The 270,737-nt window shown below is 41.7% G+C and overlaps 10 protein-coding genes, 1 long non-coding RNA gene and 2 other non-coding genes across 25 annotated transcripts; 5 read left to right on the forward strand and 8 right to left on the reverse strand.

The window, feature by feature from the left end:
- Positions 1-28,612: 28,612 nt before the first annotated feature.
- Positions 28,613-28,685, reverse strand: Trnat-agu (transfer RNA threonine (anticodon AGU)). Its single transcript has one exon. It is a non-coding gene; the product is annotated as a tRNA-Thr (tRNA).
- Positions 28,686-37,550: 8,865 nt separating this feature from the next.
- On the forward strand, positions 37,551-54,836 carry LOC110984327 (monocarboxylate transporter 7-like). Its single transcript, XM_087142698.1, has 4 exons — positions 37,551-38,063; positions 48,324-48,551; positions 49,073-49,216; positions 53,997-54,836. Exons 2-4 carry the CDS (start codon positions 48,356-48,358, stop codon positions 54,122-54,124), a joined length of 468 nt encoding a protein of 155 aa, XP_086998824.1. The 5' UTR covers positions 37,551-38,063; positions 48,324-48,355; the 3' UTR covers positions 54,125-54,836.
- On the reverse strand, positions 39,230-39,303 carry Trnat-agu (transfer RNA threonine (anticodon AGU)). The gene has a single exon. It is a non-coding gene; the product is annotated as a tRNA-Thr (tRNA).
- A 2,281-nt stretch (positions 54,837-57,117) lies between the features above and the next one.
- On the reverse strand, positions 57,118-67,817 carry LOC110984298 (ficolin-3-like). Its single transcript, XM_022244323.2, has 6 exons — positions 67,477-67,817; positions 64,258-64,509; positions 61,027-61,143; positions 60,491-60,615; positions 59,754-60,009; positions 57,118-59,248 (listed from the first exon to the last, which is right to left on the reverse strand). The coding sequence occupies exons 1-6, from the start codon at positions 67,517-67,519 to the stop codon at positions 59,007-59,009; spliced, it is 1,035 nt and encodes a 344-aa protein (XP_022100015.2). The 5' UTR covers positions 67,520-67,817; the 3' UTR covers positions 57,118-59,006.
- Positions 67,818-73,796: 5,979 nt separating this feature from the next.
- Positions 73,797-88,691, forward strand: LOC110984319 (uncharacterized). The gene is made up of 11 exons (XM_022244362.2): positions 73,797-74,215; positions 81,589-81,711; positions 82,296-82,502; positions 82,764-82,858; positions 82,966-83,076; positions 83,534-83,566; positions 84,643-84,754; positions 85,630-85,672; positions 86,394-86,525; positions 87,034-87,059; positions 87,765-88,691. The coding sequence occupies exons 1-11, from the start codon at positions 74,128-74,130 to the stop codon at positions 87,824-87,826; spliced, it is 1,032 nt and encodes a 343-aa protein (XP_022100054.2). The 5' UTR covers positions 73,797-74,127; the 3' UTR covers positions 87,827-88,691.
- On the reverse strand, positions 86,961-101,730 carry zpr1 (ZPR1 zinc finger). The gene is made up of 11 exons (XM_022244359.2): positions 101,480-101,730; positions 99,538-99,699; positions 97,652-97,742; positions 97,194-97,264; positions 96,085-96,162; positions 95,063-95,185; positions 94,398-94,605; positions 92,808-92,971; positions 91,379-91,582; positions 91,020-91,085; positions 86,961-89,883 (listed from the first exon to the last, which is right to left on the reverse strand). Exons 1-11 carry the CDS (start codon positions 101,591-101,593, stop codon positions 89,755-89,757), a joined length of 1,410 nt encoding a protein of 469 aa, XP_022100051.2. The 5' UTR covers positions 101,594-101,730; the 3' UTR covers positions 86,961-89,754.
- Positions 101,731-101,876: 146 nt separating this feature from the next.
- LOC110984344 (mitochondrial import receptor subunit TOM40 homolog) lies at positions 101,877-110,748 on the forward strand. The gene is made up of 6 exons (XM_022244458.2): positions 101,877-102,261; positions 103,491-103,651; positions 105,163-105,264; positions 105,581-105,809; positions 105,960-106,136; positions 106,632-110,748. Exons 1-6 carry the CDS (start codon positions 102,060-102,062, stop codon positions 106,769-106,771), a joined length of 1,011 nt encoding a protein of 336 aa, XP_022100150.2. The 5' UTR covers positions 101,877-102,059; the 3' UTR covers positions 106,772-110,748.
- Positions 110,274-137,329, reverse strand: LOC110984335 (uncharacterized). Of its 4 annotated transcripts, XR_015426662.1 has the most exons (21): positions 136,502-137,329; positions 133,366-133,451; positions 132,295-132,429; positions 131,393-131,506; positions 130,258-130,485; positions 128,681-128,794; positions 127,579-127,836; positions 125,895-126,020; positions 124,952-125,185; positions 123,452-123,562; positions 122,464-122,694; positions 120,301-120,506; positions 119,490-119,718; positions 118,566-118,676; positions 117,223-117,413; positions 115,974-116,096; positions 115,420-115,531; positions 114,650-114,746; positions 113,221-113,320; positions 110,597-112,358; positions 110,274-110,550 (listed from the first exon to the last, which is right to left on the reverse strand). XR_015426662.1 is itself a non-coding variant. In XM_022244400.2 (20 exons), exons 1-20 carry the CDS (start codon positions 136,569-136,571, stop codon positions 112,272-112,274), a joined length of 2,952 nt encoding a protein of 983 aa, XP_022100092.2. In that variant the 5' UTR covers positions 136,572-137,329; the 3' UTR covers positions 110,274-112,271. The 4 variants fall into 4 exon arrangements, 3 of the variants coding, with proteins under 3 accessions (XP_022100092.2, XP_022100095.2, XP_022100093.2); XM_022244400.2 differs by having other exon boundaries at positions 110,274-112,358; positions 133,366-133,440; XM_022244403.2 differs by having other exon boundaries at positions 110,274-112,358.
- A 1,309-nt stretch (positions 137,330-138,638) lies between these two features.
- Positions 138,639-153,601, reverse strand: LOC147797597 (uncharacterized). 2 transcript variants are annotated; one of them, XR_015426928.1, is made up of 4 exons: positions 153,391-153,601; positions 145,475-145,501; positions 141,654-141,796; positions 138,639-139,652 (listed from the first exon to the last, which is right to left on the reverse strand). It is a non-coding gene; the product is annotated as an uncharacterized LOC147797597 (long non-coding RNA). The 2 variants fall into 2 exon arrangements; XR_015426927.1 differs by having other exon boundaries at positions 138,639-139,655; positions 153,391-153,600.
- Positions 153,602-191,074: 37,473 nt separating this feature from the next.
- Positions 191,075-207,214, reverse strand: LOC110984296 (monocarboxylate transporter 12-like). The gene is made up of 5 exons (XM_087142834.1): positions 207,079-207,214; positions 200,210-200,448; positions 199,191-199,334; positions 197,629-198,477; positions 191,075-193,371 (listed from the first exon to the last, which is right to left on the reverse strand). The coding sequence occupies exons 2-5, from the start codon at positions 200,406-200,408 to the stop codon at positions 193,244-193,246; spliced, it is 1,320 nt and encodes a 439-aa protein (XP_086998960.1). The 5' UTR covers positions 200,409-200,448; positions 207,079-207,214; the 3' UTR covers positions 191,075-193,243.
- Positions 207,215-209,287: 2,073 nt separating this feature from the next.
- LOC110984324 (monocarboxylate transporter 12-like) lies at positions 209,288-220,174 on the reverse strand. 3 transcript variants are annotated; one of them, XM_087142865.1, is made up of 5 exons: positions 219,828-220,174; positions 218,142-218,376; positions 217,642-217,785; positions 215,424-216,272; positions 209,288-212,152 (listed from the first exon to the last, which is right to left on the reverse strand). In XM_087142865.1, the coding sequence occupies exons 2-5, from the start codon at positions 218,335-218,337 to the stop codon at positions 212,025-212,027; spliced, it is 1,317 nt and encodes a 438-aa protein (XP_086998991.1). In that variant the 5' UTR covers positions 218,338-218,376; positions 219,828-220,174; the 3' UTR covers positions 209,288-212,024. The 3 variants fall into 3 exon arrangements, with proteins under 3 accessions (XP_086998991.1, XP_086998990.1, XP_022100068.2); XM_087142864.1 differs by having other exon boundaries at positions 218,142-218,370; positions 219,652-220,174; XM_022244376.2 differs by having other exon boundaries at positions 219,652-220,174.
- Positions 220,175-221,779: 1,605 nt separating this feature from the next.
- LOC110984348 (monocarboxylate transporter 12-like) lies at positions 221,780-249,412 on the forward strand. Of its 4 annotated transcripts, XM_087142525.1 has the most exons (7): positions 221,807-221,925; positions 225,287-225,495; positions 226,432-226,660; positions 226,954-227,097; positions 227,810-228,658; positions 230,127-230,297; positions 243,521-243,697. In XM_087142525.1, exons 3-6 carry the CDS (start codon positions 226,465-226,467, stop codon positions 230,252-230,254), a joined length of 1,317 nt encoding a protein of 438 aa, XP_086998651.1. In that variant the 5' UTR covers positions 221,807-221,925; positions 225,287-225,495; positions 226,432-226,464; the 3' UTR covers positions 230,255-230,297; positions 243,521-243,697. The 4 variants fall into 4 exon arrangements, with proteins under 4 accessions (XP_086998652.1, XP_086998651.1, XP_086998654.1 ...); XM_087142526.1 differs by lacking the exon at positions 225,287-225,495 and having other exon boundaries at positions 221,780-221,925; XM_087142527.1 differs by lacking the exons at positions 221,807-221,925; positions 225,287-225,495; positions 226,432-226,660; ... (1 more) ...; positions 227,810-228,658; positions 230,127-230,297 and adding exons at positions 240,234-241,109; positions 244,813-245,040; positions 245,335-245,478; positions 246,189-247,034; positions 248,531-249,412.
- A 9,157-nt stretch (positions 249,413-258,569) lies between these two features.
- Positions 258,570-266,573, forward strand: LOC147797598 (monocarboxylate transporter 12-like). Of its 4 annotated transcripts, XM_087142592.1 has the most exons (6): positions 258,570-258,708; positions 260,446-260,698; positions 261,199-261,427; positions 261,720-261,863; positions 262,578-263,426; positions 264,889-266,573. In XM_087142592.1, exons 3-6 carry the CDS (start codon positions 261,232-261,234, stop codon positions 265,014-265,016), a joined length of 1,317 nt encoding a protein of 438 aa, XP_086998718.1. In that variant the 5' UTR covers positions 258,570-258,708; positions 260,446-260,698; positions 261,199-261,231; the 3' UTR covers positions 265,017-266,573. The 4 variants fall into 4 exon arrangements, with proteins under 4 accessions (XP_086998718.1, XP_086998716.1, XP_086998719.1 ...); XM_087142590.1 differs by having other exon boundaries at positions 260,446-261,427; XM_087142593.1 differs by lacking the exon at positions 260,446-260,698 and having other exon boundaries at positions 258,639-258,708.
- Positions 266,574-270,737: the final 4,164 nt, after the last annotated feature.

A 270,737-nucleotide genomic window follows, 5' to 3' on the forward strand; every position in this document is an offset into this window, starting at 1 on the left:
GAAGAACAAGGAGAGAAGGCAGGAAGTTGTGAAGCAGACGGAACTGAACGTCGCCTTCTTTCTTGGAAATAGGGAGCTTGTAGATCTCATTCCAGGGGATGGAGAGACTGCAGTTCTTGAAAAAGCCGAGTCGATGCCAGTGGGTGATTGCGGTGGGGGGTGAGAGTTGACGGAAACGTTGAAGATGTCGTAGAGAGTCTTTGACGATAGCGAGAGTCCGTTGAGGTCGGGAGGGATGAAGAAGGGTATCGGAGTGTCCGGAAAGCAGGGGACGGTGCGGAGAGGGGTCGGAGGAGAGAGCAGACCGGTGAAGCCGAAGAGCGGCGAAAAAGACGAGCGGAGGGCGAGATGTAGACGGTAAAGCCACTTGTCAATGAGGCGGAGGGAGGGACGACGGATTTTCGAGGAGACACAAGGCAAATCTTCGGCTTCCAGCCAGCGACCGGTGGAGGGGTTGAGAAGATGGCGGACGATCCTGATCCCGCACGAGAGGAGCCGAGAACAGGTGTTCCCATCGTCAGCTGCATGTTCGAGAAGAGTACTATTGATAGGAATGTTGACAACATGGCTGATCGAATCCAAAGGTATGCCAATCCGAGCTCCGGATGCCGTCCAAGCACACAGTAGCTTGTCATAGAATGTAGGAATGCTGATGAAGAATTTTGGTTAGAGATTAATTTGAAAGAGTTGAAAGTCAAAGTCGAGTTTCTTGTAACGCCGGAGAAAATAACTGACCATGGTGTAGGCAAGATGAGGGCAAAGATCAAGAAAACGTTGAATAGTGGACATTCTGTAGGCGAGCGTGCGTGCTTGGAGGCATGCAAGACCAAGACCGCCCCTATCGGGTCTTTGAAAAAGAATTTGTTTCTTTAAGATAATGTCTTTTTCCGGACCAGACGAAGTCGACCAGCAAATCTTGGAGTTCGCTCAGGAAATTATCGGGGGGAGAGAGAAGGGCCAAGACGTGAAAGAGTTTAGACGCGGCTAGTCGATTGGCCACGAGAATTTTGCCTTTAAAGGACAGAGTAGAAGAGAGCTGTTTCCATTGACAGGGAGGTTTGTTAAGTTTTTCTTTACAGATAGTCCATTTTTGTTTGAGAAAGTCGTGAGTGTTTCCTAAGCGAACTCCAAGAAAAGTAAGACCTTGATTGTTCCACTGAAAGTTCAGGGGCCGGTCGACTCGTCCGGTCCACGAACCGACCCACAACCCCTGGGATTTTTGAGTGTTTAACCTTGCAGCAGAGGCTCTGCTGAAAAGACCATATGTGTGCTCAATTATTTTAAAACCGGCGTCGGAGGTGACAAAAATGGAAATGTCGTCGGCGTATGCCGAGACCGAGCAATATTTATCAGTACCGGGAAGGAGAAAAGGGTTCTATCGCAATAGAGTAAAGGAGGCCCGAAAGCGGGCATCCTTGACAGATGCCCTTGTCGAAGGTGAAGGGTGCAGTCAAAGAACCGCACACGAGGCTCTTGGCGCCACTGTACAAAAGTTTAATATATGATATGGAAACGTCTCCAAAACATGGCTCTCATAGTATCAAACAAGAAATCGTGGTCAACGTTGTCGAAAGCTTTCTTTTGGTCCAAGTTGACCACGGCTAAAGGAACATCATTAAAATTACAGAAATTAATGATATCTCTAATGAGAGAAATATTATCAGAAATAGTCCGACCAGGAACACAGTAACTCTTGTCCTGGTGTACCACATTACCAATAAATTGTTTAAGGCGATTGGCAAGCAAATTGTCAAAAATTTATAGTCCGTATTTAGGAGGGAAACCGGACGCCAATTGGTTACATCAGAAAGGTCTCCATTTTTGGGAATGAGCATAATGACAGCTCGACGAAAAGTATGCGGAAGAATCCCGGAGCTGCAAGCGAGGGAGATAACAAAGAGAAAATCGTCTTTGAAAAGAGGCCAGAAGGACTGAAAGAATTCCGAAGTGAGACCGTCCAGGCCGGGAGTTTTATTTCTGCCAAGTTGTTTGACCGCTGCATCCAGTTCTTCCAGACTCGGAGGAACGTCAAGATCCTTCGAATCGCCACAGTCAAGTCTCGGTAAATCATTTAAAATTTGGTTCAGGGCACCCTCGTCAGTTTGAGGTCGACTATACAGATTTCGAAAAAAATTACGGACATGTTTTTTATTTGAACGGGATCGTCCGTAAGATCACCGAAGGGAAGACGGACACTCGACAGAGATTTAGACTGAGAGTGAGATTTTTCTTGGTTGAAAAAGTAAGAAGAACAAGTGTCAACCTCGTTGATATGTTGAAAACGGGCTCTGGCGAGGGCACCCCGAGCTTCATTATTAAGAATCTTACTTAATTGATCTCTTTATTCATTAAGAACACGTCTGGTATCGTCGTTAAAATCTTTCGTTAAAATCTATCGTCGTTAAAAATTTTCCGTGTACCAAGGTTGGGAGTGGGTTGAGAGGGTTGTCAGGGTTGGAGCGGTCCTTTTTGCAGGCCCGGCTGATATGGCCAAACTCTCCGCAGCTGAAACACCAAACGGACTCGGCAGAAATAAACACTCGATAGTTCATTGCATTGTATGAAAAATTGATGCAGGGTATTTTTCTTTTAGTTCAGGTAATTTTTCTATATAAGTTTCTATACATGTACTAGCAAATATTGTTGGATTTTAAGAAGTAACTGAACAAAAAAATTACAAACTCTAAAATCTTTCCCACGTTATTTTTCCAATCCAATGGCTCTGGAAGTACGCCATCAGGGGTCGACTTTCAGGGTCAAACAGGTAACCAAGAAGACGGCGCTGACGGAGGGAGGGGGCATTGACCGGTACCTATGCAAGGTTAATTAACCATGCCCAAGTAGGCCTACACGCCATTGTCCTCACGTTGCCTGTTGGAATTGCAAAGTATATTAGGTCGTATCATGACCCCCAACACATGATAGCACAAAGCTCAACCCCTCAAAAAAAAAATAGAACTGTAAAATCTAGATTAAAGGAGCTAGGGTTTATGTTGTTTGAAATTAAGTTTGTTTTCGAATATGGGTTTATTCTACATAGGCCTTGATATCAGCGCTTGCTTCAAATTTATGGTTTGACGTTCCTGTAAAAAACTGTGCACAAAAACGTCATGATTAAAAAGGAACACTCGAAACCACTGAGTTTCACTAACAAAAAAAAAAAAACACTGCAAATCTGATTACATAAGATCACTGAATAGCAAAATAGACGCCAGACATCAAACGTCTCGTTTCCACCACAATCGCTTGTTGGCGCTCATTGTACGACCCTGAACAATAAGCAGAAGTCAGTTCAGAAAGGCAACATACAGGACTCGCGTGCATTGGTGCCCGTCAATGCCCCCTCTCTCAGTCAGCGCCGTCTTCTTTATACCTGTTTGACCCTGAAAGTCGACCCCTGATGGCGTACTTCCAGAGCCGTTGGATAGGAAAAATAACGTGGAAAGATTTTTGAATTTGTAATTTTTTTTGGTCAGTTTACAACAATATTTGCTAGTACATGTATAGAAAAAAATTACCTGACCTAAAAGAGAAATACCCTGCCAAACATTTACCTACCACTTCCAAAAATTAAAAATATGTGAGTAGGAGTTCAATGCGGCAGACTCGTACGCAGATGAACATTTTGTACGGTTTAAAATTTTATGGTAGTCTGTTGGTAAAAGCTGAAATAAAAACAGATCAAACCTTTTTAAAAAAATTTTTATAATTTATAAGGTAGGCCTAATAATCTTGAAGCAATATGCTACTTTTACGAAAGGGTCTAATATTATATCTTACCTTTGCTGAAAACAACTGCGTGATGTCAACTCAACGGAATCTGCAAGCCATCGACTGCAGGTAGGTAAATCGATTTCGCCGGACGTGAGAGTCGTTCATAATTTTTTCCCCATCACCAGGTGACTTTTCCTAAATATTACTTGAGGAAGACAAAGGCAACATTCCAACACGAGTGTTTCTGGGGGTGGTCTCAGTTAGGAATTATCCTTCCAAAAAGTATCGAACGTAATGATAGGACGACCAACTGTATTTGGAAAGATTCGTGGTGGATATGCTCACGCTAAACGGGTGTAAAGGCTCAATCACAACAAAGAGCCTCAGAATCATCTCCAATATTAATGTGTGCAATGAGGAAACAAGAGGCCTAAACTGAGAAGTCGAGATTGTTACATTGCAATTCTTCAAATATATTGTCTTATATTGTATTTGCCGATGACGCTACTATCTTCTACAGTTGTGACAATTTGCAAGTAGGTTTGAGAATCGTGAATAGAGAACTACCAAAAGTTTCTGCATGGTTAACAAATTATCCATAATTCTACAAAAAACTGCTGTATGTACTTTCTTAATTCAAGGATATTGAATCACAATACATTAATTTGACCTCATTTACAGTACGGTGTATTAGCTTGGGGCAATACTTAACAAACATACTTAAATAAAATTTATATTGATCTAAAGAAAGCCTTAAGACTGATTGATAATTCAGGTTATGGATTACACACTCGACCTCTCCTCTTAAAATTCAAATGTCTCACTATCTTTAATATTTACAAATATCACCTGGGCATTTTGATGTAAATTTGAGCGCCAGATCCTTCCACCGGCCATACAGACTATGTCTATTTTAAACAGTTCAATCCATAATTATAATACAAGATTGTTCTCCAATTTTCAAATCTTTAGTGCACGAACAATTTTCTCCAAATCAACTGTAAGACACCAAGGTCCGATTTTATGGAATAGCTTAACCCTGCGATGTTTTCCTGCCTATCGCCAACACGTACCGTTTATCAATTCAAGAAAATCTTAAGAGTTTCTTACTTACCAGTAATTTTAACTCATAAATATTCATGGTACTATTACATTATTACGAAAGACCTAATGTCTAATCCTTAACTGCCTTAATCCTAAACCAGCTTAATGTATTTGAACAGTATTGAGACAATTTGATATAACTTGTATTTGTCAAAAACGTGTAGAAATGCAATGTTCATGGTAAGACAGGGTGCTGGGTCTCATATAAGCCTCGGCTTTTTTCTCCAGCACCCTACATCTTCGTTTATTGTATATGAATTAATATCATAGCATAGTGTGTCTTGTTACTCTGAATTATTTTCATTGTTCATCTATCTTGAATGTTAACGGAGATGTGAAATAAACCAAACCAAATCAAACAAACCAATTCCAATGCTCTAGTTATGACTGACACTGCTTCCGTTTGTTCCCAACTACTGCATAATATATTTGTATCATCTGCAAATAGAATGAATGTTTGGCGATTGGTGGAATTAGGCAAATCTTTTGTATGCAAGAAGAACAAAATGGGTCCCAGTTTGAACATGATACAGGTTTTGTTTAAGGAAGATACATTATTTTGCCATGCTACAAATTGTGTCCTGTCATAATGAGTTTGTAAACAAACCAAGCACCGTTCCTTTTATTTCCCTACTTGTGTATTTTGTTAAATAAGATGTCATGGTCTATCATACACGATTTTGACACATCTCTGAGGATCCCAAAATTCTGATTTGTTCTATCTAAAGATGAAAGTCTTTTTATCAACAAATCATAATGCCATATGAGTATAGTGATGGGCAAAATTTGTTACGGCAACGCATCCAATAGTTTATGAATTTTGTTTATCTGATTGGAAAGTCTTTCGGGGACTTTAAAGAAACAGCGCAATGATGAGGTGGGTTTAAATCACTGGGCAATGTTCGAGCGAAATTACTTTTAAATTCATATCACATAAATTTATGATCTTTTATTGTTGACATAATAATAAGTAGGGAAAAAAGAGTTTATGATTCCTGAAGTCATTCAACCTTCACAGAATGGGTGACTGAAGGCCAGTTGAGTTGATATCGGTTAGTGTGGGTGTGGCTAATCGCATTGTTGAACTGAACCGTGAATATTTATGTTAAAGTTTTATTAATAATATAGGTTTTCCCAGCCAATTTCGGACAATGCGCTGTTCAATTCGTTAAATATAAAATCAATTTGGCGTGGATTTGAAAACGATTTAAAACCTACATTCATTTTCGCAATATCAAGCATTCGACGTCGTTTTTCATCCTTCAAACAAATGAATGTGCATTACGTTTCATTTAAGAGGTTACAAGTAAGTGAGCATGATTTCGATTGAACATGTTCGTTGCCAACTGTAACTAATGTGCAATCTTATTCACTGAAAATCTGTCTTTTCACCGTAAACCGTCGGTATTGAGTATTCATTTTCATTTGCTGTCATTCATATTTACAAAATTTGCGTTCAATTTGATAAGAAATATAAAAGGTTATACAGATATCATGACACTCCTCGGATATCAGATACAATGTTACTCATGAAGGATTATAGCGTGTTTATTATCAAACTATACACCAATTAAAGTCTATGTTTTTTGTATCTTTTTTTGCCCGTTCAGCATTGCAAGAAGGCCACGTGTGAACTTTCATGTGATTGTGCAAACACGTAGCATGGGATTCGCACAATGGTCGGTATATTTTTAAAGACAACATGAATGGTCTATTTCAGTCATGAATATTCAAACATTAATCCAACCAAACACTTCTAAGAATATAACTTCTGTTAGCACACAACGAATTCCAATTCTTGACTTGGCATACCTTAAATGACACTTCGCGCGAAATCACCCTCACATTTTACGAAATAGATTGAGTTTAAATTAAAATGAATGCAAGAATGCAGAGGTACATTCGATTTCCCGAAAAAACAACGAATGTCAGCATACTAAACCGGTGCAATATCGAGAAATGGACCGCTGACTTCACCCTCACTGAAATACGATTTTTTTATTTGTTAAATAGAAACAGGGATTTGAATATTCATTCCAGTGTGCTCGAAAATGAATGCTAGCTGCCATTACTAATTCATTTACACATTTTCCGAAATTGGCAGGGAAACCTATAATAATATGAGCATATATAAAACACACAAACTCACCTGATGGCGCTACAAAAGTGACAGTAATTGAGCTATTCACAGGGAAAAAATAGGTTTGCTTACAAGCTAGCGCCGTGAGCAAGGTTATAAAAGTATCTCTTGAGTGCTGTTTTGAAAGAGCTGAGACGTGCTGGACCGGATGTTAAAGGGGAGACTATTCCATAGAAGTGGGGCAGGCTTTACACAAAACATTCCGGATTCCGTAACTATAGTTGTGGCGGTTCTGAAATTTTTCCATCGGGTTTGAAAGTAAAAATATGAGTAATTGTGATGAGTTCATTAGCTGGTGCTCCGAGTAGAGGGCAGGGGTTAGCCTCTACGATTTATTTACTTCGAATTGTATTGTGGATTCAAACTACATAAAGACTGTTCCAAGCAAATGGAAAGCAAGGAATCGCCCAGTTCCTGTAAGTTAGCTATAAATACACACATTTGATATTCTATTTTGTAAACATTTTGCTCCTGGAGAAACCAACATGCCGAGACATTTTGCATAAAGTTCTAGTAATGCTTGAATAATTTGAGCCGGATATGTTATAGCAATCTATAATTGACATTATTTATGATGTTTGAAGTCTCTGATGAAAATTAATATTTTGCACAACATGCAACTTAGTGGACAAATTCTTTGACAGATACCTACATCGAAATGTTCACCTTTTCCACTGAGGTGCTCAGTGCACGCCAGCTGCACGTCCGCGGCCTTCAACTTCAAATGACTGTACTACAACAAAACCGTATGACACAATGCATACCAGGCTGTAACACAATCAGGCATGGGACAGCCAAGTTCTGGGTGCGGGTGGAATTTCCCCCAAGGGCTGTGGATGCTCTTTTGGGGTTAACGTTTGGCCCCAACAGGTATTCAAAGCGATCTACCCGTCGTCCATTTATCACCGCTTCCACAAACAGAGGTAACAATAGCACTAGCAGACTGGCTACAAAGGACAAGATGACGAACGCCAGGTCGTAGCTTCCAGTTAGGTCAAACATCAAACCTGCAATGTGTGGAAATAATTAAATATTAGAAGGCTACACTACTGAATCATATAAGTTGAAATTGGCAGAATCTGGGTATTGTCGATTTGAGCACCTTCTCTTTCTGCAAAAAGGATTCTTCTTTACCACAGACACTTTTCCAGAAAGTGTTTTCCAGAACTGAGTCCCATCTCTGCCACAATATCTCTCATCACATTCCTAGCATTAAAGCAAAACACGTCCCCGTGGAGCACATTGTCCAGAAAACTGCTAGGAATACGAAGTAGTTCCTTTTGTGCAGCATTTGAATAAATCTCAGTCTCTCTTCTGATTGGTACCTTGTTGTTTACGTCAACAATCGTATGGTGGCTAAGACAATAATGTCCCCTTGTGAAAATACTCTAACAATAACTATACGGTCGTTACCTACATTAGTTGCATGATACTAACTAAGGCAGTTTTGTATTGTTTACTATAGGTTTTCCCGCCCAACGTTTTAAAATTGCCGCTCCAATTAACATCAGGCTCATTCAATTTAGCGCGAAATTGATTGACGATCCAGATCAACATTCAATCAGCCAAAATAACCATTCAGTTTAACTCCATGACCACGCAATTGCAAATTCCTGTTAACCAGCAAAGTTTGAGTCGCTATTCAGTTTAGAAAACCCCAAGAACAGAAGTCAAATTCGCACAGTCACTCTGTGGTACTCGTAATAGGCGTGCGATTTTGTGAATAGGCAAGCATTTCTGACATTCGTGAAATGTTTATCATCGAAGTTTAATTTACAATTTTGAAATGTTTTATGCTTGACTAATTTATTCAAATTCCGTCATGAAAAAGAGGGGTTTCACTCTCAGTACACTAATATCACCTCGATGGGAGAACCTCTTGTCTATAATGTACGTATTTATTTCTGCTGAAAACGAGAAAAAGAAATGATCAAATTCTTCTTATCTGGTTAAATGATTGTTAAAACAATGACCAAACGCTCAATTTTTTCAGCAGTAATTTGTATTTTTTCCTGCTTGAAGATTTATAAAAAGAAAGAACGAAATTGGTTTCGTGTAATCCGAAATGTTTTACTATAAAACAAAACACACACGATATTATCCCCATAAGCATTTAAGCGAACAAAAGTATACCAGTATAAGTTAAATGAAAAGGTTGGGGATAATAAAGATCCAGGGCAAATATCGCCAGCGATCAAGATGTCTCTGGAACTGAACACGTATCATAATTATACAGAAACTCTTTCTTTTCTCCAATACTTAGGGTTCGTATACTTTGAAAAGCTAACATTGCAAATATAAGTGCCCATTGACGGATATGAAAGTAAGTTTCACCCAGGGCAAAATTGAGTGATGCTTGTGCATTGTGAAATTGAATAATACTGTTACTAAACTGAATCCTTGAAAGTGCATGATTGGACGTCCACAAACGAAACTGATTGCGCAAAGTTTCGAAAATCAACCTTGGGAGTAACGGGCTTCGAGAAATCGCTCGAATGTAAATGCACTTTCATGAGTTTGGATGCTGTTTTAACTAATTCGGCGGGCAAACCTATATTAAATAGAGCTTGGTACGAAATGAGTGTCAGTTTGTTTTTATGAAATACCAGAAATTAACTATACTAAATGCCTGAATTTACTGGATAATGGAACACATCTGCTAACAATCGAATTGAATTGTCTGCAAAACGTTTACAGGAAAAGCATCCAGTTAATGCAGCTCTTATAAATGCTCCTTGGTGCCCATTAATCTGTCTTTCCTTATTACTTGTTTGGCCATTTTCGGAGCACTTTCGTATCTTAACAATTTTGTTTTGCTGGAGCTTGATAAGAAAACGTGATTCCACCCAAGGTTCTCAGTATTTCACCAACGTTTGGTTTGCTTACTAAACCAATGCATATTCAGATCACAAAGTGGACAAGTACTGGCGTAACAATGGTGAATATCAAGGGGAAACTTGGGGCTGTCGAAATGTATTCAACTAGCCTACAGCTTTTATTTTAGTTATGTCAATATCAAACTTTCAAATGGGATTAGGAGTGGCAGCCAGACCACCACTTGGCCACTTCCCTCTGTAAAGCTATGCCAACTGGGTCAGAGTGTAATATTTTTAAGGTCATATTTACATACGTATATAGGAAGTATATTGCAAATAGCCTAAAAGAAAGAAGAACCCATGAACTTTCATTTTATTTTATTTTTAAAAATTGGTCAGAAATGTTGACAAACCCCTATTGTACATACTGCCTCGGAAAATTCCGTCACGGGGAGCCACAATATATGCTGTCTAAAGACACTGGAACTGAACAACTCGCTGAGCATATGCGGCAAGGTATAAGACGGAGAGACCACCCCCCTGCTTTGTGTTGGTCATTGTCTCGCAGGAATCTGGGGAATTCCTTTTCAGACATCTTGGGGGAGGGGATGTGTTAAGTAACAATAGTCTGGAATGTGTGTAGGGATTGGACATTTTGGGGGGTACCCCTCGGTCTCATTTCTTGCTGGGTATATCGCTGAGTTTCAAGGCCAGTTAGTCTGGTTCCCTGCCCAAAGACGTCCTGACGACCCTTGATGAAGAATCTTAGGTCAGGCATCACCCACGGATATACATAGATATGACGCAAGGGTCAGAGGTCACAAGTTGAAAGCCCGGATGTTTTCGATTTCATTCCCTTACTTGGTGGGTTCCAATTCAGCTGAGTGTTCCCTAATGAGACGCACTTGAAAAAAATCTCAGAAAATTCAAAATCATACTATGATTCATAGATAAGCATTTTCGAAATTCTTTTGGGGTATCAATTCTTGTACAGCAACCTTCCTTCCACCCACACACCCATCAACAAGTGAGTTGTTTGTAACTTTTTGTTATGTTATATATGTCACTGCATGATTGTTGACGGTTTACATTCAACAAGCCCACCTACCCGACCGGCAATAACCGAACGTCAACGGTACCATCCAAACATGCAGAATACAGACGGAACGACTTATTTGGGTTGGGGATATTTGGGTTATTTCAGGAAAACTGGAGGAATTCCCCTAGACCTGGTCACGTGGACACTGGCTGATACCGGACCCTTGATTCGTGGAGTAATCAGAATCACTGTTTCTGGTATCCAGACTAGTTCACGTCTAGCTACTACCATATGTAATACTGCGCGTGCGCGCGATCACGTACACAGCGCCACCGTTCGTGCTCATAAATATCATAGTTTCTAAGAGCATATCGTCGTGTGCCTGGAAGAAGGTCGTAAGCGCTTACGACTTTTTGCCGGAAAGAATAATCGCTGCAAAAAACAAATTCCCGGCAAAAAGACGCATTTATGCAACTGTTTTATTTTAATGAAATATACAGATTTCTTTGCAAAAAGCTCAAAAAAAAATTTCCCAGGTCGTTTAATCCGTTGTTCAAAGCTTGCTTTATGCACAGCCTGTGATAACTTTGCAGTAAATTTTATCCGTTTTTACTAAACAAAGAGAGTGTGTTTCTTACGACCTTCTACTGGGAACATTTTTTCTATTCAGATCATGCTTCCGGGCAAAAGGGCGTAAGCGCGCTTACGACGTTTTGCCGGGCACACGACAATATTTGGATTGACGTTTTGAGTGGAAAGCAACCAGATAAACATTTTCGCCCGGTAAAGTTCATACCTTATTTTCTGCAGTGGGTGATTTGTCATTATTCCTTTTCAAGCGGCTCGTAATAATGCATCTATTCAGCAGCAGAGTCTTACCTGGGTAAAATCCTAAAGCAAGGGCAAGAGCTGCGGTAAAAACGTCTATCCAACTGAAAGCCGGAGCTAAATCTTTTGTTCCGACAATTCACGGGTGTAAATGTCTTTCAAGATTGTTATCATTCCGCTGAGACCCTGGTAGAGAAAGGCATTAACCATCATTGTCCAGTATGTATTCGTCCAGGGAAGTGTGAATAAAGTCAAACCAATTGCAGTCAAGTCAGAATAAAGTCAAACCGAGTCGCAATTTCAACAACCCACAATCATATATCAGGCCGAAAATAATCTTTAAGACCACGTTCCAACTCCTGCGGCTAGAGTGAACGTCACAGCCTCGTATCCAGAAAAACCTTTCGTCTCGGTGTAAGCGACGAAGTACGTCAGCCACATATTATTCACGAAGACGTCGCAACCAAAAACAGGAAACGCCATCCAGGACTCAGCGCAGCCACAAACCGCATACCCTAATAGATTCCCCCCAGCTCTGAAGGCTTCCAACAGTCTGCGGAGTCGGGATCCTTTCTCAACATCACGCCCTCTGGATTCGGTAGCAGGCAGCTCCTCCTCTTCACTGGAGAAGACTAGTAGCCTAGGTATTCGTTTCCTGTCTGTGCAGACTCTGGTGATGATCTTAGCAGGAAGCCAAACGCACCAAGATGCGAGCTAAATGCCCCAAGCACTAGCAAGGCACTTCGCCAGCCGTAGGTGTCTAAAAGTACTTGAGTCAGGGGCCCTATGACTATCATGCCCATTGAGTGGCCTGACGTCCCAATACCGGTTGCAACGGCGTAACCACTGGGGAAATGACGTCCAGCCATCGGTCTTGTTAGAATAGTGACGACTGACAGACCAGGCCCTGTACAGAATACGCAAAATTCCAGGGAATTGGGGAAGTGAACGTAGTTACTTCTTGTTTTATTCATTTCTAATAAAGCTGCTTTGTCGTCAGTTTACACCACTTTTGTGAATATCGAGACTACGGGCAGCGTGCCTTTTTCCGAGACGAGTCAGCTAACGTGTATACCTATCCACCACCTTGGTCAATTCACGCGGGCTGGCACGTGTTTGCCCTTCTATTCAAATTACCGTACCAACAAAACCATTCATAAAATCAACTTGGAACTTCACATTTTTATGACGGAAAGTGATCTTTCCCGCATGTCATGTTAAGAAAATTAAGCATGGGACAGCCAAGTTCTTTTAGGGGGCGGAATCCGCCCCTCCTCTAGCTGTAATGAAATGATAAAAATTAACCCGGCCCTTTTTAATGGCTCTGTAAGCCTCAGAACAAAATAAGCAAGAAAATCAATTCAAATGCCAGAACCTGTAGGCCTGTCCACAAGGCTAGGGAGGAGCCCAAATATTTATGAGCTTATTCCTCCCCAAATTACGAAAACTGCCGGCTATGGATCTCTGGAGATTTAAGTGATACTATTTAAATGAGGGGGGGGAAGCCTTTGAAAGAGTACCAGTATCATTGGTAACAATGAAATCTCATGAATCGAATGGGTGTCTTCCGAAAGTCTGACACTTTCTTGCAACACAAGTACGCTGTCGACATGAAAATGTGAAACAATTTTCAATTTCTGAAACGTAACAAAACGGTCATTTTTGAAACCACAAACGGTATCCCTAATGATTGCAAATATGCATAGCGTGTATTTCGCATGCCTTCGGATTTGTAAAGCTCGACAGTACTGCCTTACAGCCTGCTTACAGTATTCATGAGCCCGTTGATTGCTTGCACCTAAAGAGTGGATTTTTAATCAAGATGAATTGCTCACGGATTTGACAGTTCTAAAGTTCTTTTCTGTGACCTGTAAGACAGTGAAATCTTTTAAGCTCTTCATAGTCAAAGTGGCAAACAACGTAGTGGTTTGCAGTAGCACCAAACAAGAATAGGCCTGTCTCTTTTGTGAGTATTTCAAGGATCTGAAAAGAAACATTTCAGACAATATGTTCTGTGTGTTGTTTAATAGGAAACTGCAGAGGTTCCAATAGTACAGAGGGTCACTCGGTGTCTGGAAATGGTGAGGTGTTAAGAGGATGCTAACTCAGGATCCTGCCAAGGCTACTGAAGCACAACACGGGATGATTGGATAATACATGTAATTAACCAAAGAACTTCAAGACTCAACACATGCATTCCAAAGTGTGTATTTTATACTGCTTGCGTCCCAGAGCCTGGTTCAAACATTTCCTTAATAGGTTCAGTTCAAAAACGTCTGATGAATTTTCAATACATTCTATTATTCTAACGGATAAATCTTTATAAATTCTGTTTAGATCAAGATAATCAGTCATTCCTTCATCAACAGCAGATGCTGTTATATCTCATAATAAAGTGAGACTAGACTTCGAAGGTATCCATGGAGCCTTCTACCTACCCAAAACGAGGCCAGGAGAGAAAGAATTGATTACCTGTGGAAATAAGGTATGCAAATTTCAATCACTACTTCAATGTACCTGTGAAAATCGATACTCAATTTAAATTATTTTTAATTCACTGATTTTGATCAATTTGTTTTTAAAGTACAAATTCTACCTTTTCTCATTTTCGTCTACCGAGTGCACTTCATTCGCTTACAGGTTTCGCACATTTAAAAGGCAACTTCTTCTGCTTGCCCTTAAGTGCCCATGTATCACTGAGAGCTATGGGCTTGCATAAGTCATAAACAATCTGTTTTGGAAAGATTTTAACTCTCATAAATTACACGTTTTATTCAATGCATTAATTAAATAAGTTACAATCATGATACGACTCAATGTGTAGCCCTCTGCATCGAAAAAAGGACCGTTCCGTTTTATTTAATTCGGATTGGATATGTTTATCATTAGACAGTGATAGTTTGGGTCCAGTATAAAGGGCCTGCTGCTACGCGTTTTAGGCTTTTTTCAAAATAATGCGCCCCATTTAGAGGCACACACTGAAACAGCCCTGACACGGTGCAGCGCTTTCGCTGGTACTGTCTGTAAAAGCCACGTGCTTAAAGGCTTGCACGTAATTTATGAGCGCAGCTATAAAAGCGCCAAATTTCTGTCTTTTTCCTATCATCGCAAAAGTGAACGTGAACACGGTAAACGTGAATCACCGCGAGTGGAAAGTGTTTACAATTTGCGTAACAATAATTATTGACTTCTTTATGTCACTTTGTGTAGTAAAAATAGCCTGTCCAGGTGATCTGGGGGAGAATTCTTCCCTGTGGGAGGCTAAAATGCTCTAATGGTCACCTCTTTGAGGCTGATATTATTGCACTACTCAATACAAGGCTTGGGTGCACAATAGCCCAATTGATATTCTGGCTTGTACAGGCACAGTTGCCAGGCCCAGCCAGGCTTTATTGCCTTGAAAACGTACACTAGCATTACCTTGACCTGTACAAAACGTACTCAGGGCGTTGAGGTTGATTACTGTTGCACTCTTTGCAAACTCGGCAGACAGATACTTGGTCGACTTGGTTTGCGGAAGTCCGAGCGTTGCTTAAAGTTGTACTAAAGACTACTTACCCGAAACGAGGCCAGGAGAGAAAGAAGTGATTACCTGAGGAAATAAGGTATGCAAATTTCAATTACTAATTCAATGTACCTGTAAAAATCGATACTCAATTCAAATTATTTTTAATTCACTGATTTTGATCAATTTGTTTTTAAAGTACAAATTCTACCTTTTCTCATTTTCGTCTACCGAGTGCACTTCATTCGCTTACAGGTTTCGCACATTTAAAAGGCAACTTCTTCTGCTAGCCCTTAAGTGCCCATGTATCACTGAGAACTATGGCTTTGCATAAGTCACAAACGATCTGTTTTGGAAAGACTTTTGCTCTAATAAATTACACGTTTTATTCAATGCATTACTCGGTGCAAGGTTTGTGTGCGCAATAGCCCAATTGATCTTCTGGCTTGTACATGCACAGTTGCCATTGCAATTTCTACACGGACAGATAGTTCACAGGTATAGAGGCAATCCACCGAACCATACTGCAACAGAAAGCGCGGGACTGGGACAGGCTTATTCAGTGTCAAGTATTAAAGCCTGAAAGTAAGAGGTCACGTAGCGAGTTTCCCTCGTGCCGTCTGCCTATGGGGATTTTACATTTGGCAGTCCTTTCACGTTCGATAATTTTTGGAAAAATGATTCCTTACTGAAACCACCCCACAAAATAAATACCCATGTTGGAATTTTACCTCTGTTTTCTTCAACTAATATTTCCGAAAAGTCACCTGCAAATGGGTAAAAAAACGAATTTTATCAAAGTATGTAAAGTATTTTGATCTGATTTTATTTCGGCTTTTATCCACAGACCACCATAAAATTTCAAACCGTAAATGTTCATCTGCGTACGAGACTACCGCATTGCACTGTTTATCATGTATTTTAGATTTTCGGAAGTGATGGGTCAATTTTTTGCAGAATATTTCTCTTTTAGGTCAGGTAATTTTTCAGTTTCTATAAATTGATATACTACCAAATAATTTCAAAGCCCTTTTTCCAAATTGGATTTTTTAAAAAAGAGGCTGAAGGAAAAAAAAACTACAAATTCTAAAATCTTTACACGTTATTTTTCTTATCCAAGGGTTCTGGAAGCGCGCCATCATTGGTCATCTTTCAGGCTCTATGTCGGGAAGTACTGACTTACGCTGGCCAGGGGACGGATGTGTATTGCGCAGTGGCACACAGCGTTTAAGTGTGAATGGATAAAGCGAGGGCGCCTCATCCGTGTGTGGACTAAATCTCTCATGAGCAGAATTAAAGTTGGAGTACAGGACACGAAACAATAAACTGCTGGCGCTCTGTGTGACGTTGCATCATGTTTACGCCAAGTGAGTATGTGTGTTTTCATATTAGTTTGAGAAAGAAAACATCCTAATTGCATCTCCTGACGTACCAAGAGTCTCTCGTCGGGGTCTTTCAGGGCCTTGCGTAGGGGTCTGACGAATCCCAGAGTAGGCGGGTATGCATGGCCGTACAGTTCCGTGTGTTGTGATGGCTACACGGAAGACCGCGCTTGAGCGATTATGTACAGTACGCGTGCCTTTCCTCTTAGTACAACGGCCATAATCTTTTGTTAGTTTTTTTATTTTCTGTTATTCTCTATTTTCTATGACCAGTTTTGTTATTTTTGACTGGACAATGGTATGTATTGTAGTGCTGTGTGGTGCTGTAGTTAACTCAGGAATTTAAGTTGGCGATTTTCCAGAGAACCGTTTGCCCTTATTTTATTTTCCGGCGGTGTATTCTTTTGGTTCCCATACGATGATCCCCGTAACCGCTGTGCCCCCTCATGAAGTTGGCTTCAAGGAAGCTAGTCCGAGTCCATGTTGTCGAGCCCGAGTCGAGTCCGAGTCCCAATAATATTGCCCTCCTGAGCCCAAATCCCGAACACACCAAAGATTTTGTTTGAATTGAAGGTCCTTTGTACACATCGTTGTGCCACACGCATGATTATCAGAGTCAATAGATGTCCCAAGCCACGGAAAAGACGACGAAGTTGCATTGGGAGCTGGTTTTTATCTGAATAAATCAAGTGCAATGATACCTTTAACTAAACAGAACTATAAGGATAAAATAAACACCGAACCGTAAAACTTGGACAAAACTGTTAATGGCATCTCTGCTGAATGAGTTTGCTCACATATGTGAAATAAGTACTTACCATCCTACTACACGTGTGGTAAATATTTCCATCGTCGAGGGTTTAGACAATTTAGCAGAACGAATAGTTTGGCAAACAGAATGCTGAAAATTTTGTGACTTTGTGGTTCTTCTTTTCAAGCAAGCTGTCAATTTAACTGAGAATAGAGTTTCGCAAAGCCTGGCACAACAGCACCAGCACGCAAGTACGCTGAAGTTCCCAAGAGCTTCTAACGACGCATAACCAAGTTCTTACCAGGACATTTTTCTTGGCTATGGACCAGTGCAATGACCATTCTACCTTGCCAAAGTCTAGGGTACCCTTTTAATGACTTTTTTTGCAATAAATATCATCATCATAATAATAATTGCAGTATGGATGTCAGATCATTAGCATCATTGAAAAACCTTATGGTGTCCTAGTTCCGAAGTATTGCAATAGAAAAAACATTGAAAAGACTATTAACATTAAGTAAAGAAACCTGACGGTGTCCCAAATCCGAAATATTACAACAGGAATAAAATTGAAAAGACTATTGAGTTTTCAATGTACATGACCAGCGCGTATCCCACTCAGCTACACTCAATATGCAACATTTTGACAACATGCCAACGTGTTGCAAATGGCACGAGACGGCTGCGTGGATCATCCACGTTATGAAAACGTCCATTTACTTCATATTACATGACTTCAACTGAAGTTGGAATGTCCTGATCAGTTGGGTCCAATCGCCAAAAATTTGGACCAATTAACAGGAAACAGATTCAAGGTAGTGGGGCAAAAACCGGGCTCCGTGTTGAGGACCGTGATAGCCTAAAAAAAAACAACAAAAACACGTCCGGACGAGCAGCATTGCTCGTCCAGATGGTCGTAAGGCCATAATTCATTTGGAGATTGTCTGTCACCGCACGTAACACTGTTTGTAGGGCGGATCCAGGGTTTTTTGGAGGGGGGATCAGGAAGAATTTTTTTAAATGTCTCAGATTTTGCTGACAAGTGGAAACGATGATTACATGACATACATCGTTTGAAATACTATCGGTTTACACATAAGACGAGTCTGCGGGATGCTATCTACTTTTTAAATTTACTTTTGTTATTTTTCATCTTCCCAATTTTTTTACTCCCCCCCCTGATCTGCGCCTGGTTTACTTCCCCAATATCAAGACAGACATCATACAGGAAAAACATGAGACAGTTATGACATAAATAGGGGGCGACGGCACAAAATTTAGGGTTTATCCAAATTGAGAAAAAAAGGAAGGAGCCTTCCTTAGATTAGTTCGTAAGACGACCCACGTTGGTTGTCCTGAAGGCAGATATCTATCCTCCTGAGAGCTCTATCCTCCAGAACAGTTAGACGGCTGTCAGTCCGGAAGATTTCAGGGGTAAGGGATTGGATCGGGGTTCAAGGGAAGGGATCTGCTACAGAGGACACGATTCCTTAAGGGAAGGGGGTTCCGTAAAATCAAGGGTTTTCGGGAGGAGTAGACAGGTCAGCGGTGAGAGATTCGATCTACTTTTGTTTTCATGTCTGAGTGTGAAAAAAAACCATCAAACATGACTAAGTAACTAAAGGGAAATTACCTTTATCCTCTAAAATACCTTTCAAATGTCAATACTAATTTTAACATGTCCTGGAGATGATTATAAAACATCCGTCTCGGTATTAATGACGTGTAACTATCACAGTTAGATTTCTACATTACATTATAAAGTGAAATATGTTCAACATCTGTATGAAATGCCATTCTTACCATTTGAATCCTTACCATATGTACATAAAACAATGAGGATATGTAATAAATGTTCACACAACAATTGCGTCAAACATAAACTCTCTGCGCAATTAAAATGAATTGGAAGTAAGTTAGTCATCCAATGCAATCTGTAACTTGACATTTACAACAGGGCACAAGTTCAACCTCCAGACAGCCACGCCTGATGCATTTTTGCCGTAGTAAAAACAGATGGCAGGGGACGGAACACCACCATTTAATAAACATAATCCAGACAGTGCACACCTACTGGTATATTCTGAACAAAATATAGCTCAGCTGACTCATATGACAAATGCAAAATATCCTGCTGAAAATCAAACTGAATTGAGGCATTGCCCATCATTTCTGCTGATTTCTTTTTGATAAACCTACAGAAGTACTAGACAAAACCTTGCAGGATGTCATTCGGTCATGGTATACAGAATAAGTTGACAGTTATATCGTATGGTGTACTTAATTTAAAAACAGGAAAACTCAAACGTTCCCCATAAACAATACATTTTAGTATGTTATGTGGTTACCCCAGAAACACAATGGCTGGTAAGTCTTTTCCAAAGTGATTTAATTGCAAATATTTTGTGGGTGTCGGAACAGTTAAACCTACAAGTTCGGACACCTGCATATTGAGACTTTAGACAAATGGCGCAAAATCTCCAAAATAAACCCACCTGTCATGAACACTTCCAAATGCATTCATACATACTGACATACAGAACACCTGCAGGAAGTGGTGTGAGAAAGAGAGTTTCGGCTCAACTTTCTCCCCCTACACCTACCCGACCCCCTTTCCCCCCGCTCTTCCCCACCTTGGAAAAAAGGTTTTCACCCCTCTTCCCTGGGACTTCCCCCTTTGTCACCCCGGGAAAAGAAAAGAAAAACCACCTTCCCGAAAAAGAGAATGAGGCTTTAAGAAAAAATGAAATAAAATCATAATTACCTATAAATAAATATGAAAATGAATACTAAAACCAGATCACAACGCCGTTCTGTGTTATTGGGTTTTAATCGAGTTAAAAAATCATTCTTATCTGACTTTGTCAAACAATGTAGCATGCCATTACCTCCCCCTCGCCGTCGCCAGCATACGAAACCAATTTGTCTAAACCTTAAATGTACGACTTCTATTACAACACGTTGAAAGAAACGACATTTGCCTTTCGTACACCGATACAGACAGCTTGCTTGTTTAGATTCACGTAGAGGACTTACACGGTTACCTGCGTAAAAAGCGTGAGTTAATTGACTTTTCCAATTACCCATCCGCACACGCACATTACGACCCGACAAATAAAAAACCCATTGGTAAGATGAAAGACGAATTTTGCGGCTAACTGGTGAAGGAATTCGTTTGCCTACGTCCCAAAATGTATTCGATCCTTACTCGAAGGCCAAAAGCTAAAGCTAAAGGGGTAACCAAAGTCGTGACCAAGAAGCAACTGCGACACGAAGCTTACAAAGAAGCGTTGTTTGGTTGCAAGCAGGTTTTCACGACCCAACATCACATTAGATCGCAGAAAAACTGAGTTTACACAATCGTTCAAAATAAATTGAGTCCGTCCCTCTCGGATAAAAAACGTTAACTATTACCGAATGGCAGAAACTTTAGCTTACGGCCATTATTCTATATCGGAAGCAGACGGTAACTCGGTTTCTGCATGCACTGTTTGAAGCTCTTCTGTGAAAAAACTCCGTTTGGGGCCGTCGAGCAAATAGTATAAAGTAGGACCTGTTTTAACCTTCTAACCACTGACCCATTTAAATTGACTCGTGCGTTTTTCTGCCTGGTAAACATCGACGCTCCAGATCGGATCGGTCACTCTTCTCGTAGTTCCACCTTCCAGTTCACCGGTGTAATATAGATGCAGAACACGGCGTTTGGGGATAATTCATGTCGTCTGTTCCTTACTGGAGCTGCCGGCTTTTGTTTCACTACGTGTAACTTAACAGCTGCTGCTGTTTTTTATCGGTTAGTCCAGCTTTTTCTTCATTTAACGCTTTTATGTCCTGAGACAACCGTTTGACCCATTCCATGTTACATTCACCAACGTTTAACATTTTCGGCTCTTTTGGGCCAATTCAATTTCCATCTACGGTAAAATCCGTTTTATAGCTTCTGTAACTTCCCCGGCCGTTTTACTTTACAAAGGTTCTGCTTCTTTATATCACGACCCAACGTTGACTACGGTCAAAGCGTATTTATAAGTTTTTCTTTTAACTCTACCCAACGGTAAATATAACATGTCCATCTGATGCGCGTAGTTGGGTTCTACCGATTCCTGTTGTAAAGTCGTTGGTCTGGGTACGTATCCAGGAGCTGGTAAATAAATTTGCCAAATGGCTTGCTTTTGAACCAATTTCTTACTTATCCACAGCAGTCTTTTCATGTAACCTATCTACAGCGCCTTCGCCTTTCCAATAGCCTTGGGGGCTTAAAACAATTTTGAGAATTCTTTTTCCATTTAAAATAAAGTTAACCTAACCTTAATCTTAACGAAACTGGTAGGCTAAAAAACTACCAAAGCAGTTCCTCCTAGAATCCACACCAATTAGCAATTTTTTTGATATTCTGAAGGCTCAAAAAAAATCTGATAACTTGGGCACCGGTGGTAAAGGCAACACGTTACCCGTTAATTTCGAATAAGCACGCAACGCTTCGTCTACTTCGGTAAACTACTATTGACTCGCGCGTTCTTGTCTTATGCGTTCGTATAACAAATCCAACAAATACACGCGATTTTCTTCCCAAGTCTGCTTGGCTTGCGCCAGTTATTCCAAGGCAAGGTCATGTCGCCTTCTTTCCTCATCGATTCGATTTAGAGACAAAATGCAAAATAGAAAATTGGACCCTGTGAATGCCAACGCATTGACTATGGCTCCTCTTACTATCATTAAAGCACTCGCCATTGTAAAATATATAAAATAAAATGGGCAAAGAACTTAAGGATATATTTGCAGAAATTAGAGTCGATCAAACTAACATCAAGGGTATGCTTGGTGATTCAGATTTTTTTGGGGCCTTTGGAAGATAAAAAAAAATTGCTAATTGGTGTGGATTCTAGGAGAAACTGCTTTGGTAGTGAGCTGACATTGATCATATCAGTAGAAATGAGAGTCCAAACTTTCCACAAGCGTAACCCATTGACTAAATACGAAGACTTTTTTGAGGCAGGTGTGTCTTTGATCGCGTTGTCTTTTATGTTTGTAATTTGGAAATGAACTGGTTAAATTATAAAACCGTCCATTATAAAAAGGCATGGAAATTCAATACACTAAGAAACTAAACCCAAGCCGCCGGTTAAAAATACCTATCGCTATCAAGGGCGAAAGACGAGAAGACACCATGACACATAATCCGAGCACCATATCGGCCGGCCACACGTTAAATGTTAAATTCCCGGCGTTGGGGGTAGACGATGTTGTCGTACCTGGAACCGTGAAGTTAGCTTTCAAGTTGGAGTTGGACGGAGCATCGGCGATAATAGAACAGTGTACAACAACGTCGCTCGTAATTTAATCTCGGAACTTAAACGCTAGTCTACAAGGCAACAAAGACAATTTGGCTACCTTTGACACAGAGTAAAAACAAGGGATACATAGGGTTGGAAAGGGAAAATATAGCCAAGTTGCGATTAGGCGCGGCCGACAAAAATAAAGCAGCCAATGACGGTAAACATAAGGCGATTGCCGACGCTTATAAAAACAGATACGCAATTCCGGTAGATCTACCTCTACTAACAGAACCTAGGCCTTTTAATCCTTCAGGTTTTAAAGAACCTTTGACGTACCAACTGACGTTCAACGGGCATGACAAGGTTGCCAAAAGTACAGACACAGCCGCCGAATATGCCATTTGCGATCTGAGTTTGGAGTACGAGGTAGTAACCAACCGAGACCTGGTTCAAACTTTGCGGCAAAAGCACAAAGGCGTGGTGTAATATCTATTCGACTGGATCCATTCCTGGAAAAAACAAGCCGTCAAGAAAACAGACACGTTATGGAACATTTGTATAAACCAAACGATTAAAAGTTTGAGAGCCGTTTTAATTTAGGTTCTGCACGTTACGAAAAGTAGCATCACAGTTGAGGGGAAACTTAATCAGCTATATTCGCAAGGTTTGCTCGAATATCAACATTGGAACGAAATTTGCAATTTTTTTGCCCTTCGGATACAGAATCCGGTCGTGCGGTCGTGAAAGATTTAAACTTGAAAGGCACAGACTTGGGTAGCTACCTAAAAGAAAAATACGGTTCGTGGTTAGACTTCCGCAGCTCGGACGATAATTGGAGGTGATATCTCGATTCAGATAGCAAGAGAATGCAAGACGACGGCCGGACCAGTGTACATGTACGTGTTTTGGGTAATAGACGCGCAGTTGACGGTAAAAGACGGAAATTTCAAAAATCTAGTTTATTAGATTTGGTTTAAGAAAAAAGAAACATTAGTTTGAATATGTACAAAAATCCGCATTGTGCTTCGATTGTGGGCAAAACTGGCAGAGGGAAGACTCAGTGGATATTGGATTTATTAGAAAAAGAGTATCAGTTTACATACGAGGCGATCGTGATCATATGTCCAACGTTGTTTAAAAAAAGTTACCGCGAAAGATTGTGGGTGCATACGGAAGAGAACGTTTATGTGACTTAGACCGAGAAAATCTAAATTTAAACGAAGAGTTTGAATTATACCAAAAAGCGTTTGATGACGCTTTGAAAACGGGGCTGTATGTGTCACTTTCAATTCTTAATATGATCAGACGATTGAAAGTAAGGAGTTAGGAAACCAATTCCTTAAAGTATGTTAAATTCAGACTTTTCAGGCTGCAAAATTTTGTTGAAGAGTCTTTCAGGATGACTCAACACGTGAAATAAAAAAAAACCGACAATTCACAGCGAACTAACGTACCTGCGTATTTTGTGCAGTGGGCGTGGTTTAAACTGAAGTGGTGTCACACTTACGACAGGAATACTGGATTTACTGTGTCGACTTCGCGGGCGCGCGCGATGAAGTTCAACACAGAGAGCCTTGGTTTCGATGCCAATATGCGCAGACTGCGCCAATGTGAAATCCCTCTATTCGATTCTAAGCCTCTACGTCAGACTTTTGGGAATAGCCACAACTGTTGAGTTTTTAGGATTTAACGTCGATTTGAAATCTGAAGAAGTTTAGCAAAAGATTTAAACCATGGTCCTATAATTAGCCAAAACACGGGACATCTGTTTAGCGAAATTTGCTACAAATATGGGGCTTACCTTTCGCCTGTGATAACTACCTTAATAACAACGAAACTCTTGGCTATTAATAAAAATCCTTCTATAGTAAAAGACAATATCAACGGAAAAGAGGTAATTACCAGCAGCCAGTCCGGTGAAGTAACAGGTGCAGAGGGTGACAAAAATTAAAAATTTCTAACGTGTAGAGCAAGGAAAACGATTGGAAGAACGTAATAGGAAAATGAAAGAACAGCTCGCTAGGTTGAAAGTCCACGTGTCAGAAACCAAGGCAAAATCCGAAAGGAAGTTCTACATAGAAAACAGAAACTTGATTTTTGCTGGCTTAGCGATCGGCGTGTTGGCTCTCGTTTTGTTTTTTAAAAAGAAACCTACTGCCCCACGGCATCGAAAGTTCAAACCGTGCCGTCAGTTCAAACCGTAGCACTCGCGCAAGAAATTTTAGATATGGAGTAATCTAAGAACCGTATATTTTAAAGCATGAGTAACGCAAAATCGATCGATGTAAATGGGATTGCCAATACGGCATACCACGGTGCCGTTGTTTCAGTAATTTCCATGGGATACGCTATGCTTGGGAAGAAATTATTGAAAATTAAACCGCCCAGTTTAGACCATATAACGGTAGAAAACACATATCCAAATTCAGTCTGCGTCCTTCGGGTCTCCCTTCAGCAGGACCTCCCTAGGGTCTCCCTTCAGCAAGACTCCTTCTAGCAGGCCTTCCTTTGACTCGAGTTTGCCATTCGATTTCAGTGGATTTTGTAATGTTAAAATATCCCGGGTAAAAACTTACTTTTTTTACTTAAACAGATGCGTTGCCTTTTAAATCATCGATGGTATTTCCTAATTTTAACGTCTGTTCGCTTTTGGTCACATAAAAAATGCGTTTCCTTTTTATTATAAATGGTTTTTAAATTTATTGACGGCATCGCACCAATGTTTTTCCGAGACTTGAAATAGGTCTTTTACTTTGTCTACAGTTTCTTTTGTCACGTCTTGATAGCATACAGCAATTAAAGCCCTGAGTGGTTTGCCTCTAGAGATTTTACCTACTAAAACTTGGTTTGTTTTCTATGAGACCCGCTTGCTTGGTAGTCAATATGACGTCTAATTGTTTAAAATTTTTCTTTGTCTTGGATTTGGGCTTTTGATAAAACTCTGATTGTATTTGAAGGAATTCGGAAGCATATGAACCTATTTTAATGTACATTTGATGTTTAACTGTATAGGCGGATTTCAAGACGTAATCTACCTGGTTTAAATCTTCGATATTGCGACTGGCTTTGTAAGCGTTTATTGTACTAGATGGAAACTTTTCACCATAAGCCGCCAAGTTTATATCATCAAATATACGAATCATGGGTTTTTGTAGTTACTAACAGATTTGCTGACTAACTACATTTTCGACAGTTTCATCACGCGTGCCAAATTTATGGACGGAATTTATGCCGTAACAAGTCGTGTCTGTCATCATAATCAGCATGCGCTTTTCTTTGCCGTCGTGATTATCATAAATGGGTGAATAGCATTGAGATACATTTGTAACTTCTTTTATCACAGGGTTTGAAATAATCAGTCTGCTGGGATTAAAAGGACCGTAAACAACATTGGGATCGTTATTGTTGACATTGAGACGTTTGTGGTTGTCGGTTACGATGTAAATTTGGGTTGATATGTTTCTGATTTTTAGTTTGAATTTTTTTTTTCATTTTTCTGGCGTTCAACGGGCCGCGTCTATTAAACTTTCATTAAGCTCTACTCTATTTAAATTTTATATGTTGACGTCATATTCAGTTATTAACTCAACATCACATTAATTGGCATCCAGCTTAGATTCAGAATTAGGTGGTAAATCGTCTTCTCGTTTATGCCAATTCTTTTGTAACAATTATCTACAAATATGACATGATCCAAACAACTAAAACAATAAACGAAATTTATACAATTGCCGCATTCGCTGCAATTTGAACGACGGGAACATTTCGTACAGTCGTGACATTTGTGGCAGTCGTGACATTCTTTGCAATCGATACATTCAAAGATACTATTAGAATTTAAGCAATGCAAACAATCAACGGCATATGTATCACGTTAGCAGATCGAAGCGTGTCTTTCAAAAAGTAACATCTTACGTTGTTTTTTTTTTGGTTTGACATCTCTGTTTCTATTTTAACGAAGTTTATTTTTTTTTAATTTTAATCACTGGGAATGAATATTTGCTTCGGTTTATCAACTTAATTTCTGCCTTTCGTTTTCTCACCAAGCAAATGTGATGCCTTTGACTCTGTATGTCCAGTTTCGTTGGCTCAATTAAATCAAGTTTCGTTTCACAGCCGTTTACAGTTAACCACACCGCGTGAGCTGCGACTAATTTGGCTTATTCGAATTGCGTAGCAAAAGTTAGATCCTTTTTACAAAACCGATCAAAGGCAACATTTTTCAGAATTTTCCGGAGGTGGGAGAGGGAAATTCTTGGGAAGAGGGGTGAAAAGGGGGTCTGGTTGGTAGAGGGGGGAAAGTTGAGCTGAAACTCTCTTTCTCACACTACTCAGGAAGTCCTTAACTTGTAATTTGTCCAAGAATCTCAAAGTTAACAGATGAGTTTCATGTACAAAATACGAGAAAAGTTTTTGGAGAAACTTAAACCGACTCATGGATATTGGCGTGTCTGAAATTCCACCTTTTGAAAGTCTTCTTGCGCAGAATCGAAAAATAAACGATACAGAGGCCGAGGTCTGCCGAGAAAGTCGATATTTGAACTCTATCTTTTGGTACATAATTATCTCCATATTTCCTAAAATCTGTCCAGCAAACCGTCATCAACAATTTTGCAAATAAGTCGTGCGAAACTTAATCTCTCTCGTTGCTACAGGTGCAACTCTGATAATATCATGCGCGTGCGCACTCACTAAATAGCAGCCGTGAACATACGTGCGTGTCCCTTAGTTCGTCGGTTTCAGTTCGGGTTACAATTTCGTTTCGTTCTCAGCCACCCCAATAACGTTGATGTTCTTCCATCCGTCGGTTGTTTTCAGTGAGTTAACGACACGGAGGTTCGACAAAGGTGGGAGGAACTCTGTCTACTGGTGACACCCACAGCACCTTGGGGTGAGTAGACAATAAATGTCTAGTGTTGGAAGACTTGGGTAATTGATGGCAGAATTTTCTGCACTGGGGGAAGACAAAGTCGAGTAAACATCTCCCACTGCAACTCTCACACTAGATTGGTAGATGTGTAAGCGCTGGAAACTAAGTATTGTGGTATAAAGCGATTCGACTTAGGCAGGCGAGATCAAGGTGTAGTATCTAGCACGATAGGCCTACTTAGTTTCCAGCGCCTACACATCTTCCAATCCAGTGTGAGAGTTGCAAGTAATATGATTATGATAACGGGAAAAGGAAACATTGCCAAATCTGAAAATGGTGCCCTATGCCGTTTGCAAGGTGAGTCACCCGCCTCCATCTCTGCCCGAATGAATGTATTAGCTGTCATACTTGTAGGGTCTCTGAGGTTAAGAGAGCGCTTGGTATTAGACATTACCAAATGAGCCTGCACCAGTCAGACCGTTCAATGACGTCGGCCAAGGACGACTCTGGGTTGTGGTAGGTATAAGACTGCGACATATTGCTAATAAAACGAATGATAAAAAAATTGCCTGCACCCCTCTTGTACTGATTTCATATATTGTCACCGTTTTCACGAAAAGACAAAAGTCTTGCCATAGAGTAAAAAACCACTGTAGTTTTCGAGAAATTGCATTTGAGTTAGTCTCTTTTTCAAACGCCTATTTCTCCAGTATTTAAATTAACATTCTTTTGACTTACCAAAAGCTACGTCCTGAAAGAAGCTACACAAAACTAAAAAAAAATAAGAAAATCGACGCAATTTGTTTATTTTCTAAACAAACACTCTTTCTGGTCGTTAAAACACAGAAAATCGTGGACTTTTATCTCTTCGCAAAAACACCACGCACATGTGCAGCATACGGGCATGCATAGCGCGTGCCAGGTGCAAAATTGTTACATTATAATTCATTTTGGGAGTCGATTTTGCATGTATCTTTGTGAAAGAGGAAAACGCGGTTTAGTTGTATTTTGCCCTACGGTGATCCTTGTGATTTGTCTGATTCGAGTAGATTTGGTAATTTTCAAGATGTATTTTGCGTTGGGGAGATGTTAATTATATATAACGGGTTTGCCCTTACCCAAGGGATATTAAAAAAGCACTGTATGCTCAGTGCTTGTCCGAGAGCTTGCGAAAAAACCTCACAAGCTTACTCAGGTGGGATTCGAACCCACAACCTCCTGATTACTAGTGCAGATGTCTTAACCACTCGACCACCGAGATTGCCGGGGTCGGCTGGCCGGCCCAAGTCAAATGAAGCAGCGGGTACCGCGAACTATTTTCAAGATGTATTTTTGCGTTGGGGAGATGTTAATTATATATAAAGGGTTTGCCCTTACCCAACGTATATTAATAAGTACTGTATACTCAGTGCTTGTCCGAGAGCTTGCGAAAAAACCTCACAAGCTTACTCGGGTGGGACTCGAACCCAAGACCTCCTGCTTACTAGTGCGGGGACCGAGTGGTTAAGACATCTGCACTCCCTGATAAGCGGCGTTTATACGCGAAACACGCCACCAGTCGGTACTTCTAAGACACCAGCTACATCGTGGTGGTACAGGGTGCCTGACCGATTCGCAGAGATTGCACGGGTGCGCCACGGGTTGGCAAATTACTCTGTCGAAGCGGAATGCCAGCACATGTATTTGTATGGCGAGCAACCCGCCGGAATGTTGTGTGTCCATACACCGACATTCGACGTTACAATGTCCAGTGTAAGAAGGATGTGTTACCGTTACTTGGCGTACGGGTGTTCTAGCGTGGTCCAGTCGACTTTACCCAACAGTGTTGCCAAATCTGTGTTGCAAACTTCAAAATCATCCAGATAAAGACTATTACCTCCACAATGCTTTCAGTGTCGTGCAATTGGTCGGAAATAAAAAGAAGTCGCATCCGGAAATTGCCACAAATTCAGTTTGAGTGTTCTGAAAGGAAGTGCACTTGAATAAATCTAAGAAAATTCCATATTAACGTCGACATTGCTTTGAATTCATAACGATAAGTCATTCTAATACCTACACCAGCATTACTCAAATCAAGCGGAGGGTTATTGTGCACTTTCAAAATCTGGCCAATACAGAATTTCATTGGTCATTTTAAGCCGGTAAGTTAAATGAAAAATTCTTTCAGTGCACTAGAGGCAAAAACAATATTATACGAAGGTAGGGAGATGCCATGTCTGTTATTCTCAAATTAGGGGTAAATATATATGGTGACATTTTTTCTGTGTACCTGTTACATCCGTCTAGTGGAACCTGTCATTGATGTGGTCTTCAAATAATACACGTATTTACTTGGTAGGCTATTTGTATTCTTTAAATACTCTTGGACACTCAAGAATGTTTTCTAAACTAACAAAATCATGTCAGATTAGACAGGAAAAAACTGAACTCCTTAATGAATTGATAAAACCATGTACATTCAAAAGACAATGAATGAGCTCATATTTCTTCCACACAGCATGTCTGAAGTGAAGTAAAGTTTCCCCAATGCTTGACAAGCTCTCTATCTTGTCATTGACATTCATGAAGTGCTCCTTGTTCCTCCCAAAGTGACTCACTGCATTAGAAAACATACAATTTAGACAGTTATGCAAAAAAGAAAACTCCCCAGGCCAAATTATGGAATTACTGCAGACTTCAAAACTGAATAGGTGGCCTGGTGATATATATTTTTTCTAGATCAGCACAAGTAGATATATTACTTGAGAATGGTGTCTAAATATCACTGAGTAAACTCATTAGCCTCTAACGTATTTTCTATTTCATCTTAAATGAGTTTCTTCTTCTCTTAAGGGCTTTGTGGTATTTCATTAACATGAAATTACACAAAAGAAAATGCTTTAATTAATAAAAACCAATTGAGAAAAGAAATGTGAAGAAAATCATGTTGTCATTGATACCTCATGTTTGCAACCTTCATATTCCAAATGGTAAAAATACTTTTGCACTGTAATAATGTTGCTACTGAATATTCTGCTCATGGCAAAATAACCACCATGATCAAACAATTAAATACTTTCATGTCATACATGTAAAAACATGAACAATCAAAACAGGTTAATTTTAAAAGAATCCTCTAATGTTCTTGTACCGTTTTTTACTTCCCATTCTTCAACAACCATGCAAATTATCCATCATGTAGCCTTACCCCCAAAGGCCTTACAAGGTTCAATTTTTTTTAAAATTTTGAACCCTTGTAAATGACCTCCCCAAAAACACTTGGTTCTGGATCTGTCCCCGGACATGGCACTGCTGAGCTTAGCGCGAGATAAAGGAAAACAGCTATCCTTGGAAGGGCATTGGCCAGTCAACTCTGAATACATCAGCAAGAAAGTTTAAATTAAATGCCTGATGACAAATTCTTGTTGCCGAAGATCAGTGTGTCACTGAGCTGAAAGAAAAGCATAGTTTAGAGAAGTTTACACTATTGTTACTCCAAAACAAGGAATACATTTTCCAGCTATAGAGGAGATATGGCCTGGCTGAGCCACGGATTAAAGATCAAGTCTGGAAAAGTTCAAGTCATGAACAGTTTGAAAGAGGTTTGAGACTGAGGAGATCAGAAAAAACAATTTTTTGGGCTTTAGCCAATTCTACATTGGGTGTAACATATTCATGAAAACAGAATATAATCAATTTGAGGCAAAATAAATTGCAGCTTCAAATAATTTATCACCGCGGAACATTGGAGGCTCTTGTCACTAAGTGGGTCAGTAGTGTTTACTTGCGGTTGCTGGCAAGGTGATTTAATGCCTCGAACTAGTTACTGGCGTGACCTTAAAATGGTAGTAGCACTGGAGAGAGTTACTCCCGGTCACTTTTGCTTGAGCAGCCGTGGCGCTTGGTTGGAAAAGAGAAAATCTGTCTGTTTTGCAAAAGCAATTTTGTTAGTTATGCCCCGCGCCAATTCCAAGCGGCGGGCTCCCTTTGGGCCGACGAGTGGAGCGAAGCGTGCTCGGGGGCGGCCTCGCAAGTCTTCCCGTCAAGATGCGTCGGTGGTTGCGGCCCTTGCGGGGTCTAGTGCACCGCAGCCTGCATCGCCTGGTCCGGATACCACTATTACACCGTTGGCTACGGTCGGAATGATTCCAGACAGTGCAAGTGTTGAGGCTAACCATGCAACGCCAGCGCCCGCTACCATCAGTCGGCCTGGAGGGAGCTCGGCGCAAACTTTGGAGCCGGGTAAGTCCCCCGTTGCTACTCCTTTTGAATTAGCCCCGCAACCTTCCATTTTCACGCCCGTGGTGTCGGGAACTTTAGCTCCAAGCACATTGTCAATTACCTCCTTTTCCGATTCGAATATGCCATTAACTAGCGTCTGTGACGATCTCGGGGCCACGATTCCTCAACATCTAAAAGACAAAATTTGGAGGGGGGAGTACGTAGAATTCGGAACCTTGTTGAAGTCGTCGCGCGGCACCGGCTTGGATAATTCCTTTGACGAGACACTTTTTACAATCGGGTCCAATGAGTCCCCACTTTGGCAGATTCGTCCCCATAAGCAGGCTCCGCGTATAACGTCTATCGAGCAGTGGACGTCAGCGTTTCTAGTTTTTGCATCTGTGTATTTGTTGCGCCATCCTACCCACGCGCGTTCGTTACTGAAGTACGCGGACACTATTCGCTCGGCAGCATTTCGACATGTGGGGTATGGTTGGCGCGAGTACGACATCCAGTTTCGATTGCGCCAGGCGCGTGTGCCGTCGCGCTCTTGGGCAACTATTGATGCCGAACTTTGGCTGGTGCTGCTTGGTGCGCCCGTTTCGCACCAGCATAATTTCCGTTCGTACCAGCAACGCGAGCGTGCCCCCTCCACTGCCACCAACCCCTGGTCCGATTTCGGGCCTGCTCGGCGCCCAGTCGCCGGGGTTGGTCAACCTACATGTAACGACTTCAACCGCGGTCAGTGCAATCGCCCGTTGTGTCGCTTCGCGCATCGCTGCTCCACCTGCAGGGCATTTGGCCACCCCGCAACCCGTTGTCGGGAAAACTCACAGTCTCGCGTCTCAGCACGGGTGCCGGCAGCTGGCATCAACCCCAGTAAAACTAAGTAGTATGCTTCCTTTTTTACGGGCTTACCCTAATACTCAGGACTCCCACTTTTTGCGAGAAGGTTTTTTGCGCGGTTTCCGGGTAGGCTATTCAGGTCCCAGGGTTAGTACCTCTGCTCGTAATTCTGCATTTGCTCGCAAACATCCCAACATTCTGCAGTCAAAAATTGATCGTGAAGTTGCTTTGGGTCGCGTTGCTGGCCCGTTTTTGTCCCAGCCTCTTCCTCATTTCCGTTGTTCGCCTATGGGCCTGGTGCCCACACAGACTCCAGGTGAATTTCGGTTAATCCATAATTTATCGTCCCCTATCGGCAAATCGGTGAATGATTTCATTGATCCCGCAGACACCACCGTTTCATACACGAGTTTTGATGAGGCGATAACTATGATCGCAGGTTTACCACGCAGTGCCCTGATGGCTAAGTCGGATATTAAATCGGCCTTTCGTTTACTTCCCGTCCATCCAAGCGATTTTGATTTGCTTGGTTTTTCCCATAAAGCCAATTTTATTTTGATAAATGCATGCCTATGGGCTGTGCTATATCCTGTGTTACGTTCGAGCGGTTCAGTACTTTCCTTGAGTACTGTACTCGTAAGGTGGCCAAATCTCCTAACATTGTGCATTATCTGGATGATTTCCTGTTCGTTGGGGCTAGTTATGCCGAGTGCGCATGTTCCCTCCAATCTTTCAGAGTAGTTTGTCAGCGATTTGGGGTTCCCATCGCCGAAGAAAAAACCGAAGGTCCAGCTACGAACCTCACTTTCCTGGGTTTAGCGATCGATACGGTTGCACGACAGATCCAAATCCCGACTGATAAGCAAGTTGCTTTACGAAATACGATTGTGAGTGTGCTCGATCAGAAGAAAATCACGCTGCGCAATCTTCAGTCCCTGCTAGGTCGTCTCAATTTTGTTTGTAAGGCGGTAAGACCTGGTAGGGCCTCTCTCCGTCGTTTGCATGATCTAGCTAGGGGTGTCTCCAAACCTCACCACAAAATTCGCATCACTTCAGGGGCACGAGCAGACTTGCTGGCGTGGCAACAGTTTTTGTCACATTTCAGCGGAACGATAATGTTTCCGGATTCCGTATGGTACAATAGTGACCGATTGTACATGTACACTGATGCTTCTGCTGAAATTGGTTTTGGGGCTTACTTTGCTGCGCACTGGTGTCAAGGGAAGTGGCCCGAACATGTAAAAAGTCAGTCCCTTTCTATTGCCTGCTTGGAGTTATTCCCTATTGTGCTAGCGGTCCAGCAGTGGGCTGTCCCATTGCATAATAAACGTGTGATATTTTGGTGTGACAATCAGGCTGTAGTTAGTGTCACCGTCGCGACCGCCGGCGCCCTATCACTTATGATATTTTATGTCGTATGGTCCCAGCCTTGCAGGCCGTTTGCTCGAGTAATTTCGAGGCTGGGCTTTTCCGAGTGGCTTTCTTACTTGCATTTTTTGGGTTCCTTCGCATTGGGGAATTTACTGCCCAATCCAACCAATCTTCTAGCCCGTTGTGTCGGTCTGATGTTACCGTCAAAGACTCCCCTTTAAGGGTCGAACTTATCCTACGTCACTCGAAAACAGATCAATATGGCCATGGTTATGTAGTTTCCATCCCAGCAGCGCATAGCCGGCAAAACATTATGTGTCCCGTCCGGGCGACTTTGTCCTATCTTGACTGCTCCACATCCCCCCGTGGCCCGTTTTTGTCACATTTCGATGGGCGTCCTGTAACGCGTTACCAGTTTGTCGCGGTCCTCCGTCGTGCCCTTGACTTTATAGGGCTTTATGACGCCAGATTTACCTCTCATTCTTTTCGCATAGGGGCAGCTACGTCTGCAGCTATGGCAGGTGTGTCTGAGGATGATGTTAAAATTTTAGGGCGTTGGATGTCTGGGGCTTACCGACGTTACATTCAGATTCCCCCAGCTATTTTCCATTGAACGCTACACGTTGTATTAGCTTACGTACTTTGCTCGTGTTTTGTTCCGATTTTCTTTTCATTTTTCTTGCGAGAATTGGCCCCTGCCAAGCCAACTGTGTGGGTCATTGGGGACAGCTCTGTGTGCTGGTGTGCTCGGGTGGCGGGGTCATCGCCCTGGGGAGAGCGTCTTAATCGGCTGGCCTATATCCACTGGATGGGACGGCGAAGACTCCAGATGTTCCAGTTCTCTGATTTCCTGTTGGAAGCGTGGTCGGCAGTTCCGATCTTACCTGACGTCATCATCCTGCAGTTTGGCGCCAACGACCTGGGGCTTGTACACAAACATTTACTGAGTATTCTAGCACGGCAGTGCATCAATTTGACCGGAGAAGCACTGCCGCATACTGTCATTTTTTATTCCGAGTTACTGCCCCGCCAAACTTACCCTCACGCCCTAAAGCAGAGTTCCCTCGAGCGTACGCGACGTTCGCTCAACGCGTACGTTCATTCATTATTTCGAAACTCTCATGGGGGTGTTATTTGGCACCCCCAGATCCAGTGGTCGTCCGCGGCGTTATTTCATGCGGACGAATTTCATTTGACTGATGATAGTTGTTCGCTCATTCTCCACAACTTCTACCAAGCCCTGGCGCCATATTGTTTGCCTGTTGCATCTCCCCTTAATACCCCCACCTGAGGTCTATTTGGCGGCGGTCATGTTGCCGACTTCATTCAGCAACAAGCCCGTTTGGCGTGAATTTCATTCAGGGACCGCAAATTGACCTCGGTTTAAAGGCACTGTATTCTTATTTACGACACTTATGGGAATGTGCCGAAAGGAAAGGCCTGATCCCTTCCTTTGTCGGGGGAGTCACTAGATTATTAAGGGCCAAATTAAGAAAAGCCATTTCGTACTCACTAATTTCTGCTGTTTGACATAAATAGCTGTAAGTGGTTGTTGAAAATGCTCATTAGTTGCCCATTATTCCAGCAACCCAGTGTAAGCCCAAGTCGGGCCGCACCTCGTGGAAATTGGTGTCCGATCCCAGCGTTTGATGGCTGGCCCAAAGTTATTGTATGCTGGAGTAAATCCTTGCTAATTTGTTCATGAAAGTTGGGTATTTTTGCATTCTGCCAGTTGTAATTGCTGTTTGAATTTGCATATCGAAGGCTTTGTACCGAGCAGGTACATCCCAGTATTAATTTACCGCTCCATGTGCTTTGGGCGAAAACAAATGCTGATATGATAATTGCTTTCATACATTTTTGCTGATGGCTCTATGTATTTGCTGATATGAGTTGCTGTTCCGCGTCACCAGGCTCGGGCGGGAACAATTGCTGACATTTGCTGATTGTCATAGTACCGGTACTTTTGCTGATATGTGCTGCTGTTCCGCGTCACCAGGCTCGGGCGGGAACAATCTCTGTAATTTTTGCTGAATAGCTACACTTTGCTTGAAACGCACTGTAAGATATACTTGCAGTTCCGCGTCACCAGGCTCGGGCGGGAACAATCTCTGTAATTTTTGCTGAATAGCTACACTTTGCTTGAAAAGCAATGTAAGATATGCTTGCAGTTCCGCGTCACCAGCTTCGGGCGGGAACAACCTGAACTGTGTCAAGTTCAATAAACGGCTGCTCAGGCCAATCGACACAAAAGTTGGAATGCGAGTGTCCACCTGTCCCTGAGTTCAGTTCTCTGGTCCTGTGCATGCGGGGATAATGTTCATTTGATGTTTAACTGTATAGGCGGATTTAAAGACGTATTCTACCTGGTTTAAATCTTCGATATTGCGACTGGCTTTGTAAGCGTTTATTGTACTAGATGGAAACTTTTCACCATAAGCCGCCAAGTTTATATCATCAAATATACGAATCATGGGTTTTTGTAGTTACTAACACATTTGCTGACTAACTACATTTTCGACAGTTTCATCACGCGTGCCAAATTTATGGACGGAATTTATGCCGTAACAAGTCGTGTCTGTCATCATAATCAGCATGCGCTTTTCTTTGCCGTCGTGATTATCATAAATGGGTGAATAGCATTGAGATACATTTGTAACTTCTTTTATCACAGGGTTTGAAATAATCAGTCTGCTGGGATTAAAAGGACCGTAAACAACATTGGGATCGTTATTGTTGACATTGAGACGTTTGTGGTTGTCGGTTACGATGTAAATTTGGGTTGACATGTTTCTGATTTTTAGTTTGAATTTTTTTTTCATTTTTCTGGCGGTCAACGGGCCGCGTCTATTAAACTTTCATTAAGCTCTACTCTATTTAAATTTTCTATGTTGACGTCATATTCAGTTATTAACTCGACATCACATTAATTGGCATCCAGCTTAGATTCAGAATTAGGCGGTAAATCGCCTTCTCGTTTATGCCAATTCTTTTGTAACAATTATCTACAAATATGACATGATCCAAACAACTAAAACAATAAACGAAATTTATACAGTTGCCGCATTCGCTGCAATTTGAACAACGGGGAACATTTCGTACAGTCGTGACGTTTGTGGCAGTCGTGACATTCTTTGCAATGGATACATTCAAAGATACCATTAGAATTTAAGCAAAGCAAACAATCAACGGCATATGTATCACGTTAGCAGATCGAACCGTGTCTTTCAAAAAGTAACATCTTACGTTGTTTTTTTTTTGGTTTGACATCTCTGTTTCTATTTTAACGAAGTTTATTTTTTTTAATTTTAATCACTGGGAATGAATATTTGCTTCGGTTTATCAACTTAATTTCTGCCTTTGGTTTTCTCACCAAGCAAATGTGATGCCTTTGACTCTGTATGTCCAGTTTCGTTGGCTCAATTAAATCAAGTTTCGTTTCACAGCCGTTTACAGTTAACCACACCGCGTGAGCTGCGACTAATTTGGCTTATTCGAATTGCGTAGCAAAAGTTAGATCCTTTTTACAAAACCGATCAAAGGCAACATTTGTCAGAATTTTCCGGAGGTGGGAGAGGGAAAGTCTTGGGAAGAGGGGTGAAAAGGGGGTCTGGTTGGTAGAGGGGGGAAAGTTGAGCTGAAACTCTCTTTCTCACACTACTCAGGAAGTCCTTAACTTGTAATTTGTCCAAGAATCTCAAAGTTAACAAATGAGTTTCATGTACAAAATACGAGAAAAGTTTTTGGAGAAACTTAAACCGACTCATGGATATTGGCGTGTCTGAAATTCCACCTTTTGAAAGTCTTCTTGCGCAGAATCGAAAAATAAACGATACAGAGGCCGAGGTCTGCCGAGAAAGTCGATATTTGAACTCTATCTTTTGGTACATAATTATCTCCATATTTCCTAAAATCTGTCCAGCAAACCGTCATCAACAATTTTGCAAATAAGTCGTGCGAAACTTAATCTCTCTCGTTGCTACAGGTGCAACTCTGATAATATCATGCGCGTGCGCACTCACTAAATAGCAGCCGTGAACATACGTGCGTGTCCCTTAGTTCGTCGGTTTCAGTTCGGGTTACAATTTCGTTTCGTTCTCAGCCACCCCAATAACGTTGATGTTCTTCCATCCGTCGGTTGTTTTCAGTGAGTTAACGACACGGAGGTTCGACAAAGGTGGGAGGAACTCTGTCTACTGGTGACACCCACAGCACCTTGGGGTGAGTAGACAATAAATGTCTAGTGTTGGAAGACTTGGGTAATTGATGGCAGAATTTTCTGCACTGGGGGAAGACAAAGTCGAGTAAACATCTCCCACTGCAACTCTCACACTAGATTGGTAGATGTGTAAGCGCTGGAAACTAAGTATTGTGGTATAAAGCGATTCGACTTAGGCAGGCGAGATCAAGGTGTAGTATCTAGCACGATAGGCCTACTTAGTTTCCAGCGCCTACACATCTTCCAATCCAGTGTGAGAGTTGCAAGTAATATGATTATGATAACGGGAAAAGGAAACATTGCCAAATCTGAAAATGGTGCCCTATGCCGTTTGCAAGGTGAGTCACCCGCCTCCATCTCTGCCCGAATGAATGTATTAGCTGTCATACTTGTAGGGTCTCTGAGGTTAAGAGAGCGCTTGGTATTAGACATTACCAAATGAGCCTGCACCAGTCAGACCGTTCAATGACGTCGGCCAAGGACGACTCTGGGTTGTGGTAGGTATAAGACTGCGACATATTGCTAATAAAACGAATGATAAAAAAATTGCCTGCACCCCTCTTGTACTGATTTCATATATTGTCACCGTTTTCACGAAAAGACAAAAGTCTTGCCATAGAGTAAAAAACCACTGTAGTTTTCGAGAAATTGCATTTGAGTTAGTCTCTTTTTCAAACGCCTATTTCTCCAGTATTTAAATTAACATTCTTTTGACTTACCAAAAGCTACGTCCTGAAAGAAGCTACACAAAACTAAAAAAAAATAAGAAAATCGACGCAATTTGTTTATTTTCTAAACAAACACTCTTTCTGGTCGTTAAAACACAGAAAATCGTGGACTTTTATCTCTTCGCAAAAACACCACGCACATGTGCAGCATACGGGCATGCATAGCGCGTGCCAGGTGCAAAATTGTTACATTATAATTCATTTTTGGAGTCGATTTTGCATGTCTCTTTGTGAAAGAGGAAAACGCGGTTTAGTTGTACTTTGCCCTACGGTGATCCTTGTGATTTGTCTGATTCGAGTAGATTTGGTAATTTTCAAGATGTATTTTGCGTTGGGGAGATGTTAATTATATATAACGGGTTTGCCCTTACCCAAGGGATATTAAAAAAGCACTGTATGCTCAGTGCTTGTCCGAGAGCTTGCGAAAAAACCTCACAAGCTTACTCGGGTGGGATTCGAACCCACAACCTCCTGATTACTAGTGCAGATGTCTTAACCACTCGACCACCGAGCTTGCCGGGGTCGGCTGGCCGGCCCAAGTCAAATGAAGCAGCGGGTACCGCGAACTATTTTCAAGATGTATTTTTGCGTTGGGGAGATGTTAATTATATATAAAGGGTTTGCCCTTACCCAACGTATATTAATAAGTACTGTATACTCAGTGCTTGTCCGAGAGCTTGCGAAAAAACCTCACAAGCTTACTCGGGTGGGACTCGAACCCAAGACCTCCTGCTTACTCGTGCGGGGACCGAGTGGTTAAGACATCTGCACTCCCTGATAAGCGGCGTTTATACGCGAAACACGCCACCAGTCGGTACTTCTAAGACACCAGCTACATCGTGGTGGTACAGGGTGCCTGACCGATTCGCAGAGATTGCACGGACGAATCCGTGCGCCACGGGTTGGCAAATTACTCTGTCGAAGCGGAATGCCAGCACATGTATTTGTATGGCGAGCAACCCGCCGGAATGTTGTGTGTCCATACACCGACATTCGACGTTACAATGTCCAGTGTAAGAAGGATGTGTTACCGTTACTTGGCGTACGGGTGTTCTAGCGTGGTCCAGTCGACTTTACCCAACAGTGTTGCCAAATCTGTGTTGCAAACTTCAAAATCATCCAGATAAAGACTATTACCTCCACAATGCTTTCAGTGTCGTGCAATTGGTCGGAAATAAAAAGAAGTCGCATCCGGAAATTGCCACAAACTCAGTTTGAGTGTTCTGAAAGGAAGTGCACTTGAATAAATCTAAGAAAATTCCATATTAACGTCGACATTGCTTTGAATTCATAACGATAAGTCATTCTAATACCTACACCAGCATTACTCAAATCAAGCGGAGGGTTATTGTGCACTTTCAAAATCTGGCCAATACAGAATTTCATTGGTCATTTTAAGCCGGTAAGTTAAATGAAGAATTCTTTCAGTGCACTAGAGGCAAAAACAATATTATACGAAGGTAGGGAGATGCCATGTCTGTTATTCTCAAATTAGGGGTAAATATATATGGTGACATTTTTTCTGTGTACCTGTTACATCCGTCTAGTGGAACCTGTCATTGATGTGGTCTTCAAATAATACACGTATTTACTTGGTAGGCTATTTGTATTCTTTAAATACTCTTGGACATTCAAGAATGTTTTCTAAACTAACAAAATCATGTCAGATTAGACAGGAAAAAACTGAACTCCTTAATGAATTGATAAAACCATGTACATCCAAAAGACAATGAATGAGCTCATATTTCTTCCACACAGCATGTCTGAAGTGAAGTAAAGTTTCCCCAATGCTTGACAAGCTCTCTATCTTGACATTGACATTCATGGAGTGCTCCTTGTTCTTCCCAAAGTGACTCACTGCATTAGAAAACATACAATTTAGACAGTTATGCAAAAAAGAAAACTCCCCAGGCCAAATTATGGAATTACTGCAGAGTTCAAAACTGAATAGGTGGCCTGGTGATATATATTTTTTCTAGATCAGCACAAGTAGATATATTACTTGAGAATGGTGTCTAAATATCACTGAGTAAACTCATTAGCCTCTAACGTATTTTCTATTTCATCTTAAATGAGTTTCTTCTTCTCTTAAGGGCTTTGTGGTATTTCCATTCATCAGACTACATATATAAAATTCAGAGGTAAAAGAGGTTAGATTTTTTTATTGATATCATGCTGTATTTTTTCTTTCACAGCAGATTTGCAGAAGACATTGCCATAATGTGGTGTCAAGCCTTCCGGTGCTGACATATATAAGATACATGTACATGTAAATTATAGGATACTTTTCTCATTAAGACAATTAAAAACAGAACAGCATTTATTAAAAGCATTGTCACTTTTAATTTAACATGAAATTACACAAAAGAAAATGCTTTAATTAATAAAAACCAATTGAGAAAAGAAATGTGAAGAAAATCATGTTGTCATTGATACCTCATGTTTGCAACCTTCATATTCCAAATGGTAAAAATACTTTTGCACTGTAATAATGTTGCTACTGAATATTCTGCTCATGGCAAAATAACCACCATGATCAAACAATTAAATACTTTCATGTCATACATGTAAAAACATGAACAATCAAAACAGGTTAATTTTAAAAGAATCCTCTAATGTTCTTGTACCGTTTTTTACTTCCCATTCTTCAACAACCATGCAAATTATCCATCATGTAGCCTTACCCCCAAAGGCCTTACAAGGTTCAATTTTTTTTTAAATTTTGAACCCTTGTAAATGACCTCCCCAAAAACACTTGGTTCTGGATCTGTCCCCGGACATGGCACTGCTGAGCTTAGCGCGAGATAAAGGAAAACAGCTATCCTTGGAAGGGCATTGGCCAGTCAACTCTGAATACATCAGCAAGAAAGTTTAAATTAAATGCCTGATGACAAATTCTTGTTGCCGAAGATCAGTGTGTCACTGAGCTGAAAGAAAAGCATAGTTTAGAGAAGTTTACACTATTGTTACTCCAAAACAAGGAATAAATTTTCCAGCTATAGAGGAGATATGGCCTGGCTGAGCCACGGATTAAAGATCAAGTCTGGAAAAGTTCAAGTCATGAACAGTTTGAAAGAGGTTTGAGACTGAGGAGATCAGAAAAAACAATTTTTTGGGCTTTAGCCAATTCTACATTGGGTGTAACATATTCATGAAAACAGAATATAAACAGAATATTCGTAGAAACAATTTCACTGAATTTGTCATCTCATTAAATTTACTATGGCTACAGTCAAGCAAACGTCCAATTTTCTCCGGGCAACCTCCCAACAGAAAGCGTAACTCTCCATATACATCTCGTGGAGGAGCATGCTATCCCGTGGATCTCAAGCAGGAATTAAAGTTGGCCTTGGATTCCAAGGCTAACAGGATGAGGAGTATGTTCATGCCAGATTGAGCATTATCACATCAGACATCAAACTGATAAGGGGAAATCCTCTAAAACTAAATTTATTGAAATATAGCATTACATGACAGTAATTTCAATCAATTTAAAATGACCAAAAAGAGCTTAAAAATAACAGAATCACTTAATAAACTGACGGTCTTGATCTGAAGGTTTGCATAGTGAGGTAACAATATGAAATTGCAGTTGTACGTGCATCGGAAAGAGTTCCATGCCTAGTATACGAACGCCACCTATGCACATATCATGTATATCTGTAATCTACATGTACGCCCATGGTGTACGGGACTGGTCAGAAGATTGTTTAGTGTTTTCTAAGTAAACGACTTGGGTTTTCTTTCCCTGGGAACTTTTCTTGACTTTTTTTTTGCTTTCTGACGGCTAATAGATTACTGTAGGGAACAATTACTGGCGTCCGTGTATCCCGAAATACTGTTGCGTTGGTGCTATATCACAGGCCTGGCCCTCATGCACCCACCTGACAATGACTAGTATAACCATGGAGGTTAGGAATAAACATATGGTATGACTGTCCGACCATCGACCAGGCCACTCAAGTTCCCAATTCCAGATCTATAAAGCATGACCATATCTCTTTAAATTGTGCAATTTCAAACGATCTCTTGATTGATTTACTGTGCATCTTTGTGCAATACCCGTAACCTTGGCGTGGTATGCCGCTGTGAGGATTTTGATGACTGAAAAAAGGTACATTTTTCTTTTTCAGTACGTATATCTACATAACTACATGTAAGGAGGGCGCTGTACATGTCGAAAACACGTAAAATATAAACTTACCGTTCTCGTCAACAGGACTTCTTGCCCATATGAGATTCATTCCATGCTTTATTTTTGTTTTTCCAAGCATAGTTTTTGTGGGGGCAGGCTTGGAAAACAAGAAATATGTCATTTTTCACCTCAAAAACTAGTGATTTTTTGCATTCGTATTTGTATCAATGACATTTGCGGTAGCTGTCGCCGACCAAATCCAAAGTAAGGCGAGAGATATTACTTGTTTTGAAATTATGCTTTCACAAATTAAATTGGAAAGTCTGAAATTCAAATCAGTTTCAAAGAAAAAACTAGAGATGATAATACCCGATACATTCTGAGCTCAAAACCATGATCACTAGGCTGCCATATTCAGTTTTCACGGGCAAGAAACAATTTTGCGCGCATGCGCGCCAACTAAATGTCCCACTGAAATATACATGTAATATGTATCACATTCATGCAGAATCTTATATAGGAAATATAGGAATGGATTATTTATTGTTATAAAAAAAAAACTACCTTCCCTATCCCCCATATCCAAAAGTGGCACACGAACCCCCCCCCCATCACTTTGGGGTTTAAGCCCAAAGAAGGATTTTACATTACTGCGGCAGTCTACGCATATCTGTATTGAAACCGTGGCTTTCTGTGTTGAACTTCATCATGCGCGCCCGCGGAGTCGACACAGTACATGTAGTATCAGATTCTTAAGTGTGACGCCTCTCCAGTTGAGTCCACGCCCACTGCACATGCAGATACACGACCATGGCAGGTATGTCACTTCGCGGTAAATTGCCATTATTTTTTCTTTTGTTTTTACTCGTCGAGTTATCCTGAAAGACTCTCCCACAAAAACTTGCAGCCTGAAAAATCTGAATTTAACATACCTTTATGTGTGCGTTGTGTACACACAACGTGCACGCATCCTGCGGCCAGCGTGCAATGACCTCAATCAATCACGTGTTTTTTTTTACACAAAGCATTGCGTACCACCCGCCAAGCATGCTGCCACCTAACCCCAGTCTGGTTCACGGACTAAAATTCACTGACAACTCTTTAAAAAATTCTCAGGTCAGGTATCACCCAAGGATATAAACAGATCAAAAGGCAATATGTAAGGAGTCACAACGAAAGCCCTGTATGGGTGTGACGACAGTGACATGACAGACACATTAGCCCCAGGTCATTTGCATACTTCTACTCCATGGTTTATACACTACCATGATTATGTATGAGCAGATCATTTGCAAGTTTGGTGGTTTCATATCACATTCACAATGGAGGGTAACAATCAAGGCAAAATCCCTCCTTGAGTTTCCAACTGGGCCATGAACTTTCAGACTTTAATGCTGATCACAGCACCCTATTGGTATGCAAGAGTATTATTATTATTATTTAGATTGTATTGAATAAAATGAAGAATGCCTGTAACTGCACAATCGTACGCATGTCATCACGTTTTACCACAGGCTAAATGAACCCTAAAAGGTACGCACGACAATCCAATGTACTACCACAAAGCAGGCGAAAACAAGGCTTTGGTCAGCACACAGTGCTTCCCCATCAGCATTCTGGAATTTTGACCTTGACAGTATCGTGAAACATATCCTTCAGTACAGTTTTGGAGCTATAATATTTCATTTTAACTGCATTGAGTAATAAGCCAGGTGTTTGTCACTAGCTTATTGTAGAGATGTAGGTCGAAGTCCGCACTGTTTACAGCATCCTGCAGTATCTATTAGTCATGACTGGGAGGGGTTAAAATTAATTAGTATTCAAGACACGATAGACCTAGCTCAGACGTCTTAGTGCAGACGATGTACGTCTGGTTAGCCTAACAGTAGGAGATTTTCGCAAGTGTTTGTTTTTGCACTTCTGATCTCACGTACGTTTCACTGCTTTCATCTGTAGCTTCAAACCCTAGTTACATTGTAAGTATCCATACTTTTTCAGCCACTGCCGTTGGTAAATTATTTTGTCTACCCATTAAACATAATAGATTACCGATTCATGTTTATTGTAAATGCCACTTTTTGTATCCCCGAGGGATACAAATTCTGACCACTTGCAAATACTTATTTACCGTCTATCCTGAACCTCCCAACATTAAATAGGCTTATTCAATAGGGTTCGATTCAATTTTTCAAATTCATTGATTGTCTTTTAAGTTCAAAGATGTATTCTTCCACTTTAGATACTGCTTCGACACTTCTTTTCGATACAACCATGAACTTTGTGATCCGTGCGTTTTTGTATTGTGCCTTTAGGCTTGGACGAGGGATGGGAACTGGGTAGCTCCCTGTGTAGCATGGAGATAACGCAAAATGGTAATCAAACGGTAGTGTTATACAGTAAATTTATCGGCCGAAAATCAAGACGAGAGAAATAAGAGGCATTTTCTTTTCACTTCCAACTGCGCCGATTTCGGAAACACGCAAGGTCATATTTTGTGCTTGTATTGGGTTGATATGGAGTTTAAAGACAACAAAATTGCGTCACGTTGTGTCGTCGCTCCGACGCGGCGCCACGACGGCTCCATTTTCGTCGTGGCGTCATGTTCCCGCCATCGCCTTATTACTGGTGGAAAGTGGCTCACAATTAGAGACAGAGCGAAGGTCCATGCCACTAGATACCTCTTGTGATCCCTGTGCACACACAATGTTTTTTCCATGACTTCTGACACTGGCTGTGATAATCACCAGTAATTTTTAGAAACAGTAAGCACGACGGCATGATACAACTACACGGAATGACAGCACGACACGGCGGTCCAACGACACGACGACACGACATCAGCACGCGACGGCGCGATGGCACAACGCGACGCTTCGATGACAAGACGGGACGTCACGAAACACAGCGTTAAGAAACAACATGGCACGACGGCACAATGTGACGCAATTATGTCGGCTATGGAATTTCGTAGTTTGAGGATATAACGGGGCCAATCGCACATCAAACATGCACGAAGATAGATGGCCTCATTGCACCCAAAATGCAGCTTAATGCGGAATTTCGACGACATGTAGAAAAGGCACAATAATTTGAGACATTACTTTTTAATTAATTTAGACTGTTGTCAGTTATTGTAAAGTAGGGAGCGACATACAGCTTTTCATACCGTACAGATACCTTTTACAGATCTTTGCTCCGATGGGTACACAATTTTGAACACCCTGAAGTAAGTTTCGAGGTTGGTGGGAATTGCACTCATTCTCGGAGTTTTGTCTTTGGTATGTTGATGCCATCACCGCCTTACCATCGCACACGCTTTTGCTCAAATGTAAGACAAGCAGTACTCTGTTAAGTCTCTCCCCCCGAGCTTTATCACCAAAACGGCGATTAATTGTCCAAAATGTTGTATGTATGTGTAAATACATAGATAATGTAGCCAAGGAAAAATTATTTTCCAAATGTTACCTGAAAAAGACCGATTGTATGTGTTGTTTCCTGCGTAACCTGTTAAAAACTTGGATAAGTTTTAGAAATTTAAATTGAAATTGTTTGTATATTTCAGTGTTTTTTAATGTAACTTTGTATTGTTATTTTTGCGTACATTATTTTATAACGCCGGGAAGGCAAATTTCATTCCCTTTTATACGCTGGAAGGAAATGACAATAAAAAACCTACCTACCTACCTACCTACCTACCTAATTTTGTACATATTTCTTGAATATCAATCACTGTACCCACGGCCTCAACCCCACAAACGTGCCCGAAAATGTTGGTTTTGACACGTCACAGAGACACTTGGTTGGGATTTTTACTTAATGAAATCTCAGTCATTTAGTGCAAAGACTTTTGAAAAGGACAACTTCAAGTAAGGGCAGATCCAGAATCAATTTTTTTCTGACCAAATTTTAACAAACCTGAGGTTGGGCAGGAAACAAAAAATCGTTGCAATTAGTGGCCTCTTTAAATTTTAATTTAATTGCAAAGTGTACATGATTTTCTGCACAGAGCTTGAATTTTAGTGGGCAATTTAACACCAACAGCGCCGAGTAGCCATGCAAGAAAAGGGCTTTGTCAACAACCTGGTAAAACAAGGCCCCAACTGGTTTGGGCATATTTTTATAGTTCAAAGAGATACAATTTGTAAAATATAGTGTAAAATACCAATATATCATGGATTGTTTGCGTTGATCCGTTAATGGAGGTAAGTTTTATGTGTTTTACTGCCATCAATAACAGTTTCCAGACCGCGGCTGGTGGGGCACCCAATGGGATAGCTTTGCTTTGGAAGGACGTCATGTTTGTTGATGTTTGATTCCCACTATAGGTCATGTGACCTACCTGGTACGAGGTCCATTGTGTATTCAATGCCTGCGTCATAAAGTTGCTATCTAATTGCTGAACCAATTCTTCATAGACTATACATGGACACTGTAAGCGCGGCTGTTACTAACGAAAATAACAAAATGCAGAACACTATTACGGTATTTGGCTCTTTACTCACAGAATCTGTGCAAGATCTATTCATTTTTTTCAACTCCCGACCCTATAAAATTCAAAATAAGAGTGGAGCTTGGCAAAGTTTGGGATACAAACTTGAAAAACTGTTCTAACAGAATTTGTTTGATATGGGAGGCCATATAGCTGGAAACATACATCACTATTACTATATTTGTGCGTTATTCAATTAATGGCCTCTCCTGTACAGGCCACTTGAGCTAATTAAGGTGTAAAAATTTCTTTTGTCCAAATGCAAAACTATTTATTATATCCTAGGCCCTACCCTTGATCATGCTGAAAAACCTGGTTTAGTCACTTTAAAGCCAGGGCCTCCCTAGCCAGAAAAAAATATTAAAAATTCAGCCAGCCTCCAGCCAACTCCCATGAGACTGTGTGTTAAGTGACCCCATGTGTACAATGTAATGGATTATTTACAAAAACAGTGCCCGAGCCAGGAAGTGGAAGGTTTCTTATCAGTGACAGCTGTCTGTAGCTTGTCAGAGGCCTGTTTTGGCTGCCTTTGAAGTGTTATTTTGGTTTGGGGTGTTGTGGTGGTGGTGTGGCTTGGCTGGCGTGTAGCCAGGCCTCCCCAATCGGTACAGCCTGGGAAAAGCCCCCCCCACCGTACTGTGATATACTATGGGTGGGTTTTTAAGAGCTGTAGAGGCTAGGGGACAGCCACTGAAGCATTTATATACCTCAGGACGGACTCAGGGCTCTGCAACCCTGAAAAATGATACAGTCTCTTCTGGCGAGGCCGCTCCCGCCACCATGTAAAAACAAATCATACCGGGTCCCAGGGTTTTAACCTCCTAACTTGTCGTAAGTAGGACTTTGTGAAAGTTCTAATCTGTGAGGATTTTCATCCTTGTTTAATATAAGCACTTCCATCCTCTTGCAGAAATAAAAGAAGCCCAACGGTAAAATTCCAAGATGGCAAAGAGCTACAGCACACGCCATCTCCGAAGTTTTGGCATTGTCCTCTGCATGCACATCAGCATGATGCTTTGGACGGGCCTCACTAAAGCGCTAGGGGTGATGTTACCTACTCTTCGTGAGCAATTTTCAGCAGACACGTGGATAATTGGCGGCTTGATAGCAGCCGTGAGTGCTACGGCAGGTTTTGCTGGTGCGTTTGAGGAAAACAAATCGGTTCCCTCTCGAAATCCGTGATAGTGCTTTAAGAACCAGCAGAGAAGTATTCCAGGAAACAACAAGGCGGCCGTAGTACCGTCAAGATTTTTGTATCCAAAATAATAAAACGAGTCACATGTCGCTAGAGCCCCTTTTGAGTTAAATACCTTTGAAAGAATTTTGCACGGTGTTTACGCAACGAAAAACCTCAACATTTTAACACCTACACAACGTCCATTTTCATCACACCAAACTGCGTGAAACGTCAAAATGAAAAACTCAACGTTAGGTATTAGGGGGATTTTCCCTTCTCCATCCCTATACAAAAAACCCTCCAATCTGAACGATTATTAAATGGTAAGCCAAAATGGAAAACTGCAAATTTATATTCTAAATCAAAATCACAATATAAATGTTGATTTGTGGATTTCGTTTGAAAACCAATCATACCCAGCTGCTTTTTTGAGCTATTCCATTGTTGTTGTCATTGATTCTGTCACTTATTTCACCCACCAGGTCCTCTGTCCGGGCCGCTGGATGGTACTTTCGGAACTCGTACTGCGGTCGTAACTAGTGGTCTTCTCAGTGGAGTGTCTCTGATTCTCTCGTCTTTCTCAACCCATATTTTCCACATCGCATTAATATTATGTTTCCTGGCAGGTAGTTTATTCATTTTTTCTTTGTATACACGGAAGATCCGAAAAATAATGCCTGAGCAATTCTTTGTGTTTACTTTTGTAACTTGTTGGTTCGTTTGCCTTCATTATAATTCTTTGCGACTTAGGGATTGGTATCAAATTACGGTTTGAAATGGAAGCACACTTTGAAAGGGTGCAATCAACGGGTCATGAATAGCAGACGGCCAGAAGCCCAACAATTCAGAAGGTGCGACCAAGACTCCATTTGAATTTGGGATATATGGTCAACAACATTTGAGGTGTTGAAAATGACATTTTATCACGTTGTGTGAATTAAGATTTTAGGAAACATCGCGTGCACATGTTTTTATTCAAAAAATGAAGATTTCATGCACACCACACTTGTGTGTTTGCAGAGTTATAAATTGATTCATTGCATTCGGTTCCGGTTTGGTTGAGGTTGGATCGGGTCAAGTCTGCTCGGGTTCAGTTTTATATTCACATCTAAAGAAACATAATATGCCTTTTTTAACAGCAGCTTCAGCGGAAACGACAAACAACGCTTACTTCCCTATCCCCCTTTCCCCTTTCTCTACTCTACAGGACCTGCTTTGTTTATCACCTCTATTTTGACAAGGGCAATGGCTGGACGTCATTTCACCACAGGCTACGCCATGGCTATTGGTATTGGGAGCTCAGGCCACGCACTAGCCATGATGATCATAGGGCCATTGACTCAAGTTTTTTTAGATGTCTATGGCTGGCGAAGTACCTTCCAACTGTTAGGGGCTATCAGCCTGCACCTTTGGGCGTTTGCATTCCTGCTAAGATCGCCACCAAACCCTGCACAGGCACGGAACGAATACCTACCAATCGCCTTCAGTGAAGAGAGGGAGTTGTCTACCAACGAATTGAGAAGCCTCGACGCTGAGAAGAGATCATGTCTCCGCAGTCTGAAGGGCGCCATCAAAGCGGTGACGAATCAATTTGGATGCTCAGTTTGTGGCCGAGCCGAGTTCTGGATTGCATTTCCCGTTTTTGGGTGTGACTCCTTTGCGATAGATATGTGGCTGATGTACTTCGTTGCCTATGCCAATACGAAAGGTTTTTCAGGATATGAGGCTGTAACTTTCACTTTAGCCGGAGGAATAGGAAACATCGTTTCCAAGATCATCTTTGGCCTGATTTTAGACCAAGGGCTTTTACAATTGCGGCTTAGTCTCTTTGTGACGATCATTGCGAGTTCTTTATCTTTACTGTTAGGCGTGAGGTCAAAATACAAACGCTTTTGAAAGTGTCGAACGCTTTGTAAACGGTAAGCCTCACGGACGGTCAACATTGAACAGACGAACGCTTGAGCGAGGCTGGCCAAACCGTTGCGGTCGAGTACACCTTGCACTCTGCAGCTTCCAGTAAACAATGGACAGCTCATCGCATTACGGCATCATAGACTTCCGCGGTCTGGTGGATTAGTCATAACAATAGCTCTTTACTTTGCAGCTCCACAGGAGGATTTAGATCGGCAGACTGTTTTAAACATCCTGATAAAACACGTGTATTGAGTAGTTGTATTGCGCTGTCAGTTTCCAGACCCAGTCTTTTCAGGTCTCAATACCCTGTAATCTTGATATTTTGTCTCGGTATCGTGAGTTAAATACACACCTAACTGTATACCTGCAGAATCGAATATACTAACTCGAAATAGTATTTACCTGAATCATTCACGACGTAGTGTTCTGTTCGCCAACATGTAGTTACAGATAAAACCTTTTTTGGCCCGTGTGCACAAGCTGGGACTCAGCATTGCGCAGTCACAGGTTTTCATGTGTAGGATCGAGGAAGACACGTACGCGAACTACGCGCTTTCTACTTCGAAGCTGCACCTGCACGATTTAAGGATGCAAGTACATGTTTTTTTCTTGAAGTCAATAGTACATGCGTGCACGTTGCAATATGTTTTGTACGTACCATTCTTTTGTACTCTTTGTAAATTTTGTGGCTGCACAAAATTCTTGTTGGAAAAAAAAATATGTCGGGTTTTATACTTATCTCTGGTGTTTGACTTTACCTATTAAACTTTAATGCACAGTAAATTAAAACAATAAACACAATTTAATCTAGTGCTGCAGGCGAACCGCCGAACCGAGGCAAAAAACATCAAACAAGGCACTTTTGAACCGAACTAAACTGTTTGGTTCGGATGTACGGCTTTGATAAGGCATTTTATTGATGGCTTAATAAAAAACAACGAAAAATGGATAACGAGTTATACGGCGTGCTCCACACGTGCGTGAACATACTAAAACTTACAATGGCCCGCATCATGAGATGGTTGTAAAAGGCATGTGGTGAGAATCACTCAGAAATCAACCAAGAACACGCAACGTACGGCATTGTCGCTGCATAACATTTCTAAATTCTCACTACATCCAATCGTGCTCATGTATATTCAGATGTATTATTTTATTTGCCAATCTACGATAGCCACGCCCTTACGTTCCATATTAAGTTAATGACGTTCCATATTAGGCCAATGGTCTCATAAATGGAGTGCAAAACGAATTTTGGTTGGATGCCGATCACAGTCGGACTCGCGTTCGATCCAAGGCATCCCCGGATGAAAATTTTGCCAAGCGGTTCGGTGCATGCTGTGCTTCAGCGCAGCGCGAGGAGATTTTTGTTCGCGCGGTGGCCTTGCCTTTCAGTTGACCATGAAGGGTTTGATCGTAGTGCACATGCGTTGTAATGGAATTTGCCAGATCTCAAATAACAAAATGCTGTTATTCCTTCAAAAGAGGCTGATGAAAAATCGCCCCTTTGGTCACGTGCACGCCGTCCTTGGAAAGGTTCCCCCTCAGATATGCAACGAAAGCCATTTTCGTAGTTTTCAAAAGCCATCTATTTCGCAAAAATAACCAAAACACAATTTGCTCGAAATTTGATTTTAATCTTGTATTCTGTACTGGAGGGAAGTCCTAATTGAGCATGCTGTTTTTTCTATTTGCACAAATCTTACGGTCGTTTTGTTGAGTCAAGCGTGGTCCGAACACAACCGCTTCTGGTCGGCAAAACACGGTCGGGAACTGTCAAACCCTCAAAATAACTTTATACGGAATGTACTCGAAAACAAACTCTGGGAAAAAGTTTATAAAAAAAGTATTCAAATCAAAGTTGCTCGCGGATCGAGAGAGATGGCAGATTCATAATTTTACACGTAGAAATACTTTATAGGCCTTTGCAGCACGATCATAGTGAGCCTTTCATGTCTCAATGTGCATTGTACTTGTACATGTGTGTACATGTCCGAACCCAACCGATCCGAAGTTCGGCAAAAAATGTCCAAGCCCCGTTTGAACCGAACACATACTTCCAGCACTATTTGATGCGGAGTTTGACATATTTTTATTACCTTCAAAGAATATGGTACACGGGACAGAAGTCCCAAATAAATTCACATTGCGTCTACGTGAATATTTCCTTTCATAGACGATAGATTAGGCGGTAAAATGAGGCAACCGTGTTTGGCATTCCCCGTCACTCCCATATAAACGCATTTATTTTCCAGTCTAAAAAACGCTTAAACACGAACAATTATCTTGGGGCAATGCTTTTTTGTCATGAAATACCCACTCAAAACGTATCTGAAGCTAGATAAATGTCTGTAGCCTGGAATGCAGTTGATTTTGTGTCTTCCTATCACAAGGTGTTAACCACTAATCCTCACGGCCAGCCCAGGAAGGCTGACCAGGGCCAATGAAGTTCTCCCTGAATAGGATCTTTTGTTCACAACCATGGCTGTGTAAGCCACAAACTCCATTGTTTTCAGGGTTGCTCATGAAGCTATACAGTCCGGGGCAGACGGTTCTTTTCAAACCGTTGAACTGTCCAACACCAAAACACGAACGGAATGAAGGGGGATTAACACCAACCGTTCAACTGTTTCTAAACCGTCTGTATTTTGACCTCACGCCTTACTTCCCTGGATGAATACATACTGGATGATGATGATCAATGCCTTTCTCTATCACGGCCTGAGTGGAATTGTAACAACACTGAGTGACATTTACACCCGTGATCTGCTTGGAGCTGAAGATTTAGTTCCCGCTTTTAGTTGGATTGGTGTTTTCACGGCAGCCCTTGTTCTAGCCTTTGGAATTTTTCCGGGTAATATACTCTAATACCTTAAGGGGCGCAAATGTTATTCGCCACTCTGTAGTTCTTTTCTGCACGTCATCTTATTATTGTTATCAGGACTATGTGGTCCGACATCTTGGTGGTGCAGACCGTTTGGGAAAATGTTCACTAAGGCCGTGTCCGAAACGGGCTTCCAGAGCTACGGCTAGGTCTGTTGTCTGCGCGTCTCCGCACATTTTCAATGGAGCAAAGACCAAGACCTGGCTCTAGACAGCAGATTCGGATGCAGCCTTACTGTGAGGATGTCCGTTCTTAAAAGGGATCATTTTGCGAAACCAAAACATTCCCTGGTCGTTCCCAGACATTCCCATGTCTGATACCAAGTTTCGTGTTAAACATTGTGAAAATGAAGGATTGTAATATTATTTAAACTGCAAAAACCAGGGTGTTATGTTTAACTCACCTGCGTTATCAGAGGACCACACCAACGCTTTTCACTTGTGTTCAAATTTTTATTGTTTCTAACAATGTGGGTATCACTTTTAACACCATCCAGTGCACTTGTAGGTTGGTAAAGTAACTCATTTTGATTTGGTCATTTGGCAACACCAACAAGTGCTGTCTTAACACCACAGTTTTTGCAGTGTAGCTATTTTTGCTTGTTACAGGTTTGATGTTTGACAAAACTGGAAGCTACGACCTGGCGTTTGTCATCTTGGGATGTGTGGCAAGCCTGCCCTTGGTGTCGCTGTTTGCAGAAGTGCTGTTAAATCGACGGAGGGAGAGATCGCTTTGAATGTCCATAACGTCCAAAACATTAACCCTAACTCCCAAGGGTGTATATAAAATCGTACTGAGATTGGAAGAATTGGGACTGTTAGGTTAATGTGCACATTTAGTCCGACGTTTCATAATGTCGTTATTATGCCTATCTTATTGAATAGTAAAATAGAAGGGGAAGGAGAAATCTTTTATTTTGACCACCACTGTGCCTATTTTCTGGTGACATTGGAAGTATCTTGTACGCTTTCTTCGACGATTTTCCGTGAATTAATTCATTGCTTTAGGAAATAAAAGCAGAAAACCTTGAAAACTGAGACCACATTTTCCCGAAAATCCTCCGTTTCATACCCTTTATGAACAACCTGGTGAAACTAGGACCCCCGGCTGCTTCTAAAAACATCAAAGTTATACGAGATACAATTTGTAACATATGGTATAAAATACCAATATATCATGGATTGTGGGCAGTAAACCATTATTGGATGTTAATTTTACACTGTTCTATTTTTATGTTTGTTCTTTTTAATCACGCGTAAATACTGTAGTGCGGACATTTTCCAGCTATATGGCCTCCCATATCAGAAAAAGTCTACTAGAATGATTTTCAATTTCGCATCTTGGACATTGCCGGGCCCATTCCTATTCCTGTTCTGAATTTTATGACGTCAGGAGTTGAAAAACATGAATAGATATTAAACAGCTTTTGTGGATCAAGAGCCAAATACCGTAATAGTGTTATTTGTAGTGTCATTTTTGTTATTTTCGTCAGTCATAGCCGCACTTACTGTGTCCCTGTATAATCTGTGAAGCCATTTCATGACGCGGGCACTGAACTTGCAATATACCAATTGCGCCAGCTAAGTCACATGACCTATAGTGGGTATCAAACACCAACAAGCACGACGTCCGTCCATAGCAAAGTGTGGTTTACCCCAAAGAATGCCGATTTTCGGTGTAAGTGCTCAGCACATTTGAAGTATGAGTGCCTTACTGACTGTCGGCTTCATTTTTGGGGTGAATGACACATATGCCACACTTTGAAATGGGAGGACGCTGACTTTGCTAATGTTTGATACTCACTATAGGTCACGTGACTGAGGGGGGCCTACCAGTTTGTGAGTGCCTCCAGAGGGGCAGTCAAGTGATAATATTAAGGTGTTGTCCCTGACATGACCTTGTGACATCAGCGTTTGGGGGTGGATTGATGCCCTGGACACTGTACATGCCGATAATTATTGTCGTGACTCATAGGAAGTGATAACCCTATGTTGGGGGTTACCTGTGAGGCTGTAATTACGTGATGAAATTTACGTATTAGTCGTCGTTAGTCGTTGTGACAAGTGATTTATTTCCACTGTAGACTGGCTCTCTGATCACTTTATCACTGACCGTGCTTTTTTTCATCCTTGACTATTCGGTGGTCTTCCCATCAAGTACATATCATACCGCGATCATTCTGGACCTCATTGGTGTTCCCCATTAAACCACTTCCTGCCGGGGTACTTATCAACGTTGTTGATGCTGAGCCGGGATATTATCATTTTTTTTCAAAATCCTTTAAAAAGTCCTATCTTCATTTACTGGACACTTACAAACACTTGAAGGACTGTCTGGTGTCGACTCAAGCCTGACAGACAAAATCTATTTACGCCTGAATATTTCAGCCAGGCCTGCAGCCTTGTAAAGAAAGCCCAGATTGTTCGGTGTTTAAAACTTTCTTTTGTTCACGAACCTGGCTCAGTGCAATGCTTAATCTCTTTTCAATGGGGGCCAGATTAGCGTGCAGCGGTGCTGAGTGGCTCATCGCTGCGGTTATCCGCTTGCTCGAAATGCTCGAGGCCAAGGTATACTATTTTAAAACAAGGCTGGATTATCTCCACTTTTGAGAGTGAAAAATGTCGGTAATTCCCAGCAGCCTGTTTTTAATTTGTTTTTTTGTTCCGAGCATGGTCTTGTGCTACAAGGGCCTTTTCCCTTTGTCCGAGTTTGGAGACCCCAGCCACGCATCCGGAATCACCGTCAGGAAGTAGTTTAAGGGCGTTCAGAGCTCCATCGCACCTATCAAGCCTCCAACCTTCCTACAGTTCATCTGCACAATTAGCATTGGTATCTTCGTTATTAAATAATTCAAACATAAATGGATTATACCAACGTAGAATGACCTCGGACATGAAATATCCAGGACCAGAAGCATTTATGTCTTTCGCAGCCGATTTTATATACGTGGCATTCCAAATTGCCAATGCTGGTATCCATTAGATTTACTAAGTACAAGTCTTAATTGGTCTGTGTTCCATTGCTCATCCGTTCGAGTAAGACTCCACCATATTGCCATCCAGTGTGTCTAACTTTGGGAAACCAAGAAGAAGACGATCGTGTTTGTAGTTGAGCGTGCGCATTGGAATGAAAAAGAAATGAAATTAAAATGAAAAGAATAATTTAAACGACGACGATATGCTGCCTTCCCACTGTGGAGTCCAATTGAACACGATATGGTAGATTTCCAAAATTCACCAGACTTGGTAACCTCCTACAAAAAGAACAACAGCCAAACGAAAGCAAACAAAAGAAAATGAGACCGATTTTTGGAAGCCTATCTTGATCTCGGCCTCGGCATGAAATGAGTTGTTCTTGGAATTGGTCTCAGCACAATTTGGACTGAAATTTGGAATTAATCCAGATTTCTCGACGTTTCTTTCCAAAATATTATCGCGACTTAGTAATTTCTATACATATGTAACAGTGATGCCACGCATATATACTAAAATGTACAATCCAGACTCGAATCTTATTTGCTCCTTATCAAAATGACTTAGTTAAAGCACACAAAATATCGAATATTCATGTTTAACCGCAAAACACAATTTTTATCCATTGTTGTAGGCATAATAGATTTGTACCCGGAACGCCGAGCATGGGCTATCGCTTAGAATATTATTTGATCCAATGAAAGAAGAGAATTGCAAGGAACCCTACGAAACACGAGTTTCATTGCCACCAAATTCGTTCATTCTTTGTCAGCAAAAAGCTTGTATTTTACACAGATTACTTACTTGTACAATCATAATTTGTTATTCACAAGACGCAGTCATTATTTAATTGATACACTAATTGGCAAATTAGCAGTGTAGATTCTTGTTATAACTTCTAATGTAACTGTGAAAAAATACTGAATGTTTAATTTGACTCTATGTATAGATATACACGTTCATGCCTACATATTGTGATCCACACCATTCATTTAATTAGCAGTCTCAATACGTATATTTTCTCTTTCCCATTTCACGATATTACCTCTTATTTTTATTCATTTATGTCAAAGTGAGGTCATGCATGAACATTTGCTAAGATTCTTGTTAATACGGAGCACAAAATCGGCTGCTAAAAATTTTGAATTCACATAACATCCAAATCTCACAAGTTAAAGGGATGGGCCATGTAAGGTTAAATTAACGTTATGTGGTAGTTTTCAACCGTCTTATATACAATAAGTTGGATTAATCCCTCTTTTATGTCTATGAAATCAGCAAAAATTGACGTTTTCTGTGTATGTTTCTCAGTCTCCGCTTGAGCTCGTCAAAGAAACTTATCGAAATCGGTCGCTTTCTTCGTGAAAAGAATAATACGACCATGACAACTGATCGCTGTCATGATCGGTAAAAGTGTCAACGCTGGAATTATTGACGCTTGAGTCTGCCAGGCTGCACACGCTAATGCTATTACGTACATGTCGACGCGTCGTTGCGTAACAGTAAAACAGTCGCCGGATAAAGGACTCCGTCCTATGACGTCACGATTCTTAGGAATTTCTTCAGACGACTTTCTGTACCCGATGGCTTTTGTTTAGCTGTTGCTCCCAGAAGTGAGTGGAATAGGAACGTGAAACCTATAATTTTTAACATATTTCCGCGCATTTTGAAATTGTGCAGGTGTGTTTTCTTGTTATATATATGTTTGTTTAATGTGTTCATGCATATTTTACAAGAAACTTTCGCAGCACAGCCCATCCCCTTTAATAGCTAGTAACCAGAACTTAATTGGTACTCTTTGTTTGGTGAATTAATTGTGTCCTACTCATCTACCAAGCGTGAATGATGATTATGTAACAAAATCAAAGACGGCGCACACGACTATTTGAACAAACACAATTTTCCTGACTCGTGAAGCCAGTTTTGATCAGACTAAAACCTATGTTTGGATACACCATTTACGATTGAATTTATTCTTTTTGATTTCAAATCTAACACCAAATGATGAACTTTCAGTCCAAAAACTCCATGAATCTGAGGTGTATTCTTTTTGCTCGTTTCTTATTTTAACACTGCATCGTTAGTGACAAAATACACTGTGCAACAAACTACCAAAACAACGTCAGAATCATGCAACTAACACAATTAAACGTGTAATTAAGGGCAACGACTACACTTACAGTTGATTGCGAGGAGTTTAGTAGAATTTACTACTGAACATCTCATCGACCAAACCATAGCAAATAATTATCCGTATTGTTTGTATGGAAAGGGTACACAATGTCAACATCTGATTTTATTTACTAATTGTACCCATGCTTATTCAGAAAATGAATGCCAAATCCGCATGTACATACTTTTTTAATTTCTCGTTTGATTTTGTGATTAACTCTTCATGAAAGGATCATAGAATAATTTAATGAACCCTACGTCTCTTTTGGGGCGATTTTCTTGCCGAAAGTTTTGCTTCGGTTTGAAATATTTCATTGCGCATGGTCAATTTTTCAAAAGAGATGATTTTAATTCCATTTTCCTCAAATTTTGGAAAAATTGAATTACAAATGATGTGCCTCCGATTTGAGGAATTTGACACTCTACCTTGATAGTGGTTCCCTTAATGTTGTTGGTTTCCTGTCAGTTTTTACACTACATGTAATACCGACTGAGCTTCATTTCACATTTGACTATTCGATGGTCTTCCCATACTATACCACAATAATCTGGACCTCGTTCATATTCCCCGGTAAGGCCGTCGGGACCATCAGAGTTACCACTGCATGCTCCAAACCACCAACCTCCCTTCAGTTTAGCCGCAAAATTAGCATCGGTATCCTCATTGTTGTCCATGTTGGAGGTAGGAAAACTTGGCCCGTTCAATTGAGGTCCAGCTTGGTTTGATGCAGATGTAAAAAAGGGAAAAATAAAATTGTCTGCCTATCCATATGGATATTTTGACAAAAAATGGTCATATTGAGAAAAATGAGTAAATTGGGAAAGAGCATGCAGGAATTGCAATTATTACAGGAAAAAAACCTGAAGATGACATAAGACTGAAAATGCAAAATTCATTTCATATTCCATCAGTAGCCACATTAGCACGGATATAAGTCAAGAAGAAAATACAAGCAGGCGACTGTAGAATTTGTAAGGCTAGAGACTGTGTTCTTGAAATAAGTGTGAACGTCGCAGGTTAGTGTTGGATTAGTTTCTCACAGATTATTTTGTCAATAACTTATTGTGAATACATTAACAAAGGGCTTGCGCAGTCTCGGAAGATATAAAATGACATTTGGTATTTTGGTTGACCCCTTCCGGTATATATAAAGTCTGGTACCACCGCTGCCTAAAAGAGAGGACAATCAAATAATGCCTCAGTGAAGAGTATACCCGTACCTGTTGACCTTCCAACACTCAGGGCATAATTGTCACCTTCAACACGGAATGGCCATCGGTAACTGGTAGTCTTTGTCACGCTGGTCTGATTGTCAAACGTCAGATCAATCCGTAGTAACCATTTTTTCTCAGATGTTAGCTGACGAAGTTTCTCGTTTCCAAGCCAGAATTCGCCCGTCAGATTGCCGAATCCGTCCCGGCACTCGGTCCACTTGCGAGTGAAATTCACCGACCCGTCAAACCACCTTTGAAACACCTAAACCGTAGAATTTCTTTATGTTGAAAATTTTGTCTTCCTTAATTTGTGAAGGATCGAAATTCAACTTGTTGGTCCTTTTTCCCCTCAGGTAACTACTTTACCTCACCCGTTTCTTTCTGAATTCTTGTGATAACATATTTTCTAATATTTAGTATCTTTTATCAACTTGACAGTAGTTTAGCTAACGTTGTCTTTGCTTCGACAAAATTAATTTAACAGACACATTTTCACACTACCCCTTCTCTCCTTATCATTCACCATTCATCCTGGGCAAGACCTGGCAAGGATGGAATTAAATCACTGTGTTTCTTCCACTTGTTTATTTCAACCATAAATCTCCGGTCTGTGTCATTTTCAAGAGATTTATTCAATTTATTGTACTTGCCTGAAAACCACAGACGCAGAGAATCTTCTAAATAATTTTGTTTTCAAGTAAATGCAATGGCTTTCCTCATTGAATTCAATATAACAAACTTACAATCCAGCCGTGTGGGTAAACAGCATCCATGTCACAGTACACCTCCAGGCCGCCAGGGTACATCGACGGATAAATGGTATAAACACCACTCCGGTTTATTTGATGAGAATGCAATTCAGCACAATCTGAAACCAACATAATTCAGGATTGACCCTCTTCAATGTAAACTGAAATGTATAGAAGAACCTGCAGGTATAGTTTAATGCAAAAGTTTATTTTAGGAACTCTGACATCGTCTGGTCGTAGGTCCTAATTATGTTAAGACATAGCGTTCAAACCCCATTAATGTATCAGCCTCACTCCCATTGCAGTTCTCCATTGTATCCCTGAGAGGGTGGGTGAATTGTCTTGGTTCCCACGTCCCCCTCACAATTAAAGCTGACTGCATATTTTGTAATGTGCCTTCTATTTAGCCGAGAATTCATGTGAGAAAAAGCCGTTAAATAAATCTTCAACATTTTGAAGTGCATTTTGGGCCATCGTAGATCAACAAAGGCAGGACGTGAGCTGTTTGCGACATATTGCTTGTGACTTACCGCATGGCTTTTCGTCGCATTTTTGACCCAGTAGTCCAGTTGCACATTGACAATGGAAAGAGCGGCCAGATTGCAAGCATGTTCCTCCATTTTGACAAGGGTTACGACTGCAAGGATCTTATTGAAATCAGACAGGAATTCAACATTAAAAGTATTTCTTGAAATGAAATAAAAGGACTGAGACTAAGAGCTGATAATAGCACGAATCCCAAAAGTTATACCTTGTTAACAACACACGATCTTGACACAGTTCTGTGGCAAAGTAAACGATCGGGTCACTTTTCTATTGGTGTATAGGAGTTAGTAGAGTATTGAAACCAAAGGTAGTTTGTATTTTTTTACAATGTGTTCATAGTGCGCCATCTCGTCTTGTGTGTATGCCGTGGAGATCAGTTGTGTACATTTGAAATGCGTGGGGATACTGGCACCAATATGACATTATGGATGAAGCTCGTGACACATTAATACATATGTGGTATGCATTAAACTCCTGTAGACCTTACAACAAAAGGGCGTATATGTGGATTTTCAAAAAGTTGTACAGGCACCTTTAAGCTTATTCGAGTGCTTTGAATACATTTTGAATACGGGCGTTTTGCAATAGTGCGCCTCAAAGAGTTTTCAATGCACTGGCCAATTATAATGCGCGAAATCTGTCCACCAAACGCGCGTTTAGAAAGGGATGACAGATTTCGCGCATTGCAATTGGCCAACAGGTTGCAAACTCTTGGAGGCGCACTTTTGTGGGTCGCCCGTATTGGTTGTTTGAAAGTCCGAACGATTCTTCACCACTCTGCGGTACGTTTCTCATTCAGAAAAGCAAGAGGAGGATTCAACAACCCATCCTTCCAGGTCAAAACGTGGGGGACATGTCCCCGAGATTTACACCCATGGGGGACAGGGACATAGGAGTGAACGCGGCAAGTGATACGGATACGAAACGGACCAAAAGTCGTACATGCAAAAATGACGTTTTTTCACAAAAACTCCAAATTTCCGTCATCGATGACTGAGCATGAAGTGGTTTAATGGACTAAGTCAGAAATGGCCTTGCACCGAATAACTGTCGGGATGTTGAATTCATACTGTCCACAGACAGCTTTCTTGTCAGAATTACGTAATATATGATGGAATCCCCCAAATGTATGATGCCCATCGCGATTCAAACAAGGGTAGAAATTGTGCTGAAAGAAATTGGGACATGGTGAAGGACGCAGGTTAGGCTGCGGCAAGAATAAGTCCCTAACTCTGGTTCTCTCTGAATTAAAGATTTTGGTAGTGTAACCAGCAAGATATATGGCATAGAGGGACCCCCTCAATGTGATGCGCAAGCCACAATGCCCTTAGGCTAATGCGCCTACTGCAAACCCTCTTGAAATCTGAAAGGAATTCCAAAGATATCGTCATCACAAAAAAGACACAATAGAGGGGGTCCCCTTTGCCACATATCACGTATCAAATGGTGTAACCAGCCTTCCCTTGGGTATGGTCAACCGGTTACTGGAGGTATTTCTTGGTCAAGAATTTATTCTGAACGTTCTATAGTCACATTCCCTACCTTGGGTGTGCATACCAAGTTGTTCGTTGTACATGTATTGACATTCCTAGAGATTATTGACCCGTTTAGGGCGTGGTTCTGCTATAAAGGCCCCGTCACACCCTGACCTTTAGCCAGCGTATGCCGACGCATACAAAAATCGGAAAATACGCTGGCATACGCTGAACTATCGACTTTTTCAATTTTGGACATATACATAGCGTATTCATAACGAGTTGGACATGCCCATAACGTTTTAGTAACTTATAATAGAACGTTTTGATAACTTACAGATAACTTATATACGGTAGCTTTAAGTTACAAACACGCTCAGTATTTTCTGTGGTCATACGGAACACGTCAAATACGTCTACATACGTCAACATACGTTTGGGAAGTTTGGTATAAGTTTCCCATTGGTTCAAAGCACGCTACTCATAGGTTAGACCTATTTTGGGGGTACGCTAGACATTATCTCCATTTTTTTCGACTTATGAGTAACCTACATCTAACGTGCGTGCGCGTGAGTCAACCATCCCATAGCTCACCTGCAACTTCTGACCCGTGTATGCGGGACGTATGGGCCATACGCTGGCTCAAGTCGAAAACTCTTATGCTCGAACAAAAATTTTCGATGACATTGCCGTACTACAACGTATACCAGCGTGCTTTAAACTTGCCCATAATGTAATCGACGTACGCAAGCCTATTGACAAAATTGCTCATACGTTGGCGTACGCTGGCTAAATCGTCAATGCGGGACAGGAACTTTTACATGTTAGTAGGCCTATGAGCTCATTCCTGCACCAACAGCCATGCCTTAAGAACAGACTTTTCTGAAGTCTAGATTTTTTCACCTTCGTTTGTTACGTTGAGTTCTGTCTGCAGGAATCACAGTCCACCTCGTGAAGTCCAATAGCCCGGGCTACTTAATGTTGCCGTAGCTGCTTACACAAGACATTCATAATTGACTTCAGGCGCCAGGCTTGTAAAAGCACCTTTATTAAAGCTCAACTTAGTCACTTCGTAAATTGTTTAATTCAGCTATTTAATGTAAATATGAAATGTGATTTGTTTGGAGTCATTTTGTATGTTGCGAGACTGTGGGTTTAATATGCAGATCTTTCGATATACTTCTTTTAGGTGTTTTTACCTGACCCACTGTTCTACAGTGGCCTTGCAAATCGCAATTTGTTAGATATAATATTCCTTTAGTAACATCGGATTTTCATAATTGAGTATATATTTTGTTTCATAATTGAGTATATATTGTGCTGCAATGTGAACACAAAATCGTTATTAGGGAATTTCTGACTTCTTCTCTACTTGTTACCATTCCCTGTAATGTGTGAGTAGTTTATATTAAACTATCCTGTTTTCTGCATTTCACACAATCCTCGCAGCTCCTTTGTTTTCATTTTGTCATCTTGGCTCAAGTTTCGTTTGGGTTCCTTTTTGCATTTTTGACTCCAAACTGCTTGGTTACAGTAGTGTACTGCTTTTGTTTTATCTATATCAATGCTTCACGCTGTATAACCTGTGAGCCATCTGGGTATTTAAGCCATATCTGTCACGGTCCATTAAACCGTTTTGTGCTCAGTCATGGGTGACGGAAATGTAAATTTCTTGATGTGATATCACACTGAGACAGATTAGATTACCATTTACAAACAATAGGCTTCGAGTATACAAACCATTGCAGTCAGAGTAGTCATGAATCTCCTCCTGGTTACTGGTAAAGATTGGAGTATCAGTGTAAAGCGGTCCCTGTGATCTTTGGAGCGGCACGGTGTACACAGGACCCGGCAAGATGCTGGTACAAGCACACTGATCGCTCTTACTACCAGGCAAGACCCAGCGAAGACGACCATTCTGGCTTGGGTCGGGCTCTTGGCTAAAGTAGCACACCTTCTCAGCCAGAACTGTGCCCAAATGGGTCACTTGCACTAGGAAAATAAGGCACCGTGCAAACTAAATGAAGCCCATGTACCAAAGGCCGTCGTGAGAAATTAGTGTGGGTTCTGAGCGTTCCACGCACATTTATGTGTGTAAAAGGTATTAGTGCCAGAAATTTGGTGTGAACCAACACGCTTGCGCAACACTCACTTGATAAAAATGGCGTCACACTTCAGTATTCTGTAAAACCTGGTGACTCCGACCTATTTAGGGCTGGGTCACAGCCCTAAATATGTGGGGTGTTTTGTGTATTTCGGAAGAAAACACATAGTGGGGCAGAAGATGGTTTGTCCAAGTTGATCAAGTTTAGCAAAGGTGTGCTTGTCTATGTATTTGCTTTTTAGCGTGTCGGTTAGGACTTTGTGAACTTTGAGTTTCTCGAATCCCTGTCTACTTTTTCGTAGTGGTGGCGTGGGCGTCAAGATGTTTGAAACTGACTTTTATGTAGTCCTCTCGGTTCATGATGCAAATGCTACGGCCTTTGTCCAAGGGTTTGATGACAACAGATTCGGGCTAGTTTTATCTTGTTGGCTTCCTAGTAATTCTCAATAGTTGAATTTTGTGTGGATCTGGGGTGCCACGTAGATGAAGGTTTTAAAGGCCTGTCTTTCAGAACTTTGTTATGCATAAGAAATGCAATTCTCATTCGTCTTCGATATTTTTTAATATCACGGAGAAGAGAGAGACGGTGGGGTTAAACCGGTAAAGCAAAAGAACCACGCAAACTGGATCAGTCTCTTGAAAAGGACAGGGGCAAAGAATAGCGATGAATAACGGTGTTAATATGACAAAGATACATAGGTAAAGAAGTCAGAACCTAGCAATGAAGAGGGGTTATAAGTAGACCACATTACAAAAAGCAACACAACATTTACCGGCAAACAATCAGATACACAACTAGACGAACATTAATCAGTACTGCTGGATATATTGATAAAACGGGTAGTTGGGTTATGCAACTATTCAGTTCAATCAGAATTTAGAAATGTATTAAGCAAGTGGCACGCAGATATAAATTAATATACGGATGTAACTAATAAATATAAAAGTAAACTAGACAATAAGCCATATAGCATAATAATAATATAGCAAATAAAAGCGATCGCCATCTCGAAAAAAAGCTTTAAAATCAATCAGATCTTATGTGATATTAAACAACAGACAATTTGAGAAACTAAATGGGAACATTATTATTACAACTATTATTTACAACATTAATTGTTACGATTAGCTAAGAGGTCTTGATACGCAACTTCAGGTAAGGTAACTTCTACTGTTTGTGCACGTATTCAATTTAAAGTGCCACACGTGTGGCTTCGTTTCAGAGGTGCCTAAGCATAAATTAATCCTTAATGTCACGCATGAAGTTAAGCGGAATAGTTGATGGGGCCACATATAGGTGACCCAGGTTGTTACGAGTCAATAAAATGGGACAGGACACGCCGGCTAAAATTTCTTGACGTCAGTTTATTTCTGGAAAACGGGAAATGGGAGGAAATAAACAACACGTCTCTCCTCGTCTCCGGTCAGCATTCAAATAACGCTGACGAGGTTCCCGTTCAAGTCACCTACTCTGATTTGCCGATGGATTGTAATCATAAGAGAGGATATTTAAATACAAAAAGGGTAACGGGGGAAACTGCAAAATTATGAGGGGGGTCTTTTTTGGGTTTGGCAACATATAAATTTCACTAAAGTTCCTATTGTTTGGTAATTTATTAATAAAGTAAAATAAAGATGTTATTGCCAGACGGTTGTATTGCAAAGTCTGGTGGGTAGTGATTTTCGGGATTTGCAGGCAGGCAGAAAATTAAGCAGCACCAAAAGTGTATTGCATCATCAAAAATGCTTTCTCAGTAAAGTGTACCGACGGCAGTCTTCCATTGACAACAACTGTCGAATTTCTAGTTTTCTCACTTACCTGAATAATTCAAACACAAATGGATTTTACCTACAGAGAATGACTTCGGCCATGAAATATTCAAGACCAGAAGCCTTCATGTCTTTCATGGCCGATTTTATATATACCAGTACATGATAATGGCAAGAAAAAACTAGCAATGCTGGTATCCATTACATTTTAAGTTAGTTCATGGTTTTGTGCTCCATTGCTCATCCGTTCGAGTGAGACTCCACCTAATTGCCATCCAGTGTGTCTAAGTTTGGGGAAACCACTTAGGAGATGATCATGTATTTACCTATTAACTAAAACTTATTTCCATCGAGAAAAATTTTCCGCGAAACAATGTGAAATTTACTTCAAATTTCGATCCGCAAATTTCTCAAGGGGCATTCCAAAGGCTTTCCAATACATTTATACAAGAAAATGAGTATCAATTCTATTACAACATTGTAATCAGGAATACCTGACGAAGGTGATGTTTATATCATTCATTTGGTCGCGAAGAGATAAAGTGCACTTTGGTTTTCCGAAAGGCCTGCACTCGGTGTGCGTGCGCGGAGGCCAGTCGACATTGCAGTACTCATTTATACTTAAAGCTCCTCCTGGGCGTCAAGGGTGTCTGAACCAACCCCCTTCCCTTCCTGTTTCATTAATGCAGCCCGAAATTCCAGGCCAGCACTATAACAAGGAGGGAACGAGGCTGCCCTCAAGCTTTAGCCAACGCTTTCATTCATGCCAACTTGGTTTTCAACCTGAAAGCACACATACAGCTTGTTGATTTGCATGTGGTAGTTTTTCATTTCACAATGCATGTTATTCCCGTTATTGGCAACGTGGTGTTTTATGTTTTCCACCTTTTCAGATGGAAAGAAAATAACCAAGAAAAACGAAAAGTTTTTATCTCCCGAGATAACCACCGTCGTTTGATTGATATTCTTATTTGCTGGAACTGCACGCTTAAGTCTAGGGAACTTTTCTTCCCCGTCTATTGGCGCTTCACCATCACTACAATATCGAGGGAAAATTAGGAAGGTTAAAAGAAATATGAACTTACCCAGGATGACAGCAACAACTGACCCAAAAGCTGGAGGTTGCATTCTGGTGACTGCAGGCTTCTCACCCCTTGGAAATAGTTATAGCGTTCAACTCGGGTTGAGTCTCCTCTCAGATTCCAGAAAATTCAAAACAATAAGGAACAGGTAGACTAGAACCACTCCCTGTTAATAGTCCTCTTCAAAGCTCAGAGATCACCTGTTGTGTGAAAGTAATACGTATTCCGCAGGTTTGCACGATAACGACTTAGTCGTATGCACATTTTTTTCTTTTACGCATACATTTTGGACCAATGCCTACTAACTGCAGCCAGACACGTGACCAGTCTGTGGACAGTTACCATACCTTTCCTATTAAGTGAGGCCGACAAATCGCATGGTTGACTAATTACTGTTTGCTGCCATCTGCTTGCCGGCTACAGGTAGCTAAAATACAAATCAGAAATAAGGAAGGCCTGACGTTTCGGTCCTCAGGCTAGCATCGAAACGTCGGGCCGTCCTTATTTTATGATAATTATAGTTTGCGCTGTCGTGGGTGCGCTGTATACGTGAGTTTGTTTCTGCATTCAATTGGGGACTTTGAACAATAGAGGACAATAAGGTCCCCGATTGACAGAGGGTCCCCGATTGACAACTGTGTACAAAACATATGGGTGGTCTTGTAAAAAAGTTAAAGTACAAACAAAAGAGGAACAATAGGGGGTCCCCAGTTGCAGGCAAATACACACTTGTGTGTACATGATCTGCATCTGGGGCCATGTGCAATTAGTCTCGGCAGCGGCTAGCAGTAATGCAGGAGTACAAGGTATTGGAAAACGCTGTAGTCGATAGCCTATTACTTTCATTAGTACGCATATATTTCAGCCGCAGTCTGTCTGTCTGTCTTTCTGTCAGTCTGTCTGTCTGTCTGTCTATATGACATGACTAACGTGAAATAAATTTAAAATGAAAATGAAGAAGTGTACAGAGGGCAAGAACCAATCTATTATAGGACAAATTAGGACAAAGGTCCTTTATATAGGACGAAAACCAATAAATATGGGACAAAACTCACAAACAAACGACGAAACTAATAAACAGAGAACCAAAAATAACATAAGGGACAAAACCAATATAGACACTACAAAACTATATAGCGAAACTAAAATATGCAGATCGACACTAAAACAGCGTGGAACAAAACATATATATATAGAACTAAACTAATAAATATAAAACGAAACTAATAAATAGAACGAAGCGCCGCCACCTCTACGCAAGACCGGTTGTGGTATAGACCAAAATGTAAAGCATATCGAATCCAAACGTAAAATATATAGAACGAAAAATTAAAACATATGGTCAAGTTCGGGCGGCCTGTTCTTTCACGGGTTTCTTGTTCTGGCGCTCGAACGGGGGGAACACGACTCGAGGACACTGTTCCCGGAACAGGATCACACACTACCTCCTCGTCAGGATTTTACAGGAACACACGGGAAAAACCGTTAGATTTTGATTTTTGAACAGCCGCAAAAAAATAGCGAGATGGCTTTAATACAAGGCCAGAGACAGTGGGATGTTTGCAAAATTAATAATACTTATTTTCTATAACATAGAAAGAATGTTCCTTTTTAATAGAAAAGAATTCAGCCCAGCTGCCTAAAGTTTACTCTAGAAGAACGTACATGGATGCCGCCATGTTGCATGCAACAACCAGCGATAACCGGTCGTACGTTCCTGGCATTGGAGCGGCCGACTAACGAACAACAAATCGAGCTGTTCGTGAACATACGAGAACAAGCCGCCCGAACTCAGCCTTAAACTTATAAGACAAAGCGCCATCTACCGACCGGTTCGCGGAAATCGCTCCCAACCACGATGGAGAACTATTTTAATTGTTCCAAAGTGATGCTGAGCTTTCTCAATTGTTCCAAAATGTTAGGACCATACGGAACAATTGAGAAAGCCCCTCTTTATGGCTAAGCAACGTTGCCGGTTGCTGCTGTGGTTAGGCCGATTGGGATTGACCACGTTGTTGACAGTTGGCCTCCAGCGCCAGGGGCACTGCTGCCAGTGTTAGGCATTGCGTGTGTAACACTGGCACTAGTAGCAGTCGGCCTAGGCCCATTGCCAGTGGGTAAAACATTAGAAGCAACTAATTCATAGAAAGCGGGGTTTTAAAGGAGGTTGTCAACCTTCACATTACTCTCCAACTCTCAAGCCGTGGTTCAGGATCACAGCTCCAATCGTTGCGACAAATCTATGTGACAAGTAAAGTGTAGTGTTGTGATGTGCATCGTATCATCAAGAGTGTCGATGGAAAGAGTTTCATGAGAGTTACGGACAACACTAATTTTCATAACGGGATTACATCTCCCAAGATATGAAATTTAGCAAGGAAAATTCAGAAGCATTTACTTAGAAAACAATTTTTTTCAGACAGGTCACATGTAGGTATGTGCACAGGGGCACCAAATGTTGTCTGTAAAGCTCGGTTTCCACATCGACGTAAAAAACGCAGAGAGCAACGCAATCAAGACGCAAACTGCAACGCAGACAAATGGAAACATGTCAAACGGAGGTATCGCCGATAACGCAGATCAGACCCAGACGGATCGGCAAAGTTTGCGATGAGTCGGTGACTGGGCCTACATAAACGCGCACTGGCATGACGGGCGTACAACGATGTTACTCTCGCTTAGTACCACTCATTTTGTCCATTTTCTCCTTATTGCTAGCATATGCAGTCCTAATTGTCAACAGAAAAGCTGACTATTAACAACGTCAGACTAGAGTATCAGTTTGGCTACAAGAGGAATCATTGCCACCTGAAAAAGGCAGTTTTGGCGAAAATTATCCGAGTTTTGGGCGCCATTTTCATTAATTGTTTTGGTGGACTGACGTCGCGCCGCGTCTCTTCCGCGGCTGTCTGTGTTTTGACGTCTTGCAAACCATCTGCGTTACAAAGGGCCATATGGAAACCAGGCTTTAACTCTTTCCGTGCTGGGTATGGCACAACCGGTCAGTAGAGGGCGCTTCGTCTCATTTTACGTTTTCGTTCTCTATATTGTTATATCATTTTCTAGTCTATATCGCAACCGGCCTCTCGTCAAGGTGGTGGTGCTTTGTCCTATTTAGCGGTTTCTTTCTATATTTATTACTTTGGTTCTATATTTGTTTTTAATTTTCGTCCTATATTTATTACTTTCGTTCTATATATTTTTTAGTTCCATTCTGTATATATTAGTTTCGTTCTCCGTGTATTGGTTTTGTCTTATATATTGTTTGCGTTCTCTTTTTATTAGTTTTGTCGTTTATTTATGGTTTTTGTCGTATTTGTATTGGTTTTCATCCTATATTAATCACCGTTGTCCTTGAAATGTATTTCTGTGTTATATATATAGATTGGTTTCGTAGTTTATGTATTAGTTTTGTCCTACATATACTTCTTTTGTCCTTTATATATTTGTTTTGTTTCAGATTTATTTCACTTTCGTCCTATTGTTTGATTTGTTTTTTACAAATAAAGTCATGAAGGGCGCCCCATCGCGGTTTACGTCAGAAAGTGACACGTCCCTTAAATTAACTGCGACCATTTTCATAGGATTTAGCGCAGCTATGAAGTTTATCATGGGCCATTCCTGTATTTGACTTCGCAAAACTACGCACATTAGCCACTTTTAATTGCATGGGCTATATAGCACATTTCACAAACGTTAGGCATTCTGCACAACAATCTTGGACCTCCTACGAAGGCAATTGTGACATTTTATTAATCCTGTTCACTGCAAGACACGCTATTTTTTTCAGTTTTATGATCTCTTCGGGAGACACAATATCTTTTTCGGGACTACTAAAGAACTTTTTCAGCTGAAGTGAAAACTCGAGAATAGCATTCCAATTCCGACAAAGACAAAACCTTCGTTAATAATTTGCTGATTTACCGCTGCAAAGGAACGGTCATCGTAATCGTTCTCGTCCAAAGTCTTCAATTGCAATTAAAACCTTAGGTAGCAAAGTAGCTTTTTGTGAATCAACTGTACATATATACATTGGATTTAAGTGAAGCTCTGTTTCGTGAAGCCATCTACCAGTCGGCCACTGGACAAACCCGTGTGTGAAGGTCCACCTACAGGACACCTTCAGTGCTAGGTCCCTGAAGTATTACATTTATAAGGACCATGTCAAATCGGTCGAGCAAGGAGCGAGTATTATACCGTATACCAAGCCAAGATGATACCAAGTGTATCATAGAGAATAAACGTGTAGCGTTCACGTGCGAAAGACAAGAGATTAGCCAAGGTTAATTTCCGTCTTAAGTTACTTTCAAGTTTTCATAAGAATCACGGAAAAGACTGTTAACCATTCGTAAATTCAAGTTTACTAACTGTTGGAGTTAACAATCATTTTATTTTAATAAAATATCCTGCCTAGTGTTACAAATGTTTTATGATATCCTGTCAAATTATTCACGTGTGCATTTTTCCATAATAGCAATTACCAGAGAACAGAGGCTTTACAAATTACAGAAAAGCGTAGAAAAAATTTATTAGACTTTCCTTTGCTAGAGGGAAACAAAATGGTACAATTGAACCGAATTCGGTCATCTTAGAGAAGACAATTTTTCCTTTCTCAGAGCATAGGCCCTATTTGGAAATGCTGCATTTTTTAAAGCTTTCTTCGGCTAAGACTCTTTCCTCGAGGATCGATTGCTTTCTCCGCATCGTTTGTAATAATTCTTCATGACAGGTTTAGTGGACCAATTAGTGTTCGTAATGCTTTGGCCTGATTTGTCTGTTTTTCAAATTGGACCGTGTCCGAAACGGGTTTCCAGAGCTAAGGCTGGGTCTATTGTCTGCGCTTCGGCACGCATTTCCGATGGAGCGACGACTTAGCTAGACCTAGCTCTAGACAAGAGATTCGGATGCGGCCTTAGATGGCTAATGTCAGGGTACTAAAATCATTATCTGCGAGTGGCCCTTTAAAGAATCCTTGCTACGTATTTTGTTTATTAGGTCACATCTGAGCCCTCACTCGAGAATTTCTCGAGTTAAATCGGTCATTTAATTTTTGGTGACATTAGGGCAGGGTAGAAAGTACATACCTGTGTGGGCGGTAGGGATGTGAATGGTGTTGGTAAACTGACAAATTCCAAAACCTACATGTAAGTGAGTTAACATTACAGGGAAAAGTTTACAAACAAATGACAGGGAGAAAGCTCAGTTCGCCTTTGTGCTTGTCATCCTAATGTTTTATGTATATTGTTTGACTAATTATATATTATAACTTATATTATTCCAAACTCAACGACTTTAAATATTGAATGAATTAATTACCATTTCCATTTCAATCGACAATATATAGGAGATAGGGCCCTGAAGTGATATTATGACAAAGTTTGATTAAGTTCCCAAGCACTCCAGGTGGTGTGTTTATTCGGCCATAATGATACAGGAGAGTGGTCACCTAACGCACGGTGTGGTAGTGCGCATGGTACAATAAGGTTCTTCGCTTAATATTACAACAGGCCCCTGCTAATGTCAACAACATTGTAGATTATTTACGACTCATTGGAATCATGCACAGTTTTACCTTTGACAATACAGCGAGGCTAGAGTGTACAAGACTAGTTAGGGTATAACATGTATCAAAACTTTCGAATATCTTACATCGTTTATTTTCACCGTGCACTGGAAACTGGGGGGGGGGGAGCATGATGTCCTAGGAAGGTTCCCTTATCGGAGAGAGAGGGCAAGAGGGCGGGTCAGGTCCTCAAACCTCATGTACAAGCTTTTTTTCCATGTGACCAACAGTTGCTGCCATTGGAACTCATGTTGCCGTGCTGATACTGAACAAAATAATTATTTGACACGCTTCTCTTTCCGTTGAAAAATATGATTGATGTACTTGGGGTCAACAGTTCATCTTTCTGCTCTCAGGTGGTTCATTTCTAAAGCTGAATGCTGAACTATGAATTTGTGAGTAGGGGGGGTGACTGGGTAGAAAGGCAAAGGCCAATTGATGTGGTATCTTTAGTCGTTGTAGATTACATAAAGTAGAGACCATGGGAGATTACAAAGCCGCCGTCGACACCGATGTTTGAGGGGGGAAAAACAGCCCTTTCTTCAAGAGCGCAATGGTCAGTTTAGTATATCCCACCTGTTGTTTCCCAGCAGTTTGTACCATTGCCATTCTAGGTTTGATTATTACTACATTCTCTACATAATATGTTTTCACGTGTTTTATTTATTCATATATATATATAGTCTTCTCGAGATAGGCCTAAAGCAATACGCAGAAAGCATACAGTGAAATAATGACATGCCCAGCAGAACAAAAGCGCTCTGAACCCAAACGTTTCAAACAGCACACATTGTCCACGTAGAATACAGAATAGACTCGTCTGGTTTCATTAGACAATCAAATGGATTCTGCAGCAACAGGTGATCACGCCAAATAGTATATATCTGTACAGGCCTAAGCCAGGAGCATTTATTACAGCTATACAGTGTCGAGGTCGAAGCGACAGCCATCACCAGGTCTAGCCTTGGGAAGTTAAGTATAAAAGCAGCCAAACGGTCTCTTCCCGTAGGACTACTGTCATCCACGTTCCCGTAGACCAGTGCTATACTACCCCTCAGCGACGATCCCCTGCACCAAACTACCATAGCAAGATGTTTCAGACAAGTTTCGCAGTAATTCTGCCTTTCATGACGGCAGTGATAGTTATGTTTTTTGGACAGTCTGGTGCAGCCACTTTAGGCAAGTATATTTTCACTTACATTTCTGTTTCCGTTATTTGTTATAGATATTATCTACTTCATTTTTTTAATTACCTCAACCCGACGTAAAGCTCACATTAGTGAGATTTGTTACAGCAGCACGACACTTGCAATTACAAAATAAAACATGCATAAAAGACGTACGTCTCTACAGTTTGTGTAAGTCGGTCATTAAAGTAAATCTGACGCCCTTCGTTACCATGGCCAGAGTTGCGAAATCAAATCCTCAATTATTGGAATGAAAATGGTTGTCAATGAGACAGTGCACATGGAAAATTAGCAAACAATGCCGGTGGATCACAGTTTTCATGAAAAGACCAAAAGAATAGGACCTACGTTTTAGAGAAAATCACATTTGAAGTTGGTCTCTATTCCAAACGCTTACTTCTCAATTTTTAACATTCCTGTGACTTGACCAATGCTACTTCAATGAAAGAGGGGCTCTTAAATGACATAACAAAATGATATTTATAAAAGCAATTCTTGATTTTGTAAAAAAAAAAGCACGTGACGGGTTCAAAATTATTACATTTATCTACGTTTACCTGCAAAGTCAAATTCTCAATTTACGCACACAAAAGTGTGTGTGGCCATGAACTCACGACTGTAACAACAAAACCATGCGTTTAAAACCCTCGGTAGAGGGAGTGGCCTCTCCTGGCGAGTCCATTGGAGGTAATTAACATATTACTATTTTTTAAGTCCAAATTCCACGACTTCTTATCATATCCTACCCCTGAACATGCTGAAAAGCCTGGTTTAGTCATTTTACAGCCAGGGCCTCCCCTAGCGAGAATAAATGCAAAAAACCCAGACGGCCTTGAGCCAGCCTCCAGGCAATTCCCATAGGACTGTGTACTAATGGGTCCCTTGTACATAACCTAATGGGCTGTTTACAAAACAGTGCCTGGGGCAGGCAGTGGAAAGTTCTTTATCAGTGACAGCTGTCTGGAACTTGTTAGAGGCCTCTGTCGGCTGTCTTTGAAGTGTTATTTTTGTTGGGGGGTGTGGTGGTGGTATGGCTTGGCTGGCACGTGGCGAGGGACCCCCTTCAAATCCGGTTAGCGTGGGAAAACGGCCCCCCGCGGTACTGTGATGTACTTTTGGTGGGTTTTGGTGGTTTGTAAGATCTGTAGAGGCTATGGGACAACCTCTGAAGCATTAATATACCTTCAGGACGGACTCAGGGCTCGGCAAACCTGAAAAATGCAATGGACTCAGCGGAATAGTCCGTCCCCATAATCGTGTAGGTTTGACCTCTGGATCGCGTCGTAGGGTTTTAATTAAGTTAAAAACTTAATAGTTGCACGTATTATAAAGATTAAGCATGGAACAGCCCATTTCTTAGGACTGGATGCCAGCCCCAAGATGTGAGATGGTCCGAAGATTTCGCTTTTTTCAACTGGTGATACTGTGGCGTCATTTCTTGCCCACGTTTGGAAAATAAGTATATTGACATCTTTAATTTCTTCGGATGAAGCCTGAAATAAAAAAAGGCCACGTCGATAAAGTGGTGCTAGCATTAAGCAAACACCTAAAACAAATATGCCAAACTGCAGAGGCCGAGTTGATTAAACAACACTTTTGTGATTCATTGGCAAATGCTCGGAAATAAAGTGGTCAAGTTTCCTAATTAGGATATACAGGTACTCTTATAAATGTCAATTGACTTTCGGTCAGGTTTTGTATAAACATATTTCAAATGTTGAAAATGATTCGTTGAACACGAGTCTATTTCGTCCGTCTGAACTCAGTGCTGTTTTCTTTTTTCATTATTCTTTTCATCCTTTTTGTTTTAAATATGTTGATATTATTTTCACAAAATATAAATAGAATCCCTAGCCAAAAAAAGAAACAAAACCAATTAAAACACACAGTCTAGCTGCTGTTCCTCCGAGAATAGGATCTGTCAGTTACACATCATTTCGTGTTTTGCGTTGATTTCTAGTCAGCAAGCTCATTCCAAACACGGTAACTTCTGAATCTAGGTATGTCGTTTGTCTTTGCCAAAGAAATGATAGCCAAAGCGCAGGAAAAATGTAAGCACCAATAATATTGGAACGTCTTTCGAGTGATCAGACCTATGACGTCCCTCGTGCACGTAATGCGCAAATGTGATTTGCTTCATTCTCGTACGTATGAAGTGCAAATGGAATGTGTGATCGTGACACCTGAGACGCGTTTTTCATTGATAACAGGATCTCTCAGTGATGCTTTCCTTCGGTTTAAACCGCTCAAATGACGCACCTTCGATAACAGCCTGAGCAATAGTCTATTTAAGTTACATGTGAAACTCATATATACCTGACTCAATTTACATCCACAGGGTGTCTTAAAAAAAGAAGACACCTACGTAACTCTGTTTCTGGAATTTGACTAAATGTTTTGTTAATGGAAACCATAAACTGTTTTATTATGATGTCCTCTTTCGTGTCACACCAAGAGATCTAAATTTCCGCTGCAAATGATTGAGTACGAAGTGGTTTAATGGACCAGATCAGAAATGGGTTTGCACCAAATGGCTGTGCACCCCAATCCGACTACCTACCGCTACTTACAAGAGGGGCTTGCACACCAAATGTGCCATGCTATAATCAGGTTGAAAAGATCGTAGCATGGACTATGTTCGGCACACTTTTAAGCTTGGAATGACAAGCGCCTTGCCACACAACTGAAAGCAACGGCTGCTGCGCGTAAGCTAAATTGGTCTTGCTTACAAGTGTGCCGAAACAAGTCCATGCTACGATCCTATGATACCAACTGGGCCAAATTTACAGAGCTGCTTCAGCACAAAATTTGCTTAAGCGCAAGAAAACCTTACTTGATAAATCAGGTAACCAGCCAAAACACCAAGTCATGTATACTGCTTTGGGATGATAGTTAGCTGTCTTTTGGTTAGCACGACAATCAGATAGAGTTTGAGCTGGTAACTTTTTTTAAGCAATGTTTTTGCTTGCTTAAGCAATTCTTTTAAGCTCTATGAAATCGGCCACTGCTGCTTGTAGCATGGCGTATTTGGTGTGCAAGCCCCACTTATAAGTAGCAGTGAGTAGTCGCATGGGGTGGGCTGTTTGGGTGTTGAATTCATACTGTTCAGACAATTGTTTTCGCCAGAATTACCTGATGTTTGTTTGAATCTTCAAAACGCATAATACCATTTAGAAGAGATGAGATGTGAACAAGGGCAGAATTCTGCATCGAAAGAAATGAGAGGCACGTTGAGGGACACTGGGGTTAGGCGGAAGCAGGAATCAGCCCCTAGCCGTGGTTGTCTTTGAATTCACGATTTTGGTTGTGTAATCACGGACCATTGGTGTAATTCATGCTTCACGCTGTGCAAACCCATGATGCATCTGGTGCAAAGCCATAAAGTTCTGACACGATCCTTTAAGCTATTTCGTGCTCAGTCATGTGTGACGGAAATGTATATTTCTTGGTGGCATGAGAAAGATTTACAAATATCAAAGATTAGTCACATTCAAGAACAGATGATTCAATCCACGTTTCCGTGTATTTTTTAAACATATCACCAGCCCTTCGGCCTCATGGTAGGCCTATACGAAACACAGACGCACTAGGCCTAACTTATTGTGTGTTCTTCTAGCGCAAGCATAATAACTAATTCATTTTCAAGCAAACTTGACGCGCACTAAACATTTTATCCAGTAAGTGCATACTGCATACAGACTTAGGTCAACAGGGAACAATATTTAACCGGAAGTTAGCGGGCAACCTCATTGTTAGGCCGATGGGAGCCTGCAATCAGTGGCGCGTCAAGGTGTGTGACGAAGTTACGAACTGGATAAGGGCAAATGCGCCACTTTTGAATCTACTGTAAATTTCGCAGTTGTGCGTTTTGCTTTTCGCTTAAAAAGAGCGCTTTGCATTGAGTTAGGGCGTCAGTTCGTGACAACCGCGTTTTCAACAATTTCGGTTTCATGACTGACACACAAGCTCGTAAAGACAACACAACGTGAAGAAAAAATGCTTTGAAAAGTCTGACGAGAATTTAATGCATCCATATACCCGTCACGTTGCACAAAGATTCAATGGAAAGTCGTTAAAATGAAGTTAAGAATTAATTAATTAATTATTAATTAATGAAATTGGTGAAATTAAGACCACTATCCGTTCACGAGACACGGAAATGCACGGAGTGCGCGCTGGAAGCGCTGCACTGCAGTACTGGTTGCAAGTTCATAAAACGAAAATAACTCGGTTTTCTAAATGCACAGAAATGAGATCATCTCACGCACGACTGCTATTTTGTGGTGTTGGTGACGTTATACAATTGCATGTTGCTATAGATCGACCAATCAGAATTGAGAATTCAAGTTTACCTGAAGATAAATTCTGATGTCATCATTAGACGTGGAACTTATTGGAAATGGAAAGAAAACATTTTATATGCTTAAACACCTCATTTTTTCTGGTTGTTGAAGCATACTAATTGTGGAAAGGTTAAACCTACTACAAAAATCAGTATCACTCTATAAACGCTGTGCATTTTGTTTACTTATGCGAGGTGCTTGTCGAATCGATCACTGTTGGGAAAAAAAGAGCATAAAACACAAGGAAAAATTGCAATACAAATGACCTTTTCTACAACCACTGGATAAAATGCGACAAGTACACGACGCAGTTGGGTAATCTGTTTGCCTAACAGGCGATTCACCGCAGTACAAAACTGTAGGACAAAAATGCCTAGTATGTTAACAGCATATGGAAAAGATCACTTAAAGATATGGACCCGAGTGAAATGAGCAAAATACTAAGCAGACTAAAAATATGTTTACAGTAGAAACGAACTGACGAAAGCGTGAACATACCAACTTTAGCAAACAATAATGTGGTGAATTTAAATCCACTTTATATAACATTGAGCGCAAGATAGTTGTTGACCACAAAATAGAACAGTGATTCACAAGCAAATGTATGGTAAACACATGACATGGGTGTGTGTGTGCAGAAACTAGCGACTGAAGACAAAAGAAAGGCTTTGAATTTTCGAGACGATTTGAAGTTTGCATGCAGATGTGCCTAAGAGCCTTTACTGACCTTCAGTGCAATAAAAGTAAATAATTGTTGTCAGTTATCATTTGGACAAGCAGCAGGTATATTTTGTTGTCACCAATTGCATCTAAGGCCAGCGGAAATTGAACGGGTTTTTAATTATCAAAATTAATTTTGCTTCGGTTGAAAACTTAAGCGCCCTATATAGTTACACTGTCATATAGTAAAAACGAAATCGTATTTGTCAGAAAGCAGTTACAAAAACAGCAGGTGTGTGTTTCATTACAATTAAATCTATGGAAATAGAGCGCCTTTTTATTTGTTTAGCTTGCAAGTTGTGTTTTACAGGACAATGTCCCATTCTTATCTGTTTGGGGCAAGTACTCTTACAACAAATTCTTGTTATTGCTGCCCTCGGTGTCCTTGTTGGCGACTCGCCGCTGTGCGTAATTCCCTTACTAATTGCAATCCCATCACCGGACACTTGACACAAATGACCATTCTGCCACACCGGCCAGGAAAGCCACTGAATCGTGTAATCGAGGTCAATCCGTAATTGATCTAATAAAAAAGAATGCACCAGCAGTGGTGCTGAAAATATATGTTCATTGTTTTGCAGACATGCACTTTCATCAATAAATTAAAAAAAATGATAATGCGTCAAAAGACACTCAATTCTTCCTTTTAAGTCTTTAGAAATAATCTCATTTCGTTTTGCAACATTTGTCTTACCGTGCGGCAGATTTAACCCGTCATCATCCTGATAATCTTGATTTCAGAACTTATAGATAAGTCAGACTGACAGGTTGATTGATGGAGCACTGCGAGAACCATACACTCTTTCCATCATTTTATCCGGTAATCCATTTAAAGCAATTTTTTTTGCCAAGCAAACAAAACTATCTTATGCTGCACGATATGCTGTCAAAATAGGATTGATGGCTTGACACGCAACGCTTGTAATTGCTCTGTACTCAACTAAACGGTAGGCTCTCACTGCATTTTGAATTTACCTAAATTCGTGACCGCGTTCCTCAAGGCAAAAATGAATTTTAAACAAATAAAATAAAATAAAATAAAGTAAAAGAGATTGTCTTCGGGTACACTGATTACCAGAATTGATACGGAGACGCTTTTTTTTCTCCTCGAAGGTTGGATTGTACTAACAATTGTAGACACAGGTTGTCAAGTCACGGGGCTAGATCAACTTTATTATGCTGATAAGCTGACAGCAAATAACTTCGTATCCATAGTATGCTATCATTGTTCAACATCGACCTCGTCAGGATCTGGCGCCCTAAGTAAAAGATCGAGTTGCCCGCAAAAAATGTTGAGGTAGAGCAGCAATAGAGGGCGCTGTTGCAGCTTTTGCAGAAAAAAGAAGAAAAAACAGAACAAACAGAATGTCTTTTTCGCAAAATGCGACCCCCCCAAAAAGTGGGATTAAATATGCCTTTCCATATGCGCGTCAACACTTGTGCCAAGCGTTGCGTATCCGTCAAAATTGCTCCCAAGGCGATATTGACGGCTGAACGCAACGTACATGTATGTTATCTTAATGAAGTTGGTTTTGTGTTCTCGAAAGTGAAACAGATGAACGTATCGTGTACGCAGCACATCCAAAACACGTACATATAGCATGGCGCCAACGCAAGTTTAAGCCCAACACGCGCGCTGACCAGAGACAAAAGACTGTTTTTGGGGTTTTTTTTGTTTTGGTTGTTTTTTTGCCTTATCCAACTAGGCACGCAGTAGTGAGCAGCTCGATTATCTCAGTGCAAACACTGATTACAGACGCCGAGTTGTTGACAGTCCTTGCACGCACTCCTTGAACCATGGGGCAGGAAAACATGGTTGAACGGACTTCGTCCGAAATGATGGGAACGGAAACCGGTGGTCAGAAGACAAACAAGAAAAAAATCTGCACTGGCACTTGTTGCTAAAGATTTACGCATTGGTTCTCATGATGATGCCTTTTACACCATTGATCTCCGTTCTTTGTCGAAACAGATATCCATTTTTATAATGGTGATCAATGTTTTACACGCATCATTGTGCGCATGACGTGTTCACGTCAGCATTCTATACTACATCAGTACGACGTGGAATGAGAAAACAATTCATGCAAAAAAGATTAGGTCATACGGAGCAAGTCATCGGTAGGATCCAAACAGCCCCTAGGCCCTGTACATTTTCGCATGTGGGTCCATTATTTTCTGGAATGCAACCTATTACACTACACTTGCAAACCTGATTCAATCGTCACAACACTTTAATACCTAGAGGCAGTTGGCCCTGGGAAATTCAGTTTTTCTTTCTTGCAATCTTTATCCACTGCAGGCCACTACGGCGCTGATCCGACCAAGGTCTCGGTGAGTGGCGTGTCTTCCGGGGCTGCCATGGCCGTGCAGCTTCATGTCGCTTTCTCTTCCTCCATCATGGGGGTCGGTGCAGTGGCCGGAGGTGAGCTCAACTCGACAGCAAGACCATAAAAAAAGAGAACAACTAGAGGATTACTTAAAACCGCAACTACGACTGAGGCATGGATGGGGGGGGGGGCAACCACCCGTGGTCTGATAAAAACTAGAAAAAAAGTTAAATAGCATTTTCAATACTAATAATGGAAACTTCTTGCAAGGGTTATTTTTTTGTACATCAGTAACTTTATGAAATGTATTAGCCATGTGACTGCCTGTCCGTAAAACAGGACATTAAAAAGTCTGACCGGCCTGACCCCCACCCTGATATATTGCTTGATTCACCTTTGCAACAGCAGCAACATCGCACAGAATCCCTGATCAAAGTAAAGTCATCGATGTTTCTGAACATGGACTATGGAAGAGGGCAACTGGGATCAAATGCCGGGAGTGACAGTCGGAGCGAGGCACCAAACGCTGGCAAAACTGCCGCTTGAATGTAGATTGTGTAGATTGTGTTCTCCGAAGAGGGTGGACCTCCGTTGCTATATTATATGACGGTGGGGGTCACGTGTGCCTTTTTCCTTTTTTCCCCGAAAATGTCTCTGCTTATTATGATTTTTTTTTCAGTGCCGTACTACTGCGCTCAAGGGAGCGCACTGAGAGCCACCTTGTATGAATGTTCGGCGGCTGGGGATCCATCTGATGTCGACATACAATTTCTGAAGTCCAAGACAGAGACATGGGCCAGTAGCGGCAAAGTGGACAGCACAAGCAACTTAGCATCAAGCAGGGTCTACTTGTTCAGTGGAACCAACGATTTTGTGGTAAAACAAGGTGAAGGAGTAAAATGCCACTCCGTCTAGAAATGAAGAAAAAATATTAAAGGGGGAGTCGTCTTTTGCAATGAGACAACAAGCGAAAATTGAAATACCTTTCATTTACAAAATGTGAAACAAAACGACCTCATTCTTCCAAAGAAGCCATAATAAGGGTGCGTAAAGACATATTTCGGCCCTCCCCATGAAGAACACTCACATAAATGGTTTTAAAACCGCCCCTGTGACCATGAGCTGTTTTCCTTGAACCACTTTTCAGGTCTTGTACACAAACTAGAAGATTACTATAGCGAGTTCATCTCGAACACAGACAACATCAAAACGGTGTACAACCAACCAGCTGGTCACGCATTCGTAAGTACCCGTCGCCTTCAACTTGTGTGCACTGTATTGTAGAATGATATAAAATCCCAGCATATTGTAATGAAAATTTATTTCCTTCCTCCATGTTTTTATTCCAGATCACTGACGACTACGGAGCCCTTTGTGGGTTCACCGTAGCTCCCTTCATCAACGATTGTAACTATAAAATGGCCTACCACATCTTGAAGCACATATATGGCAACCTTGAGGTATTTTATGCCCTAATAATTCCATAAACAGACGTTGGATTCAACCTACAGGTGTAACACGCCAATATAATTGCTCCAGCAGAAACTGAAAGGAATTTTATGCTCGAAGAATTACCTAATAAACCAAAATGTAAACCATGGAAATTACATGAGTTATGTGACTTAACAAAGTACTTGAATATAATTGTGTAATGTAATTTTTTATGTTAAAAATCTGTCAATAACAGTTCAACGAGTGAACATGATGTATATCAGGTAGAAAACAGCACTTTATCCATGACAACAAGCATGTAGGTTTGAGTCGGCATCAAAACCAAAGGGCGCTTAACTGTTAACGTTTCTTAGCGGCCACTTCCGTTCGACGTATCGCACCATTTTAGTCAACATTCTCGCATAATGTTCTGCGTTGTCAGTGAATAGTAATCAAAAGCATTTTTCTTGTTTGTTTGCTACCAAGGAACCAACGAGCAGCACTACAGCAAGCGGACAGGTGCAGTAAACCTTTACTTCTTTTTTGAGGCTGCAGGTTGTGAGATTATTGAAGCGCAGTCCGGTTACTGCTACAAAACACTGTCGATACATATTTACTCCCAATAATTAAGCGACGTCACTGAAAGGCCGGTAAAGCCCAAAATGGACAAATATAGGCCTATGACTACTCCAGACGATCATTTTTTCTTCAGTAACCCAATTAAGCAGCGCAAACGTAAACATTACGTATCCAGGTTTTGGTGTGTGTTTGTGTGTGTCTGTGGGGGGGATTCAAAAGCGAATGCAGCTTTATCGGGGCTCATTCAACATAATGTTGTGCAGAGAAAATATCAAAAGCCTTACTTCCGACATCCCTGTTTTCATTTGCTGGTGTCATTTTCTCAGGAACGTGGTGCTATTATTTGAAAAAAATATATCTACCAAATACTCTCTTTCCTGTCCACCCATTCTTTGTAAACAAATCCACTGAAATTTCTGCGTGTGGGGGGAGGGGGCGGATCCTGCTGGATCGGCCCCTATGTAATTCGCATTCACTAGGTACAAGTCCATTGTTGTGGTTCAGTCTGTTGATCTGCGTTGACTTGATCGTTGGACGAGATAAAATCCTGTGATTGAATTGGGGACTAACCCTAAATATGACGGAAACTAATGTGGGCATATACAGCAGCATGAAGGACCTATAAAAACAAATGATCAAAACTGCAACCCAACGTAACCAAGCAAACCCAAAGAATCAACGACAAAGACACGTATCTGTAGACTAGAAGCCCTGTTACGGGGCAAAGTAAAAGCTTAATGTCCTGTTTATTAGCCTATTATAATGGATATTAGCAAACAAAAAAAGCGTACAAGGTTTGGAAATTACGCAACATAAACAAAATTGAACATTAGTACTGGCAAAGTTGTCAATCTTTCATTGCTACTGTTAAATGGTGAGTCCTGAATTAAATAATCATCTGTTAGTCCATGGGGGTTCATGCTCGATTGATCTTCATCTGTCTCATCAAATGAAATGCAGAAAGATCAATAACTAATCAATCATTTCATGGATCTATTGATTTTTTTACGTTACAGTTACTGGATTTCTCCCAGACAGCGTTTTTTCCGTTTTACTATTCCATTTACCGTCCCATGATGTACACTGGGTACATCTACGTACCAACCGGATGCCAGTCGTCTACGTCAAGTAAGTGGGGGAAGAGTTTATCAGTTTGGACTCGTTTATGTAATTGATTTGGCCGATCTATTGACGGCAGAGGGGACTGGTAAACTCCCTAGACCATTGTCTGACATGGACGAAATAATGCTGACTGACCAAATCACAGTCCTCATTTTCCAATATAATCTGTTTCGATATGATGTCGTATTTCGTATGATACCAAGAAATCGACATTTGCGGCACACATGACTGTGAACAAAGTGGTTTATGGACCGTGTCAGAAATGGATTTGCACCAGATGCATCATGTTTGCACAGCGTGAAGCATTAAGTAGTTTTGAATAGGGGCTGTTCAGCTATGGTTTATATGTCTGTGAGTTTGCTCCATAGACAAAATAAACGCATACATCACCAGATCCTATTAAAACTACAGAAGTATTCCGTAATCTGCGCGGCGCCCGACTGAAATAAAAACTACAGGCGAATTCACCCCTCGGCATATGGTATTTGCGCACAGTTGAATTTCAGTCCCCAAATTCCATGATGCCGTTTTTTATTGTGAAGAAATCCTTTAGGTACTCAATCGGGCCCATGCAGATTCAAATCAATGCGTTTAAAACATTTTAAAATAAGAGAAAGCAGTGCCAAAGAGCGGGAAAAGTGAACGTATTTTGGGAGCACATGTAAACAAGCGCAGGTGATGTGTGTTGCGCATATTGGGCACCGAACGCGCAGTCATCCACTGTTCCGCCCATTGTTTGCCCATATTTTTTCAAAATCGACGTTACACGCGCAAGACTGGCGGTCTTTGGAGTAACGCCAAACAAGAACCACTTATTCAGTTCAATAATTATGTGCGATTACATATCAGATTCTATCAACAGTTACTTTCTTTTGTTACAGACTGCAAACTGCATGTGGCTCTCCACGGATGTTCGCAGACGACGTATGTCAATATTGCAATTTCATACCAAAACGTTTACACATGTAGTTCGTCTGATATGAAACTGTCAGCTGCTTCAGCGCTTCGCTGTTCACCCTTTTTTTCTAGAGGATGTCTGAAACTGGCACTCCACAGACTCCCCGACTCAATTGAGTCGGGGCCATAGCGTTTCTCCTGACCGTTGAAACAAATCTGTTTGACAATCATCCTCTCCATCATATTAAAGAGGATGTTATTATGCCGCGTTTCTGATGTGTTCCTTTGACATAGGCAACATGTGCCAGGGGCGTTTCCCTCTTCCCTTTTCTCCACAGTGGGTACGCCACTGCACTACGGATGAAAAAACTTACGCGCACTGCGTGTACGAGAATAATTGAGGTTTTTTCCCAGTGAACAGCTCTACTAGCACAGAAAATAGATAGCCAACTTACATTTAAATTTGTCGGCCTACTTTTTAAAAAGCGATTTCAGAAAGACTTTGAGGAAATCTGTCCTGTAACGTCATTAGGGCAGTGTGCTGTCTGCTGTGCATGTGGCCAGTTTAACATCGAGCGTAAGTTCATTGGATATACTGTATAGGCCTTATTTTGTCACTTTAACATGCACTCGCTTCGGTTAAAGGCAGCTCCAATCATGTGGTTGTTGGACTATGGTTAAGCGTTTGCTCTACCGTATTGCTTCGCTATTACCAAACTTATACCAAACTGGGTTTGGCCTAAAACAGGGATCTGATTTTGAACCAGTTCTACACGAAGACAGGTTTCAACGAGGTGGGCGAATTAAACAACATCATCATCCTGTACCCGCAAGCAAAGCGCAATTCTTTCTTGGGTAACACCGCTGGTTGCTGGGACTGGTAAGTGCCTTAAGTAATGGCCAAAAATCTACGCCGATCACCCACATGAACTTCCCACCGATCGAGACTGTAGGAGGCGCTGTAAACAAACACCAATATTGGACGTCGGGAAGTACACGCATATCACGGGCACGTGGGCCTTGGCAGTCTGAATCATCTTTCTCCAAGTCTCTAACCCACGGTTATTGTTAATGTTCGAGGGAAAAGCCACAGCAGCGAGCTATCGATCAATCCTTGGAGGCTTTTCAGCTCCAAGTTAAGTCATCATTACGAAGGGGGACTCCATTTTTCTAGCAGGGAGGGGCTTAATTTCTGTGCAGAAAGCAAATGTAAATACTGCGTCTTAACAACGCGTTCAGTTTGCATAAAAATGACTTACATCTTCGACTATAAAGGTCGGGGAAAACAAACAAGATACTAAGAAAACAGCTCAAGTTTGTTTAAAAGTCGAGCTTTTTTAATAAGTTAATTTCACCGACAACTAAAACTTCAACACTTTCTCTTGCAGGTGGGGCTACTCGGGCAATGACTACGGTAAGTACATAATGATTTCGTTTTTTTTTTGTTGAACAATTTCCATGTATGATTGTCGTGTTGTTTATGCGCCAACATTTTGTGGTGATGCATGCTAATGTGTTTGGTACAATTGTATTCCTGGACAAATGAGAATACGAATAAGAATATAAGTAACGATCCTAACTAGTTGACACGTATCCATCACTATCGATACAACACCAATTTTGCATGCCTTTTCATCACGGTTTAATACATGGAGTTGTTCTTGGTAATTCTCTGGACATTGTCTTTGGAGCAAGACATGTTGGGTATACTTGAAATCCTGTCCGCGTGACTCCTAATGATAAAAAAAAAAAAAAAAACAGCACGTGAGCGTACATGCGACACTTCAGTTTTGACCTAAGCCTGTAACCATCTACGAACGTCTAATATTGTGACAATGTCATGCGTTTGCTGCAACAACAACGCATGCGCGTCACTTCATTGGTGTGCTAGGGTATCGGGACCCTCAGATACACGTACCTGTATACTACAACATCTATGATCAGAACGATATTACGAAACTGCAGTATCGTGAAGCTGGAAATCTAAATACGGAATGTCGTAACAGTCGTTACTTTCTTGTGTACGATAACAACACTGTAGCTGCCGGACAGTAAGCGCAAATTGAACAATTGCTATAGCTTTGAAACAATGGTGTCTCGATCTCCTCTTGTTCTCCAGCAACCAAGACTGGTTGGGAGATGAAAGCCATCAAGGGAATGATCGATCGCATTCTGGAGTAGCAGATTCCAGACGAAGACGTGGTATGCGTCTCGAAGGCGTGGTTTAGGCTACCGTCATGCCCAGACTTATGCCTTGGCAAAGATGTGGAATTTGAAGGATATCAGTTTTTAGAAACCGTAGCAATAAGTAAAGGTAGTGCATGCTAATAAATTGAAGTTAACTCAAATGACATGTTTATTCATAGTCACATTAGCAGCAGAAATGATGCATTAATCGGGTATCATCAGTAATTGTATACTAGGGTATATTTTAAGACAACCTCAGAAGTTTGATACCAAAAACGATAAGGGAATAGTAGCACACAGACTCTGATAAATGGACAAAGGAGGGAAACATGGGGAATTTTCCGACAGTCATTCCAAACCGGGGATTAAAGCGCACTAAAATGAACAACTCCAAAATCGGAATGTTCATTACCATATCCAACCAATTTTTGGCAGAAGTAGTTGGTAGGGCAAAAAACAAAATGACGAAACACGTCGAAAAAGACAACTAGCGAAAGGTAGAACAAAGACCAAATAAAAAAAGCAAATGTTTCGAATTTGGATGTGTTCCTTCTCCTACCCCAGTTTTTCCTGACTACTTTTATCTGCATACCAAGCATTTTGAAGTTGAAATCGGAGTATGTGCTTGATGCTGTACATTTAATTTGACTGCAAACAGGTGCGTGAATGAAGTTTTTCTGATGTGTTGCCTATGCTGTTTCCATCAGGGGATACATTGTTAGAATTACCATCGAAGATGTTTAGTATTCAGGCAACCTGTATTTAGAAAAAGTGGTTTTCTGTTGCGTCTGAACTACAAATGTACGTGGTTTACATTTCCTCTCTGGTTTAATGCCGAAATAAAAATTGAGAAATGAAATCTCAGTGAGTCCTGAATGTATTGTCAGTCCAGCCATGTCGAAGAATATGACGCTTGGCCCTCCTAAAGCATCTCTCTGAAATAAAAAACCACAACTTCTTGTCGACTGGATGTTGCTTAAAATGAAAACGACAGTGTCCTAGCAATGTCTACGACGTAGCCTCTGGTCTATTTTGTGAAAGAGACACAGGAGCAACATCCGCCTTTGGATATTGCCCATAATTTTTTGAGGGGTACTCCAAAACAATGGAAAAGTTGTGCCCGGTTCCCAGAATGCAATGCGTTCCTCCATTTACATGTAAGAGGTTTAGGTTTTTATAATTTACTTTAATTACAAATTTTCTTGACATTACACACCTCAAGCATGGGCTCAAATACAGTTTGGTATGATCATGCACTTATTGGGGAAGAATTCCTTCTACATGCCTCAAGACAAGCCTAAGACCTATGATTGAAAAGCCATGACTGAATCAACTGGCTGTGGCTTGCAGTATCACATATGACTATGGAAATGACTGCAGCCGCAAGCTGGCGGCTGCCACAGGTGGACCTGTGTGCCTAGCCACAGCCACACCTTTCTAATGTAGCCGTGGCAGGCAAGTAACGTGATCGTCACTACAAAATGAGCTGGAAGTCGGACATTTTTGAAAATGGAGATATTGGTATTTTTTATTTCAGCACACAAAGAGCTTTACAATGGTAAACAACACTTAGCGTAAAAGTGAAGTGACAATGTAACATTCTTCCGGCGGCTTTCTGTCTTTGTTCCCGATATGGTTTCAACATTTCAGAGCAAGCACAAATAATGCTGTTATCAAAAACTGGAGAAAAAATGACATTTTTTAATATCTGATCCTGCAAAAAATATGGAACTAGATAGATGGGTTAGTCTCTCCAAATATGACGGAACCCAAAAATTGATCTTCCTTACAATTTTTGTCTTTGAAGCGTCGCAGTAAGAAATGGTGCAGTGTGACTTTATGCTCATTTTGTCATGACAGGTCACATATGCATTCATCTTTATTTACACTGTGCAACTGATGACCTCGTGACTTCTGTGATGTCACGAAGCGTCATCTTGCCTGTAGTTCTCTGTTCTCATTTCGAGGAGACCCAAGTCGTCGTCTTGCTCCCGAGTTCGCTCATACTCCTCCACTGTCAGCTCAGGATCCTCGTCTGGAGCGTAGACATTCTGGTAAGAAAATGAAAGCACAGATAAAGGCGAACGGTTCTGGAGAACTTTCAAATTTGAATCGCTCTTTGACAACAAAGTAAAGACTAAATGTTTCAGTAACTTCTCAGGCTAGTTCTGAGTAACTTCACTGATCGGGAACAAGAGAAGGCATGCAGTGGGAACTCGACAGCCCGCAGGTTGACGATTAATTGGCACAGATGTAGTGAGATGAAACATTTCTCCCACTAGCCTGTCTTTTCTTTGCCTTTGGGGAGAGGGGTTGTTTTGAGTCGCGGCAGACAGGAACACCTACTGCTGAAGGCAATGTCATTTATGAAACCTGTGTCAATGTTTGCACATGGCATTAGTGCAATCAATGTGTTTGGAGGGAAACACAGCGTGCCATGTGCAGTGAGTGCTTTTCTCCCTTGAATTTAAAATCTTTTTTGCATTTTATTTTCTCAGTAATGACATTTTCATCATCAAACACACAACAGTCACGAAAGTGTGTAAGAATATAAAATTGTCATGAATTTCCACACTCGCAATTGGCTTTACAAGATCTGCTGCGTCAACTGACAACCCTAAACCTAGCCACTACACGCTTGTGGTTATTTCTCTCTATTCTCTAACTAAACAACATACATTCTGTAGTGTGTATAACAAATGACGGCTGAGTACTTCAGTGAGCTCACTTTCATCAGTGACGCGGCCAATCCGTTTCTTTTGCACAACCCAACCAATTATCAGCGGACCCTTCAGAAGTGATTTAGCTGACAGCATTTGGACCATAGTGACTGTCAGCATGATTCACTGTGACCAACCCAACAAAATGAGTACAGTGTCACAAAAGCCACCTTTGAGGTTAAAGGCCTTTGCAAGAATCAGACAGAGTGGAAAGCAATGGGGACCTTCAACATTTCATAACGAGCAGTTTTATCAGGATGCCAAATTGAGTGATACATCAAAACGAGGAGCAACGTTTGCTCTTCCTTATGCTAACTGTAACTAAGTTATGACAAGAAATGGCCTTAGGATTCATTTTATGGGATCCGGTCACAAGTTATTCTCACTAGGGGAAGCCTTCTTGATGCTTGGAGAATTTACTGTATCATATGCCTGGCAGTCGGATGCAAACTGGTCCCTGGCCTTACCTGTATGTAGCAGTTTCCAGCCGGGTCATCAAGTATGACTGAAACAAGGAGCTTACCAGCTATGATCTAAAACAAAAATCAAAGGGAAAAAAAAAAAGCCATACAAGACTTGAATGCTGCTGTAAGTCAATTATATGCCACCTGCAGACCCATGGATGTGACCTTTCTACACTTCAAATGGAATGCAGATTCATGTGGTAATAGCGCCTACCAATACAAAATAGCGCACTCCTAGTCCAAATAGCGCACTCTCCTAGCCCAAATAGCACCCTCCTAGTGTGTTCTTTGTACATTAAATAGGATACTGGACGTTTGATGGATTTCACCCCACCCCCCAACGCAAGTATGCTTTCACATACCTCGTCAATCTTGTCAATGAACTCCTTGAGTTTGGTGCCGGCGCCTTCCGGCGCACTGTCCTGGCCTTGCACCATGGAGTAGGGCCGCAGGAGTTGGGTCTTGACGTCCGTCAGGAGGCCTTCCAGGGTGGTGAACTTGCCCCCCAGGGTGCCCATCGTCAGCTCAAAGTTCAGGTCGGGGATCAGGAATCTGGATGTGTCCGACTGATTCAACAACAACAACACAATAAAATGTCTCAGCCACAGAAATGCTAACTTTTTATTGACAATCACAGGGTACAGGTGCACAATTACTAGAGACCACTTTGTCATACTGTGAATTATTGGCGTTTTTGAAATTGATTCATTACGTCAGTGTGGAGAACAACTCGTCTTTAAGTTTGCAAAATCCTTACTTGTATCTGACAGGCATCGCCATCTCTTGCCACCTCAGCGTAGCTTATAATATTTTTCACAACATACACTCAGGAATTCATGCCAATTGGAACAGCTGAAAATAAGGACTCGCAGATACGAATCATCACCAATTCCGTCAATGATTTGCTTGTCAACGTAATTAAATTTTATGATTTTAATAGTTATTTTCTGACCTTTTATGTCAACTGATGGGTGTAAGTCCTTGGACTTCTTCTTTGGTGGTGTTTTATAATAAAGCCGAATTGAATTTGAAAGATTATCCAAATTCCTAGCATGACTTGTATGCAATGCCAACAAGCTAATGAGTCTTTGCAGAGTAATTTTTACCACAACCGTTACAAAAGCACTTTCGTGTTTCAATTAATCTCAAGTTTTGCTGTGGATTTTAAAAAGTACTTCGGTACCTTTTGGCGTATTATGCAACAAATGTCAGGTCCTTATTCATGAGCAAAACTATGATGTACATGGCAAAATGCCAATGAGCAACCCTTTCTCAGAAATGTTTATATTGAACACAGTTCAGTTCATAATTTGAACCGGAGAACCTGTACACTAAGCATCGTCTTCCCTGACTGGCATCACACCAACAGCCAGATTTGCTGACTTGAGTCGGACTCGAGACGCTATTTTTGTGACTGGTGACTTGACTTGTAAATACCAGCTTTGACTTGTGACTTAATTGACTTGGACTTGCAAAAAATGACTTGTTACCAACCCAAGTCAAACGCTACTCGACCAGCCCCATACATTTTTATAACTCTTAACTTCATAAGTTGACGCCTGGTTCTTTTAGCTTGTTACAGCTGGACAAAATAATGTGCAGCTTAACTTGTACTTGGACAAAGAGACTTGTGATTTGACTTGGACTTGCAAAATTTGACTTACTGCCACCTCAACAGCACCCTCTGTTTTCCAGGAACAAATTGGCAATTTTCAATGTTTTAAACGGAGCACTGACTAGATTTCCCATTAACATTCCCGTCCCTTCAAGTGACACAAAAATGTTGCTCACCTTTAAGACGTCCCTGTTCAGATCCATGGCAGCGTCGGTCATCCTCAAGGTTATCCTCCTCCCTTTAGCCTCGATACCCGCCCCCGATTTGACCTCCGTGTCTTTGTAGCCACAGGAGTCACAGTTGAGGGCCATCAGGATGACCTCCTTGAAGTAAGGGATGTCTGGGTTAGGCAGCAACGTTAGGGAATGAACAGCATCTCCGTGAGATGGACTTACATGTAGCCTGATACGCAATTATCCATACAGCAACAGAGGAAAGATTTGTATGTACAGTACATTGCAACTGAAAGTTGGCCTAGAAATGGAAACTTCTCTTCACATTTTGTTCTCTTCCCTGGGAATCCATTTTCGTGACGAACTTTTCCCACAAGTGGAAAAAGATTTTCAGATTTTCGCAAAAGAGGGAAAATATTTCCACAGATTTTTCCCACAAGTGGTAAATGAATTGTCATACATTTTCACACAAGTGGAAAAGATTTTTACCCCTTGCGAAGTATAAGCATGAATGTGATAGTGAGTTATTTTCAACAAAATTCCCTACTCTAATTTAAAGGGTTGACTTTCAGAGTATGCAATGTACTTTCAGGAATCCTTGTGCGCAGACCACTAACACACTGTTTATCTGTGTCTTTGTAATTCCAACTGAATAAAAATACATGTCTCAGGCATGGCAAGCAGAGACAGATTAGCTTTCAAGAACTGTTCAGCTGAGGGACTGATGGAATTTTGAGGGATGTACCAGGATCAGTTAACTTGAATGCTGTAATTTCATCGGCTTTGATAGGCTGTAAACATGTCTTGTCTGCAAGGACAACGTGACATTCTTGAAGAAGCAAGCCATTTCCTATTCTACTTGGCACATCATTTCCTGCCACAGGTATGCAGTGCATGAGATGCACAAGATGACACCACCATTTCTTGCAATATCTCAGATCTCACAGGAAAGGTCACAGAAGGTCACATCTTTTATCCCTTTGACTTCTGTGCACAAGCATGGCACAAGAGACTGACTGCTGAACGCTGTGAAGTCGGATGTGAATTTGAAAACTGCATTAGTCTACGTAATGCTTGCAGAAGGGTGTCCATTGGTCAGTAGAATGATGTCATCAATACAGATGTACATCCTGGCTCTATGAACATGCAGAACAGTGCAGACCGGTTAGGCCTACATGTACATGTAAACATTTATCTGGGCTGAGGTGGGATTGCAACTGCATTTGTGCATGTGCCAATCTACCTTTAACTACAGAAAAGCATATGTCCAAGGTCTGACGCAATCTTTGAAACATTATCCATGGAGGGCTGCCTGAGCCTGGCCAGCTGACAAACTACTATGGTTAGCTGACACCTGTCATTCAATCAACGACTGTTAGCAGCTTGCTGTTGGCGATGACGTCACAATTTGCCCACGCAACTTTTATTTACTACTATGGCTAGCACATGGAGTTGCATAATATTGAATGCTCATACACATTAGGCGTCATTTCAGAGCCGTGGACACTGTTGAACAAACGATGAAATGCACACTCTATGAGGATGGATGGCACCGTCAACTTCCTTCAGATGCTAAACAATATCAAAGGATACTGACAAGTTTCATTCTGGACTTGGTGGGAGCATTACAGCTGGAGCAGTTGACAGCAAACTCTAAAACCTCGTCGGCCATGTTGGTGGGCTCGGAGTCACCTGTTTCTCTAGTCTGCTCTTCTTCCTCCTCCTTCCCTGCCTCCTCCTGCCCCTCCCCCTGCCCCTCCCCCTGCTGGGGTTCGTTAGTAGCGTCTGCGTCCTCGTCAACCTACAGGAGTGGAGACCAAGCCCATTAGCCCTTTTCACTCCTTTGCCATGCAGACCGGGAAATACCAGTCCAATGGTCTTGCACATACCGAGGACTTTCCATTTAAAACCAAGATTCTGATGCACACAATTTGGATGACTTGTTTGAGGACTGGATGGCAAAGTTTCAGCGATTATTGATAGGATCAAAGATATTTTAGTGACTTTTGTCACTTTCAGGCAATGAAATCAATGTACAAGCCCAAAACACCGACTATAACGATTATGTTCAGTTGTACATGTAGGAGTGGGTAAAGAAAAATGGCAAGGGTAACCCACAAGATCAAGTCTGAATTTGAATCCCAATCCACACATCAGCCTTGGTGGAATTCGAACATGGGGCTGCAGAGATGGAAGGCAGGAAACACACCACTTTGACCTGACTCCCTGCATGTGAGGGTGAGAGGGTTGGCTCTTACCACGAGTCCCAGGGCTTTGTTCTGCTGTTTGGTCCTGACGTACATGCTGATGGTCATGGAGGGGTCCGTCTCTGGAGCGTTGGGATTCTCCACAAAGCTGTTGCCGGCAGGGTCATCCAGTATCTTGGAGAGAGAAAAGAAAGGAGAAATCAAACCTGCAATGTGACTCTTCTTTTGTTGGGGTTGCCGACTTCAGCTTCAGTAATACAATCAATTAAGGTCCTAGTCAACAAGTCTCTGGGATTTATATAACAGGTTTTGCCCTTACCCAACGTATATATTGGTAAACACTGTATGCTCAGTGCTTGTCTGAGAGCTTGCGAAAAAATCCACAAGCTTACTCGGGTGGGACTCGAACCCACAACCTCCTGCTTACTAGTGAAGACGTCTTATCAATGTATATGTTGGGTAAGGGCAAAACCTGTTATATAAATTAACATCTCCCCAACGCAAAAATACATCTTGAAAAAGTCTCTTGGAATTGCATTTACTACCTCATTTCTTTGCAATCAGACTGAATCACTTCTGATCATGTGCATTTGTAGAGTGCATTCAATAGTGCCGGTGCTCCTAGGAACCACATCATCGTTAACCACTGGTTGATTTGTCTTTGTGGCGTGAAATAATAAACTTATGGAAATCTTTGCATCCTGAAGAAAGTTACCACTCTTCTGTTTAATACAAAGCAGATCATTATCCGAGGTCTTCAGAGAAAGAGAAAAACAAAAGAGGATAACCACCCAAGGACTGTCCAAACATTCCCCCTCCCCCAAATATCTTAACCCAAGCAGCCAAGGCGTATTCATGCTCTGCTCTGCTCTACTTTTCACTCATCCCACGTAGCAGAAAACCAGGTTGAACATAAGGGAAACCTGAGAGCATTTGAAAAACACCGGACTCATTTCCACATCTTGGCCGAAGTTACAGCCCGCACTGTTTCCTGTCTCTGACAGTGCATGCCCCTAGATTGTGACAAAGTGACAATCCCACAGACTACATGCTGGCCAAGCAGGTAACTTTACCAGGTGGAATGGTGGTTCGAGGTTAGCCAGCTTGCTGATGAATTCTTCAATCTGTGCAGCCACTTCCGGATACATTGCCTTGTGAGGGAAAAAAAACATTATGAAATAGAGATTATTGTAACAATCAAAGTTATTTTTGTGCCGGCCACAACAGCACTCATTAAATGTCTTGAATACCAGTACTGTTGCCTGGCCCCAGCGAGATGAGTCCCTGGCTGTGGCCACACAATGGAATGCCACATAAGATTAGCCATTCTTTTGAAGTGTGTAACTGGAACTTCCCTAGTTGAACTGGCTTGTTACTTCCCCTTTAACACCCTCTTGTAGTTTTAGTCCAGTGTGGATTTGGGACTGGATGTTGGCGGTGTAAGGTTCATTTTATTTTCTTAGGTCGAGTTCGGGCGGCCTGTTCTTGACACGGGTTTCTTGTTCTCGCGCTCGAACAGCGGGAACATGACTCAAGAGCACTGTTCTCGGAACGGGATCACACACCACCTCCTCGTCAGAGTTTTACAGGAACACACGGAAAAATTCGTGAGATTTTGATTTTTGAACAGCTGAGAAAAGTAAAGAGATGGCTTCCAAAGCCACAGACAATGGGAAGTTTTGCAAAATTAACATTAATTATTTTCCGTAACACAGAAATGAATGTTCCTGTTTATATAGAAAAGAATTCAGCCCATCCAAACATTAACTCTCAAATAACGTAGCGTGCATGGACGCCGCCAGTTGCATGTCACTAACTACCATCGATAACCGGTTGTTTGTTCCCGGCGTTCGAGCGGCCGACCAACGAATAACAAATTGAGCTGTTTGTGAGCATACGGAAACAAACCGCCCAAACTCAGCCTTAGACACTAGTACCATTGGACAACCCTGCACTGCTGTGGCTCGGTTAATGAAATGTAAGTGCTGGATAATTTAGTTTCCCTCCAACTACATTTTGTTTAATAAACTACTGAAACTGTAAATTACTGGCTTCTGGCTATATTCTTTGCGAGTCAGATTCGGAGGCCGTTACAAATGTAGTACGTCAATGTACATTACCGGGCTAAAAACCCTGCATGCAAAAAAACACATCATTTAGAAATCAAACAGGATGCTCTTACCTTGCGAATTGGCTGTACTTGTTCCAGGCCCTCAACTGCTCTTGTGATTAATCCCTCCACTGTGGTAAATGCTGTTGATTGATAATTCATCATTCAGCATAAGTCCATTGACGTAAAATAATTACAAATGTGGACTTCATTACTTCACAGCATGTTGGTGAATGCAGCGAGCTTTAGGTCCTCAAATTGGCTCATTTTACAAGCATGTCATTTGAAAAAATAATGTTACCAAAGTCAGAAAAAACTATATATTATTTTGTTTTTGACTTTTAAGAGTGCTGTTTGTCTTGCATAGTTGGCTAAAATCATTACTACTGACGCTTCAATTGCCCGGTATTCCAAACAAGTGTCACTGTGTCACTTGTTTTTAACACAAGGGGAAGGAAGGTAGGTGACAGAGGACAAAACAGAAACCAGGGAAGAGGGAGCAGGATGGATGGCGAAAACGTCTAACGTACAGCCTTTTTGAGAGCCACCAGGGATTTCAAACTCCAACTCTGGGATCTTGACAGATGCGGTGTCTGCCTTCACCACTTGCCTGTTGAAGTCCTAAAACCCAAAAGGAGAAGAAAAAATGGACATAATGGAGTAAAAACCACTGAGGCACTGTACGAGAAAGATTACATGTGCCTGGAAATTCATGTACCGTATATTTTTCCCTGGGACCATTTTGAAAGTGGCATGATAGACATCATATTGTCTGTACTGACAACCAGCATCAAGGGCTATAGAATTTACAATAATTTGTCTTAACGTAGAAGACTTAAAGATTGGGAACTTCAGTTTGGGATTTTAATCCGTGCATGGAACTCCTGTCACATGATCTTGTACCTGTCATGCCTGTTAGGTAAAACAAGCCAGAAATACTCAGATTTTATTTCACGGTGATATGTCCAATAGCAACTGAACTTGACAATCTGCCCTATTCAATTCTTGAGAACATACTAGAACAGGTGCATATGTATCAGGCATGCAAATTGGATTGTGAGAAAAAAAAAAGAAATTCCAATCAAGACTTTGAACAGTGTTCTCAATTTTCAGTGATATGAGTGTGAAGCGAAAAACAAGGAAACCAGCTGATCCGAGGAGAATTTGCATGCCTGACATGTACATGTACGCCAAGCACATGTACACCCCCCCCGGTACACTAACTTTCAAAATTTTGGAGTAAAGTTACGTACTTCTGTGTACAAATAAAATCAATTTCTGGCACAGAAAAGTCTTTTTTGAGATTCGACTTGACACACAAACATTGTTGGTAAAGTACCATGGACTTGCAAACCTTTGCCTAGTGGAAATTTTGGACGATTTCAGCAAAGAAAACCTTTAATAGAAGAAAGCCTTTAAGAGACCGGTACTTGAACTGTCTGATCTGTATGTAAGATCACAAAATTTGATACATGCACTCCTCTTGTATAGGGGCACATGGCCTGGTGGTTAGGGTTGGTAGCTTCCAATCATAAAGTAGGGGTTCGAATCCAGCTGGTGGCAGCATGCTGTGATCTTGGGCAAGTCACTTTACCCCTTATGTACATGTACTTGGCTTCACCAAGGAGTAAATGGGTACATGCGAGGGCAGATAAGCTTATTGCAATGTATGTTTAGCCGTTTGCACCTGACGAGGCAGCATCAGGCTAGTGTACTCCCCAGGAAGCTGAGATGGTTTCAGGAATGATCAGATGTTGGGAGCCCAGTGTGCACGGATAATGATAACAATTGCATTGTATCCTATGGTGTCCTCTGATGCTAAATAAATACAATATGTTATTATTATTGAAGTAGTTTAATTTGCAACAATCTGCAAAATATGTAGAAAAATAAACATGGTTTTAACTGGCTATGTTTAACATTTCAGGAAGCGATGTTAGTAACCAATCTTGAAATGTTAACAATTAAAACACATCTATATGCAACGCACTTGTTCTGGCGTCTCTTTGTTATGCTGTCTATATATGGTGACACCTGTGCATCCCCATATGATCCAAGACATTACCTGCTGCACCTACCAAGGTAAATGTAGGTCCTCCCAATTAAAGCAACTACGTGGGCGTACATGAGTTTGTTTCTGCATTCAATTGGGGACTCTGAACAATTGAGGACAATAAGGTCCCCGATTGACAGAGGGTCCCCGATTGACAACTGTGTACAAAACATATGGGTGGTCTTCTAAAAAAGTTAAAGTACAAACAAAAGAGGAACAATAGGGGGTCCCCAGTTGCAGGCAAATACACATTTGGTTGGTGAGTGTGTATTCATTCCTCAGGAATGGAATGGAAACACATTTCCCCGTAGTGGTAGGTACGGGAATGCAGTTTGTTTACGCCCTGCATGAGCGACAGCGCACCTTGCGGGTTTGAATTTCGACGCTGATCCGACAGCCTTTTTCCTGTATCCTGCCGGCAGGCTGGACATCGTTGTTGGTATCACAGCAGTGGGAGCATGAAAAGGACATCACAACAACTTCCCGGAAGAATGGGATCTTGGTCAGAAGTAGCCTTGTCATGCCCTGGAAGAAAAATGATCAGAAAAAGCTGTCAAAAATAGCCTAGTACATGTAACATCTGAGAGGAAAAATGAATAATAGTAATAACAAACCCTACACAACAAATACACGAAAACAAACAACCCAAAAACAAAACAGGTGCCATAAATGACAATTCATATATTGTCACAGTATTGATTAGTATGCGTTTAGTATACTTTGCTCGTGTACACATGCAGTACGCCCACCGCACGTGTGTGGAGCATGCATACATATGTATTGATGTTATTCAAATTTCATCTCATTGGTTCCCTGTTTGTCTGTCACGCAAGCAGAGTCTCAAGGTGACAGGAACCGGTTTTGTATGGTACAACCTACAGTGTACATGTATACAAGAGCGCCTGTCAGATGCCTTGAAATCCGACACACGAAGCGTTGCCTTCGTTGGTAGGCATTATTTTCAGAATGGCGCCGCCCACGGTCAGCATATCAATATCACAGGCCGGGATTTTCATGGCGCCATACTGTGTATCGGAAAATATACCGTTTGGGAAAGCTTTGGGGTGCTTGTATAAAAGTCAAAACTCTGAGGAATATGACGGTGTAAGTAAAATTGTTGAGTCATTCTCACTTCAAATGATATTAGGATTCAAAGTTTGTGACAATCTCGCAGTTTGGATTTCAGGTATTAAAGACATACCTTGAAGTTGGGCTATGATGGGGACAGAAAGAGACAGATTGCTAAAGACAGCCATCCACAGCCCTACTTGTGAGGCTAATTGCAACACAGCTCCTATCTTTTCCAGCTGTTTTCTTGACCCCATCAAAAAGAAAGCTGAGCTATGATTGGTCATTAGAATGGAAGCAAACTGGGCCAATCATAGTGCAGTTAGCATCTCTGGGTGACAGGAAAACACACTTGTACATGTAGGAAAAGATAAGCCTAGCAGAGTTGTGATTGGCCAAGCTAACACAAGGCTGACAGTTACTGAGAGTACATGATGCTGATTTCTGTTGCGTGGATGGGCAAAATGCTCAAGAATTTCACCACTTCAATGAGGATATACATGTAAGGTGAATAATCCTCCCCATCGGTTATCTAATATTTCACTAAGAAGGCATGTAGCTGTGATCAGGCAATGGAAGAGTAAGTTACCACAGTCAAAACAGCCAAAATGTGTTAATGGGATTCAGAGTTTGTAACTGTACACATGCTCAAGAATTTCACCATTCTTTTCAGAACCGCAAATACTCACAAAAGAGATACGTCCATGGTGCCATCGTAAACCTACTTTCTATTATTGTACACATGTAGTTAACTGTCATGTCTGTATTAATATGATGAGGTTTGTATCCATGTGTAAACATGTGAAACACCAGTCACGACTTGGAACTAGGGCCTACATATGTACATGTATGTAGGCCTACTGGCCACGCAAGTGTAACGTTAAAGAAAAACCAAAAGAACTGAGGGGTACATCGTATTGTAGGAGTGCAGCGGATGATGAACCCCTAGCTCTGAGCGAACACTCGTACACCTATATTACTAATACTAACGTCCACTGAATGACAATCACAACGTGTACTATGTAGGCCTACATCATGTAGGGCCCACATCAATCAGGTATTTCATTTCAGTACCAGAAAATGCACAAGGCCTTAAGACTGATACTACATGAGTAATTTTGCACAATGGTATTGCTAGAAAGGCGGAAGGCAAAAGGAACAATGCATTTCTACCACTGTGCAAAATCACGCATGCGGTATATCAGGAATAAGGCTTCGGGCCTAAATTTCGACAAACCTGTTCACCACAATTTACGCAAAGGCTCTCAATTTCTGTGGCTTCTAAATCACCAATTTCCTCCGCTGTCAACTCTCTAAAGAGTGGAACGTTCCCATACGGTTGTTCTGCCATACTCTTTTCTTTAAATTTTCACTTTTTCTGTGAAAAAAATTCGAAGAACGGATTTTATTTTAACTTTTGCGTCAGTAAAAATGTGTTCTTTCATCATGCATCATCCCCCACTTTTCAACACATGGCACAAATAGTGACCTCTATCGGTGACCTACATACGGATGAGGACCAATAAAAGAGCCTGTTAGATAGAAAGTAGTTAGTCATGTCCAATCAAATATGTTTTTTCTTCAAGCCCGAATGGAGCAGAAGGTGTCTGGTGCCCCGAATCAGCCCTCACGTGTTACACTTAACGCTACGGAATTATGGAATTAAAAAATTGGTCTGATATCACAGACTAGCTAAAGGAGCACGGCGTGGGACACACGACTCACGAGTATATTTGCTCTAGCTCTTCACCGGTGATTTTTTTTTACCGATTTTTAAAGTGGTATTCATTGGTAAGATCATAAATTTGAGTTCAGAAATGGGGAATGTGCTTGCCGCTGAAGCATCTCCAACAATGCCGAGTCCTCCAATCCCTGGCATGCCACCGGCTCCTCCGACTACAGCGGCCGCACCGATCCCAGGCATGCCAGGGAGCCAGCAGCAGCCGGCGACAACGAACGGTGCCGCCGGTGGAATACCGAATCCGGGTAGTTTCGAAGATTTATTCAAGAAAGTTAAAGGTAAATAATGCGAGTACCTTTTGTAGGCACCTAACAGAAAACATTTTGAACTGTATGAAAAATAAAAGCATTCTGGGAAGAGTTCCATGTATAGAAGACACAAATTTTCCCTTAACCCAACCCCCTTCATGCCCTAGCCTAGGGACCATTGAAATTCTGCATAACGTTGTTGGGTTCAGCATTGTTAGGGTTAAATTTTATGTTATAACCATGATTTTAACTTTGTCATTGATTAACCACCTTTAGGCGATGTTGGAAACGAGTCCCAAAAAGTGAAATTTGGCTGAGAAAATTCCGAAGCATTCAGGCCTAACATTACTTAAAAAAGACAGACAAGTCCCATAAGCTAGGTTTGTGCACAGGGCCTCGGATGTCCATATATGGAACCCTTTCTATTTTTTGTTAAAAATTAAATAGGTCTAGGCCTAATGCTACTTTCAGTCGGGCCTAGGCCTATTTAGTTTTACTGCTAAATTTTACCATGTTGACTTTTTATGAAAACAATCGCAAGGGGATAGGCCATAGTATGATCGATGTCCGAAAACGAACTCTTAGTTAAATGTAGCAAGTCATTTACTTTCCTACGATCTGACGGTCATGACAGGATAACAAAAATTTGGCTGTTACATGTACATGTGTGGCTGTTCAGAATGTTATTTGTTGTTTGTCATGGTTGTTGTTTGATATTGGAAGGGACTAAAATGTGTTTTTGGTTTAAAAATAGGCCTACATATAATGTAATCCTCTCTGACATCACTGACATGACTGATGTTATTGTGTGTGGCTATTCACACCAGTGTCGTGTTTGGGGCATGCTTGTGCTCTCGACGGTGACCCGAAACAAGTTGCTGTCTTATTAGTTCAAGGTTGTTTTTTTTCACAGCCTGCCATGGTTTAGTACTGCTCAATATATGTACATGTACAGTGTATGCCTCTGGAAACATGGCAGTATCGGTCGGACCAAACACGAACCAAAGGTTTGAGTTCGTTTATTGCTGGTAAGATAGCGGAAATTCTTAAAGGAGAGAGGACCACTTTTATCATCCCCAAAATAAAATGAGCAAAAACATTTGATATCCATGTGTTTTGTAGTTTGTCCAATAGTTAAACACTGAGACAGCTGGTACCAACAAGGCGTCAGTACACAGTTAAATTAAGAAGTGGAAACCTGCATGAATTTTGTGTGTTACTTACCCAGCTTACTGTAACTTTGCTCACTCTCCATGCAGAGATTTTTCCTCAGCCCATCGAGGGCTGTAAGCTGGTCATCAACAAAGGGTTGAGCAACCACTTCCAGATCAGCCACACGCTGTCCCTCGGCGCATTCAGCCCATCCTCGTATCACTTTGGGACGACGTACGTCGGCACAAAACAAATCAGCCCCACAGAGGTAAACATGAGACCGCGTGCGGTCCATATTCTTCAAGTATGGTGGTAGAGTGGAATGCAAAATTCAACAGGTGGTACTGTAACCCTGAGGTTCCCCACCAAAGCTTGAGGGAAATGGCCTGTTTGATTTTGCATTCTCCTTTTACGTTGGTTAGAAACTAAAGACAGGGACCTCTCAAAATAAAAAACAAATTTGTATTGTAATGTGGAACTCACAGAGGGTCTGCTTGGAAATGGTGCCTGCTATAAACATGTGGAGAATACATGTACATTTATATGTTGCTTTTGTGGGGGGAACAGAATTGAACAAAATCAGTTAAAACCTGTGATCAATAACGAGATCTTTAGGATAAGCACATATGTGCATGCTAATCAACGAAAGTTATTTGTGTCAACCATGTGGGTCTAGCCTGTCAAAACTGACAAGTTGCAATGCTGGTTTCTTTGGTACCGGTAGAAAGAGCTTTGATGATGGTTGACCACAGCATCAGTGGACCCCCCCCGGCCCTTTTTGCTGGGACCCTCCTCAATCCTCCAGAATCCTCCAATTTAGGGGGTGAAAAAAATTGGATTCTCCCTTAATCCTCCGAAATTCTCCAAAATTTCTTGAAAATGTTACTCGGAGGTGTGCCTACTGCCTCAATCCTTCAAAATCCTCTGGCAATTCCTGTCATTATGTTGAGGCAGTGTGAATGGCTTTCTTGAGTAGTGTGGTTAATTCAAAAGAAATATCGGGCCGAATTTATGCGTGACTAAGCAAAAACAACACAAGGTCTAACCCACGACCTTTATGCATGGCATCCTTCGCAATCAGCCATGCACTTTTGCCATTCACCCTCAATCCTCCAAAACCGCCCGAAGGATTTTGGAGGACTGAAGAAGGTTAGGGATAAAGCACTACGCTAATTAACTCTTTTTGTCACTGATACTTTTTGCAACATGTTCAAAGAAAGCCATGCTCCCTGCATGCCCAGAAAGAAGTAGGATGTGTGCTTGAACGATTGCTTGCCAAACCTGAGTCTCACTCCGTCCATTTGGAGACCTAAAAATAAGCTGATTTTCCGTCATCTCAGATCAAATCAAACCCAAGAACGTCTAGTGGGTCTTAACATTCCCCTCTTTTGATCAAGTGTTCCCGACTCCCCAGTGCACACGTGCATAACATTGAGAATGCTGTTTATTCTTACCAGAAATGAATCGATGTTGAAAACTGCAGCTTTGTCTTGAAAAGCTTACATTTCCACAGTCAGAAGCAGAGAAAAAGTACTGAAGTAAAAGTACTGCAGTAGAACGGATAAACATATTTACAAATGCAAAAAGAAAAAAGTACTAGAATGCAAGTACACGTGCAATTTCTACAGTGCAGATCAGAACTACATGTACATGTACAGGTGCATGTAGAATGCTTCTTGTCTTGAGTTTCTTCCCTGAATTGCTCCTGAAACTTGGAGCACCTTTGGAAGTCTTTAATGGCAGCAGTTATCAAAATTTATATCTTGTCATTTGCCACAGGCATTTCCGGTCATGCTGGGAGACATTGACACCTGCGGCAGCCTTAACGCGCAGATCATTCACCAGCTAGCCAACCGGTTACGAGGGAAACTGGTCGTACAGGTAAGCTATCAACTCAGGACTGGGCTTCAGCAGCCCAGTAGACACCCCATCCACCAACACCCCTTGTGCACCTCACTCCTAATTGAAACCCTGAAATCAGTTTACAGTGAAGCAGTACAACTTGTGGTGGCGCACTATTGTGAATCGCCCGTACTATCGTGATTCCTACTTTTCCACATTGTATATCAAGGAACTTACATGTAGCTAACTGAGAATTTCAGTGTATGTACACCACAACACTACTGAAAAGTGCCGATGGTGTGGATAGGATCATCACTGTTGTAATCATGGTAATTGGTGCTTTCATCCATCACAGACCCAGCAAACAAAGTGGGCAGTCTATCAGGGAGAGCTTGAATACAGAGGGCCGACCTACACGGGCACCGTGACGGCGGCCAACATCAACCTGCTGGATAACTCAGGCATTGTCGTGGGCCACTACCTGCAGAGTCTCACCGAGAGGCTGGCACTGGGCGCGGAGGTCTTGTTCCACTACGGGCAGGGACAGCGGGCGGCTGTTGTGTCACTAGCTGGCAAATATTCAAGTACGTTCCCTGAGAAGTAAATGTACATGTATGCGTGGACAAAGAGAGCAGGTACTGACTGGAAAGAACAGAGTAAATCTGGCCTACCCTCTCAATTCAGACTTGTTATCAGGAAACTTGCATTTGTTTTTTTTTTTCTTTCTCTTGCAGCTGATAAATGGATAGCCTCAGGGACCGTCGGTATGACGGCGTGTCATGCAGCGTACTACCACAAGGGTAAAGACGTCCAGTATGGTGTAGAATTCGAGAGCAACTTCCGAGCTCAGGAGAGCGCCGCAGCGTTCGGCTATCAAATAGATATTAACCAAGCCAATGTTACAATGAAAGGTGAGTACATGGATGTTCCAAGGAAGACAGATGAACTTGTTTGTTGATTGCTGTGATGTGGGATGCTCCTCTATTAGATTCAAAGGGATACAGGGCAGTAAGGAGGAAGCCAATGGGAGTGTGGGAGTTTGTGTATTTGGTCTGTGCAGTAACCAAAGAGGGCGCTGTGTAGAGTGAACAGGTGCCATTCTATTGCTGAGATTAATGGGGTTTATACATGTACATGCTAAATCTGGAATGCATTTTGTATACCTTAGGTGGAGTTTCCTTATTTTTCTTATTATTATTCATGTCGCTTTCAGCGTTTAAAGACACCTGGGTCTTTGAACATTTTGAATTGTTTGTGTGGTATTCAAGCACTGTTGTTGTTGCGTTGTATTTTATGGCTGACCATTGGGTTTCCATGCGTATGAAGTATTTGTAGTTTGTTCAAAAACATGAGATACTCATATCATTGGATATCAATACTCATGAATTATTCATGTTTTCCTGCAGGCATGGTAGACTCCAATTGGACAGTGGCTGCTGTCATGGAGAAGCGGTTACAACCTCTACCATTCACGTTCCTCCTCAGCGCCGTCCTCAATCACTGGAAGAGTCAATACCGCTTTGGCTTTGGCCTCATGATAGGCTGAGGTCTAAGGTCGTCACTAGGTAGCCATTTTTTTGTATTGGTACAGAGTTACAGAAATAGAAATGGGATTATCTGACCTGCCGTTGTTACTGTCTTTTTGCATAATTATTTGAAAATCCCATTTTACCCACCATGGTTCCGTTTTTAATCTCAGCCTGGTAATTGTGTATCTTCCTCGTAATATAGATGATTCTAGTCACAATGGTAACGCTAGCACTGGCCATTCACAGTGGCCCCCGTCAATGGTGATAAGAGTTGTGAGTACTCTCTGAAGGAGACACTGTGCTGTGGCAGTTCCTCTTTGTCTTTGGCCATTGAAGGGGGCCATTACAAATCCGCAGCATTAACGTTGCTGAATTGTCTACAGGAATGGCGCACTGTACGGGGCATTATGATCGATCGCAAGTCACTGCTAGTCCATCACAAGTCATCTAGTCTAAGGCCAAGTCACAAGCTATTCAGATGGATGGACTGAGACAACAGCATTCCTCTGTTATTGTTAATCCTGTTACTTGGGAATGGGATTATCACCCCACGGCAGGCCTCTGTACCCGATGATGACACACTTTGTCTACATGGAGCCCATGGGGTCCACTCAGTGCGCTGAGCACTATAGGGAAAGCATGCTCCTAGATAAAATGTGGCGCTAGTGCAGACGCCTTTCAAAAGGACTTGTGATGGACTTGACCACAGCGCTGGTATACGGGACCTTGCACATTACGAAACTGCAAATCCACTCCATGAACAAGTACCTTGTCACCTGTGACAGCAAGAGTGTCTTGGTGCCCTGTATGAACACAGCACAGATCCATGCAATGTCTGGTGTACTCCATGCCAACCGATAGTTGACCGCAGAGGGTGTAGTTCCAGGAGTGGTGCAATTACGGGCGTGGTTTCAAGAGATATCACTGAACGGCATTGGAGAGAAAAAACCTTGCTCTCTCTTTCGGACACATGACCTGCAGGATTCAAAGAGTTAGGTGCATGTATTCATTCTTGTTCCACTATATTTTGTTGGATTTGAATAGACCGGTCTGAGTGGACACCCACACTGCGGTGGCACCACTCTCGTGTTTATCTTGGGAACTTGAGCATGTGTACCGTTTTGAAAGTCACAACACCCTATTGGTCGAAGAGGAATGTAACACACACATCACCTGCATACGAGAGTAACATGCCACCGCAGTAATGACTTCAGTTCACTGAGTTCAGTATTTGAAAAAAACCAAGGTCCGTGGGGAACAAAGCATGCGCATGAGTCTACGTAGGGCCATGCCAAGAGGGCAGACCTCATCTGCATGTCAGTTGGACGCTGTTGGAGTACCATTCTGGTCCCAGTTCCTGTATTTGTCTGTCCAGATAGAGTAGTGTGTCTGTGTCCTATTTTCCCTCACACGTCTGATTCAAGGAAGATTACTGGTAATACGGAAGAGCTTTCTTTTTCCACTGAACCTAATCAAGCCAATTTGTAACATGTGACAAAATAACATAAGAAAATCGGTAATTTTCCAAAGAGCCGGTCTTGTTCCAATAACATTTCTATTTATGATTTGCGTGTAATTAATAAATTTGGTAAGTTCCTGTTTCTATTTCTGGGGTACTTTGTTTCAAACTTGGTATGCAAATATTCAGAACTTGGATCATTTCAATAAAATTATAACCTTTTTAAACATCCATTACACTGATTGAAATGGTACTTGTGTGGGTCGTAGAGTACGTGTGGAAAGCACATGTTGTTAAGACACTGGAAACATCTGTTTTGACATAACAGTTGTAAATTCTCAGCTTTTGTTCTGAAGAATGTTTTGTAGACTGCCGTTTTTATTTATGGTGCATCTTGATCAGATGTTAACAGTGCATTAAAGTGTTTGTTTCAAACTTTTTTTTTTCCTGTGTAATGGCTTCGCACTTGCTTCATGGATCCAGCTTATATGCCTCCGCTTTTTGTTTCAAGGAATGTTGCTTACAGCAAGGGTCATTGGCTGGTACACATGCCCACCTCCCATAACTATTAGAATCTGTGATTTTATGGCTGAAGCAGCGATGGTAATTCTTCATCACTGCCAAAGTTCAGAATGCTGGAAAATGGTTTCAACATACGAGATGTGACGTTCAGCCTTGACATACATCAGGTTAACCCTAACCTTCTCTAGCCACACAGAATCACAGAATTCAACACTAGTAAAGTGTGTGAGTTTGTGGCATTGGGTACTGGTAGCTTACCATCTGGTGTTTAATTTTGCATGAATGGGTACCGTGGGCCTGCACATACCCTGTTGAATTTAGACTGAATGGGTACTGTGGCCCTCTCACTTTATCCCAGCAGTTGGGGAATGGATGTGCAGCATGATAGTGTGTGAGTTTGTTTGAATAGGTACTGCCTGTCCATACTCTTTGTACTGTGCAGTGGGCCTGCTGTACCCAATCAAACAAAATTACACAGGTAAAGACCTGTTGGAATTTGTGGAATTTGGTACTCATGCAACAGGAGTACTGTTGAATTCTGTGGGATTGGGTACCATAAGGTAAGAGTGTTTCTCCAAGTTGTTGAAGTTTGTGTGATTGAGGAAGGTTAGGTCCAGCAACCCTTGGGCGGTTAGGGTTAAAGCATGTGAATGAGGTACATAGTTGATGTTTGTGGCTCTAGACCCTGGCCCAATTTCTCGGAGCTGTGTAATGGTTAGCAGAAATCGTGCTTGCTATAGCAGAAAACTTTGCTAATCTTAAGCACTATTTCATCGCAGGGCTGGGTGAAGTTGTGTTAACTTTGCCGCACGCACAGAGATTTCCATTGTTACAGCAGTAAGTAAAAGCATATCTTTCTTCCCAGGTTAGCAATCATTTGCTGTACTTACCAAAGATAGTATAGCACCAAAGGCGCAAGATGGATAACTCTGCCCAAAAGGTGTAATTACCATGGGCGCCATTTGAGCAAGCGATACGCCTGCGTAGTTTACAGTCATACTTGGGCGCCTGTGCATTAATGTGCATTGCGCAGGCATATCGCTTGCTCAAATGGCACCCATGCGATTACGTTTTACGTGTATTCACGGTGGAATTCGCCATCTTGCGCCGCTACACGGCACTATACGATCTTTGGTACTTACTAAATTCCATGACATAATGTACGTGAAGCCCCTGCAGGCCTCAAATTGTGTATTTAGCAGCACCATTAAATTAGGCCCAGAAGGTCAACAGCAGCTGCTCCTAGCCACTTCAGCCCCCTTGCCTCCCTCTACCAAAGGAGTAATTGTAATGGGTACCGGCACCCGATCCAGAGGAGCTGGAATACATTCAAGGTCATTTCACGGCAAGGAAAATTGGATGGAAACACCTGTCTGATAAGGCGATGGGACTGGAGCAGATTGGCTTTGTGAAGTTCTTGGTTACAGAGGCAGTGCTTGGTTTAAATCAGGAGGTATCGGAACACCTTAGAAATGCCCGAGAAGGAAAAATGCTTCCTCGCGTTTTTCTTTTTAACATACAAATCACAAAGAAAGAACTCTTTGAACAACCTGTATTTTTATTTGCCATTTTTACCAGCAATAAATGCTTCCCTTGGGCAGAGTCATTGGTGGATGTGCACAGTCATTTGATCACGCTGTACTATCCATTGTTTCTGGGGTTTGCCACAATTAGTAAATCGCCAATCAGTAAATCTGCGGAAGACTGTTTTGAAAAGCAGAACGTAAAGTTCGTGATTTTCATCAAGAATTGACTGATAGTACAGCATGACAAACTGACAGCCCTTATCCACCAATCACATGTATGCCCGACCACCTGTCACATGTATGCCCGACCACCTGTCACATGTATGCCCGACCACCTGTCACATGTATGCCCGACCACCTGTCAACAACCCTAGGAACAATTGAACACTAATAAGGAAGTTAGTAGGGGTATGGGGCCTTTTATACCTCATTTACCTGTAAATTGATTTGTGTATAAATGATCAATAAATCAGTTTGCCAAACATGACGGAATGTTTCCTGTTCTAATTCTTAACAACTGGAAGATATGCAACTGTCAAAACTTGAGATCCTAAAAATGCAGCATCAAAGTTATTATCTCCACAAAGACTTGAAAATGTTAAAAACTATCAAATTTGAAAAATAACCCCTTAGTCCACAAAAAACCAACACTTATAAGAATATTGTATAATATGAATACTAGAAAAAATGTAATGTACAAAATGAGCTTCTAAGACACCAAAATTTATAATCTGAAAGACAGGAAAGACGGTATTATTTAAATGCCCAAAGTTATATCTGAAAGAAATGATAAACTGAGCAATTATTAAACACACTTTTGATATGCAAATATATTCTGAAAGACATAATATAAAATTGTAAATCGTGCTATAAAAATAGAACTGGTTTTACAAGTCAAATACCTTACATTTTTAAGTACTTGCACACACATGATGTACGAAAAAATACAAAACAAAAACTTCACCACTCACGTCCCATTACTCAAAAGTACACATACAGAAAGAACCAACAAAAATATAGCCAATTTGGAAAATTGGTTCCACATGACATTCTCAATGTACTCTGCTGGCTCATCTGTTTTCCAACTGAATAAATGCAAAAGGACAACAAGGGAACAATAAAATGGCAGAATGGCAACAAACGAGTTATAAAAAGGGATTCTAAACAGACTAGTTGCACTGCATGATTCATTTCAGACTCCCATATTGAACTTTGCCGCAGTTACAAAAAGCAATACTGTTTAGGTACAAACACAGTTATTTGATACAGCTTGTCTGAAACACATGTAAAAGTATCTTTGCTCAATACGCACTGTACCAAAATATTGTATCTGTTGAAACATTTCTTTAATTTTAAATGTACCGAATTACAAAAAGAAAGTGTCCTTGAAAATGAAATGCAAGGAATACGTAAAAAGTCATATGAGCTAAAACGAAAAAGATGTTCTCTTAACAGCAAAAATAACAAATGCAATGCCTCTTGAGTTTCTTCTCTACAAAAGAAGCTTTTCAGATGAATTTTGGGAAACAGCTTGTGACCTGTATGACATAAAACATGGCGGTCTATTTACAAAAAGGCACTTATGAATACGCAGGCTGAAATTTCCAAATTTTACAGACTTGTAGTCGGGGCACTACAAGCTGAATTACAAAATCCAAGCTCCTGCATTCTAAAACTGGCACTTGTCGGGGTGCGATTGGCAGATAGTGGGAAATGCACAACAAATCTAAGAAACAGTTGTAACAATGCCAGCATTGTAGTGTGACCTTTCTGGGCTATTTATTTGCACAAGCTGTCTTCTTAAATAGCTGAGAAATTACCATTTGGTGTTTTATCCACAAAGTGCTACAAATAAAATCTGAATCGTCAAACTTGTCAATATCCACAACTTCTGAATGAAATATCCTGACATTTGCCTGAAGTCCAGGGAATATCCTGAAAAAAATTGCAGCCTTCCACTTGAGAGATGAACCAAAGTCTGTCCCATGTTTTGCTGGCTTTTCATGTCAGTCAAAGCACCGTCTCCTCATCTGACACCTGCCCAGGTGAGATGTAGACATACTCATCCTCACGGAAGCCATCCATCCGTAGATAACCCTGCATAAACATAAATGTTAATAGACAGGCTGGCTAAAATCAAACAGCATGGACATGATGGGACTCTGCTTACAGGATGCATGAGCATGGTGCGCCCTGGTTCAAACAGGAAGTGAACTCTGAACTTTTGAACAAATGACACCCAAATTACTCCAAATATACATCCTCTTATTAGATGTATTTTACACCCATGATCAACTCCAAGCACGCATGTGCCATCCATCTGTCTGACATGATTTTGAACTCTACTGGTTCAAATAATAAACCATGGCAACTCCATAGAGGACCTGGGATCACAAAGACCTGGATACACCCGCCGAGAGACACTGCTGCAGTTCCCTGGACGGCACGTAAAGATGTCAGTATCAATGCTACATGTTTTCTTGCAACTCCACTACTGTTTGAAGCACAATATAAAAATTACTTAACACGGAAAAGAAAAGGAAAGAGAATTTTTCTGACTGTAGATTACTGAAGGCTGCTTTTTAGTCAAGGTGAAAGCAAACATCAACAGAGGGTTTGCACAGCTTGCCATCTTGCAGGTCAGTGCACAATGGAAGTTTCCCGGTGGAACAACAACTATCCTGTGTGATGGCTATTGTGCAAAGCCTCTTTTGAAGCATTGTGGACAAAAAGAGGGCACTAGTTGAAGTGGCTAACCATAGATTTGGAGAAATAATTAACCCCAACCAAATTTAATGCCCTCCAAAGTTATCTGCTGTACGCCAAGTAGGAATTCGTATGACCACAGTTGCTCCCTCCAAGTTAATTAAACAAACTTGACTTTTTTATAGGTACTGTCAGACAGCTCCTGTCAGCATTTATAGTAGAGGGTACAATCAGGCCTTCTTGGTTTACATACCTGGGCATCGCTCAGCATGGTCTCAAAGTTAAAACGCAACCTCTGAAAGGTCGGCCTCTTTTCAGGATCCTCCGTCCAGCAACTGGCCATCATCTTGTAGCTGACAGAAAAAACGCAGAGATTAAAGTCAGACAGCAAATACAGGTTAAAATTAATACATACATGCACACACATGTACTCTGAGCATGAATGCATGACAGGTGGTACCGTAACTGTTGTAGCAATTACATTACATAGGGATTAAAGGCTGACATCATTAACCCTCCTATGGTTTTACAGCACAAATGTGCACAAATGCCCACAGTCACTGGTGAGCATGGATTTTCTATATGGAACACCAACATGCACAGGTTCAGTGTGTACACAGTTAGTTGCCAGCACAAAATGACCCAGGGTCTTTTGTGCAGTCCTCTTCTTTGCATTTGGTTTACTGCACAATGATGCACGTGAAACAGTGAAGCACAGTTGTTGGGCAGCACAAAAGTGCAATCTGATATTCCTGTGAGGGACTGTTGGTGCAGTGCACAACACAACACAGCTGTGCTTCTTTGAGGTGTTTACCAAGTGACCCAAAGAGTGACTTCAGCATAGGAGGGTTTTAATGCGGAATCCATGAATGCATGTGCAAGTGGACATTCAGGTACTTGGTATCTTCAAACCATGCATACATTGTGCCATTTGGAGTTTTGCTCTACTTTGTATGCAAACATGGTTAGCTGCAGCAGGCAAGCTGGCACTCAAGCGGTTGCATGTAACTACTGTGCGGTTTTGTGAAGTTTGTCTTTCCTACATATGGACCTGAGTTCTTAACCCTAACCCCCCAAGGGTTGCTGGCCCTAACCTTCCCCATTCACACAAAGTTAAACACCCATATGGGACTTTGTGCACAGAGGCTGATGGAGTTGGTTTTTCTGAGGTATGCCAAACCCAATGCAAAAGCCAGCCGTTATGGGCCTACCAGACCTATCCCCACAGAATTAAACACTCTACTACTGTTTAATTTTGTGTGGGTGGGGAAGGTTAGGGTTAAAGACTGAAAAGACGTAGGTAATTTCGGAAATACAGGGTCCAAAGTGTGACATTTTTGTGTCCCTGTTACATCTGACCTTTGTTATTTGACATGGAAATATCACTGGCATTGATTTCAAACTATCACTATTTGTTTGGCAGGTAATTTGCATTAATTCATCACTCTTGGACATTAGAAAATGTGTTCTGAACTTACAAATCAGATGTGACAGGGACACGAAGAAAACGGACCCCTGATTTCCAGAATTACCCACATATATGACAGACGGAAGACTGATCAGGGTAAAAGGATTAATTGAGGATCCTCCCACAAAATTCGTAAGGGGAGGTGGGGTTCACTTCCAAATATATGTAAATATTTAACAAAAGTGGAAATTCACTAAATCTTGATTTTTCTTACATGTCTTGGCTGCAGTGCTCTGGTTTTGGGAGCCGATAGCCCTGCCGAACTTTGGCTATGACTTGCTGAGATGACATTCCAGGGTAGGGGTGGGATCCTGAGGAGGAATGCAAATTTAAGCAAAGCATTTATGGATATTCATAATTTTTTGTCCTCATTTAAAAACATCAACCAGATAAAGCAGACTTTTGAATATTCATAAACTATTTTTCTGGCATGACAAATCATATGGAAATCTGAGGTCAAAAACAATAACTAACCCTAATCCCATGGGGTGTATGTCAAATCATATTGAAATTGGAGGATTTTGGACTGTTAGGGTTAATTGAAATACCAGTATTATAAAGTTAAATGCAGGTCCTTGGAAGCTAAAACCATGAATATTCATTCACATAACATTGCAAATGCCACTAAAAAAAGGGAAATATTTGTGCACATTATACAAGTTATCCAATAATTATGAATATTGAGATTTCCTAACAGATGAAATTCAAACCAAAATAATTACACATAGTATTAAAAGCTGATGAATATTCATCCCCATTTTAATAGAGTACCGAAGTGAACACGCCACGCACACAATTAGTGTGTAAAAGGCATTTGCACGAGAACCAGCGCGTGATCCAACAGGCGCGCATACTCCATTCATTTGCACTGCACTTTCTAGTTCACAGAGACATCACACTTCGGTACTCTATAGGGGTTCTGGTCATATTGCAACTCAAGTCCTAAATATTAAAGTATTTATAAGAAATTGGTAAAATACTTACCAAGTGTAACCAACTCCCACATAAGAACACCAAATGACCAGACATCGCTCTGTGATGTGTACAGGTTATGGAGTAGGCTCTCTGGGGCAAGCCACCTCACTGGTACCCTGCCCTGCATATCAGGTTTAGAACATTATGACATCAGCATGCTCACACAAAGTAAAACATATGGTGTGAATTGTCCCTTTAAAACCAGGCCGAAGAGTGAGAAGCTAAATGATATCAATATGAACGTGAACTGTGCATATTCAACAACCTTCATTACCCATATCCTGTTGATAAAAGTGTCTCATTGGGTGCCTTTGATGTCTGAGACCTGACAGTGAGGGAGAGGTACCCTGGTATCGTTAAACACCACGATCACCCACTTCATCCCGGTTTAGGAACGGTCAGTCACATTGACCGAAGTGAGGATAATTTTACAGCCCTAGCTGTTGCACACCCTCAAAACCTCCTGACCCCTCGATGTCATCCTCGAGTTAAGACCTAGCCAAGGCAACAAAAGCGACCTTCCAATTCACTCCTTTTGGAGTCAGTAAATATCAAAGTAATACCTTTGATTTCATCTCGTACTGATGATCACCAGCAACCTCGCGGGCCAGGCCAAAATCGGACACCTTGCAGACGTAGTCTTCAGAGAGCAAGATGTTACGGCAGGCAAGATCTCGATGGATACACTGTATAGGAGTACAGAACACAACTGAGAAGGTAAAGTGAAATGAGACATATGTAGCTTACGGCCGGCGACCATTCAGACCCGTAAGCTCGCCCTGTTGCAAAAACCCCTTTCATACCGGCCTGGCTACCGGACTGGTTGTTGATCTCGAACTTCTCCATCCTGGGGTCTATTCTTTGCAAGTACTGGTACATGTAATCTATCCCAGAAGGAACCTGCTTGTGGTTTTAATCCTTCAGCTCTATACAATGTCTACACTAATCCGCTTAGACCCCTATTCATCTGTGGAAGCATGGTGGGGGAAGCCTTTCATCAGGGACTTTGAAATGCCGATGCGCAGACAGGCCTGATACCGGCCTGGAGTAGCCTGAATACCGGGCAGGCATTATACAGAGTGGGCTACCGGGGGGGCCCTTTTCAAACCGGGTCTAAATGGTCGCCGGCCCTTAGGTTTGTCTTAGGTTAGAATCATTAAAAAAAAACCAGAAACAAACAGTGGAATTTAAAAGAACTGCTCACAGCCCACACCTCCTGTGTTGTGGCCTGGCGGTACTTAGGGTCTTAACTACAGACTTCAGGGCCTGGGGCTGGAATCCATCAGTTACTGATTACCATGTGTGTCCTTGGCAAGCGATGGATGACTGGGCGGGGCACATTCAATAGTACACTACATACATGTATGCTAGTATTTGGCATACCTAAACCTTTACTGTTCCCCCCACCCATCTCTCTCCACAAAACTGAGTCAATGCAGAGGGTAACTGGGGTAACTAGTCAGCATCAGAGGAGAATAGTAACCTAAATTGTTGCTTATTGTGCAGGCATCCCATCCAGGGACTGTCCTCAGTTGTTTCATGTCAAAGACACTGGCGATCAATGCCAGCCTGGTAATCTGACTTAATAGCTTGAGACAGACCTGATTTTCACGCTCTTTGGTGTGAAAGTGGCAACGCGTCACCTCATTACCAAGTTCGTTATCTTTGGTTATTCATATTAACTAACAATTCACTCAAAAAATTTAAGTTATATTAATACCTTGTACCTTTCATGTGTATTGTTTTCAAACACTAAATGAAAACACTCAGAATGATAAGTTTCCACTTTCTGTGGAATTTCTCTTGACGTACCTCCTTGGATGCCAGATATTCCATCCCCCTGCATATCTCACAGGCAAACTTCAGCACCTCCTCCGGCTGGAGGACTCGCTGGGTGGCGTCCAGGTAGCCTGGGTGGTCCTTCTCTTTGCCCGTCCGGATCCGCTGGAGGTAACCCTGCAGGTTGCCGTGCGGCATGAAGTCCAGGATAATGTAGAGGGGTTCTAGGGATGGCGGAAGGGAATTGAAAAAGAACTGTAAGCCATTGGCTATGTGCATGATTTATAGAGGACGCCAGCCTGCTGACTAGGGAAACCTACAAATTTCAGTGACGATCATTGGCAAACATTGGTTGATTTTCCCTGGTAAACAGATAATCTGGGTACCAGGCAAAATAAACCAAGGGTTACCATGTGGTCATTGTGCGAAATTTAATTGCCCTTGAATATGCTCGTCACAAACACCAATGTGGTTTGCTTGCTGCCCTAATTAGTGAATAGTATGCATTCTGTGCTCTGTACATGAGAAACATGCTCACTAAGCATTGTCTTATACTCATCCATGAGGGAGAAGTTCCACTGCACCCCATTTCCCCCAGCACAGAAATAATTACAACTTTTTATTTGATCCTTGGCATGCCCCCAACAGAAAACAAAAATCATGTAACAGGTTTTGCCCTTACCCAACGTATGATTAATAAGCAATGTGTGCTCAATGCTTGTCCGAGAGCTTGCGAAAAAAAACCTCACAAGCATACTCCGGTGGGACTCGAACCCACGAAAAAAAAAAGATGCCAACTTATGGAAAAACAGAGAGGGATGCGCTTCTCAAGAGGCCACTTATTGAAGTTTACTTCATTGCTTTCATTTATACAATCAGCACCATAGTTATCTGACTTGAATAGAAGCACCCCCTCACTGGTTGAAAAAAAGCCATGTGGGTTGGGAGTGTACATTTTTGTTGGTGGCAACGCAACCGCAATGCATGCATTTCATGGTCGTTTAATAGTGAACCAGTGAAGTTCAATTCCTACCAAAGAAGCCTCCATTGCTAGGAAACCTGCCCCTCGCTTGGTTGTACTCGGGGCTATAGAAAGAGGACAATCGATTGGCCACAGCCATAATCCACAGTGACCTGTCATATTCATGAACATTCAATGCATGTTTGGTTTTTTAAAAGATTATTATTAAGCTCAGGGGAGGTGTAAGCCATGTCTGGATTGGGTCTTTTGTGGCTGTGGCTTCTATTTAAGTATCATCAGGTCATACGGTGAAGAGCTACAGCCACAGGCAGCAACGTCCGCGGCTTGTCAGAGAGAAGGGGGTAATGAGGCAAAGCACAAGACAAGGCATGCATCGCCTGTCATCGGTACTCACCAATCGTCGTGCAGCATGCCAGCAGGGTCATGACATTGGGATGTGGGTCTAATGCCTTCAAGAGGGCAAGCTCCTTGAGGAAGTCGCTCTTGTCGCTTTCTGATGCTGTCTCTGGTCGCAAAACAATTTACCATTCGAGAAAGGTTTGTTTTTACATTCAGACGGGAACCCTCAAAACGAGAGAACAATAGGCTTCCCTACATGTATATCTTCACTGAGGGTCCCCAAATGATAATTGTGTACGAAAACATATCAGAGGTCTTCCAAAAAAGCTGAAGTATGAGCATAAGAGGAACAATAGGGGGTATCCACTCACAGGAAAATACACGCTGGGGGATAGTCGAGGATATCATTCCACAAATTAACCAGATATCTTTTGTGACAAGAGTAAAAAGAGGACTACTTGGGGGGGCTGATGTCTGAAAAATGGAAAAGGTTTGAAGGTGTTACGGTCACCATCTGGTGAATAGACCAAGCTGTGCCTTCAGCAGCGCTCATCTGAAATGAAAGCACTGATGGACAGCTGAAGTAGTTGTTTCTTTTTTCAAAAACACTAATTTTGGCTATTTGTCACTCGCTCCAATATTTCAACAAGAGAATGCGTATGAGGGAATCCTTGGATCCCAACCCACATCAGTATAGCTACACTAAGTACACAATGTATAATCTGCATCTGTCTGGTTACCTGACACTGTGTACATAAAAAGTTACTTTGTCTCTGAAAGGGGCCACTTGTTTTTTAATCATTCTCACAAAATTGTACGAAACATGATGCAGTTTTTAAAGATATGAAAGGAAAATGAAAATAGTTTCAGCTATCCAGACGTGGGAAAGGAGGCTTAAGAAAAAGCCCAGATATTTTGCTCATGACAATGGTGGAAAAAAGATGAACAGAAAAATGGATCATCCCTGAATTAAAATCACCTTTGAGGACCTTCACTGCCACTGTTGACACCACCCCAGGCCGGTGTATGCCCATTGCTTCTGCTCTGAAGACAGTAGCAAAGTTACCGCTACCGATGTCCTCGTGGAAACGCAACTGCTCGCGGGGGTACTCTTTTGTGTGTGGGTTCACGTCTCTCTGTGGGACTGCCTCTCCTCGCTGGACTGGGACCGGTGAGCCACGATTGAGGTAGGAGTTGGAGCGAACATTCTATAGTAAAAGGTAATGAGGGTACATTTAACCTACAGTTCTTCTTTTGCTCCAATTAATGTATACAAGATCATTGATGAGCCTCAGTATCATTTCAAATTTAAAGAGCTCAAAATTTCAAGCAAGTACGTACCTCTGAGGTGGTAATGATAACAAAGCAAGCAGATATTCCGGGACTCATGAGTATGAGCTCCAAACATATCACCCTCTCATTGAGGGATGTTTGATTTGGTTTAAACTTGTATGCCTGACTGATGAGGATAAGTGCAAATGAGTGACAAAGAGGGTGAGACACAAAGTGAGTAAGTTACGGAGTGACTGGATGAATGAGGGAGGGACCGGTGGACTGACTGTATGACTAAATGACAGATTGACCAGCTCACAAACTGGCTCGTTCACTGGGTGCATTACTTGAGTGACTGGCTGAAATTTAAGTGTGACTGATGACACACTGGACTTGGTAACAGACTAACTGATGATTAAATTTAATGACTGAATTCAATCTTGCATAACTTCGAAGACTGAAAGCAACCTGGCACACTTTGGCCACTGCTAATTGAATAATGTTATTTCATCTCTTACCGACAGTTTACTGTCTAGAGGGATTTCATCCACCTTCAGTGAAGGTCCCTCTCGTGATCCACGGCGTAAGAAGCAAATGACCACAATCACAGCAACAAATATCAGGGCAGCAATGATGGCAACGGCAATGATAATGTATGGGATGAAATCCTGCTGGGGTGGAATGACTGTGCTGGAGTAACTAGTTGATGAGACTGTGGTAAAAACTGAACAAAAGATGGTATTCATTTGGACAGCATCACTTGCTGCTTGATTTTTAGTGAGGACTTATGGATAATATCCTACATTTCATTTACGTGACCCGCTCTGTGAAAACGAGTCACAAGTCCCCAAGCCACTTTTGAGTTTCACTTTGTATCAGATTCAGGAATATGAGCTCTTCCTTTTGATGTGTCACTCAGTTTTAGTACGATGGAAATGGACGTTGTGTGGATTTTAAAAAGTTGAGGATTTCTATTGCTTAAACACTGTGCAAGATTCTTTCAAAGGCCAGTAACTCAAAAGTGGCCCTGGTATTAAAACACATGTGACTCATTTCTGCAAAGCGAGTCACTTATTAAGTGAGTAACCCTCATGCAATATGGGCTTTGTGAACAGCATAAGGGACAGGGAAGTCTTGTGGATAACACACAAACTAAATATTAGATTGAGCGAACTACAGAGCTACATGTAAGAACAATTACACGATCTGTTCCATGTCGAAACAAGAGAGTGTGCTTGAACCGTACATTGCAATGGCCGTTCTTTGGTGGGAACTCGTAGACACAGACCTATGTATGTGTTGGAGCGGAATACATTAAGCATGCACCAGCAAATCTTATAGGATGCACCTGGCGCCCAGGTGAAAAAAGAAATTCCTCCCAGCCTGTCACCTCGTTGCAGTTGGTCGGGGGTGTTTCAAGTCAGGATAGATTGCAAAGTACAGTGCCCAGTGAAGACCCATGATTAGTAGTTTCCATAATGTCCTTTCTGCTCAAGCATGCACTCACTGAAGGACTATGAACATGTTTGACATGTCGCAGATTGACCATTCTTAAGATGTCTATGACCCTGACATGAAACTCTACATGACATGTGAAGGTTTGCCTGAGATGTACATGTAGGTTTGTGGTAGAACTAAGTTTCTTTTTATGTGAAAGGGTGGGGTTCTGAAAAAGAAAATTGGGCTCAGCATTTCAGACAGTACACTCTGTCATCAGGTCAAAACTTTTGAGTTCATTCACTGTTTTAAGAACTCCACTAACGCACCAAAACCTGTCCAATTTCAGGGCCCCAAGCAGGAAAGACAAGTGGATACATGGTATCATAGGGTTTCTTAGTTAATTTAGCACTTCTTTCATTTAAAATAGATTTAACGAAAAAGGGGTCACTCGCTCTAAATGTTGATTCCAATTGCGAAATAACACCACTAGATTTCATCTTGACTTTTCTCCACCAAAACCAAACTTTTGGTCCCATTTAACATCATTTTCATCTCACTCCGGGAATGGCATTGAATCGGAAAATCAAATTCATTTTTCGTCATCCCTTTCACCGATTTAATCATTCAATTCCGTCATAGAATGTATCGTTTGAATTAGCAGGTGTTTGGATGTCATTTTTGTTGTGATTCAAAATGGACTAAGAAAGAATAGGTCGAAGAAATCAGGCGTAATAAATTACATAACTCACCAACTCACTGTTATAAGACTTTCTCTTGTTAATTAAATTAAGGGCCAATGCTTTGTATACAAATTATATCATTGACAAAAATGAATGATTAAATCAGTAAAATGAATAACACAAAAACAAATTCGCTTTTCCAATTCAACGCCTTTCCTGGAGTAAGACGAAAGTGACGTTAAGTGGGACGAATAAGTGTGTTTATTTTGTGATCTAAAATGCTCTGAAAGTGAAATCTAGCGGTGGTGTTTCGAAATTGTAATTAACATTTAAGGGCGAGTTACCAAAGTTTGACGAAATAAACTTTCGTTTAAGCAATTTTGAATGAAAGAAACGCTAAATTAATGGGGAAAGCCTATATTAAAGACACTAGATTGAGCACATGATTGAGGTACATGAAGACTCGAGACAAACAGGGTACACATTCCAAACCATTGAGGTCCACTGGTTCTTTTAAGAACACTCACTCACAAACCCCCTAAAAATTAAACTCATTAGTACCTGCTCCATCATCGTCTACAATCATTATCTCGGCTCGCTCTGGATTACCCAGCATGCCTTGGCTGACTGCACCAAGGCGGACCTGGAAGGACTCTGTCTCTTCAACCAAGTCATCATCGATGATCTCAATCTCAAAGGTCTGCTCTGTGGCCTGGGGCGGGAAGATAACGACTGTTTCCATGCCGATGAAGTCTACGGAAGATTGGGCAGAGTCTCCAACTGTGAACATCACTGGAAAGCAACATCCCACCAAGAAAGGGTTAGACCTGGGTTGCGTAAACATCTGCGAAGAAATCTCAGGTAATGGAAAATGCTTTTCCTATATTTGTGACCCACATCTGTGAAAATGAGTCTCAAGTTGCCAGAGCCACTTTTTGAGTTTTCATTTGTATAGGAAAGAGCAAATTGAGTTTTTTGTTTCGATATTTCACTCAGTTTGGCCTCCTGATGAAAGTGGATACTCTATAGTGAAAAATGCTGTGGGTTCCTATTGATTTACAGCCTGCAAAATCATTCTAAAGGACTTTTTACTCCAACGTGGCTCTGGCTACTTAAGACTCATTTTCACAGAGCGGGTCACATATTTCACAGAAACAGACTTCACCCTAGACATGTAAAACATAAGCTATCATGATTACGATCATGAATATAATGACTACGTCTCAAAATAAAAGAGGCGTATGGGTGACCGATAAGATATGACAGACTTAAACTAAACAAAAGTCAACTTTCACAGACTCTGATCCAATTCCAATGAAAAGCTACTTTGGTTGTGTGGTCACTCAATGCATTTTCAAATAAATTAGTCTTTTTTTACCACTAACATTATTTTCTTACTTCCATTTCTATGAAACTGTGCATCTTCAAAAGCAAAGATTTTCTGTCCACGGCTTCAGGACAGAAAAACGAAATTAAGACATGGAACTGGGTGTGAATCTGCAGTATCAGGTACCAAGACACCTATCTGTTTTACAAAGTTCTGCCTTACCTACGGAGACCTGATCATCCAGGGACCCTTGCCTGGATACCCTGATGTTTATCACACCTTGGCTCTCCTGGCCGGTGAAAGATGCCCCCACAAGTTGCACCGTTGCTTGGGCTAAAAGCACAGAATAGGACAAGCTTAGCACCAACAAAGATGAGCTTCATCATTTCCTGACTTATTCCACGTCTGCAACCATGGTATGAGGCAAAGAAGACTTTGAAAGGAAGTACAAATGCAGCCCTGATGCTATGGTGGCTTATACTCCTTTTAAAGGTTTGACCGCCACCGATACAGTATAAGTGCCATCAGCCAATCTTCGGGTCAGCAATGACACAAAATCCGCAAACAGCAACCATCAATTCTGACCCCCTCACTTCCAATCCAAAAAACAAACAAAACCACCATCATCCCTCTGAAAAAAAAGATTGTTTTCAGTTATTCTGTTCTCAACAGATACAAAACCCACTCACGACTCACTTTGTAATGGACATAAAATCAGAAACATTAAAACTACAAAATTTGGTGGACTAATACTGTTTGGCAATGTCTATGAAGGAAAAATTGAAACAATCACAGGGTATGGCATTTCGATCCTCACAGAAAATTTCTCTCTCGAGAGATCCTGTCAGCTATTAGATTGAAATGCAGTGTAACCATTCCTACAGTATACATCATGGTCGCATGCGATTCTTAAGCGATGACTCAAGGAAAACTTGATTTCATTTCACGACTCTGCTTCTAGTGAGGACTATACATGTATGTACCTGAAAGGTTAACCACTTCCTGCCTGACAGTTATCAATGTTGATGATGCTGGGCCGGGATATTTAGCATTTTTTTCTATGTTCGAAATTCTTTAACAATTCCTATCTTCATTTACTGGACACTTACTACAAACACGTGAAGGACTGTCTGGTGGCCCCTCTAGCCAGACAGATAAAATCTATTGACGCCTGAGTATTTCAGCCAGGCCTGCAGCCTTGTAAAAAGAGCCCGGATTTTGTGGTGTCACGTAATAGTCTTTTGTTCACGAACCTGGCTCAGTGTGCTGCTGACCTCTTTTCAATAGGGGCCAGATTAGCGTGCAGCGGTGCTGTGTGGCTCATTGCTGCGGTGGTGGAGCGCTTTTGTCCCCGGTGGTAATCCGCTCACTCTAATTGCCCCAAACCGTATACTGTTTCAAAACAAGGCTGGATTATCTCCACTTTTGAGAGTGAAAAAAGTTGGTAATTCCCAGCAGCAGTACAGTCTTTCGTTACAAGGCCCTGTTCCCTTTGTCTGAGTTCGGAGACCCCGGCCACGCATATAAAGCACACGTGTCCGGATCTGGAATCCCCGGCAGAGAGTGGTTAAACATGGAAAGAGATTAACAAATGGATCATTCTATATATTTGGGGATCAATTTTTTTTCATGTCCCTATAACATCTGACAAGGAACTTTGTAAGTTTGAAACACAGTCTTTAATTCCTAAGACTGCCCTATAGATCCATTCCAAATTTTTACCCTGTGGGTCAGCTCTAATGATGGCTGTTACTGTCTGCTCGCGGGGTCGTCCAAGAATGCCACCTTCTAATATGCTCATGGTGACATAAAAGGTTTCGTCCGTCTCCAGTAATGTATCCTCAAAGATGGGGACGATGGACGTCACGTTTGTCACAAATGGTTCCATCTCAATAATCTCTTGGGTCTGAGAGAAATCGACATCTCCCTCTGCTGTTCCATTGAAAGTATAGATCTCTGTAAGATAGGAAACAGAAATGTATAAAGTGCATGTAGTTTAACTTGACCTCCACTGACCTGTTTATAAGTGACCTTTCATTATCGTAATGGCTTACTGGCGGCTCAATGCACAGTTGTGGTCGGAACCTTACAAACAATTAAACTGGAAATGTTTCATTACAATTTTAGTTCGGATTTTTGGCCCCAAAAAATTATTTCTTGTAGCCGGTTATCAGCCGGCATATCTACTGCATGAACATGATCCTGCTAACGGAGGTTTACAGATCAGAAAAGACTCCCACCTGATTAGCTATGATTATTGAAAATTTGTGATTAAACATGTTTGGTTTGAATGCTAAGTTCTGGAGAACAGAAAACAGATGCATTGCAAATCAAAAACGAAATATGGGGGTGGTGGGGATTTTGCAAACAAGGATAGCTGGTATTTTCTCTGTACACTGCAGTTCTGATAAAATTGAAAAAGCTCAAACAAAATAACTACATGTCCAAGTACACGTCGGTTCAAATGTTGGATTTTGGAAGTTTACCTTAGACTGGGGACTCTATTTTAGCCATCTTCAGAGGCAGGTATTTGACTTCAACTGATTTGTCCCTTCAGTCAAGTTGACGGGACTGAAAGCTCCAACCAGAAATAAAATCTACCTTCTTGGTTGGGAAAATAAATCACACAATCAAAATAAGAATTCCAAGTAGGAATTTTACTGACCAATATGACTCGTCAAATTGAGGTTACCAAGTCGGAAGATTGGAATCTGTAGCCTGTCTCCCTCACTGGTGATGTATGGTAGGTGGCCAAAGAACAGTAACGTTGACTGTATTGGAGAGGCAGGACCTGGAAATAATTGCTAAAAAAAGTAAATAATATTCCCTTTTTTTCCCTGCTTTTCCTGACCTGACCGAAATTCAAAACAGGTCATGCAAGCAGCTGGCCCAATGTCACAAACACATCAAGGATTTTTTGCTTTGTAAAACCATCTGAAGAGTCATCTACGTTATTCATGATGCTTGGATGTGCCAGTAACATAAATAAATTAAATGAATTAAAAAATTGCAAAGTTAGTAAAAAATGGCAAAAATGGCAGCCCCAATTGTCAGAGTGAATCAAAAAGCCCACTCAGAACTGAAAATATGGAATATGACTATCAATTCCATTTCAGAAATGGGATCATTACAGACATTCAGTTGTTAATGGGGGCCTACCTGACCTGCAATCAAATAAGAATGTACCAGAGGCTAGTTAGGTCAGGAAACCAGACTCTCAGAGCCCTGTGATATTGGGTGGGTTTAACCACTTTGTGCCAGAGTACCCGGTTTTGGGGATATAGACTTAATACACAAGGCTGGGGAGCCCGAAGCCAGACAAAAGAGCTTTGCCTTGTAAGTGAAGACAGTGCTTGGAACAAAAGACTGAGCTGCTGGGAATTGCCAACATTTTTTTCAGTTGTCAATAGCAGAGGAAATCCGTCATTGTTTTGAAAGAACACTGTTTGTGGCATTCAGCGTGAGCGGATTACCACCGGGGACAAAAGTACTCCAGTGATGAGCGATACAATACCGCTGCACGCTAATCTGGCCCCTATGGAAAAGGCGCCAGCAGTGCCTTGTGCCGGTTTTGGGAACAAAAGAAACTTACATAACATTACACAATCTGGGCTCTTTTTACAAGGCGGCAGTCCTGGCTGAAATACCCGGGGGTCAATACGTGTAAATGTTGTCTGTCAGATTAGAGTATTCACCAGAGAGTCATTCGTGTGGGAGTAAACATCCAGTATTAAATGAAGTTAGGAATTTTTAATGAATTTTGAAAACAGAAAAAAAAAGGAATCAACTGCAGAATCAACGTGTATAAATGGGCCCCGCACAAAGTAGTTAAGTAGTTTAACTGAGCTGGTCAACCTGTGCCATTTTACTACATGTAGTTCTGATTACAAAGGTCAAAGACAGAGTGGGCCATATTTGTAGCTATCACTGGCAGTGGGATGATTTTCAAAGTGGAAGGGGGCATTTGTGAGAACATCTGGTATCAGCCATTACAGGACCTGAAAAAGGTGTGTGTGTGTGTGAGTTTGTTTCTGCATTCAATTGGGGACCCTGAACAATAGAGGACAATAAGGTCCTCGATTGACAGAGGGTCCCCGATTGACAACTGTGTACAAAACATATGGGTGGTCTTCTACAAATGTTAAAGTACAAACAAAAGAGGAACAATAAGGGGTCCCCAGTTGCAGGCAAATACACACTTGTGTGTGTTGGGGGGGAATCATCCTCAAGTTGAAAAAATGGGGAAATGGGGCCCCCTTCATGGTCTCCTTGATTCTCCCACCAGTACCAGCTACATGTACGTGTACATATATTCAAAATACATGCAAAAGCAACCAAATATCTCTTACTTTGGTCTAAATCTCGAGCGACATCATCATCATCAATGATAATGCTGACAAAGCCGTTGATATTCTGCCCATCTTGTTTCAATCGGTACATGATGGTAAACTCCCTGGTCCCCTGTTGCAACTGGTCATCGTGAATCTCAACAAGTATGGACAGGTGGTACTGATCAGACTGAAACACCTGCATTCTTCCCGTCAGGAAAGCAAAGTCGCCCTTCGGTGCGAGACGGTAGTAGCTACTCTCATTCAAAGGAGACACAGCTGCAATTTAGGAGAGGAGATGTGAGAGTTTTCCTCCACATCTACATGTACATGTGAATCAGGGTTCTAACATAATGCTGGTCCAGTGGTCAAACGTCAGTTAAAACATTAGGGGACCAGTTACACCCTTTTGGAAATTATACCCGTGAAAATGCCACTTACGGGGCTGTTTACAGCAACTTTTGGATTATGCTCTGGGGAGAGAAGTTGGATGAAAATCATAAAATACTTTTGGATAAAAATGCAGCATTTTGTTTGAGATATATACACTGAGAACCCCGGTTCACTGAGAACCCTGGTTCTTTTCAGAACCACACACACTCACAAAAGAGAAATGACCCCGGTTCTTCTCAGAACCACACACACTCACAAAAGAGAAATTTATCCACATGGTGTCACCGCGAATTTGTCCATTGTTAATAATTGTACATGTGTACATATGAAAATAATTAGATAGCTTTTATAATATGCTTTTTGTAGGAAGAGAAATACAATTGCCTTTCAGTCATTGGTTTCCAAAACAGAAAGATTTGTTGAGCCTGGGAAAGGGGGATCCACCAATGGATTTAGAGATACATGTGTCTTCTGTTCAATTTTAAAACCAAAACAGGTCTGTCATTTCAGAGGTACGCCGTTACTTCTGTAATTTGCTCCAACACTCAGCAATGTGTGGTAATCCACATGCAACATCTCAGGATATAAAAGCTTGTACATAAAGGCTTGCTGACAACCATGCAAGGAAAGAAGCAAAATTAGCCTTGGACATCAAAGATCTACAATGTACACCACAGTCATCAGTCTTTCAAGGAGTTTGTTGAATGACAATGACAAACTGTCGACTTACTGATGTTGATGACCCTGTTCGGCCTCCCCGATCTCAGCAGGTCAACTTCCACGACTCTGATGTTCTCGGGCACTCTGATCGTCGACTGAAGAGGGAAAACCTGGAATGATCTTGCTGTCGAGAGAAAAGGATTTTAACAAGCTATTCAGCATTTGCCTCATTTTCACCATGAAGACTGTGACAAGGACAGCTCAAACATCCACCCTCAACTGTTACCTCTGCTCTCTAACAAATCTCGACAACACCAACATACATGTAGTAGAGGAGATTTTATTTGGTTGAGCATTTACTGGTGTTGGAACTGGTTACATATTCCTGAGGCACAGAGGGATGTATGCCAACCAGTGGTTCGTGGGATCAGGAGGTCGGAGCTGAAAACAGCTAGCAGCCGCTTGCTGCGTGTTGTGGCCTTGGGCAAGACACACCCCTTGCTTGCCTCTCTCCACCCAGTAGTAGGCCTACATGTATCAACTGCATTAGCTGGGGAGCAACCTGTGATTGACTGGCATTCCATCCAGAGTGAACAGAAATATCCATTCATGCCAAGGAAACTGGACATAAAAACCAGTCTGATGAGTCACAGGGCTTAGAACGGACAAGTTTGCGTTTTATTCCGGTGGCACAAGTCCAAATCATTAACCTTACTGAACCATGGCCTGTGTGAACCAATGTCGCACAAGAATAAATATAGGCCTACTTCACAAATGACTTGTAATAAATTTTGCGGCTCATTTTAGGTCTTCACATGCCCATGATGTGGACCGCTTTTGAGATGTCGGAAAAATATAACTGACTGCAGATTCATCCTGGTTTGGGCCACTTCAGGAAAACCAGTCAGCCTAACGCCAACCATGTGATGCACAGGAGAGGCGTGGGGAGGGGGGGTTGTCAGGGTTGTGAATGAACTCATTCCCTGCCTCAATTTGCCATTCCCTGCTCACATTTTTCCTCTGAGCATGATTTATAAATGCACAACTGCATACATGTTTGTGCTCTCCAAATCCCTGACGAGGTCCAAATTTCAGAAAATGTGCCCTCTCTGACATACATGTAGGTCCTATTATATTAAAACTCTTATCTAAACACCCCTGGTCCTCAATTACAGTACATGCATTTATGATTTCAGTTTTGTTTCAGCACAAGAGTTTTCAAAGCAATATCTTCTATGTAAAAATCAGACAGTGTAAGGGTTAGTCATGAATGTTATTCAAACCTCCATCATGAACATACATGTACATGTGCAGGTGTACTCAACATCACAAAACCAGATTACCAGTTAAACACAGATAAAAAGAGCACTGCTAACACAAGGTCATATTTATAACACGGACAATTTTCAGACCCAAGTCTTTGTTCTTCCATTACTGATAATACAAGGTATTATCATGTACATGTAACTATTATGATAAGGAAACCTTTAAAATCCCAAGGATGCTGTTATAACCATGTTCCGCTGTATTCACAACAAAACGTTTTGTCCAGAGTTGCAAACTTATCCACTGATGGGAAAGTGAGAAGAGCTAGGGGTTCAAGTCTGGTCAAGGCGCATGTATCTTTAACAAAACATTTCTGCTCACCATCATCATCCAGTATATACACCACTGCACTGTCACTGGGATACTGCAAGCTCCCATTGGTTGGATTATGGAGGGAGACACCAAATGTCTCGAAGCTCTCAGCGGTCGAATCGTCAATGATCTGGAGCGTCACATTCTGGACTTCGGAGAAGGGCTCAAAGATGATCAACTCGAAATGACTCTCAAAGTCGACGTTGGACATGGCGTCTAAAGCGTAAGTTAGTAATTCTGAAAGGCGAGAAATTGACGGACACTGACAGTCACTGAGAGTCTAACGTATCTGTACATGATGGTCGCGTAAGGAATTTTGGTTGAGGGAACTACAGACTGAAACACAGAAACTGTTACTGCGGAGGAACCACATTCTCATGCAAGTGGTGAGATCAATTTGATCAATGGGTGTTAGGACTTGCCAAAGTGTGGTCATAAGCTCAAATTTATGGATGCGTGACGCGAGATGTGCTCCCAGTAAAAAATGCACACCTGAGTGCCACACATGAGCTTAACTGCAATTCAGTTCTTTTATGCATTTATTTTTTTCACACAGTAACATGTTTCCTTCACAAGTGCCTCAGATTTGTGCATATTCAGTTGAAAATTGGTCATGAATATTCACATGAATGCTTCTTATTGCATGTACATGTATAATATGCAGTACGGCAATTTTAAAAGTGGATATACCAGTATAACAAACATACATGTAGGGAATTGACCAAGTTAAAAACAGCTTTTTCACAGCAAATCTTGGCAGTGCATTGTACATGTACCAACTGTGTAGTGTACAACTCCTGATTTGGAAGTAAAAAAATAATAAATGCGGAATTTTATGCACATGGACATTTTCCTCCAGTATAGACTGCCAAACGTGAAAGGCCTTTATGTAAGGTGTATGGTAAAGTGTACACTAGAGCCTTTGGAGGCACTTTTATACTTATGAGTTAAATGTGTTTCTGACAATACCTCTTTGGTCAGTCATGTGAAATGTCAATACGCACAGGCACATCAAGTTGGGCGTACCGGTAGCATATTAGCTGCCAAAGTAATGATGTCTCCTCAGATTTATCCAAAGGGCTTTGCACCATGCCAAGAGAGACACTGCCCCTCTCCATGAATAAAAACAGTTCTATTCACTTACGGACTGTTGAACGTCGGTACACATCACCATCCCGAACTACGGAAATGACAATTTCCCCTTCAACTTCCGGCACAGTGTAAGCAGTCGACTCCAAGTAAATGTATGACGCTGGTTCTGAAAGTCAGGACCAAACAAACAAATGTCACTGTTTGCATCTACAGAGAGGATTTTAACTTGCCAGGAAATTAAATGGTAGGGAGATTTGGGAGAAGAAATAATACCAACCATATCATGCACAGAAAAACCACAATTTAAGAAGCACTGTGCTGATGATAGCCAAGTTTTGCTCCTGGTGACTGGAATTTGCCTTAAGGCTTCAGGTTCTGTGACGTCAACAAGGAGGTACATCGCTGGGGTCTCTGACCTTTTGCAGCTTGCCCATGTGGCTCCCTTGAGCACACCCTAGATCACATCCTGCTCAGTTGCACGGAACTTAATTAGGAGACCTGGGGGCCCCCTGACCTTACCAACCCAACTCAAGAGACCGTGGCTTGGCTGAGGAAGCTGCCTGATGTGACGTAGCAGTGTGGGATCTCATACGCAAGAAGAAGATCAGGTTGTGCTGTTCCTAGTTCATGGTTCCATGCATGCTGGCCCATGTGTATGGAGTCAGGTTGACGCAGTGTTTCTTTCCACGCCTTCCACCTCTGGGGGCCTAGGTTCGAATCCAGCTCGGTCCACATGTGGATTGAGTTTTCAGTCCCTACCCGAGTCCGTGGGTTTCCCCCGAAACATACATCCAGGGTTTTCCTCCCACCTCTAAAACTGAACATTTCTTCATTGTCTTCCTTACTCATTACCATCCAGTAATTGATGCTAAGAGCACAGTTGGATGATCAGAAAAAAATAAACAAAAAATAAAAAGTACGTCAATTACAGGATTAATGATCATGTACACGTACCTTCACACAGTAAACCAGCAAAGTTCTCTGGACACAGGCATTCCTCCACGGGTGCACTGTCAGCTACAACTCCCCCATATGAGAAGCAGGTGCCCACATTTGAGCACTTCAGCTGGCAGGAATGCTGCCCCAACACTTTAGAAAGAAAAGCACAACAATTAAATGGGGCATCTGGAAACTTGACATCGGGGTTATTGCAAGACAAATTTCACAGTCAGATGAATGAACCTGTATCATCTCCAGGCCTCTGATTCAGAACATGTGTATGACTTGTACATGTACTTTCAAATCAACAACCATTCTTGTATTCCCAGTGATACATGTATCTTTCACTGCATGTACAAAATGAAAAAAGTGGAAAATTAACTCACACATTTCCAAAAGTTTGTTCGTAGAGCAAATTAATTGTGCAACTTACACAGTGATACAGATTGTTACAGGTGTATAGGGTACTAGTACAATGAGTGAAAGTTGAAGTCAATAAAACTGGAGCCTTCAATTTCATAAGAAATGGAAAAAGTGTTTGCAATCAGTATCCTTTGTTGTAAACCACCCACAGAGTGAGCTTTGAATGAGCAAACTCTCTCAGGTACATGGATGGTAACCGGTAAATAGGTCTTAAAGATTTTTCCAAAGATCACATCCACTGCACATGTAAAATGTTATACACTGTACATGTAGTACTGTACCAGTAGGATGTATACATGAAAAGTTGACTACATGTAAGTCCTACATGTACATGGAAACACTCTCAGCAGTAACAGTATGAGAGAGAAAAAATCAATCAGGTCTCTCATGATAAATAACTCTAGAGTAAATTATTTGCCGAACAGCAATACTGTTGATGGGTTGTTGTACTGTTATGTTTTATTGTATAGTTTACATGTACTTCGTTTATATTCAACTCGAATTTGTGAGTATTTACATGTACATGTGTGTCTGTACAGCATGTAACAACTTGTAACAGTCACCGGCATTTGGCCTATCAGGCCACAAGGTACATGTATGTGGCACACTGTATTTTGTAATAAAAGAAATAACTAAATAAACAATAAATGGGCGAAAACTCACCTGTCATTCCATGGAAAGAAAGAAGAACCAGTACGAGGGCTGCTTTCAAACGGTTACACTCTGTCATGATTGCTACTGAAGTACATCTGTAATATGAAAGGAAAACACAGCTATTACAAAATGTCAGAGGGCAAATATCAGAATAAAACTGAGTGTTGTACAATAGCTTAATGGTACAACGTATCTGAGTGTCAGTCATGCCATGGGGGGGGGCCTGGGGATATTACATGTACCGGTACATTGAGGGACATACATGTAAATGTAAATGTACATGTACGTGTCCACTCAGCGAGACACAGGCAGGCAGGCTTCTACAGCTGCACCCATGGGAAATTTGGGTGAAGAAAATAAAAAAAGGAGACTTCTTTATCGCACTGTGGGAGCTGCCTGAATGGATCCATGACACCCAACCTGGTACATTGTACAAGAACATGTACAGTGTACATGTACCTTGTAATGAAAACAGACTCATGCATGCCCAAAATTGCATTTCTTCATTTTTAATGAGGTTAAGAAATTTCACCAGCCAGTATAAATTAACTTTCAACTCCAAATCAAAGGCAACTTTACCCAAAATTTGATGCCTGACAGTGATTTCAGTTGAAAGCCTCCAGCTAAGTGCTGGTAGTACTGTAAACAGGTAAATGTACATACATGTACATGTACAGTGTACCTGTATGCTTACACTTATCAAAAAAAATGTCTGGTGAGAATCAACAAGTAGAAAAATGGAGCATAGTCACTGATGCAGGAATGCAAAGGGAAGCATGGCCTGGTTGATTCAGGCACAAGGTTCCTTGAATTTTAAGTGAAAAGTTCTCCAATCTGCATGTTGCACATGTACGGCTGCAAGTATCGTACATTATCTAGACAGGACAGAATTAGCCTGACAGCCCACCAAGTTGTGCTAGCCCAGCAAGGTGTTTACACATCTGTACATGTATTTGCAAGCTATAAAATTTGGCTGCCAAGTTTATCATTTTACATGTAGGTTCATTTTACATGTGGGATCCAAGTAGCGGTGTGTGTACGTATGTACATGTACATTGTACATGTACTGTATTGTACCGTACACATACATGTAGACCTACATTGTAAATCTTGACTTAAGAATGGAGGACTTCTCCATGATCCCACATTTTCTGTGACAAGTACACAATACATTGGTTTCAGTGTTACCATGATGGTGCATGTGAGTAAACTTTTCCAATTGAATGCGCACATACATGTACCTGTACATGTACTAGTACAGAGGTCCAGACTGGAGCTGACACGGTGAGTCATGATGGTCCAGTTGGCTCATCAGCTGAGGTACATGTACATGTCACACCGCACCTGTGTCCTCCTTGTACTGGTACACAAGGACACACTTTTTTATAATAATTAAAACCATACCTATTTTCTTTTTAAGACCCATCAATGATGGTGAACACAGAGATCACTCTGGAGTTCAATAATGTCATTCCTATCCGTTCCGAGCGGAACAAAAGAGGGCTTGTTTCTTGTGTTTTATTCCCCCATGCTTTAAGTACTCATCGCATAGGCCCTCGTTTATAATGGTGTCGCTGTTGCGTTTGATGCGGAGCACGCTGACTACATTGTACACGTAATGAATTTATTCCTTAATGTAGGGTCTTGGCGTACATGCAGAACGTGTGCAAGAACCCACTTGGAAACCTTCACTCCATCTGCCTTGCTTTTGCCGCTTGGGGGTGCACTTCAACTCAAAAACATATAACGTGTTAACATACATACATGTGTAAACATAGACGTGTGCATGTACGGTACACACCCTCAGCTTTATGACAGAGTAAATTCAAATGCAAGGAGATCAGTAATGTTAAAAGTTCGCTGGGCCCCAGAACTGAGCCCTGTTCACACCCCAGAGCACCAGGTGGGGTGACACCTGTGAAACACAACTCTTTGCTATTCATCTGATGGAGTACATTAAGTAGGCCTATGATATATTTATACATGTCCTAATACTTGTAAAGTGAGACATAAACTTGGAATTGAATGCATCAACCATTGTTTGAGGGATTTGACCTCCATCTACCTCAAAAGATATTACAATCATGTACTAGAACTTGAGCCACAGAATGCTTAGTATTGTAATGGGAATGTCTGGTGACCTCTTAAACTTGAGAGGAATAGCAGGGGGGTTGACCGGTGATGCACTTACATGTAATACGGTTTGGGGTTAGGTCCCAGAGTTTGGAAATGGGGAGGGGGCATGAAGTGTGTCCAGCTGGCGATATCCATGAACAAAGGGGTGTTAGTGTAACCAGATAAGACACACAAAAAATAAATGGAGCATATAATGGAAATTCCATAAATCTAGTTATGTTTCAATAATTTTCGCTGCTTAATTTGACTTTAAATCGCTGCTTAATTTGACTTTAAACCCTTACAGTATCGGGCATTGTTTGGCTTAGAGTACTCACTACTACAAAATACTACATAACACTCTGAGCCTGAAGGAACTAGCGCTACAAATTACTATTTCTGGATAGGTTTATTCCATTGTTACTCGTACAGAGAACAATGAAACCATGCATTCATAGTGCCACAGCACTGTATGGTACATTGTCTTCTCTATTGTATTTTATGGCTTCAGAGATTACTAATGTCATGTCCTCTTACAAGAGACAGGGCTGAGTACTACACTTTACTACTAAGTAGTACTTTCAAGCATAGCATTCCGGACTGTTGGGGTTAACTTTAAGGGTATGCTATCACTTTCTGACAGCTGATATTATTATTAACTGCAAGGGAAAAGGAGTGATTTCCTTAAATGTAACATCTAACCACAACTGAGCAGCGGGTCCGTGCTCTAACCCTTGTAAAACAACCACAAGAACTGTACGTTCGTGTACACGTAGGCCCCCTGCATGTGTAACTTACGTAACTTCACTGTCACTTTTACATTATGTACATTTACAGCGTCGCGTACCGTAAATGGCAGGTGTCCATGGAGTTACATGACTGTGTACATATACTACCGGTACGTCTCGGTGGAAAGACAAAGTATTCGTCTTTACTGGTTGCTTCAAACTGTCTCTGTACACGAAATTCAGTGAACTGGAGGAGTAGGAAGGCATAAATAACTTATAGTTATACATGTAAGTCAACTTACCTGCCGAGGTATCGTACCAGTGAAAGTGCGTGCAAGTCCTGCCTGCTACGTTCGCGAGCGCACTCCACATTCATTGTGCTGATGCGGCCGGGAACGGGTATAATTATTACACACACGCCTGAGACTTCCGACTTGAATGAAGGCTATAATCGTAACTCTGAAAAGAGCCTTCTGAAGCTGATGAGTCCATGTCAAAGATCGAATACCGCTACGATCTTTGGTCTACATGTACATGTATGTGCAGGTCGGACTTAAGTATGATTTAAGCTTCGATAGTCTGCTTTCAAGAATCATTTTGCGTGGGAAAGTACAAGAAGTCCACTGTTGCGTCATAAAATATATATATAAAAAAAAAAAAAGCGTGTGGCCATTCAGGGTGTAGACAGTATTAATGCCCCATTTCAATGACGGCCCAATCGTTTGAGCGCATCCCAAATCTGTTGCCTTGGAGGTTTAGGTCTTGGATTTGCTCCACTGGTTATACGCGCAGGCGCGCGGACTGAAAAGCAGTTATTTGGCAGTGCTTCCACAGTCAAAATGAACATTTCCCTATCCCCAGAGCCAAATTTCCTTATTTTCCTCCCGATTTTCTTATTTTTTTTATTTAGTTAACCACCAAAAAGCCTAATATACTACCAAAACTACCATGTTTGTTTGCTAGATGATATAAGCAGAGGTCAGAACAATGCTCAAACTCGCGGTCTTGAACCAAAACATCAGGCTTTGTGGATCATGTGTGGTGATATTGATCTGCATGACAACAGACAAACTTGTGCGCATGCGCAGAAAGTTTTATTCTACTAGTCTTGTTTCCTGTCATCCTAAATCAGACTGGCAGAATATTACTGTAGAGTTTGAAATGCAAATTTTGCTGCTTATTTTGAGAATGTTTGTAGAATTTGTTCAGAATTTAATAATTTCCTTATAATTACTTCAGATTCGGGGCATTTCCTCAAAATTTCCTTAGATTTTTTCATTTCCTTAAAACTTCTTTCGAAAGCAAAAATTTCCTTAAAATAAGGAATTTTCCTTGAAAGTAGAAGCACTGAGTTTTGGTCAAGACGTTGTTGTGTTGTTGATATGCGAGAGGGCGCTCACAAGACGAATAACTGGAACGCCACCACTGGAAGCTGTTTCGGTTCGCCGGAATTAGAACGTTTCACAAGCCGGAAGTCCCCCACAAGAAGGTAGGCGTACATGCGATTGGCTGCGTTCACGGGTTTTTACACTACCGTAGAAAGCTTACATAACCAGGTTTGCTTCAAGGGTCTAAAAGTAGATTTAGAAAAGCCACATAACTTGACCTGAATCGTTTCCAGAAAGCAATCATTCCCCGACTCCAAATTTCAAACCTGGATACCCTATTGATGACAATAATTATGCTAATTAATTATGTTCATATGAAGACACGACTGATCTATATAACGGCCTTGGAATCATGGTGCAGCGGCGTATCTGGGTCTTCGATCTGAGGGGCAAAATAGTAATTTTACTAATCTCACCTTCCGTTTCTTGAAAGGATCCCCACTATTATCCCCAAAAGTGATTTTGCTATTCCTAAAATGCTGGCCTTTTCATTCTCTAAAAGTAATAGCAAAACTTAGAAGGGCAACGTATCTTGGGACGGGGCGGGACTTACCTCCCTCCCCGCTGGATACGCCACGGAATCTCCAACATGATCTCTCTGTGGGCTTCGCAGCTCAGTTGCGACGAAAAAAAAATTAGTAACTTGGCTTCGGAAGGGATGGCAGTGGTGAAGAGGTAAGGTTTTCCTTGGCAAAACAAATTAATAAATTTAAAAAAAAGTTATCGACAAAGGGGGGAGTCCCTCTGGTGTGTCCCACTCAGGGTCCTTTAGGGATTGGGCTCGGGGACAAAATACCAACTATTATGAATTATGTGTATCTTTATTCAAGATTTGAGTGATCTGCACAATGCTCTTGAAGATGGAAAGCTCACCACAAATAGGTAAGATAACCTAAGTTTGTACCAATTGTATCAGTTGGCGGGCTTCGTGTAGCGTACGGCTTAATATTTATCACTAAGAACTGTTTTTATCAGTTTGTTATGTCAAAATGGCTAATGTTGTTTTAAAGACACTACCAAAAGCAAACTATAATGCAATTAACCAAGTGTGTCGATTTAAATTAAAATGAAGAAGATTTATTGACTCGATAAAGGTCCATTTATAGACAATGAGATCATACAATTCGGCAAGTTTGTAAGAAGTTGTCAAAAACAAAAATAATAAACTCAAAACACCCCATTAAATATAATTGTTCTGTCTGTGATCGATAAAACATAAAAGGGTACCTAAGAGGACCTTCTTTAGGAAAATTATTAATTGGAACCTTAGTATCGACAGCCGTTGAACAAAATATAGGCCTAGGCCTAATATGAAGTAGACTTGTCTGGGGTAGGAAGCGTGAGCACGCTGCTACGGAGATTCAGAAAAGGTTCCCCATCCAAAGACACTTAAAATAAATGATTTTTCATTGACCAATTAAATTATGCCAGTTTCAGAAATCTTTAATGCCGCTAGAAGGTCAACATGTGACTACTATAATTACTACACTGTAATTATGTTTAACATGATTATTAAAGCCCACAATTAAAATGCTAAATTGACTTTTGGAGTTCTTAAAGGTCCTACAGCTAATGAGCCCATTCTAGCTCCAGTATCTGCCTTAATTAATTAAGCAGCACCCCCTCATTGGTTGAAAAGAGCCATATTGGTGGGGAGTGCTTATTTTGTTGCAAGCGATGCATTGTGAACGCAACGCTTGCATTTCGTAGTTGTTCCCTAACCAGCAAAGTGCAGTTCCCATCAAGAAGCCTTGGTTGCTAGAAAAAAATAGCACCCTCTCTTGGTCCCGTTTGGTATACGAGTGGGTAAATCTGATATTCTTAATACAAATGTCACGCAAATTTCAAATAATCACGTATTCCCCGATTTCACTGCCTCTATCTTCGGGGTGGTGTGGTGTCTGCCATTGAGTCACCCTCACAGCTTCTTTCCCGGCACAGGGCGCACTTGGGTAGTGTCTCACACAGTCAACTTGAAACAAAACTGGTAGAAAGGTTCATCGGTTGGGCTTGTGTCATTACAACATGAGGTGTCTAGAAGAAGATCTTCCGGATGTCTGGGTCGCTGCTGAGAAAAGAGAGACAAAATGAAATATTGACTGTGAATGGAGAAATTGGAATCTTGTATCACATTGCGGAAGAGGTACATATTTGAAAATTGTGTGGCGAACTGATTCTTGGAGATTCAGTCGAGATGTACATAGCAAGTGCATCTTCTCAAAAATAAGGCCCAGAAATAGAGGGGGGGGGTCTTCACCACGTCCAAAACTCAGGCTGTAAACAAATCCAGTTTTGAAAAGAACTCCATGGTCCAACTTTTGCAGCAGCTTTCTTCTCTGGTATTACTCAGCTTGATGATATGAAAATTTATTATTCTGGTTCTATAGGGATCACGATTACTTGTCCAGGGGTATCTGTGCAGCACATCACAGAGACTTATTTTGAACATGTAGGTCAAATCTGAGATTTATATGGAGCTGGTAACAATACAGGTTCGTGTTTTGGCCAGTTTCAAATGCCCAAAAGGAAATGATTAGAAATATGACAGATACGGGATACACAATTTTACGTGCAGCTCTGACAAAAAAAAACCAGTTCATGTTTATTTAAAGAAACCTCTATTAGGTATTCATGAACATTTAGTGTAAAAAGTGTAATTGCTGTGATACAGTTGTCACGAAACGGCGCTTTGCTTTTCCCAAGACGCAGACGCCTTCCGCGTGCTCCCCAACTGACGTAGCTGTGGCAGTGGAAACTCTTTAGGGACAGAGTGATTGCAACCGTAGGAAAACTTGGCGTGGGGGTAACTTTCATCGAATGCTTGTTGCTAGGAATGCATGGTTGGCTGTATAGTCACGTACGTTAGGAGCAATACTCACCAAAGTTATTTTAATCACAGCGTTTATTTAGACATTGAAAGCGTTTATTTGATTAGAATTTAGTGCATTTAACCATGAGAAGTGCTTGCAGCTACACCATGGAATCAATCTCTTTTGGAAGAGGTGCAGTTCTTAAAGGAACTCCTTCCCAAAGAGATTGATTCCATGGCGTACCCGAAAGACTACATCTCTTGTACCTTTCACCATGCAATGCTTGACTTCTTTACTTGTATATATCTAAAGATGAGTTTTTGCGTCGGAGAGATGTCACTTTTTACGGCTTCGCCCTGTCTAAATTGACGCTGAGAGCTGCAGATATGCATGCATATTCTGAACACAGTCATACTGTGCCCACAGTTCGACCGTGAAGGCTGGCTTCAGGGTAACTTGTAACCAACCTCTGGGATATACCGTGCAGGGTAATCTTACTCGGACCTGCTCACAATAAAATTGTAGGCCTATACTTCAAGTTGGTTCGGCAACCAGAGTTACAAGTGTTTACTGGGGTGCGATATTGCATAGTGCTTGCACTCAGCAGGTCGTGCGCAGGCGTTTCATTTTTTTCCCTGACCAGCTAGGCTATGTGTTGTAACTTGCACGCATGCCTTAAATTTAAGAACACGGGCGACGCCCACGTGAGTGCTAAACCTTCCACGGATTACCTCTGATCGACAACACCACAGACGTTTTTTTTTCACGCTACGAAGTCATTTTGATTTCGTTCCCAAAATCTGTTTTTATTAAATGTGAAGTGTCGATTTGGATGGCATCTAACTATGTTAAGATTACGTCCAAATTCAACGGTTTCGTTTTCAAAACCAAGATTAAAAACACTAAGGTATATTAAAGTACAAAATTAGATAATTCGCTAGAGTACACATATGCTAATTTGTCAGTAAATTGTTATTAATTCCTTTTCTACTCTCAAGCTGCAAAACTGAAAAGTTAACCTTGAATAAATCCTTTGAAAGAAATCTATGCCAGATGCACATTACGGGCGTTTCACAGTTGAACAATCACAATGCGCAAAATCTGTCGACCCGCTTCACGTTTGGAAACGGTCGACAGATTTCGCGCTCTGTGATAGGTCAACGCGTTGCAAACTCTTGGAGGCGCACTATAGGTAAACGCCCACGACAGAGATAACAGTATAATGAGTGACGTTTAGACGGGCGGGGAGGACTCACATCATCCTGTCGGCATCACAGAGATATCGACCATCGTCAGGGCGATACTGACAGCTGAAGCCCAGTGTGCAGTCGCATCGGCGCAGAGCTCCCCGTCGCCCCGGCACTGGGATGATGCAGCGCTGACCGGGCCTGGCCACACACTGCATAGGAGAAATAATACTGCATTGATATTTCTATAAAGTGCATATCCATCAAAATTGATGCTCAAAGCGCTGTTTTATCATTATACCTGAACATTGGGCTAAACACCTGAAAATTCCTGAAACCATCTCAGCTCCCTGGGTAGTATACTACCTGATGTCAGGATAAAGGAAGAAGCCTTTTGCGACTTAAATTTGAATAAAATCTGGTACGCTGAGTCATTTGAAGTAAGATATGGGATGGAGAGAACCCCCCCCCGCCTTTGTGTTGGTCATTGTTTGATCGGAATCTCAGGAATTCTTTACAGATTTCTGGGGGGTGTGTGTTAGGTAACAATAGTCTAGAGTGTGTATAGGGATTGGACAGGTGAGAGGGGTACCCCTCTGTCCCATATGTTGCCGGGTATACGCTGAGTTCTTTAAATTCACGTGAACATAACAATTGGAATTCTCCATACTAACGCCACTTTTGCTTTACCTCGTAATTCGGGGCAAGCCTTTCCTTAGTTATATAAGAGACACCTCACAACAATACACTGTTCTCAATGTAAAAGATGGGCACAAAGGAGCCAGTCCATTCCAGAGATGGTGGTCGCTAAGCAAAAGCTTGCCCCGAATCACGAGGTATAGCAACAGCGTCTTTAGTATGGGGAATTCAAATTGTTATGTTTATGTGCGATCAGATAACTCAGTGTGCCAGATTTTATTGAAATTTAACTCGCAAATGGCTTATTGAGATTGAGGATAGCAAGTGGGAAACTCCAATGTAGTGGCTAAAGAACACTGTAGCCTAAATGGACAACCAGAAGAAAAAGCCATAACTGAGGTGACAACACCTCAGGATGCTGACAGCGTGATGCTCATGTGCAGGTGGTGCGCACGCGTTACATGCGTATTCTTCTTCAATCAGTAATGGTGATGAGCTCACCAAATGCTTGAGTGCGTCAAGTCAAAGGAGATTTACACTTTACACAAACGCAGACACGAATGCAAACTTGTGCTATACCGATCGAAGACTGGAGAAGCGAACTCGCATAAGTTGAGCATTTCCACGCAAGTGAATTTCGCTGCACACTTTTTGTGACATCCAGTTTGCATCCCTTCAGTGTTCGAAATGAAGTAAGAAAAGGGCTCAAGTTTGGTGTCATCACAGTAATGGCGTCTCCTGAGATAATGGTCTCCCTTGAATGGTCTATAGCCGTCCATGACTTCTTCTCCAGCGATATTACAGTGAGTTCTAGGGCGTCGCATGGAGGCACTTAACCCCCCCCCGAAAAATGAAAACTTTAAAAAGGACGGAAAAAAGGAGGAAGCGGGTTGATATCAACGTTTTGCTTGAAAAATAACGCGGAACTGAGCCCCTCCCCACTATCGACCATTGTTTTTCAGTTTGATGCTTACGAATGCCCCCCCCCCTGAAAAATCTTGGCGAAGTACTTTTGTAAGCCAAAAGCAAGCAACAGAAGTGTTAGAATAGCAATGCACCAAGCCATTACCCGTACAAAATTAGATACGGTTCTGATCCAGCAAACCACCTGCTGCAGTTCAATTTGACTGCGACATGAGTAACACATCAATCGCCTGCCTAAAGTAGACCATAAAATTCCCACCTATACTCAGGTACACTCATTTCGTCGCGGGGAATCAGGCGTGACTGCAGTCAAGCTAATCGTATAATTAATCGAATAACTCAGAGCGTCTGGGGTCTCCCGGCGTTCCCCTGTTTTCCAATCAATTTCCCCCGCTGCCTGATTAGGTTTGTGCCCCTGATTGTGTCAAATAGTCGAGTTTTCTACCCCAGGGCAGAACAGGCCACATATCGACCCCTTTAGCAGTTCGTCATTGCCCAATGCCGGAATACCCGATGAGGTTTTCCATTTGTTGGCCCTGCCAGCGATCTTCCTTTAAATTGGTTTTCACACTTCCGGGACTGTGGAAATATTCCAGTGCATGTTATAAGCATTGTTAAAAAAATGTCGGAAATGGTAAGGAAAAGTGTGATTTTTTTATCCTGGTGCTAGTTCACAAAATTGCAAATGACGGAAACGATTTCGGTGGAGTCGAGTTCTGCGTGCTTGTTCGCAAAGTGAAAAACGTAATGACAGATGGAATTGATCACGTCTTTCTAAGCAAAGACTACCGGCCGTTAACCTCGACTACTAGGGAAGGGGAGGGTCGAGAACGGTCTCATATCTCTACATGTAAATACAGACGCTTGAGACAACACTATTGGAATTTTGTTTCACCAGGAAAGAGAAAAAACTTCCTTTTAGGACAAAAATTTATAGCCTTTATAATCTATGCGGACACTGTATTTGGCAACCTTGAGCAAAATCAAAGGACTGTTCTGTTATGAGCCTCGAGCTGGACCAAGAGAGGGCGGAATTTTCTTAGCAACACGGATTGAATCCTGCTGTTTCACCAACGACAAGGAAATATCCTCGTTACGGTCGCATCGCTACCAACAAAATGAGCACTCCCAACCAACTACTACATGTATTGTGTTCCTTCTTCCATGTTTCAACCGATTATGAGGGGTTGCTGCTGCTCAAGGAGAAAACAGAAAAAAAAAACGGACGAAAGGCGCAAAAGCAGATGGATTTTATTGACGGAGAAGCCTTCACCAACCGCATATGCCGCGCGAGATCAAGACTCTCCTGTGCTCATCGCTGGCGATAAATGGCCAACGTTGGAGATGAGTTTGAGATCAATTCTTCAAAATTGGAGACAGCGGCGCGTCCAGCTTTTGGAGTTGGGGGCAAATTCAACATGATGTCAGGGAGAAAAAAATTATAAGCCTTACTCACGGTCCTGACATCCTTGCTTTTAATTTTAAGTCTGTTGGAGGGGGAGAGAACTCCCCCACTCCTGCTGGATACGCCACTGATCGGAGAAGACACTTTCGCCACACGCAATCAAAGCTACAATTATGCCCACAATCTCATTCCACAGTTCACTCTATCTGATTGGAACTATGGAGGTAACGATTCAAATTTCTGTTCACTTTAAAGATCAACTTCCTCCGAAAGAAATTTCCTTCAAACATGTTTTCCATTTTGTAAAGTTATCGGCTTATCAGACTTTGACCTGAAGGTCTTGATCCTAGCAGAAAGCTTTAAACGTAAAGGTAACTTCAACTTAAATGTTTCAGTATAACAAATGGAGTGAAATGTCATTCTTTGGGAAGAGGCAAACGTCTACATTTGGCTGTTAAATTCGCATTTAGCGTTAATTTATTTGCTGTTAAACAACATGTTGATATCGCTAGATCCCAGAACATCATGCTGCCTTATACATTTAATATCCCTTACACTCTTCAAAAATCGGTCGCGGGACTACAGATTCCGTCATGCTCAAACGAAATAAGGACAGCAAGCTTCCATTTCATTCGTGCCAACCCCAGCGTGTCTGTCAACAGAGACTTCCGGGCATGCCGCGGGACCTTTCTTGGTACCTCAGCGGAATTGGGCGGGAAATTAATTGAGAAACACGAAGACAGTTTGCGTTAGCGGGAAGTCGGGCTGTCGGCTTAGGCACGCGAGTGATGATTGTGCGTGACGACTATCGACCAAAGCGACGTTGACAGACCGAAGGGTGTTGAAGTTGCCCAACTCAAGCTTTTCCCTCATGTAGTTTGGAGTTACAGAGGTTGACACAGACATCTAAAATCAGACTTACCTGAGCCTTGTCCAGTGCCTGGTACATCTGAAAAGAGACAACGGGAAGAAAAGCGAAAGAAAAGAAAAAGAAAAGTTTAATAAACTGGTATTGTAAACACAATCGTGTCACGATACTTGCATTGGTTTGATTTATTGTACAAGCTGTTCCAAGAAGAAGGGTAAATTCGTATCATGATACACAGTAGCAATTTTTATATTAAGTGAAAGCCATTCTAAGGTTAAAAACTACCAGAAGAAAAGGGGAAAGTGTGTAGGCGTCCATACTGTGCAGCATTAAAAGGTCGAGGTTCTCCTCAGGGAAAGTAATAAATACTGGATTGGCAGGATACCACGGAGCCAAGTCTCATGTGATGCCTGCTGCAGGAAGCTGGTTCCTAGCAGTTCTTTTGCCCAGCGTCATAATTCCCAAGCAATTTGTACAGCTCAAGTTATAAGTTATAATTTCCATGATAACTGGGCTCATGCAAACAGGGGGTTCCACAGAGATGCTTCGCGCAAGAAGACTCATCGCTTGAAGTGGTCACGCTGATCAGTTCAAACCACCTGATGGCCTTAAAGCTTCGCCCCAGTAACAATTTCAAATGCATGCCGGCAAAATACTGACATTTAGATGTCATGGCTGACTTGAAACTGCATCATTCATCCTCGTCGCGGGAATAGCACTTGTAAATCTCGACAAAACTAGGCAGAATGACTGTCAGGGATAATTCCCTGCCCTCCCTTTTATGCCGGATGAATTTATGCTATGATTTCCCCGTGCTCGAATTACCCTCTAACTCACTAACGCTTGCTCCTACTCTCCGGCCTGTTATCGCACTAAGCGTGCTTTCAGTGGCCCTGGAGCAAATCTAGCATCGAATATTTTGGGCACCCCTTGCCGACAACACCCTCCACTGGTCGATGTTGCAAATGATATTTTTCTGATCTTCATTCCCTTGTAACGGTATGACTTGACATTCGAGTGACAATAAGACACCTGCTGTCTTCCCGTAACTGCCGCAGTGCAGCCATAATAGAGGATTGACGAAATGCACTTCGTGTGGCGGCAAATCTTAGGTTACTTCAGGGACGCAGCGCTGGGACAAGTAATCAAGCTTTGGTTTCGCTCCAACGAAGGACGTTGTAGCAAGATCTGCAGAAGCGACCCTTGCCGTACGATGCTAAATAGACGCTTCGTATTCAGGGACCCTCAAAACTTGAAAAAAGTAGCTTCTAAAACGTAGACGTGATTTTTTGGGAAGTCTACACTTTAGTGTGGCAAGAAAGAAGCGTACCAGTTAACATCTCTGTGCCCAGAATCTCTGAGCCACTCAATTCCATGCGAAGATGAGGTCAAGATTTTATCAGATGCTACCTTAACATCCTAGGGACCAAATCGACATTCCGTGCCAGCGAAACAGACAGTTATATTAAACTTACTGTAGTGGATTTTGGTGCACCGTTAGGTTTGGGCAACTCTCTGCGAACCTTTAAACGTGCGACAGAGGACAATATGGGCGATTCACAACAGTGCGCCTCTAAAAGTTTGCAACGCGTCGGCCAATCATGATGGACGAAATCTGTCCACCCAATGCGTGTTTAGAAAGGGTTGGCAGATTTCGCGCATTGTGGTTGCCCAACGCGTTGCAAACTCTTGGAGGCGCACTGTTGTAAATCGCCCGTATTGAAGCAGCAGATACATAATGCAATTCTGATAGCACGGTGCAAAAGTATGAGTGTTGACGAATATAGATGAGCCTATAGGCATCATCAGATCAAAGTTGCACAATAACGATTCCTTTCGTGTTGAATTAACACCAGTTCAACACTGCAGTTTTTAAAGTGCAGGGTCTGCAGTGCCGCAGGAGTAAAGCACAATGAAAAAAAAAATAGGAAAAGTTATTTGTAACCACTGACGAAGAAGAAGAAAAACCCAGCAGTCTCAGAGCAACCAAGATAACATCGGCGACGATATTTACAACAGTGACAAAAACGGTTGAAGCAGAAGCACTGGCCATCAATGAAAATATTTAGAGAAACATCGCTTCATCGGCTTAAAGCTTAGGTTCTGCCCACTCTTTCCTGATTGTTAGTCGCTCTGTGAGTAGTTCTAATTTGTATATAATTTAGCAACAGCAACCCTTCAGAGTTCTCCAATAATTTAGTTCCCTTTCCATTCACATGTACCTGGTACTCTTCTGCGACTGCTCCCCAAAATAGACAGAGGCAGTGTTGGCTCAGTCGATTGCATAATTGGGAAATCGATTCCACTTACAGCGAAGTGTGCGAGAAAGAAATCTCCACGATAAAGGACGTCCATATTTGGCCGAATCTGATGACAAATGTGCTCCCAAGGTATTACAGATTTTGCCCCTTTCCTCCAATGGACCTACCTAGCGGTATGCATGGCGGACAGGTTCCTCTGAATGACTGAACTTGGGCATGCAGTATTATAAAAAACATAACCAAAAACAAACAGACCAAACAAACAGGCCAATTCTTCTGAGATGCTTTTTTCCTGCTTGTCTGGAGGAAAATTGCCCCCCTTAAGTAGGCCTATAGATGGACAGTCAGTATTTCCTTTTGCCAGGCGTGTTTTGCAATATAATTCTGAGGAAGCCTGGTGCAGCCAAAAATATGGGTAAACACAGGCGTCGCTATATAGACTTCTGAAATGGGAATGCCATCATGAAATAGGCACATTGAAAAAAAATGAGTGTAATGGGTAGTTTGATTTAACGACCTGACACTTACGTGTCTTTTCCTTCGTTTTTCCCTTCCTTTTCCATTCTTGCCGACAGCACCATGGTTTTGTCGACAAAAATTACTGTAATATAGGGTGTGATACGTCCTACATGCTACACCCCCTTTCCAGCGACACCTGTGTGGGTTTACTACAGTTGACTATGGGTGTCTTACAAAAGTATGTCTCAGGAAAAAAGTTATATGTCAGGAACTCATACATACCCCAACCAATATGTGAAGTTAAATCCTTCAGTCTTAGATGAAAAAGTTAGTCTAGATCCTTTATATCTTGGGAATGCTCAAGAGATGTCACTACAATACCAGATCCCAAAGCCAATCCGCGAGATATTACATACCATAGAGACACCGCATGCAGTAGCGAGGAACGAGATTCACATTGGTGAGGACCTTGAAATATGCCATCTCACTTAGGAGTGAGGCCTCTCGTCTGGCTTCTTCACCAAAGTTAAGTCATGTCTTTGAGAATGTCGCTGCAGAGGCTTTGGAGAAGCTGGTCGGTCCCCTTGAAAGTATCTGGTCGAACTTGCCAGTCAACCTGGGGCAGGTTGGCGCAGTGGTTCGTTTTTCGCCTCCCATCACTGTTGTCCTGGATTCGATTGCCAGTCCCTACCTGATTCTGTGGGTTTTACCCAGAATATTCCTCGGTGGTTTTCCTCGCACCTCTAAATCTGTATAACTGCTTCTTGTGGGCTCATGTCTACACGTTCCTTCAAGGCTTGCGAGCCTACAGTGCCCAAGGCATCCAGTTGCGGAATCCTTGGTGTCATTACCAGAAATAAAATAATAGTAATAATAACAACAACCAAAGGCTCGCCAATGACAGCGACCTGCTTTGCGGTCCTCCAGAAGACCTAATGAACCCCATCCAGTTAGTCAGCAAAGACACCTTAAGATTTGGTATGTAAATCACCGAACCTTGGTAAACCGAAACGAAATGACGGTCTTCAGCAGAAGCATTATGATGTCAGTCGTAGATTTCCAGTGAACGTTAAGGCATATGAAGGCGCAACAATACAGAGTACATGGGCACTATAACCCGTCAATCAATACTTACTACTCAATAATTTGACATAAAAACAGAATAAGGTTACTAAAACAAAAAATGTCTCTTGGTCCCGCACCTAGTAGGCCTACGTTTGTAACGTGATTTATTGTTAATGTGATGACTTACAGTTTACACATTAGCTATGAGCAAAAATAGTTTCAGTCAACTCCTTTTGGCAAAGCGACATTGAATAAATTAAAGGCCCAATATCAATGTTATTTTGGAATAGATGCATGGAAACTGATATGATTTTCAATGAAACATTTATATTTCCTATGAAGAGATCAGTAGTAGGTACACATTTAGTCCTTGTCGAGCCGTATGGCCACCCCCTCAGCCAGCAATTTACTGTTATCGAGGTTCGATTTCTTGTGCAATGCCAATCCTGTCTATTAGCAAATTGTCGAGAGCTCATCCCGAATTTTAATTCAATTAGAGGCTGAAGCCGTCACAAGAGCCGGCTATGGGATGCGGACTCGAATCTCCTGGTGGATGGAAAGACATACTTCACTATCACCGGAACTGCCTCCTTGCAGATAGAATGGGCAGCCCTTAAAGTGGCACTCCAATTACTGACTCGGAGTGGCCTTGGCATTAATGCAATTTTAGGAGCCTGGCGAAGCGAGGATTCATGACAAATTCAGATATGTTATCTGTGTTCTGCTTTAACCTCTCTTGCTGCGGGATTCAGCGATTGCAAGCAGCTCTGCTATGACACCTCTGTCACTAAAAATACTCAGATAAAGTTGTGAGCCGATCCGCCCGCCTAATAGTAATCATCATTGAAGCAATCAGTCTCACAGCGACACCTCATCACCTTTCCTATCTTTCAGTATGGTTTCCAGTCAGTTCGCTGAGTCTCGAACCATTTTATCAAAAACCATGCAGCGCGTTGGATATCCGCTATCAATTATCTCATCGCTGTCGTGAGTCAAGCTCACCGCCCAGATGGGCCGGAAGACCCTTCGGAGGGGGGGGGGGCATAGCTTTATCAAACCATGAAGGAAAAGCAGAAGGATAAACCGCGCAAAGTCATCAAAAATACTTCCAACGCCGATTTCCGTTATCAACCTTGAAACAAGGGATAAGTACTGACTCCATAGCTAACCCTTTTGCTCTATGTGATTGTACAAACGGTAAATAGAGCCAAACACTTTTTTTAAGGAAATGAATTTCATTCATTAGGTTCAACATTTACCACAGCAACTAACACCAAAAAATGTATACGCTGGTTCCAGGCGACGTAAACATTTCTTTAAAAGGCCCCTCTAGCCAGTCGGTGACCAAACGTTCTTCCATGCACTTGCCGTTTTGTACCATTATTTTCCCAATAAGGCGAAACAAGTGGTGAATTTATGATGTAAAAGGTGAAGAATAAATCCGGAATTTTCGATGTAATTTACACACCAAAGGCAAATTATAAAGCAAAACAACCCCAGACAAGAGGGTTGAAAACACTCGATATCGGCGGCCTCCATACGGGCATTAAGTGTCGCTTGCCTCGGACGGTATATGGACACCGACGGGATCAACAAGACCCAATTTTACAGCATTCTGCTCCCATCGGTAATTTAATACTGCTCATCTTAAAGCGGCGTCTATTTAAGAAATTAGGCCAGTCCAATTCCTTCGAGTGCCCCCCGCCGCTGATTCCACCTTTTAATCATCTGCAATTGATTCGGCCAAGCGGTGACGGAGGGCTGGCGGTCACAGACACTTACCGACTCTCAAGCTAACCCATTTTACATCCATATCGCCCCAATATCGGAATGAAATGAGTATTTTTCACTTTTCAGGGCGGGAGCGCCACTAACAGAGGAGAAATATCAGCTTGTGATATTTAGGTTAGGTGTAAACAAAAATCAGGAAAATTGGCAATCAAAAACGCAAACTGAAGTTAGTCTGTACGAAAATACCCAAGATGCGCCAAAAGAATTAAGCCTGATGTAAACGCCATGCTGGTTTATCAGATGACATAGTGCGACTGCTCACGCAATGTGCTCAGTTGTTTACCGGCGTGGAGTGGACCTAAACGTGATCAGTTCACACCTCCTTACACAGCTATACTTGTAGGGTATTTCCTTTGTTCTCGTGTACAAAACTCCCACGCAACACGCAAAAAAATTCAAATCACTCCAATTTAAACCAAATTCACTTTCCTGGGTTGAAATTTCGACCGTAAGTCCCTTATATAAAACACTTCAATTTGCGACGGATTTTTACCCATAAAAAATTTCCCCTTTTGGAGTTATTTCCCAAATATTAGTTTCGTGAAATTCTTGTTGGGTACCAATTCCACAAGGTAAAAACTGGCCTTGTGGGGTACTGCCCATATTCCGATACCCCATAAGGCCCCATGTATAAGCGCACACCTACACGTAAACGAGCCATTCATGCCCAAGGTTCTTGGTGCTTGCAGCTATAACATAGCCTACCGGTGATGTCCATTAATCACCGTTAAGAGGAATTATGTACGGATTCCGTGTGAGGAAAACCTACTGCACGCTTAGCGATATAGTAAAGCGTACGACAATATATATATGTCTATCGTTACGTCATAATCTTCAATAATTTCTGTCCCCAACGTTCGATCGAGAGCTCCTTACTGCACTACATGCTTGCTGTCTTTTTCAATGAAAGTTGTCGGCTTCATAGTAGATCCAAGCTGTCCCAAATAGACAAATAAGTAAATCAGGGTGTGAGCGAGTGAGTGACCAGCTAACCACTAACAACGGAACGTTCGATTTCTTCTGAGTGACCCAAATTCCAGTATCGTTCTCTAGTGTCCACCGGTATAGTTTAGCTCCTATTTTAGGCTTTGCGTTTTGAAGGTCTTTTCGCCCAACAAAATGCCACAGGCCTACAATTTCGTCTTGTAAACTGCAGTCTCGAGTGTTCTTAAGGGGCGTGACGAATGTGTATCGAGGGGACGAAGGTAGATTGCATGATCTCAAGAAGGGTTTCTGGACCTGCGGCGGCGTCATAATTATACTGAAATCCAAATCGCACCAACTCGCGCGAGATTCTGCCGTCATTTTGTCGCCAAACCTCGTGGGGTAACTTGATGCGTTGGATATACTAAACAAATAATATAACATGGGTAACCAAAGCTTGTCAGAAGCGAACATCCGTTAATTTGAAAAACTGACAGAACAAGCAAAACGAACAAGCAAACATTCTCTTTTGAGGATTGAATTGATAAGTTCAACTCTAAAGGCGTGCCGAAAATTTGCTCCATGAGAAAAAAAGGGTTGGGGAATTCATCCTGTTATCATCAACATAAAAATTACATCAAGTTCAGGAAAATGACAGGTTCTGGTTAAATTTTTAGTGCGTTCCCCAAAATAGTCTACTTTTTAATGTGATGTAGGTAAGACAACAGCACTGCTTTGTGACGAGAGATAATAATACAGAAACTGCTCTTTCGTGAATGTGTCCCTGAAGCCGGGGCACCAAACCGACGGTCGATATGATTCCGCAGCGTTTATTTCCTTGGGCAATTCTTAAATGGTCGAATCTCGAGAACAACTGAAACAACAGTTTTCCTCTACAAAAAAAACATGTTTTTGTCCATGAATAACCGAATCTCAAGAATCACTAAAACAAATATTCGTTTCCTTGCGTATAAAATAAGTCTTGTCCGTGAACGTAATTTCCCACAAAGAAGCCTTATTGCGACAAGTTGTCTATTTACATATACATAACTGATTTTACATGCTCAAAATGTTATTTTTTAAAATACTATTTAATTTGATATAGGATAACTTGTTCAGAAATTCAGTTTTGAATTAAAGAAACACCCAAAAGAAACAAACCTTTAACGGCATTAACTCTGTTCATATGTGCCATCGAGTTTTAAACAAATTCTTCGAAAACCCCTTGGAACTATTTTATCAAATACACATTTAGGAAATAACGCTTTGTGAACTGTTAACTGGAAGTTTAAAACTTACCTCAATTCGATTTGACTTATATACTCGATAGTGTGCATGTACAAATCAATCTACTCATTTTTTAACAGTGAAAATTTATTGCATCCATTTAAACATTGGGGAAAACATGGACTTTGGTTACCTAAAGAAAGCTCGATAATGTTCAAGTGTCTACGCAGGACAGAAACTTACCTCGCCATATGTCGATGTACTTAGCGCTGCAATAACAGCCATCAACAGCAGAAAGGCAATTGCTCTCGACATTTTTGTTTGGAGGGAAAAGTGGTCTTTGATTACGTCCAAAAGGTGTAAATTCAACAACGGCAGCAGACAAGCTTGGGTGCTTCCGCGTCCGACAGGCCGTTGCTTCCCTTGTGCGTAACCGACACAAACACCCCTCAAGTTTTTATAAGTGCGATCGCCCAAGGATCCCGCTTGCTCATTTGTTATGCAGAATGGCGGCCCTCCAATCACATTCACTCTTTTCCGATGTGCGTGGTTGGGACTCGATTCCGGCGTCCAATTCGGTTGGATCTTTAAGATAAAAAGGAGTAGTCGCTGTTTTTCATCTTCTTTTTGAAAGGAGTACATCGACAAATTGACAAACACAGGTTTTTGATGACTTCATCTCCCGATAACAGATTCATTGACAGAGTCATAATTTCTTGTTCATTTTCATCGATGTTTCTACAAGAACTTTTGAGGGGACGGAAAAGTAACTGACGTGAATTCTGCTGCCAGATACCAGACAAATTTGCATCAGCCTGAGGCAAAGTTTGTATGACCGTTTCCGTGATTCTGCTTCAGAATTATATTACTTCAAGAGAATTACTTCATCAACTGTCATGTCCTTGTCTTAAACAACCGCCTAATTTTCTTCACAAATATAATTGTGGCGCTTGATGGACAATCCAATGACACCTAACGACAAGCACGCCATGTTGTAAATTCCAAGCAAGCTAACTTTGTTCATAATGGGCAATTGCTGTTGGGTTGTATTTATAATACTCGCTATACCCTTGGAGGTCAACCACTCAGCTATTTCAAAATGACCTTACCATTCTATTTGCAGGCACATATTGTTAGCTCGGTTTATTCAATTTGTCTTTATAGTATTTGTGATTACTCAGAGAGCACCAATGACTAGATCCAGACCCTGAAAAAATCTAGAATAAACTCGATCTCCAACGGCGTTTAATCGTTTGAACTTGTTGAATAACCCACATATCATTTAGAAATGCAGACAATAAAATATTAATCCCCACTCCGGTAATTTTCCACCACAAATAAAACAAAGATTATAAATGTAAATTATAAATTATAAAGGTTATATTAAAAAGGGCCCACGCTTCATTTGTCGAAAAATTATGAATTGAAACAACAAAGACCTGCTCTTCATAATTAGCATAATCGAGAAAGAGTTACGCCAGGCCTAATCGCTCCATGTGCAAGGGACAACTGAGTCCGAGTGTTCAGATGACGAAACAATGAATATTGAGACATGTGGCGGGGTAAAATAAATATTGCTTTCTAGAGTGAACTCGGAGCTATCAAAATACCACGGTTATTGTAGCCGTGGGTTGAAGTTGCACTCCAATATTGGTGGTAGATACTTGGCGGTCCTCGCTCACATAGGTTTATGTCAATCATTCGACGCATCTTTCGCGATTGGCCGAGCACTCACGACCCATATACTCATCCCCTCCAGGGGTGGGGGTGGGGGAGCTGGTTGCCGCTTTATGCCGCTTTACGGTGAAGGCGACATTTTCATTAGCGGCTTATTTCAGAAGATGGCAGTATGTGTCAGAATCGGCCCAAACTGGCGTGAATCTTTCTAGCCGGGGTGACGACGCCGACGCACCGGGCCGTTCGATCTTGTACGGACGATTAGGCGGATACCACAAATGTCTCCAAACAGAGGCGAGCAATCAACATTGGGAGCATTACACCGTATAGATTCTAACCCCCTCTCCTCGAGGAGCACACTTGTATTCTTTTTCGGGTTGGATTGATGACAGAGATTGTGGTCGACTGTGGTATTTCCTCTATAATTTTCAGATAAAAATGAACTTCAAGTATAACCAGGCAACCACACACGACTTCATTAAATTATCAGTTTATCTTAATCTTTTATACAAAATGAAATTTTGAGACTATATTTATAGTGTTTCGAGAGACTTTCTGTCCACCAACCTGGAAATGATCCTTTCTTTTAGATGGCGAAATTCTAGTTGCGTCCGTTTGGATTTTGTTTAAATCACCAAGAATCATTTTGAAAACTAATCCCCCAATACAAATTTTTATACTAATCATATCTTACTCCAGCAAGACGGGGAATTAAATCTGAAAACCGTAAGCCTATTGAGAAGCTCGGCAAGACTGAGTTGTAATCCCTCAAAAGGGTATGTTCAGTAGGAACCTGAAATCGGTGTCAGTGGAGTCCCATTCAATTAAGCGAGGAGAGGCAACCGCATATGCTAAAAGTGGCGCGAGTGTACACGTACATATTGACCGAATGTGTACATGGGATATGGGAGGTGGAATTAACATGGAAATAAATTAGGCATGACATACTTCATCCGACCGTAGCGAGAAGGGAAATTAGTAGTCGGGCCTCGGGGAAAAACAAAGTGCTTTCAACCATCACTTACAGTGGACGAGACGTTCAAATCATTTTTTTGGGGGGGGGGGGCGGATTGGAAGGTCATATGAAACAACATTTTGATTCAACCACCCCCTGGAGATCTTGGTTTATTTGGAAACGACCAAAAAAGATCTATGGGCCTTTTCAATTTCCCTTCTTTCTAAGAGCCCCCAATTTAGGGTTCTGGAATCACTGTGCTATTGGTGACGATATTGCGATGCATATTATTACTCATTATTATTTATTCGACCACACAGAAAAGATACTGGTAGGACGATATTCAACGAACATACAAAATCAATGGACTGAACAAAGGGCATTACTTGTAACAAGAACAACCCACTCCAAGCTGGCCAGGATTGACAAAAGTATACCTAATTAAACTCTATGACCTGAAAGCCTGTCAACTCATATCATAAACTCATGAGATATCTATTGGACCACGTTAATGCGTTAACTACTTGTGATACATATCGTTAACGCAGATATGAAGACACTTATTTAATATTAGAACTGAATCGGAACGAAATGAAATCGGGCTGCAAAAAACGTCGTCAGTTACAGCGCTTTCTTTGGATTTCAGACGCTCATAATTAAAATTTTCCAGTGCCCTCGTTAACCGATCACTTTAATAATGGCCACCCCTTCTGCTGGCGACAATCTACAGCTTTGTATTGAGGAATAAGGCATGAATGTTTTACAGGTTTCCCTGTTTCAAGTGGTTAACTGTAGCCATAAATTGGGTAATTTACCAACGCGTTTTCCCTCTTTAAAATTGCCCTCAACGTTGCATGCATTTGCGACCTTTTGCTTCGCAATGACTGTTGGTGGGTTTGGTTGAACAACGTCTCTTGATAGATTCGCCTACTGGGTCTCGCCTCCGCATGCTTTTTTCACCCTTTCACGTCAGCCCCCAGGGCTGGCGGTGTAGCTTCCCTGGCGCTTTGGCCAAACGCGGAGAGGCACTCCAGAGCCGGCACTTGAAATTGATGGTCCATGACTGAGTTTATTGAATCCAACGAGGAGTGGACTGCAAGCTTTGTTTGTTTTGTATAGTGTTCTTTTTAAAACAACTTACTTCTCTCTACTCTTGCTGGTAAAATATTTACTTGTGCACCTAAAAGTATACATGATTACGGAATTGTTACCACGGCGTTGCAGTTTATCAGCCAATAGCTATTTGCGAAACCAGTGTATTAATGATGCATGTCTGCACAGAATGGAGTTGGTTTGTTGCCAACTCTTCCCCTTGCACCTTTAAACACATCACCGAATTGGAATAGTCCATATTAAGTTGTGTGGACAAAATAAAAAGCAATCTCATAAAAGCAGTGCCATGGGTAGTTTATTGATGAGGGAGCACCATGGTCAAGCCATGAGGTAACTTTCAAGCGGATAAAGACATCCTGCACTTCAGGTGCTGACATATCCTGAAATACCTTTCTGCTGGGCGACGACATCTTCTGTGAGAGATGTCAGGATTGGGGATATCAATGAAAGGATGGCATCCCCGAATGTATGATTCAGGCAAAGCAGAGGGAGTAAGTGACCAGGTCACATTGCCAGGTTTTGGTAGCCGTGCACGCTGACGTAATTGTGTCAAGAAGCAGTGGTTCGGGTTGAGTTCTATTAAATCACTTCCATTCGCAGACGTTGTTTCACGTACATACCTCTTTCTTTAACCTGCATAAAGCCAGCTGCCCTTAAAGAAGAAATTCTTTCGCCAAAGTCCACAATAACCCCGAAATTAAATGTAACCTTCTGAGTGAGGGCTTAAATGGATGAAACCGCAGGGATAAACCCGTTAGCGTGTGCTATGGTTTAGTTGGATTAATATTGAGGGGGAAGGGGGGTGGGAGACGGTAGCGCACGGAGTGGTAATTGACTTAAATTCCAATAATCTCGTTTGTGCGTTTCCATTTTTGGGGTTGGCTATTTTTCTAACGGAGGGCTTTTCATTATTAAAAGTGGAGCGGATATGGCTTGACTCTTGAACAAGGCAAGATAAAGGGAGAGGCATAATTCTAAGAAAACATTTATTCGCTTTCCATGGGCAGATAGATTGACTCTTGCAGATGCAGTCGAGGTTCAATAGTCACAACTCATCAATGGAATTTACATTTACAAGAGTTTTCATTCATTCTATACCTTGAGAAATGTGCTGACAAGTGCCAAACGAGGCCTCTGTTTAAAAATACATGCTCTGTACCGTACGTGCAATGGACAGCATGGTATCAATTGCCTTGTTCAATATCCAAATTAATCTGTAGATACGCCATACGATGGGACAAGGGCGTGTAAGTTTTGGAGATCAGAACACCCAAAGAAACATCAAGTGACCATGGTAACGCCATTACTGGTCATTTGCAGAGGCCTTCACCAATGGCGGTAGCTGTGGTAACTGTTATCGAGCCACACGATTCCACGAGGATTGTCTCGTACAAAACCCAACACACGACTCTCAGACTGCCTAGTGAAACATGGATGGATTTGTCTACTGGTCTCTGAGGAAAATAAAGTGCAGCGGCAATTCCTTTTTCTTAGATACAATTTTTCTGCAACACTGTAATCATCTGAAATGTATGAAAACTCTTTGAAAACCTATTTGGTTAAGTGCATTAAACACTGCTTTTTTCAACACTTAAATTTACCATGCTTTCCTGGACACTGAGGGCGCTTTTACTATGATGTCAACATGGGAAGACATAATTCAATGAATAAGTTTTTGCCCAAATTTTGAACCAAGAATTTACTAACTATAAACATTTCTGAGAAAAGGATTGGCGCTTGCTTATTGCTATGCACCTAATTGTAAACAACAGCGGGTTAGCAAAAAAGAGACACTTTAAACCAGCAAACTCTACCTAAAAAGGGAACAGTTTTGTGTAAAAAAAAGTCCAACATTGAGGCTTTGTTCTTTGTGAGACGACATCAGAATTTTGGTCATGAATATTGAAACTCTTTTGGGCATAAAAACAAAAAAGCAGAAAAAAAATCACCTTTTAAAACAGTTAAACAAAAGTTGAAAATAAGGTTAAGCTAGATACAAAGGTGTATATGTATTTTGAAGGTTTGCATTAAACAGACTGACCCCTTTAAGGCGCTCCACTCTCCGCTTTGTGTTAACAAACTGACCTCGAATAATTCGTCCAAGATCTATAACTGTCACTGGCTTATTCATTGCGGCTTATTATGTGGTTCATCAACGCGACACGGAGTGTGTGCAGCTACTCAAGAACCCATCCACGTTCTCGTGCCAGAGCTAAGATGTTCTGAGACACGAAATAGAAACCGAAGCACTCGCGGTATCTCGTCAGGTCGATCGGTTTAAAGGCACCGACTGAAACACAAACACTTACTGCTCGCCAAAATGGTGTGTAGTGAGTACAACTATATTGTACGTGTAATCTTAACTTGAAACCATCCGGGGAATGGGAGATGACTTGCTTAGCCATGGAAATCTGAAATGCTGTAGGGGGTTCTGACATCACAACGATGACACTATGTTGGGCCAATGTTCAAGATGTAGGTGTACATCTGCAATATGTATTAAATCCTGCAAAATCCTACACAAAAACGCAAGAACATGTTTCCGCGCAAGTCAGTCACTGACGCACTACGTTCTCTCTCGCGCTGCTCTTATACTGTTGGAATAACAAATACTCACTCCCCGGGATCCAAAGATTGTTTTTTTGAAACTGGCTCCGGAAAAACTGTATTATTGGTTGACGATGACATACACTGTTCAACTCCTACGCAGTGACATAAAGAGTGGCAACCCAATTGTTACAACTTAACACGGGAACAAAAATGGTGAATACTGTTGACAGACCTTTTTTTATCAGAAACTTGGCACCCATCCAGAGATCCTGAAATATTAATACACGTTATATACACGAACCTGTGAAAGAAACGAATAAATGTAACCCTGATCAGTCCACTTTCTCTACATTTGCAACTGACAAAAGCCAGCAGACGTGCGGGGGACGGGGACAGAGATCGAAGTGCGCATGCACCTGTGTGTATATACAGCGCATGCACCTAGGCGTGTCTTAAACGCGGGGTGGTACAATTGAACATCTTGTCTTTGAAGGAACAGATTAAAATTGCATCTTTAGGACTTAGCAATTTTACCGACTTGACATGGCAGCCAAGAAGTACTTAGGGTAAAATATAGCTGTAAAACGCTCACGTAGCCAACAAATGCAGTGTTGAAGTCGGGTACTTTATTCCCATGAGTAAAAGTACTTCTGCAATGCGTACGAATACAAGTACAAGGATTTTTCTTCTTGCGAGTATTTTCACGAGTACGTGTACCAAAAATGTACTCCAATGCGACTATGAGTACTACAACAATGAGTCACATCTTCCATGGAATTGCGATTAGCTCATTCCTATGAGCTCATAGCCACCACGAGCCACCATATCATGAGCTTTCATCTCGAGCTTCAATCTGCGCATGTGCTGTATCGTGCGCTCACGACAGCCGAGTGGCCACGAGCTAGATGCAACCCCCATGCGAGGACGGATGAATTATTTAGGCCAGCGACTGAGCCTGAGATACCGGCAAAAGCAGGCAGTTTCCTCATTCTGTCCAGCTAACCCGTTGTCGTCGTCACTGCTCAAGCTAAATGGCAAGAACTTCCCGCATTTCCCAATAAATGCCTCATTGAGTATGGTTAACTGAAAAAAAAAATTCTCGAACAGACTGACGCCCAGCAGGCTCCGCTCTTTCCTGGACTGGTATTTCTGGAACCCAGCAGGTGATGTTGCTGAGTCAATAGTGCGCCAAGGTTAGAGAGAAGTATACAAAATAACAAGGACAGCATTGATGAAAACACTGTAATACTTTTGACAAGTGAAGAGGAAATAAAAGCTGTCCATGGCGACAAACATTTGACATTTAATATGTACTCAGCAAGTTTTCAATTCTTCGATGTTGGTTGTCAGGAACCAACCAGGGAACTGCTCAACATTCAAGTTCAAACAGACCATTTTTCATATAGCTGTGTTTTCATTTGAAGAGTCAAAATTGTCAATTTCTTGAGTTTGTCTTTTACCATATCGTTACGGTTTTTCTCAAAGAGACCAACTGATCTAAAATCACGTTTTGTTGTTTTTTGGGGTTCAAATTTCTGTTTCTGGCAAAATCAACTAGGCTGTGCGGAGCCTACAACTTGGTGTAATAATGTTCTACCGAATGTACTGAAATCAGCCAAATACTTTTGTATTCCATAACTACAACGTTGGCAAAAAGGGACGAAACTCGTTTTGCAGTTTTCACGAAGAGACAAGTTTGACTCCGGACATGCATACAAACGTAGCAATGTCGCACCTGACACGCGCCATGGCAAAAGCGTGTAGTGTATGTTCGTTTTTCACAAAGTGATAAAAAAGTCACGGGAATTTTACAGTTTTCACGAACAGAACAACGTGTATATTTACAAAATAAACAATTTTAACAGCCTTCTTTAAATATAAGTCTGTCTTATTTGTTTCACGTACTATCCCCCTTTCATGGAGTAGCATTGGTTTTAAGTCAAAGGAATGCTAAATGCTGGGAAAATGTTTTAGAAAAAGAGACCAACTTTAAATGCGATTTTCTCAAAACCTAGATTTTACTATCCAGTGAGACATTTGTCTCTTTGAGAAAACTGTGACGATTATATTTGAAATGGCATTCGTATCGTTTCTTAAAAATAGCAGTCTTTCAGAAGCAATAGGTTCACAGGGAAAACAGTGCCATGACTTTGATAGTTAAAACTGAGTACGACTTTGTTTTACAACTTACACATATTTTCTTGGGGGGGGTACAGATGGACCATCGTTCCTTCAATATGGACGTTTAGGGCAAAACTGAAGTATTTTAAGAGGTATGCTTCACAAAGGCGCAGCCTCGTTTCTTAATTTCTTTTGTCGTGAAGTGAACGAAAATCCAATGGAATAAATTGTTTAAGTAACCTCGATCGCTAAAGGTTGTGTATCCCATAGACAAGGTATAGACTGGTAACTCTGAGAAATTGTACCTCCCACTGGCTAAAAAATAAACTGTATTAGAATGTCCATTGACGAAAGGACGCACACTACAAAATGCCATTAAAACGCAATTATCACAATTGTCTAAACAGCAACTGCACGCGTTAACAGCAGTTGGTATTCCGTCGAATTGAAATTTTGTGTAAATGATTTTTGTAAGAAGAAAACAGAGCGAGCTTATTTTGCCGGCCACAGCAGGCGGGATATTTGACTTTATGAGCGTGCACAAGTGCGTTTCCATCAAGAGGTGCCTCTCAACTGGGCAGGCACTACGGATGAATTCCCATTGCGCAGTTTTCTTTTTTTTTCATCTCCTTTTCATCAGATCCACTGATTTGATTTATTGCTTTCCATCTAATCGCATTGCTGAGTGCAAGGGCAGTAATATTGACGGGGATAATTCATCAGCAGAAAAAAAAGATTCAGAAAAAATGAGAAGGGTCCACTGTCAAATTTGATTCATGAACGAACGACTGAAAATCGGATATTTTGGCAGTATTGTTTTACGATTTTCCCCGAATGATGTCAGTACTACGGTATAAATAATGTTTTACAATCTTAAAGTGTCAAGTGTAAAAAGGAGCAGTACTATCGATCAACGGGAGAAATGAACGTATTATCTCTGTGACACCAATTTCTAACGAGGTATGATAACAGCTCGACACCTACTTTCGGATGTTACTGTTGCCAATGGTTATCTGGCTAAGAATGGACTAATTGCTGGATATGTTGTAAAAAGAATAGAAAGCAACAACCGTTTGGAAATGGCGTCAGCATTGTGTTTGGAAGGAGGGATTTTAAAATCAAATTTACGGATGAATAACTGACACTTCCTTAAAAAACAAAAATCCAAATCCACCCAAAACTTCCCACAATCGAATTTGCCACTGACTGTCACTTATTTTGGTTTGTTTTGTTTATTTGCTTTTCTTTTGTATGGTTTGAATTTTGCCAAATTTGTTTTGTCAGTGTTTCTTTCCGATAAGAGAATCTTTACAACTTCTGTGCAAGAAAAAAAATCTATTGGTTGGTTGAGGATATTCTAAGAAATAGCTCTTCGTCATTTCCTTGTAACTTCGTCATGTCAGTGCCAAAGAATTCAGGTTTTTGCCTTGGGTAGCTGTCATTCTGAAATCTAAAAAGCTGCAACCTTCTCTACCACTACATTTGAGTAATAAAGCAGCATGATGATACAATTTGAATTGTTGTGTCCATCCACTGTAATGAAGAACCTCCCGAGCCTGACAAGAGATACGAAATTTTTAACTACCCCATTTTAGAACTGCACATTCAATTGCACTGCTTGATTTTGTTTGGCTCATCTCTTGACCGGGCTCTTAAAGCACTGGGGTGGAATTCAGACGGTCCTGCCAGACGAGAGTCGACTTCAGCGGTTGGTTGGTACTGTCACTTCAACTGGACAAGTTACACTTTTGCTTTTAGCATATCGGTTGAGTTGTACTATGTAAAGGCCGGTTCATACTTCGGACAAATGCGCAAACTGAGCGAAGTTGACGTAACGAAACATTGGTAGAGCAATTTCGCCCCAATGGAAATGTTGTCAGCTTTTGCTAAATTCACAACCCGAATATTTGATCATGGGTATGAAGCAACCTTAATTACGAGTTGCTTTGACAGTCAGTCCTTTATTTGATGGCATGGCAGACTTTATTATTCAAAAGTCCGTACTTTTTGGCCTTTTCCTTTCATTTTTGTCTGTTTGGGTGTGTGGGCAGATTTTTTTTGTGTGTGTGAAAAGGCTTGCACTCTGCTTTATATTTTCAATTGTGCACAGACACGACATTTCACTGAAATTGCCTTCAGCCTCAGCACTCACAGGCAAATTGGGTAGGCCTATCTTGTTATGGAAAGCATGGCACAGTCTAATTTGTTTAGCCGAACCGCTCGAAAAGCCCAGGAAATGGATACACCACGAGCGGCCATTCTGCTAAGAGGTCAAGTTTTCCTGGGCAGTGATGACTAAAGTGAGTTACGAATATACCCAAGGGGCAGGACGGCCAACAAAGCGCCCTCTGGCACCACTAACAAGTCAGGTGCGCAAACACAGCCTCCCGTCAGCATCAAACAGACGTGTGGTGAAATTAGTTTTACTAACACCCCAGGGGGCGCTCCTTGCTCACTTCTGTCTGCATCGCTCAGCGCATTTAAAGATCTGATATGATTCCCTTCCCTGGGATCGATCTTATTTAATCGATTGGGGTAATGTACGTGTAGAAATTGAGATGTTCACTCTTCTAAAACAACTGGACGTACAGCATTGGATGTTTTATCCTGTTGCATGTAATATCGTGTAGTAGATAGCACAAATATTACATTTTGAAAAAGCAAAATCTAAGTTTTGAGAGCAAACAAGCTTGTGAGTAGAATGTGTACTTGAGCAAAATATATGAAAAATCTCATTCCTGTCAATTTGATTCACACCTCTTCCTTCTCTCATGGGTAATGCTTTGGCAAGAAAATGGTTAAGCTTTACCATGCTGGAATTTGGGTTGTCAATGTGCTTCAACCATGAATTAATCTACATTTTATTTGTATAATGGCTCTCTGATGGCGCTGATGGAGTCGAAACCTATCAGCGACAGGTTGTATTTTTTGGCTTGATACTTGGTCAACTCTTTAAAATATATAGACAGTGATGTCGTAAAAACTGTAACTCTGGCAGACCAGGTGTAAGGACTTTGGCTATAAGACAAATGAAATTGGCCTCAGCTCCACTGACCTATGTGAAGTGACATTTATCCTGCAAAAAACACAGCGCCGTTATGGGTGAACCTTGGAAGAGGCAATGCATACACTAAAACAAAAACAAACAAACAAACAAACAAACAAACAAACAAACAAACAAACGAACGAACGAACAAACAGACACCAGTTGTGTATCAGAACGGTAACAACAAAGAGTACATTGCTCTAGTGGGCATGATAACCACTGTGTGATTTCAAAACGAATTGTGCTGTCGATTCAACTGCCCAGTTTTATGCCAGTTTGCCGTGAAATGTTAATTGTAGAAATTTTATCCGGTCAGCGCTGAATTACAACAGAGCGGAAGAACCCATGGACACACAAGGCGGCGCTTTTAGAGGACAACAGACACCAAGCACCCAAGGTACGGTCTTTTTGTGAGGTACATGTACGCACGGAAGCGTACGGAAGCGTATATGGGCCACTTGCAAAAAAAAAAAAAAATAGACATACCATCTTGCAGTGGCGAGTTACTATCTCGAAAAAGAAAAAAATCAAGTGGCCCTGATACGCTCCCGAGGTTTGACACTTGGAAAATGTAGGAAGAAATTAAAAACAGTTTACCCCTCATCAGATTGTGGAAATTCACACCACAAAGCTTTGTTGAAATGGGACATCCATTTTCGTTTCAATCAGCAATTTAAAACCAAATCTCTTTTTTGGGGGGCAAGGGCCTTTATACGCTTCAGTACCGTCGGGAGTTTGAGGGTATTAATTTTCACTGCGATATAGAATCCTAGTAAGTGTCCCTGGTGTATTTACCAATCTTACAGCCGGGGTGGATCTATCTCCCTTCCCTCAGAACTAAACTGTCCCATACTTAGTTTTTGGAAACAAACATGCATTTACACACATCACTTATCTCAAATGTGAAGTTTGAACTCAATCACACGTATAGTTTTGTTGTTCTGGTCATTTGAAGCTCATGGCTACATGCGTGCCAGTGCGCTAGGAAAAAAAAAGATACATTTTGGGGGCTGCCCTGTCTCGGAAAAAGCTGCGAGAGAATGATATATTTGATTTTGCAAAAAGGGTGTCAAAACAGCTTCAAAAATGTACTCCAAAACACTGAAAAGCTCAATTTCTGAGAAAGACTGCACTGTGGCGACATTGGAAAAAATGTTGTGGAGTGGATTCCGTCCCTGTGCTCGATTAGGGCTAAGAGTAATAGAGATACCTTCAAGGTGGTATACCTCGTAACGTTTGCTGGATAAAGGTTCAGGCAAAATTGCTCGTGTGTAAAATAAAAAGGAAATTGAGGACACAATACGTGTTTATCCTATTCGATTTTATTATTATTAATTTAATCAGGCAGATTCAAAATATTCAACACGCAATATACATACATTAAAAATTATATCCAAAATATAACATAAATAGAGGATCAATACAAAAGGAGCCACACATGTAAACAGCCAATTAATATACAGGGTCCCCGAAAAAAAAAGCCAAAACCTGAGGAGAGGGGTTAATATGCCCAAACCATGAGATATGATTATAATGTATTAAGGATCCCCGAAAAGTAGATGTAGATGGTATCCCTCCCTGAACACCATTGTCTTGAAAATGGGGCATCCGAACTTAGTTGTAACACTTTGGATAAACCAGTGACTGAGGTTGTCCTCTGTCATGCTTGTCCTGGATAAGATATCAATGGCACACCGATTACTTACACATTACGTAATTCACAGTTAATTACGAACCAACACTTTCCGCGGGTCCAAGTCCATTCCTCCTGCAAATGGTTCCCCTTTGCTGTTTGACAAGTTGCTGTCGAACTGCAGCAACGTTTTCAGGAGTTTGCGCTGTGCGCCTCCTTCCCGAATGACCCTTATTCAAATTAAGGCTTGTCCCATGTTCTCGGTATTTGCGCACATTTTCCCAGATGGTCGACTTTGCCAGTGGATCGCTATCAGGGAAGGCTTCCCTAAATGCAGTTTTGATGGCTTTAAAACTCTTGTTTTCAATTTTCTATTTTTCTTAGCCGAAATCTAACAGTAAAATTAGATGAGATTTTTTGAAGGAAACCAATTTACTAACAACATTCCCCTGTAGCTTGAAGAAATTCATACTTTTGTGCAAAACAAGTCCCCAGCAATGGCTTATTCTTAGAAAAATCAAACTATTACTGTAAACACACCTATATAAAGTCATTTTTTGATTTCCACCACCTTCGTAAGCCTCCTTAAGAAACATATATACCACTTTCCTGAATTGAAACAAGTTTTGTTGCGTGGTCAATATAAATGAAAACTCATAATGCTATTGGTTCCCATATTTACGGAAATACACGTATAATAGCTAAAACTAGCCAATCCGTAAATATGGTAAAAGGAAAGTTGGTACAATGTCAACATACATGCACAAAATGTTTACCAATCCGCAAATATGGTAAAAAGAAAGTTGGTATAATGTCAACATACATGCACAAAATGTTTACCAATCCGCAAATATGGTAAAAGGAAAGTTGGTATAATGTCAACATACATGCACAAAATGTTTACCAATCCGCAAATATGGTAAAAGAAAAGCAGAATGTCTATACAAAGTTCAATCAAAGAAGTTCAAAGAGTGGACATAACAATATTTTTCAACAGTTGTAAGTGTGCCCAAACCAACTGTAAAAACCAAAATGAAAATATGAAATTGTTTGGACAATGTGGTTCCGGACTTTAAGTGCGGCTACTTTTTATTAATAAATACACCATTTAATCGCAAAATATCGTCGGAAAGGTGGGTACATGCTATATTCCTTCTTCTAACGACTTAAGCTAAATAAATTCTATGCACAATAACTGGAAGGTCCTCGTTTTGAAGAGGAGTGAGCAGCAGTGTCTGGCACCCGATGGACATTTTAAGGCGACTGTGCCTGCCGTCGATTTAACAGCGCTTCTGCAAACAGTGCCACCAACGGAAGAAGCGATATACATCCCATGATGACGAACGCAAAGTCGTAGCTTCCAGTGAAGTCAAACATTAAACCTGCAACAAGCATACATGTAAATGTGTAACACCTACCAACATTTTATTCCACAATGCCTTGATGGGATAGATGTGGGTCATTAGTGTACCCCCTGCTATCATAGCATATCGTAAAGTATTTTATGTAAACCATCGTTTCGAAGAGTCGAGGGAAACTATCCCCCGCAACTACGGGCGGCCAAAAGGGCAGTGTGCAATGCTACTTGTAAGCTCTAGTAACCTGACTATTTTGCGTGGTTAATATAGACAGGCATATGGTTTGAAACTAGACCATTTTGGAATTCCAAAAATCAAGATTTAAATTTGTCATGTAGCATCTGTTAGTAGGGCAATTTAAGCAAAAATCAGCTTGGTTGCAGAGCTATTTCGTTAAATACTGAAAAGGCAGCATGTTATAATGATCATGACAGACACAGATGATTGATGGATCATGGTCATGTTCATGTATGCTTCACATGATTCATGTGAGTAGGATATGATGAAGGCTGGCATTGATGCTGTCTACTTACTTCTCAATGTTTTTTTTGGGGGGGGGACTCAAATGTATGGGCTTCAACTTTCATACTTCTTTCAGAATTTAAAGGTTTTTACAAACCTTACAGATACTGAGTCACAGATAGACACGTTGGTACCTATTAGCTTGAAATAACCATCCAAGGCTCGTGACCTTAGAAATTCATGATTGATTCATGTCATAAACACGTAAAAGCTTATATGTTATTACAGACTACTGACTGAACTGAGATTACGACCAGGTAGAATCTGCACATGTGGTAAGGTGGCATGTAAGTATTAGGCCTGTATGTGATTAGGCCGTGTCCCTGTCCAGTGTTTTAGTTTAATTCAGAGGAGCATATCCATGTACGTTTGTGCTCAAATTATTCATACCCTTTGTAAAATAACATACTTTTCTAAATTCTTAATTTTTAAAAGCTATTATGTTGTACTTCCACTATCTATTGCAATAAACAAACACACGTGTGTTGGGTAAACTACATTTGCAAAATGATAGATGCTCCTTATAAAGAGTATTCATACCAAAGATTTACATAATCCAAAGTCTCTTCCTAATACAATAGCTTGTTCTTGATGACTGCTCAGGACGGTTCGCGTGATTTTTTCGTAGGAAGGTTAGGGGTAATTATAATAAAGTGGGCGTATCTTACAAGTTGCGCATGCGTTTCACGTCTAGGAAGGTTGGGGGCAATTATCATATTACATGTATGGGGTACACGAACATTTTAGTATCAGACGCAACAAAATTGCTTTTCTGGCCGACGTGCTTGGTAGCTCTGTTAGAAAAGCGTTTTGTTTGTTTGGGGAGTAAGTTGGTGGGGGGTTTTATAATAGTGTAGCGCCGGCGGGTCCGGCCGGTGGGGGCGCCAGCTCGGACCCGCATGGAGTTGGCTGGCTGCCGGCGCTGGTATGCGAACGGCCCGCGGTTTTCCCGCCTCGCGCCTGCGCAGTCCCTGCCGACAGGCGCCATGTTTGGAATTGAGCTAAAAACGGATTCTTGTGGACGACAGCATTAAAACAGATTTTGTGACCAAAACATCAAGTTGCGGCTGAGTGTCATTCTATACCAGCGTCGAACCCTGATCAGTAGGACACGCTACAATAGGAAAGTAAAGCCCGACATTAGCACTTAAGTTTCTAAGTGTCCACTAACCTGATCGACCTTGCAGTTAACCACGCCCATATCTAATAATTACCCCTCACTTTCCGATAACAAAAATAGGCAGACGGTTCGTAAAATGTATCCACAAGCTTTCTGCATGTCTCCTGTGAGATGTTGGCCCACTCTTCCTTGGTAAAAGCCTCCAGTTGGGTCAGGTTGGATGGTCTCTTGGCTATCACTCTGGTCTTCAGCCTCCTCCACAGATTCTCCTGTGGATTTAAGTCAGGACTTTGACTTTGCCATTCCAGTACACGGACACCATTGTCCATGAACTACTGCTTGACTACCTTGGCGGTGTGCTCGGGGTTATTGTCCTGCTGGTATGTCCAATCAGGTCAAAGCTGGAGTTTCGCAGCAGTCTCTTTCACACTGTTATAAAGAATCTCGATATAATTCTCCTTTTTCATGATCCCCTTTATCTTAATGAATGAGATTCCCGGTGTCACAAGCAGAGAAGCAACCCCATAGAATTATGTTGCCATCACCATTCTTTACAGTTGGGACTGTCTTCTTTAGCTTGTATGCTTCTCCTTGCTCCCTCCAGACGTAGGTAATATCCATGTGGCCAAACAACTCCATCTTTGTCTTATCAGAGCACAGGACCGATGACCAAAAGGTAGGATCTTGGTTAAGGCGTTTGCCATTCGTCGCAGCGCAGCACCGGTGACTCACACCAGCTGCTCGCTGACCTAGTACGTACCTGTGTACGTTCTTACCAGCATACATTGCAAAATCAAGACGAAGAGCGACCTCAGCTGAACAGGACAAACGCCTTGATTCAACCGAACACGGAAGCTTATTTTTTTCTTTACTTTTGCTCTAGATTTCTAGCTTACGACTTTGTATGCGAATATGAATAGATGCAGGCATGCAGTGAGTGCACAGTGACCAATATAAGCTAACTACAGTATACGCCTACGTGTGCATAATGCATCATTGTGAACCATGTAAAATGGCGAACCCTCCGAGACGACTGCAGCACGTGATTTTCACGCTGCAGCAGCGGCAAGCATGAGAATACTTTCTGCGGACTCAAGACGTTTTCGTGAATTGGCTAACAAGCTACAAGAATCTGTTATTTTCAGGCTGTACCTTTCTGTTTGGAGCTCTTCGGACCTGATACAAAGCCTATCGCATAGTCATTTCTCCCCTGGCGGCTTTGGTACAGGATCAATTGGATTCGTTGGCTGCTAAGGGCATTGAAGCTGCATGTTTGGCCAAAGATACACCTTCACCAATCAGCCGAAGAGTCGACTAAGGGCAGTATTATCTGGTGTTTGCCAGCACAGAAGCTTACATGCACTGTGCGCTACCGCAAAACACACCAGTAGGGCCGATACCCTTGCAGACAACTCCATGTGAAGCAGCCGGGCTGTTACAATTGTCGTTTAATTTGTCAATGCACTAGGTCGCCGATTAAGTCTGTTTTGTAACTAATAAAGCCAGATAGCGTTTGTCCACCTATTAAAAATCGTTGGAAAGAAAAATCAACCACAATCAGTAAAGCAAAGCAAAGGCGAACTCCATCTCCAATTACTCTGATCAGCTGGCAAAATAAATATTGTTGACTTGTCATATGTATAATTATGTACAGTTATAGCCACGGGCGCATTCAGTTAACCTTTCACCTTACGACCGACTTGAATTGTGCAGTTACTATGTAGCAATCAACCAATCCAAACGCGTTTCCCAAACACCGGCTCTTGCATTAGAATAATGACACTGCCCAATACAGCTTCCGCGGATGGTTGCACCAAGGCGTTCGTCCTTGTTCAGCTGATTTGCATATTCTCAGGCAGCATGAGGTCGCTGTTCGCCCTGACTTCGCAATGTAACCATATCATATATACAACAGAAGCCTTGCGGACGGAGCGATTGTACAGGTAAGTTTATTTTTGGTAGAGTTCTTGACATGGAAGAGCCGTCTGCGGACCGGGATCAAGTGACGTATAAAGCTTAACAGACTCATTTTAATTTTTAAGATGGCGTGTGAGAGCACAACCGTGAAATTGAATCGGTAAAGGCCAAAAGATTGGAAATACCAGACTAACGTGAGTGAAATAATTCAATAAATGGTTTTTAGAAAGCGGACAGGCCAAGAATCATTAAGTTCAAAAGAAAGTGCGCCTACGATTATAAGATAGTGCGCCGAAAATTTCACTACGCCGAGACGAAATTGCGTATACGGATGTGTGGCTAAGGATGGACCGGTAGCGAGGATCCGTGCCATACCAGTGGGGCTAGGATCAGATGTGTTCTGGCGAATTCCAGACGAGACTCCTCAAGTTTCTTCCTTGCTAAAGGAAGAAAATGCCAAAGTAAAATAAGCAGCAGGAAGGAAAGGACAACTTTTTCTGGGATTTTGTCTAGAGTATGAATACTTTGGCCAGGAGCAAAAGAGAAACCTGCGCCGTATCTATAAATATGCAAATGAAGTTTATCCAGCACACATGTGGGTTTGTGCATTGCAACAAACAGACAAAAATATGGTGGAAGTACCGTTATAATAGCTTTTACAAATGAAGAATTGAGAAAGGTATGTTATTTTTCAATAGGTAAGAATAATTAGAGCACAACTGTACATATACATTAAACATGTATCTGCATAACAGGCCAAAAATAATACATGTAATGACGGGGTCCTCTAAGTTCATCCATATTGGGCTCATGTTGGGCAACATTCAGGACATGCATCGCTGATAACGCTCATGAGATGATACATTAGTCAGTGCGTTGCTCATTGGCGTGATGTAGGGCAATATTAGCTGTGTGGTGAGCAGCCTTTCCTGAATTCAACACGAAGAAAACCCGGTCGTAATAAAAATTTACACAATACAAATTATCCCTAATCACGTAATCAATTAATTAATTACTCGTGAATGCCAGAATAAATCACATTGTTGCTTTAGGTTGAGGGCAATCTAATTGTCATGTGTCCTTGTTGAATTGGCAGAGTGTCACTGTCATCATAATCGGCGGTACCAAAACGGATCTGCTGCCTTAGCCTTTGGTCACCCTGAGCGGGGTTTTTGCGTGTATGACATCTATTCTTATTGAAATTGATAATTTGTAACGATCACAGGAAACTCTTGTAGTAAAGGTAAGCAAACCATTTCCCAGTTAGTGCAAGCCCCATAGCCAAGATGTTTCTGCAGTAGTCTCCAATGTGAAAGAGACACGTCTGTCCACACAGGTCGTCTCGATTATCAAATACTCTTTTGTTTCTTTTTTTGCACCCAAACAACATTCCTACCCATTAACAAAATGTGATGTCGTCAACTCAAATTTTGAGAGGAATACACACAAAACACTGCCCTCATTTGTTAGTAAAACAAAAGAAAAATTACCAAGTTTTAAAAGACCAGTGTGTCGGAAAAACGAATCATGTTCTTTTCAAATTGAAATTATCATTCCTATGTATGGCATGAATATAGCTTTGGGAAAGATAGGTTGTTAGTACGCCACAAAGCCCATCCTTGTTTGATCTGATGGCAAAGGTCTAGCTTCAGGTGGCATTTTAGAGGGTTGCCGCAATTGATTTTTGTTTGATACAAACCTTTACAATGAATCTTTTTGTCCAAGCTAACCTTAGTTGCAACTTTCGTATTACAATTTCAAAGGGTATGGTACCTCTCAATATTCTCATGCTAACCAGCATTTCATACTTGCGTAAAACTGTGATGTCATTTCAGGAAGAAGCCACAATGTTACATTATTTGTACACAAAACGTCCTGCATTTTTATAAATTTTGCTGAACTCAGGTTTTTCTCTTCTTTGCTGACACATTGTTATTAATGTACATAGCAATAAGCATGCATCAAAACCTTTCTCAGAAGTCTTGTAGTAAGTTAATTTTGGGTTCACAATTTGAACAGAAAAGCCTATGCACTGAACTATGTCTTTCCCAGATGACCTCAAAGCAAAACCGTTAAAGAGCATAGGGTATCGCAATTGTTTACAAAAGGCAATATTCAATGTATTAAGGCATGACAGAAATATAAATATAGTTTTCTTATATTGAAAGATAACACAAAGTTGAAGAAAAATTGTTTCTAACAAAAAACAATCATCGCAACCAGACTAGTTTCAGATAAAAGTGGTTAATACGCTCCATTTGTAGAGTGGCTGTACATACATTTTAACAAGCATTTTTAAGGTACAGGCGTGGTTTACCTGGAAAAAATCCCAAAGCAAGTGCAAAAGCTGCCGTAAAAACACCCATCCAGCTGAAAGCGGGAACTAAATCTTCAGCGCCAAGCAGGTCACGGGTGTAAATGTCACTCATTGTAGCTGTCACTCCGCTGAGACCTTGGAAGAGGAAGGCATTGACCATCATCATCCAGTATGTGTTAATCCACGGAAGGGTCAATAAACCCACGGAGCTAGCAATGATGGTCGAAAACAATGATAGTCGTAGATTTAGTAGCCCTCGGTCTAAAATCAGTCCAAGGACAATTTTAAACACTACATTTCCAATTCCTCCGGCTAGAGTGAACGTCACAGCCTCGTATCCAGAAAACCCTTTGGTCTCAGCGTATACAACAAAGTACATCAGCCACAGATCACACGTAATGTACTCACATCCAAAAACAGGGAAAGCAATCCAGAACTTGGTGCAGCAGCAAATCGTCCACCCGAGAAGGTTCAAACGCGCTATGATGGCGTCCTTCTTGATGTGGAATCGTGATTTCTTCTCACCATTGGGGATTCTGGATTGGTCAGCAGCTGGCTCCTCCTCTTCAGTGGAGACAAGTGGTAGGTATTCGTTTTCTTTCTGTGTAGACTCTGGTGCTGATCGTAGGAGGAAGCCAAATGCACCAAGATGCAAGCTTATTGCCCCAAGCAGTAGCAAGGCACCTCGCCAGCCGTAGGTGTCTAAAAGCACTTGAGTCAGGGGCCCAACGACCACCAGGCCCACTGCATGGCCCGAACTCCCAATACCAGTAGCGATGGCATAGCCTGTGGTGAAATGACGTCCGGCCATTGCTCTGGTCAAAATAGAGATAATAGACACACCAGGCCCTGCAAACAGTAAGCAATAAAGCCTGGATATTGGGAAACTAGGTTTTAAAAGCTATACTTTACTTTCTATTTCTTAAATATTATTATTTTTCTGCTGGTGCAACAATGTTGCTCACCCCAAAAGCTAACACTGGTCTAATTAGTGATTAACTTGAGGGGGGATTTGATAAATTGCCTCAATCCTCTAAAACCCGAGTCTGCTTCAAAAACAGCTTTTGGGGAAAAATTGAAAAATCCACATCTGTGCACATGTCAACCTCTTTTCGTAGTAAGAGATCGATTTCCTCAGATTATCATAACGACATTTCAAGGAACAGTCGATAAAAGTCTGTAAAACTGAACTCACTAAACTCCTGCAGTTCAAATGGACACAACGCAAAATATTGAATCATTCTCATGGAGACACAAGAATTTTGCCGCAGACGTTTTAAGCAGGGTATATTACATGCATACGATGTTTTCAACCATCTTTATGTGTACTATATTCCAATAAATTGTTATTTGCAGTAGTAATTGCAACCCCTGCGACCTTTCAACCTGAATAATATGGCGTCTGCTTAATACCGAGAAGCCTGTTAATTGAACACATTAATCGTGAACTTTTATTTGAAAACGATTTGGATACCCATACCCTAAGCGGCCGACAGAATTATCACAATGGAAAACGAAACAAGTTCCGAAAGAAAAATGAATTTGAACTTTTCTACATTAACAGAAAAAAGTAAAGCATACCTGTCAAAAGGGATAATGTCAGTGCGACGTGGAACATGCTGGTCGAGAAGGACGAGAGTATCACAGATGCTCCACTGAGAAGCCCACTTATTACCACCACAGTACGAGTTCCAAAAATACCATGTAGAGGCCCAGAGATGGGACCTGTGTGGATGGAATATAATAAAAACAACAGCAATTTAACAGCATAAATATGGAAACTGTGTTTATTAAAATGACAAAGTGTGGTCTTCACGTGAAATCGAACAAGAGTACTACTTATCAAGTTCTCATTTCCGATTATTGAGAAATTTCCTCTAACATATAATGCACTCGCTGTTGTAAAATTATTTACCGAACAGTTCTTTTCGAAACCAATCGATACACTTTTGACATGAATATTTCGTATTTTCCACAAAACAAATAGTCCACAAGTATTTTTTTAAAAATATGTCAAAAATATTTTTGATCCCTATAAATCCTAACCATACAATATGCTATTGATTGTGAAACCACTTTTCTGTTGTTTCATAACCCTGAAAGAGCTGGTTTTTTTGGACCATGTCACGGCCTAGGGGCGGATGTTGCCCCCTCCTGCAAGAACTTGGTTGCACCAGGCTTGATTGTTTCAAACTTAAGTATTCAAGTAAAGCTTCTGTTTATTATTACAAATACATGGAGTTTTGACTCAATCAGTGAAGCGGTTTTGTTGCTACGGTCACTTGTATTTCAAGGCTACACTTGTGCAAGCCCGCGTGTATTTGGCTGTCCAGTCTTGGAAAGTGGGCGCCGCACAAAAATGGTATGTTCAATTTTCACACAAATGCTGTCAAAACAAACTCATCAGGGTACACAAAAAATCCTGAAAAAGCACTGTGGCGTTTTTAGAAAGGTTAAAAGGGGCGGAGAGCGAGTAGGGGCGGATTCCGCCCGTCGGCACTGTCACATGTTTGAAATAAAAACTGACTTTTTTTTCACTGAAAGCGTACCTGCAAAACCTGCCACGGCATTCATTCCCGCAATTAAACTGCCAATCATCCAGGTGTCGGCTATAAATTCCTCACGCAGCGTGGCTAACATCACCCCTAGACCTTTGGTGAAGCCTGACAAAAACATCATGCTGATATGCATGCAGACGACAATGTAGAATCCTTGGAGACATCGGGTGCTGCACCTTTCACGCATCATGGATTTTCCAGGTTGGAATTCTTTTATTTCTGCAACAGGGCTTAAAATACTTAAACATGGTAACTTCTTAAAGATTCAACTGCTCAAAAAGTCCCATTTCCAGGTTTGATGCACCGCTCGACAGAAAATAAATAAGAGTTCGTTCGGTGAGCTGGAAATGTAAGAGTGCTGCACTATAAAACGAAAAGCCACATAAATCCGCTTACAAACACTCTGATCCACGGACTCAACTGTAGTTGAGTACCAGTGACTTCCTGATAATGGTGGAAAGTGGTCCAAATAATTGAGACTTCTTGTTTTTTTCTTCCACAACGTTTCTAAGATAATTTTACCCAAACCCAAAGTATGAATTTTAAAGCTTTTTTTTACATCGCAATACACTTGAACTAGTATGCAGTAAAATAACCCGAATAATCCCCTGTGTCTTTGCGGAATTCCTCCAGTCATACAGGTTTATCGCTGAATAGAGTCGTCAGGTGCTGGTCCTTAATTGGTGGTGTCACACGCAGCCATGTACAAGGTGTATACGTTTGTCGATTCACAGCAGGCTTGACCCTCTCAGGAAACGCCATCCATAACTAAATGGATAGTGTGCTGTCTCTGCCAAGCAGGAACTCCAGAAGCACTGCAGTGCCAATCTAAACCAAGTGAACTGATGTCATCAAGGGTACTTTACTCTGTCAAAAAAACTCATACGCTTTAATGAGGTGCAGGCTATGCATGTGGCAACTGACATCAGGCGCCTCGATGACAGCAAAGGCATAGAAGCCACTATTATGCATGAACACTCAGCAAAGTTTCACAAATCCTGTTAAGCAAAATTTCAACGAGTCGAAGCTAGAGCGGAGAGAAAGGAGACAGTCCGAGAAAACCAGTTCAGCTGCTCCCAAGAAGTTCAACCAGCAAACTGCACAACACAAAATAGTGACAAAAGATTTTTTTCCGTGTGGATGACGACACCGAAGACACACTCTATGCAGCTGCTACTTTTAGGCTCAACGAGAGAAAATTAAAGAATGCGCCATAGATCTTCAAGATCAGCGACTTCTTGCCAAGTTTAGTGCTGGGGACTTGATAGCACAAGACACGAGGTATCACTTCACAACAAAGCTCTGCCTCAGAGAAAACCCGAAAGGGCAATCGCAACAGAAATAACAACAACAATAAAAGCATTGCCCTCGCAGAGTTGCTAACATACATTGATGAAGCAAGGATGGATAAAGATGTAGCTCCGGTCTTCAAGCTTGCAGATCTTTTCAAACTGTATTCTATATCCAAGTAAATGAAGTGGGACCAATTCAGATGGTGGGGCAAATTGAGCAATGTTGGTGCTCTTCTCTTCTAACTGAACTCTAATCTTCCAAGAGTCTAAGACGGAAAATGTGTCCACATTTTGTCTCCAATGGACTCGATAAGATTTTACCACACATACCACAGATAAACGACTTTCCGTTGCATGTGAAATGTCCCTGGAGTTAGTGCTGGGTCTGATTACTAAGTGCTCGAAATTTGCGTTGAATCATTGTTTTGTTATCTTTTTTCGATGTTGTCCAGTCCCTGAGTCTTGCCCCGCGGTATTTCTTTGGTTTCCCCCCTTCTGCTGTACTATGTTGAATATTCTGCATTCTCTCCCATCTTTGTGTGCTGGACAGTCATCTGGAACATCATGTTGTGTACATAGGTAGCCTCAAGTTATAGTAGCACCACTGTATACCAACAGCTTGCTCTTGCTAATGACATAGGTAGCTTCTTTGAGAAGAAAATATCTAATATCCATATTGGGCTTGATAATTACACTTCAGCCGTAGCAAGCCAAACTTCCTACCTGAATGGACTTTGTCGTGTGGCATTTTGTTTGACCAATTTCAACCACTAACCAGGTCACAGGTTCAAGAACTTTTGAAGTCCATGAAGAAATCTTGTGATCTGGATCCAATACTTACTAAGCTGGTGAGCGATTGCCTTGATGTCTTGCTTCCGGTTATTACCCGGATTATCAACTCTTCCTTAGAATCCCCTGCCTTTTTATGGGACTGGTAAGAGATACTTCAATCCGATTTTAGAAAATTATCGACCGATTAGTAATTTCCAATTCATTTCTAAACTGACAGAGAGAGCTGTGTGTAATCAGCTTCACTCCCACACGTATCGACATTCTCTGTTTCCAGATTTTCAATCGTCTTACCAAAAGTATCATAACACTGAGATGGCTCTCCTATTGGTCAAAAGTGGTATACTGCTGAAAATGAACTCTCAGCGTGTCATTTTGCTCTTTCTTTTGGACTTAATTGGTGCCTTCGATACAGTTAATCACACTATTCTTTTGCAACGCTTAGAATTTAAAGTTGGGATATCTGGTGAAGCTCTGGCCTGAAAGAAGTCAACATACTTCTATTCAGCGTACTATGTCACAGAAATTTTTCTAAACTGTGGTGTCCCTCAAGGGTCTTGCTTGGGACCACGTTTATCTACGTCATATATTTCTACAGTATTTCACATAATTTAAGACCATTTGCCTGATGTTCATTGTTATGCAGACGACACACAGTTGTATTTATCATTGAAACCTGATGACACTCCTGCCAATCTGCTCTAGCTGCAATGGAAAGTTGTATTTTCGACATTAGAAATTGGATGCTGCAAGACAGGCTCATGATCAATAAGTAAGTAAGTGTGAATTTCTGATTAAATTGTAACAGCTGGTATCAATTCGTCGTTTTAACTATTTCCCCCCTAATTTTAAGGGATGTCTTTACCAATCCTCCATGCAACAAGGGGTTGGAGCCTTCTATATATGTTTCTATATCTGTTTTGTTTGGTGAATATTCATTGCAGTGTAAATGCAAGGGGACTGACATGCAGTGGGCATTCTTTAGTTAGGTGTGGTTCTTTTATGTTTGGTTACTTGAGTGTGTATATGTGTGGAAAATATAAAATTGCATTTGGGGTGTAATTGGAGTCTCTCTCTCACTAGAGCTCTTGACTTGTCACGCCTGTCCCGCTCTGCTGCTCTGCTGTGTTGCTACTGGCTGCAAAAGTTTGGGTGTTTTACCCCACTGCTTTTTGCAATTCGACCTTGGCGATATTAGATGCCATGTAGTGCAGCATTGTAAGCGTTACTCTGCTTGGGCATTTAGGCTCAATGGAAGGTTTGCTGGTTAGCTGGGGACCAGGAGCGGAGGAACGTGCTGCAAAACCGTGAGTTAAATCACAATTGTCACCGATCTATTTCCTTGGTATTCATCCATCGAGTGGACGTATTCTTGTTCATGTATTCACAAATAGTATTTCAGATTGTTGCAATGTTGGGCTAAATTTTCAACCAGGGTATTATCAGGGGATATATCATGTTGTGTTTGAAATTTCACATAATATTTCTGGGCTTTCAGCATCAAGAGTTTTTTTTCCGAGTGGCTGTCCCAGGGGGAATCCAGAGGAGGTGCGTCAAGACTCGACTCCTTGAACTGGATGACCGGTGGACTTGGACCCCTAAATCCCAGTCAGATGGCCCAAGCCAGAACCAAGAACATTGGGTTCTGCGGCCAAGTCTAGTCCCTACAATTGTGTACAAGTGTAAATTATTGGAAACTGTGGTGCACAATTGTAATTCATAAATTAGTGCACAAGCGTAAGTTATTACAATCAGTGGTGCACAAGAATAATACTTAAAATTAAGTGGTGGCAAATTGTCATTCATAACTGAGTGGTGCACAAGTGTAAATTATCGAAAACTGTGGTGCACAATTGTAATTCACAACCGAGTGGTGCACCAGAGTAGTTCCTGAAATCAGGGGAATTTAACGTATGATACTCTTAGGTTGTTCACAAGTGATGGAATAGTGCAGTGTATCTTTTTAAAAAAAGGAATCCGGAAAAAGTATCATATATGCAACTTGTGCAGGAATAAGCCATCAAGGATATTTGGTTTTTAAGAGATGAGGATTGGTTGTCACCGGTGTTTTGTAAATTCTGTGTAAATTCTTCAATAATAAATGAATTGTAAATAGATAGACTTTATATAGAAAAGTTTCCGTGTGGATTTATTTGAGCTGACAATCCACTAAAAAAATAAATATTTCCAATGTCACAGTGGTCGATTCTATAATCCCTCCATCCACGTGCGTCAGTAATTTGGGATCACGGTTTGATTTAGAACGGCAATGGACACCCACATCACTAAGGCTTGTTGTGCAGCATTTTTCCACCTTCACAATCTTAGGCGCATCAGTAAATTCCTCAGTTAACCAGTTAATTCACGCGTTTGTGACCAGCCGTCTAGACGTTTGTAATAGTCTTTTGTATGGTTTGTCGGCAGCACAGATAAGAGATTACAGCGAGTCCAGAATGCTGCAGCCAGACTTCTTACGAATACACCCAAGTCTCAGCACATAACACCAATACTGTATCATCTGCACTGGTTATCTGTTTTGTACAGGATTAACTTCAAATTCATCCTATTAACATACAAAGCCATCCATGGTCTTGCTCCTAGATACTTGTCGTGTCTTGTCATCATTAAGAAGGATTCTAGATATCATTTGCTGCCTACACTTGCTGACGGGGCATTTGCAGTGGCTGCAAAATTACGGAATGCCTTGCCATGGCATACACGGTGTGACCAAAGCCTTGCCGTTTTTAGATGTAAAGTTGAAACTTTATCTTTTTAACATTGCATTTGTACAGTGATATATTGCACAGATTAGTGATTTTATTAATTTTATCAAATAGGGTTATTATTGTTTTGATTTTAACATAGGTTTAGCTGTGATATGTTATGTTAGTGTCACCGTGTCTGGTATATCTACTTTTCTTTTATCGTAGTTAGGGTTAGAGGCGTCTGTCCCTGGGAAAAATCGAGACATCACCGATGCCAGCAGGGTTAGGTTCTCCCTGTTAGCGGGGCAGACATATCCCCATACTGCGGTTTGGGTACTAACGACATTCATTCATTTATCCTTATTCATTTATCCTTATCCTTTCATTTCTTAAATTATTTTTTTTTATGTTAACTAGTACTGCACCGTTGATCGTTTTTATGAAATGGCGCATTATAAATTTTTAATTACCTTTTTTATTATTGTTACGATTATTTTTATTATTAATATTAGTGGTAACAGAAAGACACTGGATGACGAATTTTTTCTCATCTCCGAATGCATCCATCTTAAAGTTTGGTTGGTATAGTCTAAACATCTCCTTGGTTTATATTAAGGTGTTCTTCGCCTGCTGAACTCGATTTCCACAGATTCTGCATAATATACTTAGATTCCTGAGACGACTTTCTGTTCTTGAATTTTAACTGCAGTCTGTAAATTATGAATTTGTGGGAAAAAATGGTGACATCATATTATACTGAGAAACAGGCTTTCTGGAAGAAGCTCTTCAAACAATGTAGAAAGCTTCTTGGTAAAGTGCTTACTTATGCATTGGAATTTTTAGAAATCATTTTCTTTTGGGTGTACAACTATATGTTATTCATCTGATAGTATAACTGGCTCATTGTTTATATTCCGTCAACAAACACCAATATGTTAACCATCAAATCAACTATTATTTGTATTTTTATATTTTATCACATACTAAATCAAGAGTGTCGTGAAATGTCTTTTAAAAGTAGAATAAATAAAAGAAAAATAGCAAGTTTCTGACTGCTGACTTATTCTCTTGTTTAATTCCTGCGGTGGTAGAAAATGGCTACAGAATTTATATCATGCCAGTACTGCGTTAGCAGCATGTTATACGCGCACAGTATTCCACTTGCACCATGATGCACTACACTTGAACAGCTGCAATAAATTCCAAGTTTCTAAGGAGTACGAGACTTTTATACTTTGAAAAGGCCGTTATATTTTAAAGCAATATCTACTTTTTAACCACATCTTAATCCCCTGTCTATTAAAACTTACTAAGATGGAGAAAACGTGCTAAAGTTAATACCTTTTTAGGGACGACACCGTCCGTCGCAAGGAAAAGAGTACCGTCATCTTTTCGAATTTTGCGCCGCATGGACTTTAAAGAACTGCGAAAGGCTCTGTGCCAGCAGGTCTATTGCCGGAATATTTATTTTAACTCAACCGCCTAAATAGTCCATATTAAGCAAAACTGGGAGGATTTTATCCACAGTTTTGTGCTCAAAAGGTTCTAAGGTCAAACCTTATAAATTTGCATTTTGGTGACCTGCTATCAGAACTGGCGCATGCACGTCAAACTAGATTTGGCTTGCAGCGCCAGGAAAACAGGGGTCAGTCATGATTGACGGAGCTTTCACTGTTTCGTGTTAAGGTAGCTGTATAGCCAGAGGTAGTTGAAATATGTTGTAGTTTTCCCCAATGATTTATACATTATTTGTCAATTTTTATTGAGATGTGACTGCACAGTTTAAGTTCCTAACCACAGAACAGGTTCAAAGGTAACAATGCTGATGGCTTAGTGTGTGGCATGGCTGTAAATTTTTTAATATAGGGTAAAGGTTTTAGGCATGACAGCATAAATGATTAGGTTCAACACAGGCAGAGTAACTCTGAAATTCGGCAGACTTTATAGAGAATATATAACGTTGATCATTTTTTCTAAAATTCTTGATGAATTCTCGTTTTATATTTCAGTATAGGGTTCACACAAGGGCACATCTAAACTTGGGTATTTCTGGGTTAAAGCCTTTTGTGCAAACGAGCTACCCATGACAATCCCTATTTCCCCTCCATCTTGAATAATGACGATGAATAATGTCGAAAGGTAAAGCTACCTCCGTCCACCTATGATATTCCTCGGTAACTCTGCCGAGACCCACCTTATATAGACGGCATCAAGTTGGTAAGTCTTTCAGCTTACCTTGTCTGGAGTCGTCTTGAGCACCAGAAAACCCAGAGATTTTTGCAGGTCAGGGGTGACGACAAAAGCAATAGACACGGTTTCGAAATGCGTGTATTGTTGCTTTATAAATTCACACTGCTTTATAAATCCATGCAACGCCGCACTTCACTTTGTCAAAAGACGTACAGGACACAGTGCATTTTCTACGCTGGCCCACAACTGTCACGGCAAAAGCAAAAGGGTTACGGCAAAAGCAAAAGGGCCACGGCGAAAGCAAATTCCTCACTACAGAAGTAAAAGGGCCGTGGCACATGAAAACGTACTGATCGCATCGAACCAAGGAGTGGGATACTATTTTAAGTGTAATGGTCAGCACACTGGTTAGGTGAAGTTAATTATTATTTCATTAACACCACGCATAATAGTAAACCATGTTTTGCAGCAACTGCGGACACGACAGAAATGCGGGCAATTGCGGGAAATGCAGACTAGGTTAGCTTTTCGTCGTCTTCGTTTGTTGTGCTTGATATCTATGCTGTAAATGATTTGTTTTATTCAAACTAGAACTCTTTATTTCCAATACCAGAGGAGCTGGGAGAGGGTGCAAACCACGCAGAGGGAGAGAGAAAGTTTAATACCTGTACACAGACATCACCTTGTGCACAAATCCTATGACTGCGTGCATGGTCTTAGTGTTCTTAGTGCTTTGTTAGAAAATGCAACGGATCAACTAAAACAGCATTTACGTAATTTTACGTGGTTTTTGATGTGAATAAAGTTTATAAAATATTTTTAAAAATTGCCAATATTCAAATATGGATAATTGAAAATGCACTAAACGTAGGAAATTAAAGGAATTTTCTAATTTAAGAATTAAATCAAATCGTGAGACTAATTTGAATTGCAACAACTGTAGAGACAGAGGAATAGAGAGTCCCGCACGGGAGACAAAGATCCCGATGTTTTCAATGCGGCGGCGTTGGAATATGTCTTCATGGCAGACGGAAAGACCAATGTATCAAATGTGATGGCGGAGGTTTTTGTCCTCATAAGAAAACGGAGATCTGTGGCGATGCAATTCAAATTACTATTAATCGCTGGGTAAGAAATTCTAAGCGGGAAGACAAAAAATATAATCACTATAACTTATTGACAGAGAATTTCTCCGGAAATTAATTGAAGAACATGAATATTGTTATTTCAACGATTGTAACGTTAAAGTATAGTTTACAGAGCGCAAGGCTGACCAGGCCACAGTTGAACGGTTGGATACATCCATTGGCCATGTTAAGTGGAACTGCGTACTTGCTTGTTTAAAATGCAATTGAATCAATTTTAGGCAAAATAAATTTTTGCTTGAGCAGCTGTGGCGTTTGGTTGGAAAAGAGAAAAATATCTGTCTGTTTCTAATGCTGCAATTAATCCGAGTCACTTCCTAAGCGAGATATGTTATAAATACGGGGTTTATTTATCGCCGCTAGTTGCTAATCTATTATAAAAGAGCATGTCAACAGATTAAGAGCAAACGACAGCACCGACTCCAGCACTGTGTCCGGTAAAGAGCTAGATACAGGCAGTAACCAACAGTAAAAATCCAAACGCGTGGAACAGGGTAAACACAGAGCAGAGCACAAGAAAAAGATGAAGCAGCAGTTGGCCAAAATGAAAATTGGCCAAACCGATCCCGAAATAATCACGGAAATAAAATTTATAAAACAGTCACAGAAAACAGAAATTTTACATTAGGCGGCTTGGCAATTGGGGGACTCGCAATATTTTTGATTTTGAAAAACAAGTCAGCGCCCACAAAAGCACCACCTTTTCAAACGGCGCCAGAAACGCAGCCGACCGCACCCAAAATTTTAGCCGAGAAATCCTAGACATGGAATAAATTTTAAACAAAAATCAAGTTTAAAATAACTATATATTAATAATGAATAACGCTATAACTACAGACGTAAATGGCATCGTAAACAGGGTGTATCACGGCGCTGTCTTCAGCCTAATTTCAATGGCATACGCCATGTTATCAAATAAGCTGTTAAAATTTAAAATAAACCACCCGATTTAAATAAACCATCGGTCGAAGATGCAATACAATTGACCGCAGTTTCGAGCGGCGCGTTGGCCACACAAGGTTGGCTCGTGTAACAGAGCATTTTGCCCGCGAGTTTACCCAGCGCTTGAAGTCAAAATAGGAACCCGTTTATTTTAAAGTAAAATCTAAATGCTCCGGATGAGGAGCGAGAAACTTAAGAAACTTTAGGTATTGAAAATCGATACGATAAATTAGTTAAAGATGTAGACCCATTGCGCGAAACGGAAATTGCGAAACAAGTCAGGCTAATGGAACTTAAACGGTTGTTGGTCGAACATAAAGTGGACAATTGTTATGATGCTATCAAAAAGGAGACCGGTTACGAGCCGTTAATTAGATATCCAAAGATATTTACTTTAGATAGTAAAGATCGTCTATACGTCAAATTTAAAGTGGAAAAGGTTCTTCTTACGTATGAAAAAGACAGTAGTCAATATCTTAGTCTAGAAACAATCAGAAATAAAACAAACGTCGATTTTATAAGACCCGTTTTAGATCTCCAAGATTATGTTACCGATAAAAAAGGAAGAGGTCGCCCAAGTGTCCCATAAACTTGCAGAACTTCATCCCTAAAGCATAGAATTGGTAGAACTACCTCAAGAAGCCGATCAAGCAAGTGGCATTATAGAGGACCTCACTCGAGGTGTAGACGTCCAATCAGAAGGATTAAACTACAGAGAACTCGCCGCTTTGGACAAATCATTACAAACGGTTAAGGAGAATTAATATTAAACCAGGACAAATTGGATCATTTAGACGTAAAAATTCGGCAGGTAGAAAACGAATTAGAAGAAGCGGTGACTGGTGCGGAACGTGCGGAACTTTTGGAACAATGGACGATTTACGAGACGAGATTAGAAGTTATTAACAGGAACACAGATCAGCCTCGGAGCCAAATTAATCGCATCAAGGAAACGATCGAAAAGGTCATGAATAAAGATGCAACTTTACCCAAGAAGATACAAACATTGTTTATCGAGCAAGGTATAACGTTCGTAAGCATTTTAACAGCTTTTAATTTAGCCGTACGTACCATTCTAAGTAGTATTGCAGCTAGCATTTTAGCTGCCCGCACACCTAGTAATATGCAAGAACCGGCCCCAGAACCTGAACCAAAAGCGCCGTCTAATGGAGGCGTAACAGACTGGATCAAACGTCAATTACAAAATTTAGCAAATGATTTGAAAAAACTGGGCCTGAAAGCGCTCGCGGTATAACCCGGTGTCATTGGTAGCGTATTGAGTTGGATTTTTAACGTGACGAGTAAAGTGGTCGGTTGGATCATGGATCACGTGTGGACCTTGTTTTTAGCGGTTGGTTATGTAATTTTGACTTTTGTACAAAAACGTATGTTAATAAGTAATCTTAGGGCAAAAAAATCCTTGTTAAATTTGACAAGGTTTTTTATGCCTTTTATTTTTTCGTTAAAGTTACGTTTTAGTTTTTTTCGTTTTAGCGTATTGCAAAGAATCTTGAAATTTGTTAATCGATTTTTCGAGGTCGGGCTCTGAATTTATCAAAGATTCCACGATAGTTATAAATCGCATTTGACCGTCTAATCCGGTGCCGGGGGCTAAAACGGTTGTCTTGGTATGGTCTGAGCCTGAGCAAACGCGTAAACGTAAGCTCTAATAGACTCGTTTTTTTGTGATGCCCCAGCAGGTAAATTAGACTTTTTAGGAATAAAATCTCACCAAGCCAGCGTGACTGCATCCGACTGCGAGATCCAAATTACTGTATATGTACTCACGTGGCCAGAGCCTTTAGGCAGCTTAGCCCAATCAAAGCCCGCAAAAGTAGAGCTCGGGTATTAACCATTTGTCACGTGAAAATCATGCGCATCGTAGTTTTTACTTGGAACCGGTACGTAACCGATGTTAAAATAGTAAGCCGTTCCTAACACATTTGACAAAGTATCCCGCGGCTGTTTATAAGATTTATTTGGGTCAACGTTGTAGTGTTGGCAAGTGTCTATAAATTTGCTTTGATCGTAATTGTTGTGCAGCGCGTTGAAGATGTTGTCGCTCGGAATCGGCATTACGCAGTATAGTGAAATATGTTTTGCACCGTGTAATCCAGGTGAAAGTTGAATAAAGCCGATACGTATGGATCGGGATCAGACAACAGATCAAAACCCACTCCGCATTCCGTTGTCGTGCAGTACACCGCAAAATTAAATTGGTTCTAATGAAATGATTTCGGATCGCTCGTCCAACGATTGTTCGCTTCGTACGTTTTGACTCGAGGTAATTTATACGCCGCGGTAAAATTGGAAACTTGGCCGAAAACCAGTTGTCTTTATTGACAGCAATCGCTAATGACTAAAATTGTGGCCCATTTATTTCATACGCGTTTAAAAAGGAGGCACGGTGGGTTTTATTTCTTGGTAAGCTGGTGGTTTATCTTCGTGTTTGACCGATTAAGACGAAATTATTCGCCAAGTTTTTTCATAAGGACTTCTTTAAAATCTGCCGCTCTTTCATTAGCTAGCGCTTCCGCTTTTTCGTTGACTTGTCGTTCAAATTTGGCTTTTTCCATTTTGGATTCTTGAACGAGCTTGGCCGCCGTATTTAACCAAATCTTTTCTTTCATTTCGCTGAACTTTTTAAGCTCGGCTAAATTAGTACGAATTCTTCTTGGGATATGTCACCGTTTTCAATCGCGTTTGATACGTACTCATCTATCATGTTTAGTTTGGCATTTGTGAGCACGCGGATTCGGTCATGCTTTTTAGTTGTATGGGTCATTCGGCGACTGGCGTGTTTTAATATCGCGTAAGCGCCTGATGCACCGATGACGAAGCCTTCCATTACTAATCCTACGGGCCCAGTAATGACTCCCAAAATGGTGGGGATCCCAATAGCTGCCAAAGTGGCGCCTATCGCTTCTACGCCAAATTCCACGTAACCGAGCGCGGTCAAACGCCATTTTATCTTTTTTTGTAAATAACTTCGCGAGCTGCGCGTTCTTTCAAAATTCGCGATTTAATTTCTTGTATTTTTTGAAGCCGGTAAATCTTGGTCACGTTTTATTCGGTTTGATACCCAGATAAATCTGAATACATATCTGGCTGATCTTCTGTCTTTTAAAATGTAGGGAACCGTACCCGAGTAAGGGCGCCCTCATCCTTCCAAAACGTGTCACGGTGGTAATTAACATAAAGTGGGTACTTTTTAGGCTTCCCGGGCACACGGTGTGAGGTGCTCTCTTTCCTTTTGGCCTCGAATATAGAACCGTACTCGCTGCATTTTGCTTCTATTAATTTTTTTGCAGGGAGCATGGCTTTGGCCGTGTTCCTAAGTGTGGGAGAAAGTCAATGCTAGGAACCCCTATTAAGTACTTATCAGTGCATAAATACTTCAAACGATCTTCCGTCAGAGAAATTGTACGATTTACGGGGCCCAATGTGGTAATTGATTTCTGTTCTGTTCTTACTTGCTAAACTGGCTAGCTTGCTGAAGTTCGTTTGTCAATAATGAGTTATGCACAACATCGGAAATGTTCGTACTTTCCGTGAGGACATTCCTGCATGAATGACACATTTTTTGTACAGCTGTTCCATTTTCTGTATTTTTAATTTCAGATTTACTTCACAGTATTTATCCGAGTTACTGCAATCTGCTGTTGCCTGCTGAACACGATGTACAAGTGGTCATGCAATGGTGATCCTAAGTTGATGTTAGCAAGTCAGGTAACACGCCAGATTTTCACCCGTGGATTGGACTCGTGGACATTGACGTTTCTGGATTAGAATTCGCTTCTTCGGGGATAAATGGCACATTACATTCAAGAATTCGTTCTGCCCATTGGAGATCCCTTGCGAATGACATCCTAGATTTATTTGCACCCACAATAAACTGAACTTTGTTGAAAAGGTTTGATAGAGAGACAATAGAGGACTGTCAACTACTTGACCAGAGCACGTGCATTGTTATAGTTTTTGTCAGCCTGCTGCATGTCTGTATAAAATTACTCGTTTCCTTAGTTTAACATGTTTAATATTGTTTTTCAGAACCACTTCCAACCTTCGTATTTCCTACTTCTTATGAAAATACATTGTACCTGTAATTTCTTGTTCAAAGTACATTCTTGGGATGTTTTTGTGAGTCTGCCAAAATAAGAGTTGCACTGAATTTTCCTGCATGTTTTGTACACATTGTTGGGCCGTTTTGCAATTTTTCACCTTGTCAGTGCTGTATATGACAAGAAAATTAAGCCTTACAAGTAAAAAATGTAATTAAAAAATGACATCATGACGACGTATTCAAGTGTCAAACTACAAGTGCCGAAATTTTTCCAAGTTCAAACTTTAATAAATTATGAAATCAACTGTGTGTTCCCGCAGCTTGCCTTTTACATGAAGTGACAGCAATCTTATGTACATACATGTATATTTCCTGTCGTGTATGACAATTGTTTGACCCTTACTTCCTGTCAAAACCGGTCCAAGACAAATATACTTTATTTAAATTTGGGAAATGATAGAAACTCACTTTCAATAGTGTTAAGACTCTTGTCGCATAGTATTCTTCAAAACCTGAACTTTGACAGGCGACGTTATGCAATTCTTGAATGCCCTCTGGGGACAGACTTAAACATTCAAACTCTGAATTTGAGTTGATGTCTGTGAGAAGTTAGCCAGAATCGGTTGAACAGTGTCAGACATGCAATCAGTTGGGCTGATGATTTCATCAGTTGGAAAGGTTTATTGGAAATACCTGTATTTTCCCAAAATCACTACGAAATGAATCCAATGAGTTGAAGTTTAAAGTTAGTAACGGAAAGATAAGTTTGACATCCATTTGTAAACGTGCTCAGTTCGTACAGATGACTTTACAATGATGAAAGATATGCAATTGGAATGTGTAGATAATGTCAACAATACTTTCGTCATCGAGTCTAAAGCTCTATGCTATGTACAAACGTGATATGAAATCATAGTGTTTCAGGGACTTTTAAGGCCACACACTAGTATGACCACTCGTATGTGAAAGTAAGTGTATGTTTATGTTTAGATTAATCAGCAATATCACCATATTTTTACAAACAGGTTAACAAATTCATTGGGAGGAAACTGTACAAAAATAAGACGTGCTTGGAAATTATCAAATTACATCCGCTCAGCTTACATCCACTCGGTAATAAGGGGCCGTGCCGATGTGAACATTTACACCTACATCAGGCTACGAGTGACGATTCATTTACTTTATGTGCTCCGAGTTTTAAACATGGTACCTGAAGTGCCTCCACAAAATTGTCATCCTACTTTTAGTACTACTCTCAAACATTTTGCCATACAATGAACATGCACTTTGGTGTATTATTTTATCATGTCTGTATGTTGTCAAATGTATGTGCAAAAACTTACACTGCCTACCCTTAAAAGGCGAAGGCTAATCAGGCAATAGACAGACAAGACAGACATAGGCCTACGTAAGAAAACGAGGACAGTGCAGGACTGCCTTGGTGAAAAACAAGAGTGAAAAATATCACTTTCGTCAAAAAAGGGTGTGCCACTCCGACACTGCACAACAATCAGTCAGACACACAAACTAAACACAAAAGAAGGGACATCACAACGACAAATCCCACCAACATGTAAACACACCACACACACACAAGACAAAAGATAACGGGAGGTAGAAAGAGATCATGAAAAAGAAAACCAAAATATTAAAAAGGAGAACAACAATCATAAAAAAATATAACATGACATCAAAAGCATAAAGACTGAGCAGAGACAACAAGGAAGAAAATTACCCCCACGGCCCCACCCACTAAAAGGAAACTATTTTGAGGCTGAACAACCCACAGAAAGCCAGGGTAATCAGTAATAATTATAATTTAAGGTGGTCTTTAAGTTTGTACAAAAAGCAGACAGAGACTCACAGGTCAACATGTTCACCATATCACCAGGATGAGTACTTTAATTCCTGACAAACATGCAGCGAATGGAGTACTTGAATACATCAGTGCGAGCATACAGATCGTGAACATTTAATCTGGTATTGGCATATCTGCTGTTAACATAAATTAAACTCAAGAACAAGGGATGGAAATCGCACAAACTGCCAAATAGCAATTGCTTACACACAAATTTCATAAACATAAACTCTCGTCTGACACTTAAGGTACTTTACGCACAGCAAGCCGCTCAGGGTGAGGTTGCTCCTGTCTACGTTGATGCAAAATAAGACGAGAGGCATACCTTTAGACATGTTCAAGTTGATTTTAACGAGTCTAACTCTATACACAGGTCACGCAGGAGATCAGTAATCAAGAATGGACATAACAATTGCTTTGTGTAGACCCATAACATGAAGCCGAGAGTCTTATAGGCCTTAGTAGTGACATACTGCACATACTTATCCCAGCATAGGTTACGCTGTAAATGACACTTAATTATTTGAGGGTTTCACCTGTTGAATGAGAGTACCATCCAAGACATACAAGGGAAGATAAGGTTGTTGTCTTGTCCTAGTAAGAGCCATAACTTTGCATTTTGTGGCATTGAGAGCAAGCGAATTCTTTTTAGGCCAATCACTGATGGAATTGAGGTCATCCTGGAGTTGATGAATGTCACCACTTGACTTGATCTCCTTAAACACAAACGTGTCATCAGCATAACGATATGGACGACTTTTCAAATGCAAGTGGAGAACATCAATGTATAGTTCAGACTGATTGTTCAGTCTTGAGTGCTAAATCAACTTGCTGTTTACAAGCTTCACTACTCCCCTGATCAGAGAAGGGGGCACCATGCCAGATGGGTATACATGCTTTCAGGTGGGGAAGAATAAGAGCGGCGTTTCATCATCGCCCTAGGCTTGTCATCTCCTTTGCTTGTTTTTGCTTGTTTTTCTTTGGGTTTGCGTTCTGGTTTTTCGGTTTTGATTGTTTACACGTATGTGGAGTTTATAGTAATTTGCTATATTTGAAATATGGTTTGACAATGCTACACTTGTTTCTGACAGAATAATGTTATGGAAATGCTATCGTCCTGATGGTGGTTGGTTAGTAATGATTCACTGTTTGAGCGGCGTTAGAATTATTTTGTAAAATAGAAATGTATCATTTTTTTATTTTTCTTTGCCGAAATCGAACAGTAAATTTAGATGGAATTTTTTGATGGAAAACAATTTACTAACAACATTCCCCTATAGCTTGAAGAAATTCATAATTTGTGCAAAACAAAAGAAAATTAACCATTTTGGTATGTTGTGCAATCTTATTAGGTCAAAGCCATGCTTAAGAATTTAGTCCCCAGCAATAGCTTATTCTTAGAAAAATCAAACTATTACTGTAAACACACCGATATAAAGTCATTTCTTGATTTCCACCACCTTCTTAACCCCCCTAAAGAAACATGTTCACCACTTTTCTGAATTGAAACAAGTTTTGCTTCATGGTCAATATAAATGAAAACTCAAAATGCTATTGGTTCCCATATTATCGGAAATACATCAAATTACATGTATACTTTAGTTTAACAAAGTGCAGGGGATGCAACAGTCTAAACGACTTCTTTACTTACACTTCAAGGAAATCTAATTACATCTTAATCGTGAACGAATTTGAAAATGAGAATATGTGAGTTTGAATTAATATAACAATGATTTAAAGTAGCCGGGCGATCGTTTTCATAATCCATTTTCTTGTCAGTTTTGCCCACTACACTGTTACTTAACTTTATGCTTATGCCACATATAATTGCTAAAACTAGCCAATCTGCAAATATGGTAAAAGAAAAAAATTGTATAATGTCAACATATATGCACAGAATGTCTTTACAAAGTTTTCAAGTACAATCAGAAAGTTCAAAGAGTAGACATAACAATATTTTTTAACAGTTGTAAGTGTGCCCAAACCGACTGTAAAAACCAAAATTAAAATATGAAATTGTTCGGACAATGTGGTTCCAGACTTCACGTGCGGCTACTTTTTATTAAATAAATACACCATTTAATCGCTAAATATCGTCGGAAAGGTGGGTACATGGTAAATTCCTTCCTCCAACGACTTAAGCTAAATAAATCTTATGCACAATAACTGGAAGGTTCTCGTATTGAACGGGAGTGAGCAGCGGTGTCTGGGACCCGATGGACATTTTAAGGCGACTTTGCCTGGCGTCGATTTAACAGCGCTTCTGCAAACAGCGCCACCAACGAAAGAAGCGAAATACATCCCATGATGACGAACGCAAGGTCGTAGCTTCCAGTTAAGTCGAACATCAAACCTGCAACAAGCATACATGTAAATTTGTAACACCTACCAACATTTTATTCCACAATGCCTTGATGGGATAGGTGAGGGTCATTAGTTTATCCCCTGCCATCATGGCAAATGAGTATGACTATCTCCATTTAGAAAGAGTCGTAAAGTTGTTTTGTGTAACCGTCGTTTCGAATAGTCCAGGGAAGTCCGCAACTGGAAACGGTAAGATTGCGCCTAGCAGTTTCTTGTGATGAAATGTAACTTGCATGTGTACTATTTCTCCAACCCATTCTATTCCACCTGACTGAGTAAATACAGTTGTCCCAGAAAATGTACGAACTTTTGAAAGCTTGTTTATGCACAATAACGAGGATAGAGAAATTTCCCATTGGCGCCGTCTGCACATATCTGCATCGAAACCGAGGCGCTCTGTGTTAAACTTCGTCACGCGCACCTGCGGACTCTACACAGTACATGTAGTATACACGCAGATACACGACCATCACAGATACGTTAATTTGCAGAAAACTGCCGTTTTCTGTTGATGTTACGAATCTTATGTTTTGGCTGCATACCCATAGGGGGAATGTAAGTATTAGGCCTGAATGTATTAGGCCGTGTCCCTGTCCGGTGTCCAGTGTTTTAGTTTAATTCGGAGGGGCATATCCATGTACATTTGTGCTCAAATTATTCATACCCTTTGTAAAATAGCATACTTTTCTCAATTCTTAATTTTTAAGAGCTATTATGTTGTACTTCCACTATTTGTTCCAATAAACAAACACACGTGTGCTGGCTAAACTACATTTGCATAATGATAGATGCTCCTTATAAAAGTATTCATACCGAAGATTTACATAGTCCAAAGTCTCTTTCTAATAAAATATCGTGATCTTTGTTCTTGATGGCTGCCTCAGGACGGTTGGCGTAATTTTGTCGTAGGAAGGTTATGGGTAATTATAATAAAGTGGGCGTATGTTAAAAGTTGCGACCTTTCTGCTTGGAACTCCTTAGACCAGATAAAAGCCATTAGGGTAGTCATTTCTCCCCTGACGGCTTTGATACAGGATACAGTGGAGTCATTTGCTGCTAAGGGCATTGAAGCTGCATGTTTGGCTAAAGATACACCTTAACCAATCAGATGAAGAATCGACTAAGGACAGTATTATCTGGTGTTTGCCAGCTCAGAAGCTTACATTTACTGCCGATACTGCAAAACACGCCAGTAGGGCCGATACCCTTACAGACAACTCCATGTGAAGCAGCCAGGTTGTGACAATTGTCGTTTAATTTGTCAATGCAAAACTGGGTCGCCGACCAAGTCTCTATTGCAACCGATAGAGCCAGACAGCGTTTGTCCACTTATTTAATCGTTGGAAAAAAATCAACCACAATCAGTAAAGCAAAGCAAAGGCAAACTTCATCTTCAATTACTCTGATCATCTGGCAAAATAAACATTGTTGACTTGTCATATGTAAAATTATGTACAGGTATAGCCACGTACACATTCAGTTAACCTTTCACCTTACGAACGACTAGAATTATGTAGTTACTATGTAGCAATCAACCAATCCAAAAGCGTTTCCCAAACACCGGCTCTTGCATTAGAATAATGACACTGCCCAATACAGCGTCCGCGGACGGTTGCAGCAAAGCGTTGCAATGTAACCAACCATATCTTATATACAACAGAAGCTTCGCGAACGGAGCGATTGTGCAGGTAAGTTTATTTTTGGTAGAGTTCTTGACACGGAAGAGCCGTCTGCAGGCCGGGGTCAAGTGACGTTCAAAGTTCAACAGACTCATTTTAATTTTTAAGATGGCGTGTGAGAGTGCAACTGTGAGATTGAATGGGTAAAGGCAAAAAGATTGGAAATACCAGACAAACGTGAGTGAAATAATTCAATAGAGCAATAGTGCAAAAGAAATTGCGCCTACGATTACAAGATGGTGCGTCGAAGATTTCACTACGCCGAGACGAAATTGCGTATAGGGATGTGTGGCTAAGGATGGACCGGTAGCGAGGATCCGTGCCATACTAGTGGGGCTAGGATCAGATGTGTTCTGGCGAATTCCAGACGAGACTCCTCAAGTTTCTTCCCGAGGAGCGGTGTCTTCCTGGGCCTGCGTCTGTGGAGACCTCATTTGTGCAATACTCGCTGGATGGTTGCCCGTGACACCTTCGTCCCTGCCTTGTAAAGGGTATCAATTATGGCCTTGGTTGTGATCCATGGGTTGTTGTTGGCCTACCGGTTGATTTTCTAGCGAGTCTGGCAGATACTTTGCACTTGTTTTGGAATTGCTTTGTAGCCTTTGCTATCTTTATGGGCATTCACGTTACGTTGGCGTATACCCATCACACTGAGTTCCTTCTTGTTGGTCATATTGACAAGTAAATGAGAATAATCTGAAAACTTTTCTTGTTTTTATACACTTCGGACCAGATGGCAGTTCACCCGAACCTTGAACACGAAGTCATCAGAAGAAGGATACTGCATGTACTGTGTCGACTCCGCGGGCGCGCGCGCCGAAGTTCAACACAGGGAGCCTCGGTTTCGATGCGAGTATGCGCAGATGGAGCTAATGTGAAATCCCTCTATCGGTTATTGGGCTCATGTTGGGCAACATTCAGGATATGCATTGCTGATAACGCTCATGCAATGATACATTTAATAGTGAGTGCGTTGCTCATTGGCGTGACGCAGGGCAATGTTAGCTGCGTGGTGAGTAGCCTTTCCTGAAGTCGATATATCAACACAAAGAAATACGGGTCGTAATAAAATTTTACCTAATACAAATTATCCCTGATCACTTAATCAATTAATTAGTTCCTTGTGAATGTCAGGATAACCCCCATTGTTCCTTTAGGTTGAGGGCAATCTAATTGTCAGGTGTCCTTGTTGTGTATTGTCGCATTCGCAGAGAGTGTCACTGTCATCATAATCAGTGGTACCATAACGGGTCTGCTGCCTTTGGTCACCCTGAGCGATCTCTGGATCCCTGGGGGAACTCAAGTTTAGGTTACATACATGATGATACATCATCAGTGCATTTTGCTATTGGTGTATTAGTTAGCCATGCGTTGTTTTTGTGTGTATGACATCTATTCTTATTGAAATTGATAATTTTTAGCGATCACAGGAAACTCCTGTAGCAAAGGTAAGCAAACCATTTCCCAGTCAGTGCAAGCCCCATAGCTAAGATGTCTCTGCAGTAGTCTCAGATATTACAAACACTTTCCCATGGAGGTACAGTCGAGATGATGCTCCAATGTGAAAGAGACACAGGTCCACACAGGTCGTCTAGATTCTTAAATACTCTTTTTTTGTACCCAAACAACATTCCTACCCATTAACAAAATGTAATGTCGTCAAGTCAAATTCCGAGAGGAATACACACAGAAGACTGCCCTCATTTGTCAGTAAAACAAAAGAAAAATTACCAAGTTTTAAAAGACCACCGTGTCAGAAAAATGAACCATGTTCTTTTCAAATTGAAATTATCATCCCTATGTATGGCATGAGTATAGCTTTGGGAAAGATAGGTTGGTTAGTACGCCACAACGCCCATCCTTGTTTTGATCTGATGGCAAAGGTCTAGGTTCAGTTGACATTTTAAAGGGTTGCTGCGATTGGTTTTTGTTTAATACAAACCTTTACAATGCACCTTTATGTTCAAGCTAACCTTAGTTTCAACTTTGGTATAACAATTTCAAAGGGTATGGCACCTCTCAATATTCTCATGCTAACCAGCATTTCATACTTATGAGTAAAACTGTGATGTCATTTCAGGAAGAAGCCACAATGTTACATTATTTGTACACAAAACGTCCTGCATTTTAGGACATTTTACTGGACTCGGGTTTTTCTCTTCTTTGCTGACACATTGTTATTAATGTGCATAGCAATAAGCACGCATCAAACCCTTTCTCAGAAGTCTTGTAGTAAGTAAATTTTGGGTTTACAATTTGAACTGAAAAGCCTATGCACCGAGCTATGTCTTTCCCAGATGACCTCAAAGCAACACCGTTAGAGAGCACAGGTTATCGCAATTCTTCACAAAACTGCAATATTCAATGTATTAAGGCATGAAAGAAATATAAATGAGTTTTCTTATATTGAAAGAGAACACAAAGTTGAAGAAAAAAATTGTTTCTAACAAAAAGAATCATTGCAGCAAGACTAATTTCAGAGAACAATGGTTAATTCGCTCCATCTGTAGAGTGGCCGTATACCCATTTTAATTAACAAGCATTTTTAAAGTACAAACGTGGTTTACCTGGGAAAAATCCAAAAGCAAGCGCCAGAGCTGCCGTAAAAACACCTATCCAGCTGAAAGCGGGAACTAAATCTTCAGCTCCAAACAGGTCACGGGTGTAAATGTCACTCATTGTTGCTGTCATTCCGCTGAGACCTTGGAAGAGGAAGGCATTGACCATCATCATCCAGTATGTGTTGATCCACGGAAGGGTCAATAAACCCAGGGAGCTAGCAACGATGGTCGAAAACAATGATAATCGTAGATTTAGTAGCCCTCGGTCTAAAATCAGTCCAAGGACAATTTTGAACACTATATTTCCAATTCCTCCGGCTAGAGTGAACGTCACAGCCTCGTATCCAGAAAACCCTTTGGTCTCAGCGTATACAACAAAGTACATCAGCCAAAGATCACACGTAATGTAATCACATCCAAAAACAGGGAAAGCAATCCAGAACTTGGCGCAGCAGCAAATCGTCCACCCGAGAAGGTTCAAACGCGCTATGATGGCGTCCTTCTTGATGTGGAATCGTGATTTCTTCTCACCATTGGGGATTCTGGATTGGTCCGCAGCTGGCTCCTCCTCTTCAGTGGAGACAAGTGGTAGGTATTCGTTTTCTTTCTGTGTAGACTCTGGTGCTGATCGTAGGAGGAAGCCAAATGCACCAAGATGCAAGCTTATTGCCCCAAGCAGTAGCAAGGCACCTCGCCAGCCGTAGGTGTCTAAAAGCACTTGAGTCAGGGGCCCAACGACCACCAGGCCCACTGCATGGCCTGAACTCCCAATACCAGTAGCGATGGCATAGCCGGTGGTGAAATGGCGTCCGGCCATTGCTCTGGTCAAAATAGAGATAATAGACAAACCAGGCCCTGCAAACAGTAAGCAAGAAAGCCTGGATACTTGGAAACAGGGTTTTAAAAGTTATACTTTTTATTTCTTAAATATTATTGTTTTTCTGCTGGTGCAACAATGTTGCTCACCCCTACAGCTAACACTGGTTTAATCAGTGATTAATTTGAGTGGGGATTTGATAAATTGCCTCAATCCTTTAAAACCCGAGTCTGCTTCAAAAACAGTTTTTTGGGGAAAATTGAAAAATCCACATCTGTGTTCATGTCGAACTCTTGTCTTAGTAAGGGAACGATTTCTTCAGATTATCATAACGACATTTCAAGGAACAGTCGATAAAAGTCTGCAAAACTGAACTCACTAAACTCCTGCAGTTCAAATGGACACAAAGCAAAGTATTGAATCAATTTCATGGAGACACAAGAATTTTGCCGCAGAGGTTTTAAGCAGGGCATATTACATGCATACAATGTTTTCAACCATCTTTATGTGTACTATATTACAATAAATCGTTATTTGCAGTAGTAATTGCAACACCTGCGACCTTCCAACCTGAATAATATGGCGTCTGCTTAATTTCGAGAAGCCGGTTAATTGCATACATTAATCGTGATCGTGATATGGATACCCATATCCTAAGCGGCCGAAAGAATTATCACAATGGAAAACGAACCAAGTTCTGAAAGAAAAAGAATTTGAACTTTTCGGCATTAACAGAAAAAGTAAAGCATACCTGTCAAAAGGGATAAAGTAAGTGCGACGTGGAAAACACTGGTCGAGAAGGACGAGAGTATCACAGATGCTCCACTTAGAAGACCACTTATTACCACCACAGTACGAGTTCCAAAACTACCATGTAGAGGCCCGGAGATGGGACCTGTGTCGATGGAATATAATAAAAACAAGAGCAATTTAACAGCATAAACATAGAAACTGGGTTTAATGGAATGTCAAAGTGTGATCTTCACGTGAAATTGAACAAGAGTGCTACTTATCAAGTTCTTATTTCCGATAATTGGGAAATTTCCTCTAACATATAATGCACTCGCTGTTGTAAAGTTATTTACGATACAGTTCTTTTCGAAAGCAATCGATACACCACTTACATGAAAATTTTGTATTTTCCACAAAACAAAAAGTCCATAAATATTTTTTACATATATGTTTAAAATATGTTGGATCCCCCAAATCCTCACCATACAATATGCTATTGATTGTAGAACCAATGTTGTTTCATAACCCTGAAAGAGCTGGTTTTATTTTGGACCATGTCGTGGCCGAGGGGCAGATTCCGCCCCCTCCCGCAAGAACTTGGCTGCGCCAGGCTTGATTGTTTCAAACTTAAGTATTCAAGTAAAGCTTCTGTTTATCATTACAAATACATGGATTTTTAACTCAATCAGTGATGCAGTTTTGTTGCTACGGTCACTCGCAGTTCAAGGCTACACATGTGCAAGCCCGCGTGTATTCGGCACTGCAGTGAAAAAAAAGTGTACGATTTGGCTGTCCAGTCTTGGAAAGTGGGCGCTGCACAAAAATGGTATCTTCGATTTTCACATAAATGGTGTCAAAATAAACTCAACGGGGTGCACGAAAAATCCTGAAAAAAAAAAGCACTGTGGCGTCATTAGAAAGGTTAGAAGGGGCGGAGGGTTGAGGAGGGGCAGATTCTGCCCCTCGGCTCTTTCAGGGTTAAAGCACTGTCACATGTTTGAAACAGAAACCTGACTTTTTTTTTCAACGAAAGCTTACCTGCAAAACCTGCCACGGCATTCATTCCCGCAATTAAACTGCCAATCATCCAGGTGTCAGCTATAAATTCCTCACGCAGCGTGGCTAACATCACCCCTAGACCTTTGGTAAAGCCTGACAAAAGCATCATGCTGATATGCATGCAGACGACAATGTAGAATCCTTGGAGACATCGTGTGCTGCACTTTTCACGCATCATGGATTTTCCAGGTTGAAATTCTTTTATTTCTGCAACAGGGCTTAAAATACTTAAACATGGTAACTTCTTAAAGATTCAACTGCTCAAAAAGTCCCCTTTCCAGGTTTGATGCACCACTCGACAGAAAATTAATACGTGTTCGTTCGGTGAGCTGGAAATGTAAGAGTGCTGCAGTATAAAATGAAAAGCCACATAATTCCGCTTACAAACACTCTGATCCACGGACTCAACTGTCATTGAGTACCAGTGATTTCCTGATAATGGTGAGAAGTGGTCCAAATAATTGAGACTTCTTGTTTTTTGTTCTATAACGTTCCTAAGATAATTATACCCAAACCCAAAGTATGAATTTCAAATTTTTTTACATCGCGATACACTTGAAAGAAAAGGATTTTCTAAGTAAAAAACCCTGTAAATTTGTACCAATTAAGGTGTTTCGTTGGATAGAGTTTTAGATTTCGGACAATTTTTCACTCTTGAAAAGTCAAAAAGAATTGAAGAAAAGTTAAAGAAATTCAATATCGGGGAAAAAATGTACCAGATACAATAAAATAAGCAATTCTTGATTTTGAGCCAGAGAGTGCGCTCTTTCAAACCGGCTTCTTGCCCGGTCCACTCGTGCAACGTGGCTTAATCAACGCGGAACACACGTCTAGCCCATGTAGTAGCACAGACTACATTAGTAACAGCGTTAATCCCACGAGTGTAGTTTTTATTTGGGGGATCTTTCCATGAATCTCTCCATGGATTGTTCCAGGCATTTTGATCTGCGAGTATTTTCTGATAATACTCAACTCGTGTGATTAAAAACAATCAAGAAGGTAGGTGCTGGTGTCCGTGTTTCCTCCTTTAACTCTTTCCTGAACAAACACGTCTCCCACCCGCGAATGAGACAATACAGCTTCTTCCCATAAAGAAGCTGCCTTTATATTTTTTGATGAATAATTTTAATGTTCTCCCTTGCATTTGGCACTTTTGTACTATTTCCCAACTTCATGTACAGAAATTGATTAGATAATAGCACATTCAGATAGGCGTACAATACTTTCAGATCCAACGGAAGGCGGAAGAATTTGATGCTTAAGAGTTTCTGGGTGATTGCTCTTAAGGTTCTCTCGAAGAATAAACGAGGCTTGTGATAATTGATATAATGGTCAATTGTGCATGAGTTTAATCTTATGGATGATTGTGCCGTGAATATCTCACATTGGGGCATCATTCTGTGGGAGATTGCTGAGGTTAAAAACTTGCTCCTAAATCTTCTGGACCGGAATATCATGCGCAATTCGTCCAGTGCGTATGCCAGCCAAGTCGTCCTTGTGAGAAAAAAAACAAGATGAACACATTTTTCTCGGCATTGACGACAGGTGCTCATGTACCAAGTGAAATATTAACACCAACTGTACGCACTTACGAGCGTTGCGTGTGGGCATCTCACTTCGGGTGACTTCACTTAGGCGGAGACTTCCACAGTTGAAAGTCGGTTTTAATATTTGTATTTATTCTCATTTATCTGCACCTCTTATTATTACAATTCTTTATTACATCTCACATTCCTGGACAACACGTATTCATCTGGGCGTATATTCTTTCCCGCTTCACCACTTGTCATAAACATTGTAATGTTGGGCCTCAGCAAAATGAGTCAGCAAAATGTCATAATTTACTGTCACCGTCATAACCAACTTTGTGCAGAGATTTTAGGAAGCATCAATGTCGAAATTGCATCGGTAGTTGCTTAATTAAGCGATGTTACATCATGTGGCAACATGAAGATTGTGGATTAGAAATGACTGCACCAATTCTCCTTGTTTTTTACAGGTGAGGTAGAAGGAATGGACGATGCATTTGACTGTTAAAGGATACTGGTAAGGACATCTAGTGGTCCTTAGTATGCAGTAAAATAACCCGAATGATCCCCTGTGTCTTTGCACAATCCCTCCAGTCATCATACACGTTTATTGCTGAATAGAGTCGTCGGGTGCTGGTCCTTAATTGGTGGTGTCACACGCAGCCATGTACAAGGTGTATACGTTTGTCGATCCACAGCAGGCTTGACCCTCTCTGGAGACACCATCTATAACTGAGTGGACAGTGTGCTGTCTTTGCCAAGCAGCAACTCCGGTAACACTGCAGTGCCCAGCTAAAGCAAATGAACTGATGTTAGTGTTGGTCATCAAGGGTACTCTACTTTGTCAAAAAAGTCATACCCTTTAATGAGCTGCAGACTATTCTCGTGCCAGTTCACATTAGGCGCCTCGATGATAGCAAAGGCATAGAAGCCACTATCATGCTGGAACCCTCAGCAAAGTGTCACAAATCCTGTGAAGCAAAAATTCAACGAGACGAAGCTAGAGCAGGCAGAAAGGAGACATTCCGAGAAAACCAGTTCAGCTGCTTCCAAGAAGGTCACCCTGCAAACTGCACAACATAAAGTAGTGATAAAAGATGCCCCTTTTCGGCGTGGATGACGACACCGAAGACACACTCTTTGCAGCTGCCGCTTTCAGGCTCAACAAGAAAATTAGAGAATGTGCCATAGATCTTCAAGATCAGCAACTTCTTGCAAAGTTCAGTGATGGGGACTTGATAGCACAAGACACTAAGTATCAACTCTGTTGTTAAGTATCACTTCACAACAAAGCTCTGCCTCAGAGAAAGCCCGAAAAGGCAATCCCAAAACAATTAACAACATCAGTAAAAGCATTGCTCTCGCAGAGTTGCTGACATGCATTGATGAAGCAAGGATGGATGAAGATGTAGCTCAAGTCCTCAAGCTTGCAGACCTTTTCAAACTGTATTCTGCGCATCTTTAGTAACTTGATGTTGAGCACGACACCCGTCCACACAGCACTGAGCTTAATTATTGCACCCTTGCACGTTTCCCAGATCGGACATGACGTAGTCTTAGCATTTGGCAGAGACCTGGGAGCTGCCTTGCACAAGCACTACCGGGAAGATTTTGATAATGAAGCCATCTGCCTGGAACAAGCAGTCAAGATTGTGCGGAGAGACAATTTCCAACTGCAGACAACTTTCACAGGCTTCTTTTAGGAAGCATGTCAGGTCAATCCTGTACACCAGTCACTGTTGGCAATAAACCTTTTGTGAATAAACTTTTACCAAAATCTGTAATCCCTCCATGCACGAGCGTCAGGAATTTAGGATCATGGTTTGATTCAGAAATGACAATGGACACCCACATCACTAAGGCTTGTGTGCAGCTTTTGTCCACCTTCACAATCTTAGGCACATCAGTTAAATTCCTCTCTCCCGATTCGCTTTCAGTGTTAATTCACGCATTTGTGACCAGCCGTCTGGACTATTGTGATAGTCTTTTGTATGGTTTGTCCAGCAGCACAGATAAGAGATTACAGTCCAGAATGCTGCAGCTATACTTCTTACAAATACACCCAAGTTTCAGCACAGAACACCAATAATGTATTATCTGCACTGGTGATCTGTTTTGTACAGGATTAACTTCAAAATACCCTGTTAACATACACAACCATCCATGGTCTTGCTCCTAAATAATTAATGAATCTTGTCATCATTAACCCTACTTACAGCAATAGCTGCTCCATTTTGGAGTACCGTTTTGCTAATTACTTGATTAAAAAAAAATACGGCCAACTATCAAAACCTTCCATAATATCCTACCTCTGTTCATGCTGAAAAGCCTAGTTTAGTCGCTGTTTACACAGGGGCTTCCTCTTAGCCATGAAAAAAGAAATATTCGAGCCGGTCCCTGAGTAAAGCCCATTGAACTGTGTACAAACATCTTCCAGATGTGAGTCCCAAGTGATTGTTTACATCAGGCCTGCACTTATCAATGGAAATGCCCTCCAAGGACCATTTCAATGGGGTGGGGCCCCTTTGATGTTTGTGGCTTGGGCTGACCATAGAGACACATGTCTAGACATGCATTAACCAAATCAGCTCTGCCCATAGCCAGCCAGATCTTCGGTTGCACCCCGCTCCACCCCCCAGCACCTAAAAAAAAATTCAATGCCATTTCTTTTCTTTGGGAGTGTGGAGGACATCCATGTAGCATTTTTGAGCCATTTACAACAGCTTTCGGCTCAAAACAAATACAATTCACACAGTTGTAATACCACTCTCCAAAAAGGAGCGTCTAACCGGCACAAAGGAAATCAGAGGAAACAATGCCGCGTAGGGTTAAGAAGGAGTCTAGATATCATCTCAGGTCAGCAAGCAATGGTCCTTTGTTAAGTTACCTTAACGGTAAAATGCTACCCACACTTGGTGATATGTTGCGCTGCAGGATTCGTAATTTTATTAATTTTATCTGTGTAGTGTACCCGTGTGTGGTATAATTACTTTTCTTTTATCGTAGGTAGGGTTAGAGGCGTCTGTCCCCAGGAAAGATCGAGACATCACCGATGCCAGCAGGGTTAGATTCTCCCTGTTAGCGGGGCAGATATATCTCCATACTGCGGTTTGGGTACTAGCGCGGTGACATTCATTCAGTTATCCTTATAAAATTTATCATCCTTTTATTTCTTAAAGTAATTTTTTTCCTATTTTTTCTATTATTATTATTATTAGTGGTTACGGTAACAGAAAGACACTGGATGATGAATTTTATTCTCATCATCTTCGAATACATCAATCTTAAACTTTGCTAGAATTCGGTTGGTATAGTCTAAACATCTCCTTGGTTTACATTAAGATGTTCTCCGCATGCTGGATTCGGTTTCCACAGATTCTACAAAATATACTTAGATTCTTGAGATGACTTTCTTTCTTGAATTTTAGCTGCAGTCTGTAAATTACGAATTTGTGGAAAAAATGGTGACATTATATTATAGTGACAAACAAATTATACTGAGAAACAGGTTTTCTGGAAGAAGCTCTTCAAACAATGTGGAAAGCTTCTTGGTAAAGTGCGTAGTTATGCATCGGAATTTTTAGAATTCATTTAGGTTTTGGGTGTACATCTACATTTTTTCATCTGATAGTATAACTTGCTCAGTGTTTATATTCCGTTAACAAACACCAATGTGTTGACCTTCAAATCAACTATTATTTGTATTTTTATATTTAATACATACTAAATCAAGAGTGTCGTGAAATGTCTTTTAAAATAAGAATAAAGAAAAGAGAAAATGGCAAGTTTCGGACTGCTATCTTGTTCTCTTGTTTCCTGAGGTGGTAGAAAAATGGCTACAAAATTTATATCATGCCAGGCTGCAGCACATGTATATGTGCCAGTGCTGCGTTAGCAGCATGCTAAACATGCACAGTATTCCACTTGCACGGTGATGCAACACGTTTGCACAGTTGCTATCAATTTCAAGTTTCTAAGGAGTACGGGACTTTTAGACTTTGAAAAGGTCGTTATTCTTTTAAAGCAATACCTACTTTTTAACTACATCTCAGCCCCTCGTCTATTTAAACTTTCTAAAATGGACAAAACATGCTAAACAATACCTTTTTTGGGGACGACACCGTCTGTCGGGAAGATAAAAGTGCCGTCATCTTTTCGAATTTTGCGTCGCATGGACTTTAAAGAGCTGCGAAGGGCCCTGTGCCAGCCAATCTAATGTCGGAATATTCATTTTAACTTCCAAACCGCTAAGTAGTCCATATTAAGCAAAACTGGGAGGAGTTTGTGCACCGTTTTGCAGTCGAAAAGTTCTATGGTCAAACCTTGTAAATATGCATTTTTGGTGATCTGCTTGTATCAGAACTGGCGCATATGCGTCAAACTAGATTTGGCTGGCAGCGCCACGGACATATATAAAAAATCTGGACTTTAAGTGCCTTTGTATGAATAGAAGCCAACCAGCGGTCATTTTACCAAGCCGAATACAAATTCAATGCGCGGGTTGTTTCTCTTTTATTGAAGCCAGGAAGGGCAAAGGCGGCATTGCCAGGCAAACTTTGTAGTCGGCTCGGTAAAATGGCCGCTAGTTGATTCAGTGATCTCTGTGAGCTGATTAAGGGCATTGAGAGTCCAGGTTTTTTTTAATGTACGTCCGTGTGCAGCGTCAGGAAAACAGCGGTCGGTCATGGTTGACCGAATTTTTACTGTGCCGTGTAGCCAGGTCACTGTATCGTGGAACCTGTAGCCAGAAGTAGTTGAACACGTGTCGAAGTATTTCCCAAGGAAATCCCACGGGGGGTTCAGTTGAGGAGGTTCAAAATCAGTTGCATGATGCACACATTATTTGTCAATTTTTATCGAGGTATGGATGGACATTTTAAGTTCCCAACCACAGTACAAGTCCAAAGGTAACAATGCTGGTGGCTTAGCGTGCGGCCTAGCTGTAATGTTTTGGTGTGGGGTAAAGGTTTTAGGTATAACAGCATAAATGATTAGGTTCAACATAAGCAGATTAACTCTGAAATTCGGCAGAATTTATAGAGTATATATAGCGTGGATCGTTTGTCTAAAATGTTCGATGCATTCTTCTTTTGACGTTTCACTATAGGGATCGCACAAGGGCACATCTACATTTGGGCACTACGGGGTTAAAGCCTCTTGTGTAAACAATCTGCCCATGACAATCCCTATTTTCCCTCCAGCTTCAAAAATGACAACGAATAATATAGAAAGGTAAAGCTGCCTCCGTTGACCCGTGATATACCTCCGTAAGACTCATTTTCAGTAGACGACATCAAATTGGTAAATCTTCCAGCTTACCTTGTCTGGAGTCTTCTTCAGCACCAAAAAACCCAGAGATATTTGCAGGTCAGGGGTTACAGCAAAATCAATAGACATGGTTTCGAAATGCATGTATTGTTGCTTTATAAATTCATACTGCTTTATACATCCATGCAACACCGCACTCCACTTCGTCATAAGACTTGCAGGACACAATGCATGTTTACGTATTGTGAATAACCAAAGTCTCCTTGAAAAATGACCGCACACTGGAGTTATCTGCTTACGCCATCAGTCACAAATGAATTTAGGCGAGGCAGACAGCTCTACTATAATTGTAAGGCAGGTTTAACTTAACACATGTATGCTACCTTTGCCGTTTTTTGGAGTGGTGCAACACTGGGGTGCTACCAAACTGAGTTGAACCACCCACATTTTTTTCAGACATCACCTACATCCATTTTCCGGGGCCAAACCCTTTTCGGTCCTGTTTCCTTATTTCAGGTTTGTTAAGGTACTTATTTTTGGTTCATGTTTTTTTTTAGTTTGTTTTATTTGTATTTGGTTTTAACCGAGCACGGGATGAAAAATCATAGCTTTCAAACCTGTGAAATATGATGAAACTTGCAATATAAACACAACAATCTGGAAAGGAGTCATAAGACAATGTATGTGATTGTTGAGACTCATTTTCAGTAGATGGCATCAAATTGGTAAATCTTCCAGCTTACCTTGTCTGGAGTCTTCTTGAGCACCAAAAAACCCAGAGATTTTTGCAGGTCAGGGGTTACAGCAAAAGCAATAGACATGGTTTCGAAATGCATGTATTGTTGCTTTATAAATTCATACTGCTTTATACATCCATGCAACGCCGCACTTCACTTCGTCAAAAGACTTGCAGGACACAATGCATGTTTACGTATTGTGAATAACCAAAGTCTCCTTGAAAAATGACCGCACACTGGAGTTATCTGCTTACGCCATCAGTCACGAATGAATTTTGGCTAGGCAGACAGCTCTATTGTAATTGTAAGGCAGGTTTAACTAACACATGTATGCTACCTTTGCCGTTTTGGGGAGTGGTGCAACACTCGGGTGCTACCAAACTGAGTTGAACCACCCACATTTTTTTCAGACATCACCTGTATCCATTTTCCGGGGCCAAACCCTTTTCGGTCCTGTTTCCTTATTTTAGGTTTGTTCAGGTACTTATTTTTGGTTCATGCTTTTTTTAGTTTGTTTTATTTGCATTTGGTTTTAACCGCGCATGGGATGAAAAATCATAGCTTCAAACCTGTGAAATATGATGAAACCTATAACATAAACACAACAATCTGGAAAGGAGTCGTAAAAAAATGTATTCACCATCTTTGGAAAAATGTCCTAAGACTGGGGCTTACTCTTGCTACTCAAACAAAACGCCCAGCAGAGAAACATAGTCCGATTGTATTTTTGTTTGTGTTAGTTTGTTCCATTTATTTAAAACAAAATGCCCTGAGGCGTTTATTTATGTTTTTCTGCTCAAAACTCAAAGTGCTTGTTACTCCCTAAAGAAAGTCCAGAAACCTGTACAAATTTTGCTGATTTCGATGTATTTCATTAGAAGGGAAACGTAATGGCCAACCAAAAAATGCCTGACAAAATTTGGGCAAGCATTTCCGGGTTTTGGTTTGGTTAGGTTTAGGCTTGCGTTGTTGTGATTTGGGTGGGATATGGATTGAGTCGAGTTGGCCGTGGGTTGTTGAAACAAATATGTGTACAAATATGCTCATAGTGCCTGAAAATCGTTATCAAACATTAAATCTTTCAGTTGCAGATTAACCTGACAGTACAAACGTATTTGGAAATATTTCCCAACTGGTATCTAGATGAGCTATATGTACTAAGTGTGCCCAATCAATTAATGTTACCAGATGTCTTCCCCTTCCTTGTTGTTATTTAAAAAAAAGGAACAAAAACAGGTAGCAGCATTGTATAAAAGATAATGCAATCAACATCTTTGGTGACATAGTGGACATTTAAATAAAGCGATCGTTCCTTACATCGATTGAAAACTACCTTCGCAAACAGCAACCTTAATGGCAGACCTGCTTCACATCCCAAGATCACAAACGTTAGGACGAGGCTTCTAGTTTTGTCAAACGTCGACCCTGCCACAAACGAGAGTTATTTTTTCGTCTGAGCCAGGTAGCCTGAAACGACAATATCGAATCCCACAAACGTAAACGATTAAATTGTAACTGGCCACTTTATTCTTCACCTTAGTTGGGTCCCAGCAGCTAGGTATGTCTATTTGTACGATTATTTGAGGGTACCACTTCAGCCTAGCATTCCCTATAAAAATGTACGGCAGGTGTGACTCTCCGGCCGGCAGTGGTTGTCGACCTGAGCAGAGTCGACAAAAAAGTTCATGATAAGCAATACAAATAGTTGGAAAATGCGAATACAGATAACAACCTGTGCATGTGCATATCAATGAGGGATATAAACGTGTATGGAAACCTAGCTACCGACGACGGAAAAATGGCACATCCTTATGACGCATTGTCTGAACTGGTCATCATTACAACGCGTTTGTTGTATGCTCGACGGAGGGCGTTTCCATGACGTCACGGCCCTATGATTCATCGATAGACACAAATAACTGGACAACACATCCAATCACGTCCAGCAGGAACGTTTTAACGTTCTGAGTTCGTGGGTATATGTTGCTCAGTCAGCTCCATGTTAATCATGTCCTTTCTTTAATTAAGGTTTGGCGTTTAGTCTCAAGGTTTACGATATACGTACGGCACACACACACGAAACTTTCCGTATTGTGATAATAATAATAAGCCTCAACAACCAACGAAAGGCAGAAGTGATCTCCCTAATCACCATACATTTGCCATTGCAGAAGTAAATAGACATCTTCAAGATTGGGCCTGCGGTTATTTGTAACAAACCCTTGACCTTATTCGTTATTAATAAATGACGCTGATGTTTGAAAAGTTCCCCTAAGTGTTTTAATGTCATTACCTACAAACGATACAGCAGATGTAAACCAAACGTAAATGAATATAACGAAATTACATCGGATAAAACGATTAAATGAATCTAAAGACCGTCAATTACAGATTAAAAGGATTCGAGACATAAAAGCCAAGAATATTAGTTTGATCTAAACATTTTTGTACTTGGAAAGAAATTTTTCTTCTTTTAAGATATGACTTCATAAATTATTTCATAAACAATTCTTAGCATGCAATTACTTGGTGCAATAATGCATATTTCAAACACTAGCACTTGCAATTTTATAATATATTCTAGTTCAATTTATACCGGTTCTCCTTTAGTTTAGTGCATAATATGGTATATATTTTTTACTAAAAAGTAACAGGTTAACAACATACATTGTACTACAATTATTTTTTAATTTAACCCAAGACATAAGAAGTAGTCTGCGTTTCGTCGTTAAAGTAAATTGTGTACTACAAACCCCAAACCTTACCCAGTTGGCATTGTTGCAAGTCCATCATCGTCTGCAACTTTGGCAGACCATACAATAATGCATCATTTAAATGTATTTGAGTGATGCTGCTTTTGTCAGTTTTGTCTCGAAGGCCTAGTTATTGGCTATGATTGGAAAATACAGAAAATTTAAATTTTTGTTTCCAATATTTCAGAACTGATTCGGACCGAGTTGACCGGCGCCCTATCTCTAGACTGTACAGTGCTTATTTTGAAGGATACTTCCCCCTAAGGTGTCGCACAAAGCTGGTCCCAACTTCTCTATGCACACCGTACCACGGAATTTGCATTTTGCCTTTTGAAGGCCGGCTACCGCTTCTTGATGGCTTGTCAAGTCAAAATGGATTATCTGTGACAGGAAATTATTTTCATGAACTGACAGTGAGGGCAAGACGCGTGAGGCAAATGACTAAACGTGATGCGTTCATGTGCACAGCACGTACATGTACACTACATGTAGCTATGAACGTGTATAAAATGGCGGACAGGACACCAGTCAACTTTGCCTGTTTCTTTGCGCGATTTCATTTAGTCGGGTGCACAAAAACTTTATGCCAATTCTAGCATGTCCATTTTTTCCCCAATGATTCCAAAATGCTGAACAAACTTTTTGCGAACCGAATTTAGTCCGAACATACAATATTAACAGATTTAAAAAATGATCAATAACGAAGTATCGACTAATATGTATGAAGGAGTTTTATGGTGTCACTGTAACTCTCAATCCGTTGTGCAATGATGATTGGCACAAGTCACAAAAAGAAAAGTTATTGCAAGCAAAGCAATCCTTCACGACAAACGTTTTTACGTTGCAGTACAAAGGCAACTCTGTCGCATCGGTTGCGCGGTGCGCTTTTTACACATGCCTGCCGTTACCCTAGACCCTAAAATGATGGTTCGTAATCAAAGAATTATGGACAACAGATGTGGGACAGTTTTTCCACTGAGATTTCTGAATTTTAAATACAGTTTTGAATGGACTCGATTCGAGTCGGGTAATAACCTACTGCAATGCACCCGGAAGTGTACTGCTACATGGAGACAGTCCACCCGCGCCTAACATAGGCCTATATTAGCATACACTGTGTCCTCTTGCAACTCACGCCACCGCAAGAGTAGGCCTACTCATGCCATTACAGGTTCGCAGACACTTGCAGAGCCAAGAGCAAGCTCCGCCCACTTACGTGCTGGTATTGATCATACACAAACCATCCAGGTTGCTACGTGTACCGAGCACCTCGTTCTGTCCATCCTGCGTACGTCACAGGGCGTGTCCACACTATCTTAATTAACACAATCTTCATTATTATGTATAAACAAACCTGAGAAAGTTCGTACACATTCTGCAGCAACATTCACTGGCATCGAGGAAAAGAACGATACATGTTGCTTCCCCACTTCCTTCTTACTCTTATTTTGAATAACTGGCGGCATGTCTTATAGACGAAGTTGTATCAAGCACACGCACTTGACATTTAAAGGGATCGTGCCTTCCGTCGATTTAACAGGACTTCCGCAAACAGCGACACCAACGGCAGACATGCTACACACCCCAAGATGATAAACGCCAGGTCGTAGCTTCCGAGTTTGTCAAACATCAAGCCTGCAATAAGCAAGAATAAGTAAATAATATAAACATTTAAGGCATTTTACAGTTCAGCACATCAAACTGGTATCGGGCATATCAATGGGTTTTGATTAGAACATTTCATGTTGTCAACGACGGAAACTTAAGGTTCATCACCTACCAAGCCATTTTCTACACAGTAACGGAAATCAGACAAAACAAATAAACAAACAAACAGAAAAAAACACTCTCCTTTCGAGTGTATGCCTGGATATTTTCTTGCGGCACTGACAGGTAAGTAGGAAGAGGCAAACCCGTTTCTGGCAGTAAAGCCGTGAAACACCTGAATAAACTTAGTATCTTATCAAATCGGTTGAAGCCCTGATTTTACACCCAATCAGATTACCCACCGCAACTTAAGCGAGGCCTGTGCAAAATAGCCTGCAAGACCTGTGATGCTAATGTGACGCCGCGCCCTCTTCCTCGAGTTGCGGCACGTCAGACGGCACGCCGGAAAGTCCCTGAGTGGCTAGGGACGAGTCCGTTGGGACAGAAGTATACCGTCCCCCAAGAAAGTTGGTCTTCGTCGAGATGATGCCTAAAGTGATTGGTCGAAACTTAATGACGTAACCCAGACAGACTTGACTTGAAATATACCAGACATATCCTAGAAACCTGACTTATATACAACAATTAATAAGCGGCTGGTTTATTCGTCAACACACTAAACCAATATACCAGTAGAGGGTGCTATTGACGGGGAGACTGTGATTATACGTGACCGGACTTTTTCCAGAGCAGCGAACACCACAATTAATTGTGGGCATCCAGTGCCGAATCAGGGACTTTAGCAAGTCTACGGGACTTATTGTCAGGGCTGGGCTACACGCAACTCACGTCATAGAGATAGCAATCCGCCCGTGCATCGACCGCAAGCTCCTATCAGGAACTATACTGCACCACCAATTAGCCCCTCAACCTACCGAGCCCCTCAACAACACACGCACCACTAGGACTTAGGCACAGTCACACTAGGCTAGGTGACTTTAACCTTTGCACAGGATTCTCGACCCTTACCTCAGGATCAGCCCTTGATCAGGACGACTTTACCTAGCCTGCGCGCGCCTTTTACAGCTTTCGCGCTGCTCTGACCACGCCCGCGCACGTGCTCACGTGACCAAGCAGTGACTTCCACCGCCCTATCACATAACGCACAAGGCGGAGCCTATACGCCGCGCTTGCTTAACACACAGCTACGCGTGCGTAACATCTGCCTCTGTTACTGGGCAGAGCGCCATCTATAACTTTGCACCGCGCCTAGTGACCAGTGCCCTCTGTCACGCCACACTAATATATTATCGTATGATGCAACGCAGTGGCAAACTTATAAGTGAGGCTAGTCAGCGTATAAAAATAAGGGAGGCAGAAAGTTCGACCAATCCTCACTTCTAAATGTGCCTTCTGTGTTGCATCATACCATAATATATTAGCACCACAGTTAGAGCACGGCCGTTTAGCTGCGCAAGCCTCACTTATAAGTAGCGTTGGGTAGTCAGATCGGGTGATTTTATTGCTGAACGACGCACGCAGGAGTTGCAGCTCTTGATATGGCCATTGAACGCGATTCTTTGCGCTGAGGAAGGCATAGTCACAACGCTTCTGATGTATACAGTATATCACTTCGAGCATATGACTGTACTCTTGAAATTATGTTGTGCTCATAACTCATTCATAATGCCTTATGATACCAATTATGGGAGTTCATGCCTTTCTGCAACTTAAAACATACAATTATTGTCAATGTAGGCCTATAGAGGTGTAGTTTTCAAAATGTGTTCTAAATGACTACAACGTATATTATGGGAGATGGAAAGTTCAGGTACTTTGGTTCCTTTTTAATGTTGAGGTAAATTGGCGCGAAAACAGGTGTGATGCCCTAAAGGCAGACACACGAGTTTCACAGCCATTTCAAATATGTCACATTTCGTCATCGTTCTTAGGAAGGGACTCGTGTGTACACTGACTTTGAACAAAAACGTTTTTCGAGGTAATCGCAGGATATGTTTTTCCAGTTTTAAAAGTGCATAATCTATTACTTTCCAGGAGTTTCTGCAGTAAAGGAAAACGGCATATCTTCGAAAAGCAAATTTTTCAAGCAAAACAAGTGATTATAATAAACACCTTGGCCAATTAGTCAATAGTATTAACGTACGAGGCTGATCCATTTGTGAAAACCAAAATCCCCTCTCATCAATTTTTTTTTCCAACGGAGAAAAACATGCATGTTTACGAGTGTGACTGAAAATGTATCAAAGACGTCATTAAAACGAAAAATGAGTTGGTCTACTTTTGTGTCTTTCCTGTTGACATTTGTTTTGTACGTATTGAGAGGAAATTGTGTTAGCATTTCTCTGTTAAAACGCAAAATACAATCTTCAGTATCATTGCTCCTGGCATTATCCATATCATTCAGGAATTATTATTTGCTTAAGGAAGCACATAAGGATGGTCAAGTACGTCTGACAGCAAAATAGTGCGGAAATCAAAATTGAAACTTGTTTTTCTTGACATGCCCCTCCGTTAGGAAGCAATGTTTTTTGTTTTGCTTTCGGGAATTTTGAATTCTCCAGTTCAGATCAGAAAGACACCATTTAAGGCCAGAAAAAAATCTTTGATTTCTGGTCAGTGCGCGTCGCTGTAGATCTGCGCGATTTTTGCAGCTTTTGGACATCGCTTTATACAAAGTTTTTATTTTGTATAAAGCGATGTCAAAAAGCTGCAAAATTTGCTCGATTGACTGGAATCCTGCTACTGCGTAATTTTAACGATTTTTAGAGAGGGTAATGCTGGGTAACCTGTACAATAAGACAGTCCCTCTAGGCCCCATACTTTTAGTCATGTGTAGAAATGTGCATACAGCGAGCAAAGATTTCTCCATAATAATTTCAGTGAACACATTGGTTGACTTCGCATGTTGCACGGAGAACCTCCGAATGATCCGTGCATAGGGGAGCTAGCCTGTCTAGCACACGCGAGGGACCATTTACCCCCACGGCAGCACCGAGCAGATTATTGCTAAACCTTGAATAAAACGGTACTGAGAATCTAAGATAACCATTCACATCGTTAAAATCAAAATTGGGCACAATTGTTTTACCCATTTCTTATCTCATATTCATCTCCGCCCGCACAGAAAAAGTCAAAGTGTGTGCTAGAGAGACTGCCTTCATTACGACAGTGCCTTCGAATGAAAAGTGTTTTGTTAGCTTTCCCCATATGCTGATCTAATGATATCTGAGGCTTTTACCTGGATAAAATCCGAACGCAAGAATGACAGCTGCCTTGAAAACTCCCATCCAGCTGAAAGCGGCAACTAAATCTTCAGCTCCCAAGAGTTCACGGGTATAAATGTCACTCAAGAGTCTTATCATACCGTTGAGGCCGTTATAGAGAAAGGCATTGATCATCATCATCCAGTATGTATTCATCCAGGGAAGTGTCAGTAAACAAAGGGAACTTGTAATGATCGTCACAAAGAGACCCAGCCGCACTTTCAATAACCCAAAGTCCAAAATCAGGCCAATGATGATCTTTAAGACCATGTTTCCCATTCCTCCGGCGAAAGTGAACATTACGGCTTCGTATCCAGAAAAACCTTTTGACTCGGCATAAGCGACGAAGTACAACACCCACATATCTATCGCAAATGAATCACATCCAAAAACAAGAAACCCGATCCAAAACTCGGCGCGGCGACAAACTGCACATCCCAGTAGATTCTTCACATCTATTATGACGTTCTTCAAGCTGCGGAGTGGCGAGTTTTTCTTAGCATCGGAGCTTCTTGGCTTGTTGACATGCGACGCTTCCTCTTCAACGGAGCCAATGGGCAGGTACTCCTCCCGTGCCTCTGCAGGATGTTGTGGTATTCTTAGGAGGAAGCCGCATACACCAAGATGCAAACTGATTGCCCCAAGCAGTAGCAATGCACTTCGCCAGCCATAGGTGTCTAAAAGTAATTGAATCAAGGGCGCAAGGAGCATCAATCCAACAGCGTGGCCCGAAGTTCCAATACCAGTAGCGATGGCGTAGCCTGTAGTGAAATGACGTCCAGCCATTGCTCTAGTCAGTATAGTGATACTGAACAAACTAGGCCCTGCTCAGAGAAAACAAGAATTTTAATATGAGCTTGGTCAGTATAATATAAATGTAACCTGTCTTTCATTATTTCCGGTTGAGGAAATACTCGTCATGTATATTCATTAATCTGATGACCGATTACCGCAAGTATGGCATGTATACAAAAAAAGTCAGAATTTGATTGCTGGAAATTTGCTGACGCCATATATTCTAGGAGAAAAATCAAAAAGTAACAGCATCAAGTCTCCCACACTGAGCAGGTATCAAAAGAATATCCCACTCTCTCTTGACAAAAAAAAGTGTTGCAAACGCAAAACTTTGAACTTCAAAGAAAACCATGTGAATCCATGCTTCCATCATCTTCAATTTCTACCATGTTAAAAAAACAAATCTGACATTCTTTGGGGATAGGTTGCTGGTATTGATGAGAGTATAAGTTCCAAGATTATTCTGATGACTTCTTGCTATGAAGTCACCAGTTTGTTTAAACATCTGTCCCTGCAAATTACGGTAGTTCTGGCCTGGCTGGCCACTCGAGGACTCATTCCTTTCCAAAGAATTAATTTAGGTAAGAGCTGGTTTAAAATGCTCTGTTTACATTTTCTGGAAAAAAATATTGTTCAATACAGGGTGTCCACATAAAAAGTTATGCCGAAATAAAAATTACTGTAATAGCAAAATTACTTTATATATGGGAAAGAGAAATATATCTCTAGAAAGGGCAGAATGACCTCTTTTGCAATGGTATACAGCTTGGGATGTTATTGACACAGGTGAGTGAACAAACTAGACTGGTGTTAAGGGTACTGAAATCGGCACTGTGACAAATTTGCATATGTGACTAACAAGGCTAGACCAAGAATACCAAATACCTTTGCTTTAAGAACGCAGTCTTGAAAACAAGGAATGTATCTAAATCAATCTGCTTCTCGCTCTAATGCCTGTTACATACAGATTTTGGTGCATGACTACTCACTTCAGTAGTGTGTAGACTACACAGTTGAAGCTGTTTAGCCTTGACCTTGTCTTGTGAAAACAAATTAATCGCCAAATGATGCCTGCATGGTGTAGGCCAGCACTGTGTATAAACCTGTGTCTTGTGGTATCACACTTTTCAGCATACTCAAAGTGCGGCGAAAGTACATTTATGTACAAGTACCTTCGTGTACATTTGAATCTGATCATTCTGTGGGAATTGCCATCTTTTACCGGTAATACCACAACGCATCACCAGATTAAAGTGACTTCTTCAGTTTTGGAAAGATAATATTTTCAGCTTTAAGTTCATATCAAATACAGCAATATCTGACAACCGTTTGTGAGAAAATAATTGTTACTTTTAGTTAGATTTTTGTGGGTCACCTTGTGTATAAACAATAGACTACCTGCCAATATGCATAACGTTAATGCAATATGAGGAATGCTGGTTGAGAAGGACGACAGCATTACAGACGCTCCATAGAGGAAACCGCTCACTATGACCACAGTGCCAGTTCCAAAAATACCGTTTAGAAGCGCAGAGAGGGGACCTGCATTTGCAAAATAACGACAATATTCATAATCCCCACAAACAGAAAAATTAAGTAGCCTACAATGGGTTTTTTTCAAAATGAGGTCTCTGCAAAACCTGCACAACGTGTGAAATCGACCAGTAGACAATGACTGTACAAATCACGAAAAAGTTTACTTTGAGATCGAGCGATTCACCCCTGACATTTGCACAGTTTCAACAATCAAAGGTTCCAAATAAATATATTTTAAAAATTTACGGTGGACAAAGTTTCACTGTACAACGGCCTCTCTTATAGTTTTTGAGCAACTGCTCTGCTTCGGAGAGCAGTTCAATGAAACAGTTTTGAAGGATTGTTTCACTTCCAAAGCTTACTTGCAAAACCTGCCATCGCACTCACGGCCGCAATCAAACTGCCAATCATCCAGGTGTAGACTGTAAATTGGTCCCGCAGCGTGGGTAACAGCACCCCCAGACCTTTGATGAGGCCCGCCCAAAGCAACGTGCTGATATGCATGCAGAGGACAATATAGAAGCCTTGGAGAAATCGTGCACTGCACCTGTTGCCCATCTCAATATTTACCTTGTTGGAATTCGTTTATTTCTGCAACTGATAAGAAATACTTGCAATAAGCATGAAAATGTTCATGAACGTAAAGTACCCAAGAATTCCATTGAAATCTGTGAGTAAGCGCAGCAATGTTACCTGTCAGGTAGAATCCAGTTGCACCATGTTCGAGATAGTGATCTTGGCGGAGTTTCTCTAGCATTGTTTTCTGTATAAACTTCAAACCTAAAAGCAAATATCAACCCCGGTCCCTAGAGGTGTAAATGTGACAACATAATGACGTCATTAAGTGTAAGTTACAAGAATTGTAGTCAAGAAGGCCCTCGATCATTTCAAGCGTATCTCGAGAGGTGATAAAGGTGTTGAGTTCATATTTTGGAATGTGACAAATTTTCAGTTGACAAACGCTGTTCTGAGTTTCTTAAGTTGTCAGTCCTTTGTTTTTTAAGGTTATATGAAGGGTCAAACCTTTGTCACTTTTACATGCTTATAAACCAATATTTGCAGTCGATGCTTGTTTTCCTGGAGTGCTCAGTGGTCCTTTCCCAAAGCAGCTTCACATGAAAGTACACATGTAAACAAAGACAGCTGTCATATCCACTCTCTGGCCACGTCACCACAATTACATCATCGTGGTTGTGATTTCCGACTCACCTATCATATTCACATTTAATGTTATATTCGCCCTGCCAAAATCATCTTTTTGAGTGAAATCACATCCAGCCTGCTCAGAGTAGTGATTTCATGTTGGTGCTTGGTTTAGTTGTGTTTACGGTGAACAAAGATCTGTTAAAGCCCTTTTGTTACATTTGATAGTAGATTGGGATTGCACAATAAAGCATTTCCTTAAAGTGAGCTTCATGTCCTTGGCACTTTAAATGTGCTGCAGTTACTTTTGTTTTGTAGATGGCTCTTGCACCTGCATAAATCCATGCCTTGCATGCTGTGTCGGTGCTATGACAAACAAGCCAGGCAAAAACATGTACGTTTAATTTTTTTATGGCATGTGAAAAGTATTTTCAGTGACCAAACAAGTGTGAGCAAAGTCCTAATGTGCAAAGTATCGTTCCTTGATGGCTTCAACACAACACCATTGTCATCGTTCAGTAAAAGATGCGCACTTTTCGACAATTAATCAGAGATACATGGCTAATAGATTCCATTCAAGTAACTTAAGCAGGAGTTTGCACGTCTTTATCTATCAGACAAATCACTGCATGGAGCCTTTAACCAACGGGTATCCAACCATTTACGAAGCAACCTGTGGCATTTTGAGTCTGAGAAAAGTATCTGTGGACAGCATACTTTGGCTCTTACCTTACATGTGGCGACTTTACGACCAGACACCTGTGACTCTTGGAATACAGGTGCCAACGGTTACAATGTGCGCAGCGTAAAACCACGGAAGTACATCATTGGAGGCATTGTTGTGTTCATATGTGAAGCTTATGCGTATGAACTAGCCCGCAAAAATGGCTGATCAGGCCCTTTACCTCTCCTGTGTTATTCTGTATACATGATTTCCATAACACAAATCAGCTTGCTGATGTCTTTCCGTCTGGTGGTATCATTCAAAATACGGTTCAACCGGACCAAATGTTAAAACACCGGTTCTACGATTAGAGAAAAGGCAGTGAACCCTGATGCAAAATGGCTGACTCGCCACACATCGTGCTATGTCCATACTTGACCGAACACGAGGAGAATAAACGAACGACCTATGGCAGTGGTTTAGGATGGTAGACCTCCATTGTGGCCTTGCATGAAAGCAATTCCTTTCAACCTGACAGTAGTTAAGAAAACATGTTTGCCCCAGTTTTCCATAGGCCTAATGCCTTAAAACGCCCTCTTCATGGAGCAAATGTAATATGTGGGAAGTACATGTAATATAATTAATACATCGATTGTGTATGCCGGAGGTGCATATTATTTGACAGTAATATCAAGTTCACAGTGAACATGTTTACATGTACATATACATGTGCACATGTTTGTTATCCGTGGACTTAGGCATAGTCATGGCAATAGTCTCTCAAGTTACCACTGATGATACGTGTGTGCACAGTGACGTCGTTCCTACATCTGGAATATACGCACCAAGGTGGCTCACAGTACACCTGCTTCTACATAGAGATTGTGAATGTACAGACATACATGTGCATGTACCATTACAATTAATGTACACGGACATGAACATTCACCAATGCATAGTACACAATGCTGAAACTGCTCCCATGTAAATTTTAATTAGACGTGCCTATGATGCAAACCAGTCTCCGAGGTAAAAATGCTGACGGTCAGCGTTCAATGGAAATATGATCTTGGTGTGTAAATATTTGGGTGTTGGAAAAAGTTGACAGATATGCCATCATAAATTATTGCGTTCCTGATAGAAAGGTACAGCGAATTGTGTCCAATAAGTAGAATGGTTTACACAGTCTTATTTTGTTCTTAAAATAACAGGACCGTTAGATTAATAGATATGCCGCAAATGTAACGGAGTGGATTTAAATGGGCACATTTATACTTCCTCAAAACGCGACCCAGAAAAGATGATCATGGGTCTCATGAAAGGCCGAGTCTGAAATGAAAAGACTATAAGTAAAAAATCTTAACGTGTTTTCAATCAAATGTTTGGGAGCCAGGTACCATAGAGTAGATTCGTCGCAAAGGTCAGTTGCGTTACTTATAAAGGGACAGACACAGATTCGAAATGCTACGTAAAACTTATAGCGTTTTAGGCTACAGATTCGGGCAAACGTAGTCGTGTGTAGAAACTGGACTTTGAGGACACAATACATGGTTATTATTTTGCGGTTGTTCAGTCTGCAATGCTAAAGCAAACCCTCTGAGTTCAAACTTCATTACTGCCGTTTTTGACAGAAGTGCACTCTGCCAGTCGGATATACGTGCTGTCAGATCGTGCTGTTCTAGTTTCTCAGTTTCGCTTCTTTGTTTCAACTTTCATGCATTAATTTACTCTAGTTTAAAAACTTTTGCAATATTACAGTTGTTTCTGACAAAATATTTTATGTTATGCACTACCGGTATCATCTTGCTGAGGCTGATCTTCGTACCAAACTCCAAGCAACAGGTGTCAATTAACGATTCGCAAAGATATTGAAGCTGGATTCAGATCCAGTGAGCGACACTGGCAGAATTATCAGCCGACTTGGGGACTTGTCTGGCCTCCGTCCTAGTTTAGAGGTGGGACAGATTGAAGAGTTTCGCAGAGCTAAGAGTGTGACACGCAAATCATGGAAAGCGCAACTGAGCAAGGGCCCAAACGATGATGTCCAAAAGGGTTGGAGTAAGCCACGACGCCACGACAAACTGGAAATTAAGACCTTTAGTCATATACTGAAGTCTTGGTTGAAACCCACCAGAATAAACATATATCTGGATAGCCCAAGCACCTAAATATGGAATGCTTGAGCGAGTTACAATTGTCAACAGCCTTTGTGAGATTTATGAATACAAAATCAGCACCTGTTGTCAAACACTAGTCTTTTGCCTAGGTGCCCACGACGACGAGTTGTTCCCGAAACGTTCCGCCACCGTGTGGATGTGCCTTACAAGCCACCTACTCAGGTACGCAATTTTAAATAGTTTACCGACATTTAAGTAACCTTATACATTAATTGTTCAAGATTTTGTTTGAGTTGAGAGCTAGAACATAAAAAAGAAGTACCGACATTCCTTAAAAGTGATTAACCTCAAGAAGCAAAAGTGAAGTGATTTTGTATACAACCATGATGGATGTGGCTTGTACCACGTACGCTGGGCATGCTCTTGGTAATGCCAAGCGTAGGCAAACCCCTTCCTGTTGTTTATTAATAGGATCATTATGATTGATAAATATTTGGAAGCACAGTAAACTTTAGTGCAAGTGCTTTGTAGGTATTTTAGCAGAAATTCAGTTTTATTTTCTTTTGAGGAAAACTTATTGTGAGATCGGCACCGTAATAGAGCAGATCGATCTTGAAGAGCGCCCTGCTGTGTCGGTACATTTTGCTCTCATTTCTGCCTGCACAGCTTGAGGGTTAAGTGTTTTTTTATCCAACAAGAGTTAGGTAATGTTTGGAACTACGGAGATGTTTGATGGACTTTTTTATATATATATATTTGTAGCTGAAATTGTATGGAGACTTTACTGCAATTAGTTTCAGCATATTTCCCATGGTAAAGCTGCAATGTGTGCCAGTTACATATATCAGAGAAAATGATATGATATTCCCTGTGCACAGTTAATAAACGGGTTATTCAGTTCTGTTGGATAAACCTTCATAAATGGCTTTTTCAGAGATCAAGCTACAGTATAATTTTAGGATGCTCTCTCAGTTTTAATAGAATTGAGAGACAGACATTTGCATCGTCACGTGTATTGAATACTTATTTAATGAGTACATTTTTCTTTTCTTCTTTGATGTGGTTCCCGAAACTTTCCGCCGCTGCGAGAACGTGCCATAAAATCCACTAATTCGGAACCAAGTGAGCCAAAGAATAAATCCAGAGTACCAAACGACTTCAGGACCTTATTCCTTCAACTGCAATTGTCACCAACCAGCCCGCTGTATTACAGCACTACCGTCAGAAGCCCTTTCTCTCCCGCTGTTCCTAACCCGGCTCTCGCTCCACCCTCTACACTTTTATTATAATCATATATCATGGTTTGGGCATATTAATCCCTTTCCACCAGTTTTTTTTTTCTGGGACACCCTGTATAACTAAGAAACATTGAAATCTGGAAGTAAATAACTAAATCTTTGACGAATTCGAAAATGAGATATAATGACTTTAAAAAATGCTTAAATGCAGCGGTAAATATATAGTTTTTAGTCCTAGTCAATTTTGCTTCCTGTTTTGCTTGTTCGACCTATAATTGCTAAAACGTGCCAATCCACAAATATGATAAATGCCAGATTAGTATAATGTCATCATACAGGCATGAAATGCTTGATATGTCGATAAATCGTTCTAAATTTGCATGAAAAAAGTTCTTCTAGTGAACAGAACAGGTTTTCAGTAATTGAAATCGTGCTCAAACTACACGTAAACCAGGAACTTGATCTGAAGCAAGAAACAGGAAATTGCTCGGACAATGTGGTCCCAGACTTAATGCCGGTACTAATTATGTAAAGGCATCATTCAATCGCTAAATATCGTCGGAAAGGATTTATGCCGCACCCCTTCCTTCTGCACTGCATGCTAAATAACTATTATACACAGTAACGGGAAGCATGTTGTATTGGAAGTAAACAGCAATGTCGGGGACCTGATGGACATTTTAAAGCGATCTTGCCTGCTGTGGATTTAACAGCGCTTCCACAAACAGAGACAACAGCAGCAGAATGGATACTCATCCCAAGATGACGAAAGCCAGGCTGTAGCTTTCAGTTTTGTCAAACATCAAACCTGCAACGAGCACAAATGTATCACTCTTACCAATGTAGTGTTTATACTCTCTAGAACCCACCAAAAATAGCCCACTGCGCTGACGACATAGCACAGTGTTTACCGTAATGCCTCGATGGGATAGCTATCCCTCTGTAACCTTTCGAGGCTCATTTTCAATAGACGGTATGAAGTTTATAAGACGTTCAGCACACACAATTTTGAAATGTATTTATTGTTCCTTTAAAAATTCATAATGCATTATAAAGTCATGCAACGCCGCACTTCACTTCGTCAAAAGACGTTCAGAACACAATGCATGATCACGCATTGTGAATAAAACCAAAATCTCCGGGGAAAAATGACTGCACACTGGAGCTACCCACTTAAGCCATCAGTCACGAATGAATTTTGGCGAGGCAGAGAGCTCTAATGTAAGGCAGGCCTAACTAGACATGTTTAAATCAACTTTACCATTTTTGAGAGTGGTGCAACATTCGGGTGCTGCCAAACTGAGTTGAACCACCAATTTTTTATCCGACATAACCTACATCCATTTTCCAGGGCCAATTAAAACCCTTTCGGTCCTGTTTTATTATTTTAGGTTTGTCCAGGAGGTGTTTTTGGCTCATGCGTCTGTTTTAGTTTGCTTTATTTGTATTTGGTTCTAACCGACTACAAGAGGAAAATGATAGCTTCACGCCTGTGAAATATGATGGAATCTGCTATACAGACACAGCAATGTGGAAAGGAGTCATAAAAATGTATTTATCATCTTTGGAGAAATGTCTGAAATAGAAATTTTGCTTCGTTCCATTGAAACGAAAAAAAAATACAATAACTTAAAAGCAAATTTGGTTATTTACAGATAAAAGATTTGTTTTAACATAAGTGAATAAAAAAAACCAAAAACAGGAAAATATATAAAGAGATATAATATTACCGATGACAACTGCAAACAGTTGAAATTATTACAATTGACAAGTACAAATCTACAAATATGAAAAGGGTAAACAAAGAAAAACACAGTCAAGTTTACAGCAAAAACATTAGTTGAGAAAATTATACAATACATGTAAGGAAAAATACACTATTGACAAATTAACTAAGGGAAATATTTATATAACTCAGGTAGGGTTACTGGAAGGGAGAGGTTGAGGGCCTAAGTTACGAGGTACAGGGACTAAGACCGAGGCAAGCTGCTGCCCCGGACTCAGGCCGGGCTTAGAGAGGGGGAGAGGGAGAAGGGATGGAGTAGGCCACCGGCGTCTCTGGACGTAGGCAATTCTAACCACTGCCGTGGCTACCCCCCCCCCCCCCAGAGAGGGGACAGGGGAGGGGGATAGAATAGTGATTAGATTAGCCATGTTATCTTGCTATTGACCACAGCAGAGAGAGAACCATTAATATACCATTTGTCAAAGAATAGATGTAGGGTGGAATTATGACGATAATAGTGAAATTTAATGACGATCTTGCATTTGAGACGATGGGGCCAGATTTGGAGAAGGTCAGGAAATTTGGTAGTGCGATAAGACCAGTAAATGACATTTTTCAGGCTGACGAAGAGACAATTCGCAAGTTTTACTGCGTTCCGGCTACGGCCCCTTGCGTGGGAGATCAGGATCCAGTACAGGTCGAAGTCGAGATGAATGTCGGGAAGCAGATGGGAGAGCAGAGCGTGAAGAAGGTTGAGTACAGGAGGGGCGGAGAATGAAGAGATGGAGGATGGTTCTTACCTCTCCACACCATCCACAGCAAAGACAGGTGTCTGGATTGAGATGACTGAAGGCAGGGACAGAAGGAAAAACGTTATGAAGTAGTTTAAACTGGGTGTCACCCTCTCTTTTGAAGTTGGAAGCTTGTGGATTTGAGTCCAGAGGATAGAGCGGTGAAAATCAGCTGCGGCTTATATTCCGAAAATTACGGTCCGAACCGATACTCAGTGGTTGTGCATGCTTGCATGTCTGGACCCAGTCGTTCATTGTGTAAAATACACGTATGTGTTGTTAACAATTCGTGTGCTCTGGCAAGGAAAGAAAAAAGAAGTAAAAGGTCTGTTCATAATTATCAATCATTCAAAAGCAGTACCCGCAAGCCTATATCACATTTACTATCGTTCGTCTGACCAGGCGGCGATAATCATCGAGCACTTTGATGTGCAAGAGTTGTATCTCCTGTGTCCTTCCTCTATGACCAAATTAACACTCACGTTTCTGCTGAGCCGTACCACAAACCTGAGATAAGGACATTATGATATACCCAGCATATACTCAGCAAGAAATGAGACCAAGGGGTACCCCCCAACATGTCCAATCCCTATACACATTCCAAACTATTGTTATTTAACACATCCCCCCAAGATGTCTGAAAGGAATTCCCCAGATTTCACCTAGACAATGACCAACACAAAGCAGGGGTGGGGGTTTCTCTCTGTCTCATACCTTGCTGCATATGACCCAGCAAGAAATGAGACCGAGGGGTACCCCCCAACATGTCCAATCCCTTTACACATTCCAGACTATTGTTACTTAACACATCCCCCCAAGATGTCTGAAAGGAATTCGCCAGATTCCTGCGAGACACTGACCAATACAAAGCGGGGGGGGGGGTTCTCTCCGTCTCATACCTAGCTGCATTTGCATTTTGAACAGATAAATCCATACGAATTTCACCATTGTTGTATTTCACACCCTGTTGCAGAAATAGAACAATTCCCACCCAGAAAATTCTACGATGGGTGACAGGTGCAATACACGCCGTCTCAATGGTTTCTACATTGTCCTTTGCATGCACATCAGCACGTTGCTTTTTTCGGGCCTCACCAAAGGTCTAGGGGTGATGTTAAGCACGCTGCGAGAGCAATTTACAGCTGACACCTGGATGATTGGCAGTCTTATTACGGCCATGAATGCTGTGGCAGGTTTTGCAGGTGTGTTTGCGGTTTAAGAACCAACAAGAATAAGGCTGATTTTCGTTTTAATCTAAAACTGAGCATGCCGATGGTGTAACGATCAATTTCGAAATAAACTGTTTTGTAATGATTTTAGAGCAGCAGTTGTATTGAAGAGGAAATTTTCCGGTAATCCAAAGTGATAACTTGAAGAGTAGTGCCTTTTAGATGGTTCTCACGTTAAGTGTTGGTTTACTGGATATCACAGTTTCGAAACGTACAAAACCCAATTTGCAGTTGGTTTTGCTAGTGTTGTTACTTCACCCACGCAGGTCCCCTGTCTGGACCATTAGATGGTATTTTTGGAACTCGCACTGTGGTCATAATGAGTGGTCTCCTTAGTGGCTCGTCTCTGATACTCTCGTCTTTCTCAACCAGCACACTGCATCTGGCACTAACGTTATCCTTATTGACAGGTATGCTATATTTTCTTTTCTGTTAATTAATGACCAGAAGTTAGAAAACACAAGTATGAGCAGTCTTCTCTTCCGGAACGTGTTTCGTTTTCCTTTCTTTTGTCGATTAAGGAAAGGGTATCAAATATCGTTGGGAAATAGTAGCCTATGTTTATCGTGTGTACTCAACGATCATGTGCATACAAAATAGGCTATTTCGTGTTAGACAAATAAAAGACTGCGCACAAGACAAACCTTCCTGTTGAAAGGTCACATTGTTTTCAGTTTCAGCTGTAGAAAATACCACAGTTTTTAATATAATAGTCATAAAGATGGTTGAAAACATCGAATGGATATGTCCTTAAAAAATCTACGGATTACTATCACGTGTCTGGATAAAGATAGAATCGTTTCGATTCCAACAGAATTGCAGGAGTTTAGTTCGTTCAGTTTTACAGACTTTCATCGACTATTTCTTGAAATATTCTAATGAAAATCTAAAACAAATTAATCCCTTGCTATCGGAAAAGGCTTATATTGACGCTTCAGTTGTATTTACCTAGAAGAGCTCTTGATTAAGACGCCTTGTTAAATCATCCCCGAGTTGATTACTGGTAGAGTCTTGTTCGTTTTGAATAATAAAAATGTTTTCAAAGATTCAAAAATAGGTACACGTAGTAGCAATTTCAAACTCTTTTCCCCAATGTCCGGGCTTTTTGCTTAATCTGTACAGGGCCTGGTTTGTCTATCATCTCTATTTTGACCAGAGCAATGGCCAGTCATCACTTCACCACAGGCTATGCCATGGCTACTGGTATTGGGAGTTCAGGCCATGCAGTGGGCATGATGCTCATTGGGCCCCTGACTCAGGTACTTTTAGACACCTATGGCTGGCAAGGTGCTATGCTACTTCTAGGGGCTATCAGCATGCATCTTGGTGCATTTGGCTTCCTGCTACGATCAGCACCAGAGTCAACACGGGCACGAGACAAGTACCGACCAATCGTGACCAGGGGAGAAGATGAGTCGCCTACCAGCCAATCAAGAAGCTTTAATGCTAAGAAGAAATCACGACTCCACATCTTAAAGGAAACTATCATTGCGCGAGTGACTCTTCTTGGGTGGGCAGTTTGTGGCCGCGTCGAGTTCTGGATTGCTGTTCCCGTTTTTGGGAGTGATTATTTTGTGTCTAATATGTGGATAATCTACATTGTGTCTTATGCCAAGGCTAAAGGTTTTTCTGGATACGAAGCTGTGACGTTCAGTCTAGCTGGGGGAATAGGAAATGTGGTTTTCAAGATTGTCTTTAGCCTGATTTTATACAAAGGGCTGCTGAAGATGCGACCCAGTTTGTTTGTGACCACCATTGCCTGCTCTGTGACTTTGCTGACCCTTCCTTGGATGAGCACATACTGGATTATGATGATCAACGCTTTCCTCTACTACGGCCTCAGCGGAATGATAGCAATACTGGGTGACCTTTACACTCGTGATCTGTTCGGAGATGAAAATTTAGTTCCTGCTTTCAGCTGGCTAGCTGTTTTTACAGCAGCCTTGACAATTGCGTTTGGCTTTTTCCCAGGTAAAAGACTCTAGTACTTTATATACGCAGCTTATTGTCACCATTTTCAAATAGAGGCGAATTTCTCACCAAAAAGTAAAACGGTTACTCAGCTTTCGAAAAAAATTGCACTGTAGTTGTTAACTTTTTCAAAAGCATAATTCCCCCTTTGGAAGAGAAGAATAATTGTCTCTTCTTGGAAACGTAGAATGCGGTATATTGAATTTTGCGACAAACATCGTGATTTGGCTGATTTCAGTAAATTTGAAAAAAAAAAGTTACAGGCATCCCATAGCCTGGATAATTTTGGGGAGAAAAGACATTTGGAAGAAAAATCAGTGTCTTTTAGTAAAAATATTGACCTTGTTTATGTCCACTCTGTAGAATAAGCTTTTAAACTACTTTCATCCGAAATTAAGGTACAATCGAATCTTTCATGTGTGCTGTCATGTAGACCAGAGTTAGACATATTCGTGTATCAACCCACTTTTCCAAAGTTATGTTCCTTTCGTTAATGGGGATAATAATGTAGCTTTTACTAGAATACGTGACGGTTTGATACTCGCATTCAATGGTGCTTTTTTAAAACCTTGATGTTTTCTTTGTTTTGCTGACGTATGAGGGTATCCTTTTTGGGTGCGTTCCCCTTAACAACTGACTTGATAACATCAAACTTTGGTTATGGGATGCAACTAATATGCCCATTGGAAAATACGTAACTCAGTTGGTCAAGAAAAAAATATTTGGGGTGACATTCTTAAAAAAATATTGCATAGACCTTTTGACGATTTAAAACCAGCTTATATTATTAAGCCTTTGATGAAAAAATATCACTTGCCGTAAATGACCTTCCTTTCTTCATTCTTCTGCAAAACTATGTTTTGCCTGAATTGTAAATTTATAGTTCTGGATTTTTTTTAAATTTTGGTTTGAGTTATACGGGACTCCGCAGTTATAGTGCAATGGATTAATTCTAGAAGGCTAACATGACACGGATGTGTCTCTTCATGATCACCTGTACACATTCACAATTGGTTATACACACCGAAGGGAAGTGCGTGTTGCACCTGAGACTTCTGTAGAGCCATCTTAGCTGTAGGGGGGTAGTAGGATAGTTTGCTTACCTGTGCTGCAAGAATTCCCCATTGTTATTTAAATAATCAATTTTCAGAAGAAAAGACACAGCAAAGACATAGTGAATACTGACTGTGTTCACATCAGCTGGTGGGATAGAAAGGGGTTCCTTGTGTGTCATGGGTGGGAGAAATAGTGCACGGGTAAGTTACAATTCATCGCGAATGCAAGGTGCAATCTTGATACCGTCTCCAATTGTGGAGGAAACTTTCCACAGAAGATTAAAAGCGACGGTTACACAAAACATCCGTCCTTTTGAAACACCCCTATCCTATCCCAATATGACATTGCAGTAAACACTACGATACGTGATCATTTTCAGAGTGGAAAAGTAACATATTGTTGCTTGTTACAGGGTTGATGTTCGACCTTACTGGAAGCTACGACCTGGCATTCGTCATCTTGGGATGTGTGTCGATTCTACCGCTGGTGTCGCTCTTTGCGGAAGCGCTTTTAAGCCGACGAAAGGGGCGACCACTTTAAATGTCCTCGACATTGTTGGTCACATATTCGCTTAGTGGCTAAGGTAAGTGGCATATTTTGAGACAATTCTGCAAATATTATTCTAAATGTGACCTGTCACCACAAAATGAGCTGAAAGTCGGAATTTTCAAAAATTGAGATATAGTTCTTTCTAAATCAGCAGAAAGAGAGATTTTCAATGGTGTGTACATGGAACACTTTGTGTATAAGGTGACTACATGGTATTATTATGGCAGCTTTGCGTCTTTATGTCTCACATTATTTCAACATTTCTGACCAGGCACAAATAATGCTATCATTGTAAATGCTGAGAAAATGGCAATCTTAAATATCTGATCCTGCTAACAAAATTGGAGTTAGATGGAGGGGTTAATCTTTCCAAATATTACGAGATGTCAAAGTTGACCTCCACTTCAATATTTGACTGTGAAAAACAGGAAAGAGCTTTAATTCCAATTTAGGAATTGACATGAAAGGTTTCGTAATATTTTTTACAAAATATGGTCAAAGCGAGGTTCAAGCAGAGTGTCTTTCATGTCCGGTGCCATTCCTTTTGCAGTATGTAATAAACAATTCTAATGTTTGTATGCTTTGCAATATTAATCGGAAATATGGCAACTGAATATAGCTTGTTACAGTTCATTACATTTAGCTTCTTTTTAACTGTGTAGACTTAAAATTTTTATCTATACTGGCTTAATAAATCAAACAAGAAAACTGTTTATATCTGAGCTAACACGAATCATGAATTATTAAAAGTTCTGAAAGCCAACTGTTAGAAATCATCATCGTGTTTAAAACGGAGGGGCATGTGAAATATGACAACTATTTAATTTTGCTAATACATTTCCTATTATGGTTACGTAACTAAAGCGCCATTGTTTCCTAAATTGAAGCAGAGCCATTCCAATAACTCCATTTTGCATTTTCACGAGACGCGAGCATGCCTCCCCCAAACACACAGAACACAATACCTTGAAAGACATAAAAGTAAGTCAACAGAGTTTTTTTTTCAGAGAGGGACGGCATATTTTGATACAGTTTCAGCTGCTCGAATAAAACCAGCACGCCCTTGCCATGTGTAAATACGCATTGAAAAGAGGGGTTTAAAGGTACGAAAATGTGGATTTTCCTCTTCACGAAAGACCGAGTATCTTAAGTTATAAAGCTTGGCTAATTAACCTACGCTCTCATTTTAGTTTTTGGTTCGGCGTAAAAGTTTGGATTTCAAAGAATCATGTGAAGGTTTCCTTTACTGCACAAGGCTGTTTGAAAGAAGTAGTTTCTACAGTAGTAGTTTTAAAACAGGAGAAACTCAACCGATTATGTTGAAACGGCTTTCTTCGATGTCAGTGTACATATCAGTTTCTTAAAAAGAACCGAGAAAAATATGAATCATTTTAAGGAAGGAGTGGCATGGCTGCAACACCTGTGTCTCTCCCTTGGATGTCACCACCACACGTTTTCTCTGAAGCTGCACTAGTGTAGCCAGCAAGCAAAGATTTCAATGAGCACATTTGGTTCGCATATCGAATGGAAAACCTCCGAATGACCAGTGCATAGTAAGGGTAGTCTGGCTTGCATTCTTGAGGGACCATCTAACCCCACAGCGAATATTTCTCAGGCTGGGAAATGGCCGATGATGGCTAAAATCTGAATACCTATCCCCGGCCTGATATGGGCAAGTGTCAAAAGATTTGTTTGTTGCTGACACGCTTGTATGTCTTTCTTTGTTCTTTGTTGAGGGGTCGAATTATAGATATTGATTGCGTGAACTGTTTACAGGTTTACCTGGGATGAAATAGGCCTATGCGTCGATTGTTGACTATATTTCCAGGTTTACTTTATCGCTAGGGTATTCAACCGTAAACTCACAGAATGGTTACCAAACAACCGTGTCAGGTACAATGGACAAGGGTCAAATTCAACAGCTTCACCGCACCGTTCAATCTCTATTCAATTTTCATAGTGCCGGTATACTGTTAAACTTAAACTTTATTTTTTTTTCTTTTAAAGCAATATTGCTGCAATTAACACGGTATACAATTACCGGTAATTCCATCTCTATGCGGGGACGTTTAGCGGCACAGGTGTAATTTTACTAGTGGGGGGCACGAGGGGCCACCAACATCTTATGGGGGAACAAGCTTTCAGTAGTGATTTTTGTTAGAGGGCAAGCTTTTGTTACTTTTGTTTAATATCTATTCATCCGTTTATCTCTCTTTTTTAGTAGTCTGTGGGGTGGCGTGCCCCCTCCCCGGGTACAACCCTGGTGACGTTGGTTGCATACCTGATCTAATTGTTTGGGTGTTTGCATCACTTTCACAATTCTATCCAAGCCTTGGGTAACAAGTTGTCAGTTTTGTACACAACGCACGGAACGTTTATAAATTGCATGTGAGCACTGTGCTGGCTACAGATCCCAGAGTGCTCAAATATTATGAATAACCATATAAATCATGTGTTCTATAGCTGCCACTAGAAGCAATTTAATTATTGTGTTTTGTGGATCGTTATTTTTCTCTTTTTTTAACAATAGTGTGGCCTTTAATAGACACGGTGGGCTATAAAGAGCGGTGAACTTTGACAAGGTTACCGATTGTTCGACATTCCCCGTGTCATAGCTCAAATGCAGTTGTTTGATAAGCTGAGTTCAAAATATACGTTCAAATTTGTTGTCCAAAAGATGGTGCGATGAAATTTGCTCTCCATGTAGGGTGGGTTGGGGATGGGCGTTAGGCTGGGGGAGTTATAAACCGGTGGCAAAACATGTGATACATGTCTTGACCGGGATCACAGATGGAAATACTACCTGTTTATATCTAATGGAAAACAGAGCTTAAAGGGAACATTGGGTCACCTTAGTCTAAGTCTATTACATAATAATAATAACTAATGATAATGGACATTTATAAAGCACACGATCCATCAAGCTGGTCCAAGGCGCTGTACGTCAAAATATGAATAAATAAATATAACCTACATGTACCATAATTAAAATCATTACTAAGAAACCTAATATGCTTAAAAAAGGTGCGTCTTCAGCCCGGTCTTGAAACTCTCCACATTCCTAGATTCCCTAAGATGACCTTCAAGCTAGTTCCAGAGAGGGGGACCAGCCACAGAAAATAAACTCTCGCCATCAGAAGACAGCCTAGTTTTTGGAGCAGTAAGCCTAGACGAGTCCAGCGCGGAACGAGTGAATCGACTAGGAATCCTAACATCAAGCAAATCACTTAAATAATTTGGAGCACTGTCGTGGAGACATTAAAAGATCAGGAGACACACTTTAAAAATTACCCTATATTTTACTGGCAACTAATGTAATTGCATCAGAGCACGAGCAATGTGGTCCTATTTCTTGCAATTAATGAGTAACCTTGCTGCAGCAAGGGCTGACGCCGATCGACATATTAAAACAGAGTTACAACAGTCTACGCGAGACTTAGGCTAACAAGTGCATAAATAATCTGCACCGTGATTGATTGACCCAAATAACGTTTGATTTTGCTTATATTGTACAGGTGATACATTGCAATGCGATAGACATTCTTGATGTGGGATTGCATATTCATTTTGTTGTAAAAAATCACACCCAGACTCTTGACTTCAGAGACTGCGGTAATATTGTGATTACCAATTTTCACAACAGTTCTAGGAATTTTGCTCAAAGACATACTTGTATGCGATCCAAGGATAAGCAGGTCTGTCTTATCATCATTTAGCTTCAAAAGATTAATCGCCATCCAACATCTGACGTCATCACAGCATTTTTCCAAAACTGACACATGTTACGGGCCGTTGGCTGTGAAGAATTAACAAGAGATGTGATTATTGGGCAAATTTCAGGCAGACAGCATTTTAAAGGTGCAGTTTATGGAGGACACTTGCGTATGATTTGCTGGATCTGTGCACAAGTGGTGGAGCCTAAATTAAGCTTACATCCTTCAGGAAGAATTGGATCTTGAATATCAAAATCTCCTTGACCCACACTACTCATACGTCGTGAGTTGCTAATCTTATAGAAATTAGCGAATCAATTTGCCAACTCGACTTCAGACTTATGAAGTTGTTTTGTTTTTGTCAGGTAATATGAATGCTGAATTCGCTGTCAGTCCCACCATGTGTTTTGAAATGTTCTGCGCTGAGCCCTGCATCACCATTTGTTGTGCTTCATATTTAATAGATGCTTAAAATCATATTTACATTTTGAACTACAGTCTAAAATCGTGTTGCATTTCTATTCGCTATATCGTGAAATTGAAATGCAAAATCCTCTACCACAAATTATAGTCTTTTTCAAATGTCGTTGTCAGAATCACTTTGGCAACAAACAGTGTGGTTGAATAAGTGCATTAATCCCAAACATGCATGATACCACTACAGAGGCACTGTCTACTTTTGTATGTCCATGCATACTGAAATGCTAGTCAAATGTTTTGTCTTGGGATCAAATCTTTCACGGCAAGATGCATTTTGATTTGTACAGACTGCGCAAGTTGTGGCGATTTTGTTTAGTTGACAACTCTCCAAACTTACCGTGTGTCCAGTTGTTTAGAATCAGATAATCACCTCGTAATACTTTCTTCCGAATGGCCGGTTGTGTGACCGTAAACCAAAATAAACGGTTCTGAGCGACTCAATGAAGGTGAGGTCGCAGGTTCAAATCCCTCTCCAGTCAATTTCTTTGTTCATCTTTATAATCATTTATAAGCACCTAATCAGTTTCCCTTTGAAGGTTGTTTCAACAGTATATTTACTGAAAACATTAACTTTAAACAGTACAAAAGAAGCTGATGAGACTCATTAAAATTTCCATTTTTAGAGAACATAATGTGCCTCTTTTATGACATGGCAAACAATTATCTTATTAACAACAACAGTAGAACAACAACAGGGAAAAAGAAAGAATAGTGAAAATGATAAACAAAATAATAAAAACAATATTGGAGTTTTATGTTGACTTAAAGCCTCTTCTCCCTCATGATGTACTATTTAAAACTTTGCAAAACTTCAATTGTACAGTATTTCATACATATGGGATATTAGCCTTGGGTAATTGAGGGGTTGGTTTAACCAGTAGAATACTAAAATCACCAAAATGTGTTCAGAATAAACCACTCTGCCTCTTACCTCGAGCATAGTAATCCTCTTTTTTATTTGTACAAAATCTCAAAAAGTAATGATGTATATTTCCTTCAGCTTAGATCCTCATGCATCAGTTAAACAATAAATATTTCGTCACCAACACCTCGAAGTAGCACAAATCTATAGAAGTGTGCGCGCCTCAACGCGTATTTTACAGAAATGTGATATTTTTCGTTTTCACGAAGAGGCAAAAATGTCCTGTGTCACGTGCTCCGTGATTTGCCGTATTCAGAAATTGACGTTCTCTTTAAGTTACACAGTTACGAGTTTTAAGAGCATTTGTTTCAGTTTAGTCACCCATTTACGGGTGAAATAAAATCATTTTGGATATTTAAAGCTTTTTTCCCCTATGCTATACTGAAAAAACACACATTTGTGCTTCTTTGTGAAAACGAGATTGTTCGATAATGCACGAGTGTACAATATGCGCACGCACACATTCGTGTCACTTCGTGAAACCAAAACTGCTCTAATCATGGTTTTCACGAACTGGCACAAAAGTGAATATGTGAGTCAGTTCGTGGTGTTGGTGACGATTTACTTAAATCCCTGTGTTCTATGTTTATCAAAAATGAAGAAGTGCATCACCACTTTACCAGACAGCACAAGAAACTTCTTCATTCTTTTGCACGCACTACTCCTACACAAAATACAGTCAAGTATGACAGTCCTGGCTGTGGAATTCCTGATAGACGCCTCTATACAGAATCTAGGGAACCTACAAACAATCAAACGTAAATATAGGGTAAATATAGGTGTGAAGCACCCGGGTTCAGAATTGGCAGTTGCCGCGGAGGTCCTGGCCAGCGGGGGCTACCTCCAACCGCCACTTGTTGTGGTGATGTTCACAGAGGGGTGGGTCCATCGTGGTGTCTGCATCTCTGGTGGCCCGCTCCTCTTGCAGGGTGGCTCGCACCCCCCAGTTGCAGGCGGACCCCTCCCGCATACGTCAACCATGAGCCGGGGGGCAGACTCCGACGGCCCCCGCTACAAACCGGGGCTGGGGGTTCTTCCTCAGTCTGCGTCCCCGTCCCTACTGAGCGGTGCAGTGGGGCGGTCCCGGCCGCAGCGGCCGCCGCGGGGGCCCAATGGCCCGAGGCCGCACCGGAAGGCGAGTCCGACTGGTCTCGCCGTTCTGGCCGGTCCCGTGACCCCTGCCTTCGGCGCCGAGAGGGCACTGGCGGCGAGGGCTCACCCGCGGCAGCTGAATGGGAGTGGGCCCGGGCGGCTCCCCCCCCCGAGCAGGCGGGGCGGGGGTGGCTGCTCCTCGAGGAACTCGTCACCCCCAACTCCCCGTCACTGGCGAAGACCTTCAGGACGTCAGGATCCTCTTCCCGGACCTGGCCGACGAGGACATGGTCGCAGCGTCGGTGGTGCCGATCCCGCATGTCCGAGCGGTAGAAGCAGCGGCCACACCCCTGCTCACAGGTATAGGGCCGGGTGGCGAACAGCTCCGGAAAAGCCGGCCTCAGGTGTCGCCGCAAATTGGTCTGCTGACGGAATTTCCGCCGACAGTGGGGGCAGGCCGACCAGTCCATCCTGGGGAGAGAAACAGAGGGAGATTCAGGAGTTAGCGTGAAGCAGAATCGCGCCGGGCGCCGAACCTGCCGCCCCTTGCGAGTCACGCGCGCTCCCCATGCCTCCGGCTCGCACGGTGATGGGTCCGACGGCGAGCTGCCTCCCTGGCTGCTTATGTCTGAATTCTCTCCGCTCGACACGCCGCCGCTCCGGCCCGGGTGTCCTGACTTCGCCCCGTCAATAGGTTCCAGTGCGGTCCCTTCGTCAACGGGGGGAGACGGCCCCCGCGGGCAGGACTTAGGGCTGGATCCGCTGGCTCCTTGCCCCCCTGCCCGCGCTGGCGCCTCCTCAGCCAAGGCTCCGCGGGCTGCGCGCTCCCACCATCCAAGCTGCACGTCGCCCAGGTAGCGCTTGAGCCGATTGCGATGCATGATCTAAGTCTTCGCTCGGGCGCTACGCTGCACTTTGTAGGTCACGTCGTTGAGGCGTTGTAGCACCGCGAAGGGTCCGTCCCACCACCGTTGCAGTTGGGGGATGGCTGACCTTCTTCTTTGGGGTGAACAGCCAAACAGCCTGGCCGGGCTCAAACCAGCCCTCCTGGGCGCAACGGTCGTACTGCTGCTTCTGATGGCTCTGAGTCCGCCTCAGGTGTCGCCGGGCAAACTCGTGGGCCCACGTGAGCTTCGCTCTCAGCTCGTCGAAGCAACTAAGTGCCTCAGTAGTCTCCGTCCGTTCCTCTGGTGACCCCACAACGACGTCCGGGGGAAGTCCCACCTCCCTCCCGAGCATGAGCATGTTCGGGGTAAGCCTGGTGCTATCGTGCTGGGAGGAGCGGTAGGCCATCAGGACGTAGGGAAGATGCTCGTCCCAGTCGTCCTGATTCTCGATCCACAAACATGCTCAGCATGGTCTTCACGGTACGATTGAACCGTTCGACCATGGTGTCGGACTGGGGGTGGAACGGAGTTGTCCTGGTCTTGTGGATGCCAAACAGCTGGCAGACCCCCACGGAACAGGCCCGCCTCGAACTCCCGCGGGGATTACCAGGCTCTCGGCCACTTGGACACGTGCCACCACCGGCTTGCAGCTCGGCCCATCCAGGGGAACCAGCTTGCCGTCAACCACAAGTGAGTTGTTGCTCCACCTCCACTCGCAGCGGTGTTTAACCAGGAAGTCTATCCCCACAATGACGTCGGGTTCGATGTCCGCCACCGTGTAGGTGTGTAGGGTGCACAGGTCCCCCAGCTGGAGTTTGAAGTCGGCGACTCCGTGCACTCGCATCGGGCTACCATCAGCCATCCACAGAGTCGGTCCAGCTGGCTGCGTTCTGGGTTTGTTGGCGCCTGTAAGTGCGTATTAGACCCCGGCCGACACAACACTTACGGCCGCCCCCGTGTCGAGTAGCAATCGCACTGCCTTGCCGGCCAGCTTGCAGATGGCGTAGTTAGCCCGGTTCACCGGAGCCACCGGCGTCTGCCTATGTCGGGCCACTGGCCCTGTTTCTGCCGCCAACGGAGGCGCAGGGGCCGGCTCCAGCGGTGCCGTCAAGACTGGCTCTGCCAGCAGCTGGCCCCGGACGGCGCCGCCCTTCCCCTTTCCGCGCGGGCAATCCCGGCGGAAATGTCCATACTTGCGGCACCCGTAGCACTGGACCCGAGAGGGGGCGCCCGTCTTAACCGGCGTACCTGAGGAGGGTTCCTCAACCACCCAAACCTCCTTGGCCCCGATCCTACCCTTCTGCTGATGTGCCTGGGACTCCAAAAAGGCCTCCATCTCAGTGGCCAGGGTAATCGCCTCGGCCAGGGTCGTGGCCTTCCTGGCGAAGACATGGCGCTGCAATTGTTCGTCCCCCAGGGCGTTCCAGAAGGCCTCCACCGCCATATCTTTACGCGCCTGTGTGGGCAAGGTGGGGTAACTCCGGAGAACTAACCTTCGGATGGACCTCCCCAGTTCCTCTAGGGACTCTCCCCGCGCGGGGATCCGCCCTAATTGCGCCACCAGTTGCAGTTTCGCCGCGCGGGGGCGTCTGCATCTCACTATTTATCTCACAAACTCCAGTTAGCCCGTCTCGACCCTCCCTCCCGACGACCGTGGCCGCTGCCTCACAGCGCTCCAGGCGGTACGCCACACCGGCCATGTCCCTGGCGCGGGAGGGCGCCCCAAAACCTGTCATGGGTCTGCTAGCTCCCCTCAATTCGCATCGGGGCCCTGCCGCCGCGGCAGCCGCCACGGCCCGGCTGCACTCCGAGAGGGACGCTTACTGGGCCACCGCGGCGCCGCAAGAGGGCGCCCCTATACTATGGCTAGTATTACAAGCTTCAGCTACCTCGCACCGAGGCTCCAACCCCGACTGTGCTCCGAGAGGAGCCTTCTCTCGACCACAAGACATGAATGAACTTCCACCCGGCCCCCGCCAGGACCCCCCAGCTGCGGACCCACCCTGAGGGCGCCCCGACGGGAACGCCTCTCCCAGTGCGTCCCCGCCGCCAGAGGGCATCCCACGTACGCCGGCGATGGGTGTACTAGTGAGGGGTTGGGAGGATGTCTCCTGGCGATGCCCCGCCCCCTCCCTAGCGACCGGGGCGAAATGTTCGTGCTACAAACGGAACTGCACCCTTTTCGCCCCATCAACTTTAGACGGGGGAAGTCGCCCGGGGACTGGGCAGACTTGGCTGCATTCTCCAGGGGACCTAGCCAAAGACCCCCCTCCCACGCTGCGCACTCGACACACTCGACACCCTCGAATTTCCACCTCCCGCTCCTGGATAACAGTTCAAGATTCCCCGCAAAGAACGAATCCAGCTCGCCCGCCAACGCAGGTGAGTTCCACGTCGCCTTTGCAGTCTGGGCCCCCGACCACAGGGCCCCGCGCTGGCCTGTGCTGCCGCTGTCTAGCAAGTCCGGCACCCGACCCAAATCATCCACCAATTCAATGACCCAGGAAAGGCAAAGAGTTTACCTGTTTTTTACAGATATCCAGCGTCTCGCCGCTGCCACCAGTTGTAGCGTGTCCTACTGATCAGGGTTTGACCCTAATATAGAATCACACACAGACGCAACTCGCTGTTTTGGTCACGAAATCTGTTTTAATGCTGTCGTCCACAACAATGCGTTTCCAGCTCAGCTCTAAACATGGCGCCCTTCAGCAGGGACTGCGCAGGCGCGAGGCGGGAAAACCGCGGGCCGTTCGCACACCAGCGCGGGCAGCCAGCCAACTCCGTGCGGCGCCCCCACCGGCCGGACCCGCCGGCGCCACAATAGAGTAGATTCATTGCAAAGGTCAGTTGCGTTTCTTATGAAGGGACAAACACAGATTCGAAATGTTACGTAAAGCTCATGGCGTTTTAGGCTACAGATTCGGGCAAAAGTACTCGTGTGTAGAAACAGGACTTTGAGGACACCCGACATGGATATTTTTTCCGGTTGTCCAGTCTGCAATGCTAAAGCAAACCCTCTGAGTTCAAACTTCATTACTGCCCTGTTTGAGAGAGGTGCACTCTGCCAGTTGGATATACGTGCTGTCAGATCGGGCTCTTCTAGTTTCTCAGTTTTGCTTCCTTGTTTCAACTTTCATGAATTAATTTACTCTAGTTTAAAAACTCTCGAAATGTTACAGTTTTTTTCTGACAAAATAGTTTATGTTATGCACTACCCGTATTATCTTGCTGGGGCTGATCTTCGTACCAAACTCCGAGCAACAGGTGTCAATTAACGATTTGCAAAGATATTGAAGCTGGATTCAGATCCAGTGAGCGACACTGGCAGAATTATCAGCCGACTTGGGGACTTGTCTGACCTCTGTTCTAGTTTAGAGGTGGGACAGATTGAAGAGTTCGGCAGAGCTAAGAGTGTGACGCGCGAATCATGGAAAGAACAACTGAGCAAGGGCCCAAACGATGATGTCCAAGAGGGTTGGAGTAAGCCACGACGCCACGGCAAACTGGAAATTGAGACCTTTAGTCATATACTGAGGTGTTGGTTGAAACCCACCAGAATAAACATATACCTGGATAGCCCATGGAATGCTTGAGCGAGTTACAATTGTCAACAGCCTTTGTGAGATTTATGAATACAAAATCAGCACCCGTTGTTGTCAAACACTAGTCTTTTGCCTAGCTGATCACGACGACGAGTTGTTCCCGAAACGTTCCGCCATCGTGTGGATGTGCCCTACAAGACACCTACTCAGGTACGCAATTTTAAATAGTTTACCGACATTTAAGTAACCTTATACATTAATTGTTCAAGATTTGGTATGAGTTGAGACCTAGAACATAAAAAGAAGTACTGACATTCTTTAAAAGTGATTAACCTCAAGAAGCAAAAGTGAAGTGATTTTGTGGCTTGTACCGCGTATGCTGGGCATGCTCTTGGTAATGCCAAGCGTAGGCAAACCCCTTCCTGTGTTTATTAATAGGATCACTATGATTGATAAATATTTGGAAGCACAGTAAGCTTTAGTGCAAGTGCTTTGTAGGTATTTTAGCAGAAATTCAGTTTTATTTTCTTTTGAGGAAAACTTATTGTGAGATCGGCACCGTAATGGAGCAGATCGATCTTGAAGAGCGCCCTGCTGTGTCAGTACATTTTGCTCTCATTTCTGCCTGCACAGCTTGAGGGTTAAGTGTTTTTATCCAACAAGAGTTAGGTAATGTTTGGAACTACGGAGATGGTTGATGGACTTTTTTTATAGATATTTGTAACTGAACTTGTATGGAGACTTTACTGCAGTTCAGTTTCAGCATATTTCCCATGGTAAAGCTGCAATGTGTACCAGTTACATATATCAGAGAAAATGATATGATATTCCCTGTGCACAGTTAATAAATGGTTTATTCAGTTCTGTTGGGTAAACCTTCATAAATGGCCTTTTCAGAGGTCATGCTACAGTATAATTTTAGGATGCTCTCTCAGTTTGTAACAGAATTGAGAGACAGACATTTGCATCGTCACATGTATTGAATACTTATTTCATGAGTACATTTTTGTTTTCTTCTTTGATGTGATTCCCGAAACTTTCCGCCGCTGCGAAAACGTGCCATACAATCCACTAAGTTGGAACCAAGTGAGCGAAAGAATAAATCCAGTGCACCAAACACACCATCTTTAGAATCTTATTCCTTCAACTTGTCACCAACCATCCCGTTGTAACAGCACTACCGTCAGAAGCCCTTTCTCTCCCGCTGTTCCTCACCCAGCTCTCGCTCCACCCTCTACACTTTTATTATAATCATATATCTCATGATTTGGTTTTTCTAGGACACCCTGTTGAATTAAGAAACATTGAAATCTAGAAGTAAATAACTAAATCTTGGACGAATTCGAAAAGGAGAATGCAATGACTATAAAACAAAATGTTTTAATGTAGCGGTAAATATCCAGTTTTAGTCCTATTCAATTTTGCTTCCTGTTTTGCTTGTTCGACCTTTAATTGCTAAATCTTGCCAATCCACAAATATGATAAGAGCCAGATTGGTATAATATCATCATTCTTGCATGAAACGCTTGATATGTTGATGAATCGTTCTAAATTTGAATGAAAAAAAGTTCTTTAAGTGAACAGAACAGGTTTTCAGTTATTGAAATCGTGCTCAAACTACACGTAAACCAGAAAGTTGATCTGAAGCAAGAAACGGGAAATTGCTGGACCCAGACTTAATGCCGGTACTAATTATGTAAAGGCATCATTCAATCGCTAAATATCGTCGGAAAGGATATATGCCGCACCCCTCCCTTCTGCACTCTATGCTAAATAACTATTATATTTTGTATTTAATTGTATTTTGGAATTGGAAATCTTTCTTATTACATGTATGTGTACTCATGAGATAATCATGATTCATCATAAAAAGCACAAGGAAACCTACTTGGTTCTATAAAAATGTTTAGACTGTGAAAGAAAGAACTTGACTGAAGCAGAATTTGAACCTGCTACCAATGGGACACCAGCCCGGTGCTCTACTAACTGAGCTATCTAGCTCTTAGTTGGGTCATCCCAATAGTCACTACTTTGTTTCTGGGGTGCCTGTCAGAAGCCAATTAACTGTTCTGCCAGTGTACCTCATATCACACCTGAATGTATGTGGGTAACACTCAAAAAGGATACAACTTTTAAAATTTAAATCCATCATAATAATTACAAGGAACGTGATTGGGGGTGATGGGGGTTGGCAGCGTAGTTAACTGGCATCTGACTGGCACCCCAGAAACAAAGTAGTGACTATTGGGATGGTCGCCAACTATAAGGGCTGGATAGCTCAGTTGGTAGACACCGGACCAGTGCCCCGGTGGTCGCAGGTTCAAACCCCGCTCCAGTCAAGTTCTTTGTCTCACTTACTTTGTGTTCTAGAAATAATCATGAGACTAACATGTACGTGGCAGCAATGCAAAAAAATTGAATTGATGGTAGATTGGATTCATCAACCAGAAATAAAAGGTAAAAATTCAAGGAGTAGACAAATGGGATAACACATTGTCCTCGTATTTAAGTCACATTCATTACAATGATGCTATGACTGACAAATATATTCATGAATACTACCTAGAAGAAACCCTGCTTGTAATATATTTTAGAGAGATGATTTTGCTTTTCTATTTCAGGTGCCTAGCTGGCATAAACCCCCAAGGCAGAACCAAGACTGGGCGGAAGACAGGAGTTCATAAAGGTGTATTGAAGCTTGCAAATGACCTGAAGGCGTTTGAAAATGAAAGGCATTTGTAATGGGCAACCTGCATAGCCTAGTTGGCATGGCCAAGTAACCGTAACAAATGACTTCTGTAAGTCTGCATGAAAATTTGTACCCGGTTGTTTTTGAGTAAAAAACTATTCCTCACCCACTCAAAGCCAAATTATACCTGGGTGTTTTTCAGAAAAGAAAATTTCACTCTTGATTGAAACGTCAGGCCCTCCTCTTATTTAACTGACATGAAAATTTGTGACAGTTAATACAAAACCCAACAAGAATATTCCCTTCTTCTAGAAACACCACAGTACAGTTTGGCCTTGTGTAGATTTTGAATACTCCAGTCCAGCCTTGCTTTTTTATTTTACTTGTGAACGGAATAAGTATCATGACATTATTACGAAGAGCAAGTTTTTTACTCCAAAGCAACCAGGTACAGTTTGGCCTGGTGGGGGTTTGCAATATTCCACTCCAGTCTTGTTTTTGTTTATTTTTCTTTTGAAGTGAATATGTTTTAAGACAAAAGCACAGAGTGCAATATTTCAAACCTAAAACGGTGTTACAACCAATAGGCACAAATGGAGCAATTTTAAAACAACTTCTTGTCCAGACACAAAACGGACACAATTCAACTTATTTTTTGGACTCTTGTGCAGATTGTGATAAATAAACCAAAGTACTTTTTGTTTGTAAGCAAAGTGTTTCAGAACAGTGAATTCAACTGACAAATTTTATTAAAAAACAGGATGGGTCTGTAAAGCAACAGTGTAAAAAAGCATCACATTTTGTTGTTATACATTTTTCAGCCGTTAAATGATGTCTTGGAAAATGAAAAATGCAGGGTCTGGGGCTTAAAAAAACAGGGGTGTTTCGTAAAAGTACAGAATTTGAAAGTTGTTAAAATACAGCCCGTTTCGTTAAAATTCGGCCACTGTTTTTTTTACGGAACGGTTCTGGCGTCCCAACTGCCAGATTTTTTCCTGTAAAATTACAGAACATTTTTTTACAGTGTATCGTTCGTCTGACCAGGCGGCGATAATCATCAAGCACTTTGATGTACCAGAGTTGTATCTCCTGTGTCCTTCCTCTATGACCAAATTAACACTCTCACGTTTCTGCTGAGCCGTACCACAAACCTGAGATAAGGACATTTTGAACAGATAAATCCATACGAATTTCACCGTTGTTGTATTTCACACCCTGTTGCAGAAATAAAACAATTCACACCAAGACAATTCCACGATGGGTAACAGGTGCAATACACGCCGTCTTGATGGTTTCTACATTGTCCTTTGCATGCACATCAGCTCGTTGCTTTTTTGGGCCTCACCAAAGGTCTAGGGGTAATGTTAAGCACGCTTCGAGAGCAATTTACAGCCGACACCTGGATGATTGGCAGTCTTATTACGGCCCTGAATGCTGTGGCAGGTTTTGCAGGTGTGTTTGCGGTTTAAAAACCAACAAGAATAAGGTTGATATTAATTTTAATCCAAAAACCGAGCATGCCGATGGTGTAACGATCAATTTCGAAATAAACTTCTTCGTAATGATTTTAAAGCGGCTATTGTATTGAAGAGGAAATTTTGCAGGAATCTAAAGTGATAACTTGAAGAGTAGTGCCTTTTAGATGGTTATCACGTTTAGTGTCGGTTTACTGGAGATCACACTTTCAAGACGTACAAAACCCAACTTGCTATTGGTTTTGCTAGTGTTGTTACCTCACCCCTGCAGGTCCCCTGTCTGGACCATTAGATGCTATTTTTGGAACTCGCACTGTGGTCATAATGAGCGGTATCCTTAGTGGCTCGTCTCTGATACTCTCGTCTTTCTCAACCAGCACACTGCATCTGGCACTAACGTTATCCTTATTGACAGGTATGCTATATTTTCTTTTCTGTTAATTATTGACCAGAAGTTAGAAAGCACAAGTATGAGCAGTCTTCTCTTTCGGAACTTGTTTCGTTTTCCTTTCTGTTGTCGATTAAGGATAGGGTATCAAATATCGTTTTGAAATAGTAGTGTTTATCGTGTGTAATCAACGATCATGTGCATATAAAAAAGGTTATTTCGTGTGAGACAAATGAAAGAGTGCGCACAAGACAAACCTTCATGTTGAAAGTCACATTGTTTGCAGTAACAGCTGTAGAAATCACCACAGTTTTTAATATGATAGTCATAAAGATGGTTGAAAACGTCGAATGAATATGTCCTTGAAAAATCCACGGATTACTTTCACGTGTCTGGATAAGAAAGGTAGAATTGCTTCGGTTCCAACCGAATTGCAGGAGTTTAGTTCGTTCAGTTTTACAGATTTTCATCGACTGTTTCTTGAAATATTTTAATGAAAATCTAAAACAAAATTCATCCCTTGCTATGAAAAAGGCTTACATTGACGCTTCAACTGCATTTACCTAGAAGAGCTCTTGATTAAGGCGCTTTGTTAAATCATCCCCAAGTTGATCACTGTTAGACTCGTGTTCGTTTTGAACAGTAAAATTGTTTTCAAAGATTCAGAAATAGGTACACGTTGTAGCAATTTCAAACTCATTTTCCCAATGTCCGGGCTTTTTGCTTAATCTGTACAGGGCCTGGTTTGTCTATCATCTCTATTTTGACCAGAGCAATGGCCAGTCATCACTTCGCCACAGGCTATGCCATGGCTACTGGTATTGGGAGCTCAGGCCGTGCAGTGGGCATGATGCTCATTGGGCCCCTGACTCAAGTACTTTTAAACACCTATGGCTGGCGAGGTGCTATGCTACTTCTAGGAGCTATCACCATGCATCTTGGTGCATTTGGCTTCCTGCTACGATCAGTACCAGAGTCAACACGGGCACGAGACAAGTACCTACCAATCGTTTCCAGGGAAGAAGAGTCGCCTACCAGTCAATCAAGAAGCTTTAATGCTAAGAAGAAATCAAGACTCCACATCTTAAAGGAAACTATCTTTGCGCGAGTGAATCTTCTTGGGTGGGCAGTTTGTGGCCGCGTCGAGTTCTGGATTGCTGTTCCCGTTTTTGGGAGTGATTATTTTGTGTCTAGTATGTGGATAATCTACATTGTGTCTTATGCTAAGGCTAAAGGTTTTTCTGGATACGAGGCTGTGACGTTCAGTCTAGCCGGGGGAATAGGAAATGTGGTTTTCAAGATTGTCTTTAGCCTGATTTTATACAAAGGGCTGCTGAAGATGCGACCCAGTTTGTTTATGACCACCATTGCCTGCTCCGTGACTTTGCTGACCCTTCCTTGGATGAGCACATACTGGATTATGATGATCAACGCTTTCCTCTACTTCGGCCTCAGCGGAACGATAGCAATACTGAGTGACGTTTACACTCGTGATCTGTTCGGAGATGAAAATTTAGTTCCTGCTTTCAGCTGGCTAGCTGTTTTTACAGCAGCCGTGACAATTGCGTTTGGGTTTTTCCCAGGTAAAAGACTCTGGTACTTTATATGCGCAACGTATTGTCACTATCTTAAAATAGAGGCGAATTTCTCACCAAAAAGTAAAACGGTTACTCAGCTTTCGAAAAAAATTGCACTGTAGTTGTTAACTTTTTCAAAAGCATAATTCCCCCTTTGGAAGAGAAGAATAATTGTCTCTTCTTGGAAACGTAGAATGCGGTATATTGAATTTTGCGACAAACATCGTGATTTGGCTGATTTCAGTAAATTTGAAAAAAAAGTTACAGGCATCCCATAGCCTGGATAATTTTGGGGAGAAAAGACATTTGGAAGAAAAATCAGTGTCTTTTAGTAAAAATATTGACCTTGTTTATGTCCACTCTGTAGAATAAGCTTTTAAACTACTTTCATCCGAAATTAAGGTACAATCGAATCTTTCATGTGTGCTGTCATGTAGACCAGAGTTAGACATATTCGTGTATCAACCCACTTTTCCAAAGTTATGTTCCTTTCGTTAATGGGGATAATAATGTAGCTTTTACTAGAATACGTGACGGTTTGATACTCGCATTCAATGGTGCTTTTTTAAAACCTTGATGTTTTCTTTGTTTTGCTGACGTATGAGGGTATCCTTTTTGGGTGCGTTCCCCTGAATAACTGACTTGATAACATCAAACTTTGGTTATGGCTAGCAACTAAAATGCCCATTGGAAAATATGTAACTCAGCTGGTCAAGAAAAATATGTTTGGGGTGACATTCTTACAAAATACATTGCATAGACCTTTTGACGATTTAAAACCAGCTTATTTTATTAAGCCTTTAATGGAAAAATATCACTTCCCGTAATTGACCTTCCTTTCTTCATTCTTCTACAAAACTATGTTTTGCCTGAATTGTAAATTTGTAGTACTGGAATTGTTTTTTAATTTTTGGTTTGAGTTAGACGGGGCTCCGCAGTTTATAGTGCAGGGGATTAATTCTAGAAGGCTAACATGACACCAATGTGTCTCCTCATGATCACCTGTACACATTCACAATTGGTTATACACACCGAAGAGAAGTGCGTGTTGCACCTGAGACTTCTGTAGAGCCATCTTAGGCTGTAGGGCGGTAGTAGGATAGTTTGCTTACCTGTGCGGCAAGAATTCCCCATTGTTATTTAAATAGTCAATTTTCAGAAGAAAAGACACAGCAAGACCTCGTGAACACAGTAATAGCCCTACGTACTGACTGTGTTCACGTCAGCTGGTGGGATAGAAAAGGCGTCGTTGTATGTCATGGGTGGGAGAAATAGTGCACGGGTAAGTTACAGTTCATCGCGAATGCAAGGTGCAATCTTGATACCGTCTCCAATTGTGGAGGAAACTTTCCACAGAAGATTTAAAGCGACAGTTACAAAAAACATTTGTCCTGTTGAAACACCTCCATTCTATCCCAATATGATATTACAGTGAACACTACGATACGTGATCATTTTCAGAGTGGGAAAAGTAACATATTGTTGTTTGTTGTTTGTTGCAGGGTTGATCTTCGACCTTACTGGAAGCTACGACCTGGCATTCGTCATCTTGGGATGTGTGTCGATTCTACCGCTGGTGTCGCTCTTTGCGGAAGCGCTTTTAAGCCGACGAAAGGGGCGACCACTTTAAATGTCCTCGACACTGTTGGTCACATATTCGTTAAGTGGCTAAGATAAGTGGCGTATTTTTAGACAATTCTGCAAATATTATTCATAAATGTGACCTGTCACAACAAAATGAGCTGAAAGTCGGAATTCTCAAAATTGAGATATAGTTTTATTTTTTAAATCAGCAGAAAGAGAGATTTTCAATGTTGTGTACATGGAACACTTTGGGTATAAGGTGACTGCATGGCATTATTATGGCAGCTTTGCGTCTTTATGTCTCACATTATTTCAACATTTCTGACCATGCACAAATAATGCTATCATCGAAAATGCTGAGAAAATGGCAATTTTAAATATCTGATCCTGCTAACAAAATTGGAATTAAATGGAAGGGTTAATCTTTCAAAATATTACATGATGTCAAAGTTGACCTCAACTTCAATATTTGACTGTGAAAACAGGAAAGAGCTTTAATTCCAATTTAGGAATTGACATGAAAATTTTCGTAATATTTTTTACATAAAATATAGTCAACGAGAGATTCAAGCAGATTGTCCTTCATGTCTGGTGTCATTCCTTTTGCAGTATGTATAAACAATTCTAATGTTTGTATGCTTTGCAATATCATTCAGAAATATGGCAACCAAATATAGCTTGTTACAGCTTCTTTTTAACTGTGAAGACTTTTTAACTGTGCTGCGGAGTATAATTGTAACATAGGTGAAGCGCCTTTGTGAAGGCGTAAGTTCTTGTGATTAAAAAAGTGTGGCCCTGTATCAAGTGTATTTGTCCCCTTGTTACCGTCCCCTTTCGTCGAGGCTGTTGTGCTGCAAGCCAAGTGGTAAACTGCCGCCTAGACAGATCGCCGTCGCCAGCCGTCTAAGGCTAGATTGCTCGCTGACGTGGGCTGGCCCAACCAGGTAGCAGACTCCAAAAGACGAGAATGCCACAGTATCGTGCCGTCACGTGACTGACTGCACAAGAACGCCTCGCTTAGGACAGAGTTTTTTCAGAGAGGGACGGTATATTTTGATACAGTTTCAGCTGCGCGGATAAAACCAGCCCGCCCTTGCCATGTATAAAAACGCATTGAAAATAGGGGTTTAAAGGTACCAAAATGTGGATTTTCCTCTTCACGAAAGTCAGAGTATCTTAAGTTATAAAGCTTGGCTATTTAACCTACGCTCTCATTTTAGTTTTTGGTTTGGCGTAAAAGTTTGGATTTCAAAGAATCATGCGAAGGTTTCCTTTACTGCACGAGGCTGTTTGAAAGAAGTGGTTTCTACAGTAGTAGTTTTAAAACAGGAGAAACTCAACCGATTATCTGGAAACGGCTTTCTTCGATGTCAGTGTACATATCAGTTTCTTAAAAAGAACCGAGAAAAATATGAATCATTTTAAGGAAGGAGTGGCATGGCTGCAACACCTGTGTCTCTCCCTTGGATGTCACCACCACACATTTTCTCTGAAGCTGCACTAGTGTAGCCAGCAAGCAAAGATTTCAATGAGCACATTTGGTTCGCATATCGAATGGAAAACCTCCGAATGAACAGTGCATAGTAAGGGTAGTCTGGCTTGCATTCTTGAGGGACCATCTAACCCCACAGCGAATATTTCTCAGGCTGGGAAATGGCTGATGATGGCTAAAATCTGAATATCTATCCCTGGCTGGGTATGGGCAAGTGTCAAAAGATTTGTTTGCTGCTGACACGCTTGTATGTCTTTACTGGACTGTCAGTTATGCAGGGGTCGAACAAATTAAGCGCCATCACGACTTCTTGAGGTTGATGGACCACCCCTGCACTTTTAATGTGACACCATTATAGCGGCACAAATTTGCGGGAATTTTCTGCAGTTTGCATTTGGCAGCGGGTGCCAAACCCAAAGTCGGTGAAAAAACCTGCCTCTGATAACACATTCAGTTGCAACCTCCAACCACTTTTCCATTTATCTTTGTTGAGGGGTCGAATTATAGATGTTGATCGCGTGAACTGTTTACAGGTTTGCCTTGGATGAAATAGGCCTATGCGTCGATTGTTGACTATAATTCCAGGCATATTTTCAGGTTTACTTTATCGCAAGGGTATTCAACCGTAAACTCACAGAGTGGTAACCAAACAACTGTGTCAGGTATAATGGACAAGGGTCAAATTCAACAGCTTCACCGCACCGTTCAATCTCTATTCAATTTTCATAGTGCCGGTATACTGTTAAACTTAGTGCCAAGTCGGTACGGATTTTTTTCTTTTAAAGCAATATTGCTGCAATTAACACGGTAATACCGGTAATTTCACCTCCATGCAGGGACGTTTAGTGGCACAGGTGTAATTTTACTAGGGGGGGCAAAAGGGGCCACCAACATCTTATGGGGGAACAAGCTTTCAGTAGTGATTTTTTGTTAGAGGGCAAGCTTTCGTTACTTTTGTTTAATATCTATTCATCCGTTGATCCCTTTATTTTGGTGGATTGGCCTGGGGGTAACAAGTTGTCAGTTTTGTACACAACACACGGCTTGTTTATAAATTGCATGTGAGCACTGTGCTGGCTACAGATCCCTGAGTGCTCAAATTTTATGAATAACCAAATAAATCAAGTGTTCTATTGCTGCCACTAGAAGCAATTCAATTGTGTTTTGTGGATCGTTATTTTTCTCTTTTTTTTGGTAACAAGAGTGTGGCCTTTAAGAGACACGGCGCGCTATAAAGAGCGGTGAACTTTGACAAGGTTACCGATTGTTCGAAATTCCCCGTGTCATTGCTCAAACGCAGTTGTTTGATTAAGCTGAGTTCAAAATATACCTTCAAATTTGTTTTCCAAAGGGTGGTTCGATGAAATTTGCTCTCCATGTAGGGTGGGTTGGGGGTGGGCGTTAGGCTGGGGGAGTTATAAACCGGTGGCAAATCATGTGATACATGTCTTGACTGGGATCACAGACGGAAATACTACCTGTTTATATCTAATGGAAAACAGAGCTTAAAGAGAACATTGGACCATCCTAGTCTAAGTCTATTACATAATAATAATAATGATAATAACCTATGATAATTGACATTTATAAAGCACTCGATCCATCAAGCTGCTCCAAGGCGCGGTACGTCAAAATATAAATAAATGAATATAACCTACATGTACCATAATTAAAATCTGTACTAAGAAACCTAATATGCTTTAAAAAAGGTGCATCTTCAACCTGGTCTTGGAACTCTCCACATTCCTAGATTCCCTAATATGACCTTCAAGCTAGTTCCAGAGAGGTGGACCAGCCACAGAAAATAAACTCTCGCCATCAGAAGACAGCCTAGTTTTTGGAAGAGTAAGCCTAGACGAGTCCAGCGCGGAACGAGTGAATCGACTAGGAATCCTAACATCAAGCAAATCACTTAAATAACTGGAGCACTGTCGTGGAGACATTTAAAGATCAGGAGACACACTTTAAAAAATACCCTCTATTTTACTGGCAACCAATGTAATTGCATCAGAGCAGGCGCAATGTGGTCATATTTCTTGCAATTAGTGAGTAACCTTGCTGCAGCAAGGGCTGTCGCCGATCGACCTATTCAAACAGGTACTGTCTACTTTTGTATGACCATGTGCACTGAAATGATAGTCAAATGTTTTGTCTTGGGATCAAATCTTTCACGGCAAGATGCATTTTTATTTGTACAGACTGCGCAGGGTGTGGCGATTTTGTTTTAGTCGACAACTCTCCAAACTTACCGTGTGTCCAGTTGTTTAGAATCAGATAATTGCATCGTAATACTTTCTTCCCACTGGCCGTTTGTGTTACCGTAAACCAAAATAAACGGTTCTGCACGAATCAATGAAGGTGAGGTAGCAGGTTCAAATCCCTCTCCAGTAAATTTCTTTGTTCATCTTCATAATCATTTAAAAGCACCTAATCAGTTTCCCTTTGAAAGTTGTTTCAAGAGTATAATTACTGAAAACATTGAACTTTTAACAGTACAAAAGAAGCTGATGAGACTCATTACAATTTCCAATTTTAGAGAACATAATGTGCCTCTTTTAAGACATGGCAAACAATTATTTTATTAACAACAACAGTAGAACAAAAACAGGGAAAATGAATAGTGAAAATGATAAACCAAATAATGAAAACAATATTGGAGTTTTATGTTAACTTAAAGCCTCTTCTCCCTCATGATGTACTATTTACCACTTTAATACTACTACCACTTTACCAGACAGCACAAGAAGCTTCTTTATTCTTTTGCACGCACTACTCCTACACAAAATACAGTCAAGTGTGACGGTCCGGGCTGTTGAATCCCTGAATGACGCCTCTATAAAGAACCAAGGGAACCTACAAACAATCAAACGTAAATATAGGGTAAATATAGGTGTGAAGCACCCGGGTCCGGAATTGGCGGTGGCCACGGAGGTCCAGGCCAGCGGGGGCTACCTCCAACCGCCACTTGTTGTGGTGATGTTCACAGAGGGGTGGGTCCATCGTGGTGTCTGCATCTCTTGTGGCCCGCTCCTCTTGCAGGGTGGCTCGCAACCCCAGTTGCAAGCGGACCCCTCCCGCATACGTCACCCACGAGCCGGGGGGCAGACTCCGGTGGCCCCCGCTCCAAACCAGGGCTGGGGGTTCTTTCTCAGTCTGCGTCCCCGTCCCTACTGAGCGGTGCAGTGGGGCGGTCCCGGCCCCAGCAGCCGCCGCGGGGGCCCGAGGGCCCGAGGCCGCACCGGAAGGCGAGTCCGACTGATCTCGTCGTTCCGGCTGGCATCGTGACCCCTGCCTTCGGCGCCGAGAGGGCACCGGCGAGGGCTCACCCGCGGCAGCTGAGTGGGAGCGGGCCCGGGCGGCTCCCCCCCGGAGGGCAGGCAGGGGGGTGGCTGCTCCTCGAGGAACTCGTCACCCCCCAACTCCCCGTCACTGGCGAAGACCTCCAGGACGTCAGGATCCTCTTCCCGGACCTGGCCGACGAGGACGTGGTCGCAGCGTCGGTGGTGCCGATCCCGCATGTCCGAGCGGTAGAAGCAGCGGCCACACCCCTGCTCACAGGTATAGGGCCAGGTGGCGAACAGCTCCGGACAACCCGTCCTCAGGTGTCGCCGCAAAATGGTCTGCTGACGGAATTCCCGCCGACAGTGCGGGCAGGCCAACCGGTACATCCTGGGGAGAGAAACAGAGGGAGATTCAGGAGTTAGCGTGAAGCAGAATCGCGCCGGGCGCCGAACCTGCCGCCCCTTAAGAGTCACGCGCGCTCCCCCCGCCCCCGGCTCGCATGGTGATGGCTCCGCCTTCGCGCTGCCTCCCTGGCAGCTTGTGTCTGAATTCTCCCCGCTCGACACGCCGCCACTCCGGCCCGGGTGTCCCGACTTCGCCCCGTCAATAGGTTCCAGTGCGGTCCCTTCGTCAACGGGGGGAGACAGCCCCCGCGGTCAGGACTGAGGGCCGGATCCGTTGGCTCCTTGCCCCCCTGCCCGCGATGGCGCCTCCTCAGCCAAGGCTCCGCCGGCTGCGCACTTGCACCATCCAAGCTGCACGTCGTCCAGGTAGCGCTTGAGCAGATTGCGATGCACGATCTAAGCCTTTGCTCGGGCGCTACGCTGCACTTTGTTGGTCACGTCGTTGAGGCGTTGTAGCACCACGAAGGTTATGTCCCACCACTGTTGCAGCTTGGGGAAGTGGCCGACCTTCTTCTTTGGGGTGAACAGCCAAACAGCCTCGCCGGGCTCAAACCGACCCTCCTGGGCGCGACGGTCGTACTGCAGCTTTTGGTAGCTCTGAGTCCGCCTCAGGTGTCACCGGGCAAACTAATGGGCCCACGTGAGCTTTGCTCTCAGCTCGTCGACGTAATTTAGTGCCTTGGTAGTCTCCGTACATTCCTCCGGTGACCCCAAAACGACGTCCAGGGGACGTCCCACCTCCCTCCCGAGCATGAGCATGTTCGGGGTGAGCCTGGTGCTATCGTGCTGGGAGGAGCGGTAGGCTATCAGGACGTAGGGAAGATGCTCGTCCCAGTCGTCCTGATTCTCATCCACAAACATGCTCAGCATGGACTTCACTGTACGATTGAATTGCTCCACCATGCCGTCGGACTGGGGGTGGAACAGAGTCGTCCTGGTCTTGTGGATGCCCAACAGTTGGCAGACCCCACGGAACAGGCCCACCTCAAAAACCCACCCTTGGTCCGTGTGGATCTCCAGGGGTGTCAGTTTGAGTCCGGCGGTCCAGAACCGCCACAGTACCGTGGCCAGCCTCTGGTAGTGCTCCTCAAAGGTCCCCCTAACTATCACGTCATCCAGGTAGACGACGGCCACTTGCCACTGGAGACCCCGCAGGACGCGCTCCATCAGACGCTCGAAGGTGGCAAGAGCGTTACAGAGCCCGAAGGGCATCACGGTAAACTGGTAGAGGCCGCTCTGTGTCCTGAATGCCGTCTTCTCGTTGTCAACCTCCGCCATGCGGACCTGCCAGTACCCGCTGGCCAAGTCCAGGGTGCTGAACTACCTGGCTCCCTCGAGTTCGTCTAAGTTATCCTCTATCCGAGGGATGGGTAGGCATCCTTCAGGGTGGCTGCGTTGACCCGCCGGTGGTCCACGCAGAGGCGGAGAGACCCGTCCTTCTTCCGCACCAGGACCACCGGCGACGACCACGGGCTGTGCGACGGTTCGATTAAACCATCCACCAGCATCTTTTCCTCCTGACTCTGGGCCTCCAACCACTTGGGGATCGGAAGCCGCTGGGGAGGTTGCCTGATGGGTGGCGTCGTCAGTGTGTTGATTGGGTGGTGGGCCCAGTCGGTTTTGCCGAGCCACTGGCGAGGCCCCTTGACTGGTATCCACGAAGCCCGTCGTGACGGCCACCTGGCAATGGTCTGTGGCCGCCAGGCTGGGGTACACTATCCCAACTCCTCGGGCACGATCTCCGCACACTTTCCCATTCACGATCGCCTCGGGGATTACCACGCTCTCAGCCACTTGGACCCGTGCCACCACCGGCTTGCAGCTCGGCCCCTCCAGGGGAACCAGCTTGCCGTCAACCACAAGTGAGTTGTTGCTCCACCTCCACTCGCAGCGGTGCTTAGCCATGAAGTCTATCCCCACAATGACGTCGGGTTCGATGTCCGCCACCGCGTAGGTGTGTAGGGTGCACTGGTCCCCCAGCTGGAGTTTGAAGTCGAATCGGGCTACCATCAGCCTTCTGCAGAGTCGGTCCAGCTGGCTGCAATCTGGGTTTGTCGGCGCCTGTAAGTGCGTAGTAGACCCTGGCCGACACGACACTTACGGCCGCCTCCGTGTCAAGTAGCAACCGTAATGTCTTGCCGGCCAGCTTGCCGGTGGCGTAGTTGGCCCGGTTCGCCAGAGCCACCAGCGTCTGCCTGTGTCGGGCCACTGGCCCTGTTTCTGCCGCCAACGGAGGCGCAGGGGCCGGCTCCGGCGGCGCCGTCAAGACATGCTCCGCCTGCAGCCGGCCGCGGACTGCACCGCCCTTCCCCTTTCCGCGCGGGCAATCCCGGCGGAAATGTCCATACTCGCGGCACCAGAAGCACTGGACCCACCAGGGGGCGCCCGAAGAGGGTGGATCTCCACCCGCCACCCCCGCCTTAACCGGTGTACCTGTGGAGGGTTCCTCAACCACCCGAACCTCCTTGGCCCCGATCCTACCCTTCCGCTGATGTGCCTGGGACTCCAAAAAGGCCTCCATCTCAGTGGCCAGGGTAATTGCCTCCGCAAGGGTCGTGGCCTTCCTGGCAAAGACATGGCGCTGCAATTGTTCGTCCCCCAGGGCGTTCCAGAAGGCCTTCACCGCCAGATCCTCGCGCGCCTGTGTGGGCAAGGTGGGGTAACTCCGGAGGACTAACCGTCGGATGGACCTCCCCAGTTCTCCTAGGGACTCTCCCCGCGCGGGGATCCGCCCTAATCGCGCCACCCGTCGCAGTTTCGCCGCGTGGGGGCGTCTGCATCTCACTATTTATCTCAAAAACTCCAGCTAGCCCGTCTAGACCCTCCCTCCCGACGACCGTGGCCGCGGCCTCGCAGCGCTCCAGGCGGTACGCCACACTGGCCACGTCCCCGGCGCGCAAGGGCACCCCGAAACCTGTCACGGGTCCGCTAGCTCCCCTCAATTTGCATCGGGGCCCCGCCCCCGCGGCAGCCGCCCCGGCCCGGCTGCACTCCGAGAGGGACGCTTACTGGGCCACCGCAGCGCCCCTATACTATGGCTAGTATTACAAGCTTCAGCTACCTCGCACCGAGGCTCCAACCCCACGGTAGCCGCCCGGCCGTTCTCTGAGAGGAGCATTCTCTCGACCACAAGACATGAATGAACTTCCACCCGCCCCCCGCCGGGACCCCTGAGCCACCGACCCACCCTGAGGGCGCTCCGACTGGGACGCCTCTCCCAGTGCGTCCCCGCCGCCAGAGGGGGGCGTCCCACGTACGCCGGCGATGGGTGTACTAGTGATGGGTTGGGAGGATGTCTCCTGGCGATGCCCCGCCCCCTCCCCAGCGACCGGGGCGAAATGGTCGTGCTCCAAACGGAACTGCACCCCTTTCGCCCCATCAACTTTAAAAGGGGGGGGGGAAGTCGCCCGGGGACTGCGCAGACTTGGCTGCATTCTCCAGGGGACCTAGCTCAAGCCCCCCCCACGCTGTGCACTCGACGCACTTGATACCCTCGAATTTCCGCCTCCCGCTCCTGGATAACTGTTCCAGATTCCCCGCAAGGAACGACTCCAGCTCGCCCGCCAACCCAGGTGAGTTCCACGTCGCCTTTGCAGTCTGGGCCCCCCACCACAGGGCCCCGCGCTGGCCTGTGCTGCCGCTGTCAAGCGAGTCCGGCACCCGACCCAAATCATCCATTTTACAGCTATCCAGCGTCTCGCCGCTGCCACCAGTTGTAGCGTGTCCTACTAATCAGGGTTCGACGCTGGTATAGAATCACTCACAGCCGTAACTCGCTGTTTGGTCACAAAATCTGTTTTAATGCTGTCGTCCACAACAATGCGTTTCCAGCTCAGCTCTAAACATGGCGCCCGTTGGCAGAGACTGCGCAGGCGCGAGGCGGGAAAACTGCGGGCCGTTCGCATACCAGCGTGGGCAGCCAGCCAACTCCATGCAGGTCCGAGCTGGCGCCCCCACCGGCCGGACCCGCCGGCGCTACAATAGAGTAGATTCATCGCAAAGGTCAGTTGCGTTTCTTATGAAGGGACAAACACAGATTCGAAATGTTACGTAAAGCTCATGGCGTTTTAGGCTACAGATTCGGGCAAAAGTACTCGTGTGTAGAAACAGGACTTTGAGGACACCATACATGGTTATTATTTCCGGTTGTTCAGTCTGCAATGCTAAAGCAAACCCTCTGAGTTCAAACTTCATTACTGCCCTGTTTGAGAGAGGCGCACTCTGCCAGTCGGACATACGTGCTGTCAGATCGTGCTCTTCTAGTTTCTCAGTTTTGCTTCCTTGTTTCAACTTTCATGCATTAATTTACTCTAGTTTAAACACTTTCGAAATGTTACAGTTGTTTCTGACAAAATAGTTTATGTTATGCACTACCGGCATTATCTTGCTGAGGCTGATCATCGTACCAAACTCCGAGCAACAGGTGTCAATTAACGATTCGCAAAGATATTGAAGCTGGATTCAGATCCAGTGAGCGACACTGGCAGAATTATCAGCCGACTTGGGGACTTGTCTGGCCTCCGTCCTAGTTTAGAGGTGGGACAGATTGAAGAGTTTTGCAGAGCTATTAAAGAGTGTGACGCGCGAATCATGGAAAGTGCAACTGAACAAGGGCCCAAACGATGATGTCCAAGAGGGTTGGAGTAAGCCACAAAGCCACGACAAACTGGAAATTAAGAACTTTAGTCATATACTGAGGTCTTGGTTGAAACCCACCAGAAAAAAATATATATATCTGGATAGCCCATGGAATGCTTGAGCGAGTTACAATTGTCAACAGCCTTTGTGAGATTTATGAATACAAAATCAGCACCCGTTGTTATCAAACACTAGTCTTTTGCCTAGGTGCCCACGACGACGAGTTGGTCCCGAAACGTTCCGCCACCGTGTGGATGTGCCTTACAAGCCACCTACTCAGGTACGCAATTTTAAATAGTTTACCGACATTTAAGTAACCTTATACATTAATTGTTCGATTTTGTATGAGTTGAGAACTAGAACATAAAAAAGTACTGACATTCCTTAAAAGTGATTAACCTCAAGAAGCAAAAGTGAAGTGATTTTGTATACAACCATGATGGATGTGGCTTGTACCGCGCACGCTGGGCATGCTCTTGGTAATGCCAAGCGTAGGCAAACCCCTTCCTGTGTTTATTAATAGGATCACTATGATTGATAAATATTTGGTAGCACAGTAAGCTTTAGTGCAAGTGCTTTGTAGGTATTTTAGCAGAAATTCAGTTTTATTTTCTTTTGACGAAAACTTATTATGAGATCGGCACCGTAATGGAGCAGATCGATCTTGACGAGGGCCCTGCTGTGTCGGTACATTTTGCTCTCATTTCTGCCTGCACAGCTTGAGGGTCAAGTTTTTTTTATCCAACAAGAGCTAGGTAATGTTTGGAACTACGGAGATGTTTGGTGGACTTTTTAATAGATATTTGTAACTGAACTTGTATGGAGACTTTACTGCAGTTCAGTTTCAGCATATTCCCCATGGTAAAGCTGCAATGTGTGCCAGTTACATATATCAGAGAAAATGATATGATACTCCCTGTGCACAGTTAATAAATGGTTTATTCAGTTCTGTTGGATAAACCTTCATAAATGGCCTTTTCAGAGATCAAGCTACAGTATAATTTTAGGATGCTCTCTCAGTTTGTAATAGAATCGAGAGACAGACATTTGCATCGTCACATGTATTGAATACTTATTTTATGAGTACATGTTTGTTTTCTTTTTTGATGTGGTTCCCGAAACTTTCCGCCGCTGCGAAAACGTGCCATACAATCCACTAAGTTGGAACCAAGTGAGCAAAAGAATAAATCCAGAGTAACAAACACACCATCTTTAGAACCTTATTCCTTCAACTTGTCACCAACCATCCCGGTTTAACAGCACTACCGTCAGAAGCCCTTTCTCTCCCGCTGTTCCTCACCCGGCTCCCGCTCCACCCTCTACACTTTTATTATAATCATATATCTCATGGTTTGGTTTTTCTGGGACACCCTGTTGAATTAAGAAACATTGAAATCTAGAAGTAAATAACTAAATCTTGGACGAATTCGAAAAGGAGAATGCAATGACTATAAAACAAAATGTTTTAATGTAGCGGTAAATATCCAGTTTTAGTCCTATTCAATTTTGCTTCCTGTTTTGCTTGTTTGACCTTTAATTGCTAAATCTTGCCAATCCACAAATATGATAAGAGCCAGATTGGTATAATATCATCATACTTGCATGAAACGCTTGATATGTTGATGAATCGTTCTAAATTTGAATGAAACAAGTTCTTTAAGTGAACAGAACAGGTTTTCAGTTATTGAAATCGTGCTCAAACTACACGTAAACCAGGAAGTTGATCTGAAGCAAGAAACGGGAAATTGCTCAGGCAATGTGGTCCCAGACTTAATGCCGGTACTAATTATGTAAAGGCATCATTCAATCGCTCAATATCGTCGGAAAGGATATATGCCGCATCCCTTCCTTCTGCACTGTATGCTAAATAACTATTATACACAGTAACGGGAAGCATGTTGTATTGGAAGTAAACAGCAATCGGGCACCCGCTGGATATTTTAAAGCGATCTTGCCTGCTGTGGATTTAACTTTAATTTTTGGTAGTGCGATAAGACCAGTAAATGACATTTTTCAGGCTGACGAAGAGACAATTCGCAAGTTTTACTGCGTTCCGGCTACGGCCCTTTGCGTGGGAGATCAGGATCCAGTACAGGTCGAAGTCGAGATGAATGTCGGGAGGCAGACGGGAGAGCAGAGCGTGAAGAAGGTTGAGTACAGGAGGGGCGGAGAATGAAGAGATGGAGGATGGTTCTTACCTCTCCACACCATCCACAGCAAAGACAGATGTCTGGATTGAGATGACTGAAGGCAGGGACAGAAGGAAAAACGTTAGGAAGTAGTTTAAACTGGGTGTCACCCTCTCTTTTGAAGTTGGAAGCTTGTGGATTTGAGTCCAGAGGATAGAGCGGTGAAAATCAGCTGCGGCCTATATTCCGAAAACTACGTTCCGAACCGATACTCGGTGGTTGTGCATGCTTGGGTGTCTGGACCCAGTCGTTCACTGTGTAAAATACACGTATGTGTTGTTAACAATTCGTGTGCTCTGGCAAGGAAAGAAAAAAAAGTAAAAGGTCTGTTCATAATTATCAATCATTCAGAAGCAGTACCCGCAAGCCTATATCACATTTACTATCGTTCGTCTGACCAGGCGGCGATAATCATCAACCACTTTGATGTACCAGAGTTGTATCTCCTGTGTCCTTCCTCTATAACCAAATTAACACTCTCACGTTTCTGCTGAGCCGTACCACAAACCTGAGATAAGGACATTTTGAACAGATAAATCCATACAAATTTCACCGTTGTTGTATTTCACACCCTGTTGCAGAAATAAAACAATTCACACCCAGAAAATTCTACGATGGGTAACAGGTGCAATACACGCCGTCTTGATGGTTTCTACATTGTCCTTTGCATGCACATCAGCACGTTGCTTTTTTCGGGCCTCATCAAAGGTCTAGGGGTGATGTTAAGCACGCTGCGAGAGCAATTTACAGCCGACACCTGGATGATTGGCAGTCTTATTTCGGCCATGAATGCTGTGGCAGGTTTTGCAGGTGTGTTTGTGGTTTAAAAACCAACAAGAATAAGGTTGATTTTCGTTTTAATCCAAAACTGAGCATGCCGGTGGTGTAACAATCAATTTCGAAATAAACTGTTTTGTAATGATTTTAGAGCGGCTATTGTATTGAAGAGGAAATTTGCAGTAATCTATAGTGATAACTTGAAGAGTAGTGCCTTTTAGATGGTTATCACGTTTAGTGTCGGTTTACTGGAAATCACACTTTCAAAACGTACAAAACCCAATTTTCTATTGGTTTTGCTAGTGTTGTTACTTCACCCACGCAGGTGCCCTGTCTGGGCTATTAGATGGTATTTTTGGAACTCGCACTGTGGTCATAATGAGTGGTCTCCTTAGTGGCTCCTCTCTGCTGCTCTCGTCTTTCTCAACCAGCACACTGCATCTGGCACTAACGTTATCCTTATTGACAGGTATGCTATATTTTCTTTTCTGTTAATTAATGACCAGAAGTTAGAAAACACAAGTATGAGCAGTCTTCTCTTTCGGAACTTGTTTCGTTTTCCTTTCTGTTGTCGATTAAGGATAGGGTATCAAATATCGTTTTGAAATAGTAGTGTTCATCGTGTATAATCAACGAGCATGTGCACACAAAATAGGCTATTTCGTGTGAGACTAATCAAAGAGTGCACACAAGACAAACCTTCCTGTTGAAAGGTCACATTGTTTCAGTTACAGCTGCAGAAAACACTACAGTTTTTTTAATATAATAGTCATAAAGATGATTGAAAACATCGAATGAATATGTCCTTGAAAAATCCACGGATTACTATCACGTGTCTGGATAAGAAAGGTAGAATCGCTTCGTTTCCAACCGAATTGCAGAAGTTTAGTTCGTTCAGTTTTACAGACTTTCATCGACTGTTTCTTGAAACATTTTAATGAAAATCTAAAACAAAATTAATCCCTTGCTATGAAAAAGGCTTGTATTGACGCTTCAACTGTATTTACCTAGAAGAACTCTTGATTAAGGCGCTGTGTTAAATCATCCCCGAGTTGCTTACTGTTTAGACTCGTTTTCGTTTTGAACAGTAAAATTGTTTTCAAAGATTCAGAAATAGGTACACGTTGTAGCAATTTTCAAACTCATTTTCCCAATGTCCGGGCTTTTTGCTTAATCTGTACAGGGCCTGGTTTGTCTATCATCTCTATTTTGAGCAGAGCAATGGCCAGTCATCACTTCACCACAGGCTATGCCATGGCTACTGGTATTGGGAGCTCAGGCCATGCAGTGGGCATGATGATCATTGGGCCCCTGACTCAAGTACTTTTAAACACCTATGGCTGGCGAGGTGCTATGCTACTTCTAGGGGCTATCAGCATGCATCTTGGTGCATTTGGCTTCCTGCTACGATCAGCACCAGAGTCAACACAGGCACGAGACAAGTACCTACCAATCGTTTCCAGGGAAGAAGAAGAGTCGCCTACCAGCCAATCAAAAAGCTTTAATGCTAAGAAGAAATCAAGACTCCACATCTTAAAGGAAAGTATCATTGCGCGAGTGACTCTTCTTGGGTGGGCAGTTTGTGGCCGCGTCGAGTTCTGGATTGCTGTTCCCGTTTTTGGGAGTGATTATTTTGTGTCTAATATGTGGATAATCTACATTGTGTCTTATGCCAAGGCTAAAGGTTTTTCTGGATACGAAGCTGTGACGTTTAGTCTAGCTGGGGGAATAGGAAATGTGGTTTTCAAGATTGTCTTTAGCCTGATTTTATACAAAGGGCTGCTGAAGATGCGACCCAGTTTGTTTGGGACCACCATTGCCTGCTCTGTGACTTTGCTGACCCTTCCTTGGATGAGCACATACTGGATTATGATGATCAACGCTTTCCTCTACTTCGGCCTCAGTGGAACGATTGCAATACTGAGTGACATTTACACTCGTGATCTGTTCGGAGATGAAAATTTAGTTCCTGCTTTCAGCTGGCTAGCTGTTTTTACAGCAGCCTTTACAATTGCGTTTGGCTTTTTCCCAGGTATAAGACTCTGGTACTTTATATACGCAGCTTATTGTCACCATCTTCAAATAGAGGCGAATTTCTCACCAAAAAGTAAAACGGTTACTCAGCTTTTGAAAACATTTGCACAGTAGTTGGTGTTTTTTTTAAAGCATAATTCCCCCTTTGGAAGACAAGAATAATTGTCTCTTCTTGGAAACGTAGAATGCGGTATATTGAATTTTGCGACAATCATCGTGATTTGGCTGATTTCAGTAAATTTGAAAAAAAAGTTGTAGGCATCCCATAGCCTGGATAATTTTTTGGGGAAAAGACATTTGGAAGAAAAATCAGTGTCTTTTAGTAAAAACATTGACCTTTTTTATGTCCACTCTGAAGAATAAGCTTTTAAACTACTTTCATCTGAAATTAAGGTACAATCGAATCTTTCATGTGTGCTGTCATATAGACCAGAGTTGGACATATTGGTGTATCAACCCAGTTTTCTTTTCCAAAGTTATGTTCCTGTTTGTTTATGGGGATAATAATGTAGCTTTTACTAGAACACGTGACGGTTGGATACTCGCATTCAATGGTGCTTTTTAAAACCTTCAAGTTTTCTTTGTTTTTCTGACGTATGAGGGTATCCTTTTTGGGTGCGTTCCCCTTAACAACTGACTTGATAACATCGAACTTTGGTTATGGGATTCAACTAAAATGCCCCTTGGAAAATACGAAACTCAGCTGGTCAAGAAAAAATAATTGGGGTGACATTCTTAAAAAAATATTGCATAGACCTTTTGACGATTTAAAACCAGCTTTTTTTATTGAGCCTTTGATGAAAAAAATATCACTTCCCGTAAATGACCATCCTTTCTTCATTCTTCTGCAAAAAATTGTAAATTTATAGTTTTGGAATTTTTTTTGGTGTGAGTTATACGGGAGTTATAGTGCAAGGGATTAATTCTAGAAGGCTAACATGACACGGATGTGTCTCTTCATGATCACCTGTACACATTCACAACTGGTTATACACACCGAAGGGAAGTGCGTGTTGCACCTGAGACTTCTGTAGAGCCATCTTAGGCTGTAGGGCGGTAGTAGGATAGTTTGCTTACCTGTGCTGCAAGAATTCCCCATTGTTATTTAAATAGTCAATTTTCAGAAGAAAAGACACAGCAAGACCTCGTGAACACAGTAATAGCCCTACGTACTGACTGTGTTCACATCAGCTGGTGGGATAGAAAGGGGGTCATTGTATGTCATGGGTGGGAGAAATAGTGCACGGGTAAGTTACAGTTCATCGCGAATGCAAGGTGCTATCTTAATACCGTCTCCAATTGTGGAGGAAACTTTCCACAGAAGATTAAAAGCGACGGTTACACAAAACATCCGTCCTTTTGAAACACCCCCATTCTATCCCAATATGACATTGCAGTAAACACTACGATACGTGATCATTTTCAGAGTGGGAAAAGTAACATATTGTTGCCTGTTGCAGGGTTGATGTTCGACCTTACTGGAAGCTACGACCTGGCATTCGTCATCTTGGGATGTGTATCGATTCTACCGCTGGTGTCGCTCTTTGCAGAAGCGCTTTTAAGCCGACGAAAGGGGCGACCACTTTAAATGTCCTCGACATTGTTGGTCACATATTCGCTTAGTGGCTAAGATAAGTGGCGAATTTTGAGACAATTCTGCAAAGATTATTCATTAATGTGACCTGTCACCACAAAATGAGCTAAAAGTCGGAATTTTTAAAAATCGAGATATAGTTCTTTCTAAAACAGCAGAAAGAGAGATTTTCAATGGTGTGTACATGGAACACTTTGTGTATAAGGTGACTACATGGTATTATTATGTGAGCTTTGTGTCTTTATGTCTCACATTATTTCAACATTTCTGACCAGGCACAAATAATGCTATCATCGACAATGCTGAGAAAATGGCAATCTTAAATATCTGATCCTGCTGACAAAATTTGAATTAGATGGAGTGGTTAATCTTTCAAAATATTACGAGATGTCAAAGTTGACCTCCACTTCACTATTTTACTGTGAAAACAGGAAAGAGCTTTAATTCCAATTTAGGAATTGAAATGAACAGTTTTGTAATATTTTTTACATATAAAATATAGTCAACGAGAGATTCAAGCAGAGTGTCTTTTTTGTCCGGTGTCATTCCTTTTGCAGTATGTAGTAAACAATTCTAATGTTTGTATGCTTTGCAATATTAATCAGAAATATGGCAACTGAATATAACTTGGTACAGTTCATCACATTTAGCTTCTTTTTAACTGTGTAGACTTAAATTTTTATCTATACTGGCTTAATAAATCAAACAGGAAAACTGTTATTTTTTTATCTGAATGGGGTAGTCTAAAAAAAAAAATAAATTATCGAGTCCCACAAACGTGAACAATTGCAACTGTCTCCCTTATTCTTCACCTTAGTTGGTTCCCGGTATTTGGGTATGTCCATTTGTATGATCATTTGAGGGTATCACTTCAAAAACGCGCAGCAGGCGTGACTCGCCCGCCTGCAGTGGTAGTTGACTTCAGCAGACCAGTATTCTCTTAGAACATAGTTGTGTGTAGGCCTGGGAAAGAAGCCTCGAGAGTGAGTTTGGCATGTCACCGCACTAATCGCTAATCACAGAGACACACTGGAAATTAGTCATTTTCTGTGATTGTCCATTTTAAATCTTGAAAGGATCAGTAATTCACACTCGTTGTAATTTCTTAATGTTGCTGTGCCGCGGATTATAATTGTAACGAAGGTGAAGCGCCCTTGTGAAGGCGTAAGTTTTTGTGATTAAAAAAGTGTGGCCCTGTATCAAGTGTATTTGTCCCCTTGTTACCGTCCCCTTTCGTCGAGGCTGTTGTGTGGCAAGCCAAGTGGTAAACTGCCGCCTAAACAGATCGCCGTCACCAGCCTTCTAAGGCTAGATTGCTCGCTGACGTGGGCTGGCCCAACCAGGTAGCAGACTCCAAAAGACGAGAATGCCACAGTATCGTGCCGTCACGTGACTGACTGCACAAGAACGCCTCGCTTAGGATTTTATGTCATCGTACGTATGTCAATCACGATTGTATTCAAATATCAGCAACCCCCCCGAAAAATACTTGTGCATGGCCAACATTTTTAATTTAAACAAATTAATGTAATTAGATTTTTTCAGTGCACCAATAGGTTTGAATTTTTCAGAGAAAAAATTTTCAAGCATAACAAAAATTTGCAAACAGCTCAAATTCGTCAAAAATGATGATAGGTCAGATCGTGGTATGATTGACGATATAATCGTTTATTCATAAACATTAAGACTTGTTATGATTCGTAACTCAAACCAAAATACTATTGCCAATTTATATAATTACTTACAAGATTATAGAGGAAGGGAAATTCATGTATTTTGGTATTTTAATATCTTTATGCTTAGCTGAAATTGAATATTAATGGTGCACCTGTTCACTTGGAGAGTCCGGGACCTGGTGTCCTCCTCTTCATTTGGTGTTTTGAAAAATAAACGTCCGATGAATATTCTTAGTTGAAAATGGAAGTAGCTTATATTGTGGCCCCTGGGGATTTAACCCTAGTTGTAACTGGCGTACTGTAAAAAGGTTGAGCGAAAACGAATCATGGATTAGTTAAAAGTTCTGAAAGCAAACTGTCAGAAATCATTATCGTGTTCAAAACGGAGGGGCATGTCAAATATGACAACTATTTGATTTTGCTGATACATTTCCTATTATGGTTACGTAACTAAAGCGTCATTGTTTCCTAAATTGAAGCACAGGCATTCCAATAACTCCATTTTGCATTTTCACGAGACGCGAGCATGCCTCCCCCAAACACACAGTACACAATACCCGGAAAGACATAAAAGTAAGTCAACAGAGTTTTTTCAGAGAGGGACGGCATATTTTGATACAGTTTCAGCTGCGCGGATAAAACCAGTACGCCCTTGCCACGTGTAAAAACGCATTGAAAAGAGGGGTTTAAAGGTACGAAAATGTGGATTTTCCTCTTCACGAAAGACAGAGTATCTTAAGTTATAAAGCTTGGCTATTTAACCTACGCTCTCATTTCATTTTTTGGTTTGGCGTAAATGTTTGGATTTCAAAGAATCATGTGAAGGTTTCCTTTACTGCACGAGGCTGTTTGAAAGAAGTAGTTTCTACAGTAGTAGTTTTTAAACAGGAGAAACTCAACCGATTATCTGGAAACGTCTTTTTTCGGTGTCAGTGTACATATCAGTTTCTTAAGCGCCATCACGACTTCTTGAGGTTGATGGACCACCCCTGCAGTTTTAATGTGACACCATTATAGCGACACAAATTTGCGGGAATTTTCTGCAGTTTGCATTGGCAGCGGGTGCCAAACGCAAAGTCGGTGAAAAAACCTGCCTCTGATAACACATTCAGTTGCAACCTCCAACCACTTTTCCATTTATCTTTGTTGAGGGGTCAAATTATAGATATTGATCGCGTGAACTGTTTACAGGTTTGCCTGGGATGAAATAGGCCTGTGTTTCGATTGCTGACTATATTTCCAGGCATATTTTCAGGTTTACTTTATCGCTAGGGTATTCAACCGTAAACTCACAGAATGGTTACCAAACAACCGTGTCAGGTATAATGGACAAGGGTAAAATTCAACAGCTTCACCGCACCGTTCAATCTCTATTCAATTTTCATAGTGCCGGTATAGTGTTAAACTTAGTGCCAAGTCGGAACGGATTTTTTTCTTTTAAAGCAAAATTGCTGCAATTAACACGGTAATACCGGTAATTTCACCTCCATGCGGGGACGTTTAGCGGCACAGGTGTAATTTTACTAGTGGGGGGCAAAAGGGGCCACCAACATCTTATGGGGGAACAAGCTTTCAGTAGTGATTTTTTGTTAGAGGGCAAGCTTTTGTTAGTTTTGTTTAATATCTATTCATCTGTTTATCCCTTCATTTTGGTGGATTGGCCTGGGGGTAACAAGTTGTCATTTTTGTACAGATCACACGGCACGTTTATAAATTGCATGTGAGCACTGTGCTGGCTACAGATCCCAGAGTGCTCAAAGTTTATAAATAACCATATAAATCATGTGTTCTATAGCTGCCACTAGAAGCAATTTAGTTATTGTGTTTTGTGGCGCGCTATAAAGAGCGGGGAACTTTGACAAGGTTACCGATTGCTCGAAATTCCCTGTGTCATAGCTCAAATGCAGTTGTTTGATAAGCTGAGTTCAAAATATACGTTCAAATTTGTTTTCCAAAAGGTGGTGCGATGAAATTTGCTCTCCATGTAGGGTGGGTTGGGGGTGGGCTTAGGCTGGGGGAGTTATAATCCGGTGGCAAAACATGTGATACATGTCTTGACCGGGATCACAGAGGGAAATACTACCTGTTTATATCTAATGGAAAACAGAGCTTAAAGAGAACATTAGGCCACCCTAGTCTAAGCCTATTACATAATAATAATAACCAATGATAACTGATATTTACAAAGCACCCGATCCATCAAGCTGCTCCCAGGCGTTGTACGTCAAAATATGAATAAATAAATATAACCTACATGTACCATAATTAAAATCAGTACTAAGAAACCTAATATGGTTAGAAAAAGGTGCGTCTTCAGCCCGGTCTTAAAACTCTCCACATTCCTAGATTCCCGGCTAAGATGACCTTCAAGCTAGTTCCAGAGAGGGGGACCAGCCACAGAGAATAAACTCTCGCCATCAGAAGACAGCCTAGTTTTTGGAAGAGTAAGCCTAGACGAGTCCAGCGCGGAACGAGTGAATCGACTAGGAATCCTAACATCAAGCAAATCACTTAAATAACTTGGAGCACTGTCGTGAAGACATTTAAAGATCAGGAAACACACTTTAAAAATTACCCTATACTTTACTGGCAACCAATGTAATTGCATCAGAGCAGGCGCAATGTGGTCATATTTCTTGCAATTAGTGAGTAACCTTGCAGCAAGGGCTGACGCTGTTCGACCTATTAAAACAGAGTTACAATAGTCTACGAGAGACGTAGATTAACAAGTGCACAAATAATCTGCACCGTGATTGATTAACCCAAATAACGTTTGATTTTGCTTATGTTGTACAGGTGATACATTGCAGTGCGATAGACATTCTTGATGTGGGATTGCATATTCATTTTGTTGTAAAAAATCACACCCAGACTCTTGACTTCAGAGACTGCGGTAATATTGTGATTACCAATTTTCACAACAGTTCTAGGAATTTTACTCAACGACATACATGTATGCGATCCAAGGAGAAGTAGATCTGTCTGGATTAATCGCCATCCAACATCTGACGTCGTCACAGCATTTTTCCAAAACTGACACATGTTACGGACCGTTGGCTGTGCTGACAAATAGACCTGAGTGTCATCTGCATAAAAATGACAACTTAGTCTATAATGCCTAATCACATTCCCTAATTGCAACACATTGAATAAAAGTGGTCCGAGTACAAAGCCCTGGGGGACGCCATACTTAAGTGTATAGGTGTCACTCGTGGTTCCGACATCTGATCCACTCCGACCATCAGGCGATAAAGAGCGAATCTAACCTCTTTGTAAACGGTCTCTAAGGTATTTTGTGGAACTTCTACATGTGTCCTTAATCGATGAAGCAAAATGTCATAATCAAGCGTATCAAAAGCAGCACTTAGATCAAGAAATACCAGAATGGAGACTTTGCCCTCATCCATATTTTTTCAAAAATCATTTTAAAATCCGTTTCCTTGGCGCTTATATGCCTGTTGGAAAGGTTCATGTAACATAAACCTGGCCATAATTGGTCAGTTGTTGCGCAACCACCTTCTCCAGAACCTTAGAGACAAATGGTAAACTGGCAACTGGCCGATAATTCTTAAGCAACTCGGCTTGATCAGCCTTGAGGTTGCGAGATTTTGGAATGGTAGCGACAGTAGATAACTTAAAGTCATTTGGAAAACTGCAAGGTTATTGGAAGAATTAACAAGAGATGTGATTATTGGGCAAATTTCAGGCAGACAGCATTTTAAAAGTGCAATTTTTGAAGGACACTTGAGTATGATTTGCTGGATCTGTGCACAAGTGGTGGAGCCTAAATTAAGCTTACATCCTTCAGGAAGAATTGGATCTTGAATATCAAAATCTCCTTGACCCACACTACTCATACGTCGTGAGTTGCTGATCTTATCTTGAAAGAAATTAGCGAATCGATTTGCCAACTCGACTTCAGACTTATGAAGTTGTTTTGTTTTTGTCAGATAATATCCATGCTGAATTCGCTGTTCGTCCCACCACGTGTTTTGAAATATTCTGCGCTGAACCCTGCATCACCATTTCTTGTACTTCA

This window comes from Acanthaster planci, linkage group LG10 (genome assembly GCF_054643075.1).
Source record: "Acanthaster planci isolate LZ-2023a linkage group LG10, COTS_SCS, whole genome shotgun sequence".
NCBI lineage: Eukaryota > Metazoa > Echinodermata > Asteroidea > Valvatida > Acanthasteridae > Acanthaster > Acanthaster planci.

What these genes read in the sequence shown, in the direction of transcription:
- LOC110984327 (XM_087142698.1), top strand. Translation starts at nt 48,356, where the DNA reads ATGGCAAAGAGCTACAGCACACGCCATCTCCGAAGTTTTGGCATTGTC. An exon ending in TGCTACGGCAGGTTTTGCTG is followed by an intron (nt 48,552 to 49,072) that starts GTGCGTTTGAGG and finishes TTCACCCACCAG; the next exon opens with GTCCTCTGTCCGGGCCGCTG. An exon ending in AATATTATGTTTCCTGGCAG is followed by an intron (nt 49,217 to 53,996) that starts GTAGTTTATTCA and finishes TGCTTGTTACAG; the next exon opens with GTTTGATGTTTGACAAAACT.
- LOC110984298 (XM_022244323.2), bottom strand. Translation starts at nt 67,519, where the DNA reads ATGCAACCTCCAGCTTTTGGGTCAGTTGTTGCTGTCATCCTGG. An exon ending in AGTTGTTGCTGTCATCCTGG is followed by an intron (nt 64,510 to 67,476) that starts GTAAGTTCATAT and finishes TTATTTTCCTAG; the next exon opens with TGCAAGTGACCCATTTGGGC. An exon ending in ATGCGACGAAAAGCCATGCG is followed by an intron (nt 60,616 to 61,026) that starts GTAAGTCACAAG and finishes TGTTGGTTTCAG; the next exon opens with ATTGTGCTGAATTGCATTCT.
- LOC110984319 (XM_022244362.2), top strand. Translation starts at nt 74,128, where the DNA reads ATGTTTCAGACAAGTTTCGCAGTAATTCTGCCTTTCATGACGGCAGTG. An exon ending in GTCTGGTGCAGCCACTTTAG is followed by an intron (nt 74,216 to 81,588) that starts GCAAGTATATTT and finishes TATCCACTGCAG; the next exon opens with GCCACTACGGCGCTGATCCG. An exon ending in ACATATATGGCAACCTTGAG is followed by an intron (nt 83,077 to 83,533) that starts GTATTTTATGCC and finishes TTTGCTACCAAG; the next exon opens with GAACCAACGAGCAGCACTAC.
- zpr1 (XM_022244359.2), bottom strand. Translation starts at nt 101,593, where the DNA reads ATGGCAGAACAACCGTATGGGAACGTTCCACTCTTTAGAGAGTTGACA. An exon ending in ACAAAGCCCTGGGACTCGTG is followed by an intron (nt 94,606 to 95,062) that starts GTAAGAGCCAAC and finishes CCACTCCTGTAG; the next exon opens with GTTGACGAGGACGCAGACGC. An exon ending in TGAACAGGGACGTCTTAAAG is followed by an intron (nt 91,583 to 92,807) that starts GTGAGCAACATT and finishes TTGTTGAATCAG; the next exon opens with TCGGACACATCCAGATTCCT.
- LOC110984344 (XM_022244458.2), top strand. Translation starts at nt 102,060, where the DNA reads ATGGGGAATGTGCTTGCCGCTGAAGCATCTCCAACAATGCCGAGTCCT. An exon ending in TTTATTCAAGAAAGTTAAAG is followed by an intron (nt 102,262 to 103,490) that starts GTAAATAATGCG and finishes CTCTCCATGCAG; the next exon opens with AGATTTTTCCTCAGCCCATC. An exon ending in AGCCAATGTTACAATGAAAG is followed by an intron (nt 106,137 to 106,631) that starts GTGAGTACATGG and finishes GTTTTCCTGCAG; the next exon opens with GCATGGTAGACTCCAATTGG.
- LOC110984335 (XM_022244403.2), bottom strand. Translation starts at nt 136,575, where the DNA reads ATGAATGTGGAGTGCGCTCGCGAACGTAGCAGGCAGGACTTGCACGCA. An exon ending in GTACCGACGTTCAACAGTCC is followed by an intron (nt 130,486 to 131,392) that starts GTAAGTGAATAG and finishes CTCGCCTTTCAG; the next exon opens with AATTACTAACTTACGCTTTA. An exon ending in CTCTAGACAGTAAACTGTCG is followed by an intron (nt 119,719 to 120,300) that starts GTAAGAGATGAA and finishes CTTTTACTATAG; the next exon opens with AATGTTCGCTCCAACTCCTA.
- LOC110984296 (XM_087142834.1), bottom strand. Translation starts at nt 200,408, where the DNA reads ATGATGCGTGAAAAGTGCAGCACACGATGTCTCCAAGGATTCTACATT. An exon ending in TGCCGTGGCAGGTTTTGCAG is followed by an intron (nt 199,335 to 200,209) that starts GTAAGCTTTCGT and finishes CCATCGACACAG; the next exon opens with GTCCCATCTCCGGGCCTCTA. An exon ending in TGCTTTTGGATTTTTCCCAG is followed by an intron (nt 193,372 to 197,628) that starts GTAAACCACGTT and finishes TGCTTGTTGCAG; the next exon opens with GTTTGATGTTCGACTTAACT.
- LOC110984324 (XM_087142865.1), bottom strand. Translation starts at nt 218,337, where the DNA reads ATGGGCAACAGGTGCAGTGCACGATTTCTCCAAGGCTTCTATATTGTC. An exon ending in TGCGATGGCAGGTTTTGCAA is followed by an intron (nt 217,786 to 218,141) that starts GTAAGCTTTGGA and finishes TTGCAAATGCAG; the next exon opens with GTCCCCTCTCTGCGCTTCTA. An exon ending in AACGTTATGCATATTGGCAG is followed by an intron (nt 216,273 to 217,641) that starts GTAGTCTATTGT and finishes TTCTCTGAGCAG; the next exon opens with GGCCTAGTTTGTTCAGTATC.
- LOC110984348 (XM_087142526.1), top strand. Translation starts at nt 226,465, where the DNA reads ATGGGTGACAGGTGCAATACACGCCGTCTCAATGGTTTCTACATTGTC. An exon ending in TGCTGTGGCAGGTTTTGCAG is followed by an intron (nt 226,661 to 226,953) that starts GTGTGTTTGCGG and finishes TCACCCACGCAG; the next exon opens with GTCCCCTGTCTGGACCATTA. An exon ending in TGCGTTTGGCTTTTTCCCAG is followed by an intron (nt 228,659 to 230,126) that starts GTAAAAGACTCT and finishes TGCTTGTTACAG; the next exon opens with GGTTGATGTTCGACCTTACT.
- LOC147797598 (XM_087142590.1), top strand. Translation starts at nt 261,232, where the DNA reads ATGGGTAACAGGTGCAATACACGCCGTCTTGATGGTTTCTACATTGTC. An exon ending in AACGTTATCCTTATTGACAG is followed by an intron (nt 261,864 to 262,577) that starts GTATGCTATATT and finishes TAATCTGTACAG; the next exon opens with GGCCTGGTTTGTCTATCATC. An exon ending in TGCGTTTGGCTTTTTCCCAG is followed by an intron (nt 263,427 to 264,888) that starts GTATAAGACTCT and finishes TGCCTGTTGCAG; the next exon opens with GGTTGATGTTCGACCTTACT.